This window comes from Theobroma cacao, chromosome 6 (genome assembly GCF_053813885.1).
Source record: "Theobroma cacao isolate CCN51 chromosome 6, ASM5381388v1, whole genome shotgun sequence".
NCBI classification, from domain to species: domain Eukaryota; kingdom Viridiplantae; phylum Streptophyta; class Magnoliopsida; order Malvales; family Malvaceae; genus Theobroma; species Theobroma cacao.
In genome coordinates, this window is record NC_142644.1 from 28,119,866 (window position 1) to 28,397,388 (window position 277,523).

The 277,523-nt window shown below is 35.7% G+C and overlaps 34 protein-coding genes, 2 long non-coding RNA genes, 4 other non-coding genes and 1 pseudogene across 67 annotated transcripts; 19 read left to right on the top strand and 22 right to left on the bottom strand.

Annotated features, from left to right (window-relative positions):
• The first annotated feature begins 8,545 nt into the window (after positions 1-8,545).
• LOC18596607 (putative LRR receptor-like serine/threonine-protein kinase At1g53430) lies at positions 8,546-14,596 on the top strand. Its single transcript, XM_007025203.3, has 23 exons — positions 8,546-8,612; positions 8,737-8,808; positions 8,983-9,054; positions 9,141-9,212; positions 9,310-9,381; positions 9,506-9,577; positions 9,657-9,728; positions 9,826-9,897; positions 10,001-10,081; positions 10,180-10,251; positions 10,628-10,696; positions 10,878-10,946; positions 11,039-11,101; positions 11,194-11,229; positions 11,363-11,415; positions 11,712-12,091; positions 12,181-12,373; positions 12,481-12,624; positions 12,715-12,839; positions 12,938-13,148; positions 13,246-13,483; positions 13,588-13,738; positions 13,938-14,596. Exons 2-23 carry the CDS (start codon positions 8,789-8,791, stop codon positions 14,343-14,345), a joined length of 2,745 nt encoding a protein of 914 aa, XP_007025265.3. The 5' UTR covers positions 8,546-8,612; positions 8,737-8,788; the 3' UTR covers positions 14,346-14,596.
• Positions 14,597-14,795: 199 nt separating this feature from the next.
• On the bottom strand, positions 14,796-22,291 carry LOC18596608 (putative LRR receptor-like serine/threonine-protein kinase At1g07650). Of its 3 annotated transcripts, XM_018123045.2 has the most exons (22): positions 22,249-22,291; positions 22,073-22,141; positions 21,908-21,980; positions 21,735-21,806; positions 21,535-21,606; positions 21,359-21,430; positions 21,210-21,281; positions 21,000-21,071; positions 20,842-20,913; positions 20,457-20,525; positions 20,079-20,144; positions 19,422-19,487; positions 19,275-19,310; positions 19,123-19,163; positions 18,571-18,947; positions 18,302-18,500; positions 17,824-17,964; positions 17,046-17,164; positions 16,676-16,886; positions 16,359-16,596; positions 15,658-15,808; positions 14,796-15,436 (listed from the first exon to the last, which is right to left on the bottom strand). In XM_018123045.2, the coding sequence occupies exons 3-22, from the start codon at positions 21,970-21,972 to the stop codon at positions 15,092-15,094; spliced, it is 2,556 nt and encodes an 851-aa protein (XP_017978534.2). In that variant the 5' UTR covers positions 21,973-21,980; positions 22,073-22,141; positions 22,249-22,291; the 3' UTR covers positions 14,796-15,091. The 3 variants fall into 3 exon arrangements, with proteins under 3 accessions (XP_017978534.2, XP_088663161.1, XP_088663162.1); XM_088807035.1 differs by lacking the exons at positions 21,908-21,980; positions 22,073-22,141; positions 22,249-22,291; XM_088807036.1 differs by lacking the exons at positions 21,210-21,281; positions 21,908-21,980; positions 22,073-22,141; positions 22,249-22,291.
• A 17,537-nt stretch (positions 22,292-39,828) lies between these two features.
• Positions 39,829-48,731, bottom strand: LOC148762254 (putative leucine-rich repeat receptor-like serine/threonine-protein kinase At3g14840). 2 transcript variants are annotated; one of them, XM_088807033.1, is made up of 24 exons: positions 48,414-48,725; positions 47,950-48,136; positions 47,459-47,530; positions 47,295-47,363; positions 47,136-47,207; positions 46,947-47,018; positions 46,749-46,820; positions 46,587-46,658; positions 46,422-46,493; positions 46,200-46,271; positions 46,042-46,113; positions 45,447-45,515; positions 44,916-44,981; positions 43,933-43,998; positions 43,794-43,829; positions 43,637-43,677; positions 43,072-43,448; positions 42,799-42,994; positions 42,273-42,419; positions 42,022-42,140; positions 41,695-41,905; positions 41,271-41,508; positions 40,603-40,753; positions 39,829-40,330 (listed from the first exon to the last, which is right to left on the bottom strand). In XM_088807033.1, exons 1-24 carry the CDS (start codon positions 48,538-48,540, stop codon positions 39,983-39,985), a joined length of 3,024 nt encoding a protein of 1,007 aa, XP_088663159.1. In that variant the 5' UTR covers positions 48,541-48,725; the 3' UTR covers positions 39,829-39,982. The 2 variants fall into 2 exon arrangements, with proteins under 2 accessions (XP_088663159.1, XP_088663160.1); XM_088807034.1 differs by lacking the exons at positions 39,829-40,330; positions 40,603-40,753 and having other exon boundaries at positions 41,267-41,508; positions 48,414-48,731.
• A 3,903-nt stretch (positions 48,732-52,634) lies between these two features.
• On the bottom strand, positions 52,635-61,037 carry LOC18596609 (putative leucine-rich repeat receptor-like serine/threonine-protein kinase At3g14840). Its single transcript, XM_007025205.3, has 24 exons — positions 60,865-61,037; positions 60,290-60,470; positions 59,777-59,848; positions 59,604-59,672; positions 59,452-59,523; positions 59,288-59,359; positions 59,084-59,155; positions 58,925-58,996; positions 58,757-58,828; positions 58,543-58,614; positions 58,375-58,446; positions 57,597-57,665; positions 57,136-57,201; positions 56,660-56,722; positions 56,519-56,554; positions 56,360-56,400; positions 55,806-56,182; positions 55,533-55,728; positions 55,013-55,159; positions 54,760-54,878; positions 54,420-54,630; positions 53,958-54,195; positions 53,358-53,508; positions 52,635-53,100 (listed from the first exon to the last, which is right to left on the bottom strand). The coding sequence occupies exons 1-24, from the start codon at positions 61,019-61,021 to the stop codon at positions 52,732-52,734; spliced, it is 3,066 nt and encodes a 1,021-aa protein (XP_007025267.3). The 5' UTR covers positions 61,022-61,037; the 3' UTR covers positions 52,635-52,731.
• A 2,264-nt stretch (positions 61,038-63,301) lies between these two features.
• On the bottom strand, positions 63,302-72,849 carry LOC18596613 (putative leucine-rich repeat receptor-like serine/threonine-protein kinase At3g14840). Of its 3 annotated transcripts, XM_088807030.1 has the most exons (24): positions 72,646-72,849; positions 72,063-72,249; positions 71,554-71,625; positions 71,379-71,447; positions 71,228-71,299; positions 71,063-71,134; positions 70,861-70,932; positions 70,702-70,773; positions 70,538-70,609; positions 70,324-70,395; positions 70,155-70,226; positions 68,955-69,020; positions 68,404-68,469; positions 67,501-67,566; positions 67,362-67,397; positions 67,200-67,240; positions 66,648-67,024; positions 66,375-66,570; positions 65,870-66,016; positions 65,618-65,736; positions 65,283-65,493; positions 64,824-65,061; positions 64,175-64,325; positions 63,302-63,918 (listed from the first exon to the last, which is right to left on the bottom strand). In XM_088807030.1, the coding sequence occupies exons 1-24, from the start codon at positions 72,779-72,781 to the stop codon at positions 63,550-63,552; spliced, it is 3,051 nt and encodes a 1,016-aa protein (XP_088663156.1). In that variant the 5' UTR covers positions 72,782-72,849; the 3' UTR covers positions 63,302-63,549. The 3 variants fall into 3 exon arrangements, with proteins under 3 accessions (XP_088663156.1, XP_088663157.1, XP_088663158.1); XM_088807031.1 differs by lacking the exon at positions 67,362-67,397 and having other exon boundaries at positions 72,646-72,848; XM_088807032.1 differs by lacking the exons at positions 71,063-71,134; positions 71,228-71,299; positions 71,379-71,447 and having other exon boundaries at positions 72,646-72,847.
• A 1,737-nt stretch (positions 72,850-74,586) lies between these two features.
• LOC18596614 (putative LRR receptor-like serine/threonine-protein kinase RFK1) lies at positions 74,587-84,581 on the bottom strand. 7 transcript variants are annotated; one of them, XR_016026903.1, is made up of 26 exons: positions 84,305-84,581; positions 83,049-83,220; positions 82,647-82,718; positions 82,462-82,530; positions 82,315-82,386; positions 82,016-82,087; positions 81,799-81,870; positions 81,642-81,713; positions 81,473-81,544; positions 81,297-81,368; positions 81,134-81,205; positions 80,155-80,223; positions 79,720-79,785; positions 79,350-79,412; positions 79,215-79,262; positions 79,016-79,059; positions 78,004-78,383; positions 77,698-77,896; positions 77,375-77,515; positions 76,926-77,041; positions 76,631-76,841; positions 76,245-76,482; positions 75,983-76,133; positions 75,502-75,874; positions 74,886-74,992; positions 74,587-74,762 (listed from the first exon to the last, which is right to left on the bottom strand). XR_016026903.1 is itself a non-coding variant. In XM_088807027.1 (25 exons), the coding sequence occupies exons 1-25, from the start codon at positions 84,396-84,398 to the stop codon at positions 74,952-74,954; spliced, it is 3,027 nt and encodes a 1,008-aa protein (XP_088663153.1). In that variant the 5' UTR covers positions 84,399-84,581; the 3' UTR covers positions 74,587-74,951. The 7 variants fall into 7 exon arrangements, 6 of the variants coding, with proteins under 6 accessions (XP_088663153.1, XP_088663152.1, XP_088663154.1 ...); XM_088807027.1 differs by having other exon boundaries at positions 74,587-74,992; positions 83,049-83,196; XM_088807026.1 differs by having other exon boundaries at positions 74,587-74,992.
• Positions 84,582-88,944: 4,363 nt separating this feature from the next.
• LOC148762255 (putative leucine-rich repeat receptor-like serine/threonine-protein kinase At3g14840) lies at positions 88,945-95,736 on the bottom strand. Its single transcript, XM_088807037.1, is given in 25 exon segments — positions 88,945-89,136; positions 89,138-89,185; positions 89,352-89,502; positions 89,584-89,821; positions 89,909-90,119; positions 90,211-90,329; positions 90,596-90,736; positions 90,883-91,078; positions 91,279-91,661; positions 92,054-92,100; positions 92,253-92,294; positions 92,401-92,463; positions 92,581-92,646; positions 92,758-92,826; positions 93,266-93,337; positions 93,429-93,500; positions 93,594-93,665; positions 93,795-93,866; positions 93,954-94,025; positions 94,169-94,240; positions 94,481-94,552; positions 94,646-94,714; positions 94,956-95,027; positions 95,152-95,308; positions 95,399-95,736. Coding segments are annotated over 25 exon segments (2,721 nt in total). The 5' UTR covers positions 95,502-95,736; the 3' UTR covers positions 88,945-89,094.
• A 1,011-nt stretch (positions 95,737-96,747) lies between these two features.
• Positions 96,748-103,858, bottom strand: LOC18596615 (putative leucine-rich repeat receptor-like serine/threonine-protein kinase At3g14840). Of its 3 annotated transcripts, none has more exons than XM_088807024.1 (24): positions 103,489-103,837; positions 103,182-103,344; positions 102,247-102,318; positions 102,083-102,151; positions 101,931-102,002; positions 101,628-101,699; positions 101,411-101,482; positions 101,241-101,312; positions 101,060-101,131; positions 100,880-100,951; positions 100,712-100,783; positions 100,493-100,561; positions 100,300-100,365; positions 100,144-100,203; positions 99,996-100,037; positions 99,697-99,740; positions 99,208-99,593; positions 98,929-99,127; positions 98,658-98,798; positions 98,329-98,447; positions 98,020-98,230; positions 97,658-97,889; positions 97,435-97,585; positions 96,748-97,354 (listed from the first exon to the last, which is right to left on the bottom strand). In XM_088807024.1, the coding sequence occupies exons 1-24, from the start codon at positions 103,625-103,627 to the stop codon at positions 96,881-96,883; spliced, it is 3,141 nt and encodes a 1,046-aa protein (XP_088663150.1). In that variant the 5' UTR covers positions 103,628-103,837; the 3' UTR covers positions 96,748-96,880. The 3 variants fall into 3 exon arrangements, with proteins under 3 accessions (XP_088663150.1, XP_017978336.2, XP_088663151.1); XM_018122847.2 differs by having other exon boundaries at positions 97,658-97,895; positions 103,489-103,832; XM_088807025.1 differs by lacking the exons at positions 96,748-97,354; positions 97,435-97,585 and having other exon boundaries at positions 97,654-97,895; positions 103,489-103,858.
• LOC148762256 (small nucleolar RNA R41) lies at positions 103,002-103,095 on the bottom strand. Its single transcript, XR_016027310.1, has one exon. It is a non-coding gene; the product is annotated as a small nucleolar RNA R41 (small nucleolar RNA).
• A 5,701-nt stretch (positions 103,859-109,559) lies between the features above and the next one.
• On the top strand, positions 109,560-112,328 carry LOC18596619 (Putative adipose-regulatory protein (Seipin)). The gene is made up of 2 exons (XM_007025217.3): positions 109,560-110,706; positions 111,607-112,328. Exons 1-2 carry the CDS (start codon positions 109,660-109,662, stop codon positions 112,090-112,092), a joined length of 1,533 nt encoding a protein of 510 aa, XP_007025279.3. The 5' UTR covers positions 109,560-109,659; the 3' UTR covers positions 112,093-112,328.
• Positions 112,329-113,558: 1,230 nt separating this feature from the next.
• Positions 113,559-115,911, bottom strand: NIP1;2 (NOD26-like intrinsic protein 1;2). Of its 2 annotated transcripts, XM_018123504.2 has the most exons (6): positions 115,893-115,911; positions 115,616-115,746; positions 115,135-115,359; positions 114,634-114,831; positions 114,279-114,340; positions 113,559-114,016 (listed from the first exon to the last, which is right to left on the bottom strand). In XM_018123504.2, the coding sequence occupies exons 2-6, from the start codon at positions 115,742-115,744 to the stop codon at positions 113,797-113,799; spliced, it is 834 nt and encodes a 277-aa protein (XP_017978993.2). In that variant the 5' UTR covers positions 115,745-115,746; positions 115,893-115,911; the 3' UTR covers positions 113,559-113,796. The 2 variants fall into 2 exon arrangements, with proteins under 2 accessions (XP_017978993.2, XP_007025281.3); XM_007025219.3 differs by lacking the exon at positions 115,893-115,911 and having other exon boundaries at positions 115,616-115,884.
• Positions 115,912-124,774: 8,863 nt separating this feature from the next.
• On the top strand, positions 124,775-125,851 carry LOC18596621 (uncharacterized). Its single transcript, XM_007025220.3, has one exon. It carries the CDS (start codon positions 124,787-124,789, stop codon positions 125,699-125,701), a length of 915 nt encoding a protein of 304 aa, XP_007025282.3. The 5' UTR covers positions 124,775-124,786; the 3' UTR covers positions 125,702-125,851.
• A 754-nt stretch (positions 125,852-126,605) lies between these two features.
• On the top strand, positions 126,606-128,112 carry LOC18596622 (uncharacterized). Its single transcript, XM_018122848.2, has 2 exons — positions 126,606-126,679; positions 126,999-128,112. Exons 1-2 carry the CDS (start codon positions 126,606-126,608, stop codon positions 128,110-128,112), a joined length of 1,188 nt encoding a protein of 395 aa, XP_017978337.2.
• An 802-nt stretch (positions 128,113-128,914) lies between these two features.
• LOC18596623 (uncharacterized) lies at positions 128,915-130,064 on the top strand. The gene has a single exon (XM_018122662.2). The coding sequence runs from the start codon at positions 128,978-128,980 to the stop codon at positions 129,935-129,937; it is 960 nt and encodes a 319-aa protein (XP_017978151.1). The 5' UTR covers positions 128,915-128,977; the 3' UTR covers positions 129,938-130,064.
• A 3,167-nt stretch (positions 130,065-133,231) lies between these two features.
• LOC18596625 (uncharacterized) lies at positions 133,232-137,278 on the top strand. The gene is made up of 5 exons (XM_018123434.2): positions 133,232-133,504; positions 133,790-134,707; positions 135,054-135,254; positions 135,806-136,001; positions 136,768-137,278. Exons 1-5 carry the CDS (start codon positions 133,373-133,375, stop codon positions 136,947-136,949), a joined length of 1,629 nt encoding a protein of 542 aa, XP_017978923.2. The 5' UTR covers positions 133,232-133,372; the 3' UTR covers positions 136,950-137,278.
• A 1,868-nt stretch (positions 137,279-139,146) lies between these two features.
• Positions 139,147-142,416, bottom strand: LOC18596626 (BES1/BZR1 homolog protein 4). 2 transcript variants are annotated; one of them, XM_007025227.3, is made up of 3 exons: positions 141,992-142,408; positions 139,686-140,449; positions 139,147-139,584 (listed from the first exon to the last, which is right to left on the bottom strand). In XM_007025227.3, the coding sequence occupies exons 1-3, from the start codon at positions 142,205-142,207 to the stop codon at positions 139,581-139,583; spliced, it is 984 nt and encodes a 327-aa protein (XP_007025289.1). In that variant the 5' UTR covers positions 142,208-142,408; the 3' UTR covers positions 139,147-139,580. The 2 variants fall into 2 exon arrangements, with proteins under 2 accessions (XP_007025289.1, XP_017978924.1); XM_018123435.2 differs by lacking the exon at positions 139,147-139,584 and having other exon boundaries at positions 139,682-140,449; positions 141,992-142,416.
• A 4,059-nt stretch (positions 142,417-146,475) lies between these two features.
• Positions 146,476-149,200, top strand: LOC18596627 (heat shock transcription factor A4A). 2 transcript variants are annotated; one of them, XM_007025228.3, is made up of 3 exons: positions 146,476-146,762; positions 147,061-147,991; positions 148,088-149,200. In XM_007025228.3, the coding sequence occupies exons 2-3, from the start codon at positions 147,776-147,778 to the stop codon at positions 149,087-149,089; spliced, it is 1,218 nt and encodes a 405-aa protein (XP_007025290.1). In that variant the 5' UTR covers positions 146,476-146,762; positions 147,061-147,775; the 3' UTR covers positions 149,090-149,200. The 2 variants fall into 2 exon arrangements, with proteins under 2 accessions (XP_007025290.1, XP_088663199.1); XM_088807073.1 differs by having other exon boundaries at positions 147,075-147,991.
• A 1,294-nt stretch (positions 149,201-150,494) lies between these two features.
• LOC18596628 (Pentatricopeptide repeat (PPR-like) superfamily protein) lies at positions 150,495-154,727 on the top strand. Of its 5 annotated transcripts, none has more exons than XM_088807068.1 (3): positions 150,495-152,647; positions 152,886-153,260; positions 154,038-154,727. In XM_088807068.1, exon 1 carries the CDS (start codon positions 150,653-150,655, stop codon positions 152,258-152,260), a length of 1,608 nt encoding a protein of 535 aa, XP_088663194.1. In that variant the 5' UTR covers positions 150,495-150,652; the 3' UTR covers positions 152,261-152,647; positions 152,886-153,260; positions 154,038-154,727. The 5 variants fall into 5 exon arrangements, with proteins under 5 accessions (XP_088663194.1, XP_088663195.1, XP_088663193.1 ...); XM_088807069.1 differs by having other exon boundaries at positions 153,191-153,260; positions 153,804-154,727; XM_088807067.1 differs by having other exon boundaries at positions 153,191-153,260.
• Positions 152,751-154,167, bottom strand: OFP5 (ovate family protein 5). Of its 2 annotated transcripts, XM_018123936.2 has the most exons (2): positions 153,456-154,167; positions 152,751-153,329 (listed from the first exon to the last, which is right to left on the bottom strand). In XM_018123936.2, exons 1-2 carry the CDS (start codon positions 154,165-154,167, stop codon positions 152,851-152,853), a joined length of 1,191 nt encoding a protein of 396 aa, XP_017979425.2. In that variant the 3' UTR covers positions 152,751-152,850. The 2 variants fall into 2 exon arrangements, with proteins under 2 accessions (XP_017979425.2, XP_088663198.1); XM_088807072.1 differs by having other exon boundaries at positions 152,751-154,167.
• Positions 154,728-155,947: 1,220 nt separating the features above from the next.
• LOC18596630 (uncharacterized) lies at positions 155,948-158,756 on the top strand. The gene is made up of 4 exons (XM_018122715.2): positions 155,948-156,524; positions 156,937-157,571; positions 157,760-158,275; positions 158,376-158,756. The coding sequence occupies exons 1-4, from the start codon at positions 156,263-156,265 to the stop codon at positions 158,502-158,504; spliced, it is 1,542 nt and encodes a 513-aa protein (XP_017978204.2). The 5' UTR covers positions 155,948-156,262; the 3' UTR covers positions 158,505-158,756.
• Positions 158,757-162,520: 3,764 nt separating this feature from the next.
• On the bottom strand, positions 162,521-162,592 carry TRNAE-UUC (transfer RNA glutamic acid (anticodon UUC)). The gene has a single exon. It is a non-coding gene; the product is annotated as a tRNA-Glu (tRNA).
• A 3,362-nt stretch (positions 162,593-165,954) lies between these two features.
• PUB17 (plant U-box 17) lies at positions 165,955-169,018 on the bottom strand. The gene has a single exon (XM_007025237.3). The coding sequence runs from the start codon at positions 168,363-168,365 to the stop codon at positions 166,206-166,208; it is 2,160 nt and encodes a 719-aa protein (XP_007025299.3). The 5' UTR covers positions 168,366-169,018; the 3' UTR covers positions 165,955-166,205.
• A 4,717-nt stretch (positions 169,019-173,735) lies between these two features.
• Positions 173,736-181,145, bottom strand: LOC18596633 (AAA-type ATPase family protein). The gene is made up of 7 exons (XM_007025238.3): positions 180,724-181,145; positions 177,882-180,269; positions 176,825-177,044; positions 175,897-176,454; positions 174,799-175,438; positions 174,416-174,479; positions 173,736-174,239 (listed from the first exon to the last, which is right to left on the bottom strand). Exons 2-7 carry the CDS (start codon positions 179,955-179,957, stop codon positions 174,147-174,149), a joined length of 3,651 nt encoding a protein of 1,216 aa, XP_007025300.3. The 5' UTR covers positions 179,958-180,269; positions 180,724-181,145; the 3' UTR covers positions 173,736-174,146.
• A 5,225-nt stretch (positions 181,146-186,370) lies between these two features.
• On the bottom strand, positions 186,371-189,498 carry LOC18596634 (uncharacterized). Its single transcript, XM_007025241.3, has 4 exons — positions 189,167-189,498; positions 188,682-188,804; positions 186,811-186,930; positions 186,371-186,729 (listed from the first exon to the last, which is right to left on the bottom strand). Exons 1-4 carry the CDS (start codon positions 189,201-189,203, stop codon positions 186,665-186,667), a joined length of 345 nt encoding a protein of 114 aa, XP_007025303.3. The 5' UTR covers positions 189,204-189,498; the 3' UTR covers positions 186,371-186,664.
• A 1,986-nt stretch (positions 189,499-191,484) lies between these two features.
• LOC18596635 (ER lumen protein-retaining receptor A) lies at positions 191,485-195,512 on the top strand. Its single transcript, XM_007025242.3, has 6 exons — positions 191,485-191,844; positions 192,217-192,482; positions 193,560-193,675; positions 194,717-194,790; positions 194,877-194,940; positions 195,028-195,512. The coding sequence occupies exons 1-6, from the start codon at positions 191,754-191,756 to the stop codon at positions 195,062-195,064; spliced, it is 648 nt and encodes a 215-aa protein (XP_007025304.1). The 5' UTR covers positions 191,485-191,753; the 3' UTR covers positions 195,065-195,512.
• Positions 195,513-197,799: 2,287 nt separating this feature from the next.
• LOC148762257 (zinc finger BED domain-containing protein RICESLEEPER 2-like) lies at positions 197,800-200,096 on the top strand. The gene is made up of 5 exons (XM_088807671.1): positions 197,800-198,357; positions 198,592-199,101; positions 199,207-199,586; positions 199,713-199,945; positions 200,041-200,096. The coding sequence occupies exons 1-5, from the start codon at positions 197,800-197,802 to the stop codon at positions 200,094-200,096; spliced, it is 1,737 nt and encodes a 578-aa protein (XP_088663797.1).
• Positions 200,097-201,106: 1,010 nt separating this feature from the next.
• Positions 201,107-204,908, top strand: LOC18596636 (uncharacterized). Its single transcript, XM_007025243.3, has 7 exons — positions 201,107-201,288; positions 202,243-202,601; positions 202,893-203,120; positions 203,207-203,561; positions 203,651-203,778; positions 203,890-204,025; positions 204,382-204,908. Exons 2-7 carry the CDS (start codon positions 202,258-202,260, stop codon positions 204,619-204,621), a joined length of 1,431 nt encoding a protein of 476 aa, XP_007025305.1. The 5' UTR covers positions 201,107-201,288; positions 202,243-202,257; the 3' UTR covers positions 204,622-204,908.
• A 5,590-nt stretch (positions 204,909-210,498) lies between these two features.
• On the top strand, positions 210,499-212,746 carry UNE1 (intracellular protein transporter, putative (DUF641)). Its single transcript, XM_018122598.2, has one exon. The coding sequence runs from the start codon at positions 210,886-210,888 to the stop codon at positions 212,299-212,301; it is 1,416 nt and encodes a 471-aa protein (XP_017978087.1). The 5' UTR covers positions 210,499-210,885; the 3' UTR covers positions 212,302-212,746.
• A 2,328-nt stretch (positions 212,747-215,074) lies between these two features.
• LOC18596638 (putative alpha,alpha-trehalose-phosphate synthase [UDP-forming] 7) lies at positions 215,075-219,454 on the bottom strand. The gene is made up of 4 exons (XM_007025246.3): positions 219,225-219,454; positions 216,861-218,980; positions 216,488-216,761; positions 215,075-216,022 (listed from the first exon to the last, which is right to left on the bottom strand). Exons 2-4 carry the CDS (start codon positions 218,846-218,848, stop codon positions 215,711-215,713), a joined length of 2,574 nt encoding a protein of 857 aa, XP_007025308.1. The 5' UTR covers positions 218,849-218,980; positions 219,225-219,454; the 3' UTR covers positions 215,075-215,710.
• A 3,184-nt stretch (positions 219,455-222,638) lies between these two features.
• On the top strand, positions 222,639-226,488 carry LOC18596639 (phosphate-repressible phosphate permease pho-4-like). The gene is made up of 11 exons (XM_088807593.1): positions 222,639-222,791; positions 223,050-223,172; positions 223,320-223,389; positions 223,651-223,775; positions 223,962-224,177; positions 224,619-224,705; positions 224,827-225,264; positions 225,357-225,466; positions 225,606-225,711; positions 225,792-226,046; positions 226,130-226,488. Exons 1-11 carry the CDS (start codon positions 222,639-222,641, stop codon positions 226,253-226,255), a joined length of 1,809 nt encoding a protein of 602 aa, XP_088663719.1. The 3' UTR covers positions 226,256-226,488.
• A 41-nt stretch (positions 226,489-226,529) lies between these two features.
• On the bottom strand, positions 226,530-226,603 carry TRNAI-AAU (transfer RNA isoleucine (anticodon AAU)). The gene has a single exon. It is a non-coding gene; the product is annotated as a tRNA-Ile (tRNA).
• A 134-nt stretch (positions 226,604-226,737) lies between these two features.
• LOC148762258 (uncharacterized) lies at positions 226,738-231,804 on the top strand. The gene is made up of 2 exons (XR_016027112.1): positions 226,738-227,478; positions 230,298-231,804. It is a non-coding gene; the product is annotated as an uncharacterized LOC148762258 (long non-coding RNA).
• Positions 231,805-235,975: 4,171 nt separating this feature from the next.
• On the bottom strand, positions 235,976-236,800 carry LOC148762259 (B-cell lymphoma 6 protein). The gene has a single exon (XM_088807113.1). The coding sequence runs from the start codon at positions 236,565-236,567 to the stop codon at positions 236,283-236,285; it is 285 nt and encodes a 94-aa protein (XP_088663239.1). The 5' UTR covers positions 236,568-236,800; the 3' UTR covers positions 235,976-236,282.
• A 6,119-nt stretch (positions 236,801-242,919) lies between these two features.
• On the top strand, positions 242,920-242,991 carry TRNAG-UCC (transfer RNA glycine (anticodon UCC)). The gene has a single exon. It is a non-coding gene; the product is annotated as a tRNA-Gly (tRNA).
• A 7-nt stretch (positions 242,992-242,998) lies between these two features.
• Positions 242,999-244,475, bottom strand: LOC18596642 (G-type lectin S-receptor-like serine/threonine-protein kinase SD2-5 pseudogene; annotated as a pseudogene).
• A 1,954-nt stretch (positions 244,476-246,429) lies between these two features.
• LOC18596644 (NAD(P)-binding Rossmann-fold superfamily protein) lies at positions 246,430-253,704 on the top strand. 4 transcript variants are annotated; one of them, XM_007025256.3, is made up of 16 exons: positions 246,433-246,659; positions 246,910-247,158; positions 247,248-247,409; positions 247,633-247,683; positions 247,977-248,111; positions 248,324-248,347; positions 248,496-248,607; positions 249,249-249,377; positions 249,540-249,589; positions 250,066-250,224; positions 250,313-250,408; positions 250,489-250,604; positions 250,748-250,871; positions 251,627-251,740; positions 252,155-252,235; positions 253,255-253,704. In XM_007025256.3, exons 1-16 carry the CDS (start codon positions 246,594-246,596, stop codon positions 253,399-253,401), a joined length of 1,815 nt encoding a protein of 604 aa, XP_007025318.3. In that variant the 5' UTR covers positions 246,433-246,593; the 3' UTR covers positions 253,402-253,704. The 4 variants fall into 4 exon arrangements, with proteins under 4 accessions (XP_088663404.1, XP_007025318.3, XP_007025316.3 ...); XM_007025254.3 differs by having other exon boundaries at positions 246,434-246,659; positions 249,252-249,377; XM_088807280.1 differs by having other exon boundaries at positions 246,449-246,659; positions 247,011-247,158.
• Positions 253,705-254,890: 1,186 nt separating this feature from the next.
• LOC18596645 (uncharacterized) lies at positions 254,891-256,938 on the bottom strand. 3 transcript variants are annotated; one of them, XR_016027048.1, is made up of 3 exons: positions 256,399-256,938; positions 256,140-256,259; positions 254,891-255,245 (listed from the first exon to the last, which is right to left on the bottom strand). XR_016027048.1 is itself a non-coding variant. In XM_018122713.2 (2 exons), the coding sequence occupies exons 1-2, from the start codon at positions 256,681-256,683 to the stop codon at positions 256,242-256,244; spliced, it is 303 nt and encodes a 100-aa protein (XP_017978202.1). In that variant the 5' UTR covers positions 256,684-256,938; the 3' UTR covers positions 256,052-256,241. The 3 variants fall into 3 exon arrangements, 1 of the variants encoding a protein (XP_017978202.1); XR_016027047.1 differs by having other exon boundaries at positions 256,083-256,259; XM_018122713.2 differs by lacking the exon at positions 254,891-255,245 and having other exon boundaries at positions 256,052-256,259.
• Positions 256,939-259,904: 2,966 nt separating this feature from the next.
• Positions 259,905-264,412, top strand: LOC148762260 (uncharacterized). The gene is made up of 2 exons (XR_016027140.1): positions 259,905-260,240; positions 264,105-264,412. It is a non-coding gene; the product is annotated as an uncharacterized LOC148762260 (long non-coding RNA).
• On the bottom strand, positions 260,248-265,841 carry LOC18596646 (uncharacterized). Its single transcript, XM_088807586.1, has 6 exons — positions 264,981-265,841; positions 264,489-264,854; positions 264,083-264,226; positions 261,528-263,372; positions 261,045-261,404; positions 260,248-260,584 (listed from the first exon to the last, which is right to left on the bottom strand). The coding sequence occupies exons 1-6, from the start codon at positions 265,597-265,599 to the stop codon at positions 260,490-260,492; spliced, it is 3,429 nt and encodes a 1,142-aa protein (XP_088663712.1). The 5' UTR covers positions 265,600-265,841; the 3' UTR covers positions 260,248-260,489.
• Positions 265,842-268,287: 2,446 nt separating this feature from the next.
• On the top strand, positions 268,288-272,046 carry LOC18596647 (ras-related protein RABA1c). The gene is made up of 2 exons (XM_007025259.3): positions 268,288-268,734; positions 271,241-272,046. The coding sequence occupies exons 1-2, from the start codon at positions 268,514-268,516 to the stop codon at positions 271,674-271,676; spliced, it is 657 nt and encodes a 218-aa protein (XP_007025321.1). The 5' UTR covers positions 268,288-268,513; the 3' UTR covers positions 271,677-272,046.
• A 1,363-nt stretch (positions 272,047-273,409) lies between these two features.
• LOC18596648 (putative WRKY transcription factor 65) lies at positions 273,410-274,945 on the bottom strand. Of its 2 annotated transcripts, none has more exons than XM_018122584.2 (3): positions 274,601-274,945; positions 274,343-274,486; positions 273,410-274,235 (listed from the first exon to the last, which is right to left on the bottom strand). In XM_018122584.2, exons 1-3 carry the CDS (start codon positions 274,744-274,746, stop codon positions 273,692-273,694), a joined length of 834 nt encoding a protein of 277 aa, XP_017978073.2. In that variant the 5' UTR covers positions 274,747-274,945; the 3' UTR covers positions 273,410-273,691. The 2 variants fall into 2 exon arrangements, with proteins under 2 accessions (XP_017978073.2, XP_017978072.2); XM_018122583.2 differs by having other exon boundaries at positions 274,343-274,489; positions 274,601-274,944.
• Between the last annotated feature and the right edge of the window lie 2,578 nt (positions 274,946-277,523).

Here is a 277,523-nt window from a genome sequence, read left to right on the forward strand (position 1 = left end):
AAAAAAAGTCTTATTTTTTAATTTTAATAAAAAAGATCTCATTTAAATATTTAACTTTATACGATTGAAGTTATTGAGCCCTTCAAGGATAACCAAGGTACTTGATTGCATAAATGTGACGTTTGGTATTTTATTAGGAATATGATTGCAAAGAATGTGATTGTGAAGTATGTGATTACTGAGAATGTGATTATTGGAAAGATATTTTTGCAGCGTTTGGTATAATATGAAAAAATGATGATTGTAAAGAATGTAATGATTGTAAGAAATGTAATTGTTGAAGAGATTACATTGTAATGTTTGGTTTGAAAACATTTCATAAAGAATGTAATATAAAATTACAAAATTACCCTTATATTTGAAAATATAAAATTGAATAAACTTATATTTTTGAATGTAAATATTTAACTTTCAAACTTTATCTCTTAAAATAATAAATACTAACATAGCAAAAATAATATAATATTTGAATAATAATTATTTATTTTAAATGTAAATTTACTAAATATTTATTTTTATAATAATACCTATAAATATTAAAAATAATAATTTTATAATAATACGTAGAATTATCACATGAATAATAAAAAACATCATTCAAAGACTTTGTTAATTTTTTTGTATTGAGCTTTTTTGGCTAATGATTTCTCTTTTTATTTGTTTAAAATAAATAGCAAATGTTTTTAATAATATTAATAGTCGTATTATTTATAAATATACATAAATAATAAAAGTAAATTTCTATTTAAAATAATTAAATAAAAAAATCTAAAAAATAAGAATAGACTAAATTAACCTAAGGCATCACTTTTATATTCAAATTAAACCTAAATCTATTCTTACTTTTAATCTATCTTTGTTTTTTGTTCAAAGGTCAACTTCCATTCTTTTAATAATTTTGTTTTATGTTCACTCCACATAGCAACTTCTTCCTCCACCTTCCCTAGTCCTTTCCTCACCGTGAAGAGTGAAGACTTCTTCTCTTCACTCCAAGAATCCTAAAATCCAGGCTCCAAAAATCCAGGCAACCAAGGCAAATATAGATAGAACCCTCAAAAGCATTTAACAAATTAGATTCAGGATCTCGGTCTCTACTTTTAATCGAAATGTGGAGGTGAGCGACTGGGGTTCTTTCAGGCAACCATGGGAGGAAGAAGAGGGAGAAGAAGAAAGAATAGCAGACCAGAGGAAGAAGAAGAAAGAAAAAGAAGATACGGTCATGGAATGGGCAGGATAATTTGGGAATAATAACAGTTGTAACTTTCCTTTGCAAAGGAAAAGTAACTTTACATCCATGAGGAGAGGAAATGATATTCCCTCTACTCTCTGTAAACATTTTACAGTGGGAGGACCCTCCCATGTCATTTTGGTCAACCAAACATTCAATTAAAATCCCTATAAAGTGACTCACTCTCCACACAAACGCCTCCCAATAGTAAAAATATATTCACCCTACCCTTAGATGATAGCTAATTAAGGTATTACATATATTAAAAGTTATCCCTAAATAAGTTAAACGTTGTCCCTAAATAGGATAATTGGTTAACACTTGTATAGCTTAATTGTTTGGCTTGATTTGGGTTGAATTGTCTCTTAGACATGTGCGGTATTTTGTTATTTGTTGTCCTTAAATAGGTTAATTGGTTGACACCTGTATAGTCTGTTTGACACATGGTGACTTGATTTAGATTGAATTATCTCCAGTGTGGTATTTTGTTATTTGTTGAGGGTGTTTGTTTGATTTTCTTAGGAATGAGGTTTTAGATATTTTGGAAGATGTTGAGGGTTATTTTGTCTATTAATGTTTACTTGCTTGTTTTTTGTTGGGTCATTTTTCGTGTTTTGCAAAAATGTTTCAAGGGTTATTGCCTTCACAATGGTAGGGGTTTTATGGGTTTTGGTATTTTGGAGAATGTTAGGGTTTCTTGGTTTTTTTGCCTTGACTTGCTCATTTACGTAACGAATATTATTTTCTTCCCAAAATGTTGCATGGGCATTTTTGTCTTTTAAGGAGGTGATGATTTTTATGGACTTCTCGGCATGTTACAATATGATAGGGGCATTATGATTTGTTCATGTGAACTCTCTTCTTTTTGCTGAGGATATGAAGTTTAATTTTCAACAAATTCTTGATTTATTTTGTGTAATTCTACTTGGATAAATTGTTTTATTTCAGTAATTTTATGTTTTTCATATGTTTAATGTCATTATAAGTTTAGTTAAGAAAACTTTTATGCCTATTAAATACCAAAATTTCTCCAACATATTTGTGATTCATTTTACCTATTGCTTTTGTATTGACAACTACCCTTAATAATGTTTCTGTCAAATGTCACTTCTAAGATTGATGACCAAAGTTGAACAAATTCAGTTGAACCACACAACAAATGATAATGAGAAATGCGATCTATACATAAAAGACCTGAGGTAAATAATAATATTAATAACAATACTCAGGAGTGGAGGGAAAGGGGTGACGGACTGCCACCTCTCAATTTTTAATTTTTTTTGAAATCATATATATAAAATTTAAGATATATATTTTTACCACATTTAATTTAATTAAATAACTCTTTTTAGAGTAGTGCTAAGCTTCCTAGCAAAAACCATTAATTGGTTTAAGTTCGATTTCTCTTGAGCTCAAATTCTAAATTTTTTCCCTCTTTCATTTTTTGTTGGCTAGATTTTTTTTTATACTTTTTAACAACATGTCACTATTACCTATGTCTCATGGTCACTCCTCATGCATGATTAGGATTTTTTTTTTTACTTTAATGAAATATTATCTTATTTTTCCTTTTTCTTCTCACTCAATTCCCAAGATTTCCCTTTAAAAACAACCACCATTTCCTCTAATCAAAATCTCATGTTTTTGTGCCCTTCCCTCCCCTTCCTTCTTTCACTTATTTTACTTCATCTTATTTTAGAGTTTTTTTTTTTTTCTTTCGTTGCTTCTTCTCTTTTTAGAGTTTTTTTCTTCTTTTGATTATTTCTATCGTTTGCTTTGAAACCATAAAACAAATAGCAAAAGGAAAGTGAAAACAACAAAAAAAATTACTCTAAACAAGCTTTAAAAAAAATTCTTTTTTGTTATCTTCAATGTGGTGAAATTCATATAAATTGAGTTAATAGTGCTGAATTTTTTACTTTGAAAACTGATTATCTTTGTTAATTAACTTCTCAAGTGATTATAAGCAAACATTACACATAGCATTCAAATACTGAAATAACTTAAAGTAATAGAAACAACTTAAGTTTAATATATAATTAATTCTGTCTTCTACGATTTTATACTTATATATGAAATTTTTAAAATCAATTATTTTAGCATTTTACAAACCTGTAAGTAATCTTCTAGCGTGGTTTAATTCTTATACTTTTTTAATATTACTTCATCTATACACGTGTAGCATGAAAGCCAGCAGTATTTTTTATATCATATTTATTTTATGTGAAGTTTGGCATTTCTGCATGATGCACAAGTATAATTACCTCCTTTTGCTTTATGCTTTGGTAGTTGATTGCCTATTTTGCTTGTAGACGTCACAAACATCAATCCACTTCACAAAGGGAAAGTTGCATTACACGAAAAGGGCCATCTTTTGTTGTCATTCAACCTCAATTTTCCAAATATGCAACGTCAATTGGAAAATGTCTTGCTACACGTGAAATTCATTTGATCTCAGTAAATAATTTGTAATTTGTTTATCATATTTTTTTTTGTTATATAATAAAGACACTTTTCTTATTTTTAAAAATTCTCTATAATAAATTTGAACTTTTGTTTATATATTTTTTTTTTTTTAAAAGCAAATGGAAGTTTCATTGATAAGAATGGGAAGAGAGCTTCCCCTTTACAGTATCCATGACGGGCTTCCAAAAACAAAGAACAAAAAGAATATTGGTTAGTATGCCCATGCCCAGCAGTGTATACTTTCCCAATACACCCATTCACAGCCATGGATCAAAAGACTAAAAACCAGAACCTATCAGAATTTTGTTTATATTTATTTAACGTAGCATATAGTTTTACATAATAAAAATTTTAAAAATATTATTTAAAATTTTTACTACACTTTTTCTCCTTAACAATAATTAAAAATATATAACTATTACAAATGTTTGCAATTTCTATAACTGTATTTTATTCAAAATGCTATAAAAATTGGTGTGATATAATCAAATTTATAAAAGTACTATTAAAAATATAAAAAAGAGTGTAGCTAGACAAATTTTTAATAACATTACTATTAAAGAAAACACAACGGAAGATGAAATTTGTTGTAGTGATCTTACCTCTCTTGCCTTATGAGTTTGATATGAATCCGAAACTTTCAAGTTTTGAATCCAAAATTCTAATCGTTGAATTATTGCCTTTAAAATTGTACTTTGGTAATTTCGTCAACTCAATGAAATTGTGTAATTAAATTCTTAAAGTATTTCTTGTATTTGTAAGAATTGGATTAATCGGGATGATCACTTGACCCATAAATGCCTGTGGTCTTCCCAAGTGTTTCACTCCCTACATGCGCACTATCATTTCCCAATACATCCACCAAGTTCCACCTAGCCCCAAAGCCTCCAACCACTGCAAACTTAAGTGACAACTTCTCATTATGTCTAACATGATTGCTCGAAAGCATAAGGGTGAATGGAGCATCGATTACAAGTTGACCTCAAAGAAGTGCTTTATATTCTAGGAAATCTAACTGGTCAAAAATCTTAGCCACACTCGGAATCATCAATTTCTTCACCATTTCCTTTCCTATACATTGTTCAACCTTTACTAGTTTCTCTAACATCACGTTTCTCATGTTGGGTTACGTGTACCAAAAATCCTTTGCCACTAATACATAGAACATTGACATTGAAAATGCACGTGGCACAGTCCTCAAAAGTTCATTTTTCCCTTATTGTTATATAAATCAGTTGCTTTATTTATACTAAACTTCAATCTCTTTTACGCGGTGTGATTGACTCTAGAATCTAATAGCTATAGAATGTTGGGGAGATGAAGGAGATTTAAGATTTTAAGACTTCCTAATCGGGAAAAGTGATGATATGACTAATGACTACCAAACTAATTAACTTATAACCTTTACTTTTTCATTATTTGCAATTTATTAAAAATTCAACATTTAATCAGGGATAAGATTAGAGGTTCAAAGTAATTTTGAAGGAATCAAATGTGTGGCATAAAAATGAGATGGTGGGAGGGCATTATGCTAGTGTGTCACAAATTAAGTCGAAGCAATGGCTTGAGCTTAGCAAGTGCAAATAATATTTATGGGATATTAGTGTTGATCAAGTTGACCCATTGGCTTTAGATGGGCAATGTGTTTTCCATTTTAAGGATTTCTTGATGAGTCGTCGTCGGTGCTAGTTATTTTAATCTTGAAATATAGACAAGTTGGAATCTCTTGTTCCCTGTAGAAGGGGGCTCTCGCTCTTGGAATTAGTATATATAGAGCTAGTTCATGCAACGCCATGGAAACCAAGGTGAGAAGGAGAGAGAGAGATATAGAGTCTCGTTAAAAATGTGTAGAGGAGAGCTGTTAATTTCTGTTGCTTTGATTCTGCTTCTGGCAGTAGGCCATGAAGCTCAACACATGCACGAAGCTAGCAATCAAACTACAGTTGATCTAGACCCGGTTGATGGTAATTTTGTTAGAGCCATATCTAGGTTCTATAAGTTGACGAGACGCTTGTTTTTCATGTGTGGGATTTCCATGTTGTAGCCTTAGCTTAGTGTAGTGGCTCCTAACATATACTAGGTTAGAATAATATGATGATATATAGATATTGATATTGAAAGAGTTACAATTAATTAGTGCATGAGCTTTTCTTTTTGTTTTCTTGCTTTAATTTTTATGTATAGTTAAGTCAAGAGGCACAAGATTTGTACTCAAGTTCTTTTATGAAGTTATTATGAATTTAATTTAAATGGTTAGGCATTATGATTAGGTTCTAGGAATTTTTATCTAAATCTTGAATTCTAATGACTCTCTCTCTCTCTCTCTCATCATTATGTTAGGTCGTAATAAAGTTACCATTATGTTATTATGAATTTAATTTAAATCTTGATAGTAAATAATTCTAGAATTCTTAACTATTCTTCAATCATACCACTCTCTTAGTCTCATTCCGCGTTGAAATTCTATAATTTAATTAATTTAGTTCACAAAGCACAATATCTTCATATTCCACATATATCTGTATGCTATATGCTTTAATTATTTAGTTTTAATATCTAAATCAAATTGCCATAGTCAAATTAATTAAGTCCAATTAGCATGCTGGGTCCTTACGATTACCTCATCAAGTGTAAGAATCTTTTAGTAGTAATTAGTAGCATTTGAATATTAATTCATTCATGCGCACTAAGATCTCAACCTAGGGTTTATGAAAAACATATATAGTATTCTTCCACTAACTATTTTCCTACTTTTGGCATAACATTATGGTTTAGAGTAGCTGTTAATTATCAGATCTCAACTTTACAATAATATCATTGCACAAGCTTGTTCGACTCTATGGACTAACATGGTTATTGTTGGCTATACGTATATGCTAGTGAAAGCTATCAATACTATTGCCCATGCTCTGAGGTTGACTTGGGAAAGCGATGAGACAGAATTCTCAAGTAGCAATTGTAATTCCTCTAGGAAGGTCATCTGCGATTGCAATCTTACCCCTTGTCGAGTCACAAAAATGTAAGGAAACCTCTTAGTTTTATTAAAAAAATTTATATGCTTAATACAGGGGCGGATTCAAGAATTATTTTGAGTGATGTTATGATATTTAAAAAATGTTTTTCTCGACCTAAGATCTGATAGGAAAGTATTTGGATCAAATTCAACATGACTTTACTTAAAAAAATATTATTGAGATCATCATTAATAGAATTTTATTGTTATTGTTTGAGTTTTGAGTTTTATGGGATAATTTTTTTTAAAAAAAATATATTTCCATGGCTTATTTATCTAAAATTATTTACTATTTATTAGTATAAATTAAAATATTAAAATTAAATAAAATATGATTTTACATAACAAATTATAAGATTTAGTAACTAACAATATGACAATTTTCTATTCATTGATCAAAACTAAATATAAGCATCCACAAATCACATAAAGTGAAATATAAAAATCAAATGATCAAAATGTAAAACTATTTTTTGTTAACTAGATTATAATTATGAACCAAAATTATCAAACTAACAAAAAAAATTTAGACAAGAAGTATTTAACAACTTAATTTGGGCTAAAAATTACTTACAATTGAAGTCTAAATAAGTTATTTTGAGTGAGTGAAAAACGCAGTTAAGGAACAAAGAAGGGAAAAGACTTGAATTTTTAGATAGAGAATAGTTTAGGTTTTGATTTTTTTAATAAAATTTGAAATTATAGAAAATTTATTTTATCTTTCAATATAATATTTAAATATTAATACATATTACTTTTTGATAAATCACTTTTACTTAAAATCTTTGATCCAACTCTTTATGAAATTATAAAAAAATAATAATAAGTTCATTAATATATTAACTACTTTGAATGATAGATAAATTGTATAAAAATTAAAATATTTTAAAAAATAAGTGGTGTCACATGACATCACTCCTTCCAACATGGGTCCACCGATGTTATATCATGAATATTTCTTCTTCCAACATTAATATAGGAAAAAATGATTTAATGGGTTCTTTTTGCTAGGTCTATGCCTGTTTTTGGTTAATTATGGAAGTAATTTATTACTTGTTTTTCATTGGCAGTGATTTTTCTAACGCGCATCTAAAGGGTGAAATTCCTCCGGCTATAGGAAATTTGACCTACCTGACATCACTGTAAGTCTTTTTTTTTTTTTTTTTTCAAATTATAGAGATTTAATTAAATGTAATAAAAAATAAAAAATGAATTTAATTTTTTATAAATAATTCATAAATCTTTTTAAAAGATTATATCTTATTTCGTATACTAGTATTGACTTATTAAAACGACATAACATTATGAGCTTCATTTATTCCAATGACTACCTAGTACAAAGAACTGATATTTAATGCATATTCTCCAAATTAGCTCCCATCTTTGCTGTCTGTCTTAAATGATGTACCAAACACAAAAGTCAAATATTGTTTTTTGTTTCGAGGCACAAACTTTTGGTGTTGTCTTTCAAGACAGCCTAAAAAGATTTTCTTGCTCTGTCAAGATAAGCATAAAGACAATTATCTGATCAATATCAAAACTATTGATATCTTTGATCCAACAAGAAAATCATTGGTGTTGTTTTGTCTCAAACCGAAGGTTTCTAGAATTTTGTTTGACCAAATCTGCTATATATATATATATATATATAGTCCTAGGCATGCCCGTGTCGAGATAGCTTCATTTGTGTAAATAATGAGAAGAGACATGCTTGACAATGTTAGAGAAAAGGGTCTGCTCTTCATCTGTAGCAGTAGCAGAAAATGGAAATGGAAATTTAATGATTTGACTTCAGTTTCTTCTTCATCTTTTTGTTTTCTGCTGCATTTTCAGCGACTTGAGATCAAACAGGATCCATGGAAACATTCCTGACTCGTTAAGAAATCTGACTAAACTTGAATTCCTGTGAGTTGCTTTCTCATTAACATCCCATTAACCGTCTAGTAGCTACTTGATAGCTCGTTGTATTGAGTTCTGTTTTAGGTTTGTTTGTGATATAAACTCCTAAGTTCACAATCCTTTATGACAGTGATCTTTCTTCAAATGATCTGGATGGTCGTATACCAGACTTCTTTGGGGAAATGGAATCACTACGTGCCATGTGAGTCCAGAATTCTTCCACAAATATTTCTCATTTGATTCCTCAACTTTGTCTTTATAAATTGCGTTGTGATTTTTTTGAGAACTTGGCCATTTGTAATCCAAATGGAAATTAATTGAAACTTTTGACATTTTCCTTACTGATCTTTTCTCTTTCATGGTACTTTTGTTGAAGTATTCTAACAGAGAACTGGCTAAAGGAATCAATACCACCAAAACTGGGCTCCTCAGCATCTATTAAAACTTTGTAAGCCATGTATCATACCGTAAAATCGATCTGTCCAAATTCTGCAAATCACATTTTTAATGCATTCATTTGATGTTTGTTTGCAGGGACTTTGCAGAGAACCTACTATCTGGAACTATTCCTGAGACTTTAGGAAACATTTCAAGCCTTGAGTTCCTGTAATAGCCTTTGCCATCACTGAGCTCCCATTTTTCTGCTTCTTGGTCTTATGTACACTTACGATTGCGCTATCTTGTTTTTAACTTGCTAGTTCAGGCGGTTATCTGATAACCAGTTAACTGGGCCGCTTCCGAAATCTCTTGGAAACTTGCAGAATGTCTATCGCATGTAAGGTTTTTCTTTTTTTTCCTTCTTTTCTTTATCCCCAGGTTTGGATTGAAACTGATTTTTGTTGAATTTGACTACCTTACTGGTATGACTATTTATTGGCTTTCGCTATGTAAAACTGCAGGGTGCTAGCAAACAATAAACTTCAAGGACAGTTGCCTCAAAGTTTTGCAAATCTTACAACCTTACGGCACTTGTAAGGAAAAGTTTTCCTCTTTCATGCTGTTTACCTCGCTTCAAACAATATCTTTGATTATTGGTTTTTCCATCTACAGCAACGTTAGGGGGAATGAATTCACTGGCCAGATACCGTCATATATTGGATACTGGAAGCAGTTGCAAGTGCTGTAAGCACCTCTGTTAAATTATTACATTTTCTATGCGGACCGAATGTTCTGAACTTTGATCAGAATATATTTACTACGAACATTTTGATCTGAACAGGATACTTCAAGGGAACCATTTTGAAGGGCCTTTACCTGGTATATTCTCCTCCCTGGAGAATATGATGGAGATGTAATGCCTCTTACTGCAGCTGGATTGATTTAAAAAATTCGAATTGAACTAATCATATCATTGTTTCTAACCTCTGATACCCTGTTTGGTGTTGACTTTCCAGGCGCATTGCTGACTTGTATGGAAGAAATGGAGAAGTTTTCCCATTTCCAGATATTTCAAGGATGAGACAACTTGAAACTTTGTTAGTGTTATTTCTGAAATATTTGTTTAATCTTTTATCAGGACAAAAGTTTTTCCATGTTAACTTAATCTCAATACTGATCCTTAGCCTTTCTTTAGGGTCCTGAGAAACTGTTCAATCAATGGTTCAATCCCAGAGTATATTGGAGCGTTCCAAGCCCTGAACCATCTGTAAGTCTATTTCTCTACAGCATGCTATTGACTAAGTCCAGGAAGAAATCAACAATTTTCACATTGCTTTATACATAAAGAAATCTTAACGGGCAAAGAGAAGAGTCCTGCAACAAAACATATGAGTAGGAGACCCTGCTAATTGAAGTAGACATGGAAATATTATAAACGAGTGTGACAAAGACATCCCCTTTCCCATACAGAAATGAGATTCCACAATTAATTGTTCTCACTTTTTTTCGGCACCTGAAGTAGCAGTATTAGATGAGAACAGGGTTCTTTGCAATACATATCAGCAATAAGCAAGTATTACATTCTCTGATTTTTCTGATTCTTTTCTCTCTTGTTTCCTGTTTATTTTAATTTTTTAATGTAGGGACTTGAGCTACAACAAATTGAGTGGTAAAGTCCCATATTTCTCCGAGTCTGGGAACTTGACAAATATGTAAGAAAACTTGTTTGAGATTTGTATTAACAACATATTAATACTCCGTTTGTTTTGATATGAAACTTACTTTGATGATTTTAATGTATGACAATTTGCTTTTATGTAATTATTCAATGTTTTCACCCCTAGAGGCAATTATATTATTTGTGTGGTTGATGTTCTTTTACCCTTTTATCAGATTTCTTCGAGCAAATAAACTGACAGGGCCAATTCCTGAATGGTTTAAAAACTTAACAGAAGCAAATCTGTAAGTCCAATTTCACTCCTACTTAAACCAAGCGCAATTCTATTTTTAGCAACCGTTCTGTCTTTAATTATTTTAAGTGTGATGTTGTGCAGGGATTTCTCCGAGAACAATTTTACTGATTCATCATCTATAGTAAACTACAAATCCAGGAATATGTAAGGCAAATTGAAAAAAACAAATGAAATACCCTTTACTTTCTAGCTTCTCTAGTAATTAATACTTTTTCTCCCTTGAATGAAATTTTCAGGAATTCATTTGCATGCTGCTCTTCCCCACCAGAGTTGTAAGCTCTACCTTCATTGCTTCTTTCTCCCTTGTGTTATCAACTTGTTTTTCTTTGTACATTTCCTGCACAACCAATTGTACATATCTTAGCTGTGTATTTCTAGTTCTAACCCAGTTTTTCTATTTTACAGCGATAGTACATGGCAAAAGAATAATTTCTCCTGTGATGAAGACCAACCGGAAAGTAAGTAGCCTATCTGTTTTCATATTGGTAATTTTTTTCCTATGTTAGAATTACTAGGATTCCATTTCATAGCTGTTTTAATGTCAATATGAATCCATCAGAGCTTAAGCCCGTAAGAATATTGAAACCTTGACTTTCAGAATGAATTAGAAAGTTTCAAACCTTACCTTGTACAAATATTTTTCTTCCTTCAAGAGGAAGGTTTCAGTAGGCCACTGTCATTGAAATGAGTTTCACGGTGTTTGAAACGCAAGGTGTATTATGGTGTGTTAACCATAACAAAAATTTGGCTGCAGATGATCGGTTGTATATCAATTGTGGAGGTGATAAGGTAACAGCAGGCAGAGACACGTTTGAACGAGATGTGCAACCAGAAGGAGCTTCGACATTCCATATCAGCGATGACAAGAAATGGGGGTACAGTAGCATGGGAATTTATGACCCAACGCAAAGCAGGGCCATGAGTTACACACACTCGATTGATAAGTGTCCGTTTCAAAACATTGAGGGATCATTATACCAGACAGCTCGTGTTGCTCCAATATCTTTGAAGTATTTTGGATTCTGCATGAAAAATGGCTTGTATACAGTAAAACTTGATTTTGCTGAAATCACAATTAAAGAGGAAGCTGAACATAAAAGCAGGGGAAATCGCCTTTTCGATGTCTTAATTCAGGTAACTTTCTTGTCATAGATTAATCAACAAAGAACTCTTTTTCTGCTAGCTGCATTAGTTGTATTTATCATGGCTGACTGGGACTGCAGGGTACGAAGGTCTTAACTGATTTTAATATTAAAGATGTTGCTGGAGGTCTAAATAAGAATATTTCTCAGACGTTTCAAGCTGAAGTCAAGGAAAACAGCCTTGAAATTCACTTATATTGGGCAGGAAAAGGCTCAAAACGTGGTCCCTTTGAGCTTTATGGTCCTCTTGTTTCAGCTATTTCAGTAAAGCCTGGTATACTCCCCTCCCAGCAGACCTCTTCATGCTAGCTGGTCTGCTTTTCTTTTTTCTTTTTCCTCATTAATTTTTAACAATTAGCAACTTCATGTTTTTGAATGCAGTTCTTAAACCAGTAAAGCCTTCCATAAAACTTTCTCCTTTAAGTATTGCTGGGATTTCAGGATCCATTGTTTTGTTCTTGGTTCTGATTTTTACTTTCCTCTGGAAAATGGGTTACCTTCGTGGCAAGGAATCAAAAATTGAAGGTAAGACTATATGATTTATAATTAAGTGGGGTTTGGCTACTAAATTATGTTACTGATATGGTTCTTATTTGTTTGCAACACTGTGAACAGCACAAAAAGAACTTGTTTCATTGCCTGGTGGAGGCATTTTCACTTATCGGCAACTAAAAGTTGCCACACAAAATTTTAACAATGCAAACAAGATAGGTGAAGGAGGCTTCGGAGCTGTCTTCAAGGTATGGTCCCCCTTTTCTTGCTGCCTTATGATAACCATAAACTATCAAGCTGTCAGCATAATTTTATTGAGAAAGCTCTGATTTTGGCACAAATACAGGGGGTGCTTACCAATGGGACAGCAATAGCTGTAAAACAGCTTTCTGCAAAATCAAAGCAAGGGAGTCGTGAATTTGTCAATGAAGTAGGTGTTATCTCTGCCTTGCAACACCCAAATCTGGTAAAACTGCTGGGGTGCTGTATAGATGAAAACCAACTGCTTCTAGTCTATGAGTACATGGAAAATAATTCCCTTGCACATGCATTATTTGGTAAGCCTGCTCCTATTCCTAACAATAATTTGAACAAATTGATACAATTTTATATGAAGTTTTCAACATACTAATAGCATACCACGTCACCAAACAGGTCCTGAAGAACTCAGAGTGCAACTTAACTGGACAATCAGGTCTAAAATTTGCCGCGGGATAGCTAAAGGATTGGCATTTCTCCATGAAGAATCCAAACTAAAAATTATTCACAGAGATATCAAGACAACCAACATCCTTCTTGATAAGGATTTTACTGCAAAAATATCTGATTTCGGATTTGCCAAGCTTCATGAAGGGGAGAAGACACATGTCATTACGAAGATAGCGGGAACCACGTAATGAATAGAAAACCATTTTATTTCAACTGTTATGCCTTCTGAAAAATGAATTTCATAACTGATTGACCATAACTTTTTACAATTTTTTTTTCTTCTTATAGGGGATACATGGCTCCTGAGTATGCCATGCGAGGTCATCTGACCAGTAAAGCAGATGTTTACAGCTTTGGAGTAGTCTTGCTTGAAATTGTCAGTGGGCAGAATAGTGCCAGTTACAGGCCAAATGATGAGAGTGTTTACCTTCTAGATTTGGTAAGTGCTAAACATAACTTTCTTTAAGCATCCGAGCATTTTACTCATTGGTTGGTGCATAATATCTCTGTTTAAAGAGCAGGATTCGAATTCTCCCTCTCCTAATTACAAAAAAAAGTAAAAACTTTCTTCACCTTGAAGTAGTACATTCCTGTTTGTCTTGAAACTGAACGAACGACCCTGGTGTTTAACTCTGCAGGCTTATGTCTTGCAAGAGAAGGGGGACCTTTTAGCTCTGGTTGATCCGATTCTGGGATCTGAGTACGCAGCAAAAGAAGCAAAAATGATTCTAGAATTAGCAATGCTTTGCACTAACCCATCTCCTACACTTAGGCCTAGTATGTCTGAGGTGGTCAAAGTTTTGAAGGGAAAAAGTCGGCTTAATTATACTCCATCCCATGCCCCCTATTCAGCTGATGGTTTCGCACGGGCCAAGGCCATGGCTAGCCGTTCATTTTCCAACTATTCCAGGAGCATGTCCAGGGAAGAGCCATCAAACCCTGCAAGTTACGAATTTAGCATTAAGGAGGAAGAAGTGCAAATCTCTGCAGATTACACCCCAGAGGTCACTGATGAGACTGGAAGATCACCACTTAATAACGTCTGAATTGGTGCGAAGTAACTTGCACATTACATTTCAAGTCCGACATGCTTGCATCTGTTATATATTCGTACTCGTTTTTCTTCTTGCTTGTTTTGTACTGCCGTAGTGAACTGTTTACAATATGTAGCATAACCTAATAATTAAGGTTTTGTATTTTAAAAAACCAGTCTGTTAGGAGTGATTATAACTCGACGAGTTCTGTAGCCTCATGTATGTCATAATCGTTCCCAAGGTAATAAGTTTTCTTTTAGCTATCTTGCTGATAACTTCCTTGTGCTTCCTGTGTTCTTTAAATCGACTGGAACTGATTCTGACCCTCAATAAAAGAACTAATCGATTACTTGAAGTTACTACCATACTGTAAGGGTAGGATTTTGGGTTTTTGGAAACAACTCTTTCCATTTATTTATTTTTGCTGAATCACCTATTTTATTGATAACAACTGATCACATAGGATCAGAAAAGTGCACACAATCACTAAGACCAGATAGATCCAGTGATATAATGCTTACACGCTTGAAAGAACACCGTACAACCACCAGAAGTATTCACAACTAATACATGCCCTCACCTAAGACAAATCAAATTTTTTTAAGAGAAAACATACAATAACCGCAACATCATTCCACTAATATCTTTCCATTTATGGACTAGCATTCTCCGATACAGTTCTGTTTATTGTAATTGTATGCATTACAAAAGTTGCTTGCAACAACATGTTCGATGGACTGAAATTTAAAATTGTTCTTCTATAGATCATAGGCAGATGTAGAAGATGATTTCATACTCATGGAATCTAAAAGAGGAATGGAGTGAGTTTCACTACTCTGGAGTACAACTTGATCATAATCCGGAAAGGACTTAAACCTCATATCATCACCATGAAAGCTTGGTTCCCCGCTTATTTCATGAACAGCAGTGTGACCTTCAAGCATGCTCACTGCTGTAGACATTGTAGGCCTCAGAGCCGGTGATGGATTAGTACATAACAGAGCTACCCTTATGATTCTCATTGCTTCTTCTTTGTTAAACTTTGAACCCAATTTTGTATCCAGTAGCTCCATAAGATTTCCTTTTTGTTGTAAAACAAGAGCCTGAAAAATAACATACAAAAGGAGAAAAAGTGAGATGCATGGATTCAGCTTCATCTCAATGATGAAAAAAGATGTCCAGTTTGAAACTTGAATGAGAGCCATTAGAACATTCTGCTCAATGTGACACACAATAGAGGGACAAGTGACAAAGCAAGTCAGCTGGTCTACACTTCACATATTCTTCTTTTAGTTGCAAAGAAGATAATGAAGATTGTTCTTACCCAGTCCAGAAGGCATACATAATTTTCATTTGGCCGGAATTTCATGTTGTTCTTGCCAGCAACAATTTCCAGTGCAACCACCCCAAAACTGTAAACATCTGCCTTATAGGTCAAATAGCCCCATAATGCATATTCTGGTGCCATGTATCCTCTGCAGAAATAATTCAACCATTCTATGAGCTAGCTTCGCACGTGTTTATTATATGACTAAAAATTAACATGATTAGTGATAGTGTTTGAAAACAAATAAGGACACAGGCACAGGAACAGACAGTCCAATTCTGGAAATTGTATACTGCATTATAGTTCTCAAAATGTAATCCTTTCAAAGAGATCACTACATATGTTGATAAAAAATGGAGCAACCATGTACCGATGTACGTCTTAGAAATACTAGTTACTGCTACCAAATACAGGAGTAGAGAATGTTCTTTTAACTCTACTTTCTGATCTAGAACTTCTGTATATGCAGAATTTAGGTGCTGCACTATTCTTATTATCTAGCAACTCAACTTCCAGGATAACATTAAAACCAATATTTTTTCACTATGCTCATGTCATATATCATAAGAAGAAGAAGAAAAAGGAGAAATGAATATCTTGATATCTGAACCGAAAGTTTTCAGTTCAATGCTCATATTGCAGGAGGATGGAAATTTATCTTGCAATTACTGAAACAATTGAAAAAGAAGGAAGCTCACATAGTTCCAGCAACTCTGGTGCTGATGTGGGTGTTTTCCTCTTCATCGAGCCTGGCTAGCCCAAAGTCAGAGATCTTAGGATTAATATCCTTATCAAGTAATACATTAGCAGTTTTGATGTCCCTGTGAACAATTTTCAGTGCAGATTCATCATGCAGGAAAGCCAGACCTTTTGCAATACCAATACAAATCCTCAGCCTTTTTGGCCAATCCAGTATCAGTTGCACTTCCCCCGTACCTGTCATTGAGAAGTGATTAATGCCTTTCTTTCTCAAATAAGGATAGGTCAAATGGTGAAGAACAGCCTTTAAGCTTACCAAACAAAGCATGTGCAAGACTATTGTTTTCCATGTACTCATATACCAGCAATAATTGATTTCCCTCAGCACAACACCCATATAGTCTAACAACATTTGGGTGTTGTAGACCAGAAATCATGCCTATTTCATTCACAAATTCACGATTTCCTTGCCTTGATCTTGAAGACAGCTGCTTAACTGCAATTGTGGTACCATCCAATAATATGCCCTGCATTGAAACATTGAAACAAAAGGTGAATTTTTAAATTTTTATCTTATCATGTGAGTTTTATCTATATTACTCGTGGATAACAAAGAAAGGAGAGGGAGAAAATAGTAGGTGGAGTGTGGAAAAATAAAGATGATAGTAGAGTTATATGTATGTCACCTTGTAGACAGATCCAAAACCACCTTCCCCAAGTTTGTTTGCTGCATCGAAGTTGTTTGTGGCCGCTTTGATTTGTCTTAAGGTAAATATACCAGTTTTCAGATCTAATCCTCTAAGTTCTGTTCAAGGAACAAGGTTAATATGCTGAGCTGTATCTAACAGAGACATAACATTGCTATTTGGCTTAGTGTTTTAGTGCCTTTCAGGAAGATGACATCTGGAAGAAAGAACCAGACACAACAGCTGCAGATACTGATTCTCCTTATGATTATGCAGAAAACAGAACTTATTACAAGATTCTGACTAAGATATTACTGTTCTTTCATGAAGCAATGAAAGCTTTAAATCTGTCACTTCAAATTGGAAGTTTGTCCTATTTTGCTATTGTCACCAAGTATAAGATACATTATACATAAAATACTACCGTCCACACCCTCATGCAATTTTATGGTATTAACTTGAGCAACCTTATGTTCACTTTGAGCTTCATTTAAATTTAACAATGTTGGTAACAGGAGTGATGATCTAAATTTCTATGATAAGTAAACGAGAAAATTATTGATCATGACTGCAACAAATCATTTCTAATCCTTGTATAGTTTCATAATACCTGAAAAATAAAAAAAAGAATCTGAAAGGTTCATCTCTCTGTAACTTCACAGCTATACCTCTTTGTTTACTTCCAGTTGCAAATTTTCATAAAAAGTATATAAAAGAGTGCAGTAATGACACCATTGATTTCCCAAAAATAAACTTTACAAGGTTTGACATACATCACCTTCTTCCCTTGATATTCTGTCCCACAAGCAGCCTTTCCACCAAAGAGCACCCAAAATCATGAGAACTAGGAGTAAAACCAAACCTACAGCTCCAACCACAATGAAAATCTTCTTTTGTCTATCATTCGGAGGTTTAAACTCTACACAAGAGCAGCAAACCAGTCACATTCAAGTTGTATGCTAGTTCAAGGAGGCATACATAATTAAAGCAATCCGATACTTCAAATTAGTAAAATAAGTTATCACATTGTGAACAGAAAATACAAATTTTCTGGTATAGAAAGCAATATATGAAGAATCTAGTCTTAACCTTACTTCAAGATTCAATTTTATGAAATAACTAGTTATGCACTCTTAATCAAAGAAGTTGGCATGCATCATTTTTTACGTCTATCACAAACAGTAAAATATCAAGCTCAGAGAGAGATGTCAACATATGAAGAAAATGAAGGCCTTCTTCAAGGGAGTGTAACTTACCAGATTTCACTGAGATAGCTGATATTAGAGGGCCATATGTTGCCCTCTTCGGGACAGCTGTTGTCCCTTTACTGGCCCAATAAAATTGGATCTCCAAAGTCTTATTGTTCACGGTAACTTCCTTAAATTCATGAATGTATTCCTTATCAACCCCTTTTGCTGCACTTTCAATGTCAAAATCCTTTAACTTTCGTTTTCCCTGCAACAAACTAATTCAATCAAATTACTGTTGCAGCATATGGAAGAGCATGTAGAAGACGACTGAATACCTGGATACAAACATCAAATAACCGCCTTCCAAGACTGTAGAAAGAACTATTGTCTCTGAATACTATTTCTGCAAAATGAAGTTTTACAGTATAGTTTCCATTTCCTAAGCAGCGAACATAATAAGTGAGCGAAAGGGGAGACACGCGTGCTGTTGTGTACAAGGCAGAGTCTTTTATCTTGAGTACGGATTTGTTATGTGCTACATAGTCATCTGAACTAGGGTTCCCATCCCAGAAATGTCCTGTGCTACTAACTTCCCAATTCTTTGTCCCGGGAACATATTTTGCTGCACCCCCTTTGTCATAATCCTCTTCATAAACAATGTTTCCAACAGGAGTTCTTCCCCCACCACAATTTATAGCCAAAGAAAATCGATCTGCGTAGAAACATTGAATGCTAGTGGTTATTAGATATGTACAAATTAACAAAAGATATGTGATCAGCTGGGTATACTGAGCACCCCCAGAACACAAAATGCGGGAAAGTATCAAAGTAGGATTGGAAGGATAATTAAGCATATAGAGTATTTTAATCAAAGAAGTGAAAATCACCTTTTGTACAAGGATTGGTGTCCAGACACCCACTGAGTTGTCTGTATCATGGTAGAATAATGCAAGATATCAATTTAGGTGAAGCAGCATGGAAGTTTTATTAAACAAAAAACCCAAAGCCAGGACTTGAAGTTTGGTAAGTAGGAGCTTACAAATTCTTTCCTCCAAAAGAGCTTTTGAACAAGTTTCTGATAGAACAACAGACAGTTACTTCTTAAAATTTCGATATAAGCTAAAAGGAAATAAGGATAGACATAGTTGAAAATTGAAGGAAGAATTTGGAAAACAATTGTTCTTACAATGTTTCCCGACAAGCGGATGGTTCAGGGTCCATAGAAAAGTTATTGTACGAAAGATCAATCGGACTGTAAAATAAACATAAATTTCTTTTATGTCATAATAACAAAATGCATCTTACATCGTTTTGACAGAATAATAAGTGCTTCTATGAGATATTGACAGAAAGACTAACAGTATAAGTCGTATATAGCTGACTTTGCATTTCAAAGGATGTTTCTTCAATCTTTCAACACAGTTTCAAAACTTTTTGTACATTTGGATGTAGATCAAGTCCACACTGTATGTTTTCCTTAAATAACTAATGAGTTTTTATTGGATTAACAACATCAAATATGCAAGTAGTCCTGACTGTCTTCCATATGTTGATTTTGCAGCATCCCAGACAACTCAGACCAGATCTCTCCAGGCCATATATAGTTGACATGACACTTTCATTATACCTAGTGGGCGAAGATTACAAACTGAAGCTGTCTAGAAATGAAGACTAAGAAAATGTATCTGTTGCCCAGAGCAGAATGGAATGCTTATGCATACGAGTACACAAGCATATCTTCTCATACTAGAATGCTACAATGCAAAATTTTCTGACACATGAAGTTATTAAGGCACATATAGCTAGGCATCATCATAAAAGATAGAATAAAAAAATGAATCACCTTTTACCATTTGCGCTCTTGATCCAGCCTGGAATGGGTCCATTCAGCGAGTTGTTTGTTAGATACCTATTTAGTTAGCAGAATAATCACATTACAGTTAAACATTCACTGCTAGCACATTGAAAGATCATTGAAAAGAAACAGATAAATTTTGAGGTTTAGATTTTTGCAATACTAGAACATAATGTATCCGCCTATAGAAGGTAAAATGCCACCCTTGGTTAGCCTACTTTATAAAGGTGATATCACAGCATATGTTTAGCATCTGAAGCAATTCTTCAATGCAGCTTCAAAAAGGAATGCAGGAACAAAATCTAGTGGGAAAACCTCAGTGAATCATATGCATGATAATGACCCTTTAGATTATGAAATGCTTACAAGTATTCCATTTTTGCTATACTTGTTAAATTCGAAATATTTCCTCCAAATCTGTTGAAACTGAGATCACTGCCAGAAATCAGAACAGAAAGAACATTTATTAAATATGGTAAATAATTTAATAGACAATAAACTGATGTCATCTATTGTGAAGCTTGAAGTCATACAAAAATGAAACAGAAGCATAAACACATCAATAGATGATTATGTGTTTCATCAATGGTAATCTGAACTGTGGAAGTCCTATTAAAATTTTAATAGAGTATAAGAAAACAGTATTATTAATGTTAACTAGTTGTAATCTACAAGGCAGATAGTTGTGATTGAAGCATTTTTTGATCTGATCTGAGAACCAAAATTTAAGTTTGAAGAAAAGAAGATTTACATGATTCTTAACAGTGGCAACTCTGACAGATAATCAGGTATTGGTCCAGATATCCTACAGCTCCTCAACATCCTGTAACATAAAAAATGAAAGAACAATTGCAGCAGAGTGTACATTCTTCCGTTTTCAAGATTCATATTACTGTAAAAACAACTCACAATTTATCTAAGCTTGTCATGTTTCTTAAGTATGGAAACTGTGAAACTCCTCCATTTAAGTCACTAATCCTTCTGCATGAAATTAAATCAGAATTTATTTGTGAAGATAATAAAAGCTTGTTCATAACTCAGTAAGTGAATTTCTTATCATCGAAAAGAACTTATGGAATTCATGGAGTAAAGAATTGTGACCTCCGAAGGCAAACTCACAGTTCAGTTAAGTTACTTAAGGAAGAGATGCTAGGAGGAATGGGGCCCTGAAAACCACTGGCTTGGATCTCTCTGTTAAACAGAACAAATTAACTACCAAAATTTGCATGGAAGCCTCCCGAAAGAGGTAGGAGGAACAAGCTTCTTACAACTGTTTGAGTTGTTTCCAACTTTGAAAAATATCAGGTATCCTTCCAGTGAAGTTGTTGCTGCTAATCCTACTGCATGTTAAGTGTCAACAAAGATGAAAACGAGATTGAGTGAAATCAAACCTAAAATTTTGTTGCCACAACAATGTATACGGACTAAGGTTACGAGAACTTACAGTTCTGCTAACTTTGTCAAACTGGTGAGAGCCCGGGGTAACTGTCCTGTGAGATTGTTAGCACTAAGAATGCTGTAGTCACCAACAAAGAAGATCGAATCAGTTTATACGTACTCTTTGATTATTTAATCTGTTAGATAACATCTAAAAGATAATAATAAAATATGCAGGTATTAGCAGAAAGAGAAAAAGAAACTAACAGATTCTCCAAGATAACCAATTTCCCAAGTTGAGGAGGAACAGGTCCAGAAAACAGGTTGGTTTCAAGGTTCCTGAACATGCAGAGCAGTTTTAAAGCAGGTTAACAAAATGAAAGCTTGTATGTATTAAAATGGAGTGAGAACACAAAGAGTGATAAAGAGTTTGAACATACAAATATCTGAGTGTGGTAATGTTCCCTAAGTAGTCCGGAATACGTCCCCGATAAGCGGTTGGCATTAAGAGACCTGATAAAGAAGATGAGCACACAGCAAAACCTCAATAAATGTGTTACACAATTACTAGAAAAACTTAAACATGAAATGCAGAAGTGGCTTACAAGAATTCTAGCTTTAGAGAAGCCCATTCGCGTGGTATTGGACCATTAAGGTAGTTCCGGGTAAGATCACTACAAGGGAAAGAAAAAAATTTATCTATTAAACAAAAATTATGAAAGTCATCATATAATTTTCTGATATCCAATATCAAAACACCATAGTTGAGAGCCCTTCTTACATGAACCTAAGGTGAGGTAACTTCACTAACGATGGTGGAAGTACACCAGGCAGATCCTGTCCTTTAAGAAATCTGCAACACAAGAACAAAAAAACCAAGTAGTTCGATGCAACTACTGCAAGTATAAACCTACCAAACATGGATATAAGTGCAATTACATATCAAAGTTATAGTCATTGTCTGTCCCGTTGTTATTTAACTCAAGGAGGTCCATGTTGAGAGCGTCTTAGAATGGCAGTCTCCATTATTTCATGCAAACAAAAGCTAAACCTTTGATTACATCCTCGTACTAGTAAACTTCTCGAAATTTGCCCCGTCAACTTCGGCGGTAGAATAATATAGCAATGATTAAATTGATCCTCCACATTACATCTAAACCTATGCATGAGAGCAATATGTATTTTATAATCAAGTATTTTATATTATTCGATCGGTTAGATAAAATTAAGATATTTTCTAATCAAATTCGAGTAGTAAAATTACTATTTATCATGGGTTCGGATACTAATAATAAAATACCCCGTACATGAACTCAATTATAGTTATTAATTTATATATTTTTTTATTTATATATTACTTATAATTAATAAAATATTTATTAAAATTTATTAACTATTTTAAATAAGATTTTAAATTTTATTTTATTTTTTTTATGAGTTAATTTAATTATCTTTAATAATATACATAAAAGTTTATTTTAAATTTATTTTTTATTTTAGGTTCTGATTTTCTTACAAGTATTAATAATTGAATTTGGATATTTAGTATTGATTTTTATTTGAATTCAGATAATATATGGATTGTTAAGTTTTAATTGGATATATGGATTCGGATATCTTAAAATTAAAGAATACTTTATTCAGTACTTGTTATATATATATATATATATATACAAAAGGAAGACCCAAGGTTTGCCTAACAGTGGAGTGAGTGGGTCTCAAACAACCAAGCCCGGCAGAAGTGCTGCAAAAGTGACACAAGGCTCTCAAAAGCAGACGAAGGACAGGTCCAAGTTTAATGGACGAGGGGACTCAAATCCTACAAAAGCTGTGGAACCGGCTGTCGAGCTGTAAGGAAGTATTTGATTGAAGACAAGCCCTGTTGGGGCTCCAGTGTTTTAGTGTGTATGCATATATGGAATTACAGTGCCAAGATGCAACGGCATCGTTTATTATCCTGTCATAGAATTGAGGAGTGGGTAAGCCGTGGTGGAAGTAGTTTGCTCTCCATGGCAAAGTCGAGGAGATTGATTGGCTTGTCAGGGGAATAAGATGAGTAGAGATTTCATGTGTTGATGTAATCAGCTGTAATTAAAGTTGTCAATTATGAGATCACATCTATAACATATATAAAAAAAAAAATTCAAGGAGACTTTCTCATTTAATTGCTTGAAGGGTATAAGAAAAAAAAAAAAAGAGATAGAAAGAGAAATAAAAAAAGATTCACGGACCATAGTCTAGTTGTATTTAATACCCTTTTGTATTGCTGTCCAAAAAAAAAAAAGTTACTTTCAAGTTGGTCATGTCTTTGACTCATTTTGGATGACACTTAACGAGTTGTGGAAGAGATTGACTTAGCAAAGGGTGGTTACGAACTTGGGAAGTAGGGATATTTGCATGAACAGGAAAAAGATTTGATAGTAGGTAGGAATTTAAAAAGTCATTTGAATGTGAAATGATTTGAACTTCATTTTAATGTGAAGATTGGGAAGGATTCAAACAAAAAGATGAAACAAAAAGTATTTTGTTTTATCTAATAAATATTATTTTTTAATTATTTTAAATATTTAATAAAATTAATTAAACATAACTATTGTAACATATATTATTGTATCCGTATGTAAAGCACGAATTCATTTCTAGTCATTTTTAATTATGAGTCTATTAGTCTACCAAATGCGTAGACTTGACTTGACTCAAACCAAGGCTTGGACAAGATATTTTAGACCTCAACACAAATAAAAATATTATTGTATATTATTAAAATTCATTTTCCAAATAAAAAGTTTTTTTATTTAATTTTATTTTTAAATTATCTAAATAATAAAATTGAATCACGAACTTAAATGAGCAAACGTAAGTAGGCTGAACGGAAACCGAAACTTACTAATATCTTAATGTGAATTGCTGCTACTTAAGGCACTAAGACGATTGAACGAGCCCAGAACTCACAAACTAAACAGACTAAACTGTGGATCTCGTGGGCTTAGGGCTTTGAAGCCTTTAGCCTTTACCAGGACCAGGAGCATGACGCCATGACTCATGATCCCACTCAAACCCACAGTAACTAGCAGGAAGTCTTCGACAGCATGGTTTGTCACTTGTCAAGTTATTCATCAAAACCCAATTAAAAAAATTGAAGAAGAAAAACAAGACTCAATACACGTGAAAAAACTACGCATGCATGCCATGATAATATGTCTCTGAGTAGTAGTGATATTAGCGTATATGGAACATACATGCTGACGACGTGGCAGACATCACCAGGGAAGGAGCAACTACAGTTGACTGTATTATTGTACAATGGCCTGTCCTGAAGTTTTGGGGTTACCCAGCTTGAGTGATTACTGCAAGGGTCGACGGAGAAAACCCAGTCTTTTTTCCCTAATTCTTTGGCAATTTCACGAAGAGCATCCACTGCAGATAGCAAAAACCAATCATCAAAACAATACCAGCCATAGCTTGAAAACATTTTTTTTCCCTTTGGTGCAGTATGCATTTGTATAGGAGAAAAAGAGGAAAACAGTGGCATTCAGATGACCGGAGATCGTTAAAAAAAAGGAACGAAATGAACTTGAAAGTGAAGGAAAATTATACAAAGAATAGTTAGAAAAGCCAACTTGCCTTCATCCTTGGGAAGCTTTCCTGCTTGTGCTTCCATCGCCATTAATATGATTATCAATACAAGCATACCTGATCTAAACATGGCCCCTAACATATCATTGACTCTTTTCATCTTCACCACCCGCATCACACTTCCTTGAGCCTGTTTGCAGAGATATCAATGTATGGTGAATGATTGAGAGATCAAGTTGAATACGTAAGGTGGGTGAAGCTGGTTGTAACATAGTTATTTATACCCCACAGTCACCAGCAATATAGAATAGACTAGTTGGACTATTGCCCAACTGGCGGAAAATATGTTTTTTAAGATATATTAAGGTTTATTTTTAATAAAGGTGTTGTATTTGATATTTTGCATGTATTAGGATAGTTTAACTTTAGGATTTAGTTATAAAAGAGTGTGTTATTTATGTCAATATTAGATTTAGATTATGATTTTAATGAAATTAAGACTTTGACCCCCATTTCTTTTAGTCTCCCCTTTTGTGTAGACCTTTATAACTAATAATACCCATGGTCCACAAAAAGGAAGACCAAGAAAAAAGAAGGTAGGCATATTAAGTATTGTCCTTGTACAATTAAAGCCCATGATGCTAGATTCCCTTTCATTGCTTCATATCTTGCCGGGGCTTGTCTTGGCACCATTGGAAATTTAGATTGGTTCCACATGCATACGTCTATCCATCCTGAGTTTATGCATGATTTTGACACTTACAATTCCTTCCTAGGAGCAAAGGAAAAAAGGAAAAGATATGTGTGAATGGATCCATTTTTCTAATTTTCAAGGAGAGAAATGAAAAGCATATGTTTTGTCATTTTCACACTTACATAATTGATTACTGAATAAGATATAGAAAAAATATGTTTTATTATTAGTAGTTCTTTTATCACACTTATATAATTAACATTATGAATGCATAAAGAAATGACAGGATTTTTTTCTTTTGTTTCCCTCTTTGATCTTACCTTGTGCTTAATTTCCCAGCTCCAATGTCCAGCAGTCCAGCTAACCTCACCTTGACTTTAGGACTCCATTTACGTTTCTCCAAAGGGAACTCGATCAATCCCTTGCCGCTCCAGATCAAATAACCAGGACTCCCTGGTTTAATGGTTTCTGATACCTTTCTTCTCGATTTAGGATCTTGCAAGGATCAGCTCTGCAACATATATACATAGCAACAGGATTAACTCAGCATTCGTACATCCTCTATTTTTCAACAGGGTAAATAATGTCAGTTCAAAGACTTGAGTTTCAATCCAAAGTCCAAGTATGTAACTTCATATACTATTGTCAAATCTGATCCTATCACAATATCCTAGTCATAGTCAATTGTTTGTACAGAATAAAAGTAGAATGTGTCGTGACGTGCGGGTCCGGGAACCCGTCCGCCAGACGCGGGGCGAAAATTAAAATCGCAAGGTGTGGGAGTCGCCACCAATCTTTTTTATCTAGGTGTGATTGGTCACCTATTAACCCGGTTCTTAATCGACGAAGTCCTAAATTAATTTTAGGTCCGTCGAAAGAACGAGAACTGGTCCACGTTTTAGAGATGGGTTCGGGAGTGCGGTTACGCACGGAGAAGGGTTAGCACCTCCGTGACGCCCGTTCTACGAACGGTACCATTTAATCTTAAGTTATCTTAATATAGCATTTTCTTAGTTTAATCCCTATTTCATTAATTAAATTTTTTATTGAATTGTCAGACTGAGTTTTTCACTTGGTCTTACGTATGCATATGATGCAAGCGTAGAATGATGTCGTGACTTGTTTATTTTAAATGATGGAGTCGGTAATCTTTTATTGGAAAATTATTCGAAAACTATCCCAACGCTTTGGTGAAGTCTCGAAATTCTCCTCACCTAGAGATATCCCCGGAAGAACTCGTCTCTACGAGCTCCTCGGGGAAATCCCATCATCGGGATTCCCGCGCCATTTGCAAAATAAGAGTGGCATGCAATGACAGTATAAAAGGATGGTATGTACGTGTACGCGTTTATTGATTATTTAAAAATTTTGATTATTTGTTATTTATTATTTTTTATTTATATATATACTTTATTTTTTGGTCTTCTATTTAAATCCATATTTGTTGTTGGTCAATTTTTTACTTGATTTCAAAGCTTATCTAATAAATAATTAATTAATTTTTAAACGATTGGATTAACTTTATTTAGTAATATTTATTTAAATTAATTCGAATGTAACAAAATTTTCCTACATATATTATTTTTTAACAATGACTATTTGACCTAACGGGTATTGGAGTTTAGAGTTCGGACTTATCCCGACGCTTCGGTGAAAATCCGTCTCGAACTTTGCACCCAAAAAAAATTCACTTAAAAAAAAGCAACTCTTTGCCTTTCTTAAGTGAAATTTTTCCAATAATCATTTTATTTTTTCATTCATTTTTTTATATATATATATATATATTTATATTCGTATCATGTATTTTTGTATGTATGTTATATTTACAACTATCTAAATATATTTATAATATAACTATTTCTTTCTTTTTTTTTTTATTTTATTTTTCGCATTTACTTACTCTTGTTATCGTTATTATTATTATTTAATTATTTATTTGATTTCTTAAATATATTTTTTCTTATTTATTATTTTATAAATACATTTATAATTTTTGTAAAAACTATATTGAATGTTAATAAAATTAATACTAATAATATAATAACTCAAATAATATAAAATATAAAACTTACCTAATTTTGAGTCCGACGAAATCCAGGTGAATTCAAGAGCCCACACTTTTTTTCTTGTCTTGTTTCTGGGTCAACTTGCATTGTTTTCTTTTTTATTTTCCTTTTCTTTCTTTTTTTCCCTTTTTTTTTCCTTTCTTTCCTTTCTTTCTCTTTTTTTCTTTTTCTCTTTCTTTTCTTCTCCCTCCTCGCGGGTCCCCCTTCTCTTTTTCTTTTTCTTCTTCCTTCCTTTCTTTCTCTTTCTCCTTCTTCTCCCGTTGGCTTCTTCTTTCTTTCTTTCTTTCTCCTTCTCTTTCTCTCCTTTCTCCCCGCGGGTCCCCCTTCTCTTTTTTCTTCTTCTTCTTTCTTCCTTTCTTTCTCCTTCTCCTTCTTCTCCCCGTTGGCTTCTTCTTTCTTTTCTCCTTTGCCGACCTCTCCCCTCTCTCTCTCTTCTTCTTCTCTCTTTTTTCTTTTCTTGCTTTGTGTTTTTTTTTTTTCTTTTGTTCTTGTGGCTAACTGCTGTTTCTCTATCTTTTTGCAGGGTTTTTAAAGAGCCGGGTTGTCCAATTTTTTGGACAACCCGGCGAGGGGGGTTCTGCCACCCCCTGGAGTTGGTGGTCAGAGCCCCCCACTTCACGCGTAGTGGGTGGGGGATGGGAAGGCGACGGGATGGCTGGGCGTACGCCCAGCCATTCCGATTTTTTTTTTTTATATATATATTTTTTATATTTTTTATATTTTTTATTATTTAATTTATTTAATTTATTTATTTTTTTAATTTATGTGTCTACAGTTGCCCCTCTTTGCACATTCTTGAGAATCAAGGATAGTGCAAAGACGTAGACACCACATTTGGCTTATCTCGAAGCCAGTTGGTTTAATCAAATCGATCTAGAATCGACTTATCTCAAAATAAGTTCGATTTTAAACAAAAACGAAATTTTTAGACTTGATCTGGGCTTGACCCATGTTAGGACAAATTCAATTAAAATTCTTAGACTTAATCTTGGCTCGACCTCTCTCACAACAGGTTCGATTTGAACAAAATTAAAATTCCTAGACTTAATCTAGGCTCGACCTATCTCACAACAGGTTCGATCTAAAAAATTAAAATTCCTAGACTTAATCTAGGCTCGACCTATCTCACAACAGGTTCGATTTAAACAAAATTAAAATTCCTAGGCTTAAACTAGGCTCGACCCATCTCACAGCAGGTTCGATTTAAACAAAATTAAAAATTCTTAGGCTTAATCTAGGCTCGACCTATCTCACAACAGGTTCGATTTAAACCAAGTTAAAATTCCTAGACTTAATCTAGGCTCGACCTATCTCACAACAGGTTCGATTTAAACAAAATTAAAATTCCTAGACTTAATCTAGACTCGACCTATCTCACAACAGGTTCGATTTAAAAATTGAAATTCCTAGACTTAATCTAGGCTCGACCTATCTCACAACAGGTTTGATTTTAAAAAAAAAATTGAAATTCCTAGACTTAATCTAGGCTCGACCTATCTCACAACAGGTTTGATTTAAAGAATTTCTTTAATGCTAACTTAATTGAAATAACATGAAATGAAAAGACTCAAATCCTTCCATTGAAGTTTTACAATCTCAACCCTTTAGGTCGAGTGACTTTCTACCTTCGATGCTTGGGACATGAACTAATTTTGATTCTTGTCGAGTGCATGGCTAGGCATGTATGCATGTATGCATGATTGACATGATTGAATGCTTTTCATGTTTACGATTCATTAAGGTTCCAAGACCTTCCTCTTGTTTCATCCGATTTTTCACTGCAACTTTCGATCTTCTTTGCCTGTTTTCTTTCCTCTTGTAGAATTCAGGTAACTCCAAATTTTTCCCTTAATTACCCTCTCTCTTGACATCTGGCTTTGCCTTTGGTTCAGGGCTCTGTCACTCCTCTTTTTTTTTTTTTTTTTTTTATCATTAAGTCTTTTACTGAACAATGAGTGTAACTTCTTGCTTAATTAGTTTATTTCTTTTACCAATCATCATTCCTTTCCATGACAATCATTATGTGAATCATGGGATGGTAAATAACGAAAGAGTTGAAATAAAGAGGCGAAGAAAAACTTCATATATGAGGAATCAAATAGTTCAAGGTAAACAGAATTTACAGGGCAGACATTAGATCTTTTCAATAATGAACACCCAGACCACCAAGAGAAAACAATCTGATATTCGACTTCAAGAATTGTCCTTGATTGATGCTTTGAGCAAATCTGTAGGTTGCAGATTCCTTAACTTCCCCTACTTTGTGAAATTGTGGAGCTCCGTCCATGGTGTATTTCTACCTCAATCTTTAGGCTGACATCCCCAAATTCCATTCTATCTTCCTGTTTTTTTTTGGCTTCAAGCCGCCCTTTTTCGGGTTTTCGGCATGAGCCTCCTCCCTTAGGTACGAGCTGCCCTTTTCGGGTTTTCAACACGAACCCCCTCCTTTAGGTACGAGCCGCCCTTTTCGGGTTTTCAGCACGAACCCCGCTCCATTTTTTTTTTTTTTTTTTTTTTTTTTTTTAGGCATAGTACTTCTTCACCGCATCCGCATTTATTGGATTAGGCAAATCTCCCCCATCCATGTTAGCCAAAATCAAAGCTCCTCCTGAAAAAGCTTTCTTTACCACGTATGGCCCTTCCCAATTCGGCATCCATTTTCCCCGAAAATCAGTTTGATTAGGGAGTATTCTCTTGAGAACCAACTCTCCTTCTCGAAACTGCCTGGGATGAACTTTTTTCTCGTATGCTCGCATCATCCTTCGTTGGTACATTTGACCATGACAAAGAGCCGTCAGCCTTTTCTCCTCAATCAGATTCAACTGTTCGTAGCGGGAGCGGGCCCACTCAGCATCTTCCAATTCCGTTTCCATCAACACCCTCAATGATGGGATTTCTACTTCAACAGGTAGGACTGCTTCGGCACCGTATACTAATGAGTACGGAGTTGCCCCGGTGGAGGTACGCACAGAAGTTCGATATGCATGTAGGGCAAACGAAAGTTTCTCATGCCAATCTTTATAAACTTCAGTCATCTTTTCGACAATCTTCTTGATGTTTTTGTTGGCTGCCTCTACCGCTCCGTTCATCTTCGGACGGTAAGTTGTCGAGTTATGATGCTTGATCTTGAATTTAGCGCAAACATCCTTCACCATCGCACCATTCAAATTGCTTGCGTTATCCGTAATGATCCTTTCTGGAAGTCCATACCGACATATGATCTCCTTTTGGATGAACCTACACACCACCTTTTGTGTCACATTGGCATAGGAAGCTGCTTCTACCCATTTCGTGAAATAATCGATGGCCACCAATATGAATCGATGTCCATTAGAGGCTTTTGGCGTAACAAGTCCAATCACATCGATTCCCCACATTGAAAATGGCCAAGGTGCTGTGAAAACATGCAATGGGGCTGGTGGAGCATGGATCCTATCAGCGTATACTTGACACTTGTGGCATTTTCGAGCAAAGTTTATGCAGTCTGATTCCAATGTCAACCAATAATAACCAGCTCTCATAATTTGTCTAGCCAACATATGCCCATTAGCATGAGCTCCACAAGTTCCTTCATGGACTTCTTTCATTATTTTATTGGCTTCCGCAACATCCACACATCTCAAGAGTACTTGGTCTCGACTCCTTTTGTAGAGCACTTCTCCGCTAAGGAAGAAACCCATTGCTAACCTACTAAGAGTTCGCTTGTCATTATCCGTGACATTCTCAGGGTATGTCTGGTGCTTGATGTATTGCATGATATCATGATACCACGGCTTACCATCAACCTCTTCTTCAACATTCAAGCAGTGTGCGGAGACTTCACGGACTTCTAAATCAAAAGGGCGTACATCGGCCGCCTCTTTTATTTTGAACATCGCTGCGAGGGTGGCTAAAGCATCAGCAATCTGATTCTCTTCTCGAGGCAAATGGTTGAAGCTGATTTCTTTGAACTGTTTGCTTAATTCTGTAACTAGCTTTTTATATGGAACTAGTTTAGGATCTCTAGTTTCCCATTCACCTTTCATTTGACATATCACTAAAGCCGAATCTCCGTAAACATCTATCGCATCAGCCTTCATATCAATTGCTGCTTGTAATCCCAGTACCAACGCCTCATACTCCGCCATATTGTTAGTACAATTGAAATTCAATCTTGCCGTGGCCGGATAGTACTTTCCATTTGGAGAAATCAACACTGCCCCAATTCCGTGCCCCAAAGCATTGGATGCCCCATCAAAATACACCTTCCATGGATTAAGTTCATTGGGACCAACCTCTTCTATATGCAAGACGGCCATCAAATCTTCATCTGGGAAATCGAAACTTACAGATTCATAATCTTCATTAGCTCGATCTGCAAGGAAATCGGCGATGGCGCTCCCTTTGATTGATTTTTGGGACACATACACAATGTCATACTCAGACAATAGCACTTGCCATCGAGCTATTCTTCCGGACAGGCAGGGTTTTTCAAAAATATACTTGATGGGATCTAATTTCGCCACCAACCATGTTGTGTGATACAACATATACTGCCGGAGCCTTTGAGCGGTCCATGCTAGTGCACAACACATCTTTTCGAGCGCAGAATATTTGGACTCATACTCCATGAATTTCTTGCTCAAGTAATATACGGCTCGTTCTTTCTTCCCAGTTTCATCATGTTGTGCCAACACACATCCCATAGAATTCTTGTTCACAGTCAAATACAAAATGAAAGGTTTTTCGACCATCGGTGGCATCAACACCGGTGGATTTGTGAGATATTCTTTGATTTTATCAAAGGCTATTTGACATTCTTCATTCCACTCTCCTGGGTCTCGTTTCCGAAGCAGCTTGAAGATTGGATCACATTTGCAGGTGAGCTGGGATATAAATCGAGCAATGTAATTCAGCCTCCCTAAAAATCCTCTCACTTCTTTTTGCGTTTTGGGAGGTGGTAGCTCTTGAATAGCTCGTATTTTATCCGGGTCCACTTCGATTCCTTTTTCACTGACTATGAACCCCAACAATTTCCCAGAGGTTACACCGAAAGTGCATTTTGCAGGATTCAACTTGAGCTGGAACTTCCGCAATCTCTCGAACAGTTTCTTGAGATTGACAGTATGATCCATTTCTGTATGAGATTTTGCAATCATGTCATCCACGTATACCTCTATCTCTTTATGCATCATATCGTGGAACAAAGCTACCATTGCCCTTTGGTAAGTGGCGCCTGCATTCTTCAATCCAAATGGCATTACTTTGTAACAAAACGTTCCCCACATGGTCACGAACGTTGTTTTTTCCATATCTTCGGGTGCCATCTTAATCTGATTGTAACCAGAAAAGCCATCCATGAATGAGAACAAAGCATGTTTTGCCGTGTTGTCCACAAGAGTATCAATATGTGGCAAAGGGAAGCTATCCTTCGGACTCGCTCTGTTCAAATCCCTATAGTCGACGCACATTCGAACTTTTCCATCCTTCTTAGGAACTGGAACTATATTAGCTACCCATTCAGGGTACTTAGCCACCTCCAAAAATCCAGCATCGAATTGCCTTTTTACTTCCTCTTTAATCTTCAGCAACATCTCTGGCTTCATCCTTCTCAACTTCTGTTTAATAGGCTTGCAATCTGGTTCCAAAGGTAACTTGTGAACAACCATGTCAGTATTAAGACCTGGCATGTCCTGATATGACCAAGCAAACACGTCCACATATTCACGGAGCAATTCTTCCAGCTTTTGCCGTTCATCGGATGACAGCGAGGTGCCAATCTTAACCTCTTTCTTCTCTTCCCCACTTCCGAGGTCAATCATTTCCGTGAGTTCCTGATGAGGTAAAATCTCCTTTTCTTCCTGTTCCAACATTCTCGACAAATCAGGGGGTAAGCTGTAGTCATCCACCTCCTCTTCATTTTTCAATTCATCAATGTTCGGGATTATCTCAAAATCGATATTCAAATCGTTGTCTAGATTGTCTTCGTGTTCATTATTTAAAGACCTGCAAACAGGTAAAGTTGGACGGGTGTATGGGCAAGTATTTATTGGCTAAAAGAATAGATGAATGGAAATATGCAAAAAGATTGATGAGTTATGAAACACATTATGCATTGTCATTTATTCAAATGATGAAGGTAACAGAAAGCCCTACTTAAACAGGAAATTAATCTTAACACCATTGGGCATAGGCATTTAGATAAAATTGTTCATTACATTTTCGAAGACTTAAAGATGATGGGCAGTTCCGTGGCTGTCCAATTGCTTAGCTCCTCTCCTGGCAGTACTGGATACACCACAGGGATCTTCCCATCAGGTTCTTCATCTTTGATCATATGAATTGATAGCTCATCAAACACCCGTGGAACCTGATTGACCTCGTCCGATGCCTTGCACCCCACGAATCGAAAGGTTTCATACAAAAAGGGAATTGTTTTTTTCCAAAATTCTTCTTCCTCACTTTCTTCATAAAACTCGATTTCTGACAAATCCATCAACTCTTGCAACTTAAGACGAAAGCCATCACAATTTTGAATGGAATGTCCAACAACCCCCATATGGAATTTGCAAGAAAGGGTGAGATCATGTCCTACTTCTTTTATCTCTATCGGTTCTGGAGTGATGGCTTTTATTTTGGACAACGCCTCAAACACTCTATCCATCGGTGTTCGAATCTCGTTGACATTCTTTTTCACCCTTCGAATCATCCTTTCATGTATTGCATTCACTGTCGGACCTCCATGGTTAGGCAATGGATTCCCATCAACATTTGAATTGTCTTTTTTGGCAAAATTTAGAAGTCCTGCTTTAATGAGCGCTTGGACCTTATGTTTTAAAGCAGTACAATTCTCGGTGGAGTGCCCTTGAATTCCAAAATGGTAATCACAATGTGCATTCGGGTCATACCATTTCGGGAAAGGTGGTCGGAGTGGTTCTAAAGGGGTTCGAGCAAGGAGTCGATTTTCTATGAGTTGTGGCAGCAATGTAGTGTAAGGGACTGGAATAGGATCAAACTTTGGTCTTTCTGGGGTAGTTTTAGGTCCTCTTTGACCATGGCTAGGATTATTGGTTGAAGCTACCGGTCTTGGTGGTGGAGTTTGTGGAAGAACATTGGTTTGAAATGTTGGTTGCGGGACGGGTTGGTACACATATGGGTTTTGTGTGATGTTGCCTATGTGCGGATAGAAGGGTTGGTATGGAGGGTACGGGTAATATGGGTTAAAGTTGTGAGCTTGTTGGCTGTCGTGAGCAACTGCTTGCACATCCCCTTCTTTCTTTTTGGGCGTACTCCATTTCTTTGAGCTGGCAACTTCATGCCCTTCAATTTTTCCGCTTTTGATAGCTCCTTCTATTATTTCTCCCGATAAGACCAGATCTGCAAAGTTTTTTGTGGCATTGCCGATCAAGCGCTCATAGAATGGAGCTCGGAGGGTATTTATGAACAAGACAGTCATCTCCTTATCAGTGAGAGGTGGCTGAACTTGCGCTGCTGTATCTCTCCACCTTTGGGCATATTCCTTGAAGTTCTCGCTTTGCTTCTTCTCCATAGTTTGTAATGACAAACGATCAGGGGCTAATTCAGCCACATGCTTGTATTGGGCTATGAAGGCTCTTGCTAAGTCTTTCCAAGTCTTAATACGGTTTCGATCTAGCTGTACGTACCACCGAGCAGCTGACCCAGTCAAACTGTCTTGAAAAAAATGGATCAGTAACTTATCATCGTGAGACTGTGCAGCCATCTTCCGACAGTACATGGTGATATGTGCCATGGGACATTTTGTTCCGTCATATTTTTCAAATTCCGGAACCTTGAACTTGGCAGGGATCAATACATCCGGCACTAAGCATAGCTCGGTTGCGTCCATGGTACCAAACCTATCAACTCCTTCGATAGCACGAAGACGCTCTTCCAATAAGTCGTACTTCTTCTGGTCTTTTTCATTTTCTCCTGTTTGCGACGAGTCTTTTCTCAGTTTCTCTTGTTCTTTTGGGTCATCTAAATCTGGGACGTGTATTGGTTCAGCAGGATTTATCCCAAGGTATGGCCCAAATTGCCCCTGAGTCGGTTGATGGCCTAGCGGGGGTGGTGCATTGTAATAGATGGATGGCATCACTTGAGGGTGGACCCTTTGAGAGGTTTGGGCATGTGGTGGAGTGAACCCTGGGGGATAGGATGGATCGTCCTTTTGGTTTTCACTGTCTTGTGCTGGTGGGTTTTCTAACGGAGCTGGCTCTTCGATCGCTCTTTTTCCTTTACTGAGACTCATCATCAATTCCATCATCTTTGCTAACTGTTCTCTTATTTCTTCTTGAGCTCTCTCCATTCTATCCATTCGCTCACTTTGTTCTTCTTCCATGATCCTTGCTCGTCGACGCGTATTATGAACACGTTGGTCACTTGGCTTAGGTGGTCGAGCTATTTTTGGAACCTTATTGTAATCATAAACGTGAATTAGATGCATGTATGAATGAAAAAAATGAACCCCTTATCTTTATTTACAGGTGAAAATACTTATTGTCATGAAATGAGGATTTATGCACATATGAATGATCATGTACTAAAAGTATCTGTCACATAACACCCCTCAACAAAGTAATTCAATGCATAAGCTATTGTTTCTTGTTGCAATTCAGGAGTCATCTTTTGCATCTACTTTGTCAATGGTTGTCAAATGACATACTTTTCCTATATACAAAATTATGATGCAAACATGCATATGCAAAAAGTTCAAGTTAGCACTATAAACAAAAATTCCAAAAGATGAATGAAAGTAATTAATAACCTGATACCTTTATTATTCGCGGAGAAAAATTTAGAACAAGGGGATTATGAAAATTCCTTCATGTGTACCTAGTCAAAAGGTATATTCTCACGGGTGAAGCTCTACCTAAGCAAAGGCGACTCTCGGTATTCTACATGCTGAGTTTGGGTTGAAAATGGAGCTAAAGGTTCCCAAATCGCTCCTCACTGTCGTCCACACGGACTAGTAAGGCACCCCGGTCCTCACCCATTACAGGCTTCAGACGGACTAGGTTCGATCTGAGTGGGAGTCTTCACTAGCCCATGCGGAGGTTATCACCTCACGAGAGCGTAGCTACTGAACTCCCTCCTAATTAAGGATAAAGCCCGGGTGGAAGGCTTATGCATGAATGCAAGATGTGTAGTGTGTGAGAAGGAATATACCGACCTTGGACCAATAATTTCACATTCCCCTTATCCTAAATTTCCCGCAATTATTAAAAACAGTGAAGTAATAATAAAATAAATAAATGCATTAAACAAAAATATGCCAAATTGATGCTAGGGAAAACCACAAATTATTCAAGGCTAAAGATAACTTATGATTAATTAATGGCTTGACTCTCGAAGATCCCCAGTGGAGTCGCCATCTGTCGTGACGTGCGGGTCCGGGAACCCGTCCGCCAGACGCGGGGCGAAAATTAAAATCGCAAGGTGTGGGAGTCGCCACCAATCTTTTTTATCTAGGTGTGATTGGTCACCTATTAACCCGGTTCTTAATCGACGAAGTCCTAAATTAATTTTAGGTCCGTCGAAAGAACGAGAACTGGTCCACGTTTTAGAGATGGGTTCGGGAGTGCGGTTACGCACGGAGAAGGGTTAGCACCTCCGTGACGCCCGTTCTACGAACGGTACCATTTAATCTTAAGTTATCTTAATATAGCATTTTCTTAGTTTAATCCCTATTTCATTAATTAAATTTTTTATTGAATTGTCAGACTGAGTTTTTCACTTGGTCTTACGTATGCATATGATGCAAGCGTAGAATGATGTCGTGACTTGTTTATTTTAAATGATGGAGTCGGTAATCTTTTATTGGAAAATTATTCGAAAACTATCCCAACGCTTTGGTGAAGTCTCGAAATTCTCCTCACCTAGAGATATCCCCGGAAGAACTCGTCTCTACGAGCTCCTCGGGGAAATCCCATCATCGGGATTCCCGCGCCATTTGCAAAATAAGAGTGGCATGCAATGACAGTATAAAAGGATGGTATGTACGTGTACGCGTTTATTGATTATTTAAAAATTTTGATTATTTGTTATTTATTATTTTTTATTTATATATATACTTTATTTTTTGGTCTTCTATTTAAATCCATATTTGTTGTTGGTCAATTTTTTACTTGATTTCAAAGCTTATCTAATAAATAATTAATTAATTTTTAAACGATTGGATTAACTTTATTTAGTAATATTTATTTAAATTAATTCGAATGTAACAAAATTTTCCTACATATATTATTTTTTAACAATGACTATTTGACCTAACGGGTATTGGAGTTTAGAGTTCGGACTTATCCCGACGCTTCGGTGAAAATCCGTCTCGAACTTTGCACCCAAAAAAAATTCACTTAAAAAAAAGCAACTCTTTGCCTTTCTTAAGTGAAATTTTTCCAATAATCATTTTATTTTTTCATTCATTTTTTTATATATATATATATATATATTTATATTCGTATCATGTATTTTTGTATGTATGTTATATTTACAACTATCTAAATATATTTATAATATAACTATTTCTTTCTTTTTTTTTTTATTTTATTTTTCGCATTTACTTACTCTTGTTATCGTTATTATTATTATTTAATTATTTATTTGATTTCTTAAATATATTTTTTCTTATTTATTATTTTATAAATACATTTATAATTTTTGTAAAAACTATATTGAATGTTAATAAAATTAATACTAATAATATAATAACTCAAATAATATAAAATATAAAACTTACCTAATTTTGAGTCCGACGAAATCCAGGTGAATTCAAGAGCCCACACTTTTTTTCTTGTCTTGTTTCTGGGTCAACTTGCATTGTTTTCTTTTTTATTTTCCTTTTCTTTCTTTTTTTCCCTTTTTTTTTCCTTTCTTTCCTTTCTTTCTCTTTTTTTCTTTTTCTCTTTCTTTTCTTCTCCCTCCTCGCGGGTCCCCCTTCTCTTTTTCTTTTTCTTCTTCCTTCCTTTCTTTCTCTTTCTCCTTCTTCTCCCGTTGGCTTCTTCTTTCTTTCTTTCTTTCTCCTTCTCTTTCTCTCCTTTCTCCCCGCGGGTCCCCCTTCTCTTTTTTCTTCTTCTTCTTTCTTCCTTTCTTTCTCCTTCTCCTTCTTCTCCCCGTTGGCTTCTTCTTTCTTTTCTCCTTTGCCGACCTCTCCCCTCTCTCTCTCTTCTTCTTCTCTCTTTTTTCTTTTCTTGCTTTGTGTTTTTTTTTTTTCTTTTGTTCTTGTGGCTAACTGCTGTTTCTCTATCTTTTTGCAGGGTTTTTAAAGAGCCGGGTTGTCCAATTTTTTGGACAACCCGGCGAGGGGGGTTCTGCCACCCCCTGGAGTTGGTGGTCAGAGCCCCCCACTTCACGCGTAGTGGGTGGGGGATGGGAAGGCGACGGGATGGCTGGGCGTACGCCCAGCCATTCCGATTTTTTTTTTTTTTTTTTATATTTTTTATATTTTTTATATTTTTTATTATTTAATTTATTTAATTTATTTATTTTTTTAATTTATGTGTCTACAGAATGAGAAGTCAACAAATCAATAGAGAAGTAATTTATAGATTTGTTTAATTATCTTGAATCTCGATTTTCCCATTTCAAGTTCTTTTTAAAGTAAAAATATTAGTTCCATCATAAGTTTTTGACTTTGCCACATGCATATGCATCATCTTGGCAACTTCCTTAAGTTGGCCCACGCATATGGAGTGTTATGGCAAGGATACAACCAGTACAGGCTTTTTGGCTTGAGTCAAACCAGACAAATCAAACTGCTGACACTCGAGAGACAAAGGATTGGTTCAGTGGGGTACTATATATTTAAGCTATAGATTGTACCATCCTCTTTGGAAATTAGGCCATTGTTAGAATAATTGAGTTGGTGCTACCTTATCCATGTTTATTGTTTACTGTTTTTGTTTTATGAACGTGAATTTTATCGAGTGTAACTCAAGAAATTGCTCAGGTTCTGTAAATATGACTCTTTTCAATGTTTTCATGATAATGGATGCACTCATCTCGAATGCAAATAAATAAGTAACACAACTTTATGACCTTCAACATTAACCATTCCTCCCAATCTCCAACCCTTACGTAATACAAACCACAGATTTCTTTGATTTTTGAAGCCAAATATAATTTACAAATACTATCTTTTATATTACACTACTGAGAGTCAATATTGATTTGATAGATCCTAGCTAGAAAGACATTGAGGAAGAGCCTGGCAATACCCCGGAATCTGATGAGTGAGTGAAGGTACTACTTTCACCTCCCTTCCGAGGTTGCATCTGGTTGAATTGGTCTCTTAGAGCTCCCAACCTCAACTCATCACCAAAGATACTGGGATCCATGATTAATTCAGGAACATGGGTTCGACCTTTAAGCATTTTTACCACCTCAGACATGTTAGGCCTAAGTGCCGGTGATGGATTAGTGCACAATAGAGCTACTTTTATCATTCTAACCGCCTCTTCCTTGTTGAACTCGCCCCCCAACGATGGATCTACCAACTCCATCAAATTTCCCTTTTGTTGTAAAACAAGTGCCTAAATATAGATGGAGAAGAGGAAAAAGAGACAGAAAAGCACATAAGAACTAAGATGCAATAATGTAATAAATGTAAAGTGAAAGAATAGTTCTGATAAACAAAAAATGTGAAAGAATAGTTGAAAAAAAAAAAGAAGTTAGAAGTTTAACACTGAGAGCACTATGAATGAAAAGGGGAAACAATAAATTACCAAAATGCATGGAGCAGTTAAGTTTATCTCAACTCAAGAACAGAATCCGTTTTGAACTAAAAACATAACTTCTATCTTACCCAATCTTGGAGGCATACAAAATCTTCCTCCGGTCCATATCTTGTATTTTTCTTTCCAGCAACAGTTTCTAATGCAACAATCCCGAAACTATAAACATCTGCTTTATAGGTCAGGTAGCCCCATAATGCATATTCCGGTGCCATGTATCCTCTGCAAGACAGGAGCTATAAGATGCATGGCACTTCTAGGGATATCAACTTCTCTCACCTTTTCATATACAGTTATGCAATTAATATATCTATGATGCTGGACTCACTTGCTCTTGGGGAAAATAAGAAAAGAAAATTAGCTTTGATATATAGCATGAATTGTCAAATTTTAATTAAGTAGATTGTCAAGAAAGAAATCATAGGTTTATTCTCTGCTTTACAGAATATTTAAGATGTGAACATTAGTTAGGAAAACAAGAGAACAATTTCGCCAATTTCTTGACAAGAAGATTAAAGCTCATTTATTATCCTTTATTATAATTACATAAACAACCTTCAGACACTTAAGCAAACTATTTCTTAAACTTGTAAATGAATTGGAAAAAGAAAACAGAAAAGAGAAAAGAAAGTAGAGATTATCAGATTCAACTGAAATGTACATGACTGAAAGAAATGCAATGATGATCAGCTGATTCTTTGAGAGACAAAGTGAAAACAGAAGGGAAAAGGTAGCTCACATGGTTCCAGCAACTCTAGTGCTAATATGGGTGTTTTCCTCCTCATCAAACTTTGCCAAACCAAAGTCAGAGATTTTAGCATTGAGATCCATATCAAGTAGCACATTGGTAGTTTTGATGTCTCTATGAACAATTTTTAAACTCGATTCCTCATGCAGGAAAGCGAGACCTTTTGCTATGCCAAGACAAATTTTCTGCCTAGTAGGCCAGTCCAATTTCGACCGGCTTTCGTTGGGACCTGTATTGACACACATTGGCCCATTTAATGAAACACATCATATAGTTGTCAACATACAATGTTTAGAGCTTTTGGTTCCCATGGTTGTTATGAAATCCACACCACCAAGGGGGTGGTGGAGGCAGTTACAGGGAGATGGTTGCTTCCATTTTGCAGTAAATAAGTTAAAGGGTACATGAAGCTTACCAAATAAAGCACGGTAAAGGCTATTATTTTCCAAGTATTCATACACCAACAATAACTGATTTCCCTCAATGCAACATCCATACAACTTGACAAGATTTGGGTGTTGTAATCCAGCAATCATGGATAGTTCATTCAGAAATTCACGGTCTCCTTGCCTTGATTTTGAAGAAAGCTGTTTAACTGCAATTATAGTTCCATCTAGTAGTACGCCCTACAGTGTTTGTATAAAATAAAATTTAATATCAACATTGTAAGAACAACTCCTAAGCATCTTCGATCAGAAAGGACAAAACAACGATGGTCAAAGAGAAATTATAGAGCAGGTACCTTATAGACAGATCCAAAACCACCCTCTCCAAGTTTATTTGCAGCGTCAAAATTGTTAGTAGCAGCTTTCATTTGTCTGAAGGTAAAAAAGCCGGTCTGCAGGTCTAATCCCCTCAGGACTTAGGAAAAGAAGGGGGTAAAAGTCAAATTACATTGTCAATAAGCATGCATAGCATACCACTGTGCGGATAGGTCATCTAAGACAAATTAATTTAAGGAAAAAAATTATATCTTGAAGTTATTTAGAGTACCTTGTTCCCTTGAGACCTTTGCCTCAAAACAGCCTTTCCACCACAGAATGCCTAATATTACTAAAAGGAGGCATGGAACAGAAACTGCAGCTGCAACCACAAACTTCATCTTCCTCTTCCAATCATTTGCAACTGGTGGCTTAAAATCTAGCAAGTATGAGGATAAAACTGGTGAAAAAAGTCATTCTTAAACTACATCTCCTGAAGTAACACTGCATATTGATACACATAATGCTAGACTGATCCAATATTTGAGGTACTTAGCAATTAGGACATTACAGAATGGTTAAAGCAGATAACTAAATTGGATCTTTCGTTGCTTGCACAGTCTACTTTAACGTTCTGCTAACCTTAATTTCCAAGAACCATGATCCTATGTGCTTTATATCCTTTGCAAGTCAATCCACCTCAAGCACTAAACAACTTAGACAACAATTAAGGTTCAAATCTAACTAGGAGATGGAGCAAGGATACTAATTACTCGGAACACATGAAGTATGAGACCGTACATACAAACAGAACTTACCAGAGTCTACTGAGATAGCTGAAATCAGTGGGCCATATGTTCCCCTTTTCGGAATTCCAGTTGTACCCTTCCCAGCCCAGTGAAAGCGTATTGCCAAAGTTTTGTCCCTAACAACTGTTTTAATTCTCCTTATAACTTCCTTATCAACACCTTTGGCCTCATTTTCAATATTGAAATCCTGCAATTCACGTTTCTCCTGCAACAAATCAATTTAATCAAACCATTTTGGGTAACATGCAAAATGCACACTTCACATATAACCTGATTGGCTACCTGAACATAAACATCAAATATCCGTCTTCCAAGACTCCGAAACGAACTATTTTGTCTGTTAACTATCTCCGCAAAGTGAAGTGTGACTGTATAATTTCCATTTGCTAAGCAACGAACAAAATAAGTGAGAGAGAGTGGAGAGAGGCGTGCTGTTGTGTATAAATTCGAGTTGTTTGTTCTCAGTAAGGAAACATTTTGTGCTATATAGTCCTTTGCCGATACGGAGGTATCCCAGAAAAGCCCAGTGCTACTAGTTTCCCAAGTCTCTTTGATTGGAAAATATTTTGCTGGACCACCTGCATCCTCATCTTCTTCATAATTGATGTCTCCAATGGTTGTTGCTCCTCCACCACAATTTATATGTACTGAATACCAATCTAGAAATAGTGGTAACAGTAATGCTAATTATATTGATTAAACATAACATGAAAGAGAATAAAGCAAAAAGACATGTATGAAAATCAATGCCATATTTAATCTGTACATTGATCTCAAATATGGTATCACCTCAACTAGAGAAAATTTTCAGAGTCTATATTTGTATTTTAACTCAAGAAAAAATTACCTTTTGAACAAGGGAAGTTCTTCAGGCACTTATCGAGTCCTCTGGATTAGAGTAGTATGACAAAGAAGCATCAGCCTTTTTTAACAGTGATCCAAAGGGGAAAGCATAAAAATAACAATAAAAAGGTTTTTGAACATTCAGTAAGTTACAAACTCACAAGTTTTTCCCTTCCGAAGAGCTTTTGAACAAATTTCTGATAAACAGCAAACCAATCACTTTAATATCTCAAGACATCTACAACGGTAGAAAAGTAAACGCAACACAAAGAAGCCAAGTTTGGAGAGAGTTTTTCTTACAGATTTTCACGACAAGAAGCCTGCTCAGAGCTTTCGGAGAAATTATTGTAAGATAGATCTATCTGACTGTAAAGAAGAATAATAAGTTGTGACTAATTAAACCTTGAAATGTTAAAGGTATATCTAGGGCCATTTTAATTAATATAACAGTATAAACACTATAACTAAAACAAGATTTCAGAGGAAAATTGTTTGTCTAAGGGAGATGGCCACAAATGTATTTTTGATGTCTTTTAGTGAATTTGCGAACTGCATCAGGCCATTTTTCCTGGATTTTACCCTTGAATGGCTACAAATTTGACAGTTTAGATCATGTACACACTCCTTGAAGAGAAATACTGAGTATAGCGAGTAAAATCACCTAAGACTAAATCCCTGACTTCACCCAGGGCTAGAGGGTTCAGATGGTTTTTGTGGATTAGTAAATAACCAAAGATCAAATCCAACTATTACCAAGGGTGGGAGGGTTTTTGGCTAGGGAAGGATTCTATTGTTATTAACTCTAGCCATTGGACCAGAAAGGGATATAATAAGTTGTATCAGTACCATGACTAAACAAACATCTCTATTTCAGTTACTGTTGAGCCTGCTTTTCAAACGATCAGTTTGTCATATCTCACACATACTTTACCGATATCATGCGACATAAATGGACCTTTAGAAAGCAAAATTGAGAGCAAATGATTCCAGCTAGATTACATGAAAATTAGTTTGGCAATATTCTGGAAACATGAAACTGAATCCAGATTTCACCAAAGATATTGGATGAATTGACCAGATGGCTTCATGCTATGTAATTGAGCATTGCAGGAGAGATAAAGTAATTTTGAGAAAATATTGCAATCCTATATTTGTTAGCATGTAAAAATCATGTTATAAGTAAGAAATTTCTTTTAAGATTTATTAATGAAATACAGCAAATGAACTAATAATGATTTGGTGTCAAAATTGCCAAAAGAAGGAAAAAGGGATGACAGGCATACTAGCGGCCATCTCTTGTGTTCAGCCATTCTGGAATGGGCCCCGTCAGCAAATTACCTGTCAGGTACCTATTCAGCAAGCAACATATAAAACCACAAATAAGCAATTTTATTGGAAATATCTTGAAAGTTTATGTTTTAAAGTGAAGAAGTGAATTAATTTAATCAAGTGCTAAAATTTTGCCACTACTTATGTGAAATTTTCCTTTCCTGTTTTCTGTTTCTGAAATTTGACTTGCAGATGCGCTAATATCAGCAGGCTGGTTTTATTGTGGCAATCATATTTTTCCATTAAGTACACCCCTCAGATAAATAAAAAAAATTATTATGTTCTATGTTATCATAAGAATCAAAAGGTTTAAATTTTAAAATGAAAACTTGTTTACTAACAACTAATTGTTTCACATAAATAGGCATATGACTGTGTGTCAACTATCAACTTCAAGATTATATATACAAAATTGTCCTTCTCATGGATTCAAAGATGGATGATTCTAGATTGCACACAAATACACAAGAGTTCAAAGAGCTTACATGTATTGTGTAGATACAAGGCTGTTAGAATCTGCAATTTTCCCTTCCAATCTGTTGAAGCTGAGATCTCTGCAAGAAATAGATAAGTCAGGTATTTTATAATGAAAAATACAACAATCTGCAACTGATGGTTTAATTGAAATGTGAAATCTGTTAAGACATAGATTAGTGCCTTAAGAAAGAGAGCTGTCAGGAAAAAATTAGCACATTAGAGGTTAGAGTTCTCAAGCTGCTAATTAATAATTATAGTAGATTAATGAATAATCCTAATATTCCATTAACCCAAATTAAATGTTTCTGTAAATATTACAGGGCAGTCCAACTGAGAATCATTTTAAAGTGCAAAATTCCTTTGAAATAGGACAATGACAAATTATCAAGATGCATAACTGATAACAAAAAAAAAAAAAAAGGAAAGAGGAAGAAAAACTATGCTAAATATTTCCAAAAGCCTTTTATCCAATATCAGGTCAAGCCCTGGAACACTCAATAGTTGGCATGCAAAGCTAACCATTATTTTTTAACAATATAATAAAAAATACACCTCGCCTCTAAGCACTTAAAAGTTGAGATGAAACAAGAGGAGAAGAATTACAAAATCTGCAGTTGTGAATATTCCCATATGTATTTTGGGATCGATCCAGATATATTGCAGCTCCGTAACATCCTACAATAAGAGTCATGTGAGTATGATCATTGCAAGTAGGGACTAGTACGACCTTGAAGAATTTTGCCAGCTTGGGAATGACTTACAATCTGTTCATGTTTGTCATGTTTTGTAAGTTTGGAAACTTTGAACCCTCTCCATGTAAGTCACTGATCCTTCTGAATAATATTTGCATCATAAACATGTGTTAAAAGAGAAAAGGCTTCCAGTGAAGTCATTTGAACGTCTAAATTTGGAGAGGACAGAATGAGGTTGTATAGATTAATGGCTACAGGCTACTTTACAAATTATTACAAGGCAAAACTCACAGTTCCTTTAAATTATTCAAGACAGCTAAGCTGGGAGGGATTGGCCCTTCAAAGCCACCAGCTTGAATCTCTCTGTCAGCAGAAAAGTTCAAAGTAATGAAGATTTCGCCCAAAAACTGCATTAAAAAGACTTCGGAGATGTGATGGGGAAAGAAAGACACTTACAATTTCTCAAGTTGCTTCCAACTTGGAAAAATGTCAGGTATCTGTCCAGTGAAGTTGTTACTGCTAATCCTACTGCATGAACCCACATAAAAGCAAGATTTCTTATCAAAGCAAGCATTATATTAATGGTATAATTACAGATAATTCTCTTAAAACACTTACAGTTCTGTTAGTTTGGACAGATTAGAAAGTGCTAACGGAAACTCTCCAGTGAGAAAGTTAGCACTAAGAATGCTGCATTTGCCAAAGAGGAAAATCAAGCCAACTTCAAGTGAGTCAAGTGTTGCTTGATTATTCTATTTGTTTAGAAAGAGACGTTAATCATGTATGAATACATAATAGGGAAAAAGGAAGCCTAACAGATTTTCCAGGTTAACCAATTTCCCCAGCTCATGAGGAATACTTCCAGAAAACTGGTTGTTCTCGAGGCTCCTGAAAATACGATACTAATTAGAAACCTTAAAATGTTATACAGAAAAGGAAAAAAAAAAAAAGAAGAAGACTAGAAACAAAAAGGATAAGCAAGAGAGATTGATTGAAAGGGCATACAGATATACAAGGGTGGTAATGTTTCCCAAAAAGCCTGGAATTGGCCCTGATAAGCGGTTCATAGAAACAGATCTGAAACAGATTCATTCCTATCAGTTGAATATGAAGGTAAGAGTCACTTTGTAACCGTGATAAACATAAATTGCACTAGTAGCTTACATAAGTTCCAACTCCATAGTAGCCCATTCACGGGGTATTGTTCCATTAATATAGTTCCGATTAAGATCACTAGAAGCAAGAGAAAAGATGTTAACATGGATAAAAGGTAATGATACTATTTCCGCTTTTTTAATTGTAAATAAACCATTGTAACCTTTACTTACATTGTTTTAAGGTATGATAGCTTGGACAATGAGCGTGGAAGAACACCATTAAGATCCTGCCCTCTAAGATAGCTGTTCCAAAAGGATATGAAGAATTTTAGATGCATGTCCAATTTCAATTGATCATTTCCAAATATTACAATGTTTTGATTTCACAGAATTCAATTAGAAGAAAAAATCTTGTGGACCTTTTGAGACTTAAGTCGCATCTTATTGGTCAAATGACGGCAACAAAGTGATCTTCCATGTAGTAAAATATAATCAAAATTTGTGTACTGCATATTTACCTTATGACTGAAAATGATTCTGATAATCATTCTTTATACAAAGCCAAAATCACATATCTTATGCATTTTTCATCGCTAAAATTAAGGTGAGAAATGCAGCCAAATCATAGGTCTATAAATCAAAGAAGCATTTTAAGGGTATGTTTAAGGAAATTGGAATAAGAATTTTCTTCTAACAAGTGAGGAGGAGAGAGGAGAACTCACATGCCATCTATATGACATTCACCATTGGGGAAGGAACAATTGCAAGTGACAGTACTGTTATTTGTTACCCCTGCCACATTCGGCGGCGGCGGTGGTGTAAACCAGCTTGACCTATTGTTGCAAGGGTTCTCAGTGAAATTCCAACCCTTCTTTCCAAGTTCTGCCGCGATCTCATTAAGAGCTTCCACTGCAAAGTCATAAAAATAAAAACCCATTGTTGCAAACAGGCCACACTGCAATTATATGCCTTAATTGTGCAGGAAAAAAACCGAGAACCTTCATTTCAAACATTTTCGTACCCCTTTTCCTTCTAGTCGGAGAAGGACAAGTTGTAAAAGATAATTTGTTGGACATGCACAAAATTTAAAGTTGAAACTTTTAATATTATGTCGTTAACTTTCAATATCAAAAGACTGAGGGTTGAATTTCAGTTAATCAAATTGCAAGCAGAACTGAGTACTTACTTTCAGAATCTGGAGGAAGAGGCGGCTCTACTTGAGCTTCAACATTGTTTGTTCTGAAGCACATGAGAACCAATGTAAGAATCATAAGGTGGAAAACAGTCATTGAAACACCACCAAAGCTTCCCATTTTTGTTTTTCTCCTATATGCTCAGTTGCACAGTTGAGCTTTTCTCGCTATCTCTTTTGTCAGTGTCTCCGGTCTCTCTGTCTGCATCTAAAGTAAGCTTATTTTACGACACAGAGACAAGAGGGCAGAAGGGTACTGGCAAAACCAGTTTTAACTAATCACTATTAACCTTTCTGTTGGAAACGTGGGGAAAATGTTGGATTAGTCTTCTTTTTTTCTTTTTATTTGGAAAAAGATCCCATGATCCTATCCAGATTTTGTGATGCCATCGATTACTAACCGACAAAGTCTAATCAACTCGTGTTGTCTTCTTCAACTGTTTTCATATTTTCTTCCCATGTCGGCTGCGATATACTTAAAGACACATTCTGGGGCCGCCCCAATCGACGCTATTTTCAACGTCACCATCTCAGTTTTCCAGTTTTAACAAGATCACAGTGGTGGTGAAAAAAGAAACTATTGGTTTTTTGGATTTTTGCTTAATAAAGGAAGACTACTGCCTACTGGTGTCAATTATTATCTATAGTCGGCTCCATCGTCTACACATTCACTGATTCACACCAAGAATTGTCAAGACAAAGTATTGATTGCTTCCTTTAATGCAAGTTTGTTTATAGTCTTTACACCAACTGGATGGAACGCAAATCTGACTGAGTTAATTGTGGCATTTTTTCTTATTAGACAACGTGTTAAGTATGGAAATATTAATGGGTCTCTTTTTATTTGCTTTTTGTTCTGATTATTTTGTTTGTTCACGTTCCTTTTTTTTTTTTTGTGTGTGTGTTATTTGTATTAACTTTTTAACTTCTTTATGCTTGTAATTTATACTTTCTATAACACATATATAATACCTTTTATTTTTATTTTAAATTAAATATTTATTTTATTTTTAAATGATTTCAAAATTAAATTTCTGACAAATCATGATTTTTATCAACGAAACTTAGTATGAAATTTTCTTATAATATTGATAATTATTTTTTTCAACTAACATATTCGGTCGAAAATTAATTGATAAAGAACATTTTCGATAGAATTTTGAATTTATCCGATAATATATTATAAAAAAAAATCATATTGATATGTTTCAGAGGAAGTCTTTTGTTTTAACTATATTCTCTGATATAGATGCCAAGTGCTTATAAAGTGCTGATCAGATCTCTTTCTTTTTAAGATACAGAATGCTAGTCAAAGATAGTTTTAGATTTTCCAAATTCTCCCATGCACGTGACTTTCCCGTGGAAATAGGGTATTGGTCTATATATTCTCCCACTGGATGACAGCCTGGACTGGCAAGCGAATTCATTTTAGCCAGCCAGGGCAGGCTCCCAACTTGACTGGACTTTTCTATTGGTCAGCTCGGGAAGTTTCCTTTCCTACACCCTACACGAAAATTCCTTCTGTAGCTCGGAATTCTGATAGCGGCTGCCATATATTTCTTCATTTAAACAACTATGAGAAACCGCTTAATAATCTTGAACAAACGTTGAGGAAGAGTTAGCCAAGCAATGCTGTTGAATCGGATGACTAAGTAAACGTGCCCTTATGAGATTGCATTTGATCGAGTTGGTCTCTTAGGGCTCCAAACCTCGACTCATCACAAAAGATACTCGAACCCATAATCAGTTCGGGAACAAGGGTTCGACCTTCAAGCATGTTTACCACCTCAGACATGATAGGTCGAGGTGCTGCTGAAGGATTAGTGCACAATGAAGCTACTTTTATCATTCTAATTGCCTCTTCCTTGTTGAGCTCGGTCCCCAACCATGGGTCCAGAAACTCCATTAAATTTCCCTTTTGTTGTAATGCGAGGGCCAGAATATAGATAGAGGAGAGCATAGACATTACGATTGAGAAACAAGAAAAAGGTGGTACACGAGAGCTAAGATGCAATACTAGTAACTTTTTCAAGTGAATAAATTAAAAGAAAAAGGCACAGAGCATTAATTATGAGCAAAATAGATACATGGATGGAGATGTTCATGATATGTCAACCTCAAGAACATAGTCCACGAGTATTTATTCATCTGAAACTTCCAACATAAATTCTATCTTACCCAATGTTGAAGGCATACAGTATAATCCCCCTCTGATGGGTGTTTTGTTTTGCTCTTTCCAGCAACAATTCCAAAGCTGTAAACGTCATGCTTTTTATGTCTGGTAGCCCCATAACACTTGAAACATCAGTTAATGAGTACCATGACATCCAAACACTGCATTTAATTAAGTTCATGAATCATGCATGTGTGTGTATATATATATATATGTACGTCCTATCATTATCTGGACAAGGGAGGTGGCTCCACTTGTGCTTCAACTTTGTTCGATCCCAAGCGGATGAGCATCAAGACCGTAAGTAACATGAAGCCAAAGATATATACATGGTTGGAAGGCAAGCAATTCTTCCCAGGTTTTCTTCTCGCTAGATGCTCAGCTTTTCTTGCTATCTCCGTTTTATCTGAGTTATTTTTAAGAATAAAGATTCCATTGGGGTGTGGAGCACATGAGATATGTGGTAAAAGGTGCTGCTCGTCTCATCTTTCGATGGTATTATTATTTGGAGGTTATAACTGGATCTTGGTCTTGCAGTAGTGCTAAATGCTAATACTTTAGACTATATTGTTATATTTTTCAACTGTTACTATTTGAGTTAGGTTGTTTAAAGTTACAGAAAAGTGGGGTAATTGAAAAAAAAACTCTTCTAGGACAGAAGGGGCCCAGATTAAAAGTCTGACACAAAACATTTATTGCGGGACCGAAGGACACGCTGTTCCTATTCATCGAATTTAGACAAGTTAGGTTCAGAGACAAGTCATTGAACTTTTAGACAGGTCGGATCTGGGGAGTTTGCCATGTTTACGTGTTCAGCAATCAAAAGACTACAACTTATAATGTCCACTTTGTACACCTTTTTTTTTTGAAAGGTGTCTAACTTTGCACATCTAAATTCAGGAATTCAAATTAAATCAATCGATAATTTAGATTTTGATACAAAATTGTCACGCAATTCTTGCACTCGGAGACAGGAGTTAATCCTATTTACACCGATTAAGTGCTGCTGGATTCTTATGGGCAACTGGCGAGATGACAGCCCAAATCATATATGGTCACATCAACAGCTTATAGCTAGACTGAAATATATTTATACATGATCTAGACAGACCTGAAGATGCACGTCTCTTAGCAAGTATAATTCATCCAAGTAACATGCAACTGGAAAGGAATGCTCCCTACTATGAACAAAGTAGGCCTAATTATGAGATAAAAATGCATTTGTCTACAACAGGGCTACTTTAACCAAGAGTTCCACTTCTTTTGTTTTGACTTCAGACCATAACCTCTCATCAAGGAGTGCCGTCAAGTTTCTGCTTTGTTGCATAATGGCATGCCTGCAATATGGAATCATATATTTCAGTATAGAAGAGATCCGAAAACTGGTACAGAAAGTGGACTGCCAAAAGTAGGAAAGTAAGACCAAAAATCTCTGCAACCATTTTGTGTGTTACCGTTAATGGAGTTTACCCTATAAAGAACTGACATGCTTGCTTCACTTTTAACTCCTCAAATCATAACCTTTTGGACTGTTCTAATTTGGTTTTCTAGCTTTTCCTTTTTACCTTCTTTGATTTAATTGAGCTTTGCTCTCAATCTCCTGAAGACTTTCTGTTTTTTTTTTCTTTTCTTCAATTATATGTCGAGGTGAATGTGGTATCCTATCCAGAAGACAAACAAACTTTTCACTTGGCAGAAAGTTGCTGCTCTTCTTCCCAGTAATGATTTTCATTGCTGCGACTGCCAGCATTTGCTTTGTTTTGTGTGTCTGGTGGCCCCATAATGCATATTCTCTGCACATTAAGATAAGATTGTGATGTTTTATGCAAAGCATGGCCTTCATGCAAGTATCTTCAGTAGATATTAAAAAGTTTTAAGCTTTTTGTTTTGAAGGTATGGAAACAATTTTGACCTTTTCTTACATTGTTGTGGTAGCCCTGAGAGTGAGCATAACAAACACCGCTAAGGTCCAGAAGTCTAACATGAGCTTCTAGGGGTATGTGGGCTTTTAGATGCGTGTCTAAATTTAAATGATCATTTCCAAACAAACCCTTTCTCGCAATCATGGAAATATGTAAACACAAATCCACATTTCTGATTTCTATGATTTTTTAAGCCAGTCTTTACATAGCAAAGAAATCAAGATTGATTTGATGCATCTTGAACAAACGTTAAGGAAGAGCCCAGCAATGCTGTTGAATCTGATGAATGTCTAAACGTGCTGGTTTCATCGTCCTTCCCAGTCTGCATTCGGTTGCATTGGTCCCTCAGGGCTCCAATTCTCAACTCATCACCGAATATACTTGAGTCCATAATTAATTCAGGAACAAGGGTTCGACCTTCAAGCATGTTTACCACCTCAGACATGATTGGTCTAAGTGCAGGTGATGAATTAGTGCACAATAAAGCTACTTTTATCATTCTAATTGCCTCTTCCTCGTTAAACTCCGACCCCAACCTTGGATCCACCAACTCCATTAAATTTCCCTTATGTTGTAAAACAAGAGCCTGAAATAGATGGAGGACAAATTACCAAGGAAAAAAAAAAGCCATTACAAGAGCTAAGATGCTTAATGTAAGTAAATTTCAAGTGAAAGCACTAATGAATTTATAGAAGTTTAATGCACAGAGCATTTATCAGAAAAAAGGAAAACCTAAAGCACATATCCCTTAAGAGAATGCATGGATATCTGTATCAAATCCCAATCGCAAGAACAGAATCCAAGATATAACATTTAGAACTTAAAACCTGAACTCTATCTTACCCAATCCTGAAGGCATACAAAATCCTCCTCTGGTCTATATTTCGTATTGTTCTTTCCAGCAACAATTTCTAATGCAACAATACCAAAACTATAAACATCTGCTTTGTACGTCAGATAGCCCCATAAAACATATTCTGGTGCCATGTATCCCCTGCAAAATAGGAGCTATGAGCACAACATTGTCAAGCATATCAATTGGTTCGCCTCTGCATATGCAGTTATGCAATTGATGAATTTATAACTCAGGACCTCCTCGCTCTTGAGAAAAATAACCACAGACAAATAAGTCTTGTTAAGTATTGAGAAAATGTCAAGTCTAAATTATGTAGTATGCAAACTTAGACACCTAACATATCCCGTTTCCACAAAAGATTGGAGGCTTTGGACTCATTCTTAGTGCTTTCAATACTGATGGTACCCTCAATTGCAGAAACTTTAGTTTCTAACTTCACAAAGCAAGTGTTTTTCACACTTGTAATTGAATTAGCAAAATGAAACAGAAAAGAAGCAAAAGTAGAGTTTATCAGATTCAACTGCAATATTCTGAACTGAAATAAATGAAATGTGATCAGCAGTACAGAGGGTAAAGAGGTAGCTCACATGGTTCCAGCAGCTCTGGTGCTAATATGGGTATTTTCCTCCTCAACAAACTTGGCCAAACCAAAGTCAGAAATTTTCGCATTAAGTTCCTTATCAAGTAGCACGTTGGCAGTTTTGATGTCTCTATGAACAATTTTTAAACTCGACTCCTCATGCAGGAAAGCCAGACCTTTCGCTATTCCAAGACAAATTTTCTGCCTAATAGGCCAGTCCAATGTCAACTGGCTTTCTTTAGGACCTGTAGAGTGAGACATATGGCTAACCAATGAAATTCATCATATAGTTTTCTATATATAGTGTTTAGATCTTTTCTTCCTATAATTGTTACAAAATCAACATCATATTTTTCTAGAGGGGACGGTGGAAGCGATTAAAACAGGAGGGGAACACTTGCTTTATGCAGTTCAATCATTGACCATAAGAGAAAGGGGGAATAACTGACAATTAGTAGATTACGCTCACCAAATAAAGCACGTGCAAGGCTATTATTTTCCATGTATTCATAGACCAACAACAACTGACCTCCCTCAACGCAACATCCATACAACCTGACAAGATTCGGGTGTTGTATTCCAGAAATCATGCCTAGTTCATTCAGAAATTCACGATCTCCTTGCCTTGATTTTGAAGAAAGTTGTTTAATTGCAATTATGGTACCGTCTAGTAGTATACCCTACGGCAAAAGTATAGCATAAAATGTTAGATCTTTCATCACATGACACCTACTCCTAAACATCATGCTTCATATCAGAAAGGAAGTAAGTAAAATGGTAAAGAGAAACCATGCATGGAGTGGAGACACCTTGTAGACAGATCCAAAACCACCTTCTCCAATTTTATTTGCAGCGTCAAAGTTGTTAGTAGCAGCTTTCATCTGTCTGAAGGTAAAAAAACCAGACTGCAGATCGAACCCCTTCAGGTCTTGAAAAAAGATTGGGGGAACCAGTTGAATTACATAGTCAACAAGCATGCAAAGCATACACTTGTGCAAATAGATCATCCCAGAGAAAAGTATTTGAAAGTATAAGATTACATATTGAAGTTGATTAGAGTACCTTGTTCCCTTAATGTCCTATGCCAAAAATAGCCTTTCCACCATAGAATGCTTAAAATTATGAAAATCAGGCATGAGACAGAAACAACAGCTCCCACTTCAAACTCCATCTTCGTGTTCCCACCATTAAGAACTGGAGGCTTAAAATCTACCAACAAAAAAGATAAAAAGGTATAAACAGTTATTCTCAAACTTCATCTCCTGAAGAAATGCTGCATATATGCACACGCCAATAGAATATCAGACTGATCCAACAATTAAGTACTTAAGACAATATGGGATAATTAAATCAATAATGTCCTCTTTTTTTCTCCATTTTGAGAAATGTAAAGCACATAAAGTGGGTCTTAAGTTGCTGCATCAGTTTACAGCAAAGTTTTGCTAGCTTCAGATTCCAATATCCCATGTCATGCAAAGAATCATTAAGGGCAACTTCATTATTGCTTCACATCATTTACATGTCAATCCACTGCAAGCTTTGAATAATTTGGATGAAGAGCTATTTAGATTACATTTCTTACCAGAGTCTACTGAGATAGCTGATATCAGAGGACCATAAGTTCCTCTTCTTGGGGTAGCAGTTGTCCCCTTTCCAGCCCAATGAAAGCGTACCGTTAAAGTTTTGTTCCTGACAACTGTTTTAAAGGTCCTAATAACTGCTTTATCAACACCCTTTGCCTCTTGTTTAATATTGAAATCCTTCAGTTCAAGTTTCTCCTGCAACAAGCTTATTAAATCAAAACAGCTTCTGTATCATGCAAATTACACACTTCATTTGTAAAATGATAATCTACCTGGACATAAACATCAAATATCCTTCTTCCAAGACTTCGAAAGGATCTATTGTCTCTGATAACTATCTCTACAAAGTGAAGCGTGACGGTATAATTTCCATTTGCTAAGCAACGAAAATAATACGTGAGAGAAAGAGGAGAGAGGCGAGCTCTTGTGTATAATTCGGAGTTTTTTGTTCTGAGAATGGAAACGTTTTGTGCTATATAGTCCCTTGAACCAACGGAGGTGCCCCAGAAAAGCCCGGTACTACTAGTTTCCCAAGCCTCTTTGAGTGGAAAATATTTTGCTGGACCTCCTAAGTCTTCATCTGCTTCATAGTTGATGCCATTAATAGTTGTTGCTCTTCCACCACAATTTATATGTACTGAATACCAATCTATGAAGAATAAAAAAGTACCGGTGATTAGATTGATCAAACTATAGCAGGATAAAAAATGGACAAATGGCTGGAACAAAAATTAATGCCATATTTCATCTTGGTTAGGGTAAAACCTTACTCTAGAGAATGTTTTCAGAGTCTTTATTTGCATTTTAATTAATGCAAAGAAATTACCTTTTGAACAAGGAAAGTTCTTGAGGCAGTCATCGAGTCCTCTAGACCATAGTATGGCAAAGAAGCATTAGTCTTGTTAAAGAGTGATTCCAAATGGAAAGCATAAAAATAACAAAAAAGTGGTAGTTTTTTTGCACATTCAACAAGATATTAACTTACGAGTTTTTGCTTTCTGAAAAGCTTTTGAACAAATTTCTGATAGACAAAAGACCAATCACTATTAAAATTTCTAGACATTTACAAAGGTGGAAAAGTAATACGCAGCATAGGAAGCCAAGCTGAGAGGGGCTTTTTTCTTACAGATTTTCCTGGCAAACCGTCTCAGAGCTTTCAGACAAATTATTATACGAAAGATCTATCTGGCTGCAACGAAGTATAACAGATTATAAGTAGACTTGAGACATTAAGGTACATTATCATATATGCTTAGGAGATATTATGCAGCATAAGTTGAAATTTAGGAAGCAAAATTGAGAGGAAAAGATTGCAGCAAGAGTAGCTGTTAATTCTCTTGCCATAACAATGGAAATGTTAAATTAAATCCAGGTTTTACCAATGATGAATGATATGAGAAGATTGCTTCTTGCTGTGTACTTGAGCCTTGGAGGAAAGATAAATTAAAATTAAATTTAAGAATATATTGCAATCATATGTTGGTTAGCATATGCATATGTAATTGATACTGTAAATATTCATTCAAGAGTCATTACTAAAGGCAGAAAATAAACAGATACGGTAATGTCAAAATTGTAGAAAACTTTGGATGGTAGACATACAAGCGGCTATCTCTGGCATTAACCCAGTCTGGAATGGGTCCAGCAAGCGCATTGCTTGTCAGATACCTATTCAGTAAGCAACATTGAATTAAACCATATTTAAGCACTCCTACTGGAACTTATATATTGAAAGGTTATAACTGAAACTTAAAGTGGAGCAAATAAAAAACTTGTTTTATTGTGATATGATTCATAATTTGCCATCAAGTGTACAGATAAAATAAACAAATGACTCTGTTACCATAAGAATCAAAGGTTTAAAATTTACAATTAACTTTTTGATTAACTACTGATTTTTTCACATAAATAGACCTATGATTAACTGACCAAAGAAAAAAAAAAAAAAACCTATGCTTGATTATCATTTCAAGAGCATAGTTTGCACAAGTGTTCTTCTGATGGGTTCAAAAGATGGTATTCTGGGTTTCAGGCGTATACACCTCAAAATTCACAGCACTTACATGTATTGCGTTTTTGTAAGGCTTTCAGAACCGAAAATGTGACCTTCCAATTTGTTGAAGCTGAGATCTCTGGAAGAGAATCAGACAAGTCAGGTATTTCTATTACTACAAATATAAAAATTCCAAATGATTGTTCTGATGGAAATGTGAAATCCATGAAATATATCAGACGAGTGCAATTATGAAGAATTGATTCAGGAAAAGAATTCAAGCATATCAGATGTTGGAGTTCTCTGATTATAGCAGATTCATGTAATAATCTAAATAATCCATTAACCTGATGAAGATGTTGCTAAAAATATTACGGATCGGTCACTGATATGGCAATTGATGCAAATTAGTCCAAAAAATAGAAATTTGTCACTCTACCTATCTATTTCTTCACCTTCAGATTCAGGGTATTTAGCCTTAATATGTACTTACTACTGCATGTAAGAAGACAGCATTTTTATCTTCGAACTGGAATTAGTCTAAATTGAGTAACCAAGCTGCCAACACTTAAAAAGAGTATGGGATACAAATCAAACACTTAACTGTACATTATTACTCTAGTCTCAACATGGATTTGTGCCAAAAACTTTGTGTAAGATAAGCAGAAATATGTGTCTCAGCTGAAGAAAATAAATCAGTATAAATTGAAGTGTACCTAACCTCCTAGCATTGAAGCTTGAAGCAGACTAAATTTATTAAAATCCACATGAGAAGAATGAAATATGATATGTCAAATACTGAAACATAAATAATGAATATTTAGATGAAACAAGAGTAGCAGAATTACAAAATTTGCAATCGTGAAAATGCCCAAAGATAATCTGGGATTGGTCCAGATATATTGCAGCTACGCAACATCCTGCAATATACATAGCTCGCATTATTTGAGCACAATAACTGCAAATGGGGATTAGTATGACCTTGAAGAATTTTGCAAGCCATGGGAATGACTTACAATCTGTACAGATTTTTCATATTTTCTAAGTTGGGAAACTTTGAACCCTCTCCAGGTAAGTCACTGATCTTTCTGAAAAAGATTGCATCATAAAGAATTGTTAAAAGCGAAAAGGATTCCAGAGCAATAATTTTATTCTGTAAAGTGGAACAGAACAAGATGATGTTATAGAGATTAAGGGCTACAAAATCAAAAGGTATTAAAGCAAACTCACAGTTCAGTTAAATTAAGCAAGACAGATAAGCTCGAAGGAATTGGCCCTTCAAAGCCACTAGCTTGAATCTCACTGTCAGCGATGAATTCAAATATTTGATGAAGACTTCATCACCAAAACTTTCAATGAGGGACTCTAGAGAAGTAGTAGGGCCAGAAATATGCTTACAGTTTCTCAAGTTGCTTCCAATATTGAAAAATGTTGGGTATTTTTCCAGTGAAGTTGTTACTGCTAATCCTACTGGATAAACCTCATATAAAAGCAGGAATACTTAGCAAATCTAGCGCTGTTACCGGTATAATTTTAGTTAGTGCTGAAAACACTTACAGTTCTTTTAGATTGGAAAGCTTAGTAAGACCCCAGGGAAACTTTCCTGTGAGAAAGTTAGCACTAAGAGTACTGCATTCACCAAAAAGAGGAAGAATCAGGCCAACTTCAACTGAGTCAATAGTTGGTTGATTATGCCAATTATTTTGGCAGAGATAGACTGATTAATCTTGCATGAATATGTGATAGGGAAAAGAACCTAACAGGTTTTCCAGGTTAACCAATTTCCCTAGCTGGGGAGGAATAGTTCCAGAAAACAGGTTGTTCTCGAGGGTCCTGAAAATATAAGACTAATAAGAAACATTATCATAATTTCAACGCAAAAATAAGAGACAACACTAAAGAAATCATAAGCAAGAGAGATATACAAATATTTTAGGGTGGTAATGTTTCCCAAATAGCCAGGTATTCGCCCTGATAACTGGTTCATAGAAACAGACCTGAAATGAATTAATTCCTATCAGTTGACTGAAGGTAAGCTTCTAAACAGAAATCCAGATGAAGTGCACTAGTAGCTTACAAAATCTCCAACTTCAGAGCAGCCCATTCACGCGGTATTGTACCCTTAAGATAGTTTAGAGTGAGTTGTCTAAAAGCAACAGAAAAGAGTTTTTACATGGATAGAAGCTTAGGATCCTATTTTCTGGTTTTAAAGAGTAATTAAAATTTATCAAAATTTGTAACCTTTCTTACATTGTTTTAATATATGGTAGCTTGACAAGTGAGCGTGGAAGAACACCATCAAGATCCTGCCCTATAAGATAGCTGCTCCAAAAAATACAAAGCATTTTAGACACATGTCCAATGCAAAATTTCCAGCTATATGTTCTGCTCGTTGACAGAAAATTTAGTAAGTGAGAAAAGTATTCAATGACCACTTCCGTGATAAAAATGACAGCAAAAGCTCACCATATCAAAAAAAAAAAAAAATAGTATCAAAGTTTTTATCATTCATATTTATATTAATGACTGAGATGATTAATTCGAATAAATTGGTATTCAAAGCCATAGCCGCATAGTCCGTATATCTTGAATGAGGCATACCGATGATAATGCTTTCATATTGCTAAAATCAAGTTGGGGGAATGCAAGCAAATCACTGGTCTAGAAATCAAAGCTATTGAATTAAAAAGAGAGAGAGAGAGAGAGAGAACTATGGTTAAGAAAATTAGAATAAGGATTTCGTTATCACCAGAAAAGACGTACATTGCATCAATATGACATTCACCATTGGGGGAGCAACTGCAGGTGACAGTACTGTTAATGGCCAGTGGCATATTTGGTGGCAGCGGTTCTGTAAAGGAGCTTGACTTATTGCTGCAAGGGTTCTCACTGAAATTCCAATCCTTCTTTCCAAGTTCTGCAGCTATCTCACGAAGAGCTTGTACTGCACAGCCAAAAAAAAAAAGTGAAAACCATTGGAGGAAGGTGAGTTGGGTTGAAAACATTTACAAAACAAAATCTTGGAAATACTCTTTGGGTGTTCTTAGGGACATACAGCCAGAATGTTAAACATGCAATGTACTACTTTAATGATGAAAACCATGATACAGAATAGTTTAAGAATCCATAAAATGAAAAGCGAATGGTATAAGAGTAAATGGGAAGGGTGTGAAACTCAAAATACAAAGTGGAAACTTTCCATATCAGCTAGTAAAGTAAGCACTCGTTTCATTTCTTTGAAGCAAGAGATTCAAAGTTTAATTAAACCATTAGCTAATCATAATCATGATCTCAGAAACTGAAGCAAAGAAAGTGATTGCAAAGGTGAATTATTTTACCTTCGTTATGTGGAGGAGGAAGTGGCTCCACCTGAGCTTCAACTTCGTTTGGTTCCATGCAAATGAGCATCAAGACCGTAAAAATCATGTTGCCAAAAAGTTTCACGGTTGAAAGACACTTATCAACTCTTCTCATGTTTTTCCTAGAGATGCTCATCTTTTGCTTGCTACTTCGAAATACTGAGGCATGTGGTAAGCGGTGGCAACTGACAAAGTCGTTTTTCGCCGGAGCTGGAACTTGAGCACTTGTAATACTTTGGATTACTACCTGTGCTAATAGAGTTATCTTGTAAGTATTTTAGTTTAGATAAAGTTTTAAATAGTTTTTTTTTTGTTTAATTAGTTAATTTATGATTGAATTAGATTATTTTAAGTTATTTTAATTTATTTGTAAGGTAAAATTGCTTAATTTTAGTGATGATTAATTTAGATTTTATATTGGATCAAGTGATAACAAATTGTACAAATTAATCAGATACAAATTTCACTGAATATGTTATGATATTTCAAACGTAAATCAAACTACAAACATTCAATTAATATGATCCTTAAATTATTAAAAAATTTGAACTACAAAAATTCAATTAATATGATTCTTAAATTATTAAAAAATTAATAAAAAGAAGTATAACTTTCATGTTTATTACTTTTTTAGTTCTAATTTTATCTAGTTCTATTTAAAATATGATCAAAATCGAGTTAGAAATAGTTGAATCGTAACAGTTTTGCAGTAAGCAGTTTGACGAGTCAAGAAAACATGTCTCCCACACAAAACAAAAAGTTTGGCGCTGCAGAGCCAAACCTTTGGGACTGCAGCACCAAACACAGGAATTATCGAATCTATACATCTGATTTTTAATCGTAGGGCTTTAAAGGAGGGATATAAATTGGTCATTTTGATTGGGTTTAAAGGGGGTTGGAGGAGAGCAACTTCAATCAAAAACAAAAGGAGTAGGAAGAGAAAGGACGGAAGATCAACGCTCAAAAAAGCTGCAGAAATTTGTTTCTCTCTCTAGATTTGTTCTTCTCTCAATTTTTTTTGTTTTGTTTATGATTTTTTTTTTTTTGTGGATGATGTTTTCTATGGATATTATGAACTAATTAGCTTTTAGTTAAGATTTTGGTTGGTTTCTAAGTATAACTTAAATTATTTATTGTTATTTTACTTATTTTAAATGTATATGTTGATGTTTATTGAAATATGAATTTATTGATTATTGATTGCAAATCACTACTTAAATGGTTATGGTATGTAAATGAGACTTGATAAAATTATTTTAGATCAGACTTGGATTTAGATAATATGTGTTTAAAAATTAAGTATCTTAATTAGTAATTAAGATAGACATACACTTAGATAACACATATAGTCTCAATAGAAATTGTGCTTAAAAAACTTAGTTTAATTGAATTTTATAGACATATAGAAACCTAATTAAACTAAGCAATTACACAAATATCTAGACATATGATTGTACATGTATTAAAATTCTAGACTAGCATAAACTTCAATCGAATTAAATAATTAGAAAAATTACAATCCAAGTGAAATGTTTAATGAAACTATAATTCTAGATTTTTAAAATATTACTTTCAGTTTATTTTACCTTTACATATTTTTAATTATTTTTCATTCTTTAGTTAACTAAAATAAAGATAGTTTGATTCAATTTTAATACTATTATAATCAACTCCTCGTGAGGTCGACACTTCTTCCCGACATACTCACGTGTTAGTTTAAATTCATATAGAATTTAAACCCACGACGACTACTTTAACTGTTTATAATCCTTCCTTATTTTCTAAATTTTGTTAAGCTGAAAAAAGGAAGGTCTACGCATAATTTTTGTAATTGAGCTATTTTTATGTCGGGACCAAGGACTACGTCATGAAAAATCTTTTGAAGTGATATACGGGTCATGAGTGGTGGAGGTCGCTTTCAAAGAAAAAGAAAGTTGGAAAATGGAAAGTCGAAAAAGGAAAGATGGAGGTGCAAGAATAATATACAATCTTGCTAAAGTAGGGCAGCGGCATTATCCTAATGTCCTTTATTACATAAGTAAAAGAAAATCCCAAATGAACTTTCTCTTTTAACCACGTAAAAACCATAAAGAAAAAATAAAAAGAAGCCCGTCTGCAACCCTTGGGCCATAGTCTAGTTCGATTAAAAGCAAAGAAAGGTTCACTAGTCGTCGGCCTGGTGGAAAATAACAGATGCAAACAAATTGTGATTTCAAGTACAATACGCGCTTTCGCAGTAAAGTCATACAGCTGTCTGATATTAAAGTTTTCATCAATTATTATCAAAGAGAAAGAAGAACAGGAAAATAAGTCTTACTATGTCTTCCAGAAATCACTGCCTCTCCCGTGCAGTTTGGGCTTAGGTTAGGTGCATCAGGGACATATCATGTCCCGTAAAAGATAAAATAGCACGGAGTCAGGGATAACTCTTTTTTTTTTTACCTTTTTATTTAACATATTAAACAAGTCAGACAAGTCAATTCAGCTAAACGATAAACCCTTTAATTGAGCAATTAAAGGGTATGTGGGCTTTTAGATGCATGCCCAATTTTTATTGCGCATTTCCGAATAAACCCTTTCTCTTAATCATGAAAGTATGCAACAAAAACCCACATTCCTGATTTCTATGATTTTTGTTAAGCCAGTCATTTACACTACAAAGAATCAAGATTGATTTGATGGATGTTGAACAAACGTTGAGGAAGACCCCAGCCCTTCTGTTGAATCCGATGAATGTCTAAACGTGCTCGTTTCACTCCCCTTCCCAGACTGCATTCGGTTGAGTTGGTCCCTCAGGGCTCCAAATCTCGACTCATCACCGAAGATACTTGGGTCCATGATTAATTCAGGAACAAGGGCTCGACCTTCAAGCATGTTTAGCACCTCAGACATGATTGGTCTAAGTGCAGGTGATGAATTAGTGCACAATAAAGCTACTTTTATCATTCTAATTGCCTCTTCCTCGTTGAACTCCGACCCCAACCTTGGATCCACCAACTCCATTAAATTTCCCTTTTGTTGTAAAACAAGAGCCTGAAATAGATGGGGGTCAAATTACGAAGGAAAATAAATGCCATTACAAGAGCTAAGATGCTTAATATAAGTAAATTTCAAGTGAAAGCATTAATGAATTTGTAGAAGTTTAATGCACAGAGCATTTATCAGCTAAAAGGAAAACCAAAAGCACATATCACTTAAGAGAATGCATGGATATCTCTATCAAATCCCAATCGCAAGAATAGAATCCAAGATACAGCATTTAAAGCCTAAAACATGAACTCTATCTTACCCAATCCTGAAGGCATACAAAATCCTCCTCTGGTCTATATTTTGTATTGTTCTTTCCAGCAACAATTTCTAACGCAACAATACCAAAACTATAAACATCCGCTTTGTATGTCAGATAGCCCCATAATGCATATTCTGGTGCCATGTATCCTCTGCAAAACAGGAGCTATAAGCACAACATTCTCAAGCATATCAATTGGTTCACCTCTGCATATGCAGTTATGCAATTGATGAATTTGTGATTCAGGACTTCCTTGCTCTTGGGAAAATTAAGAACATAATCAAATTAGTCTTGTTAAGTATTGTGAAAATGTCAAGTCTTAACTATGTGGTATGCTAACTTAGACGCCTAACTTATCCCATTTCAACCAAAGATTGGAGGTTTTGGAGTTTGGACTCGTTTTTAGTGCTTTTAATACTGATGGTACTCTCAATTGCAGAAACCTTAGTTTAAAAAATGCCACGTATTGCTTTTGGGATAGCAACTTGACTAAGTGTTTTTCAAACCTGAATTGAATTAGAAAAAGGAAACAGAAAAGAAACAAAAGTTGAGTTTTTTAGATTCAATTGAAATATGCTGAACTGAAAGAAACAAAATGATGATCGGCAGATTGTTCAAAAGAAAAAAAGAGGGGTAAGAAGTAGCTCACATAGTTCCAGCAACTCTGGTGCTAATATGGGTGTTTTCCTCCTCGTCAAACTTTGCCAAACCAAAGTCAGAGATTTTAGCATTGAGATCCTTATCAAGTAGCACGTTGGTAGTTTTGATGTCTCTATGAACAATTTTTAAACTTGACTCCTCATGCAGGAAAGCCAGACCTTTTGCAATCCCAAGACAAATTCTCTGCCTAGCAGGCCAGTCCAATTTCAGTTGGCTTTCTTTAGGACCTGTAGATTGACACATGGCTAACCAATTAAATTTATCATATAGTTGTCAATATATAGGGTTTAGATCTTTTCTTCCTTCAATTTTCATGAGATCAACATCATATTTTTCTTGTGGGGATGGCAGAAGCAATTAAAGATGGAGAGGAACACTTGCTTTTTGCAGTCCAATCATTGAACCATAAAAGAATGGGGAATATTAAAGATTAGGATATTACACTTACCAAATAAAGCACGTGCAAGGCTATTATTTTCCATGTATTCATAGACCAACAACAGCTGAGATCCCTCAATGCAACATCCATACAACCTGACAAGATTCGGGTGTTGTAATCCAGAAATCATGCCTAGTTCATTCAGAAATTCACGATCTCCTTGCCTTGATTTTGAAGAAAGTTGTTTAATTGCAATTATGGTACCGTCCAGTAGTAGACCCTACAGCAAAAGTATAGCATAGGAATTCCATTATATCTTTCATCACATAAGACCTACTCCTACATATCATATGTATATAACAAAGAAAGAAAAATGGTAAAGAGCAACCATGTAGTGGAACTACCTTGTAGACAGATCCAAAACCACCTTCTCCGATTTTATTTGCAGCATCAAAGTTGTTAGTAGCAGCTTTCATCTGTCTGAAGGTAAAAAAGCCAGACTGCAGATCGAACCCCCTCAGGACTAGGAAAAGGATTAGGGGAACCAGTTGAATTATATAGTCAATAAGCATGCAAAGCACACACTTGGGAAAATAGATCATCCCAGAGAAAATATTTGAAAGGACGAAACTGCATATTGAAGTTTATTATCTTACCTTGTTCCCTTGATGTCTTACGCCGAAAATAGCCTTTCCACCATAGAATGCCTAGAATTATGAAAATCAGGCATGGGACAGAAACAACAGCTCCCACTACAAACTTCAACTTCGTATTCCCATGATTAGGAACTCGAGGCTTAAAATCTAACAGAAAAAAGGATAAAAAGTTATTCTCAAACTTCATCTCCTAAAGGAATGCTGCATATGCACATGCCAATAGAATATTAGACTGATCCAACAATTTAAGCACTTGAAACAATATGGGATGATTAAAGCACATAAACTCCTTTCTTTTCTTTTTTTTGGAAATTAAAGCACATAAAGTGAGTCTTATGTTGATGCATCAGTTTACTGTAAAGTTCTGTTAGCTTCAGATTCCAATATCCTAAGTCATGCAAAGAATAGTTAAGGGCAACTTCATTATTGCTTCACATCATTTACATGTCAATCCACTGCAAGCTTTGAATAAGTTGTGTAGGGCTATTTAGATTATATATCTTACCAGAGTCCACTGAGATAGCTGATATCAGAGGACCATATGTTCCTCTTCTTGGAATAGCAGTTGTCCCCTTTCCAGCCCAGTGAAAACGTATCGTTAAAGTTTTGTTCCTGACAACCGTTTTAAATGTCCTAATAACTGCTTTATCAACACCCTTTGCCTCATTTTTAATATTGAAATCCTTCAGTTCGAGTTTCTCCTGCAACAAGCTTATTAAATCAAAACAGCTTCTGTACCATGCAAATTACACACTTCATATGTAAAATGATCATCTACCTGGACATAAACATCAAATATCCTTTTTCCAAGACTTTGAAAGGATCTATTGTCTCTGAAAACTATCTCTGCAAAGTGAAGTGTAACTGTATAATTTCCATTTGCTAAGCAACGAAAATAATACGTGAGAGAAAGAGGAGAGAGGCGTGCTCTTGTATATAATTCGGAGTTGTTTGTTCTGAGAATGGAAACATTTTGTGCTATATAGTCCCTTGAAGTAACAGAGCTATCCCAGAAAAGCCCAGTGCTACTAGTTTCCCAAGTCTCTTTGAGTGGAAAATATTTTGCTGCACCTCCGAAGTCTTCATCTGCTTCGTAGTTGATGTCATTAATAGTTGTTTCTCTTCCACCACAATTTATATGTACTGAATACCAATCTATGAAGAATGAAAAGTAATAGTGATTAGATTGATCAAACTATAGCAGGAAAAAAAAAAAGAAAAACGACTGGAACAAAAATTAGTGCCACATCTCATCTTGGTTAGGATAAAACCATACTCTAGACAACATTTTCAGAGCCTATAATTGCATTTTGAACCAAAAAAAAATTACCTTTTGAACAAGGAAAGTATTTCAGGCAGTTATCAAGTCCTCTAGATCATAGTATGACAAAGAAGTGTCAGTCTTGTCAAACAGTGATTCCAAAGGGAAAGAATAAAAATAACACAAAAGTAGTAGTTTTTTTTTTGTGCATTCAACAAGGTATTAACTTACGAGTTTTTGCTGCCTGAAAAGCTTTTGAACAAGTTTCTAATAAACAATAAACCAATCACTTTAAAATTTCTAAACATTTACAAAGGTGGAAAAGTAATACACAGCATAAAAGCCAAGTTGAGAGGGACTTGTTTCTTACAGATTTTCTCGGCAAGAAACTGGGTCAGAGCTTTCAGAGAAATTATTATAAGAAAGATCTATCTGGCTGCAAAGAAGTAAAATGGATTATAACTAAATAAACTTGAAACGTTAAGGTACATTATATTTTGATTAAATAACAACGTGATAACCAATATAAGTTAAAAGGACATCTTTCCAGGAAGCAGCTACAAAATGGACAATGTCAGTCATCTTTTCATTGCGTGAAGAGAAATAGCTAGTTTGGAAGTCCATCCTCTAGAATCTCAAAAAAAAAAAAATCCTTAAGTATATGTAAATAATCGAAGATCAAATACAGCCTTCACCACAAGCTAGAGGATTACTTTTGTTACAAAGTCTATCTATCGATTTGGACCAAATAAGGCAATAAATTCCCTTCCTTTAAAAGTTCTTTTGACCAAAAACACCTTCCCAAAATACATGTCCCCGTTTTAAATCATCCATGTTACACTTCTTACAGAACTAGATACTGGTTATAACAAAAGCAGCATCTCGGAATAAGTCCTACCTCAGCCTGCTTTCCACAAAATAAATCTATCATATAAGATTAGGAGATATTATGCAGCATAGATTGAAATTTAGAAAGCAAAAGTGAGAGCAAAAGATTCCAGAAAAGCTGTTAATTCTCTCGGCATAACAATGGAAACGTTAAATTAAATCCAGGTTTCATCAAATATGGGTGATATGAGAAGATTGCCTTTTGCTGCATGCTTAAGCAATGGAGATAAAGTAAAAGTAATTTTAAGAATATATTGCAATCATATGTTGGTTAGCATGCATAATTGATACTATATATATTCGTTCGAGAGTCATTAATGAAATGAAGAAAATAAACAGTTATGATCATGTCTAAATTGCAGACAAATTAGGATGGTAGGCATACTAGCGGCTATCTCTGGCATTCAACCATTCTGGAATTCGCCCAGTAAGTGAGTTGCTTGTCAGATACCTATTCAGTAAGCAACATAATGAAACCACATTTAAGCACTTCTACTGGAACTTATACATTGAAAGGTTATAACTGAAACTTAAAGTAAAGTAAATATATTTAAACAAATTTAAAACTTTATAAGGATAATTAGGCATGCATAATTTTTCTTCCCTTTCTGATTTGGAAGATGTGGTAGTATCATCGTGCTAGTTACATTGTGATATTATTCATGATATTCCATCAAGTGCACCAGTCAGATAAAATAAACAAATGACTCTGTTGCCATAAGAATCAAAGATTTAAAGTTTACATTTAACGTTTTGATTAACTACTGATATTTTCACATGAATAGACCTATAATTAACTGACCAAAGAAAAAAAAAAAAAAAACTTATGATTGAGTATCAATTTTAAGAGCAATATCCGCAAGTGTTCTTCTGATGGGTTCAAAGATGTTATTCTCGATTTAAGATGAATACACCTCCAAAATTCACCGCACTTACATGTATTGAGTTTTTGGGTTTCCAGAATCTAAAATGTTACCCTCCAATTTATTGAAGCTGAGATCTCTGGAAGAGAAATAGACAAGTCAGGTATTTCAATAACTACACAAATAAAAATTTCAAAATGATGGTTTGATTGAAATGTGAATCCATGAAATATATTAGATGAGTGCATTTATGAAGAACTGATGCATGAAAAGAATTCAAGCATAACTGATGTTGGAGTTTTCTGATTATAGCAGATTCATGTATAATCTAAATATTCAACTTTCAAGAAAATGAATAATCTAAAGAATCCATTAACCTGATGAAATTGTTGCTACAAATATTACAGAGTAGTTAATGATATGGCAATTGATGCAAATGCGTCCAAAAAGAGAAATCCGGCACTATATTTATCTATATCTCCACCTTCAGATTCAAGGGATTTAACCTTAACATGCCCTTAATACTACATTTAAAAAGATAGGCCATTTTTTTTCTAACTGGAATTTGACTAAATTGAGTAACCAAGCTGCCAACACTTAAAAGAGCATGGGACAGAAATGAAACACCTCACTGTACATTGCTACTTTAGTCTCAACATGGATTTGTACCAAAAACTTCATGAAACATAAACAGACATTTGTGTCTCAGCAGAAGAACTGAGACATCACCATCATGCTCATATACACAAACATATATGAATTTATATCATGACTTGAGAAAACTACACATTTTGAGGAGAAATCTCTTTTTTGACCTCTATACAATATGTTCTGTTACTAACCCCACTAGATTATAAACAATACACTAAACTACATTAGTATTTTGAAAACCAAATAAGTTTAGAGGAACATATTGTGTGAGGTTACTTTTTAAAGTAATGAGACAATGATAAATTATTAAACTTTATAACTGATAATTACCAACAAAACTGAAAAAGAAAATAATTGTTGTAAAACTTTTCCACACAAATTTCTCTCCAAAATCAGGCGTAGCCCTGGAATTAATCAACAGTCATGCAAAGCTTCTTTTACAAAAATTTCACTGAACTAATATTTTTAAACAAAATAATGCAAAGTGTACCTAACCACCTACCATTGAAGCTTGGAGCAGGATAAATTTATTAAAATCCACATGTGAAGAATGAAAAATGATGTTCCAAATACTGAAACATAAATAATGAAAATTTAGATGAAACAAGAGTAGCAGAATTACAAAATTTGCATTTGCGAAAATTCCCATATATAATCCGGGATCGGTCCAGATATATTGCAGCTACGCAACATCCTGCAATAAATATAGCCCACATCATTTGAGCACAATCATTGCAAAATGGGGATTAGTATGACCTTGAAGAATTTTTCAAGCCATGGGAATGACTTACAATCTGTACATATTTTTCATATTTTGTAAGTTCGGAAACTTTGAACCCTCTCCAGGTAAGTCACTGATTCTTCTGAAAAATATTGCATCATAAAGAACTTTAAAAGAGAAAAGGCTTCCAGAGCAGTAATTTTACTATCTAAATTGGAACAGAACAAGATGATGTTATAGAGATTAAGGGCTACAAAATCAAAAGATAATGAAAACAAACTCACAGTTCAGTTAAATTATGCAAGACAGATAAGCTCGAAGGAATTGGCCCTTCAAAACCACTAGCTTGAATCTCTCTGTCAGTAAAAGAATTCAAATTGATGAAGATTTCATCACCAATATTTTCAATGAGGGACTCTAGTGAAGTAGTAGGGCCAGAAAGACTTACAATTTCTCAAGTTGCTTCCAGCTTTGAAAAATGTTGGGTATTTTTCCAGTGAAGTTGTTACTGCTAATCCTACTGGACAAACCTCATATAAAAGCAGGAATACTTAGCAAATCTAGAACTGTTAACAGTATAATTTTGGATAGTGCTGGGAACACGCACAGTTCTTTTAGATTGGACAGCTTAGCAAGGGCCAAGGGAAACTCTCCTGTGAGAAAGTTAGCGTTAAGGATACTGCATTCACCAAAGAGGAAGAATCAGGCCAACTTCAACTGAGTCAAGTATTGGTTGATTTTGCTAATTATTTTGACAGAGATAGACAGATTAATCTTGCATGAATGTCATGAGGAAAAAAAAGCCTAACAGGTTTTCCAGGTTAACCAATTTCCCGAGCTCAGGAGGAATAGTTCCAGAAAACAGGTTGTTCTCGAGGGACCTGAAAATATAAGACTAATGAGAAACACTATCATGATTTTAAACAAAAAAGAAAGAGGTAATACGAAAGAAATCATAAGCAAGAGAGACTTACAAATATTTTAGGGTGGTAATTTGTCCCAAATAGCCTGGAATTGGCCCTGATAAGCGGTTCATAGAAATAACCCTGAAATAAATTAATTTCTATCATATGACTGAAGGAAAGCTTGTAAACAGGATCAAGATGAAGTGCACTAGTAGCTTACAAAATCTCCAACTTCAGAGCAGCCCATTCATGCGGTATCGTACCCTTAAGATAGTTCAGATAGAGTAGTCTAAAAGCAACAGAGAAGAGTTTTTTACATGGATAGAAGCTTATGAACTTATTTTCTGGTTTTAAAGAATAATTAAAATTTATCAAAATTTGTAACCTTTTCTTACATTGTTTTAATATGTGGTAGCTTAACAAGTGAGCGTGGAAGAACACCATCAAGATCCTGCCCTGTGAGATAGCTGCTCCAAAAAATACAAAGCTTTTTAGATGCATGTCCAATTCAAAATTTCCAAATATATGTTCTGCTTTCACAGAAAATGATAAGGAGAGAAAATTTAGTAGCTAGGAGAAGTATTCAATGATAAAAATGAGAGCACAGTTCTCCATATCAAAAAAAAAAAACAGTATCAAACTTTTTATCATTCATATTTATATTAATGACTGAGACGATTAATTCGAATAAATTTGCATTCAAAGCCATAGTCACAAAGCCCATTTATCTTGAATGAGGCATACCTATGGCTTTCGTATTGCTAAAATCAAGTTGGGGGAATGTAAGCAAATCACTGGTTCAGAAATCAAAGCTATTGAACTAAAATCAAAAAAAAAAAAAAGAAAGAGGACCATTATAAAGAAAATCAGAATAAGCATTTTCTTATCTACAGAAAAGACATACATTCCATCAATATGACATTCACCACTAGGGAAGGAACAATTGCAGGTGACAGTACTGTTGTTAATGGCCGGTGGTATATTTGGTGGCGGCGGTGGTGTAAACCAGCTTGACTTATTGTTGCAAGGGTTCTCATTGAAATTCCAATCCTTCTTTCCAAGTTCTGCGGCTATCTCATGAAGAGCTTGTACTGCACAGCCCCAGAAAAGAATGAAAACCACTGGAGGAAGGTGAGTTGGGTTGAAAACATTTACAAAAAAAAAAATCTTAGGAATACTCTCTTGAGTGTTCTTAGGGACATACACCCAGAATGTCAAACATGCAATGTAATACTTAATGATGAAAACAATGATGAATAGATTAAGAATCAATAAAAAGAAAAGCGAATGGTATAAGAGTAAATGGGAAGGGTGTGAAACTCAAAATATAAAGTGAAAACTTTCCATATCAGCTAGTAAAGTAAGTACTTGGTTTATTTTCTTTCAAGCAAGAGATCCAAAGCTTAATTTTAAACCATTAGTTAATCATAACCAAGATATCACAAAACTGAAGCAAAGAAAGAGATTGCTAAGCTGAATTATTTTACCTTCATTATCTGGAGGAAAAAGTGGCTCCACTTGAGCTTTAACTTTGTTTGTTTCCATGCAAATGAGCATCAAGACTGTAAGAACCATGTACCCAAAACGTTTCATTGTTGAAAGACACTTAGCAACTCTTCTCATGTTCTATCAGAGATTACCAGCTTTGCTCGGTATCTCTCGTCTGAAAAAGAATACAGTTCTACTTTGAGTGCAAGATCATGCTGAGGCAAGTGGTAAAAAGGTTGTGGCCAGTGATAAAGTTATCTATTGTTGGAGCTGACTCTTGACCTTGTAATATTTTGGATTAATAAATTTGCTTTATAGTTACTGACCAGTCTCTGGCTTTTGGTAGAGTAGGAAAAAACCTCCTCCTACTACTACAGAAAGGTGGAGGTGAAAGTTTATATTAAGGAATAATATATATATTATCTTCCTAAAGTAGGGGCATTATTTTATATTCTTTTGAAGTGAGAAGATTCTAGCAAACAACCCTGTTGAAAAACGGCATTGAAAGGCCACATGGCCACAGCTTAAGAATGGTCCACTAGTGGAGAATAACACAAAAACATAAGAAAGAAATTGTGATTTAAATATTTTTTTAAGTATAATACATGCTTGTCCGTAAAGTCATGAAGCTGCCTGAGATTAAAGCTTTTAATTAAGTATTAGCTAAAGAGAAGTACACATAATAAGTCTAACTACGTCTTATTGTATTAAATATAATGGTGGTTCTCCCATGCAAGAGTTGGCCTTGTACACTAGGTGCAGAGCCGGGGGGACGTGTGACCACCCGTAAAAGATATAATAGCATGGAGCCAAGGATAAGCTTCTGTTTTCGCCCAGCCCAGTGTTTTAGACAAATCGGTCAACGTTTAGACAGGTCAATTCAGCTCATCGATTTTTTCAATGTATAAGCGAATCTAAGTCTTAAATGTTAGAGTGATAATTATAAGCCAAACCTCATGGTAATGCTTGATCGGGAGAAATAGAATAGTCATTTTTTTTTAAATAAAATTATATTTGATTTAATGAAATAGTTATTTTTCAAAATAATCATTTTAAGAGAAGTCTGAATAGTTATTACCAAAAACTCCATTGATAATAGTTATTTTAAATTGTTAAAAATAAAAAAAAAAGTTAATTAGATAAATATATTTTTTTACAATTTAAAAAATTATCTTATAAAAAATACTAAACTTATTTTTTTCTCTCTCTTCCTCACTCCTCTTTCTAAAGCACAAAAGACACAAAATTTTTTACTTTATTGTCAGAAAAAAAAATATTTAAATATTATTTAATATATTAATATTATTTCACTATAATAAATACTATAAAAGCATACTACTTAATATTATTATTTAAATATAATAAATATAACAAAAAATATTATTTAGTATTATTTAAATTTAATGAGGAATATATTTTATCTTTTAATATTAAATATTATTTAATTATAATTAAAGATTTAATTATCTTCTAATACAAATATTATTAAATTATAATAAAAATATGTTTATATTTTGGTGAAAATATTATTTAATTATAGTAAAAATTATTTTGATTTTATTACTCACAATATTTTTATCTTTAAACAAAATAAATTCTTTAATTTTAATGAAGCGTATTTATTTCTCATCATAATTTTTTTATTTTTTAATTAAATTTTTTTTAAATTTTAATAAAAAATATTTTTATCATTTACCCATTATTCTTTAACTATTTTTAAAATTATTCATTTCAATCAAATAATAAAATAAGTAATAATAGTAATTTTTATTCTATTTCATTTTCATGAACCAATCTACATAATAACTATTATTCTTCTATTTTATTCTCTTGGAATGACTATTCTAATTTTATTCTATTTTTTTCAGTGAATCAAACATACTATAGTTGTAGTGTAAGGGTATTCTGCATTGGGTGAAAATGGAGAGTAATGTTCAAAATTATCCCCAACAAGCAAAACACTGAGCAGTCGTTCTCTGGTTTTTGTAGCATTTGGCACAGGCGCCATACCTCATTGCATACCCAATTCATTACAACAAAATTTACATAATGATGCCCTTGCTCAGTGCAAAAGAAAAACACACCCCTTCCCTTCCCTTGATATCACATCTCTGGTCTGTATGTACAGCAAGTATCAAGAACACAAAAAATCAGACCTCATCCCCAAGACAAAAATACGGAATCAGGTAAAACACAATTCATATCCACAGTTATACCCAACAGCACTTCAGAGCATCACCTCCACAATTTCAGAGACGCATCTCGACAACAAAGAAAACGCAGCATGTGGTCCTTTGAAGCCACATCAACAGCAATAATGATCAAAAACAGCAAACACCGAAGAACCTAAACAGTAACAATGATCAAAACCAGCGAGATGTACTCTTGCTAGATCCGAACCAAAATCTCTAATTAATACACCAAAAATTCGAACCATCATACTTGAACTCTCATTTTTAATATTTTTTGCCCCTCGTTTTGAAACCTTCTTACACTCAAAATTCCTGACTATAAAAACATCTTTGACTGGTTTCCATTGGCAGCCAACCCAAATGTTTAATTAATATTCTATAAGAAAAAAAGTAAAAACAAGGACCTAAAACCTGCAGAGTATCCAGCATCAAATTATCAACTTTGTACATCTGAATTCAGATATTTATATTAAATCAATTGAATTTGTACTATTGAACTAAAAACTGTCTCAATCGGCAAAAGAATTTAGGACTATTTACAACTTCTAAGCACTGCTGAATTCATACCAGATAGATGATACAGCCCAAGTGATTTTGTAGACTTGTATTCTAGACTCTACGATGGAAGTATGCAACTGGAAAGAAATGCTCACTGCTACGTACCAAATCTAGAAACTGGGTTGATTTCATTGGAGCTATGAGATGTAGATGAAGAGTAGATGGTATGAACAGTTGTTGAATTTTGGGTTTGGCTTCCACTCGAACTTTGATCTTCCTTCTGTTGACGGAGATCTCTCATGGCCTTAAACCTTAAATCTTCGGTATAGTTGCCTGGTTCTGGTATCAAGTCAGGAACAGTCATTCGCCCTTCAAGCATGCTTACCGCCTCAGACATAGTAGGTCTAAGTGATGCAGATGCATTTGTGCACAACAGAGCCACTTTAACCACAAGTTCTGCTTCTTCTTTCTTGACTTCAGACCTTAACCTCTCATCGAGAAGCCCTATCAAGCTTCCAGTTTGTTGGAGATGGCATGCCTGCAATGTAGAGTTATAATTGATATATCTTGTCATATTTTAGCGTAGGAGAAATCTGAAAACTTGTAAAGAAAGTGGACCGCCAAGAGTAGGACAGTAGGCAAGTACCCAATCTAAAAGACAAACAAACTTTTCACTTGGCATAAAGTTATTGTTGTTCTTCCCAGTAACGATTTCCATTACCACAACTCCATAACTGTAAACATCTGCTTTGTGTGTCAAGTGGCCCCATAATGCATATTCTGGTGCCATATATCCTCTGCACATCAAGATTGGGGAGTTGTTATGCAAAGCATGATCTTCATGCAAGTATCTTAAGTAGACAAAAAAGGGCAGACGTTTCTTGTTTATTGAAGGTATAATAACTCACATGGTTCCAGCAATTCGGGTGGTGATGTGGGTCTTCTCCTCTTCATCGAGCCTAGCTAAACCAAAGTCAGATATTTTAGGGTTTAAGTCACTATCCAGAAGCACATTAGTAGCTTTGATGTCTCTGTGAACAATTTTGAGTCTTGATTCTTCATGCAGAAAAGCCAGACCTCTAGCTATACCAATACAGATCTTAAGCCTTGTAGCCCAGTCTAGTTCTAGCTGATTGTGTTCTGGACCTACATATTATCCCAAGAAAGTATGTCTCACCAGATTTAGTCTTATCCATGTGCAACATGAACATCAGTTAATCATGTCCTGATCTATAATAGTTACAAAGTAAGAAAGAAAAAAAAAAAAACCATGAGTGCATGGTACAACACTCACCAAACAAAGCACGGGCAAGGCTATTGTTTTCCATGTACTCATATACCAGTAGCAGTTGATCCCCTTCAACACAAAATCCATGAAGCTTGACAAGATTTGGGTGTTGCAAACAAGATATCATCCCAATCTCATTTAGAAATTCACGATTTCCTTGCCGTGATTTAGATGAGAGCTGCTTTACTGCAATCTTGGTACCATCAGGTAACTGACCCTGCACCCTGACCTTTGTTAGATTCTCGTATGTTAAATAAAATAGAAATTAATACTATGAGGATAGTCACATAACGTTTAGCACCTTGTACACAGGACCAAAACCACCTTCTCCAATCTTATTAGCAGAATTAAAGTCATCAGTAGCAACTTTAATCTGTTTCAATGTGAAAGTCCCTGATGACATGTCTCCTTTGGTATCTGTTTGCAAAGAGCCAAAATTGTGCTTACTTGTTTAATAATTCTTTAAATTAGCAAAATAAATGATTTCCTGAATTTTAAGTAGGGTGACTAACAAAAGCATTAATAATTTAGATTTTACTATATTCATGACAGGTAATTTAATTGCACCATTGAGGTCAAAGCTACAGTAACTTGAACAGAAAAATGACCTAACAACTTTAGCTGCTATTCCTGCAATTAATTTATTTATAACAAACCAAGAAAAGCTGGCATAACCCTGCACAATTGGGAAACACAAGAGACATTCTGCCAGTAGAATGTCTATAATGCAATGATAGAATATAGGCTGACCTTCCTTCCTCCAATATTTTCCAAGCAAACTGCGTTTCCACCAAAGAATTCCCAGTATGAAGAAGACAAGGCATGATATTACAACCCCAACAATAATATAAGCAGTTCCCTTGTTTCTTCCATTCGAGCATTGTTTAAAATCTGCCAAAACAGCAAGATTCATTAGCTGAACCAAAAAGGCCTATCACAAGAGAATTTTTCTCCACTTTTCACCTATTTTTATTATAATGGGTGTGTGTATTGTTTTTGGGGGAAAGGTAGCCTTAAAATAAACAGAACTGCATGTGCTCAATGTACAAGGAAAGACTATGCAGATGTTATACCTGAAACTACAGAAATAGCAGATACAAGTGGCCCATAGACACCTCTTATAGGAATCCTTGTTGTTCCTTTGCCAGCCCAATAGAATCGAATCTCCAAGAAATTATTTGTCACACTTACATTAGGAACTTGTTTTACTAAAGGCTTTTGAGCACTCCTTGCCACTGATTCAATATTGAAGTCCTTCCACAATAATTTTTCCTGTTACAAATGTAAATTAATTTTGAGCAAAAAATACAAATGTAAATTGATGTATCCTTATTTGCAACTTCAAAAAAGTACGTATTTTCAAAGGTGTGTTTAATCACCTGAACATAAATGTCAAACATGCGCCTACCAAGGCTGTTATATGTTTCATCAGTAGTAAACTGTATCTCTGCAAAATCCAAAGTTATGGTGTAATTTCCGTTCTCTAAGCAATAATGGAAATAAGTGAGCGATATTGGAGCTCTGCGGGCTGTTGTGTACAGTTCTGAGATGTTTAATGACAGCTTTGATACGGTATAACGTGTATTTTGGAAATCATTGTCATCCATAAAGTCTCCAGTGCTACTAAATCCCCAATTGCCATCAGCTCTAATATAGTATTTTGCTGCTCCCCCCTCAACATCACCATCTCCTTCATATAATAAATTTGTGTTGATCCTTGTGTCCTTTCCACCACAATTAACATGTAAACAATTTGAATCTGCTACAAGGAAATGATTTGGTATTAAACAAAGAAATTAGCTCAATAATATATTTAAGGAAATGCAACATACTTAAAAAGTCAATTTCTAACAAAGTATGATGTTGTTCCTTAAATGTTATATCAACACCATTGTAATATATTATTCCATAAACCCAATACTTTTAGAAAAATGTAGACTTGGACGTACAAATCGATCTTTTATTAGACCATTTTACCTGTGTTCTTCATGTATGACTCTTTCAGGCAAGCTAACAACAGTTTGCACTTTCTTGTTTGGAAATGTTTCTAGATAAACTATTGAGAAATTGTATCATAAAGTATAGCAAGATTGCAGATTTGCCAACTTATTCATACAAATACGTAAAACAATTATTTATTTATCAATGAGAGTTGTAGGGTATAACTTATCTTTTTTTTCTAAAAGTAGCTATATGTTTGACTTGAGAGAAGTGGAGATAAGAGAAGCTAGGAGATAACACTAATCATTGTAGTACTGGGTCACATCATATGAAAGAAATCTGGGTTAAAAGCCCAAAATGCAAGTATGTAAATCCAATCTAGTAATAAAATTGAAAGAAATCTAATGATTAGCAGTCCAGATGTTCCAACTCCTAAGGAGACATACTTACACTGAGGACAGGTGAAATCCTTCCTGCATGGAAGAGCTCCCCTCCTGTTACAGAGATCAGAACAGAAAATTATTATCACAAAGTTGAACAGTGCAAACACAAGATCTTCCTTTATCAAGCCACCAAACACTAGAACAACAACAAAAATAATAGTAATAAAAAGAAAAATGAGAGAAAGAAAGGGAAAGAAAACTCTTACAAGTTGTTCCTTGATGAAGAGCTGCGAAACAAATTTAGGTTCAGATTCCTAAGGACAAAATGAAATAATTATTAGCTCCATATCAAATCAAGGATAAAAGGTATAAAGGAAAGAATAATACAAAAGTAGTCTAACATGTTCTCATGACAAACTGGTTTCTCAGGGCCTTGCCATGTGAAGTTATTGTACGAAAGATCACTGCATCCAAGCATTGAGAATCAATATCAACTTCCCAAATAAGGATGAGAATGAACTTAAATAATAGTATTTGATTATTCAGAGAGATCTTTTTCTCCTCCTTTTTCCCCCTTGAGTGTTATGAGTAGTGCATCTAAGCTTAAAAAACCAGTGAAGCTCTTTCAGAAATTTAAACACCAGGCAGAGGGCATATATTTTCCTTTGAATGAACCACATGAGGAGAACATAGATTGAATGTTGGATTGCAAGTTGACAAAAAAAAGGGAAGAAATGGAAATATGATAAGAAATATCAGACAGAAACATACATGCTAGTCCCTTGCTTCAAGATTGAGTCTGGCACATCTCCACTTAGCATGTTGCCACTTAAAAAGCTTATAAAAACCATGTCAGATGGTCAGTATGTCATCTTAATCAAAATAACAGAAAGCAATCAAATAATCTCTAATTTAAAATTTTAATTTCACATATCGATGTCAGTTTGTTAAGTGGTTCTGGATTGTAAAACAAATTTAGTATTCAATCTCTGTTATAAATCCTCTCATTCCTAAACTTATGACTGTGAGCTTCTATTTTTGCACATTGCCAAATTTTCTAGCTTTTACAATTAAAAAGTTCAAATTGCTTATTCAGCATCTTAAACAACGTTTCCCCATCAACAAAAAAAAAAAACAAACAATGTTTCTCTGTGATGAAGTGCAAAAGAAAACTAAATGAAGCCACAATTTGAAGTTAATACTTACACAAATCTTAGACGATCTGCACGTATGCTGGTTGGAATTTTCCCAACTAACTTGTTGAAACTGACATCCCTGTTGCAGTAGGGTTTGATAATTTTATGCCAGTGCTCAAATTTTTAAACATGATTTTGTAAACTAAGAGTCTTTAAAAGGTAACTCAATAATTAATTCGCTCTTTGAATCCAAATAATATGAGTTCATTTCTGGCAATAACTTGGTGATAGAAATCTATTCAAGAAGGTTCATAAGGCAGCTTTTGACCAAATAAATAAAAGAGACCTATTGTGTAAATATTATCTCCTAGGAAAGTAACAGGGGGCAAATAACAAACTTTGCTTTCGAAATATATGCCTTAAGCAATCCTTCTCAATTCAAAAATAGAAGCAAACTAGACAACAGTTAATACCAAAAAAGAAAGAAACAGATATTGTAGTTTTGACATGATTATTAATTCAAAAAGTGCCCTGTATTTTGCGTTTTAAGTGTATTCTAGTGCATGCTCCTGTGACTGTAACATGTATGTACCATTCATAAAGACATCCCAAATTTGTCTCTAATTGCTATGTTCTAGGCACCCTTTTGATATATTTGCACTTATAAGCCTGATCCTTGTTCAATTTCTATTTAAGCATAAAGATCAAGACTTTTCAGCACAAGACTTACACAACATATAAAGTCTTTCCTGTGTAATATGAATAATTCGTCTGCAGTCTGCAGTTAGACCAATGTCCACTCTGCAGCAAGATGGTGGTGAACTATGTAACTGTGGTTGCTAATTGAAAGTTATCGAGGCAATAATTTTAGTTTCCTAAAAAGAGAATGGAGGCCAAATCCATGCAGAATCAAAGAACAGTTATGTTCATAAATGCAATACTAATAATAATAAATATGTCCCCTTGTATGAGTGTCCCGTGAAAGTGATTGCAAACATTGGAAGGTAGGGAAACCTTATACCATAAAATGTTGTGCATGCTTTACTTACAACATTTCCAGATTCTTCATTGCCCAAACATAAGCAGGGATCTCTCCAAAAATGTTACAATTCCTCAAAACCCTAAAATATATAACCGGATCACATTTAGTCAAAATGGATCATATATAGATGGCACCTTTAATATATTTGATGATGTGAGCGCTAAACATACAATCTTACTATGCCTGTCATGTTTCTGACCATAGGAAAACCCTGATTTGGCCCATTTATATCACTAATCCTCCTGCATAAAGATAAGTCCAGCATTCATGAGCCATCAACGAAAAACAAAAACTAGTTAAGCGATATAAAGTCAATGACTACAAATAAAGGAGGCATTATACTCACAGCTCAACTAAATTACTCAAAAGTGATATGCTTGTTGGTATGGGTCCCTCAAGTCCACTTGCATGCATTTCTCTGCAATTATTCAGAATAAATAAGTATAATTGTAAAAAAATGAATATATATATATATATATATAAGATCTGAATTTTATGTTAAATAAGGATCTTACAGTCTGCTGAGTTGTTCCCATTTTTGTATGAAACTAGGTATGGTACCATTGAAATTGTTATCATTTATCCTACTGCAATAGACAACAAAATGCTGTTGCTCTGATGAACATATCAAGATATATGGCTTAAAATAAGGAGAAATTTGAATAAACTTACAAATCAGTTAGATTTCTTAGCAAAGCAAATGTCAGTGGCAAGTTTCCAGTTAACTGATTGGAGGAGAGCATCCTGAAATTACAATATTTAAGCAATAATCATAAAAAAGAATACGCATGATTTAAAGTTGAGCAAGTGAAATATGTAACAGGAAATCCAAAGAATTAGAAAATATTAAACAAAGAAGAAGAAGATATAGAGACTGGGCTTCTCTTACAATGTTTTCAAGTTGATTAAATTTCCAAGTTCAGGCGGTATGGCACCAGAGAATTGATTTGCTTCAAGGGACCTGATTAAAAAGATATCAAAAGATATCACACACTTTTTCAAGAATTTCCTATTGAATGAGAAAGGATTATGAAAGAACCTATAGGTTTTAGGTAGCTATACATCTAATAAAAAACAGGCTTTGCTAGTTTGGTTCTGCAACTTGATTCAATGTCAAGGACCCCAATCACCATAAAACTCTCAGAAGTTTAACTAATTAAATACAATTAATCAAACTTCAGAACATACAGATTTGTCAGAGTTGTAATATTTCCCAGGTGCTTAGGAATTTCCCCTGACAAGCGATTTACAAGAACAGAGCTGCAGAAAAAATTTCTGGTTAATTTATGATAGAAGAAAATATATATATATATGTAAGAATTTGAAAAGACTTACATCGAAGTCAACTTCATTGAAGCCCATTCACTTGGCAAGGTGCCATTTAGGTAGTTGTAAGCAAAATCACTACAATACAAAGTACGATTACTTAGAGCAGTTATCTACGACGGTTCCAGAGTATTGCACAAACAATTAGTATGTAAAATATAAACACCACAGTAACTTGTTTCAAAGGATCTTACATTTCGCGAAGGTGAGGAAGCTTAACCAGTTGAGGAGGAAGCATTCCAGGAAGGTTATGTCTCTTGAGCACTCTGACATACATAGAACATGAAATATCAGGATGTACAACAACCAACATAACAGAGATTGATACTAATAGCCACTCTAAGGAATTCAATGATTTAAGGGGGTACGCACATATGTACTTGGAAATCATGCCTCAAAAGCAGAATTTATGCAAATAGCGGCTGCTTAGGATACAACAGCCAATAATACCCTCAAATGTTAAGTTGTTCAAACCCTCTCAGATTCACCTTAATTAGAAATTACTATGCAGATTCCAAATTATAGAATAGAATCACACTTGATCAAATGAAAGAATTTAACATAAAATATTCAGTACTAAGAAGAAGGAATAATACATCCTTACAATGTGACAAACATTGCTGTTCGTCTCACGTTCACAAGAGATCTCATGCTCAGAATTCTTTGGTGGCTCCTGTGTTACCCCAACCATTTCAACTTCACAGGAATCACCATTAAATTTCCAGTACGTTGAGCCCATCGTAGCTGTAATCTCTTGCAAAGCATCAACTAGAAGACATCCATAGTTCCATAAGCATCACAGCATAATGCATGAAAATAAAATGACAAAAACTGATCTAGCTTCATTCCTTAACATCTTGATAAATTCAACTCCCTTACTAGTATTGCACAAAAGGAATAAAAGAGTAGATCATGCAATCTCAAAGAGAGAGAGAACTTAAAACCAGCAGTTTGCTTCAGCAACAAGATCTAAGAATTGTTTAACATGTCTGGGAAGAAAAATAACGTCATAAATGTTTGCAAATTCAATTTAAAATACAAGTTGAATAAAGCATCCAAATGCCAGAAAGATTGTTATTTATCAAACAAAGAAGATGCATTTTCAGATAGAAGTAAATGCTAAAAATACGCTTCATCTCAAATCTCAAAGATTCCTTTCTGGTTTACAAGTTGTTTTAGAGAGAATTATAGCCCAATTTTGAAATTTTGTTTTGGCTCACAATAATTTTTGATAAAAAAAAACTAATACTAATAATATAAACTAGGATCAGCATTTGAATCTTGTAAACCTACAAACAATACGGAAAGGGCTGGAAAGATATAAGGATTAAGCTCCTTACTCAAGTCCTTGGTCAATTTTTTTCAGCAAGCATGCCAAAGATCACACAGAGTGGTGAAAACCAAAAATCTATTTCTTCATTATATATGATTTCTTTTGTTTCGCAGGACTAGAAATTCAGTATCATTTGAGCAATGGAAGAAGAGTATTTCAGCAATTATATATACCATTCACTTTCACCATAAACAGATATTTTGTTAATAAATCCTAGAATATACAGCAGCAGGATCCTCATAGATTTCTAGTTTGGTTAGCTTAAGAAAATTAGAGAAAACCAGCAATATTTCACTAGATAAATCAGCAGAAAAGAAAGATAAAGATAAGTTCTTGTAATGAGTCTTAATTTGAAGTACAAAAATTTAACAAAAGATAAACCTTGTTAAAAATTTCAATTTCTTTCCACTTTCTTTCATTTTTCCAGCAACAAGGAAACACCCATTTTCCCACATTATCTCATCAACCAAAAAAAAAAAAACAACCAAAAGAAAAAGAAAATCTTTTACTCTGACTCACCTTCTTCTTGCGGCACCTTTGACTCAGCAAATCTCAGCAACCTAAAGCAACCCACGGCAATAATCAAGAAGACAAACAGTTTCTTTGTAACCATGATGAAAGCAGCACAGAACTTTGAAGGATTTAGCTTTCAAAGAAACTATGGGTAGCTGCTCAGCTCGATCCAGCTTTGAAGTCTAGCTAGAACAAGTTGCTATAATAAGGCAAGTACAGTTATAGACTTTACTGGTTTTGTTTGCATGTAAACCATATACCCCCTACCTAGGACTCCAAAAAATGTGTTTACATAGATTTTTAATTGTTTTATTCTCTATATATAGGAATGAAAGTATTGTCTAAAAATATCGGGAATCTTTGTTACTGTGTCGAAGGTTGTCACTATCCCGTTCTGTCACTTCCATTATTATTCAATTTTTATTGCTGCAGTAAATTTTTGTAATCTGTCAGTTGCCACCTTGGATGGGCTGGTTGAAATCCAGTACAGTTTTCAGTGTGCTACACAGCATGTAGACTATTGGATAATTTTTCCTCCATTTTTGAGACTTCGAACTAATTTAAGTTGTGCAATTTAGTTGACTTTTGAAATTTTTTTTAAGAAATCTTGAAAAAAGAAAAACACCACTTAATCATATTATATTACCCACCCACCGACAGAAATGAACAAAAAATGGTAAATTGACCATGTCACTTGCCAGTAAATAATGGCACGTTGGTCACAATGGCCAATTCCAAATTTTCAAACACCATAAATTCAAAAGGGTGAGTAAAGTTTTACAGAATTAATTAATAAATAAAAGAAATCTCCAGTTGGCAGTGGGATGTTTAATTTGGTGAATGTATGTATACCAAATGGATATCATTAACTAATCAGAATGTAAGAGTCAGGGTCAAATAACAATGCTTCATCAGATTCATAGTGCTTTGTTGATAATCCATTCCCTAATAAAAATTTCATTTTTCTTAATAGTTAGTCAATTTTTTCATTTAATTAACAAGATAAAGTTTATTCAAACGTGAAACTTTTACGTAAATGTCATGAACCATTATTTTTTTGTTAAAAAATTAATTTAATGAGATGTACAGCATTAATATTTATAAATTTTATGACTTTATTTTTTCTTACTGAATTTGTTGACACTTTCACTATTGTCTATTATTATGTGGGCTGGATTTGTTTTAATATTATATTGTTATGAAATTATTATCTTCTTTTCACAATATTAACTTGATAAAGTATGCAACACCTTACACGTAAATTTTTTTTAAATTTTCTATTTACTCGATATAAAATTAAAACATTTTCTTTACCTCATTTGAAATGTTTGATATGACATATGAACATAACTCACTTGTTATTATAACAAAGTTCAAACGATTTCAAGTGGAGTCTGACTTCCTCTTTGCTATACAAAAGTTATCGATGAAAAGTAATACTTTAAATTTGAATGTGCGTTTATTAAAAAATATAAAAAAAATTACTCTTACAAGATTGAGATTATAAAATATTTTACATATCTCGTGAAACGAACCAATTCACTTATTTGATGACCACACATCAGATAATTTACTTTTGAGATTTAGGATTTTTGAGTCCCTTCCTTCTAGTATTGTTTATCTTTTACTAGTTAATGTTTTAGGAGTTGCTTGTCTTAGAATAATGTAATAAGTTACTCTTTTTTCCGTTATCTATACAAAAAAAATGTTTTCAAAATAATTGGTAGACAAATAGGGAATGGTGGGAAAAGTTCAAGAGAGAAAATATTCGTTTAAGACCTGGTCGCAAAACACGATGAACATCCTGCCAAGCACATGGGCGAATGGTTTTATTTAAACCGCTTTTATTCTGCTTTCTTTTCACTTTTCACTTTTTTATGTCTGAAAACTTACATTCCCATTTTTTTATTTTCATTACCAAATGTTTAGTCTTAATTCAACCCTAAAAAAGTAAATCAAAGTAATCATCTTTTTGCCTTGCAACAATTTTCACGTTTTCCATCTCTTAAAACAAATATTGGTATTTAAGCTAAGAACGCAGTCATGAGTCTAAGCACGCAACCACCTTTTTGTTTCTTTTACTACAAACTTTATCATGTGCCTGAAGTTTGATCTCATCTTAGTTTTGATTGCCAGCCACTTGAATGGATTATAATTTACTTCTTTGAAGGTTTTTATAATTCCATATCTTAATCAGTGAGGAACCGTCTCACGCCAGCAGCCTAAATTCAGCAAAAGCCCAGACTTAACAAGATTTTCCAATGCTAAGACTAAACAGGGATTTTTTTTATAGTCAAAACAAGAACAGACCAAACTCATATTTTTTGTTCTCTAACGATTACTCAGTTTGCATGGTCCAGTTACGATGTACTTGTTGATCAAATCAAACATGTCAAAATCAAGGCGTATATGTCTTTATCAAATTTCCAGAGCATGGCATGAAACAGTTTCTTCTACATTCTTTGCTGGTCTCATCAAACTTTTAAGGCATGGTTATGACCTATGAGAAAATTGCATGGTTATTTGGAGGCAAATTAACAACTAATGAAATGATTATTTAATCCCTCAAAAACATTTATCTGAGAAGCAAAATCGTATAACATGTTTATTTCCCTCTTTATTGGGGAAGAATGAGTTTTTTTCCTTATTCAACCAAAAATAATATTTTATTAAAACATTGCTTAATGCCCAGAAATTTACAGGTGCCGTAAGATCGACTACCATACAGACTGTTTAACCATATTACATAAAATCTAACAATATATACAAATTCATATATGAAAGTATGAACTAAGCTGTCTTAGCCGACACCCACCGTATTCTTCGTGCAAAAAGCATAAACTCTTTGGCAATGTGTTTGTCCAATTTTTTTTTTTATTATAATTATTCTTTTCAAGAAAGATAAAACATCATACGTAAGTAATATATAAATCTAATTCATAATTCTTATTCAAATTCAATCAGGGGAGATAAGCCTGAGGGATTTTGCTTTTGATAGTGGCACAGGAAATTTGGCTCATTGGCTAGATGTGGAAATTAATCCAACGCCAGTCATTTTGAGGCTGTTGGAATATCATTTTGGACCCATAAATCATTAATTGCCCGATTGAGACTAAAAAGTGAAAGCCGTTCTCTGCAGTTGACTCTGTTTTCCTTCTTCAAAATAGGCTGCTTATCGCTTGTTTCCCTTTCCCAGTACGATTCCCCGATTTTCCCAACCTGAAAGCAATTCCAAAATTTAATGTTCATCCCACCGTCAGGTACGGAAAGATTGCAATAATAAAACAAGTTTAGTAATTACCACCACCGAGTACCGACACAGGTGTCTGAAAGCAGTTGATTTATGATGTCCATGTGCCCCTCATTTAGAAGAAACGATGATTTGATTGATTCAGGTGGAGAAATTATACAGCAGTCAATTCTCAATATGGCAGAGGAGCAGGGAGCTATCATATGGACTAAGAAAGCTACGAGTAAGATATCTCAAGCTTCAATAATGTGAATTGGCTAGGTTTCTTTTCCTCCACTAATTGAAAAACGCCAAGAGACAATCCTTGGTGGCAGTCTTTAGATGTGATTGTGATTATGAAGCCCCTAATCTACCTACTGGGAATTGATGTTATGGTTGGATTAGAGAATAATGGGCTTTGGGAATTGATGCTTATGGTCAGACTTGATAGCTTGTGAATAATGGGCTTTGCCATCAGAGCCCATTGACAGTAAGAGTGTTAAGTTTTTTTTTTTTTCCTGAAAAAAAGAGTAATAAGTTTTTTTTGAGAAAAGAGCAACAGTTATATAAATTCAAAATATGAAATACCCTAATCTTATACACTCCGCACTAAGGAGGTCGAAAAATAAAAAATATATTAAAAAATATAATATTTAAATAAAATTTTAAATTATTTAAATATATTTATTCAAAATATGAGATACCCTAATCTTATACACTTCGCACTAAGGAGGTCAAAAAATAAAAGATATATTAAAAAATATAATATTTAAATAAAATTTTAAATTATTTAAATTATTTAAATAATTTTTTATTATATTTAAATAATTTTTTATATTTTTATTTTAAATAAAATAAACTTTTATAATTAATTATTTATTAATTACTATTAATAAAAATATCACTTGTCATTTTATATTCTCGTGACACTAACATGACATTTAAATAAAAAATAAAAAATATTATATAATCATGTTATCATATCAACATATCATATTATAATTAATTATAATATTTTAACATATTACATAAATATCACACGACATAAAATAACAAATAATATTTTTACTAAATCAATCATTAATTATAATGATTTATTTGACTCAAAATAAAAAAATATAAAAATTTATTTAATTCAAAATAAAAATAAAATAATTTGATTAGAAGTAATAAAAATATAAAAATTTATTTAAATTTTTTGAATGGAAGAGATTTTTTTTTGTATATTATATCTAAAAAGAAAGACAGTCCTAAATAGCCCAAAAAAGTGTTCGTCTGTGGATTTAAGACTCCTCGTTGGTTTCATTGATGTTAAGAGCAGAAGTAGAGGAAGATTCGAATTGAGATCCTGAATATGTCATACTAGGTCCCTGACTTTCTCCAAAATTCTGACTATATATAGAGCTACGATGGTCTCTGATGACTTTAAACCTTAAATCCTCACTGTAACTACTCGCGTTAGGGACTGCATCGGGAATGGCAATTGTTCCTTCCAGCATTTCCACCACTTGGGACATTGTTGGCCTCAGAGAAGGTGAAGCATTTGTGCATAAAAGAGCTACTTTAATCATCCCTTCTGCTTCTGATTTATTATATTCAGATCCCAGCTGATTATCCACTAACTCTAATAGCTTTCCACTTTGTTGTAAATGACAGGCCTGCAAAACACAGACAAACAACTATAATAAAGACAGGAATCAAACAGTTTATGCAGAGTATATGATATCTGAAATATAGGGTTGGGAGGTAAAATGTATATGAAGATACAGAAACAACATCCGCCAGAATCCAGATGCAGAAATAAGGAAATAAATCAGTGGTTACCCAATCTAGAAGGCAAGTATGTTTGTCGTCTGGCCCATAATTCATATTATGCTTTCCACTGACAATCTCCAATGCCACAATTCCAAAGCTGTAAACATCTGCCTTGTAGGTCAAATAACCCCACAGTGCATACTCTGGTGCAATATATCCTCTGCATTTAACCAAATTTTCATTTTAAGTTGAAAGGAAACTTTTCAACTAAAACAACATTGCAAACTAATAGTTGGCTTACATTGTTCCAGCAATTCGTGTGCTGATGTGAGTTTTTTCCTCTTCATGAAGCTTGGCCAATCCAAAGTCAGATATTTTAGGATTGAGGTCTCTATCAAGAAGAACATTTGTAGCTTTGATGTCTCTGTGCACAATTTTGAGTCTAGACTCCTCATGGAGAAACGCTAAACCTCTAGCTATTCCAACACAAATCTTGTGCCTTGTAGGCCACTCCAGATTTATTCGTGAGTATTCTGGTCCTGAACATGATAATCCCAGGAAATATTTTATAATTCAAATAAATCACAGGCACCCTAGTTAGCATACTAATTGTTTATTAAACTTACCAAACAAAGCCCGAGAAAGGCTATTATTTTCCATGTACTCGTATACTAGCAACAGTTGATTCCCTTCGATACAGCATCCATAAAGCTTTACAAGATTGGGGTGTTGCAAACATGAAAAGATGCCCATCTCATTCAAGAATTCACGATTTCCCTGACTTGACTTTGAAGAGAGCTGCTTGACGGCAATTATTGTTCCATCAGCTAGCTGACCCTGTCATCCAGTCATGAAATTGAGTACCATATCTAAAATCGAAATTTCATATTAAATAGGATTTCATTTTACACATATTTAGCTTGTATACCTTGTAAACAGGCCCAAATCCACCCTCTCCAATCTTGTTTACAGAATCAAAATTGTTGGTGGCAGCCTTGATCTGTTTTAAGGTGAAAGAAACTGTTTGAGGATCTAGTCCCTTAAGATCTGTAAAAAGAAGAGGGGTAAGAATGCAGTAAGCAAGTCTCCTGATCCATTATATATAGATTCATTAAAAGAGAAAGTAGAAGGCCTCCAATGAGTCCAACATGTGCATGGCCGTTTACTAGTGAACATTCTGTATGAAAGTACACAACTTTGGCATGTGAAAATCCTGTTTTCAGGAATGGTTTGCCTATCTGAGATAACATAAAAAATGAGTTTTTGGCATGAATTTTTCAAACCATTGACTTCCGCTACTAAAACACCCAAACCTTTTTCTCTCCGGCTCTTGGTTTTGAAATAGTATCTCCAGCAAAGGACACCCGATACCAAGAATATGAGAAATGATCCCAGGACACCAACAACAATTGGCAAAGTCTTTGTTTTCTTCTCTGCATGCTGAGGTTTGAAATCTGCCAAGATAACTCAACTCATAAATCCATTGTGCTAATCAAAGTTAAGCTTGAAAATAATTCAAAATAAAACTAATTTTCAATTGTGCAATACAAAAGGAGGCCTTAGATAAGGATGAGGAGGAAGGAGAAAGTAGATCACATACTGGGATCGAGTGAGATGGCTGATATGAGGGGGCCATGGACTCCTCGACTAGGAATTGCTTGAGTCCCTTTTCCAGCCCAATAGAAGTGGATCTCTATTTCACCATTCGTTACATTGACATTATAGTGTTTTGTTAGTGGGGTAAGAAATCCACCAGCTTCAGCTTCTATATTGAAGTCTTCTTCCACCAGCTCATTCTGCATCATGGAAATTCACTGACACTTATTTATCAAACTAATAGAGACCAAATGGTATCTCAAGAACAAAGCTGAAAACAAGGCACATGGTAACATGCTAACCAAGTTGAATTAATAGGACAAACAGAATTCTTCAGATGACAACATTCAATGGTCAGATTCTTTCTAAAGGAGCTAGTTTCTCAATTGTTATAGATTACCTGTATATAAATGTTGAAAATGCGCCTTCCAAGTCTTGCATATCTTGTGTTATTTGTGATCTCGATCTCCGCAAAGTGTAGTCTCACCGTATAGCTCCCATTCTCTAAACAATATCGATAATAAGTAAGTGAAAGTGGAGATAGACGTGCTGTGGCATATAACTGATTAGGCATGCTTGCTGACTGCTTTAGATAACGTGATGCTGCATTCAGTTCATCATTGTCATCCCTGAAGTCTCCAGTGCTACTAAAACCCCAGTTATCATTGTTCCGATATAACGTTGCAGCACCACCTAAACCAGATTTCGCATCTCCTACATACATTGTCCCATTTATTTTCACATCATTATCTCCACCAGAATTGATATACATAGAATGCCAATCTGCCAGAGACAACTACATTAGCTCCATAGAAAGCAGCTAACAAGATTCTACCAAGACAAACAGAAGCGATAAAGATAACCATTACATTACACTTTCCATGTTAACAGCTCGCTAACTGCATGTATAAACTTTATGGCAAAACTTTACAAGAGGAATGACCACATGTTTAACTACACTAATTTTGGCAAAAAAAAAAAACTATATTAATTAAATATATAAATATGTTATATTAATGCTAATCTTCTATCAAGCTGTAGATGATCCTTTAGCTGAGATTTCAATAAATTAAGAATGAATCTTTGAAACAAGCTTGCAAACTGGCAGGCATAAATTTTAAGGTAAGTATTAGAATTAGATTTCACATTCACAGCAAAAGATAGAGTGTACTTACATTGCTGACATTTGAAATCACTCGTGCATGGAATAACTCCTCTTCTCCTTTTATGTCATAAAAAGAAAGGACCAAAAATAAAAGACAGATTAGCAATCAAATGAATGAATGTAGTGTGACATCAAATTCTGTGGCATAAGGTTGAATTGTAATCTACAATAAAAAAAAAAAAATCAAGAAGCCAAGAACAGAACCTTACAGGTATTCTGTTGAAGAACTGCGAAACAAATTTATATTGTCCCTATTTGAAAAGCAAAAGTCAATAGAAGTCAATACACTACAGCCCAGGAAAGCATACAGGAAGAAGATGATTCTATTCAATTCAAGGAAAAAGAAAAAGAACCAACATTTTCTGTGTACAAGCAGGCTGCTCAGGGCTTTGCCATGTGAAATTATTGTAGGAAAGATCCCTGAATGCAAGAAAAAAATAAAACTGTCTTCTCAAAGATCTCTGCATGTGAAGAATTGCACATATATATTCCTCAAATAATTATTAGAATCAGAGAATCCTAGTCAAAAATACATACACGGCAAGTCCTGTCTGCAAGATTGACGCTGGTATATTTCCACTGAGCTTGTTGCCCGTCAGATAGCTGACATCAGTACATCAGTCAGTATTAAGGGTATAGCAGAAAGTCAGTATCAAATGTTTCTTCAAAACTTACATGATTCCTGTCCAAGAGAATAAAGGAAGAGAAACTTACAGGAATTTTAAATACAGAGGGAGAGTGACTTTGATAAGTTCCCCACTCAAACTGTTAAAACTGAGATCTCTTCCAAATTCACAAGAAAATCTATGTTAGTTATTCAGGTCTAGTGACATCTGCTGCTGATGAAAAAAAATTATAAAACTTTAACTAAAGGAACAAAAGTTAAATCTAGATGAGTGCAAATTCCTTTTAGCTTAGTTTTATACTCTACAGCTTATAGTGAGCCAAACACAAAAATAAGTGAGAAAATATTAATTTTTGGCAAAGACACAAAATAGAAGCATAAAGATCCACCTGAGCCATTGAAGAGAGTTACAAATCGCTAAGTTCTATTTAAGCAGAACAGATCAGGACTGCCTCTCCAGCAGTGCAGCAGGAGTCCAATTTTCATATTACAGTCTTCTCATTTCTCCTTTTAGATTCATAATGCTTCCAAACCATAAAGTTTGAAACAAAATAACACTCACTACTTTTTGTCTGAAGAATCATGTTTTATACTTACAAAACGCGTAATTTACTCAGTTGCCAGATCTCTTGTGGGATTTGCCCAATAATGTTGCATTTCTTCAATATTCTACAAAAGAACAGCAATGTCAGATGCAATGATAAAAAAGGCTAACATCATAAGCCTTCAAACAAGAATATAAGATAAGCAGCAAATGTACATCCGATTGATTCCTGTCATGTTCCAAAGATCAGGAAAAGGCTGATTTGTTCCATTTATATCACTGATTATCCTGTAAGTACACATGCCATTAAGAACAAAAGTTTAGCAACAACATATTAACAAACCTTTGTCTGAAATCTTCTGCTTCGACGCTTTCACTTACAAGGTTATTAAGTTTCTCAAAGCAGAGATGGATGATGGAATTGGACCTTCAAGTCCACTAGCTTGCATTTCTCTGGTCGATTCAATCATGCAGAAACAATCAGTACGTGCAAAAACAATCAGTTCAAGAGAAAAATAAAAGTTTTAAAGTCTCATAAACTTGAAAGGCACTTAAAAACCTTTTGAAAGTTGAGGATCTTACAATCTTTGAAGATTCTTCCAGTTCTGAATGAAATCTGGTATACTCCCATTAAAGTTGTTGTCATTTATCCTACTGCATAGTATAATAAGAACTTTTACAAATTATACTTCTGCTAAATTTTTGTGACATCCTACTAGTTTAAGTTAATTAAAAGCTTACAAGTCTGTTAAGTTTTTCAGTTGAGCAAGTTGCACGGGCAAATTTCCACTCAGTCTGTTTGACGACAATCTCCTGCAAAGATAATTATAAACTTCATCTGTCCAAAGTACGCTAATTATAAAAGTATAGCTTATTCCTTTTTTTAACAGGTTTAAGAGGTTGGGTCAGGAAAGTTAAAATTGTATAGATTGTATAGAAGTCATGAAATGCCTTACAAAGTTCTCAAGTTAACTAACTTCCCAATCTCTGGAGGAACTTCTCCTGAAAATTGATTTGCTTCAAGGTCCCTGTAAAGTACTTACATTGAAATTACTAGAGATAAGAGTAAAATCTTTCTTGATCAATTTAAACATTTGTATTCCTTTCATTGCCAGGAAGCCTAGATAATTTGTGCGTTCATAAGCCCTCAGGGGACTGAACAGTATATCATTTCATAAGCTTAGCACAAAACATAAAACTAATGGACTGGAAAGAACATCAATTTTGAAACATCTGTCTCCTGTTAATGAAGGTTCTTCAAAACTTACAAGTATGTAAGGCTGCTAATGTTTCCCAAATAAGTTGGAATATTCCCAGATAATCGGTTTCCAAAGACAGAGCTGCACTAAGGTTGCTTGGTTAGCTACATAAGAGAATAACTTTGTTTTCTCTTCAATCAAAGATTGATCATATACAACGAGACAATAACTCACATGAACTCAAGCTGCATTGAAGCCCATTCAGGCGGAATTGACCCATTTAGATAGTTGTATGCAAGATCACTGCATGCCAAATAGATTTGGGCTTAATACACATTTTACTGTTGAATGACCAAGAAAATAATGGAATAGAAACAGTTTAATTCACATATTTGCTTCCGCTCTGATTTTCATCATTCTTAAAGCATAAGAGAGAAAACACCTCAGACTTGGTTCGATTGTTATCATCCCTATTTTCCTAGAATTTCTCCAAACTGAACTCCAAAGGAAAAATTCAAGACAGAAAGAGAACAGGGGTGCTTACATCACTTTGAGGTAAGGAAGATTTACAAGTTCAGTTGGAAGTACTCCTGGAAGGCTCTGATGCTTGAATATTCTAAAAATCCAAAACGAACCCAATATTAGCCATTTAATCCTTTCATAATTGTCTATATCTTAGACTCCATTTTTCTTCTGAAAACGAATTTGTCCTTTTGGTCCTTCATTCTTCGGAAACTTACACATGTGTAACGTGGCAGGTTCCATTTTGGCAGGTGCAAGTAATGTTTTTCTCGGAACCCGTGTCCCTGTCCACATTCTCGGTAACATTGCAAACGTCGGCATCGAAATTCCAGTCGCTATTTCCCATCCTTCTGGCAATTTGGTTCAGAATATTCACTAATAAAATCACAAGTCAAATAACAAGAATATTAATACTATTACATAATATCCAAGAAAAACAAGCAGCTAAGAGGAAACTATGTCTACCCTCATCTTGAGGCAGGTTAGCAGCATCAAGCTTGTTCGTGTCTAACCAACTGAAAGCAAGAACAACTGATAGCAGAAGTGTGGTGGCTTTAGGGAAGAACATCTTCGCAGCAAAGAAAAATCATGCAGCCTTCTGTGCAACCGAGCTGGCTCTTCGATTTCTTGGCCACTTTCTAAGTCTTTCCGGCCTTCCTCTTTTCTTATCTCTTTCCCTTACTTTTTTCACAGAGAACAAAAAGAAACAAGAAACTTAATCGAGGAGTAAAGTGGGAAATGTGGAAGTAGTAGTCAAATACTTTGAACACAAAAAGTGAAAGCCACCATTCCAGGTTTTACTGGACACTTCATCGAGGATGAACCTCAGCTGTAGCTTGATTTAACTTGTACATGGATCTTTTTGTGGACGTGTCCCATTTGTGCCCTAGTTAATTTTGCATGATTCAGACACGTAGATGGACCCACCCCTCGCACATGCATATGGGTCACTTTGACGGTATGGTCTCTTAGAAATCTTTGTTTTTCTTTTCTTTAACTAAAAAAGGTAATCAGTAGAACAGAAAAGTCTTAATTCATTAATAATTTTTTATTTTTTATGGCCACCTGTTTGTACTCTTATTTATTTCTTAATTGACTAAAATTAAAAATACATCATAAAAGCGACAACTGGACATTTTTAATGTTAAAAACTACTACTTGAGTTCATACTGCAACTAACATACAATGGGAAGCAAACCCGAATACAGTCGGCTCTCAAAGGAAAATTGAAGAGGAAGGTGTCGTTGACAAGTAAGGGGAAAAAAGTTGTACTGCTGTGTGCTTTCCTTTCTGTTCTGGTATCAGTGCTTGCGTGAGATACAAAGAGACCATCCATTTTAGGCACATTGCTTTTGACATTTGAAAACATAACTTGTTCGGACATCTTCCTGAAAATTTCTGGGACCCTACACTTTTTCCTGAGTTGTGATACGTAAATAAATAATGGCTGGGTGATCACAGAAAATTCGAGCAGGTCCACCTGAGACCTCCCATTGGAACTGTGGCAAAGGTCCAAAACTCCAGGGTTAGATGCATCCACATCAGGGTGATGCGGTTGGTTGGAAAAAAGTCATTTAAGAGCAAGAACAATGAGCCATTTGTATATTGACTAGCAGCTGTTCCAAAAACTAATATTTCCTGATGGCAATAGAAGTCTGCTGTTGCACGCACCTGTTATTAAGATAAAGTTTCATATCTCATGTTTTATTAAGCTTCGTTAGAGCCTTTCATTTATAGACCCTATAAATACAATGCAAAATAACCGTTCTGCTTGCTGCCATCCTTCCCTTGTCATGCACTGCTCTATACGAGGATTCATAACAATCTAGGTCTTTGATTAATATACAAATATGATACAAAGAGTAAAGGTTGTCTACGCAGACAAGAAGAACAAAAGAAATGGTAAGAACAATCCTGACAGTCTAACCAAGCCTGTTTCTCTGTATGCTACGAACGTGGATGGAGGTCGTAAAAATCATGTGGAGATACAGACGTTATTGAAGAGCCAGTCCATGATGGGACTGATGTTGATATCTGGCTTTCCATGGCTTTGAATTCATTGATTTCATTGCGTTCGTAAGCATAATCAGAAGAAGCTTCAATCCTGGACCCTGCAGATGTTGAACTATTCACCTGACTTCCTCCCAAATTCTGACTATTCATAGACTTATGATGATCTCTTATGGCTTTAAACCTCAAATCTTGACTGTAACTACCTGGATCAGGGACGGATTCCGGAAGGATGATTTTTCCTTCTAACATGCCCACTACTTCAGACATCGTCGGCCTTAGAGAAGGTGAACCATTTGTGCATAAAAGAGCTATTTTAATCATTGCTTCTGCTTCTGCCTTGTTAAATTCAGTTCCCAGCTTTTCATCTACCAACTCCGAGAGCTTTCGATTTTGCTGTAAATTACAGGCCTAAAATGTACATAAGAACAATTAAGGTCATTGCTATGTTTTTCAACAATATCAGAGACTAACGTACAAAGAGTAATTACCCAATCAAGAAGGCAAGTATATTTATTCTCTGGTCCATAAGTCATATTGTGCTTCCCACTGACAATTTCCAATGCCACAATTCCAAAACTGTAAACATCTGCCTTGTACGTCAAGTATCCCCACAGTGCATACTCGGGCGCAATATATCCTCTGCATCCAAATTTAATTAAACTTGAAAGTTCAAAACGGACTACAAGATTGACAGATGACAAAGTGGCTTACATTGTTCCGGCAACTCGTGTGCTGATGTGGGTCTTTTCCTCTTCATGAAGCTTGGCCAATCCAAAGTCGGATATTTTAGGATTGAGGTCTCTATCAAGCAGAACATTGGTACCTTTGATGTCCCTGTGAACAATTTTGAGTCTAGACTCTTCATGGAGAAATGCTAAACCTCTTGCTATTCCCGTACAAATCTTGTGCCTGGTAGGCCAATCCAGGTTCATTTGACTCTTTTCTGAGCCTAAAGAAAATCCCAGGAAGTATTTCATGGGCAAAATCCATCACTGTCCTCCTTTTTGAGGTTTTTGTTTCATTTTTTTCTTTCAATTAAATGTATCTGATAAAAGATTCTACAATGAACTTACCAAACAAGGCTCGAGAAAGGCTGTTATTTTCGAGGTACTCGTATACAAGCAACAATTGATCCCCTTCAATGCAGCATCCGTAAAGCTTTACAAGATTGGAATGTTGCAAACATGAAATCATGCCTATCTCGTTCATGAACTCACGATTTCCCTGACTTGATTTTGAAGATAGCTGCTTCACAGCAATTATTGTACCATCAGCAAGCTGGCCCTGCTACCCAACAATGAAAATGATTCTGAGCATAAACTTTAAAGAAGAAATCCCATTATACCATAGGGTTGATGATGACTTAAATCTGGTTTGTATACCTTGTAAACAGGTCCAAATCCACCTTCTCCAATCTTGTTTGCAGAATCAAAATTGTTGGTGGCAGCCTTAATCTGCTTTAAAGTGAAAGAAACGGTTTGAACATCTAGTCCTTCAAGATCTGGAAAGAAAACAGAGGAATTATGATTGTCCATTACATATTTATATATTTGCTTAATGGAAAAAAATAAAAATAGAGAAGCCGGAAGCTCATCTAATCAGTCCAACATGTGCATGGATGGTGTTATATCTATGTGTTGGAAATTGAAAGTAAGCAACTTAAGCAGAAACCTGGAAATTGAGATTTATTGAAAGGTTACTTCATGCAAACCTTTTTCTCGCCGGCTCTTGGCTTTGAAATAGTATCTCCACCAGAGGATACCTGATGCCAAGAATATGGTAAATGCTCCTAGGACACCAACAACGATTGGCACAACATTCGTTTTCTTCCCTGCATCACGATGTTTGAAATCTGCCCCAAAGAACTCGTCAATTCATATTGTAATTGGAACTAAACTCGAAATAATAATACCAATAACTAAACGTGTAATAAAAGAGTAGGATCAGGATCAGGATCAGGATCGAAAAAAAGGGTCACATACTGGGATTCTCCAAGGAGATTGCTGAAATGAGTGGACCATGGGTTCCTCTGTCAGGAATTGCTTGAGTTCCTTTGCCAGCCCAGTAGAAGCGGATCTCTATTCTACCATTTGTTACACTAACGTTATATGATCTTGTGTACGGGGTAAGAACCCCTTTAGCTTCAGCTTCTATATCGAAATCCTGCTCGATTAGCTCATCCTGCCACACGAAAAAAGATCCAGCAACTCCTTGGTGATAAGCCATTAACACAAACATGCCTCTCAATTGTGATCAGTTACCTGAATATAAATATCAAACATTCGCCTTCCAAGGCTTCCATAGGTTGCATTATTTGAGAATTGAATCTCCGCAAAGTGTAGAGTCAGAGTATAGTTCCCATTTTCTAAACAATATTGATAATAAGTAAGCGAAAGAGGAGAGAGCCGTGCTGTAGTGTATAAATCCGAGAGATTGTTGGGTGACTGAACAGTTGCAATAAAACGTGACTGTAAGTTCAGTTCATCGTTATCTTCTCTGAAGTCTCCAGTGCTACTAAATCCCCAGTTATCATCGTTTCGATATAACGTTGCAGCACCACCAGAACCAAAAGTTCTATCTCCTATATAAGTTTTTCCGTCTATTTTCACATCATCACCACCACAATTTAGGTACAAAGAGTGTGAATCTAAAACACAGACATATAAGTCAGTAAACTTCATATGAAGGACACTTTTGGAAGTTTAAAAAGCTATAAATTATAATTGAAAGCAACATTTCTGCATACTTACGTTCTTCACATTGGAAATCGTTCTTGCATTGAAAAATTTCATCTCTGTTTTGATAGATAGAAAAGGAAATGGATTAGCACCAAAAGAAAACTATTTAAGAGAAACTTAGCTAGCTAAAATTTTGAACTATTTAATGATGAACCAAAGGGTGGATTTTGTTTTGACAGAGCTTAAAACAGAGAGCAAGAGAAAGAGCCACTACGCCATACCAAACTTCTCAATGCAATGACAGTGGATTCTATAGCCGTAGCTGGAATTTTCATAACATAAACAATAGTGCACTAAGAATGGCAACTTACAGGTTTGTTGATGAAGAACTGCGGAACAAATTAATATTACTCCTATTTAAAAACCAAAACACAATAAAATTCAGTAATGCTGCATTAGGAAAGCATAAGGAAGTAGACATTTCTCTCCAATTAAAAGGAAAAGAAAATAAAAACTAACAGTTGCCGACAAGCAGGCTGCTGAGGACTTTGCCATGCGAAACTATTGTAGGAAAGATCCCTGCCACCAAGAATGAAATAGAGCCATCTTCTTAGAGATATTGCAAGTGAGGAAGGACATACAAATCTTCAAATAATCCTAGTAGAGTATACATACACAGTGATTCCTGTCCTCAAAATTGACTGTGGTATATTTCCGCTCAGATTGTTGCCAGTTAAAAAGCTGATCTTGGTGACATCATATAGTCAGTATTACTTGCTTTACAAACCATAAACTAGAAAAATTTTGGCTTCATGGCTTAGATGAGTTCTTTCATCAAAGGGAAAGAAAAGAAGCAAAAGAAGCTCACAGGAATTTGAAGTTTCCAGGGGGTATGACATGTTCAAGGACTCCATTTAAGCTGTTGAAACTGAGATCCCTGTCCCAAATCACAAGAAAAACATGAATATATTACATGATACGGTTAAAATTCCCCCTAAATTCATAATACTTGTAAAAATCCAAACGTTTATGCTATAAGAAAATTTAAAAAAATTTTAGTAATTAAAGACTTATGGAGAATACTCACAGAATACGCAAGTCACTCATGTCCCAGACATATTCAGGGATCTGTCCAGAAATGTTGCATTTCTTCAAAATTCTACAACATCCAATGTTAGCCATATCAAATATAATGATCTAGAAATGATTAATTATATGCCTCCATAAACTAGTCAAAGATTAGCAGTAAATGTACATTCGCTTGATGCGCGTCATGTTCCTTAGATCTGGAAAAGGCTGACTTGTTCCATCTATGTCACTTATTATCCTGTACATAAGTATAAGATTAAGAGGAAATCATTTAGTTAACAAAACATTTAGTAAATTGATGTCACTAATCTTGTGCTGATGGTAAAATTGAGAAGCTTTCACCTACAAAATTTCTAAGTTTTCCAAAGCAGAAATGGATGATGGAATAGGTCCTTCATGTCCACTGCCTTGCATTTCCCTGGTTGTCTCAGATAAATTTACAAAAAACAATCAAGAAGATTTCAAGTGATAAATACAAATTTAGAGACCTAGTCACTTAAAAACTATTCAAGTTGAGGATATCTTACAGTCTATCAAGTTTGTTCCAGTTATGAATGAAATCTGGTATACTGCCATTCAAGTTGTTGTCATTTATCCTACTGCATTTGCAATATTAATATTAGTCAATAACAAACCTCATCCTTTTTTTTTTTTTGTGAATTAATGCATCTAGTGTAACTCCATTAAAGAAACTTACAAGTCTGTTAAGTTCTTCAGATCAGCAAGTTCTGATGGCAAATTTCCAGTCAATCTGTTGGAGGACAATCTTCTGCAAGACAAATATATTACATCCTTCAAAAAGTATTGTGAGACATTTCAAGACTACAACAGTAATGCTCTTTCTTTTTATGAGGATTAAGAAAATATATAGTTCAAGAAGACAAGAGTTTAATAGAAGTCTTGAAATGTCTTACAAAGTTTCCAAGTTGAACAACTTCCCGAACTCTCGGGGGACTTGTCCAGAAAAGTTGTTTACTTCGAGGTCCCTGTAAGATAGATAAGCTAAGGTCACTAATAGGACACACCATCCACCCTCCACCTCTATCTTGGAAAGAATGAGGACCCAGGGAAAAAAACTCTTCATTCCTCTGATTGTGTCCTAACTAAAAATTGCTAAGAATATAATTAACAAGTTTAGCTCTAAAGTAAATTTTATGGACTAAAAATGATTCCAGTTTCCAAATATCATCAATAGAGTAGAGTACTTCAAAACTTACAAGTACTTAAGAGTGCTAATGTTCCCCAGAGAGCTTGGAATTCTCCCCAATAATCGGTTTCCAAAGACAGAGCTGCATTAATGTTGTCCGGTTAGCTCAATAACAACCAATTGTCTCAACTATTCATGCAAGCAGGGAGCATAATAACTCACATTTTCTCCAACTGCATCGAACCCCATTCAGATGGTATTGAACCACTCAGGTAGTTATATGCAAAATCACTGCAGGCAACATTAAGATCATTCTGATAATTAACTTAATTTATGTATGTGCCTGCAACGGGATGTCAAAAGAGAAAGAAAGTTGTGTTACTTACATCTCTTTGAGGTAAGGAAGGTCTACAAGTTCAGATGGAAGTGCACCTGGAAGGTTCTGACGCTTAAATGCTCTGAAATCCATAACAAGTTTAGTCGCTTTTAATCAATCTATATGTGTCAGTTTTTGTGTTTTTTTTTCCCTGAATCTAAGACTACTATATATAACATATCTATGTTGATGGGCAATTCGAATTCCATGATTTTTAGTTTTACAAGATGTGGGATTAGTTGAGCTTTAAGCTTTAGTTCGAACATGCATGCTTTAAGTTGGTCTAAGCCTATAAAATGAACAAACTATATCAGAAAACCTGGTCTGTTTCGAGCTTTTTCTTGAGAAACATTGAAGCATCTTTTTTCATTAGCTTATAAACAGTTAAACTGCATACCTTGAGACAAAAACTGCAATATATTTGTTAAGTTTATTCTTCAAAAAAGGAAAAACAAATCCAATACAATAAAAATCTAAAATGTGTGTAGAAAAAGTAAAGAGTAGAAAACAGAGTACAAAATTACAAAGAGATAGAGGAGAACACATGAGAGGACTACCACAGTAATCTTCAGCAATCTTCTCTATTTCAAGAAATGAAGATGTTACCATATATATATCATCTATCAACTATCATCAAAGGTAAGATGTTATTGCTAATATCATCATATTGGTCATTTTGAAACTAAATGCTTATAATCTAGTTCATCAGTGTTTCTAATTTTTAAGCTTAACTGTTAGAGGTTTTTTTTTTTATCACGAAAGAGAGAGAAGGCTCAGAAGGATCCATTGGTGACTTTCTAATCACAAAAAGGCCAAAACCCTTCATAAAATAGGTAGTTCTCAACATCACCGCCTCTCTTCTTTCATCACTGAAAAAATTGCTTTACTGTTAGAGGTTGAAACTAAAGCAACAGTTAACTTTTACAAAATGAAAGGGAAACCTACAAATGAGTTACGTGGCAGGTTTCATTCTCGCAGTGGCAAGTAACGTTTTTCTCAGGCACGAATCCTCTTTCTACCCTGGGTGTGTCATTCTTTTGGCAATCGTCTCCATCAAAAGTCCAGTTTGTAGCTCCCATCGTTCTGGCAATTTGATTCAGAACATTCACTGTATAAATATTACATCCATCGAAAACCCGAAGTCACATATCTACTTGGTTGAATCCCAAAAACCCAAAACAAGAAGAAGAAGAAGAAAACTAAAACGAGAAAATGACCATAAAGAAATAATAATTCAATCAATTCATCATACCCTCATCTTCAGGCAGCATGGCGGCCTCAAGTTTATGTGTTCCGATCCAACTCAAGGCTAGAACAGCCGATAGCAGAATCATGGCCTTGGAAAACAACATCCTGGCAAAATTGCAGCGCCGTAGAAAATCGGAAATCATTCTCCTGTTTCACTTTGCAAGCATTTTAGACTGTTCCTCTATCTTAAAACACTCCTTTCCTTTGACTTTATGTAACAGAACGGTATGAATTGTGACAAAAAAGCAAATAGAATACTAGTCAAATTAAAATGCTTTAAAAACTTTCAAACCAAAGGCACCATTCTAGCAATACCCTTTTGCGTAAACTAACCATGATCCTGGAATACTAGTATGATTTTTTGAATGAATATTGCAAGTTTCCGACGTGCTTTGCTTCTTGGGTTGTTTCATGGTTGGTTACTTCAGAATTTCCAAACCACATGTATGACTAGGATCATGGACGTGGACCTCTATATACGTGGTCAGTTTCAGTTTTGACATAAAAAAAATATTATTTACACAAGTTGGTTAATTGTTTTTTCTATGTACTTAGTTGGTTAATTTAAAGTTTAAACAGCTTTGAATTGTTTCTTTTCTTCTCTGGGATTTTGCTTTGCTTGAGAAACAGAGTCAACCACCATTTGGCACATCGGCTCTGACCGTCTTTAGGACAGTATTGCCCTCTCCATTCCCCTTTTCATGTCTCAGGAACTCTTCAATTTTACACTAAAATACCGTCAATAATGTGAACCCTTTGAGGTCTCATCAAATTAGTTACTGATTAAAGTTTTAAAAAATATAATCATGAGGCAACTAGGGTTGTTGAAGTAAAAAACGTGGCTATCAATAGAAATTAACATGTAATATGGTCATAGACTTTTTTTGTGATACCCGTGTGTACCCCTCAAGGTCATTGGTTGCCTGCAATTTTTGACGGGAAGTGGCTTCATAGAGAACTCCGAACGTATATACCAAACTTTTAAAGTTATCCCTAATGGATCCAATTAAAGATAATTGGCAAGTGGGCTTCAATTGCTTGCCATGTATCCTTGATTTCGGCCTTCTTTTTTGCCTGGGTTGGTACAAAGCGACTTTAAGTACAGATTATATATCAAGAGTAATTGTTTTATAAAAACAAAAAAGTTTGAACTTCTTATATTCAATTAAAATCATATTAAGCTTTATCAACACATCACATCAGTATTTTTTTTTTAAAAAATGCATCAACCTCTGAACTGGATTATTCATGCTCAAAAATCTTTTACCACTTGGGATGGGAGTTGTCAAAAGCTACCACATGGCCGGTGGCCCTTAGAAAGAGCTCAATTCTTTTTCTTCTCCACTTCGGGTAAAAATCTTTTGATTTATCATCCATTTTTTAGAAAAATTCCTTTCGTTTCTCAAGAGCAACAACATCAAGTGCTGAGCTAAAAACATGGAATTTAACTTGTAAAAATTGGTATCGATAGACTTAAATCACTCCATGTTATAGGGATTAATAGGTAATCCACATGGATGAGCATGCAATTTAGATTTAAATTTTATGTATGCTTAATTCTATGTGTACTTTTAATGGAAGAGTACAATAGGGAATTTAATTTGTAAAAATTGGTATCTATAGACTAAAATTACTCCATGTTATAGGGACTAATAGATAATCCCCATAGATTTTAACTTTGCTGAATTTCAAGCCATTCAAAGGGGAATTAAGTTCTTTCTTGACTCTCCATGGGCGTCCTCCCATAAATTGGAAGTTGAGAGTGATTCTTCTAACGCAATTCTCTGGGCCCAGAATCACAAAAAAGTCCCTTGGCGCATGAAGCTCATCTCCAACTCCGTTGAAAGCTATGCCCGCAATATTTTGGTCCTCTCCTTCACCCATATCAGACGTGAAGCTAACTCACTTGCAGATGGGCTCGCAAAGGCTGGTGTTGCAAGAGAATCAAACTTCAATGCTTACTTTGAAGTTGACTTGGGGGTGGAAAATGGTTAAATGGGCTCTTGTTTTATTACGTCAATGTTGTTGTTCTTACTAGGGATTTCTTTACTTTGGTGTGTTCAGTGTTATTGTAAGATGAATGATCAACTGATGTACCTTATCGTTGGCATATCCGAAATCATCTGATTCTTGCCAGTCCTTACGCCAAGGACTCTTTTTGGTTTTGTAAGCCACTGCAGCTTACCTTTTGTCTCTCATGTGAGACTATTAATAATAGCATCACTTTTCAAAAAAAAAAAACAGAGAACCTAGAAGGAATAAAACCTGGGAAGCACACAGTTGGAGAGCCGTTGTTCATACCCGGCAAACAAGGTGTCTATTAAGCACATGACCTTTTACAATCCAATGCAAAACTAACAAGCAGAATAAAATAAATGAAAAAGCAACAAATATTGAAATATCAAACAAGTAAAGATCATTGACTCGTGCTAACACAGTGACACACTACCAGCGCGTGTCCTTGCATATACCAAAATTGAAAGAAAACTTTTAACTCCAATTTCTTGGAAAACTGGTCTTCATTCTAACAGAGAGTTTGTGGCGTTCGGTCATCAGTGCTTAAACTGAGCGATACCTTGAGTCTTATTCCTTACGTCCCAGGCGATAGACCATCTTCTACCATTTGGCGAGCTATCACTAACCCACTTACACCTTCGTGGAGTTTATCTTCTTTTTATGTGTAGGTATGGGCTTTTTGATAGGAAACAACGCCTTCATCAATTTTCGGAAGGATGAATGAATTGATGGCATTGTCCTCAAATTGGCCTTCCCCCAATTTTTCGCTCTAACCATCAACAAATTCGAGAAAGCCTGTGAGTTTGGTTCTTGGATCAACCGAGAATGGAATTGGCATGTTGAGCTTAGAAGAAGAGTTCTTGATTGGGAGGTTGAGTCATGAGAGTAATTTATGGACTACCTTAAGAATATTTACCTTGATTTAGAGACAAAAGACAAGCTGATTTGGAAGTTCACACTGAGCGGTCACTATTCCTCTAACTCCTTCTTTAGATCAATGCTTTATAATGGTAGGGATAACAATGTCTTATGGAATCATGTATGGGTTAGTTTGGCCCCCGAAAGTTGAGATCTTTGCTTGGCAAGTCATTAAGGGCAAGATTGCGGTCAAAAGCGAACTGGTCAACAGAAATTGCATGAATAGCGAGGTGGCCACTTGCATTCTTTGCAACAAAGATTTGGGAACGGTCAACCATCTATTATTTACTTGTCATAAATCTCGGAGAATTTAGTCTTTGTGGTTTAGGGAGTGAGGACTTCGTTCTTGTATATCTAAGGTGTCAATTGATGAAAAATAATGTATTTCATAAGATTCAAACATTCATATTATCAAAATATATAAAAGGTGAATGTCTTATATTAAGAAATCAATTATGGATTTGTTACAAGTAAAAAAAAACAGAATGAGTTCGTGTACACACAAGATTAGGCTAAACTTTTAAAAACTTCAGATTTTTCTCCAACGAGTTGTGCTCAAATCGTCTCAGACCAATTACTACTTTTACTAATTTTATATTCCCTTGTTTCTAATATTTTTCTAACACCAACTTCATTTTTCATGGCATGTAACCATTTCCAAGTGGCAATGGCAAAGAGAAAAATGTGGAGAATCTCGTTTTTCACAATTGTTTGGTCTATTTGGCTTTACCGAAATGAGATGATTTTTGAAGGGAAACTTGGGGACCTAATGAAGGTGGATCTCATTAAAATGAGGATAACTTGGTGGGTTAGGTTCAAATGGTCGAACGATAATCCATCCATCATTGAAATTATTAACGCTCCTTCCGCTGTGGTAGTTACGAGTTCCAAGTGTCCTTCCAAAGCCTTGCTCAAGTGGGAGTGTCCTCCCAAAAGATGGTTCAAATTCAATACCGACTGTGCTGCTAAGGGCTGTCCGGGCCATCTTGGAATATGAGGGATCTTACGGAACGACAATGGGTTCGCCAAATTAGTCTTTTCCAAGAAAGCTGGGTGGGCGATGCCAATCTAATGGAAGTCCTGGCTATACGAAAGGCTATGGTCCTCTTTGCAGCATCCTCCTGGGCTAACTCCGTTGGCATCATCATCGAATGTGACTCCAAGAATGAGGTTTCATGGATTTCCAAGCCTTCCAAGGCCCCATGGAGGTTAAGGCAACTTATTCTTCAGATTTGTGCTCTTAGAGGCATAGTCCTAGACTGGCAAAGCCAACATATTCTGTGTTCCGGTAATGAAGCTGCCAATAACCTTGCCAAAACTGGGATCGAGAGACTTAATGATCATCTCCGAGTCCACCCTTAGCTCTCTGCACCTTTTGGCTTACTGCGATCCACCTGTTCCCTTGATTTTTCTTGCTGCTTTGCTCCAGTTGCAGGTTTTGGGCATAAGGAGATTATTATGGTCGTTTTACCTCCCTCAACTTGTGATATTCTTCCTTAGGTTGTCAATAGTCAAATGGGTTCTTGATTTTTACCTCCTTCAACTTGTGATATTCTTCCTTAGGTTGTCAATAGTCAAATGGGTTCTTGATTTGTTTGTTGCCTACTGAGGCTCTTTAATGACAAATCCAAAAGGCTGTTAGTGTTTTTGGTCTGTTTTGATTGAGCTATTTTTGGTTGTCGCTTGTTCTGTTCATTGTTGAGAGTCAGAAGAAAACTGAAACTCCTTTTGCTTCTGATTCTTGCTGAAACCCCCTTTCCACCTTTGTGGTTTTTGTATAGGGATTGTGTATAGATTGATTTTTGTGCTTCACTTGACTGATCTGGCATTATTTTGTAAGTTAGTGAAGTTCCCTGAGATCTGACTATTGCCCAAAATCAGACCTCCTTTTGTTTCCTTCAAGGTTTACCTCGCTACTCTTCAAAAAAAAAAAAAAAAACAATTCATTTCAATATATTTAGTTGTTTCATGAAAAGTTGAATTCTTGTAAATGTGGAGTACAGATTGATTATCAGAGTAAAGCTCAACTCCTCCATTATGCTTAACCCCAAAATCATAAAACCCACATCAACTTACAACATGTTAAAGTCATAACTCTGTGTTCTGTCTCCGTTAAGCTACTTACTGCAAGTCTACAACTAATTGTTTCTTGAACTTTCAGTTAATCAATTTGTCCAAAAAATATATTTACCAGTCACAGATTTCTTATTATCAAGACATCCTGCCTAATCACTATCTACATGACTTATTAAGTACAATCTGAATGTATATTAAACAAAATACCAGCTGAACTATATATGCTATATTTGACCTAGTAAAAATCAGATAAAGCAACTTGCCAATTAACTATCTATACTTTACTGCACGTAATTTCCACACCAATTGCTTTAGTAAGCGTATGGTTGTAATTAATTGGAGTAGAAGTAAGTTTTGAATAAGTCTTGCTAGCTATCAGGTAATTTTTTTTAAAAGAGACCTCATTTATAAAAGACTAACAAAGATGCTGAAATTGCTAAATCCAGATAATACTAATGCTGTAAACTGATGTCCTAATGAATGAATTACAGACTTAAACTAATTTTAAATATCAGGTTAATGGGTTGGTTATTTTCTTTTCTTTCCAATTGTACTTTAATAAGACAATAAGATAGGACAACCATACTTTTGGAAAAAGAAAAGTAATCTATTTCAAATTCAGATCATTTACATTTGACATTCAGATTATTTTTATTAAAATCAGTTTAAATTTATATCATTTCCAAGTTCAAATCTGAAGAGTTAAAATTATTAACTTTTTCTAATCAAATCATATTATAAACATTATATCATTAATTATTCTTATATATATTAAGATTTAAAAAATTAATTTTATTTTATAATTAAAATGAAAATAAACGTTCTATAAAGTTTAGGATTAAAACGAAATTACATAAAAATAATTCCGAAATGTTTATATTTCAATTGACATTCTCACAAGAAAAGGCTACTAAACCTATAGTACACGTATTCTAGCCCCTTCTTCATCTTGTTCATGAACCCACGTTACCTACGTGGCACAACAAATACGATGTTATCAAAAAACGTTTTTCCATAATTAAAATATTCCATTCATGTAATACGAAATTAACTTTTAGATTCATAAAAAAAATTACAACTTAATTTTTAATAATTTGAGAAAAAGAATGGAAAAAGGAAAAATGTGAAAAAGGGAAACAAGCTTCGAATCGTCGCCAATTTTCCAATGGAATCCCAAAACGCCGACGAAGAGGACCAGTTCTTTGACGCACTCGACGACTTCCCGTTTTACGATTGCCTTACCTTCGACCAATCAGATCCTTCCACGTCAGACTTATCCTCTACCCTCCGTCGCCGAACCTTCTCTAGCCGAGGAATCTCCTCCAAGGAACCCGGAGATTCCCTTCTAGAAGCCTCCACCGTCGGAGGCCGCTTGAAAACCAGTTCTAGAGAGCCAAGGTACAAACTTTACCGCGAATTGAAGGCAAATGACAACAATTTCGAGATCACTGAATCAGCTCGGGATGGACTCAACTCGGCCCTTGTCATAGAAGAGAAAAGCGACGTCGAATCCACGGTTACCACCGCGAAAAATGATCAGTTGGTTGACGGAGTCCGTGAGTCGGCCGACTCTGGCACCGAACTCAGTGAGTCACTATCTCCTTGCTCGCGTTTGCTACTGTTTATAGCTGGTTTAGTGATAAAGGCAATCGGGTTTCAGTTAAATTTGCTAATAAGCTTCATTACATTACCTCTATCGCTGTTAAGTTGCTGCTACATGTTTATTATCGATCCCTTTCAAGCTTTGAGGCATGGTAGAGCTCATTTAATCACAAAGTTGTTAAATTTATGGAATTCAACTTGTGGCTATTTTTGTCCTTGGATGTGTGAGTGGTTAAAGGATCATAAATCTATATGGAACCTCTTGTTTCGATTCGGGTGGGGAATGCTGTGGGCTACATATGTAGGCTGTGTTTTATGTGGGTTATTGTTTACTTCACTTGTGATTAGTGGCATTTTCATGAGGTATTTGGTAGAGGAACCAATGGAGATAAAGGAAATGTTGAACTTTGATTATACTAAGAGTAGTCCAGTTGCATTTGTTCCGATTGTATCCTGCACTAGTGTTGGTTGTGGTGTGAAGTGTATGAAGAAGATAGATTTTGGGAAGAATGTGGGATCCCGAGTCATACCGCCTGATCACAAACTACAGGTTACCGTTTCTTTGACATTGCCAGAGTCAGAGTACAACAGAAATCTTGGGATGTTCCAGGTATTTGTTTGATTTATGGAATGCAGAAATTGCCATTATTTTCAAGTTATCGTACTTAGTTGCATGTGTGTTCAATTTCTTATCTAGAAGTCAATTTGGGGTTTATGGTTGTGTTTGTAGTTTTAGGTTGGTTAAGTTTTGTGCTAACATTCTTTACATTTTATTATGCTCCTAGTATAACTTATTAGATGAAGTAATTTGATGTAAGAAGTTAGTAATTATCTTGTTGTTGGGTTTGAAGTGTCCATCAAGCTTAATTCTCAAGGATATGATTCTTATTCCCATAGGTCACTAACCTCTTGAGCCGGGCAAAATTTATAGCCAGTGCAGTTACATTAGAGTATGAGACAATAGCATTGCTAACCTCTTGATTCAGGGGAAATTGGTTCGTTCAGACGATATTTCTTATATTAGCATGCCCATAGGTTAGTAGTAGCTAGTTACCATGAGAGAATACCATCATGTCCCATAGGTTAGTAGCAGCCTATTACCATGAGAGAGTTCCGGAATAAGTTGAATGATGTTCTGGTGAATTAATCATTTTAATATAGGAAGTGTGAACTTAGACCACTTGCTTCCTCTCTCAAACACTAAAATTTTGAATGTAAAGCTCAGCTAAATTTTAATGTTTGTGTTACCTTTAACATGTCTATCGCATATGTACTAAATAACATCATATAGTGATTCAGGCTGATGATTTGTTGTTTGAAACATGGGTCTAGAAACAGGGCATGACAGTTTGGTAACAAGGAAAGCTGGCCATATTTATAAAATGTGTTTCTTCCTGAGTAACTGTAGTGATTTTCATTTTTCTTTATCTGTAATTCGACTCTTAACTTTTAATAACCAAATCTGTATTTGATGAATGCTAGTGCAACATTCTTTTTTTTTTTTTTGAAGGTCAGGGTAGATTTCCTGTCCATTAATGGTGAAACTCTTGCTAGTTCAAGCCATCCATGCATGTTGAAATTCAAAAGTGAGCCTATCCGCCTTCTGCTGACATTCTTCAAGGTTGCTCCTCTAGTCACTGGCTATGTTTCAGAAGCACAGACTCTAAATCTGAAGATCAGAGGTTTGAATGAAGGAATTGTGCCTACTGCTTGCTTAAGAGTTGTACTTGAACAACGAGCAGAGTACAGGCCGGGTGCTGGTATTCCTGAACTATATGACGCTTCCCTCATCCTTGAATCAGAACTTCCTTTCATCAAAAGAATTATATGGTATTGGAAAAGAACTATATTTATATGGGTCAGTATGACATCATTTATGATGGAGTTATTGTTTACTTTAGTTTGTTGTAGACCTATACTCGTTCCAAAAACAAGGACAAGAGCTGGTTCTGCTAGCAGTAGGTCTACACAGAATAGTTGGCCAGCACAGATTTGAGGCACTGCAGATTGATGATAATAATGCCATTAAAGATTTTCCTTCTGCTTGCTTACAAAATCACTTAAATTTGGTAGGGAACCTTGACTTTATTGTTCCTCCTATTTTTTAATTTTTTCAACCCTGATGTACAGGAAACTACACTTACGAGTTATAGTTGATGAGTAACTTACATATTGGCCAATTAGTTGTTGCAGACATGAAGGAAATAATGCAAGTGAAGATTTTGCATTGCTTGTGCTTTCTGTTCTCTAACACAACCAATTATATCTTTATGGCAGCCTATATAGCCCCAATGCACTTGTACTGCTTGTTGGTAATTTGTTGTCAAGGAGTGATTTTCCATGTTGGACATAAAATTTGTTTTAGTTTACATGTGGTAGCAACATCTTCCTGCTTAATTCTTGGTTGAACAAAAATTTTCAGCTATTAAGGGGGGGGAAAAACAAGCCTTTAAGTTCTTTAGCTGACATGCAAATTGATGCGTAAGTTTGTGGGAAAGTAGACAACATAGAACAGCAGAAAGAGTTGCATATATTTCACTGCTTCATGCATGTTTGCTCATGTAAAACAGCAGCCGTTTTTAGTTCTTTATTTTATGTTTGCTGTTCGTAGTATATACTTTGCTGCATCGACCAGAGCAATAGGTTTGATAAGCATCGAGTATGGTATGTGATTCGTGATGCATTAGATCACTTTGAGAGATTTTGCGAGAAAGTTAGACGATAAATGAGGATGTTTTCTTAATTCCACTGGGATATGCAAGATGGCCTATTTAGAATGGTCCATATCAACACTGTGGTAGCTTGTCTTGTAAAGGTCTGAGAAAGTTTAACATGCAGATAGTTCCATCAGCACTTGAGGTCTCTATGCTTGGCCGATGGCTACAGGGAACTCTCCTCCTTATGTGCCAAGTTTCTGTACGTGCTTGTGAAGTTCAAAACGACTCAAACTGGCTCACGTGTCAGCGTATCATTATCAGATGCAGCATCCAACATTGACTGTTTCTATATTGGTGCATGTGAACAGTTATACGAGTCGATCAACGATTACACCTCAAATTGCAGGAACCTCATGCCATGCATGACTCGTGTGCTTGTTGAACAGAAAGCCTCCCCAATTTGAACAAGCTTTTCAAGGCGGCGCATTCTATCAATGGGTATATATGAAACGTCAAGCATGTGATCCCAGCTAATTTTTAGGAGAGGATAACATGCTTTTATTGATCTTATCCATTTCCAAATTTTCGGTTCCCTTTTCTCTCCCTCATGACGAAGGCTTTAGGGTTTCTTTCTTCACATGATGAAGAAGGTATAGACCATTTTACTTTTCTGGTTCACATAATGTGGCTGATGTAAAGGACAAGTACGACGGATTGGATAAGAAGATAAAAGACAATCTGCTCCAAGTGGGCCGCAAGCAAAGCCATTTTAGAAGAATTTCAAAATTAATTCAAGCATTCATGGTACTGGGCATTTGAATCATCTGCTATTAAAACTTGGGATAGGAGGGAAAACGAATGATCGGTTACAGAAATACCGCAGTAATGAGCCGAACATCCTTTTACTTTATGACCAGTACAAGCTTATTTACTAGCCATCTTTGGTATTTTTTTTTTCTGCAGTAAGGTTAATAATCCACTTTTATAATACGTTCTGTAGTCCTCTGCAAAAGGAGACCTCCTAGATTTCTACACTTAGTAAGTTAACTGCAATTACGCGAAGCACTACTCTTGAGGAAAGAGGCACTCTTGGTGATCTCCCTTAATGGCTTGTCTGTGTACCTCACCATGTTATAAACCCAAGCACCTGACACTGCCCCAAGGGTTGGGGAAGTAAGGTATATCCATATACCTTTGTAATTATTGGACACAATTGCAGGTCCCAAGCTCCTTGCTGGGTTCATCGATGCTCCTGTTATTGGCCTGTCCAACAGCATCTTAAATCATCAGCATATATCAATTTGAAAATTACAAAGATGTACTGCTAAAAAGACGACAGCAAAGACAAAGCATGCTTAGTTTGACCCCTGGGTTGTTCTTCAAACATTTGTACCTATGTCCATTGTTGCAGAAATGTTGGACATATTCAACTTTTCATTAGCTTTTTGCTGTTTAGTTTTCTGAAGGACACTACAAATATGATTTCAATACTCAAAGATTTAAAAGCTAGGCAAAAATATAATACCCGGCAAACATCACATTGAGCAGCACGGTGGCGCCAACGGCAAGTCCAGCAAGTTCTCCAATCTACATAAACAAATTGGAAACATCATTTGCTGACGCTTCAAAACGTTTTATATTTTAATATCGTTGTCAATACAGATAAGATGAAAAGACCAAGTCACTGTCATTAACCTTATAATTCAAATACTATGGAATATATATTAGGCAAATTAATCAATGGTGAAATAAATATTGATAAGTTTAGTAGGCAAATGAGGTTGGCTACTTAATTCACCAAACCTATTACCATATACCTCCATTATTTTTCTTTCAACGAAAGAAACGATGAAGGTGAAGACTGAAGAGGGAGGACTTACAGCTCTGTTGTCGGTGGCAACACCAGATATAATGAACATGAGGTAGAAAGTGATGATGAACTCCATCACGAAAGCCTGCAAGTCAGACCCTTGTGGCGACGTTCCAAAAAAGACGTCGTGTGTTCCGTTGAACAGCAGACGAAGGGTTCCAGCCGCCAGAGTTGATCCGAGAACTTGGGCTGATATATAAGCTGGCACCTAAATTATGAAGCAAATTAAATTAACCACTGCAAACTTGTGTAGCTTTAGCTATTATCACATGGGGAACATTGCCTTGGACCCAAATTGCAGTCAGGCAATGCTTATTTAGCCTTTTGAAGAAAGGTTTAACTCTACTTTCTCAACAGGAAAATTTATTCTTAAATCTCAAGTTCTTACAGGATGACCAGATTTAGCTTAAAGTTGATATTTGTTGTTGACCAATTTTTTACAATAAGAAGGAATGGCAATTATTTTTCCTTTACTTAAAAAGAAGGTATTGACCATGCTGGCACTACTTACTTGTTTCAGAGGAAATCTTTTGCAGGTAGCAAAAGCAATGGTGACTGCAGGATTGAAATGGGCACCGGATATGTGACCCACAGAGTAAACCAAGACCATCACAGCCAATCCCCACACCATGGAAATCCCTGGAAGAGAAACCACTTTCTCATTGTTTACATTCACCACCACTGATCCACAACCAGCAAATATCAGGAAATATGTGCCCAACACCTCAGCCATCAACTGCAAATTTGAAGAACAAATCACCATTCATTCTTCTGAGACATAACTATTTACCACATAACAGTAACAACTTAGAATTAGAATTATATGGGATGAAGATTGCTGGGGTCATATGTGAAGCATGGCAATCGATCATGATCAAAGAAAAAAAAAAGAAAATTGAGTTTTTGCAGACGAGATTTGTACAAGTTAATTTGGAATATACTATTAAAAGGAAAAGTAGAAAAAGACAAGAAAGAAGAATATATAGAGTTACCTTTTGCATGAAAGGTACAGAGAAACCGATGTCAGAGCCTTTGCTTTTGGCGGCTGATGGAGGAGGATTATGATTGGCCTCACCATTTACATTCAGGACTACTCCATTACTCCCGGAGATCTCAGCCATGACTGCTAATTTTTATAGGAAAAGAAAATTAGTAAAACAGAGAAAAGAAAGGGAGAGAGCAAAACAGAGGAGACTAAAGACAGAACGATTGCTTGCTCTGCTAGCTTTTGCTCCTCAACAACCAGGAAGAAAGTGTGCAAAAACCCACCAAAGCAATCCAATTTAAAGGGCAGCCTAGATGATCCAAAAAACCAAGAGGGGTGAGAGAGAGAGAGAGAGAGAGAGAAAGAGAAATTGGATTTTGTCAACTTAAAAAAACGAGAGATTGACCATGCACCTCTTTGTTTCTTTGCCTTTCCTTTTTTTTTTTCTTTTCTTTTTACTATTATTATAGTCTTATATTTATATTTTTCATTGGAGATATCGTTGAAAAATGTGACTGAATAGGGCTTTGTGTACAGTGAAAAAGCATTGAAGATTGCTTCAACCACCCACCGGTTATACAGAAAGACATGAATGAATGCCTTTAATAGGTCCTCTCGTTGCAAGTTTGTAATCTCCTTTGGTTGAGCCCCATTAATATGGGCACACATCATAGCCGAAAACACAGCACTATATTTTGAAGTTTACTCCCAAATCCTCTCTTCTATTTGATTAAAGATAAGCTCATTACTTGGAAACTCCACAATCCACAACTAATAGTGACAAACTATGACTATTGTTCATTTTCTGTAGAGACAGCTGTGGTGATTAATTCCGGGTTGTGATTAGTACTGACAAATGAATCTGTACTTTATGATCATTCTATTTTTTCTAACTTCAAAAGGGTTTCTGTTTTTGGTTTTTATTCTTATTGTGGCCACAAGATTGCACAGACGGTAATCTGTTTGTACTGACTTAAATTTGAGATGGACTTACCAATTTTATCAGACTTTCCTAAAGAATCCGCTGTGTGTAGGTTCATAGGGCAAGCTTATAGTTCTTTGAACCTTTTCCTTGAAAAGGTGCCGTGCCATTTAAGTCTTAGAGGATAATAAATTGGTGTTTATCTATAGCTAGAGGCGCATTTAATAATGGACAATATTACAAGAGGAAAACTGGTTTTGCTGCTAGGAATCCGAAAGACTTACAGTTTTAACATAATGCTGGGTTTCTGTTAAAATGTTTTCTTTTCCTTTGTATTCGAAAACAAAACTTAGGTAGAATTTGGGTTTTATTTATTCAAGGCATTAAACAATTGGTGACAGTTCTCAGTCGGACCACCATCCCTCCCTCCTTGTCTGGGGAATTGGTAGGGTTGTTCATTTCCAAAAGGCATGGACTCCCAAATCACCAACCTCAATGTTGAAAAGGAAAAGGAAAGAAACGAAAATTTCCAGCCCAGAGCTATGTAATAATTTCTCATTGGAGAAGATTTTTTCCCTTGCATTGAATCATTCATTCCTTATACGTCTAAGAACGAGTGGAAAGCTACGGTTTGTACCAAAAAGTACTAAAAATGTCAAGAAAAGACAATTATGAAAGGTTAAATCAATTGGAGGAAAACTAAGAGAGATAATTCTGAATTATAATGTAAAGTTAATACACCCAAATCCACATGATAATCTGCTTTTCTTTGTACAAAAAAGGGGGAAGTCATATCAACCTTTCAATTAACTTGGTCTATTTCTTGTCATAAACAAAAGCTGAGTTTCGACTCAAAAAGATTATAAATTTATTAGGCAAAACAACCCTTTTTGAACTAAATAGAATCAGAAAATGTTATCAGTGTACATTTAATGTGGAACACACACATATATGTCGTTTGATGTACGTGATTGTCTATGGTGTACACCCATTGATTATGCAATGAAGTACAAATGAGAATCAACTTCCTTGTAAAAAATGTCAGGACTGGTACAAAAAAAAACAAGGAAGCTTATTATAAGGACGAGATTGTAGATAATTTCTAGTCCTCTTAGTTCCTCAAATTTGACATATATATATATATGGACTATTTTAAAAAATAACCCTTAAAGATAAAATATTTTCAAAAATAATTTTTTTATAATTTTAATTATTTTTAATCAAGTTTGATAAAATTACCCTTAATGAAATTACACGTTATGTTGTTACACGTCATATACAAAAATATATGACAAGTCATGATGAGATTGTTACACTCCATGGGTAGGTTGTTACACGCCATGTATAAAAATATGTGACAAGTTATGGTTAGATTGTTACACGTCATGTATAAAAATATGTGACAAGCCATAGTTAGGTTGTTACACATCATGGTTAGATTGTTACACGTCATGTACAAAAACATGTGACAAGCCATGGTTAGGTTATTACACGCCATGTACAAAAACATGTGACAAGCCATGGTTAGGTTATTACACGTCATGTATAAAAACATGTGACAAGCCATGGTTAGGGTATTACATGTCATGTACAAAAACATGTGACAAGCCATTGTTAGATTGTTATACGCCATGGTTAGGTTGTTACACGCCATGCACAAAAACATGTGACAAGCCATAGTTAGGTTGTTACACGCCATGTACAAAAACATGTGACAAGCCATTGTTAGGTTGTTATACGCCATGTACAAAAACATGTGATAAGTTATGGTTAGGTTGTTACACGTCATGTACAAAAATATGTGATAAGTTATAGTTAGATTGTTACACGCCATGTTGAAAAAAAAATATTATTGTTACACATCATGTTGAAAAAAAAATACTGTTATTACACGTCATGTGCAAAAACATGTTATACGCTATGGTTAAAAAAGGTTGTTACACGCCATATTGAAAAAATATTGTTGTTACACGACATATTCAAAAACATTTTATTACATTTTAATGCCTAAAATGTTATTGTTACTTACTAACCAAAACTTCAAATCCTCTCAACTTTTTTCATTTTTTTTGATAATTTGACACTGATTAAAGTGTTTCTAACATGTTTTCATAAATCAAAATACAAATTTTTTAATCTAAAACACCTACTTTGACTAAAAATTAAAAAAAATTTTAAAAACCTAGGTTTATAAATTTTAAAATTTTGAGTTTATTGGTGTCTAGGTTCCGAATTGATTCAATTAAAAGCTATTTCATATATATGTGATTATTTCTACTATTTTAGTTTTATCCAAAATACTTAAAAATCGAATTTCTCAAACAGTCACCCACCCAAGCACGTCAAAACCATTGCTTGATGTCTTGAAAGCGTAAAAAAGAGAAATTTGAAAACGTAAGAGAGAGAAATCAAAAGCAAAGCAGACGAATGTCGAAAAGAAAAATCGATAAAATTTGAAAGAGTGAAATGGTGAGAGAGAAAAATTGTTATGAATGATTTAATTTATTTGAAATAGTTTAAAGAATATTTTTATCAAATTATGACTAAAAATAATTAAATTTATTTTAATAATTATATTTAAAATATCTTTATCAAAAAAACTTATTCCTCATAATTTATATATATATCCAGAATCTCTTGCTTTGTTGAGCAATGCCAAGGGTAAAAATTGAAGTTCTTAGGTGAATCTGTGTACATTTCCTGCCAAATAGGAGTGGTTGTCAGTAAGAAAAGATTATGTCTCAATCTCGAAGCATTGCGGCTCTTTGTAATTTGTTAATGAAAACTTGTGCTTATAAAAATACTATGCAATTGCGGGTTTCGACAGACTCTCTTGTCGCTTATGCTTAACCCATCCAGCCATACGGTATCCGTTTCCTCTCGAGAATGAATGCTTATGTTTATGTTCTGAGCTAAATTTGAAGTCCGATGCACAGCTGTTGTAGCAACAGTTTCACTTTGCCGCAAAAGACTTTGTGTCTCAGGTCTATCAAGTGTCAACTAATCGCTAACCTTGACAACATTGTATCGACTCATATAGCATAGGTTTTCAAGTACTGATAAAAGACCCTTGACTACATCAGCTAATTAAATTACAGAACAACACCGAAATTAAGCACATTTTTTGTGAAACACAATCCTTCACATTTCCCTTTATAAAAGTTTGCAGGTAGGAGTGTAGGACTAAGATTGAAGCCTAAGATTAAGCAAATTATGTTGAAGACATGTTGATTAATTACAATAATGTAGAGAGGATACCAAAATCAGCTCCCCAAGTATCAGGGGATTTGGTGCGGGACTCAAGACAATTTGATTAATCACAAACTTGCTCTGCTTTGCAGAAGATCAACAAGGGTTTCAGTCCTTCACCCCCTTGGAATTTCTCGTTGAAATTCTTTATTAATAATGTATGAACTTAGCAATTATCTCCTTCCTTGGTAGGTGATCACAGACCAGCTATCATATCTTGCACATCAAGACAATAAGGGACAAGAAATTTTGTCAACGGGGAATTTCGGATATGCTTCCCTCAACACACAATAACTTTTCAAACCCTGTATCTGCTAAATTAACTCCTTGGGGGTCCTATATTTTGCGATTTGTTAGTTGATTTTTTATTCGTTGCTTCTCCGCGTTTACAGCAAGTAATGAGCCAACTCTACCCTCATTTGCCTTAAAATATATTTGGGTACTTCTATCAGATTAATATAATCTAATGGTTATGAACAAAATTCATAATTTCTGCATTAGTCCCATCGCAATGATGAGGCAGTACGTAATTGGAGATGAAAGCACTGGCGGTTGCTACTTGCTAGCCTGGCCATTGACAAGTGGCAATCTGGCATATAGACAGCTCAAAGTCACCCTTTTCATCAAGTCATTCTCCAGAATTAGAAACCAAATGGAAAATATGTTGCTTAAAGAATTATCCTTTGTTCTTTTGGCTGTAGCAGTTCTGACGGTCTGCTATGGTAGGCCTTCAGACAAACCCATGGAAGGTTGTGGGGTATGAATTTATGATTAAAATACGAGCAAAAACTGGAAAATAATGCGTTCTTGAGTTTGACTTATCTCTTTAAGTACAAAAAAGTCTATATTATATATGTCTATGGATGAAGAGACTGCACGAAATATGTCCCAGCAAAGTGATCTCATATTCTGTCATGAATTGCGTGATCATGTGATCTTATTGCCTCATCGATCATCACGATTAATAATTGCTGTTTGAGAGCCGTACTTAATTTTATTTGCACTAACGATTTGAATTTAAACAATACAATAAAAAGATTATCACGTGATCTGCACCGCTTCATTTTTTTTCTGACTGGATCATTGAAAGATCATTGTTTGATCTCTCGATTTGAGTTTCAGAGACTTGAGGACTCTGGAATTTGGTCTGTTGCTGCATTAACTCAACTTGATCTGCTGTTGCATTTGTTTTGAGAGGCTTAATCTCCTTAGCATATCACTGAATTATGACTTACAAGACCATAAGAGAGATCCTTGTTTTGACCCAATTAGGCATCTCCAAACAAGAAAATGTAAATGTTGCTAAAGTGTTCTCTTTGTGTTACTCTTTTTGAGATCCAATTAGAGCTTATCTATGCCTTATATGTAAATAGTAAATTGCATTCCCATTAACTTGTTATTATATGTGTGAAAGGAATTTCTTTTTCTCCCTACATTACCGAAGAATAAAAAAAAAACATACAAATGGACCAGGGAAACCCCCAAAAGAGAGTGCTACGGTAGGACTAATTCATGCCAATATTTAATGAAATAACCAGATATTTGGCAGCCATTAATGCATGCCACTGCTTTTGCCTACAAAGTCAACTTCATTAAATCCTGTTTTTTGCATGAATTTCCACTTGAAGAAGGGAACATTAACCGCAAATTTGTCAAAAGAGTAAAGACTTTTTGCATGCTTTTATCAACAACTACAGAAAATTTCCATTGAATCCACTGCTGAGTACCCGAAGTGGTAATCGATGGAATCAGATACCTACCAACAAAAACTCTGTTCAATGCGCATGCAACGCTCCAACCTCCCACTAACTGCCAAATAGTCACCTTTATTTTACCCCTTTTTTTATCTTTCTATTCGTAGTCATAAGCACTACCAATATAGTGTTGGTTGATTTTGCCTGTTTAATCTATGGACATTTACCATCTTCATTAGCATCGTGTGCCACTGTTTTTGGGCTTAGATTCCTGCAAATCTTCCGTTTTCACATTGGTTTCACGTTCACTTCTTCTAGATACGATTAAACCACTTAATTTGTCATGTAATGATAAGATCATCGAGATTAATTGGCTCCTTTCAAATTTACATAATTATACTGCTTGTAATTTACATAATTTTATTTATAAACCTAAAACGGACCCCGTCTCTCATTCATATGAAATTCATAACATTCAATCCACCTAATTGTGCAAGGAAGGCATTGTAGGAACTCTTTTACCCATATAAGAAAGGAGCATTACCTTGGTCCAAATCTCTCTTGGTTTTGGTATCTCTCATAAGGGTTAATATCATTTATCATGAACCCGCTTTCTAACTTAAAATATATATCTATCAAGTGGATGAAAACTCTTATTTATAAGATCTGCACTCATTTTTTATTAATGTAACACATGATTGATTATATTGATCTCATTTGTATACATAAATGTTGGACTCTCTCTCTCCACAAAAATGTAAACTTCTAGTAAACAATTTGAAGTCATATGATTTTGGGACCCAAAACCTTGGAATTTAACTCTGTTAAAGAAATGTAATAATACTAACCAATCAAAGATTATTGGAATCTCTATCCCATGTTCAAATTTCTTACCAACTCAGTTGAATGACAAGCATGTATCCATAGTCATTGATTTTTTTTCTTAAAAAAAAGAAAAGAAGATTTTGCCTTTTTAATCTATGGACATTTACCATCTTCGTTAGCATCGTGTGCCACTGTTTTTGGGCTATGATTCCTGCAAATCTTCGATTTTCACATTGGTTTCACATTCACTTCTTCTAGATACGATCAAACCACTTAATTTGTCACCTAATGACAAGATCATCAAGATTAATTGACTCCCTTCAAATTTACATAATTATTATAGTAATTACATATTATTTATAATATACGTAATATTATTTATAAATCTAAAATCTATCCCATTTTTTATTCATATGAAATTCATAACATTCTACCCATTTAATTGTACAAGGAAGACATTGTACGAACTCTTTTACCCATATAAGAGAAGGGCACTATCTTGATCCGGATCTACTTCGATTTTGATATTTCTCATAAGGACTAATATCATTTATCATGAGCCCATTTTCTAACCCAAAAAAGATACCTATTAAGTAGATGAAAGCTCTTACTTATGAGGTTTATACTCATTTTTTATTAATATAAGATTCGTGACACATGATTGATTATATTGATCTCATTTGTGTACATAAACGTTAGACTCTCTCTCTCTCTCTCTCTCCACAAAAATGTAAACTTCTAGTAATACAATTTGAAGTCATATGATTTTGTTTGCTAGAATAGGTAGAATTGAAGTGAAAATATATACAAACCAACTAATTATTCTTAGATATATGTTTATGAAAATTCAAGGGAAAAGGGGACCCAAAACCTTAGAATTTAATTCTTTTAAAGAAATGAAATAATACTAACCAATCAAAGATGATTGGAATCTCTATCCCATGTTAAAATTTCTTACCAACTCAATCGAATGACAAGCATGTATCCATAGTCATTGATTTTTTTTATTCAAAAAAGGAAAGAAGAAGCTCAAGTCGTGACCTTCGAATCAATACCAGTATAAATTTGTTGACTACAATAGTCGGTCAAGTTAAGATTTCCAACGAAATGCCATGATTGATGGAGGCTTATTAGAGGCTTTTTCTTCTTTATATATATATATATATTTTCACAAAGTGGCAGGCAAAGACCCTTGTCACATTAATTTCCTTCTCTTTGGTGTTGAAAATGCATAATATAAAATAGTATAATTTTTCAATACCTCTTTCTTTCAACTAACTGATTGATTATAACAACACTAGATATAAAGTTAATAAAGCGTATAGAATTATTCATGTTCCTCATCATCACCCCATCATTTGGCCACCACTAAAACTAGTTTACATGGGGAAGTTACAAGTACACCTTTATTTGACTTGACAAAGAATTTGGCCAAGTATACTGAAACTATAACTAATTCTCCCAAAAATATATAAAAAAATTCTCATCTCTAGCGTCATTCTTATGTAAGAAGTACGTACGAATGGTTGGGCAGGAGCCAGTACAATCGAGAACTCTAGCAAATAAGTTCAATTTGATTCATTTATTTAAATTAAATACATCCTTTTGTCCTTTTGGTTTGTACAAAATTAGCTTTTGGAGGTATTTATGGTTAGGCAGGATCAAGTCCAATCGAAACCTCTAAAGGTTCGAGTCAACTTGATTCATTTAATTGAATTAAATTTATTTAATAAACAAGATCCCAAACCTTAAATCATGTCCAAGTTCTGGTCCCGACCCAACCTGTGGATAAGTCTAGCCTATTTGGCCTTTAGGTGTAGAGCTTTATTGAACATAGATGGCTGCATAGATTGGATCCGAAGATTCGAAAACTGCATGGAGAGGATCATTTCCATGCAACTATGGTAACGTTGTAAGCCTAACGCATATCTGCTGTTTTGTAGGCCGAGAGGCCCAACTCAAGCCCACAGTTTAAGAAAAGCCCGAGGCATGCACCTATCAATCTCTTGCAATTTACTTTTCTTTTTTAATTAGGAGTAAATGGGATTTAAATATTTGTTTAAATAAAAAAATTATGTATCAATTATTGAATAAAATATTTGGGTATATTATTATTTTACTTTTAGGTACACCTATATAATTTTAAACATAAAAATTGTTTAGATAATTACACAATTTAATTAACAAAAGTAAAAATAATTTTACACCTGTACCTGCTCTTAAACTAAAACCCACCTAAAAAAAGAAAGAAAGAAAAGGCAGATGGCCAAAAAAAAAATTAAAGAAGTATAAAATTGAAGAAATAAAGAAAAAACCATCTCTGTTTCTCTGTAAAACAGTTTGGACTCCTAGATTAGGAATCCAGCTTCGACTCACTAACGACTGACCCGTAACATCGAAGCAACATTTTATTTTAAAAATAACTCCTCCCCCTCTTGTGTTTTTTGTGTTGTTTTCCCTGATCAATGATCAAACTTCTGTCAAACAAATGGTCTTTGTCGAATTTCCAATCACAATTCAGAACCAAGAGATGCCGTCCAATAAACAAAAATGCAATAAGGGCCAGCATTATTATCATAAAAGAAAGCGATTTCCAGGGAAGATCAGTTCGGTCTCCATCATTGCATCAATAAACAAGTCCATTGTCAAGTGCCGCGATCACCTGAACAAGTTTTTGTCCGAGCTAGCGCGCATGGTAACACCAACGTGCCGCCTCAAGGGCTTCGAGATTCTTAGACAGGAGGAAAAGACCGACCTCGAAACCAACAAAGTAGTTGGTCACCCTGGACTCGAACTTGAATTCGAAACCAGCTTCAACATTGTACCCCCAGTTCTTGTCATACACCGCAACCGGCTTCCTCCAATGGTTTCAGACAAAAAAGGGACGATTGTTCTTGATTTGGACGAAACCCTGGTGCATTCATGCCTCGACCCGCCTCCACCAAGGTACGATTTCATAGTGTCGAGAAATATGGACGGGGTGACGATAAACTTCTACGTGTTAAAACGACCCGGGATCGATGAGTTCTTGGAGACGATCAGCAAGAAATACGAACTTGTTGTGTTCACGGCGGGGCACGTAGCGTACGCATCGAAGGTGCTGGATACTCTTGACCCGAAGGGGCTTATATCGCACCGGCTCTACAGGGATTCATGCAAACAAGTGCGAGGGAGATTCGTGAAGGACTTGTCACGGCTGGGGAGAGACTTGAGGAAGACTGTAATCGTCGATGATAACCCAAAGTCTTTTGCATTGCAACCCAAGAACGGGATCCCCATAAAGCCGTTTGTTGGTGATCAGCTTTGGGACAATGAGTTGATGAAGTTGACGGTGTTTTTTGAGACATGTAATGTCTTTGAAGACATGAGAGATACCGTGAACCAGTACCTCGGAACGTGCTGAAGAATAAGGTGATCATTTTTGGAAACTACAATGGTGCATGTCGGTTAACCATGATTCTGCATCGGCCCATTTCTTTTTGTCAAAATTGATATACTATATGGCTACTTGCTTCAAGAATGCTTTCTAGAGTGATAGGAGGTTCCTTCAGTCATTGCATCAAGGACTGATTTTGCTTCTTTGTACTAATTAAAGAGAAATGATACATTTAGATAAATTTCTTTTGCCTATCTTAATTTTTTATTGGAGATTACGATGGCAAATTAAATTTGCATCATATCAAACTTTGTTTGTTTAATTTATAATTACTGATGTTAATTACCTAAAAATATCTCCAAAATTTCAATCATGATAATGGAATCGATAGTACCATACTATACGATTTCTCATGTTTAATTGTATTTATATACATCAAGTAAGCGTGACTTCATAATTTAATCTCTAATTAAGTTTCAATCTTAAACTAACAATAAAAAGATAATAAGTATCATACTTATTGCTTAAACTATGTACCGGTAGGAATGTAAAACTGATCATATTCTTTTTTGAAAGATAATTTCCATTAAAGAAAGAGGGGAGAACCCCTCAATTACTAAAGGAAGATTTGAAGCCATTATGCCCGCAGACCCTGCATATTGACGACAAATCCTCAGAGAAAAAATAATGAAAAAAATATTATTAACATGTGTAGATATCTCTTTATTTAAACAGTTGAATTTGAAATAAAGGAAAAAAAATCATTCTTTAACCAAAATACTTGTATAAATTATTAACAATTCATAATATTTGAAATGATTATTTTGAAAAATGAAAGATATTTTTGAGGAAAAAAAAAAGTATAAAAAGATTGTGGAAGATCAGCTAGACTGGGCCAAACCTCTGGACGACAACTCTAAAGGGTCAGGCCATGAGTGCTCGTGCACCTCGTGTTAGAACGGCTTCACGACCCAACACAACCCATGTATTGGGTGACTCCACCCGGTTTTATACTACGTGCTAGGTCAGCTTGTGCCTGTCCAGGTTCAATTTATAGGAATTGTGAAATTTTCTTAAATAAAGTAAAAATTAATTAGTAACAGATGAAAGATTGCAACTTCTCAATATCTATAAGTTCAGTTACTAAATTTGTTAGGTTTAGTAAGCAAATTCTCGTTGTCATGCATTATTTAGCTGCTAATTACTAGCAGCGAACATAAAACCGAACAGAAAGAGAAAAACAGACAAAACCCAACCAAACTAACTAAACAACATTCCCCACTCTCACTACTAAATTCAATGAAAATCCAGTTCTGGCTTCCAGCCTACAAATTCACCACTGTTGCACCGAACCAGGCTTCAAAACCTCCCAAGCCCCTCCATCTCGACAGGTAGATGCCGACATCATTGATTCTATTTCTTTCTCCCTAAATTTCGATGTTCATTTTCCTTCGTATCTCTCTACACAAGAAACGTTATCGACCGTCGAACCCATCGATACCCAGAACAAAGACATGTTATTGAGGATGAGCAAAAGGGTCCAACCAAAGTCCATCATCCGCCACCATCACCGCCTGCTCCGCCACTGCCTCCACCTTGTCCATTATCGTAAGGGAAGATCATCTACAACGAAAATTAAATCGCTCGTCGTGATTGCTTCCATAATAAGCAAGTCCGTTCACGAATGCAGCCGTCGCCTCATCAAGTTTTTCTCCAAGTTGGCACGCAGAAGACACCACCAAAGCATATCATTCCTTGAGCAGGAAGAGACCCTCTTCGAAGCCGGCGTTGACCCTGGACTTAAACTTGAATTCGAGAGCAGCTTTGCTATGCCTCTGGTTCTCGTCTTAAACGAGCACCTTCAGCTGCTTCCTCCATTGGCTTCGGATAAAAAGAGAACCATCGTTCTTGACCTGGACGAGACCCTGGTGCATTCAAGCCCTGACCCGCCTCCGCCACTGTATGATTTCACGATTAAACCAAATATTGATGGGGAAAGAATGAACTTCTACGTGTTGAAACGACCTGGGGTCGATGAATTCTTGGAAGCAATCAGTAAGAAGTACGAGGTGGTGGTGTTCACAGCAGGGCTCGAGCCATATGCCTCAACGCTGCTTGATATTCTAGACCCCAAAGGCCTGATATCTCACCGTCTTTATAGGGATTCATGCAAGCAAGTGAGAGGAAGATTCGTGAAGGACTTGGCGAAGATGGGGAGAGACCTTGGAAAAGTTGTGATGGTTGATGATAACCCAAAGTCATATTATTTGCAGCCTGCAAATGCAATCCCCATAAAGCGATTTGAAGATGACGTTGAAGACCGGGAATTGGAGAAGCTGCTGGGGTTCTTCGAGAGGTATTGTGATGGCTTTGATGACATGAGAGATGCGGTTAAGCAGTACCTTGGGGGTGCCACAATGCGCACTGGACAGTGCTAGAGATCTATTTAATTCAACTTTGTATAGCCAAAAACAAAAAAATTTTGCCAAATCTATTAGTCATATTCATTCATGCTTTATTTTTTTTTTTCTTATCATTTTCTCGTCTTAATATTTCTTTCAAATAAAAATCATAAAAAGATAAATGATTAAAAGAGAAAAAAATAAAAAAAAAGTGACGGGAGGAAGAGTTTTTAATTTTATTTTTTAATTGATAATGTTTAATTTTATTCTTTGTTTGAATACACGGAAATAATATATTTTTACACTACAAACATCAAATAAGCACTTGGTAAAAGTTTATCTACGGGACAGGAAAAGAGACCCAACATTTCGCTTCGCTGCTAATAATTGAGTGTGAGCTACACAAAATATAGCATAAGAAAATTATTATCTCTTAATTTTTCCTACATATATTTATATTTTTTTAGAAATAGGAAAAAAAAGATTTAAATTTTATTTTTTAAGTAAAAAAATTATATATTAATCAATAAACTAAATACTCAAGTCTTATATATTTACATTTTAATCTAAAAATTAATAAAAAAAAAGAAAAACAAAATTTTAATCATGTGTGAGTGTAAACTAACCTATTAGGGGCAACGGCACTCAACAGTTTACACTTCGCTTAATTTTAAACCCAAAAGAGAAATAAATCCACGTAAGCAAAAGAAACCACCCTCTCGCTCACTAAAAGTTATCCAGCTTCGACTCCGAACCTAACTCCATGACCGTTACACCGAACCAGAATTTAAAATATTACGGAGCCTCCCCGTCCCCGTTATTACCTAAACCAAGGGAAACCTCCTCCTCCTCTTCTTTGTAAATCTATGAAAACATTTCCTTCTTTGTTTTTCTCTCGCTGATGATTATTCTGGATCGTCCGATTATAGTCCAGAGCCCTGAGATGGTTTCCAAGATTATCAAGAGAACTCCGCCGCGGTCCATCAAACGCCACCGTCTTAACCACTGCCGGAGAAAGACTTCTCCGGCGAAGAAGAATGCCTCGTTCTCCGTCATTGCCTCCATAAACAAATCCATCAAGACGTGCCATCGCCGCCTTGTGAGGCTTTTCTCAAAGTTAGCTCACATAGCAACCCCTTCTACCACCAAACGCCGCCACAAGGGCTTCAAACTCCTAAAACAAGAAGAAGAATTTGATGAATTCGAAAGCAATTTCATTGTTCCTCGTGCCCTTGAATTCGACCGCTGCTTGCTTCCACCGTTGATCTCGGAGACGAAAAGAACTATCTTTCTTGATCTTGACGAGACCTTGGTGCATTCAAGCCCTGACCCACCTCCCAAAATGTATGATTTTTTAGTAAGGCCGCACATTGAAGGTCAATTTATGAATTTTTACGTATTGAAACGACCCGGCGTCGATCGTTTCTTGGAAGAAATCAGCAAGAAATACGAGGTGGTGGTGTTCACGGCAGGCCTCAAGCAATATGCTTCTCAGGTTTTGGATAAGCTTGATCCTAAGGGGTTAATATCGTACCGGCTTTATCGGGATTCGTGCAAGCAAGTGGAAGGGAAGTTTGTTAAAGACTTGTCTGAAATGGGGAGGGATTTGGGGAAAGTTGTGATCGTTGATGATAACCCGAATGCTTACTCTTTGCAGCCTGAGAATGCTGTCCCCATACGGCCGTTTGTGGAGGACGGTGAGGATAGGGAGCTGGAGAAGTTGGTGAAATTTTTTGAGTGGTGTGAACGGTTTGAGGATATGAGGGTGGCGGTCAAGCAGTATTTTAGTGGTGGTGGTGGTAGCGGTGGCGGCAGCACTGGTGGTGCAGAGGATCATGGCTTTGTGCAGTTGGACTTATGATGCTTACTTTGTTTAATGTGGTTCAATTTGTTCTCTTCTGATTTGTTGTAATTGTGTTTGAACAATAGATTTTGCTCAAATTAGAAAATGAAAAGGTAAGATAATGCATTTTTTTGTTCAAATTCCACTTATTGTTCTCTTAATTTGTCTTTCAGTTGTTTAATTTAAGGATTAAAGGATCCATAGCTAGTTTCAAACTTTCCAGCACAAAAATCATGAAGTTTGAAAGAATAAGCTCTAGCTACGATCCCTTTAAGTTGATAAAGCTATTGCTGAAATTTAGACGTGTCTTCCGAGCCTTTAAGAACATATGCAAACTATCCAGGTTGCTGGATACTCCTTCCTACAGTCTTTAGAAGATGCTATTCTGTTAGCCTACGGCCTGCTCTTTAAATTAATTCAACAAAAGCTTCTTCTATCAGTGCTATGATAGTACTTCCTTGATTTGCCCATTCTATTGTAGGATATCTCATCAAATCTAAGGCCAGACGACCAAAACACATTTGATGTTCAACACTGTAGTTCGAACAAATAGTACTACTTTGTATTTTGATCTTTGTCTTGAAATTTGTCCTACAGTATCATCGCAAAAATGTAATCCCATAATTGCAGTGGCATCTCCTGCATATAGAAGCCGCGTTCAATTTCTCCTGGTTAAACTTTTCACGTTTGTATCAAGGATTAGGTTGCTCATCAGTAGGCATAAATGAAGGGGGCATTTGTAGCTGCTTTGTGCATTTGTTATAACCTTTTCTTGAAGTATGAGAGTTCAGTAATCTCTTCATCTGCCTTGCCAGATTCAGAAGGAGTGTGAGCTGGAGCACTCAAAACGAGCATATCATTGCTTACAGACCGCCTTCTTAGTCCAATTGATCCAACTCTTGCTACTCTCAAGAAAGTGTCCTTCTTTGATTAAGCAAGTGTAGGGGAACCATCTGCAGGGTATGCAGCTTAAACTACAAGGCTTTTCGGAATGTAGTGCACAATTGATGGACAGGAGGTGATTGCCTTGGGGATAATATCAACTTTACCTTTTAAAATTTTTGGCGAAATGTCTGTATTGAACAGCAAAAGAAGAAAAGTAACCTCAATAGCATAGGCATTCCAGTGAATTCACCACGATTTAGTCATGTGAAAGAAAATATGCGTCTTCACTACCATCGACAACAAGCCTTTTGAGTCAGCAACATTTTGAACAAAGAAGTCCTTCCGGTAAGGCTACTAGTAATGCAGGTAAACTGTAGGAGACTCAGCACGAGATGCCTTCAATTTCTCCATGGAGAATTATCACAAAGGAAAGAAACTTTACCACTTTCTTTTATGTTCAAGATGAGCTTCTTATCTTCTCCATAAAACTAGCGTTTGATTGGGCTCACCTGAACAAGCAGCTCCCTATTTCCATATTAAATGTTAAGCCAAATGGCCACATTTCCTCCTCATCTTGTCAAAACATGTTAAAAGCTTCCAAACAACGCATTTGCTTCAGAGAATTCATCCTTGAGCAGATATTCTTAAAGAAACAAAAGCAATATGTACAAGTTCTCTAAACACCAAATCATCTCTCCAAATCCTTAAAAGACAAGGAGTCACAATTCCTCTGTATGAGCACACATTGGAGATATTGGTGCATTAAGCTAAATGAAATTTGCATGTTCGAACTCACTTGAAACTAGCATATCATGAACCCTCGAATCACAATGCATAGAACTGGCAATGAATGCAAAGCAAATGCCCAATATAAGTTGATACAGTCTTGGACCCCTGGAGCCAAATACATTGTATTGAAGTCCTAGTCCTGAAACCATAAACCTAAACCTTAGAAACCCAAAATTCAAAATTAATGCTCAACAGTCAGGGTCCTTCATCTAGGTTTAGATCAGTGTGCCACTGCTATCTTCTTTCTGAATCTTTTATATGCACCATAACTGGGACAGTTGGAAGCAACACATCTCTACTATTATAACCAAGGAAAAGATTTACAAAATGCCCTAATGAGGCGAAACAGCCAGAATTTCACATCCTAAGCTAACATAGATCTAATAAATAGAATTTGCAAACATGAGAAACATCACATGCCAAATAGACTTGAAATCAGCTCTAGAGCAGGGTGTCAAAGTCATCTATATGAAAACGGAATTGTTATGGTGCACCAATCAAGGATTTGATGGCTCCCCATGAAGTGAAAGAAGTGATTAAAGTCCAACCAATTCAGCCAACAAATTCTTGTACTAATAAGTAGAGTTCAAGTGAACATGTATCTTCTTGAGCGGCTGGATCACAACCATCAAGAAAATCAAGAAGCAAATTTTAACCAATTCTCTCGCCTACATCCTCGCAGCTATCAAAATGGTAAATTCATTTCCCAAATTTCCACTTTAGATCAATCCAAAAGCAAAAGAATAAACTTGATTTGTGAATACTCCCTCTCCATTCTCAACTAATCCACATTGGGCAGCAAATCAAATAGTGGAAAAATGAAAAAGAAAATTAGCCTCCGAAAAAGGGAATGGAAACCCACATCAGTAATAAGATCACCATCAATTACCAAGTCACTAGTTCGTAGAAACAAGGAAAAAAATTACAACTACAATCTCCTCTTGAACAACTCATTCATTCACAAGTAACTAGGACAGTACAAGAATAACAAAGAATACAATGAAGCAAAAAAGGAGAGAAAGCAAGTTGAAAGTGAATGAATATCAATCACAAAGAAAAACCTGTTGAGGCAAGCGCCAAGCCTCAGCCTTGCTAAAGCACAAATTATCCAGAGCTTCACTATGGCACCAACGGCACTTTGGGTTTTGCAAACATTGAGATCTTGACATCATTTCTCCACAGCTTGGGATCTGATTCTTGGTGTTCCTTTGCAAACCTAACAAGGTGCGGTACCGAGAGACTGAAGGTTCTTTGCCAGTGATGTTATCAGGCGATGACGATGATGATGATGATGATTGGCTTAGAGTTAATAACAAAAGGAATAGAATTGGGAAGAGGGCTGAAAGTTTAGAGCTTGCCGTTGCCATGGAGAGACTCTAGAAGTTGCTTGCTGTTTTTCTTTTTTTCTTTTTTTCTTTTATGTCTTATGTTAAAAGGAGTTGTTTTTACCTTCCTTTTGTAACTAAGTAATTAACCGGAGAAAAAAATATAAAAAATAAAAATATGAAGTTAACACCGCAAAGAAAACGTGACATCAAAAGGACTCCAAGTTTTGAAGGCAGCTCAAGTCCATCCGTCTCTTTCTTCAATTATTAATGAATTGATCCATTTTAATATTTAATAGAGATTTCTCTTATAATTCAACTCCAAAAGGTTTCTTCTTTTTCTCTCTTTTTTTTCGCCTCTATTTTTATTTTACTCTTCCATTTTTTTCCTCTGTAAATAGTCTCCCTTTATGCCCTTATTCAGCTTAAGAATTTAATTAAATTTTAACACTTTATGGAGGGTTCCAATCAAAGTTATGGTTTTGATCATAATTCCAGAGTTCCAGAAAACCAGGTATTGGATTCTAGGGTTTCTTCTTTGTCCCTAAAGAAGGATACCGGCAGCCGGAACTCCGATTCTCTCGCTGTAAGTATTTGAAATTGTTTCTATTCTTTGAATTAGTCATGTAATTTTTGTATAGAGAAAGTTTGGATTTTGATTTTGTTTTCCTGGCCCCCATTTATCTGGGGGTATGTAAATTTTCATGTTATGAATTATGGGTCTATTTGTATTGATAATTTCAAGGTTAAGAATAGTAAAAAAAGATGCCTTTTTTTCCTTGAAATTCAAAGTTTTTGGGATGTTTCTGATTTGGGATTTTTTTTCTTTTTGTTTACAATTATTTGCTTTTCGTTTTTATGTCAACAATAGGATGATAACACGGGACTTGAAAGATGTGATTCCCCAAGCAATGTTAGTTTAGAGAGGCAAGGGATGAATATTTCTGGAGAATGTGATGATGGGTTATCAGTTCCAACTAAAAGTATGGAGGAGTTGAATGATGAGGAAAAACAACCTAACACCACCTATCTGAAGCCGGGAAAGTACTTCTTTTATGACTCCCCGCTTGCTGAAGACACTGGGGTTTGGATACCGGTCTCAGTTCCACCTATGCTTGAAGGTGATCATGAAGAGTCGGCTAGAGGTTTCCGTTCCAATGGGGGTTATTTCCCTGATGGTGACATGGGATGGGGCGAGTTCCTTGGGGAAGAGAAGGAGTTGACGATGTGGGATGTGATAGTGGAGATGATACTTGCTGCCCGAGGGAAAGTCAATGCTTTCACTTCCGGTGATATTCAAAGAAGTGGCATCTCGTGGCTGTCAAGTCATTTACTTGAGCAAGCTTGGCAAGAGATGTCTCAGACACTAACTGAAGCAAATATGGGTAGCGTGAAGGAAATTCTTGAAGCAGAACCGCCAAGGTGGTTGGCCGACAGTGCTGCTTCCACTTGTATGCTGTGTGGTGTAAGGTTTCACCCAATCATGTGTTCTAGACACCACTGTAGGTTTTGTGGAGGAATATTCTGTGGTGAGTGTTCTAAAGGAAGGAGTTTATTGCCAGAAAAATTCCGTGTTGCTGATCCACAACGGGTCTGTGATGTATGCTGTGTGCGGCTTGAGTCTGTCCAGCCATACTTGATGGACCAAGTCAGTAATGCTGCTCAACTGCCAACTCATGACCTGACAGACCTCAGTACTTTAAGATCTTGGGTTAATTTTCCTTGGGGGCAGTCCATGGAACATGAAATTTATAAGGCAACAAACACTATTCGGGGTTATATTACAAAGGTAAGAATTGATCTTTGAGGATTATGTATCATTGATGAAGTGGTAACCAATAAACTGGTGCATAGGGTTTTGCATAAAAGTGCACATTTCTGTGAATATGAGGGGCCATTTATTCTGCTAATTACTTTAGCTTGATGATTATTCATTTTCTTACTCAAAAGCTTCTCAGGATATTATTTCATGCAACAGGAAAAAAAAATGAGCAAGTTATTCACATATTTGCATGTTGAAGTGCCAACATACAGAACAAACTTGTAGAGTTGTTTTTTTGTCAATCTCTTTTCTTCCCATTCGGAAGTTTTCATAGCTTTTGGGCATTCTCACCCATTTCCTTTTTACTGGCCAGGTAGTTTCTTTGAAACCTGAGAAAGCAATTCCAGATTCCATTCTCCGAGAAGCAAAAGGCCTTGCCATAATATCTGTTGTGAAAATTGGTGCCATGGTTACATACAATATTGGAACTGGACTTGCGATTGCTCATAGAGAGAATGGCTCCTGGTCTCCACCCTCTGCCATTTCTTCATTTGGTGTAGGATGGGGAGCTCAGGTGAATATTTAATCTTTGTTCTTTAACATCACATACACTAAACTTCTCCTTATTGGAAATTCATATCCTCAAAGAAATTGGAAATGGTTGTATGCCATATATTCATCCTAGTGAAACTTCAAGGCTTGCTCTTTCTAGATTATGTGTATGGAACAAGATCAACTTTTGTCAATTCTTCAGAAGTAAAAGTGTGTATGTCCGTGTGAGATGCTGGTTCTAGCCTCTCTCTCACACAGATACTCCAGTCTCCTCTGCTGAGGATCATTTTTAGCTGCCTTTGTGTGTGTGTGTGTGTGTGTGTTTTTGGAGAAAGGGTAAAATTTTTCCTTGTTTGTTGTTTTCCCAAAAGCAAGTTATTTACTTTTCAAATAATTTAAATAAAGACAAGCAAATGCTGAGACTCAGCTTTATTAATAAACGGCACAGAGTCTTGTTTTGAGCAAAGTGAACTCATTGGGGATATGTGGACGGTTAGATGAAATGGGCCAAAGGTGTGAAATTTCATTATTCTTTTTCACTTTTCTCCTAATTATTAAGGGTTACATCTGCAGGCTGGGGGAGAACTGACGGATTTTATTATAATATTGAGAACACATGATGCTGTCAAGACTTTTAGTAGCAATGCACATCTTTCTGTTGGAGCTGGTTTGAGTGCGGCTGTAGGTATTGTTGGACGGGCAATGGGAGCTGATGTACGAGCTGGTGATGGTGGTTATGCTGCTTGTTATACATACAGCTGCACTAAAGGTATCTTTCTCTTATCGCTTGAGGTTCTTTCCTTTTTTGTAAATGTAGTTCAATTAAGTTAAGTCATTGGATTTTTATTTTTCTTTTAGTTATTCAGATGGAAATGTTGACCAGCAGTTCTTTCTTCTTTATATATTCTTGAACTTTTTACTTAAAAGAATGAGATGATAGTCTATCTGGAAATTTAGCATTAGATGCAAAATCTTGAAATTCAGATCTTTGGCCAAAAATAATTAATAAATTAATTGAGGTCCTTGCTTCTTGGAGCTCTTTTTCAGTTATTCAGAGCGACATTGCTATTCTTCTTTAGCTGCATATTCACCTTAGTGAATTTCATCACTGTTTCATGTTGTAGATTTTTTTTTTTAAAATCGGGAGACGGGGATTTGAACCCTGCTCTTAAGGCAGGGGGATTATACATCAACCACTGAGCTAAATGCTCGGGTGCAAATTTCATGTTGTAGATTGACATAGATAATGTCTATGAGTATATAACAATAAAACCATTAACCTTGACAAGAAAGGCCTCTATTTCCAACACATGGTATGTTTGCCCACTCTTTGATTCCTGTAAAGTTAAAAGTATTGCTAGTTGAGTTTCTTTGGATTGTCTAAAGGGCCAGATAAACAGCTGCATCCTCCATTATTCCCAGCAGACAGTAGCTGCGGCACCTCCCCATTTTACCTTGGATCCTATGTTTATGTTTATTTATATTCTTGTTGTTTGGTTTTAATGCCCAAATTTTTATTATGTTTGATGATTTAGGAGCTTTTGTTGGATGTTCACTTGAAGGAAGTGTTGTCACCACTCGCAGACGAGAGAATTCCCGATTCTATGGCAGCCAGTCAATAACTGCGTCAGATATACTTCTCGGGTCAATGCCTCGTCCACCTGCTGCTGCCACTCTCTACCATGCACTTTCTGATCTATATAACACACTAAGTTGAGTGCCTGAAGTTTGGAATTGTAGCTAATTGCATCAAAAATTCAATACGAAAAAGAGCCAATGGGGCATGAATCTTATGTACATTCTCTGGGAATCACTGTGAATCATCTTTTTCTGATCTTCTGTAACATCATTCTTTGGCTGTTTAAAGGTTGATATTGAATTGTTTCTCGGGCAGAGGTCTTCCAAAAGTGGAGGACCAGGATGGGGAAAAAATGGAAGGACATCCAGGTGCGTTTCTCAATTACTCTACGATTGTGTATATATATATCCTAAATGTTGAACAACACTTAAATCATAATGAAACATAGAAGCATAGATTTGTTTCAATTGTTCTCCTACCTAAGATATTCCTTTCAGTCAGATGTTCATCCATCCGCCATAAACTCATACTGCTATAGTTGTAAACCTGTTAGTCCAGTCTAACTCGCTTTGTATTCCATTGTGAAATCAATCCTATCTCAAGGCAGTAGTGGCTTCATGTATTGGCACTACAAAAGGTGAGAAAAGCAAGCTCGACCCAATGGTTCTCATTACTTAAAAGGGCTGATCAGCCTCCAGGGATTCACTACAACAGATTGGATCCTCGGCCTTCACAACGTTTGGCCTCCCAAAATATCACCACGATTACCAGCTTTTGAAAAAAAAAAAAGTATTGCGGCGAGTAATTTGCACAGAACTCTATGCAATCGTTGAATTCTATAGCTTTGTTAGGAGCAAACCAGGCCATGGAAAATCTGAAAACCAAGTTGAGAGTAGGGCGGTTTTTGCTTTCACCTTGGTGGAGCCTGGAGCCCGACTATGCTCATAAAAACTAACTCACCACACACAACCCTTTGCTAAAGTAAAAGGACAGCGTGATTACTTTGTGCGGCTGACAGAGCAATGATTAACGAGGCAGCATTATAATTGCATTACCACTACCCAACCTTTTCTGCTCTTTTACCATTCTCCTGGATGGAGGCCACAATTGTGAGAAGCCGAGCGAGTTTGAAATTTAGAATAGCCCATCTGGGGCATAAAACCATCTAACCTGAGAATCTCTTTAGATTCTCACAATTCTTCTGGTAAAAATAATATGTAAGTTGGCTTTACTCTCATGTTCTCATAATAGTTGAGTGGATCATGGTCTTGACTTACACTATATTTGGTAGAAAGAAAAGAAAATGAAGGGAAGAAATCCACCCATTATTTTTCCTTCCTTATATTTTCTTCATACTAAACAAAGACACAAAGAAAGTAGTTTTTCCTTTCACACCCTTTCTTCTCCTTCCTCTTTCCCTCCTACCAAATACAATATCAGTGATTAGATCCAAGTCTATGCAGTGGGGAAGGGACAGAAGGAGAAAAAAACGGGGAGGAGAAAAAGGAAACGACTGAGTGCTCCATGGGACAGACACCATCTTTGTTTTCTCAAACATCATCATATCAACTAATCTTTGCTTTAAAACCGTACAGTTTTATCATGCTTAGTGTGTAACACATGTAGTTTTTGGAGGGTGCAATCATTCAAAATCTATGTTTACAACTGTTTCTGAGCACCTCAAAAACTTTCTCCATATCAAGGGATAATGAAAAGATTGCTATCATCATTGTTTGATCAACTTAAAAAGATCTTGGAAATCCAGGGATGAAGTTTTTTAAATGGAGTGTACATAGTATATTCAAAGAGAATTAATTCTGGAAATGATGCAGCAAAACGTCTGTGCTGATGCCGCGGCACTTGTCTCCCAAAAAGAACACTTTATTGGCAAATAATGTGATCAGCGTTTAACTTTGATGGAAAATAAGTTCCATTGATCATTTTGGGATGCCTTTTCCCTGACGAATAAGCTGGACAACCCCTTTTCCTGATCAGGGTAGGCTACGTATAATACCTCAACTTGTCACTCTGATGGAAATGCCTTTGCTTTACACCCATATGTCTCCACGTGGGGCCATGCCTCGTATTGATTTGTTTCCCTCAAGCCCAAGAAAAAGGTCAATTGAAAAGCAAATATGTCCCAATTTCCCTGTTGGCAAACCAGTTGTATTTACCAATCTGCATATGTATGATTGATTTCTTCACTCGGATTTTGAGTTGCATTTCAAGAAGAGTGAATATGGTGCAAGGAGAGGATTGGCAGATAGAATAAATTGTAGAAGAGGGAGAAATGCACAATCACACCAAACAGTAACAGAAATGTGTCAGTCAGAACTTCAGAAGCAGTGAGAAATCTCATGACATTTAAAAATCACTTCCAATCACAAAAGCACAATCACACCAAACAGCCAATGCCGTTGCCAATGCTGTTGCTAAAACCTCTGTTTAGAGAAGAAAATAATATATCAAATGGATGAATGAACTGCAACTTTAGGAGCAAATTCACAGCTATGAGCTATTTATAAATTCATCTTTTTGTTTTTCTTTTGCTTGGAACGATGGACGGGTGGGAGCGGAGGTTGGAACAGATGCTTCTAATCACTGTACTAACTCAAAAGTGTTGCCAACCGAAACACAGAATCTTAGGTTTTTGACATGAAATTGAGCTCCTGGTCTAAGGACGAAGCCAGACAAAGACCCATGGAGAATATCCTCACCCTCTTCTGCAAGACGCAAGTGCTGCTCGATTCTCATTCTCTCCCTGAAGCTTTACCTGCTCCATGAAAACAAGTCATTAGAAAACAGAAGCAACATGTGAAGAATTGTGCGAAACGCTGCACCGCATAATAAAACCATAAATCCATCCCAAATTACCTGGTTTTTGAATTTCCGAGTGTAAGTTCAAGATCATCAGCCACACATTCCTCGTGGATCTTTTCTCCTTCCCAAGGCTTCACTAACCCTGTTACATTACTGCCAAAGGCAAACTCAGCAGCAATCGCATCAGACATTGGAACATCCGATGTTTGATCAACACCTGCAGGAAATGCTGGTGAGCATGTGCCACTTTGCCCAGGAGTCCACATCCGTGAACCTCCACCTGATAAAGTCTCATCTTTAAATCCAAAAGGGTTTCGTGAGACAAGGCTAAACGTAGGGGATGTTGGCCCACTTTGGGGTATTTCAAGTCGGGAAAGCCATCCTGAATCAGGAAAACCCTGACGGCTAGGACTTGGTGGAGTGGATGAAGGCAGGTAAGAATATCGCTGCCCAGCCCAAGCTGAGGCAGCAGTCCTTTCGTCCCACTCATTTCTAGTTCGAGGAGTTCGGGAAGTCGGGGAGCTCAATGGTGGAGTGACAGGAGCACTTATGGACCCCCCAGCGATGTAGAGATGATGAGCAAGCTTGGACGAAGCTGATGATGAGCTAGAGGTAAGGTTTTTCAGCCACGGGATTAGGGAATTGGCATCACCATTACCATTGGCATTGGATGTGTAATGGGATGAGGCCGGGCTTGGAAAGGAAGATGAAGCAGGACTTGGATTGTAAGATGCACAAGGACTTGGGTGATATGAGGAACATGGACTAGCTGATGCAGAACCCCCTACTATGTCCATGCGATCCACTGGTTTGCATCCCTGCAAAAATGTAAGGAAAACCACTGGCTGTGACACAATTTTTGAAACAGCTCGAGCTGTTGGAGCAGCAATGACAAAATACACAATTTTCTAAAGACCTTTTCCTAACATTCTCATCCCTTAACTAATTGTTACATGATCATGGCTGAAACATTCATGGACAGTAATCTCTTGCAAGAAGTTCATGTCCCAACTATTAAAATTATTCCTTCAATCCTCTGGACAGCAGAAAAGATCGAACCTTTCACTGTCCCATGAGATATAGACCCCACAATTATTATCTGTGTCTTAATTATGATCCTATTCATGTTCATGGACATACTAGCTAACGCGGCAGCCATTTACAACTTGAAGTCAAAGTCTAAAATAGAGACACTTGATTATATTACAAGAAACACGCCCAAATTGTTTCTAGGCCAATCTTCAGGTCCCTAAAAGTTAACATCTTGTACCAATGACCCAAAATACAAAACATTTAGTCTTACAATTTTATTAAGACCAACTTTGCCTCAACCACTTGGCTCTAACAACGAAGACTAGAAGACAACAATGCATGATGAATTATGAACATAAATCATTTTCTTAATAGAATCTAACTACCAGTCTTCATTTTGCAAAACATTACATGCGACATTTTGTCTCTAAACCATTCCTCGGGTCACACCTGATGGAAAGGCGTGATGGGGCAGCATAGTCATTACAACCCGACAAAACTTTGATAAAAAGAGAAACTAATGTCAAACAACGGCGTTACACAAGCATAATGCACCATGCTAACACGCTACCTCTTCCAACATGTTCCTATAAGCTTAATCAAACCCCATCCCCACACGCTTTGCTTCCTCCCCATTAACTAAAGCTATTTAAATCTCATCATAAAAGTGGAATCCAAGGATTCGATATCTTCTTTTCTCCTTCATTTCATTAAAACCGATTAAAAGCATAGTTCTGAAATATTAAAAACAGGAAAGTAGACCTTAAAATGACCAAAGTGACCTTATTTCTTCCTCCTAAGCTGATGACGCCTACAGTGGCATTTTGGGAGAGGAAAAATCAAGTGTGAAAAAGCTTTTCGACGAGTAAAACAAAGGGGAATATGAGTTGCATTAAAGCAAAGTGCAAGTATCAATCTAGGACACGGATAGTGTCTTCCAAATGACGGAACTACCCTTGCCTGAAACTCTACAGTTAATTGGCAGGCTAAAAACGGCATTTTTTTATGATCGACGAAGGGCATTATCGTCTTATTAAACAGCAGTTCTCAATAAAGCTGTCTGAACAAAGCTTCTTCGTCCTTTTGCTTCACCGAAGCAGAAACAGGAACAGGAAACGAATCTTTGACAACCTTCGTGCTTTGTGCTTTCCTCTTCCTTAATCGACACCGTTACAGTTTTAATGAAATCTCAACGTTCATCGTTAAAACAAAGAAAAGACGATCAGTCCACATACAGGGCGCATTCTATCAACATTTTCCACCTTTATGCTAACATAAGCGTATATACAAAAAAAAAAAAAGATGAGAGTTTTTTTTTGTTGGTTTACCTTTCTGTAAGTGGTACCGTCTTCTTCGACGGTCCAACCAGCTTCGTTGCACAGAGCTTTCAAGACCTCGTTGTTGTCGCAGTGTTTGGGAAGCTTGTAGTTTCCGTACATTCGTAGCCCCGCGAAGATCTTCGCCGCGATCGCCCGCCTCCTCCTCTCTCTCCTCTTGTTGTTCTCCCTCTCCTTCCACGTCGGCATTCTCGTCCCTGACGTCATCCTTCAATACCTCCCCGAAACAGCGTCCGTCAACTTCTTTTTCAGTTCATGGATCTCGGGAGTATATTATTTTCTCGAGAAACAAACGGAGAGAGGAAAAAGCAAAGGTTTTGGCAGTTTTTCCTTTTAATGTTGGTTTTTCTGTGTTTTCTTGGAGAGGGAGTGCTGTTAAATGAAGGAGGTTCGGGGAAGGTGAGGAGGCTAAATATAAGAGAGGAGTGTAATTGGGCATGAAGGATCGTAAAAATTACGAGGGAGCCACTTGTATGCAAAGCTTTATTCCGGGATCACGGGGGTAACACGTGTTTAGGCTTTTTAAAAAGGTCCCCCGCGGCCCGCCCAGCCACCTTGGGAAGAAGAACAACGTTTTAAAGGCAAAAACGGTTTGGCCCGCCGTTAACCAATTTTTGTTTTAGAGCTTAGATATTTGGATGAATTGGTAAGCTGCTGGATGGATCATAATTCATTTTATTTCTATGTACTAAAAGCCATAGAGTAGAACAAAAACCAATGAATGGCAACTCAATAATTAAAATTCATTCTTATACTACATTTTTGCATTGTTATACAATAACATTCAAAAGCTCCAAGTGGATAATCCACAAAAGGAAATTCAAATGGGCTAAAGCCAAGAATTCGATCAAAGAAAAAGGGAAGGAAGTGGTTTCGTTTCCATTTTTATTAAAGAAAAGAGAGAGAAAGAAGGAAGGTGAAAAATGGGGTAGCCTGATGGGACATTAGGGTGACTATATGCGGCGGAGCCTCGTTGCATGCGGAGGGAGCTGTGGGCAGGCTGAGTTGACTGACTGTCACACTTGTCAGTGTATGTATGTTAGCCCTGCATGTTCGCTGGCTGCATATCATTATGCGCCTAACTATACGCTTGAAATCCGTAAATTAAATCCATGAAAGTTGGTAAATATCTCTCTCTCTCTCTCTCTCTCTCTCTGCCACTACTGCTAGGGGTCTTCGGCCACCTTCGTGTTCACGTGACCATGCCCACCCATATGAACCTCTCTCCTCTTTTGGGCGTGACTCTGCATAATTAGACCGCCAGGTGTTTCAACTTTGATAGGTTGGGGTGTTAAGGGGCCCACCCTGTTCTGTTTCTGCGGCCACCTTCCCCAATCGGGTCCTTGATTTGATCCTTCCTCTGACAGTCTTACCCTTCTCTTCCCACACCTTCCATCTCCATTTGGTAAAGTAAAACCTTTTCCATGCATCGTGCCAATAGGAGTACAGGACTAAACAGCATCAATATACCAAATCAAGATATATCTTATCAGTGCAAATAGTAATTAGAGATAAATTAAGAAATAATAATACTTATAAAAGATGGGCATATTCATTAGATTGAGCAAATTAGACGAATTTATCAATTGAGCTTTATATTGCTCCGACTCAATCATTAATTTCCTAATAATTTTACATACATGAATAAGAAAATTTGACCCTCTAAATATGTAAAAAAATTCAACAAATATTAATCTCAAATATGATTCAAATAGATCGAGTAACTCTTTTTTTTATAATTAACAAAGTAATGCTAAAAAAAAGTGATAAATTATTTTTAAAAATTTATTATTTTTTATTATATTCAATTAAATTTTTATATTTTTATTTATTTATTTTTATATATAAAAAAAAAGATAAAATTATTACACCATCATAAGTCATGATATACTTAGATTGTCTGCAAATAAATAGAAAACAATACAATGTGGTGGATATTCGAAAATATGTAAATCTAATTCTAAATTTTCTGTATGTGTTGTCATTATTTTGGATCAAATAAGTTTATATAACTTATGATTGATTAATTTTCATTAATCAAAATATTATTTATCATTTTATATTCATATGATCATGTTATCATATCAAGTTAATATGTCAAGTCATCATCAATTATGATATATTAATATATCATATCTTTATCAATTATAATATATTAATATATTATGTTTGTGTTATATATTTTAAAATAATAAATAATATTTTAATTAAATTTATCATTATTATAAAAAATTATTTAACTCAAAATAAAAATATAATAATTTATCTAGTGTAAAATAAATATATATAAATTTAATTAAATATAATAAAAATATAAAAATTTATTTAAATTTTTAAAAATAAATTAAAGTTTTTTTCATATTATATCATTAATAAATATAAAAAATTAAAGGAACTTCAGATATAATGTGGGTTCGAAACCTCCACACGTGCGCCGCGGACTCCAACATGACATATTAAATGGATTTGAATCGGTCCTGTTGGGTCCGCCACCCCACTGCTTTAAGCCTAGAGTTGCTAGAGTGTTATAGCTTCTTTTTTTTTTTTTTGGGAGTTTGTTTTGTGGCTTTTTCCATTTAGCAAGGCACCAATTACGGGAGGGGGTGTACACTTTTCTCACGGTGGTGGTTGTAATGTGGGTGGGGTCGAAGCCCAGCTGGGTCTAAATCATATCCGTTAAACTGGTGGGGTCACGTGATGCCCGATATGCCTGCCACCCACGGGGCATTTCCATTTTTGCATTCCATCCCCGGTGATGCAGACTCTGCCTCGAAGCCACTTCGTTCGGTACCTTGTCTTTCATTTCATTTTCCCTTTCTTGCTTCTTTTGTAATCATTTTTCTTCTCTGCTGGAGCCATGGGACTGGTCTACTCATTTGTTTATGCACTGCCAATGCCCACTTCATCTTGTTTACGAGTATGGATTTGAAAAGATACTAACTCAACTCAATCACTATTTAAGTTCATATAATTTAAGAAGTTGATTAGGCTGATGTGTTCAAGAATGGTTAACACATATCTATAGGCACTTGTTAAATTGGTTAAATTTTTATTTTAAAAAATATTTTTTTCATTTAATACATTATTTTCACTGAAATTAGACAATATTTTAAAATAAAATTTTTTTCTATTAATATTATCTAAATAAATGCTTATAAACACTTCTTTTACATTTTCTTATTATAAATAGAATATTAGTATTATATGCTTTGGAAATAATCGGGTCTAATTAAATTGAATTCAAGTAACTTAATTTCTTCAGAAACTACATGATAAAGTGAGAGAAAAAAAGATTGTGCGTGAGAGAGATGGGGAGGGGTGCATTATTCCAAAACAAATTGACCAAGCCAAAGTTTGGGCCAACTAATGGAATTCCGGATTGAACCCAAGAAAGGTTCATATGGGCTTTGAAAATGGCTAACGTTGACTTAACCAAATGCCCAACTATCATATGATAAAGTTGGGCCCACATCTCAATGATTTAAGTGGGTCAACCTTTAGCTGCAAGTCAACTATGGGTCACATTCTGGCATCTTTTGTCAACAAAGAGCCCGAGCCACCACCCAAAGTTTTAACATCCAATCACGGAGACATGGCCCAACTGTCATTCCGTTCATACGGCCAGGCACAATACCAAGCTTCGATTCTTATGTAAACTCGCACTAACACTTCGTATCATGTTCATTCAACAATACATTATTAGCAGCCAACGTTTTATCAAAGTCTAGATTCTATAAGACAATTAAGCAAGCTCTGTCTAAATTAACTTTATTAAATTAATAAATGACTTAGATACGTAATGAATATTATAAGTGATAAAATGATCTAATTATAACGATTTATTTGAATCATTTGTCATTTTGATTTGTCGATTAAATTAATATTAATCAATTGTGATTAACTATTTAGAATGTACGATTATTGATGTAAGATCGATAAAATCATAATATTCGATTAGTTGTGCCATTTAGACAAAAAATTGTGCAAGGAGACGATCCAAAGCATGACTACATGCATGTCATGTAGGTTGGAAGCTCCGACAAGGAATAAGACAAAGGATGGCCCGAACCAGAACAAAATCAACGTTCCTCACCCTTCCAAGTTGTACATGAATCTTCAATTCTAATAATTCATAGCCATCCATAGGTTGACCACGTGTTAAGGCACGCTATACATAAATAGCTTACGAACCCCGTGTTTCCCTGATCATAAAAATCTAACCGCTGGCTACCAAAATTCATCCCCCTTCCACAGAATCAAATCCCTTGAATATTTTCTAATTTTTCTAGAGATTTTCTCACCAAAGCACCCACGTCACCCCAAATACGTTAAGATACGGCAAGATCCATACATTTACGGGCATTTGTCCGAATTCCCTCTCTCTCTCTCTAAAATTCATCTACCAATCATTTCACTCCACGTCAACGCCTACCTTCTCAGTCAATGCCCCCCGTAATATTTACTAATAATAAAATGTTCTATAAAAAAAAAAAAGGGAGTTGGTATGGTATCGTAGAAAAATCTCTCCTTTTCTACTCTACGCGGTTCCAAAGAACGAGAATCCCCAAATATCCTCGAAGCAGAAAAGAAAGAAAAACCTCAAATTTCCAAAACGATTTGTTCTTTAAACTTTTTTTGCGGTTTTCGAGTTCTGGGTCCTCAATCTTCATCATCATCTTCTCTGCAACTTAGCCGATTAGCTTTCTCCTACACACACACACACACACACATATATATATATATAGTTCTCTGTCTCTCTCAGGTAATAACAACTCAACTAACGCTCGTGTATCTTTCAACATATTTCAATTATCAATTTATTTTATTGTTGCTTTTGCTTCAAGTTTCTTCCTTGTTCTTTTTTATTTTTCATCTTTGTTATTTCCTTTTGTCTAAGAAAATGAAAAAAAATGGTTGTAATCATGGTTTTAGGAGGACTGTTTAACGGCTTGTCAAATGGTTAATAGTTTCCAACTAATAACAGAATCAAAGGGTTTCTTTTTTTTTTTTTAATTTGAAATTAGTTTTTGGTTTTAATTATGGCTTTGGTTTGAATACAGGAGCTTTTGTATAGCTATTGCAGGTTCCAAAAATCTTGGTGGGTTTTGGCTTCTCAATTCTCTGGAATTCGCTGGTGCTTCTTTGTTCAATTTGAAGCTGGAAAAAATCTTGAGTGATGTATATTTTGTGATTGGAAGACAAAAGGGTTTTACTTTCATTAAATTTTGGAGGAGAATTAAGGGCTTTTAATTGGGTTTTTAGGGATTTTGAGCTGGCTAGATTGGAACAGCTGACATCTTTGACTGGATTTTATTCGAGGATAAAAGGTTTTCTTTTTTTTTTCTTTTTTCTTTTATTGATCTGGGTTTTCAGAACTTTGGGGTTAAAGGTTGCTTGATTGGGCTTGCTCCCTATTTCAAGAGCTCAATAAAGATGTTAACTGTGATTTGATTCAGATACAACCAAGGTTAGATGTTATTTTTAAGGTTCTGATCTTGATTGAAATTTGTAGACTTGGGAAGTTGAGAGTCATGAATTAGGGCCTTTCGGCAAGTTAGAGATTCTAGTTGATAAGGAATAACAATCTTTGGTTGCATATGCCTGAAGGGTGTTTGAAGCTTTGTTCCTTCAATTGAGATTGATGTTTGCGGGGAGGATGTTGGTTTGTAACGTGTGAGAGTTTGATTTATGAGGAAATTGTTGGAGTTGGTTGATGTTTGACTGCTGGGAACTGAATTTCGGGGTTTGTGATTTACATATACTGGAATTTTTGGGATGGATGACGCTCAAGGCAGCTCAAGTTCGCTTCCTCCATTCCTTACAAAGACATTTGAGATGGTGGATGATCCTTCCACAGATTCTGTTGTGTCCTGGAGTGCAAGTGATAAAAGTTTCATTGTATGGAATCCCCCAGAGTTTGCGAGGGATTTACTTCCGAGATTCTTCAAGCACAATAATTTTTCTAGCTTTATTAGACAGCTTAATACATATGTGAGCCACTTGCTTTTTGTCTCCCCACATTTATAAATTAATTGCTTTTTTGTTTCTTATGGTTGCTTGAATTGAATTATTTCCATATCTTGGCAGGGTTTCAGGAAAGTTGATCCAGAACAGTGGGAATTTGCAAATGAGGATTTTATAAGAGGTCAGCCTCATCTTTTGAAAAACATACACAGACGCAAGCCAGTTCACAGTCATTCCATGCAGAATCTCCTAGGTCAAGGAGCTTCCCCATTAACAGAATCAGAGAGACAGAATTTAACGGATGAGATTGAGGGACTTAAGAGTGAAAAAGAGTCACTTGTTTTAGAGTTAAAGAGGCATGAACAGGAGCGGCAAGGATTTGAGATGCAAATGCGGCTTTTGAGGGAGCGTTTGCAACACATGGAACAGCGACAGCAGATCATGGTGTCTTCTGTGGCTCAAGTCTTGCAGAAACCAGGATTTGCCATAAATCTGACACCACAATTGGAGGCTAATGACAGAAAGAGAAGGTTGCCGAGAATTGCTTACTTATATGATGAAGCTGGGATTGAAGACAATCAGAAAGGCAGTTCCCAAATTGCTAGAGAAAATGCTGATAGCACATCATTGTCCAACATGGAGCCATTTGAACAATTAGAGTCATCCATGGTATTTTGGGAGAATGTGGTACACGATTTTGGTCAAACTAACATTCAACTTAATTCAAATCTAGAATTGGATGAATCAACAAGTTGTGCAGAAAGCCCAGCGATATCTGGCATGCAACTTAGTGTTGATGCTCAGCATAAATCCCCTGGGATTGACATGAATTCTGAGCCTGCTACTGTTGTTGCTTCTGAACCTGTTACGGCAAAGGAACAAGCTGCGGGTAGCACTGCACCTGCAGCAGCACCAGCTGGGGCTAATGATGTATTCTGGGAACAATTTTTGACTGAAAATCCAGGTTCAACTGATATGCAGGAAGTTCAGTCAGAAAGAAAAGATTCTGATGCCAGAAAGAGTGACAGCAAAACTGGTGATCATGGCAGATTTTGTTGGAATATGAAGAATGTAAATAACCTTACAGAAAAAATGGGGCATCTTACTCCTGCGGAGAGAACTTGATATTGGTTGATTATTTTTTACGGCCTTTGATGCCTCGATACTTCAGATGTAATAAATTTAGGTATGATTGGTTTGATGTGGAAATAAGTAGATAATTTATGTTTGAGTTCATCTTCTTCTGCATGTCATGATCTAATGTTCACATTTTCCTTGTTCAGTAGTTTTTTGGTGCTATCGTGATTGACATGGCTTTTTTTGACTGCTTCCATTTAGTTCAGCTTCATATATTTTTGAGAAATAACGCCAATTTTAGTGTATTCCCAAGGTTGGCATGTTAATATCTTTATTTTATGGCATATATGATGATCATTTTGTTGCCTGTATGGTGGAGTATCTGTTATAGGTCGCGAGCCTGATCAACATCCTGATAATCTGTACTAATGGAGGTTAACAATATGATCATCCTTAATGTTTGGCTATACAAGTTTACTCTTTTTTCCCCTGAATCAACTTCAAATTTCCGACATTCAAGCTTCAGGTACATGGTTTGCCTAATCCTCTGATCTGTCAGGCTATTGAATGGCACTGTGGATTCTGCAGGTAGTAGAAAGCTTTCCACTTTCTCCAACAGGTTACTTTAGATTGATAAATTGATGGTATTGGAAAGGAGCCTGTAGTCCTCGACATAATTCTTTCAAGTGTATACTAGTGCACTCTGTGTTGTATGGTGTATGTTTATGGTTTCGATGTCGACAAATCTGTTTTTCCAACTGAATATCATCTATATCATGTGCTGCACATAACTGTGAGCATTTTCCGGTGTTTGTTTTAAGGCAATTGAAAGATGAAGATGTGCAAAGTATCTATGTTGCTCAATGTCGGAGCCAAGCTAGTTGATAGAGACAGACACGTTTGGGCTAGTAATACAGCCGAAGGGGCTTGTTGGAGGCTTTGAGTTAGACGCCATGACACAAATATGGAATAGAGGTTTTACGTTTTAGATGAATTTAAGCACGGGGATGGAATAAATATTTTCAGTTTGAATTTAGGCATGCGAATAAAATGAGAGAAAAAAAAAAGACATTAGAAGAACCATTTTATCTACTATAATTCAACCAATGAATTAAAATAAAAGGAATGCAAATCTACATCTATTGTCATTAATCCTTTGTAAATAAAAAATAAAATTATTACGACATTTTCTTTTAACAAAGGGTATAAAAACTGTCATATCTATATATATATATATATATATATATATATATATTCTAAATAAGTGATATCAAATTTTATTTAATTTTTGATTGATTTAGAATTTTTTATAAGAGATACGAAGATCGAGAGTCCATCAAGATGAGTCTCTCGTTTAGGAGTCCATCAACAATTATCAAATTCCTTTTAAAAAATTTTCTTTTAGATTTTTTTGTTTTTGTTAATATTTTCATGTGTACAGGACATAAAAGAAAAAGGAATAGTAAAGTGTGCAAAGATATTTGTTAGAAATCTTCTTTTTTATTCACACACAGTTCTTTAAAAAAAAAAAAAAATCTTTGAGGCCGTTCCCCTTGAAAGACTGTTTCTTTATCTTACAGAAACAGAAAAGCAGCTGACTTTTTGACAACAATGAGTGGAACCTTATCTCAGCCACCGATTCTTTACTTCACGGAAATGGCAAATTCCGTTTCTGAAATCCAGCAAGCCCATGCTCACCTTCTCAAGACTGGTCTTTTCTACAACCACCCTTTGGCTTCAAACAAGCTCATTTCTTTTGCTGTTAACAACCCTGACCCAAAAACCCTCTCTTATGCTCACTCTGTTTTCACTCATACGACTAACCCAAATTCTTACTCTTACAATTCCCTTATCAGAGCTTATGCCAATAGCCATACCCCTCAAAATGCTCTCTCTCTGTTTCGTCAAATGCTTCAAGGCCCTGTCTTTCCTGATAAGTATAGTTTCACTTTTGTTTTGAAGGCTTGTGCTGGGTTTGGTGGGGTGCAAGAAGGGAGGCAGATTCATGGTCTGGTGCTGAGAATGGGAATTGGGTTTGATGTTTTCGTGGCAAATACCCTGATTCATGTGTATGGGAAAGGTGGGTATTTTGGAGTGGCAAGGAGTTTGCTTGATAGAATGCCTAAAAGGGATGCTGTTTCTTGGAATGCCTTGTTAAGTGCTTATATTGAAACGGGATATATAAGATTGGCAAGTGGTCTTTTCGAGGAAATGGAGGAAAGGAATGTAGAGTCGTGGAATTTTATGATTTCAGGATATTTAAGTGCCGGGTTAGTTGAAGAAGCTAGAAGTGTCTTTTACAGAATGCCTGTAAAAAATGTGGTGTCTTGGAATGCTTTGATTACTGGTTATGCTCATACAAGTTGTTTTGGTGAAGTTTTGGTGCTTTTTGAAGATATGCAGCGCGAGAAAGTGAAACCGGATAATTGCACATTGGTTAATGTGTTGTCTGCTTGTGCTCATCTTGGAGCTTTGGGGCAAGGTGAATGGATTCATTCTTATATTGATAAGAATGCAATTGGTATCAATGGTTATATAGCTACAGCTCTTGTCGACATGTACTCAAAATGTGGGAACATCGATAAGGCTCTTTATGTGTTTAGAAATGCTTCAAGGAAGGATATTAGTACATGGAATTCCATAATTGTTGGTTTAGGGATGCATGGCTTAGGTGAACATGCCTTGGAGATCTTCTCAGAGATGCTTGTGAATGGTTTTGAACCCAATGAGGTGACCTTTATTGGTCTTCTGTCTGCTTGCAGTCGTGCAGGCTTATTAAATGAGGGACATCATATCTTTCAAATCATGGTTGACGATTATGGAATTCAACCAACCATTGAGCACTTTGGCTGCATGGTGGATCTCCTGGGTCAGGTGGGATTATTAGAGGAGGCTTTGGACCTTGTGAAAAAGAGGCCACTGAAAGAAGCTCCTGTGCTTTGGGAGTCCTTGTTGAGTGCCTGTAAAAAGCATGGTAATGTGGAAATGGCAGAGCATGTTGCTAGGAAGCTCTTAGAGTTAAACCCGCAAGATAGTGCAGGTTATGTTCAGTTGTCAAATACATATGCAGCATTACAAAGATGGGATGATGTTATGAATGTGAGGAGTAAGATGAAGGCACTAAAAATAAAAAAGGAGCCTGGTTGTAGCATGATCGAAGTGGATGGTGTTGTTCATGAGTTCTTATCAGGTGAAGGAATGATTCTTGAACAAATCTGACATTGATAAAAGTTTGCAGACTTGTTTGCTTCAGAGAAGTAGCTATCCCAAGATATGGCACAGGCCACAAGTTGAATCAACGCTTACCGGAATTAATGTGGCAGTGAATTTGTAGCATTTACCATGCACCATAGGTGTAAAATGGATGTTGAGACTATTGAAGAGAAATTACTGAATTATCAAATTGGTAAACCTTCCTGACGAGTTTAAATGCAAATCAATCCATTCTGGAGGAAAGTGGGAATTGGTTTCCCTGTTCTAGATTAGTGCTAACGTTAGACAACAGCAAAATGGTGGCGCAGAGTGAAGTTGCAGTAGACAAGCATGAGACAGTATAGTTAAACATGTATAAGGGCTTGCTGATGATGGAGATACGGACATAAGCATGTAAGTAAGGGTGAATTTCTGCTTGCATTTGCGTGCTTGTGTGTCAAGTTGCTTCTAGCAAAAAATTAAATTTAAAAGCAACTAATGACTGTTGCACTATGAATTTAAAGCTAACACTGGAACTTGATTAAATTAGAAGCATGATGTTATGAGTGTATCTGTAGAAACTAGAAAGCCATTTACAGTCATCAGTTAGAAAGTTATTACTCACAGGAACATTTTTCATTCCGTAAGTCAGTGTCAGAACTGGCCTGATCCAGGTCGAGCCATACCTGTTGAAATACTTTGATGATGAGATCATGGTATGCATCGGAATTCAATGTCAGATAACAAGCCAAGAGTTCTTCTAGTTCTTCTGGTTGACTGATCCTTTTCTCCATGATCATCTCGACCATTGAATCTCTAAAATCCTTCTCTGGATCAAATGAGCATTTCACCATGGCAAAGTTCTCTAATCCAGTTCTTCTGCTAATTGTCTTCTGTTTTGCTGCCTTCATCTTCAATTTGGCCTTCTTCATGTCTTCAAGAGCTTTTATTTTGCAGATTTCAACTCTGGAAGCCGTTCTTGGAGAAAAAACCCGGACTTTGTTGTTTTGCTTCATTCTTCTCCTTGGTAATTCTCTGCTCATGTAAAGAGATTTCCTCTGTTTGTCACTCTTCACTTTCACCTTACTCAACTTTTCTGGAGAAAATACATCAGTTTCTAGTAATTTCTGAGCTGTAAATGAACAGTCTTCTTTAATTGTTGTTAAATTGGAGGTTCTTAGATTCATGGTAGATAAATGTTGATGTTTTCTCTGATAATTACCTGTTAACTTCAGATTCTCCCTTTCAGTCATTGGAATTGTTCTCATAGGTTCCGGATCCAGGGTGTTCTTTCCTACTGATTTTGCTGATTTCTGCTGTGCTTCACCTGATTTATTTTGTCTTTTCACCCTTTTTTCTTCCATAGCTCTTTCATTTGTTTTCTTCAACTTCAAGTCTTTCTCGGTTATTGTCCTGCTCCTTGGTGTCTTAACTACTGTCGCCTTTTCTTCTTTATACATATTCACATCTGGTAAAATCTGTGTATCCCTACGAAATTCTTTCATCTTCTTTACATCGCAAGCCATGTTGCTGAACTTCTGAGTTTCTTCCTTTTCCTTTGTCCTCGTAGCATTTGATCCACAGCTCTGACAACTTGAGGGTGCAAAATCAAGCTCATCATCTGAGTCATACCAAGCTGATCGCAATAAACTTTTACTAGTCTTGCCATCAGCACTATCTTCTCCAAATGACAGTCTCCAAAATGCCTCGCCATCCCCACCATAAAATCTTGCTCCACCACCAGCAAACTTTGATGAACGCCCTGGCACAGCATTGCTCATCCCTTTCTGCCTGTCTTTTGCAGGTTTTGGTTCAGAATTGATGCTCATTCGCTTGAATGTGGAAAGCCATGCAGTGGGGAGTACACGAGAAAGTGAAGGAAGGCGAGAGGAGTATGAGGATGAAGAAGATTTCTTTCTTCCCCACTTCATCATTGATCACCCGAAGAAATTCCTGAAATCAGTTTCTGGGTCGAGAACTATTTGATTTGTTAAGGTTTAGAACGTGCGGAGAAGGGGAAGATAAGAAAAACTGAATTTGATGATAATGGAGGGTTCTAGCAGTTAGAGGACAGTTAGGCTGTTAAATAGGAACGTGAGTTTCTTACTGGTTTTGTGCCATTTTCTTTATCTTTTTTTTTTTTTCAAAAGAAAGGCCCGCCCTGAATCCTGTGACCACTTTGCCAACCTTTTTCCACTTTATGGTTTGTACTTGAAGAGAAATTTATTCTCAGTAGGGGACCCAGGAAACAAACCAAGTTTTATTCATGAGAACTGCCTAAAGTAGAGTGTTTTTTCAAAGCGAGATTACAGATTTAGTATCTGCAATGCTAACAGCTACAAAGACATTGATATGGATGCAGGTTTTTATACACGGCAAATTGGCAGTTCTTCTTGTGTTTTTGTGATTTGGGTAGTTCTTCTTTTTCCCTTTTAAAGTAACAATCTGTTATTGTTATGGTCTTTGATGATTTAAGGGAGTCATCTCTTTAGTCTCTTGCCTCTCTTTTGTAAGCAGAATGCGGTGGGTTGTTCCCCTCTTTTGCTTTTAGCCTTTATTTTTGCTTTGCTAGTCAAACTTTGCACAATGCATTCAAATGGTTTGGGCTGTGCTGAACTCTCGCCCAAGTTTCATTGGCTACCTGTAGCTGTAGGCTTACTCTATTCACTCTCTACACTATTACTGCCCCCAGTCCCTAGTTTATTTGACAAGGAAATGAAGAGAACTAAGAAACTATTTGGGTTTCCTTCTCTCTAACAGAAGAAAGTATAAACCTTTGATCTGGTGCTAATGCATTGAATTTCGTAACTTCATCAACTGGACCCTCTTTTGTCTTTGCACTTCCTGAACCAGACTCGTTATAATGGAGACTGTACTCTGAATGAGGCAGAAAGTGGGCTGCAATTTCTTTCTCTTTTTCCTCTTTAATCATTTTCCCCTTTTAAATTGATCAATTTTTGCATGTGACAAGGAGCAACGCATTGAAGTTTGCCCTGTTTTGCCAATATTGGGGCTACTTAATAAAATGGGCTAATTGGTAAATAGATTGCTGTGATTAAAAGAAAACCAACCATCTTAATCGTTTAGGTCAATCTTTTTAATACTTGTCCATCCCACACCGACCCCGAGTGATTTGTTATGAAGACTTGTGGAAAAGGGTTATGCAGCGAATGTTTTCTGGCAATTAAATTAGTAAGGGGCTTATTGAAGCAAGCCTGAAGTTAAGCTTGTCTGAAAGTTGCACGTTGCTCCCTTCTTTGGGGTTCCAAAAAGAAAAAAAGCATGGTCCCATCTATGGACTTCCAAAAGGCAGGACAGATAAGGGGTTCCGTTGTCAGGTTCTCTCAACAGATGGAGCTGACATTACTAGGTTGGCTTTTGCAGTTGTACTGTTATGAATAGGTGATCTGTCTTTCTTCAGACACAAAACAGAGGTGCCTAATTTTGGTTTTGTAATAATAAGAGTGCAGAATTTTGGTATGGTGAAGGTTGTTACCACTGTCATAGCAATAATTAGCAGCTATATGTCATAATTCTTCCATGGAAAGGGTCACTCATGCATTGAAGCTCAAGACAGGCTCAGAGAGTATTTTGAGTATAATTAATTGTAGATTGAACAAGATTAGGATACAATGTTTAAGTAAATTTGGTCTTTACTAGTCCTTTTCTTACTGGTAGGAAATCAGCTTCAACAAAAGCTTAAGCATCAAACCAAACAATTCGTGAAACAGAATGCGTACCGAACCAACGGTAAAAGTTGTGACTTGTAAACCTCAAAACACTCGGTAAAGAACAAGAAAAAGAAACACAAAAGGGGCATATAAGAAAGAGCAGGTTTCATGCTATCATAAAAAATATTCTAATACACACTGCAGGCACTTCCCTGAAGCACGAACAGAAAATTTATTCTTTCATTTCCACTTTCTTTCAACTTCAGACGATTCCTTTCCGTGAACAAATGTAATTTGCGTAAACATAGGAATGTACATGTGCATGAACCCAAGTTTGTTTGATTTCGTCTAGATATCCATGGCTAAAGGAAGAAAGCCAAGTAGCTTATCTCTTGTTCTTGGTCTAGTGGTGGCTTTTCTTTCGAAGAACAGGCACGCAGCTGCTGAAAATGATGAGTATTTATCAGCCGTTGGGGATCCAGGAATGAGAAGGGATGGCTTAAGGTTGGCAATAGAGGCATGGAACCAATGCAATGAGGTTGGAGAAGAGGTTCCACAGATGGGCAGCCCAAGAGCTGCAGATTGCTTTGACATATACAAGGCTGCTCAATCCAAAGAAGGTAAGCTTTTTACCTTTTCTTCTTCTTCTTCTTTGGTGCTTTTCCTTTTATCCTTCCAATGTGATATAGCAGTGAAAATTCTTAATATAACACCATGCACACAGAAATGGACTGGTTTTTGTTTCTTGTATTCTGCACTCTTGTTTATATGATATAAGTAATTCTAACAGAAGATTATGTTTTTCAAACAATTTTGCTACATTAGCATCAACGAAAGCTTTGGATTGATGATTTCTTTTACATAGAATTTATCCATTTAAAATGAAATGATTTCCTGCCGTTGTTGATAATGATTATGTCAGTTATTGTACAAAATTGCTTACCTAAAAGAGGATGCATCTATTAACTGTTTGTTCTTTTAAGCAACGGGGGAATATAGGTCATGCATTAAATACTTGTTCCATGTGATTAGTACGCTTTACAGAAAAGAACTGCTCCCTTTGCAACTTGTTGCCCTATGTATTGGTCCACAGAGTCACAGAGGATGATAACAAGCTAGGAGTTGGAGACCCTTTTCTTGGAATGCAACCAAATGCCCTTTTTGATGGAAACCTATATGCTGCAAACAAGGAACTTTACCTTGGCTCTAAATGCCAAGTTCAAGACACACCAAATCCATGGCATTTTTGGATGATCATGCTTAAGAGTGGCAATATGGACACTTTTGCCGCGAAGTGCCCCAAAAATGGCCATAAAACGGGACCGTTTGGTCCTGATAGCCGGTTCCCTTGCTTTGGAGAAGGATGCATGAATCAACCATTGATTTATCATGATTACACAACACTGGAAGGGCCTAGCCGGACTACTCTTAAAGGAAAGTTTTATGGGTCATGGGACTTGGATGCTGATTTAAGTAAAGGATTGGTGGGGAACATATCTTACTATTCCATAACTTGGGAGAAGGAAATTGGTATGGGAAGCTGGATCTTTCATCATGTCTTGAGGACTTCAACAAAGTACCCTTGGTTGATGCTTTACTTGAGATCTGATGCCACCCATGGATTATCCGGTGGGTACCATTATCCAACTAAAGGGATGTCCAAAATCGTAAGCAATTCCTTCTCCCTCGATATATCTTAACAGAAGCCTTCTCAATCAGCATCTGTTCAAATTTGGTATTTATCAGCATTAACTTTCTGTTTAGGCTTTTAAATCATCTAGTACTTCATACAAGTTTGACTTCCCAGCAAAACATCAGACAATCATTAGAGTTACTAACCATATTCACTATACAGATTCCAGAGTCACCAAATTTTGAAGTAAGGTTCACCTTAAATGTAATCAAAGGTGGGGGTCCTAGCAGCCAATTCTACCTAATAGACATAGGGAGCTGCTGGAAGAACAATGGCCAGCCGTGTGATGGCGATACAACTTCAGACGTCACTCGATACTGTGAAATGATCATAAATCCAAACATAACTGCATGGTGCAATGCAAACAGCCTGGACATGTGCCCGCCTTACCACACCTTCCCCAATGGCACACGTGTGCATCGCAGCGAAACAAACATGTTCCCTTATGCAGCCTACCACTTGTATTGTGCTCCAGGGAATGCAGAGCAGCTCGAGGTTCCTTATAGTTTGTGTGATCCATACAGCAATCCTCAGCCTCAGGAAATATTGCAGATTTTGCCACACCCCGTTTGGGGTGAATATGGATACCCTACTAAGCAAGGGGAAGGTTGGATTGGCGATCCAAGAACATGGGAACTTGACGTTGGGAGGTTGTCTCAGTCGCTTTACTTTTACCAGGTTTTCATTTCTCCTCTATATCATATTTACTTTAACGTGGAACACGGAATGACGAAAAGGATTGTTGATTTGAACTAACATGGTTTTTGTCTAATTCCAGGATCCGGGTACTCCACCAGCTAGGAGGAAATGGATGTCTGTTGATTTGGGAACTGAAATATTTAAAGACCCCGATCAAATTGCTGAATGGACCGTTAGTGATTTTGACATCCTTGTACCTAACCAATGATCGTGGTGCAATGATGGAAGACTAGCTTCAAGCAAAAAGAATGAAGTTTGCAGACTTTAGATTGCCTTCAACTCGAAGGGACTCTGTTTTCTCTGTAACGAGTCATTTACCATCACTTTGCTGTCCGAAAGTGCAGAATGATTACATGGAAAATTTTTTTCTTATTCTTCCATTTTTCTTCTCTTTCGGCCAATGGTAGAGTGTTTACTCTAAATTTTGTTAAGCTTTCTTCAATTCAAAAACAAAAAAGTATTAAGGAACTATAAAGTGCTTGCATTGATACAGCAAATAATTCGACGTAATTTCAATTTTACCATATAAAATTAAATGAGGAATCTAATACTGTTGGATAATGACAAATACCTTAAGGTCACGTTTGGTTGGAGGAATAGTTAAGTCATTCCCTCTCTATTCCTTACAAAATTTTATCTCCTTGTTTGGTTTGCATGTGAGGAAGGAATAGTCATTTAAAAAAGAATGATTATTGTTTAAAATTGAGTAAAAGTTTGGAATAGCTAATACCATTTTTCCCCATGATATTAGCTATTCCACAACCATGGGAGTAAAATTCAAATGTTTTGAACTAAAATGTCCTTATTTGTTTTTAAAATTACAAACTTAAACTTATAAAATTAATATTTTTAATTAAAATTAAAAAATTATTAATATTTTCATATTTTAATAATAATATATTTAAATTATAAATAAAAAATTAATATTTTAAATTATTAATTTTTAAATTATTAAGTGAAATTTAAATCAAAAATGAAAAATGAAAATAGAGAAAAATAAATCTTATTATAATAAAAAAGTTAAGTTATTAATTATATATTATAAAATATTTTAAATTTAAAATTAATTAAAAGTATTAATATTTTAATCATAATAATATTTAAATTATAAATTAAATTACCAATTATTAATATTTTAAATCAATTATAAATTATTAATATTTAAAAAATAAAATAAAAACAAATAATCATAATAACATTTAAATTATAGATAAAATAGTAATATTTTATAATATTAATGATTAAATTATAAATAAAATATTAATACTTAAATAATCAATTATTAATATTTTAAAAATATAAATTATTAATATTTAAAAGATAAAATTAAATAAAAATAAATAATCATAATAAAATTTAAATTATAAATAAAATATCAATATTTAAATGATAAATTATTAATATTATAAATAAAATATAAATTATTAATATTTAAAAAATAAATTGAAATAAAAATAAATAATCATAATAACATTTAATATTAATGATTAAAGTATAAATAAAATATTAATATTTAAACTATCGATTTTTTATATTTTTAAATAAATTATACATTATTAATGTTTAAAAATAAAATAATTTAAAAATAAATAATCATAATAACATTTAAATTATGAATAAAATATTAGTATTTTTTAATATTAAAGATTAGATTATATATAAAATATTAATATTTAAAAATAAGATAAAATAAAATAATCATATATATAATAAAAAATATTTTTATCTTTTTATTTTCTATTTTTTTTTTATTCCAAAGTTATTGTTACCAACCAAACACTACAATAAATCATAATAATTATTCCTGTCCTATTTCATTCATTATACCAAACTACGTAATACGTATTCTATTATATTCTCATCTCATTCTATTTTCACGTAATAGTTATTTTATTCTATTTTTGTCTATTCCGTGAACCAAACGTACTAACCTTTTTTGTAATATTAATCTAATTAATCTTTGGGATGATAAAGATAACATAAACTTAAGGCAAATTTCAGTCAACACGCAATTCATGGAGTAATTAAACTTGTTGCTCACACCTAGACGTTGATGAATATGAACTTAGAGAGCTTTTCATGGCTCCCAAGTCATTTGCCCATGCATGCTTGGCTTACAGAGAAGGAATCTTTTAAGTAGCAGTTGTTTCTTCACCTCGGTCCTGATAGAATAATTGGCATTGAAGTAGCTGTAGAAACGTTCAACTCCCGTTTCTCTTCTCATCGTTGCCATTCTTGTTGGATTTTGCTTTTTTGAAAGATAAATTTATTTATAAAGTCTCACAAAGGAGACATAAGCTTTACAGCTAAAGACAAAAGAATCCTCGTATTCGAGGATTGGCTTAGCATCAGAAGTGGTTTAATGTGCTTACAAAAGAAACAGTGACATTGCATTATTCAAGTTAATGTCACAACAACTCACAGTCCTGAGGAATAAAAAGAACTCTGTTTCTACTTAAACCAGCATGCCTAAATGGACCTATCAACATGAGGAGATAAAGAACCCCGATCAGAAAAGACAAAGAAAGTATTGAAATTATCAACTCTTAAAACAGCAGCTTTGGCCAAACCATCTGCCACTGTATTGAATTCACCACTAATATGATTGGAAGTGACCATACTTTTTCTTTTGGTGAGAGTTTCAAGGAGATAAGCTTCATACGCCAAGGGACCTCGTTGTGATCAGTAGTCCAAAAATGGCGTTAGAAGAGTCACTCTCAATTTTCGGGTTGAAGGTTGAGGCTCATGGAGAAGCAAGGAAGAATCTGAATCTTGGTGAATGGCTTGGAATTCAGCAAAATTTGAGTCTCCTATTCCTATACTGTGAGAGAAAGTGCCTTTTATGACTCCTTGGTGGTCCCTTGGGACACCTTGTGAAATCACACTACAAACACCAATTCGCAACCCTTTGACATTCTCGACACAACTGCCAATTACATCAATGGGCTGATCCCCCTCTGCCTTTTTCATGAGTAAATGCATGCATGCATCTTCCGGCTTTGGTCTATCCAAACTTCTCCTTCCGTATCAAATCCCTTTCGTGAAGGGGCGGAGCGTCCCTTGTGAACGGTATTCCAAAATTTTAAAAATTTTTATATAAAATATATTTTTTAATATATCTCAAAATAATTTTTTATTAAATTATTAACACAATATGTTATATATATTTTAATGGATCCTTAAAATAGTTTTTTATTAAATTATTAATACAAATAAAAAATAATAAAATAATTTTATAAATCATTTTAATTTTTCTCTAATTTTTTATTTTTTTTCCTTTTAAATTTCTTCACACCTCTTTCCATCTCTTTCTTTTTGTCTTTTTCTTCTCTTTTGTCCTTTTATTGTGAAATTACAAATAAGTAAATTTTTTTCATCTTTCTATTATTATTATTATTATTATTATTATTATTATTATTATTGTTGTTGTTATTTATTTCTTTTCAATTCTATTCCATTTGATCATAAGTTTTTATAGATTTTCTTTTTTAAATTTTCATGAATCATCAATTATATTTTTCTTTTTTTTTTTTGTTGTATAGTTCTATCTTTTACTTGTCATATTTTTTCTTTTTTTTATTATGTGTTCTCAATTATTTTATTTTTTAAAAATTAAAAAATTATTATGTAATTTTCAAATATGAATTGTAACGTTATATTATTTATTGTTGTTTAAAATTTCATCAATATATTATTTTTTATTAATTATAATTATATAAGATATTTTTTATGTGTTTTATGTTTTATATTTAATTGAAAAGAAATTATCTTTTGAGTATTTAATCTTTAAACAATAGTTATTATATAAGAAAAAATTATTAATTTTGTATATTATATTTAATTATTTATATTTTATGTATTATTTTTCTTCATTTTTGATTGCCAATAAAAATTGATTAACGCCCCCGCTGCTTTCATGTGATGATTGAGGTATTCCATATCAGAAGACAAATATCCAGGACTTCATCTCATTGTGGTCATAGCGTGACTTCGACTCCTGTCAATGGGAGTTCAGAAGGTGCCATGCACTTGGACTGTTAATGTTGGAAAAAAAAACAAAAACAACCTTTAGAACAGAAGGTGATTCATGCCATTACAGAATCAGAGCTACCTGGGCTTCGTTCTTAGAGTTGGTGGGTTCAAAAATACATAACTCGCTACATGGGCTCTGATCTGGGGCTTCCCAGAGGGAAGGCATCCAATAATAAAACAGTCTGCAAAACTTTCCGTTGCCGGGGATCGAACCCGGGTCTCCTGGGTGAAAGCCAGACATCCTAGCCACTGGACGACAACGGATTTGCTGTCCAAGCAGTCACTTATCTCTTTCCAGTTTGATATAAGATAAGGATGTTTAGACATGATATTTTATTAAAAATATAATATTTTTAGTTACGAGATGCTTTGTTTTTTCTGAGCAAAAAAAAAGCTTATGAAAGGTTAATTTACCCATACCCGCTGAGAACCAAGCTTTTCCTGGTACTTACTATAGCTCAAATGTTATTCTAAGGAAACAGTTAAGTCCAATCACAGGGATTGCCTGCTTCAACAGTGAAAAGGCAATCCTCTTAATTAATAATAAAACCAACTAGAAGATGACTTTCCACAAAGCCACAATGGTGACCTGATGAGTGATGACCACTATATTTAATTTGCTATGGCAAACGGCAGCCTAGTTGGAAAATTTCTACTGCAAATCCAAACTCAGCACTCAATTGTTTTGACTATTATATTTTTATTGCACTCTGTGGGCTCTTCACCCAGCAATCTGTCTTTGGATCCTATAAAACTATTGCAGCATCAGAAGAAGCAGGATGTCCTCTTTGATTTCCTTCTTAGACTCACTTTATTACGGTAGTTCCCTGACCTTACTGTTAAACACCATCCGCCCACTCGTTCCAAGAAGTAGTTGAGGCACCAAACCCAAGTTGCAAGGACAGTCAGAAGCAGGGTGGTCCAAGACTCCCTGCCAAGTCAACAACGCCAAACCAAGTCAGGCAAATCAAAGAAATTGGCTGTACCCTGTGCCCTGTCTGCTGCTTGGTCTGGGCCAGAAATTTTCCTTGAACAATAAAGAATGGACAGACTTTCTTTTGGCATTGGAAGATGCTTAGGTTAATGTTGAATGGTGCTGGTCCAATGCTCTCTGCAATTTCTGGATTTGCTTCGCCATGAAGAAACAAACCCCAATTTGTACCTGACAACTTAGTTGGCAGCTCCTGCCTAGTTAAAGGGAATTACTTGACTGTAGGTTTTTTCTTTCAAGTGTTTCACGTTAGTACCCTTTTAACTTGTGTTGCGGGTGAAATCTTAAAACATTTAGAGCATTTTCTAGAAAGAAAGAATATTCAATCTTTGCCATTTCTTCCTGAATGCTGACCATCTCAATTGATTACAGCAGCGTAATTGAACAAAAGGGTACAAAGAAAAATTCTAAATGCGTATAGAAGCAAGTAAATCAGCTATGAAAATAATTCATATAGCGATCACATTAATAAAATGATAGATACTGATGACAATGTAATTATAAAAAAATTAATTATGTATAATTTATAATTAATATACGCCTTTAAGTTCGTTTCCAACTACAAATTCTAATGGTAAAAGTGCACCAAAATATTTCATTTTCATGAGGGAAAAGGCACTACATTCATCAATGAACACTGTCCCATAAGGTAAAAGAGATGAACCTGCCCCCAAAACCACACAATATTTCTTCCAGGCTAAAGTGGTTATGATTGGTTTACGAGCCATATTAAATTAAAGAATCTCCTTGTAAATGAACACTCATCAAATGTACAATGTAGCACTTGCATTTGTTTCATTGCTGTCAGGAAATGAAATTTTCAATCTCTTTCCAATATTTCTAATGGGTAGTTGGTATCAATAGCTATTGGGACCCAAATTGTTCAAGTTGAACCTTTTGTTTTTCTCTAATTTTTTTTTTTCCCTCCTGTTTGTTTGCTCCCACCCATTCCTTCCCCATGTTTGAGTTAGTAGTGAAGCTGGGGTATTTCTAGCAATAGAAAATGAAGAAAAGAGAATAAAGCAGTGGAACAGATTATATAGAATAACTAATACCTGAAATTTAAGAATCATTGATGTCTGATTACCATAATTACTGACCACCTGCTATCATTCCACTTTAGATAAGCTCAACTTCTACCTCATTTTTTAATCTCAAGCTTATATGCAGAGTTGCAGACAGACTCCAATTGTTTTCAAAGTAAGTTGCCAACTTGGTCATCCACTTACGGCTGATGGAGAAGGCATACCCCACTACACAAGACCATTACCAAAATTTATATTTACAAGAAAACCATCTTACATGCTAAAAAATCCCATCTAGCAGATTTTTTACCTGGGACTTCAGTTCTGCCTGTATAGATAACCTTCTTCAAATAGTTGATTCAAAAAAGCAGTGTCCTTTTGTGCGTGTGTCTGTGTGTTTAGAGATTAAGGAAGAAAAATGAATGAATGGAGAAATGTATAGCGTTACCCTTCTCAGGTGGAAGAATTTTCCACGCAATATCAGTACAATGATGCGTGATGACATGTATCAGCAATAAGAATCTAGGGGAGCAAAGCCATTGGTTTAACCTTAATGTCACAAATAAATTTTGCCACACTAAGTGATGGAAGCTATTATTTGAAAGAAGAAAAAGCACTAGTCTAATCTTACATCACTTGCAAAGGCAACCACTACTTTGATCTCCAGAAAGTTCCCCATTGTTGAAATATCTCGGTGCCGTTCCTCAGAATCTTCATAAAGTAATTCTTACAGAGTTAAATAAAAGCTGAGATGCCTTATTCTTATGGCTTTGAGGTAACACAACATCTGATCAAACCATGGCTTTCTTGACTCAATTAGCTTTATAGATGCTTCTTTAATGGGCATGTGAGTTTGGAGCAAATAGAATCGACCTTCTGACTCATACTCCAATATTCATTCTGTATAAAAAAATGAAGTTTCCTTGGATTTCTTTGTCAGAATATTGAAGAGAAAAAGAGATGATGCCGGTATGAATCTAGTCCAAGTGACGTAATAAAGCTTAAAGCAAGAGGTTACAAACTCAATCAAATAAATGGCCAATTTTCAGCAGAAGCTTGGAGGTTTAGGAGCCAATCTTTTCTCTCCTTCAGTAGAAGAATCCACAGCTACAAACTCAGACAACCCACTGCAAGGAGTAAACAAGATTTTGGAATAAAGCTTTGTTGAGTCCTATACTAAACAGAAATCCAGAGAACTACTTCAATATCTTCTTACGTATTAACCTACTTGTTTGCCGCAACAGTAGGGAGAAAAATCACAAGTCAATACTTCCTTTTCTTCAATGAGCCATGACTACCTCCCGCTCCACTCTCCTGAATCCTCCCGTCCACCGTGTAAGGCAGTTAACCAGCAACAACTCAACATAAGCCCGAAGTTATCAGTTAAGAAAAGATACTCCCATAATTAAGGGTCAGTAATGGGATTAGTACAAAACAAGCCACAAATAAAAATTATAGAATGATTCCTGTTTGATGATAAGAATCCCCGTACTCTAGGGAATTGGAACAGTCAAAATAAACAATTTCTAAGTTCCACATGGCCCGAGTGTTTGACGCATGAAACTAGTAAGCAGAATGTAAATTGCAGGCACTTTAAGTGCTAATCGTCATGAACTTGTAACAGTATTTTTCAGTATTATTGCATCATTATGTTGTAAACCACTGGACATTACATATATAAGATCAAACTAATGGCCAGTAACACTTTCTACCATTCTCCAAGAACAGATCCGGTATCTCATTTCTATAAGTTCTTGTTCTCATTATCTGAAATTTCAATGAAAGAATTTGTAAATATATTACCAACAAAAATGGGAACTTATATAAGCAAGGAGGACAACACCACAAGGTGATGTTACCATTACAAAACAGGCACTGAGATAGACATAGGCACCGATACATCATCCGCGAAACTTGAATCCCTATTTGTAGTTGAGTTGCCTGCAAATGCATATCCAACACCCAATCCACCAAAATGCAAGGGTGGATTCTCACACCTCTGAAACACTCTAGCTAGTGATGCAGCCTTTCTTCTTGCCCGCTTCGTACCCGTAAACAACAGGGTCTGCAGCAAACCAGCCAATGAAGGGGCCTTAAGCACTCTTTCAGTTGCAGCAGACCCACCACTCCGGCACAACTCAAGCAATGCTGCAACTGCATTCTCTTTCCCTCTTGGTGTTCCACATCGCATCATTGCTACTAACCCTGCTACTGCCATTTCTTCCTTCCCAACTGCTTCAGCCCCAATTGGCTGCCTAACAATTAAGGCCAATGCACCTGCTGCTTCCTCTGCAACCCCTTCGTTTCCCAAAGCTCCTACAAGTGCTGTAACAGCTCTGGCCTCTATCATTCTCGCACAATTTTCGGTGTGAGTGGACAGATTAAACAAAGCAGTCACAGCATCCTTCTTTCCTCTTGGGGTCCCCACTCTCAACAACCCAGCTAAGGCTTCAACTGCCCCTCCCTCATCTGCTATTCTCTTCTTATAGTCATGAACTGCAGAGAGGCTGAATAATGTCGCTGCAGCATTTTCCCTGGCCTCTGTTGTGAGACCAAGCCTCAAGACTTCAACAATTGATCTTAGACAACCTTCCTCATCCATAATTCGACTTTTGTTTTTATCATAAATGGATAAATTCAGCATTGCAGTAACAGAATTCTCTTGAGCAACAGGGTTTGAAGACGACAGCAACTTCCGTAAGTGTGGTATTGCCCCAGCCTCTGCAATAAAAGCACGGTTTTCCTTTCCTGTTTTAGCCAACAAGCGAATCTCACGAGCAGCAATAGTCTGAGCTCCCTGAGATCCATTTGCTAGATGTTGAATTAGATGGGATGCTGTTGCTCTGTTGGCTTCAGTTGCTGCTTTGATTGGCAAAGCTGCAGCAAAGGACTCTGCAGATGCATCTGTGGTCTCCGTAGGATCATATGGAATTCCATGAGCAGTACACCACTGTATGATCAAGTTCCTCAAAGCTCGGTTAGGAACGAGGCGAGTATGAATGAGCATTTGCCCTGTCTTTGGACAAGTACAATGCCCTTCCTCCATCCACCTAGTTATTGAACTCCGATCATAAGTCTGTCCGGTTGAGATTATCACCGGATCTCTCATCAAATCCAATGATATCGGACAACAAAAGTCCTTAGGAATAGTTAAAAACGTATCCGCAATCTCCCGAGTAATCAACCCCTTTCTCGGCTTCTTCTGATTTCCAAAAGCCAACTGCACCTCATCTTCCTCAAAACCAAATAGCAAAAATCTACAATATCGGGTAATAGCAACAAATCCATTCAGCACAGAAGCCGTGGGCTCAATATCTCCCTCGTGATTCACAATCTGCTCCTCCAAAAACTCAATTTCACACCTGCAACTTTTGGCATCCCTAATCCCCAACCTCTCCACAAAGAACAACCTCAAGTCCACATGATTTGGTATGCTCCCATTCTCAAACTCATTAAGAAAAGAAAAGAACCTAACCCTTAAATTCTCATCACTTTTATCAACATACAATTTTGTCTTCCTAGCCTGCTTTTGCAACAACTCAACTTGTTCCCTAACATCATCGCTCAATTGAACATCATTTATAGGAAAAACATCCAAAAGCGTAGAAATTTCTTGATTCAAATCATGGAAATGGCCTGATATTGAATGGTTTTGAAGCAAAAGCCACAACTTACTGGATTGAGCACAATAATCAAGTACTATCTTTGACCTATAAAGCAACAAATAGAGCTCCTTAAAGCACAATATGGCTGTTGAAGGCAGGCTTGACATGGACCCTGATCCTGAATCCCTCAAATACTCCAAGAAAACAACGAAAATTTCAATCTTTCGAACCAAAGATCGAGAATTTCTTCGCTGAAAGAAGAAAACGTTGTTGGAAAAGGAAGAAACAAGCTCAGAAGAGATGGCTGCCAGGGTTTGAACGAGAGTTACTTCTGTTAAGTCAACGGGAGCCAAGAAAGCCTCTAGAGACGGCGATCTTCTCCTCCTTAGGGAAGAGAATATTGCTGCTGTAGCCATGGTTGAAAACTCCAAAGCTGAATTCTAAAACAAGGGTCTTTAAGAGAACCAACTCTGGCTAAAACAGAATTAGATCTGCAGCAAACAAATAAAATGAAAAGCCAAAGAAATGAAAACGATACAACCAAAGAATACCGAAGATTTTTTCAGCCTTATTCTAGTTTTGGGTTGTTGGTTGAATCTTCAAAGGATGTTGTATATAAATCATAACAAGATTTGGTCTTTTAACCCCAAAAAAATAAAAAGCTTCTTGTTATACAAGTGAAAGGAAACAAAAATTTTGATATTCCTTTTAAGAGGGGGATGAATTGTGCTAGAACCGTATCCGCGGTTAGGCAGAGAGAAAGGAAAAAGGAAGTGAATTTCCCTTGAAAGACTTCAATATTTTATATATATTTCGCCCTTTCTTCACCTTCTTTCCCTCTCTTCTTTTCATTGTTTTTGGCTTTCTCTCTCTAGGAAGTTCAATGCAGCTGCTGTGAAAATGACTTGTATGGCTTTGACGGATAATTATCCAGATTCCTGTCCATTCGTTTCGTTTCTCTTTTCTTCTACTCAACTGTGCAAAGAAAGAGAGAGAATGGTTTTATATATGCGTACAGTTTTGGTTACCTTACCTGTTTGTAAACCCGACAGGACGGCTATCTAGAGGCGATTAAATTTTTCCAGCTGTTGGACTTTTTAGGGGTTTCAGACTTAAGGCAAGGTGAAGGTCACTTTGTCTGGTTAGACTTCTTGAGATCCTTTCTAGGAGTTTTTGTTCTTCAATCTTGTTGTCCATTTGGCAAGTTCTCATGGATTACCAATTTTACTCTTGAGGTAAAATAAACTATTGCTGCTACCAATTACAAATTTTACTCTATTCTTTTAAAAAAAAAAAAAATAGGGCTGTTTATATGTAATATGCAATCACTGCTGGAAGAGTATGATTACAGTTCCTTTCACCTTAAAATAAAGCAAAAAAATGGACATGAGATTTTGCTTGAAGAGAGTTGACCCCAAAAAAGAGCCACTGGCCCCACGCGACTTTTAGGCGCGTGGAATTGGGAAGTCATTACCAGAAGAGGTTTACCTCTAGCCTTTGTAGCTGCCAACATCCCATCCCATCCCATCCCATCTGGCAAGAGAAAGGGGGAGAAATTTCCCACTTTGACTACAAAACGTTTTCCCAAAAACACAATTTAGCAAAGTTGACCTTGAAGGTGAAAAGCAAATCCAACACTGGAAACAAACGGACAACAAGAAGTTCGAAAAGAGGGCATGTCCTTAGTCGACAAAAGCTCTTTGGAGAGTCCAATGAAAATCCATCAGTACTAAGGTTTTATCATCACAATAATTCCTCGTATATTTCACTTTTCATGCCAAATGCAGGAACCCTTTTGGGATTTTGGAGTAATTTTGAAATCAAAGTGAAAATGGGCAAAGAGAAAATTGAAATGGGACATGACATCAACTTTGTTTTTTCTTTTTGAAATTAAATGGGATTGGAAGTATGGCTTTAAAAAACAGGGAAGTGGAAAGTTTTGCGGAGATGACTTTCAAATGCAAGGGTTGCAGCAACTGTTACCTGCCTACCCATCATCATATTCTTTCGGCTAGATGGGCCTCCTTACCAGCAATACCAAACTTAACAGTAGAAATATATCAATGAGCATGGTGAAGATATATGGTCACATGGAATGGAAGAATGGAAATCTCATTCTTGAAGATGACCTTGGCTTTTCTATTAAGACCCCGATAAGGAAAACTGTCTTGGTTGGCTTGAGGATAATATGTCAATCTGTCATTCTAAATTTCTATTAATTGATATTTTCTAGTTCGGTGATTTTGTCCCTGTCCTCTTAACCAAACTTCAAAGGTAACCCCCAAAGAAAGAGAAAATTGAACTAGTAATAGGGAGGTTAATTGGGAGGGGAATCAATAATGAAAAAGACAGTCCCACTAAGCTGAACAGCCGGTTGGTGTTGGAATCCACGAAAGCAGCTCGTGTTGGCTTAACGTCTATTTCAGTTTTTTTGGGTTCATTGGGTTCCAAGGACATTGCAATTTGCCTTGCCCCGCCAAGAAATTCAAGACATGGCAGCCAGCCTAGCCAGGGGCAGGGCCGCCTTCGTCTGCACTACGCGACGTACAGTGTATCCTTTGACCAGCACGCATGGCACATAATTAATGAGTTATTCCTAGTCCTCCACGTTTCTATATGTAATTTTTTCGTTCCAAAAAAAAAATACAAATTAAACATTGGTTTGTTTGGTCGGTCACAAATCGCATTTGCTAAATGAAATTGTTAAATGTTGGGTTTCACAGATGGCTCGAGAGAACTAGCTGTAGTTTACAATAATCATAATTGATTGCTATTTGAAGTTGGACCGCCTTCTTGTACTTGAAACCTACTAAAATGCTTTGATTACACCAATATTTTGAGGTACATAATCCTTTTCCGAAGGTTGAGCTTGCAACACATTGTTACCTACGGTAAATTAATGTAGTCGGTGCCTTTGATCAAATGGCATGCACTTTCCCCTAACCACATGTCAAGCTCACATTGTTCTTGGTTATGATAAAAAGGAGAAATGAATTGTTGTCTCCAAATATAAAACATCATACAAATGTGCTTGTAAATTTTCGTGTTGTTTTAGTTGTTTGGATGGATAAGAAATTGGAATTGTATGATTACTTCAGTAATTATTTGATTTGTAAATTAAAGGAATTAATTTGAATAAGTTAACAAAGAACACATGTTGTCATTTTATTTTATGTTTCTTGTTCTCCTCGTGAACACACAATCTAAACATATATTTTCAATATTAAAAACAAATTAAGTGTTGACAAAGGTAGCAATACGCGTTATGAGTTCACCATCATATTGAAAAAAACGAAATCAAATTCAACCCCTTGTCTTGATCTTTTCGTTTATAAATATCCCACCAAAAACGTAAACAAAGTCTCTTTTGATTTTTGAGCTTGAATGAAAAGAAACAAAAACAATACGGAAAATAAAAATTCACGGGAATCTTGCAATCAAGTGCTACGTGTCGATCCAGGATACAGCTGGCCCAAACCGCATTCGTTGAATTACACTTCTCCACGTGTTCACTCAGTAGCGTTTACCCTAGACCGCAGGTTTGAAGCCACGTGGTGCCTTTGCCTTCCGTCAGAAACCCAACAAATTATTGCCCGGTTGCGATCACGCCACGTAGGGTGCGGTCAATCCATTACATGCAAAAAATTAAAAAAAGTCAAAGACAAAGACGGGTATTGCTTTGACCATGACAAAACACACCAGTTTATGTGCTGTTTCCCAAAATCTAAAAAAAAAAAAAAAATCCAATAAAATAAATTTAAAACGATCATGGTTTCCGCTTTGGACTTTCTCAATCATCCCATGATGGGTTTAATCCAAATTATATTCGTACATACGAAACAACGTAACATCTTCCATCTTGTACTAAATATTAGTACTTAGTGCAATCCTTATTTGAACAGACTGATTAGGATGGCATCTAAAAAAATTAGAAGCATACAATAAGAATGATATTTCTGCTTAGACAATTGAATTGGTAGCTGAAGAAAGGAAAATGGCGTGAAACGTATGACGTAAAAAATATATATAAATATTGACTATACATAATCCAAATCTTCCACCCGCACACCATATGAACATACATTAATCTAACAATAATCAAGTCAGGATCAATGCATCAGCGGACCGACACCAAGCTTAAATTAGTATATTAAAGTACAGTTGAATCTATAATTGAGCACCCTAAGTCATAGTTACCTTGTTACTGTCTAACCCTAGTCCTTAATATAGTTTATTTAAATTACCAGGTTATGGTTGTTGGTATAATAGTGCTACAATTCTTCACCTTTGGGCTTTGCGCATTGCCTTCGGCTGCTACTGCTGCCGCTGGTGCTTTACCTAATCACACAAGCTGAAAATAACAGTTGATTTAATTAAACCTACTTCATTGTCTTGAACACTGAAAAATTAAAAAGATGAACTGAAATGGATCCGAGCTTAGTTATTTGAATTGAGGATGATTATATGTATTAATGTTATAATGTATTTCTTTGATTAGTTATTCAAATTTAGTCAGAGATTAATTGGAGGATTCGTTCAATGTTTGTAAGGTTGAAAAAATGATGTTAAATAGATTGATTTTGTGTGTGAACTTGAAATGTAAGAACATTCGTTCAATGATAGCTATGATGTGGAGAATAATTTGGTATGGAAAAAAATACAAAGCAATGGTATTAAGAAAGGAAAGGGGATGCAAAGGGTTTCCATTTTCCGGGTTCAAACAAGCCGACCTCAAGGAGATTCAAAGCTGAGACTGATGATAGTCATGGTGGTAGACAGCCAAGTCAAAAAATGTTAGTACTAACTAAATGGGTGAACGTCACGGAAAAGGCAGCCATAGTTTATTTCTATTTTTCTTATACGAGTTACTAGTTTTAGACTCATTGGGTTCAAACACCATTGTCAAGTGTCAAAAGAATGATACATTTGAACTGGTGGTTGGTATTGGAAAATTGAAGCAGAATATGAGAACTTGCACTATTTAATATGATTAACACAAATATTAAGTAGTACTATTTAGGGAACCATTGTACTATTTGAGTTGGAGCTGAATTTTCTTGAACAAAAGAATTGGAACCTTGAAACAACTGATGTTCTCCTTAAGTCTTCACAAAAGGCTAATGACTTTGGGTCGTGGACTCACTAGTAGCTCAGAAATTGGGCTTTCTTTTCCTCTTTTTTGGACCCAAATTAGCTATGTTTCAGGGGTAAACCCTTTCCTTGGAATGTGTGGGCCTTTGCTTCTCTTTTTTAATGCTCTTATGGCTAAGTAAGACACACCACATGTAACTTCCGTAAAAGCCAAACCAGCCTTTTGGATGCCAAAATCAGAAGGTTTAACTCGAAACTTCTAAAAGGAGCTACACTAAACAATTGTCCGACAAATTTAATGAATACATATGTTATTTTCAATTACAATAAGGCTTCTTTCAAAAGCTCTAATTCAGTGCTACTCTCTACTCAAGCTCTGATCCAGCCAACCAGGTTTCCCTATGGCTATGGAGGGTTAAGGCATAAGGTATGCACAGGGTGGTGGTGCCTCAACTGTTGCATTCCAGAATCAACACCATTATCAAAACTTCCATCACTGATATCAAGTCAAGCTTTGGTCTTCAAACAAAGTTCAGGGCAGTTGGTGAACATAGACACCTCATTTATATTGACAGAAGGAAGTCTTTGTTGAGAAACCATAGTAGTTAAGCATGTAAGATGATAAACTGAGAAAAGAAGAATGTGATGCTGACTTTATCCCAGAATGAGAGCACCATATGCACAAGTTTCATCAGTTTAGCAAGAAATCAATGAGAACAAATTCAAAGCATCTACACAGCCATTGGCCACATCTAGAAAGCATATCTTGGGGTCATCTGTCCAGTCACCACCATATACTAAAGAATCAAGTGTGGATCATCAAATCCACACCCAACCAAATTAGGCTGCAATCAATTTTTTGATGGAAGTGGAAGAAAGCCCAACAACGATAAGGACTGCATAAACATAAAATTCACTAAAATATGGCTGCTCTATCTAATTTCTGCCTACATTTTCTCATTGGAAAGAACTTATACATTTATTCAAGGAAAAAGATTTGACAGATTGAATTGACCTTGTAAACGGCAAGAAAATTGCTAATTACAAATGTAATATGAATTAAGTCATCAACCAACCGTTCAAAGCCATCCAAAATTTTTCTTGTCCTACCTTGGGGATTTAGAAGAGAGACATTTTCCACAGGAGACAAGCTTCAACAATGAATGCGGTCTTCGTGTCCTAATTTTCAAGCGTGAGAGCTGTGGGTGAAGACAACATAAGCAAACATCTTAAAAATAATAAAATAGTATTGTTGAAACTAATGCACAAAAGTAAAATTATATGACATTAGAATGGGAAAAAGGTTAGAATGAATAATCGCTTGTTTTCATCGGAGTAATGCTAATTTAAAAAGATTAGATATAAGATAAATTACCTTCTGACGAGTTACTCTGGATGCTTTCCAGCAAAGCAAACTTCTCGACCTAGGTTCTAATCTCCTGAAATTTACAAATATAAAGTTAAATCTTGGTTTAAGACAGCAGAAAGCAACTAATATTCCAATTTATTCTAAATTTTCATCATAATATTCAGGAAACAATAATTAATTAAAGTTCAAGGGGCTAGGTTAGACTTGCATGGGATCAAAGAGAAACAGGCCTCAAAAATGTGAAAATATACAAGATTACCTAACATTCCTACCACAGTTTTGATGACAAAACAAGAAATTAAGCAAATTAACAATTTATCAAGCAACTCCAACCTATGAAACAAAAACTGACATAAGTGGAGAATTATAATGGCACCAGATATACATACAGGTTCTCCTGTTCAAGCTTTTCAGCAATGGAGACTGCTTTGCGTTTTGACCATCCATTACGCTGACATCCTTCTGCCTGCTGAAGTACATGTGCAAGGGACACCTTACTTCTAACAATGCTCTGACTCTGACTTAGCTCCCCAAGTTTCCTTCCTCCTGAGTTAGACATCAATGTCGATTTCCTATAAGCTGCAGCATCTGCCACCCTTGAACCTCTTCTATTAGATTCTATGGTGTCAGCATGTTCGTTATCATTGGCTTCTCTTGGAGAAGCTGGTATTTCAACAATTTCACTCCTTCCTGCTTCAAGAGATTCAGGGTGCAACAGCTGAGCTTGAGAGCTGACCCCAGTATCTCTATCTCTCATAACCCTTTTGCTAATATCATCAAATCCTGCCCTAGGAATCCTATTTCCAGAACTAGACTCTGGATCCATGATCATCTGAGATGGACCATCCCTGGAAGCTGGTAAAACAAGAAGTCCTTGAAAGCCAGTGGCATCTTTCTTCACTTCACATCTAATTTCAATTGTCATGGGAGAACCAAGAACAGACTCAAATGCTTGTAAAATATGCCCCCTAAATTTCTCTGCCTTAGATTTGGTCATATGTGAACTGAACATCAACTGTACAGTTGGAGCTGAAAGAAAAGAACACTCAATTAAAAGGAGATACCTACAATTACTAAGCATAGAGAAAGTAATAATTTTGTAACCATCATGTCAAGTAAGATTATAATATCAATTCTAAGTCTGGTTGCTAAAGGTGACACCAATGATAAGAAATCTTTGTAAATAGAGGTAAAAGAAGGAATAAATTTTGAGTCTAAATAGTATGCAACACTTGGACGGTGGATCACAAAGCTACCATCTAGATGAGAAAGAACACTTAAAATCAATTTTGCCCTTTGCCATGAACTTCATTAAATTCCATAAACCATCAAATGCCAATGGCCAACAGGTTTTACTGCTCCAAGTTGCTAAAATTTCTCATAAATAGTAATTTATGTAAGCAGTTGACAACAATTTTCATCTAAAGTATGGTACAGCTGTATGATAAAGGCATGCAAAAGTGAGCATAACGCACACTAGGATGTACCTGCACCAAAACTGACAGAGATCAGCTTTCCTTCTTGGTACAAAAACTCTTTTAGACTACTAAGTTGAATCTTCTCAAGCACCTCCAACCAAATTTCTTCAATTCCCTTACGGTTTTTGACTAAATTCTGCCTCGCAGTTACCCTGATCAAATCAGCAGATACTGTGGATGTTTGTTGAGGAGCCATCCCAGCCACAACATGTCTCTTCCTATCTAAATTTATACCTTTAATGATACCAGTTTCAGAATCCCCTGACCTTCCAGCATGGAGATTTTCCAATCTAGCATTTGTTGACAAGCCTCTAGTGTTACTATGCAGCTCAACAAGCTCACCACCTTTCCTAGCTATATCTCTTCCCCCCACATCACTTGGCAAGGGGCTATGATGAGAACTAGTGTCAGCAGAAGAAAAAGGCAATATATACTGCTGATCAGGAGCAAGCTGAAGCAAAGCAGCAGTTAGCCATGTTAATTTGTCATTTGACATCCTCAGTTGTTTTTCAGCCTCAGACAATGTTTTCAAAGCTTGGCGTAGTTTCTCCATATCTTCTTTGGACACTGGATTGCATAAATCTGTTCTATCAGTTTTAGGAGAAAAATAAATATTTAAACACAAAGAGGCAATAAGTATTTGTCCATTCATTAGTTTGTTTGTTTATTTTTTGGTTTGGCAGCAATCTAAGAGCCACAATATTTCACAAGGAAAATGGTTGATGAGCCAGAAAAGGATTGAACTATGTAAAAAATGGAACAATTTTTAAAAGATAAATAAATAAATAAAAGAGCTACACCAAGTAATATTCCCAAATATGAAACTTTAGTGGGAGCATCTACAATTATTACCGGAACTAAAGAGGAAATGGATGGTTTAGCCAATTATTTAGCATTATTGCAAACAGAATAAAGATTTTTCTCCTTTAAAACTCACATGGCTGTCGTCGAAAGAACTTCCTTCTATGCCTTTCTTTACTAAAATCATAACTGCCAGCAAGAATATCAGTTATCACTGTAGCAAGCTGCGACATCAAAGCCAAAGGCTCCACACCAGTTTCCATTATCACCCTCAAACTCTTTACGGTGTTTACTGTGTCTGCAGATAATGCTAGATCAAGAAGATCCACCAGCTTTTCATCGGAGATAAGCCCAACCTGTGAATCAGATCCACAAAATTTAGAGCAATCATATGTAGAATTTCAGCTTATCACCATAAATCTTTTCTTCTCTCTTGTTATATTTCCCAACTCGGGGACAAAGGAGTTCACTCCTTACAGGGACTAGAAGTATCCCACCAAAAAAAAAAAACAAATGCAGGAGTAACTTTGATCATAAGAAAATCATAAATAAAGGGAAAAAAAACTATATATTGCAGCCCACAAAATGTTCAGAAAAAGAACTGTCATGCTTTACCATTCAAGACAGTTGCACTTATCAAGGAGAACAAGATTGAATCAAGATTCATAATGCGAATAAATAATTTAAATAAAATATAATAAATCAAGCCAAAGCCAACTTTTTGTCTTCTAAATGCAAAATTACAAAGCAAAATGGTGATATAGAGAATTATATGAGCATGTCTCAAAGCTCAAGTCAACATGATAAAAGAACAATTGGATTAGAATAAAGTAAAAATTCGAGTGAATGTTATCTTTTAGAAAACTTGGCCTTTAAACAACAATAATCAAAATTTTCCACAGACAGTGACAACATCTAGCATAATTCAACAGGAATATTCAATGAACATATTAATTATTTGAAGAAATATAAAAAATACTCAGGATTAAAATTTACTTTAGGAAGCTAAAATGTCGAGAAAAATAGAGGGGAGGGGGCAATCAGGAAACTCATTTCTTCATCAGCATATTAAGCAACAAACAATACATAGCACATATTTTAAAAGAGCACAGTTTTGAAAGCCAAAAATATTAACCAATGCATGGTGATATCAAATATTATACTGATATTCTAAATAGGTTATGAAAACACACCAGTTCCTGAACCAAAGGAACAGAGATTCTTTGCCCAAGTAAACTCAGCTGCTCAAGCGTCATCTCTGCATCCCTCAGTGATCCGTCTGATCTAGATGCAATCAGCTTTAGTGCATCTTTCTCAATTTCAATGTCCTCTCTGGATGCAATCCACTGCAAAGTATAAATGATATCTGCATCCTTCAGTTTCGGGAAAAAGAATTTCTGACACCTGGACATGATTATATGAGGCAGAATATCAAGACTTGAGCTGACAAGAATAAAAACCACACGCCTTGGCACTCGATCAATGACCTTTGATATGGCACTCCAACAATCAGGGGACAAAGTATCACAATCATCAAATATAAAAACTCGGTACTGTGAAGGCAGTTGAGAGATGATCATATTATCAAGTAGGTCCATAATACTCTCAAAGTCAAAATTACTGACAGGACCAACTTCCCTTATGTTTCGACTCTTACCCATGTCATGTGAAATACAAGAATTGCAAAAGCCACAAGGTTTGGGCTGCTCAAGCGACTGACAATTTAAAGCTCTGGCAAATATCCGAGCACAGGAAGTTTTTCCTGTTCCATGAGGTCCATAAAAGACATATAGAAATCCGACCTTCCTTTTCATGACAGCATTAGAAAGGGCTTGTGATACCAAATTTTGTCCTACAAGGTCTCTAAAAGTTCTTGGCATGTATTTTTGAGTCAGATTTTGGTGCCTGCCATGGTGGTTCCCGCCTAACTTGCGTTGGTCACCAGATCTAGCTTCAGAAGCAAGGTCAGAATCAACATTGCGCTTCAATAAATTGTCAGCAAATATACCTAGCTCCCCTGAATAGTCATTCACCCAACCAGCATTCTCTGTGCTGTACTGAGATCCAGATGCCTCAATTAGAAGAGGCAGTGCCTCTGCATCGGATTTTGCAGATGAGCTTGATTGATCAAATGCCACAGGCATTTCGGGAACATTTCTTCCATGGGACACTGCCCCACCTTTCCTTAATCTCGAGTCCGATAAACCACAGGAAAAACTCCTTCCTGCAATGTCAAGGATAGTTTTACCCCTGTGATGAATTCTTGACCAATTCCAGGGGATCCCACAACCATTTCTAGGGGCCCTTGTGACATTTCGCTCATCATATTCATTTTCTTCCTCTTCCATACCATACTTTGGATGCACTGAACCTTGAGCAAATGAATTAGAAGCCACAGATAACTCATTCTGACCTCCAACCTCTCTAGAAGAGGGAGCAGCCCGAGCTCTTCTTGCCCCTCGAAACTTGCGTCTTTTCACCCTATTTAATCCACTTGAATAACCATGGATGCTGACTTCAGGTTCCTCACCAATTTTCTCTGGCCTAACATGCCTTCCACGCAGGTGGACATTTGAAGATGCTACATCGTCACTATCCAGGGGCAGGTCATTTAACTGCTCAGATAGAGTCTTCATTTGAAGACCGTGTGTATGCTTTCCCTTTAGTTTTTTACTCTTCCTGTCTTTCAGTCCAGAATTACCAGAGATAGCATCAGGAGCCAAACCATTACCATCTTGCTCCTGTACAGGCTCCTTATTTTCACCCAAAAGATCAGTCCTATTACTTCTCCAACTAGATTCTTCTCTCTTAATCCTTCTACTATCTCTAGCTCCACTCTTGCTACTACGATCACTTATTGCTGGTACTCCTTCATTGACCACACTAGCTTCACCCGGAGCAACTTTTGAAGATGCAAAATTAGCTATGGGTGGTGAGCTTATTGAAAGCCTCCTACCATCCCTCTGCCTCTCAACGCCTGCAGACCTTCTCCCCTCCCGGACAGCATCCTTATCACCCTTCTTGTAAAGCAAATCAATAACAGAAGGTGAATGCCAAGAGGAAGGACTGGCAGAAGGGTCCCTGAGGGAGCGTGACCTTTGAAGGACTATAAGGTCCCTCATAATTGATCTGTCTGCCAATATAGGGCTATGCTTATGCATATGGTTCTTCAAGTGGATACAATTAGTCAAATGAATGTGGTTGCGTAGATGATCACTAATATCACCATTCGCATCCTTGAGTATCCTATCTCGAACAGCTCTGGTCATGATCAGAGCATTAATATGTTCGATTGCAGAATCTCTTTTGACTTAAAGAAACAAACCAAAATATAACGCATTTTCATTAATCTCGCCCGCCCAAATCTCTCCTTAATTATGGCTCTTCGAAAAAAGCACCAAAATTCCTTACATCCCACTAATTACTCAGCAAAACTGTCTTAACTACCTTGAAGCTCTCACAGATCTTTCCTCAAAACAAAGAATTCATTGTCAAGGGCCACCAACGCCATTTGAGATTATCAAGCCACAAACTTGAAAAATTCCCATCAAGCTAGCTTTCTTACACTCAAAGACATGGACCTACAATTACAACCAAAGTAAATAACAGAAATACCTTAGAAAGCCAAGTAAGCAAACTTCTAAAAATTCGAGCTTGAAACCCCAGAACTGCCATCTAACTCCACAAGGAAAAAAGAAGAGCTCTTCGCACCAAAAGTTTCCAACTTCAATGCATGAGATTAAAGGAAGAAAACCCAGAACTTTAAACATGCAAAAACAAATCATAGAACACAAAAAAACCAAGTTAAAAGAAATCCACTAGTTTCAATCCTGTAGCTTTAAATCCCTCGAAGATTGTAGCTTTTGAAAAAATGGGCAGTAGAGAAAAAGAGAAAGCTGGGGACTAAAAACCCATGATTTCAACGTCCAAACAAAGAGCAAGCAAAAAGAGAGATAAGGCAAAGAGGAACATGTAGAAGAAGAAGAAGGAGGAAGAAAAAGAAGGATAAAAGAAGGTGTTTTTAACTGCATTCACCTGATAAATCCCAAAAAGCAAAATGAACCGTTGCTATCATTAAGAACCCCCCATAGATCTCTCTCTCTCTCTCTTTCTTTCTATCTAGTTCTCTCTCTTTGTCTGCCACCCCACTTCACATGTTCCTTCACTCACAACCCTGGGTTTCTCTTTCAAAAGAAAACGATAGTCCCACAAAGAAATGAAAAAACACCCCAGAGAAAGAAACGGAGGTTTCTTTTTGTTTTCCCTTGGGACAAAGAGAAAGAGATAAACAGAGAACTAGAGAGAATCTAAAGAAAGAGGGAGTGAAGCTTTTTTAAGTGGTAGTATATTACTCCTACTACAATACCATTGGAGAGAGAATGAGAGAGAAAGAAAATGGGGTGTGAGATCTATTACAGACAGGACTCAGAAACACATCTCTGAAAACAGGACACGATGCCAATAAAGTGGTGTGTCCGTTCGTTTGAGCATGGCATGCAAACTCCTTTTTATTTATATGTATGTACATGCTACTATACTCATATTTGAATTTTGAACAAAGAAAAATAAAAGAACAGAAGAAAGTTTTTGATTTGATTTTCTTTGGTCCCCAATACAAATTGTTCCATTATAATGTACATAAAATTAAGGTTAATTTGAAATGGAGGGGGGACCAAAAAGTAACCAATTTGTTGAATTTTTGCGCTTCTTGTTGGTAGCATATGTCTTACCAACATTATGTAATTTGACTAGATTGATATGAGTACCCATTTTGAATGGTGCCATGTTTGATTGAAAGTTTCCTGATGAGTGAAAAACATCTCTTCATAGCTTTGAATTATGTTTAAAGATGAAGTCTCCCTTTACAAGTTACTAAGACACAGTACATAAAATTAGCTTCATTCCGTTCCTGTGGGCGGGGGCTGTAGCCATCATTTTCTGCATATAAAAAATAAATGGTTCTTGATTCAAAGTCTCATTCGGCATAGAATTAGAGTTGCAGAGCTGAAATTGTTCTCAAAAAACCAATATCTTAGTTAGAAACTAATCTACATAATGAAAGAAAATGGTTGTATCCACGATAGCTCGGTCCCAAGCAGATGATTCCATATCTGACTCGCAGCTAAAAAAAGGAGAAGGGTATCTCTGTATAAGCCAAGGCAAGGGAAGGAGAGAGGGGGAGTCCTTTGCTTCCAAGATTTTTTTTACCAAGTATCAATGTCACTGTCACGTGCTCTCATGCCAGTTTCAACCCATGAATCATGACTGACTTGACTCTCTGATGACGTTCATGGATCAAACTCTCTCCTTTCCCCTCCAATTCTCATGGGAAAATTTCTTAATCAAAATGAGCCACAATCTGCTACTCCCGCTTGCTTCCCCATTTTTTGTATTAAAGACACAAGATCAACTGATTCCTTCCCAGCAGCCATAAGGTGATGATTTCATATATCTATTAATAAAATAATAATAAAATGGAAAGAAGGGGGACGTTAAGGATGATTACTCTTCCTCTATATACGTATGTATCTCCGAGGTGGAGTGATGATTCGTCCTGTGCCATTTGTCTGCTTATCCTTTTCAAATAATTATAAGGCATAACTATTCGTTTATATTAGGATAAATTCAAAAAGAATAACTAAAATCTCACTCTCACACTCATGGGGTGGGGGCTAGAAGCTGTAACCGGGTTGCTGGATATGGCTTCCACAGTCACTGCTCTATCAAGCAGGAAACATGGAAACTCTAGTTCTAACTATAAACTTGGAGATTCTTATCAGTCTAAACCAACTCTCCAGAAACTTGGATCATTGGGTGTTCAAAGATTTCTTGTTTTAATTTCCTTTTGCCATTTATGACTACTATAAATATATCAAAGAAAACTGGGAAGCCGAGCAATGTTTAAATTAAAATGAGAGTTACTGCCCAGTCCTGCCATCTGAAGTCATAGATTGCAATAAGCTACTGTTTTTTTTTTTTTTTTTGTCTATTATTTTGAAGAGAAATGGAGTAAATAAAAAGAGAAAGAGGGCCACGGGGTCTCCTGGGCATTGGCCAGGCCCCTCATGCCCGTTGTGGTGAAACCAAAAGTGAGATTTTGTATTAAATTTATTCCTCTTAAGCTACTGATACTAGAGATATTAGCAGTACTTTTTCCGGGTCAAAGATGGTCCAATGTCTAGCTGGAACCAGATATAAAAACAACCGAAAACAGATCTCAACAAGAGAAATTTTTGGGGTATTGACAATGTGAAATAACTTGGATTGGTAGGGGGTGTATCAGCAAAAGCAAAGTCATGAAAGTTTTAGGTGGATTGCATGTTGGATTACCAAACCAATATTATTGAAGGGGGACAGAGAGAGAGAGAGAGAGAGAGAGTGAGTGTGTGACATGGAAACACAGCAGTTTGTGTTTGGCCTTTGGAGCCACTGGGGAATTCATGCACAACACGACACTCCATACGAAAATGTTGGGAATGCTGCCAAAAAACGCAACACTGTGCAAAACAGGCCCCATCTCTGCCCACAACTCTTACAATGAACTTGCAGCATCCAAGGCCCCATCCTACCATGACTGAAATTTACTCTTCCGTCTACACGTTTTTTAATTTGTTTGGTAAATGAAGCAAATGGCGACGAATTTGATCATATCTTTCTGTTTTTTGGTAGGATAAATTGGGGCATAATATACCCTTCCGAGACATCCCAGAGCCTGGAGACTAGAACTCAGGCCACCAGGAGCCCAGCCATGGCCAGACTGTCTAAAAGAATAGGGTAAGAACCACAATGCTGAATGCATTTATTCTCTGCCATGCCCATATCCTTCTTGTTCGTGCTCATGCCGCATGTGCCCAACAACAAAGAAAGCATAAAAAAGGGGATGGGTGGTAAGGGATAGAGTAGTAAACAAATCCCTGCAGATAATGGGCAAGTCAATCCGATTCCTTGTGGGTTTTTTCTTGGATTCTCTCGAATGGAAAATAAAAACTAAGTCAAGAATGGACCACACAAATTTTGTTGCCTAGTGCACCTTTGGGAAAGAATATACATGTGTGCTATCAGTCTCAAACTCAGAAAGGTTTGTCATCGTTGGCTTCTGGATTCCTCCACTCTATAGGATAAAATAGTACCCTCCCAGAATTATTTAAAAGTGTTCAGAATTTCAGATGCATTAAATTTTTTGAGCCTGGGAAAAAAGGTTGCTTTCCCCTTTGATTTGTTCCTCTTTCCTCCTGTACTTGTGTTTCAAGTAAATATATAGACTTTCGAGGAGAAAATATTTAGATATTTACAAAGTGTTAAAAACCACAAGAAAAACGGGGCGTTTTGAGAGTTGGGACTACCTATTAATTAGTATTTGTTTGCTTTTCATTCATTTATATGGACCCAAAAATAGGTTAAAATTATTTGTCCATGAGCTAATTTTTCTTGGGACCAAATTGTTCATCCAGATAGGTTATAGAACTCAGAACCATCATGCATGTGACAACATTAAACCCCATCCCCTTTTAACCCTTTTTTGGTGCCAATTATAACTATGAACTAACCTTAAAGTACTTTTTCTTTAATCGTGTAGAGAGTAGAGAGACCCTTGAGGGGTTGGCCACTATCACTTAGCCTTTTTGTTTCCTTTTCTTTTATGAGTAGCTGTCTTTCATTCCAACCATGCCGATGGAGAGTATGCTTTTTGTAGGCCACGCAAGAACCTTTAATCTATACATGCTCCTTAGCATAATAATAATAATAATACTAAAGAGTTAAAAGGATAAATACATGATTTTCATATGGTAAATTGGTTTTTTACCTTGCTTACTATTCTTTAGGATGTATAATGGTATTACATAAGGATTCTAAAAACATCATGGTTTTTACATGTATATACGTGATTAATTTTTTTAGAGTTCAATTTGATCACTCATAAATTTATATAAATACGTTATAATTTCAACAACATTTTGTTGCTTAGAGTAATTTGTCTAATTAATTTTGTCAATTTATAATCTTAATTGTGTGCATACAAATGAATTGAGAATTTCAAATTTAGTATACGTTTATGACATCATTATACAATTAATTTCAGACCCTTTTTCTACTTGGAATGGCTCTCTCTTTTTCTCAATCTCATCCATGGTGATCAAATAAGTTTTGAAAACATAAAGGACTCATTATGAAAGTAGACGCTCGAAATAAATAAATTTGTGGCAAAAAAGTTGGTTCAAGACATTGAAGTATACAAAGAAAGGATTTTGTCTAGTTTTGAACGTACATGTAGCAGCTGGGAGGCATTTATTTGTGGAAAAGATATAAAACCCTCGAGTTAATATTTGTTTGTTGTTCTTTGAACCAAATCAGATACACATTCGTATCATTTGAACTACCTAAGCTAACTGATAAGAGGGGAAAAGGGAACAGTATTGAAGCCATTAGTAAACATGCAAAGGGAGATATCACTAAATCACCATTTGTTTGGTGATTGGTCGGACTAATTACTCAAGTGCATAATCCTCAAGTTTTATACAAACTAAATAAAAATAAATAAATTTAAATGAATAATGATAATTGAATATCATAGTGGAAGAAAGAAGTTTGAGACGATATGAAAATTGGGTTGGAAGCTACTCCCAATGCAAATGATTAGGGCTACCCCAAAGCAAGGCTAAACAATATACATTTGCATTAATATACCAAGTTCTGTTTGTCTTGACATTGAACATTGTTATTAGCTAAAAAGTTAAAGATGGTTTTCCCCCACATAATATTTCTTTTTCTTTGTTTTTTTTTTTTGTTTTGTTTGCCGAATAATGAAAGATTTAATAGTTAACAGTGCCCAAATCTTTGACCAGCATTTTCACTTCTCATGATTTATATCATCCGATGAAGCTGACCTTGTTGAAGATTCCTCACTTTATATAATTGACCTTTTCATATAAAGAGGGTGGAGTGGAGGGCATCATTTTGATTCATTGGAAAAAGTATCTTCATGTCTAGTTCCCAAGAGACAATGTTCTGGTTATCTGTTCCACCCTCCCTCCTAATAATCTTTTTTCTTTTAGGGCAATGCAATCTCTAATCTTGAAATAAACAACTTATATATATATATATACAAGGAGTTGTTTGGTGATTAGTTGCTCCACATGCCGATGGACTGCCTTGCGGCAAAATATATATATATAAGGAGTTGCTTGGTGATTAGTTGCTCCACATGCCAATGGACTGCTTTGCGGCGATTTTGCGCTCCTTTGGCTACTTTGTAGATGGTATAGGGTGTTAAATTTTGGGAAGGTAGTGCCGCAAGTTTGGTTCTATCCCTCTTGCACGCATGCAATATTATAAAAACCCTACAGCCTCTCTTTCAACCATAAAAGGAACTCCCTACTTGTTTGCCACCTATCCATGATAGAACTCAAAAAGCAATCAGACAATGGCTGCTTAGGCATGCTTTAAGACTAGGCTTTAAGGTCTAAACTAGGAATTTTAAGAGATTGAAAAACTCTGATGCCCTTGGGTTGGGTTTAGAGTTTTTGTGGAATAAATACCTTTGGGCCAAGCAAAGTTAGGGCTGGCTTTTTGGACCAAGGTCATTGGGACTCGTTTCTCCCAATCAAGCAATTACTTGTTGAATTGGAAGCTATGTTAAGCAGAGCGCGTGACTGAACTTAAACAAGGTGCCATAAGAAACAAGTTTCCTCAAGCTACACACAAAGGCACAAAAATTCTTTAGTTTTCCAAAATAAACATTTCAATCCATACACCATAAAAGTACTGAATTTTTGTCGGACATTCAGTCATCCCCTTTAAACATGATGAAGAGTTCACTTGAAGCCCAATATTGAAAGTTGAAACAACTAGACTTTTGCTGACTGGAACCATATTTTACACCAACGGGGATTTAGTTGGGGAGAGATTACAGGATTATGAGCTTAATTTACATGATTTACATTATAAATGAATCACTGTATTCTTTAATCCTCTGTTGTCAGTTCTCGTGAGTCAAATTGATTGGATCACTCAAGACATACTTGGGCAGTTCATACTTGGCACCTGCAATTGTAATTTTGTGAGCAAGTTAAGTTGTGGGAAATAAAATCTTTGCATGAAAGAGTAGAAAGACAGACTAGGCACCTCTCTCATCATAGCAAATTGTTAAATCATCATTCTGAACAATCACCCCAGCACTATCAATAATTGCTTGTGCAAGAATTAATTCGGCTTCTGCTGCAGCTCGAAGTGCATCCCAAATCTCTGGTAACAGAACATTCATTCTTCAGATATTAGCTGTTTGATATGGCGGAAACAAAACATATGGAGTAACAATCATGACCACATATAAAAATGAAATTGTGTCAGATATTCAGTGACAGGGTACAATCAAGGTAGTAGAAGAAAGTAACAGTTGGAGCTGAGCATCAAGATTGAAATTTAGATTTTCTGCATTTATTTGAGAACCTTATTGGGGGCACCTAACTCCAATTGTGTACAAAATGGAACATCACAATTCATGTTGAAATACCCACCATTGTTACAGCTCTCCACTTGGGTTCCGTATAACAGTAGATATGGTAGAGCAAGAAACATAGTATATCTTTTCTCTCCTAGCATCAATAAACTAACCATCAACCAGCATAAAATTTATCATTTGGGAGAATTCAGCTTAAAATAATTTAGATATCAATATGAAGAATAGCCTGGCACCAATTGTATACATAAGATTCACTTCGCATAAACTACAACTCATAAAAGTGGATTCGTAAGAAAAGAATCTCCAATATCGAAACATCTGCAGATTTCTTTACTGCAGACAATCCCAGATTTCTAGTTGATACCTATAAACTTCATTAACTTGTTTCTAGAGCTAAAATGGATGTTGGCTCAAAGAGAATGAAGATGAGAGGATGTACAATAGGAAATATGACAATAACGTCAATAAATACATATATTCAGAGGCAAAAACAGGGGCTAAAGTGAGCAGATGAAAACAATTTTAACTTCCAATACAAAAAGGCATACACAAACTGTAAAAAAGGAAGTTTGACATTCTTTTTGTTGTAAAAGGCAGTTTAACATTAATAATTATTGATTGTCCCATTAGATGAAAATCAAACTCAAGAACATTTGACTTTATAACTGACACCTATTAACATAATCCTTTAAATGTTGGCACATCGTGTTCACAAGTGAAGAGGAAGATAATTACATTCAATTTTTCATTGAAGATGAACTCTACAGAGAATTCAAGAAGTAATTTAATTCTCGGTAGTCAGGCTCCCAGACTTTTTATTTTAGAGAGCAAAAGGGGGCAGCCTATCACAAAAAGGGTGAAGTTCTCACTTCTTGAAAGTAAGCTATCAAGATAACATCATTCATAACAAAAGGGGATCAACACCTGTACCCCTTTTTGCTCAAAGTAATCAGAATTTGTGGTCTTAGACATCCATTTCATCTCAAAATTTCTTCTAACAAGATCTTTAGCTCAAAAAACTTTAACATGTTAACTGTGAACTAGGTCCCAGATACCCAGAGTCTCTTGGTCCAATACTGCAACTTATTTTCCCATCAACTATTTCAATTGAACAGATTCATGATCACATTACATTTAAAAAACATGTCGAATTATAGGCAAGGAGCTAACCTAATGGTAGCCACAATCTCTTTCAAAATAAGATGTCTCAAGCAGTCCATCCTCATATTTTTTCAGAACTCACACTCTCAAATTGTCACTCCAGCTCTCATTTCTGCAAGGCGTTCTAGGTCCTAAATCACACCTACAAATGTGTAAGGAAACTACATCCAAGAAAACATTGCAGAAATAGCTGGCAATTAGCCCATCGCAATCTTAACTAATCTAAATATTGTGTGGAACAATTGATCTCTGTGATACTTAGTTTGAAGCATAAATCATCCAACTAATCTAAACAGAAGACCAGCGTTCTAAAAACTTGGCTGACAATTACTGTAAACGTCTTGATGGTAAATACATATAAAGGGCAAAATACCTTTCTGGCCACCATAGTGAGGAGCCGTATCCCAAAATTCATCACGCATCTGCATGAGTTGTGTCCTCGTAATCGGTTCAGAATGCTTCCAAGGTTTTGGCCTTCTGATCTTCTTCGCAGCTTCTGCAACATATAAACATCACAATAAACTCCAAAACTAATCAAAATTTTAGCTTCCAATCTTGCTATAGGAATACGGATTATTCATTAATAAAAGTTAAAGATATAATTATAGGTCATTAGTTAAGTCATAAATCAAAAATCAAATGCATCATCTTCTAGATGATTAAATTAAAACCCTACCATGGAATAATAAAATTCTCAAAACCATGGTTAAAATTAGTCAAATTCCAGAAACGCATCCAAAAAATTCAATGTAATGTAATTAACGAAGAACAATCATTAACATAAATAAACCTCCAATACGACATTCCGAAAAAAAATCATAATTAAATATGAAGAAATAGAATATTTTATTCTTTTACCGTCACCCCTGGTTCGTTTAGATCCCGAACAACCCATCTCCGTTAGCTGGCCAAAGAATGAATCAAAATTCTTCTGTTTTTTTTTTTGAGGGGTTGTTGTCTGGAAATCGGAGTGATATAAATGCAGCAGCAACAACAGCTGACGTTGTTGCTGCAGCTGTTGTTTAAGACTTTTGGTAGCAGCGACCTTTATGCGACAGCTAAGGTGAGGATTTAAAGTTTAGCTGCCTCGCTTCTTCTTCCCCTACTCCTTCTTCTTCTTCTTCTTCTTCTTCAGGAAACTTCCTTTTCAAGAGTGGGAGTCCACTCGTTGGATGGGTCTCTATCACTTCTTTTGAACTCCTCACTTTTTTTTCCCTTTCCCTTTTTGTTACTTATTATTTCCTAACAAAATTAAAAACTTCAAGTAATTCTGAATGGTGAAATTACCATGTGGTTTACTCTCAATTTTCTTTTTCTTTTAAAACTTTATGTTTTATCGTTTCTGTTTTCCTTTAAAATTTGATTTCTTATTTATCTATTACCTATACTCCATTAAAATAATATGATATTTTTATGTAAAATATTTTAAAAAAGTTTTCAAATAATTCCAAAATTTTCAAAAAATATCTTTATATTTTTATAAAGATCAATTAAATATTTTTTATTTTTAAATATAATATTTAAATAAGTCCCTAAACTATTAAAAAAATTAAATTTTTTTATTTTTTTATCGTCTTCAATCAAACCCTCGTATTTTTATTCTAAGTCAAATAAACCCTTATAACTAATAAATAATTAATTATCATTAATTAAAATATCACTTGTCATTTTATATTTATATAACACTAACATAATGTTGATATATAAGGTGAAAAACATCATATTATTATATTATTATGTCAAATTAACATGATATTTCATTATCATTTATGATATATCCACATGTTATGGTATCATCAATTATGATATATTAGTATACCACATCAGCATCACACAATATAAAATAATAAATAATATTTTAACTAAATCAATCATTAGTTATAAAGGCTTACTTAACTTAAAATAAAAATATAAAGAATTTATTTGATTCAAAATAAAAATATAAGAACTTAATTGAACATAACAAAAGTATAAAAGTTTATGTGAATTTTCTCATATAATTTAAGAACTTTTTCAAATATTATGTCTTATTTTTATTTTGAATTAAATAATTCTTTATAATTAATATTGACTAATTGTTATTAGTTAAACGTCATTTATAATTTTATCACACGGTACTTGTATAACATTTTGATATGTCATAATAAATGATGATTTGACGTATTGATACGACATAATGATATTTACATGATATTTTCACTATTTACATCAATATTAAGTAACATAGAAAATTATAATATTTAAATATTTTTAAATAATTACATTTTTTTAAAAAAAATATGCCTATTTTTATTAATTTAACTTTAAAAGGTTTTTCATTGATAATAAAAAAAATTATTTCTAAAAAAAAATTAATTTATTTCTTAATCAAAATTATATTATATATTGTCGGTTTAATTTTAAAATAAATGTTACTAAACAAATCCAATAAGAATAAAACTAAACCACTCATAAATTATTATAGAAAATACAATTGTACGATGTTATCTTGCACTGGATGGCTCAGTTATTAGAATTAAGAAACTCACTGGATTCTAATGCAAATTTTGGATTTCATCATTCAATAATAAATTTAAAAAATTCTATTTTATTCAATTTTTATATAGTTTTTAAACAAATAAAAAAGAGAATTTTAAAATTTGAGAAATGTATGTAATTTAATATATGGTCAAAGACTTATGAGCATGCATTGTTAAAACGAAAATAAGAATACAAATACAAGCAAAAAAGTCCTCAGATTGTGAATAAATTTTTTTTTACTTTCTTATTTGAAGTTTGGAAAAAAAAAAGACATCCAAGGTTAGAATAGGAATTTCATTTCAATCGATAAATTGTGTGATTTGTTCAAAAAAAAAAAAAAGAATTGTGTTGTTTTCCTAGAATATTCCAATTTTGTTTAGTTCAAGTTTTGTTAGTTGGGGGATACGTTTCTCCTCCTTTTCGGTGCCAAAAGGAATGCTTAGATTTAAAGGATTGGGTCAGGACCACGCAGAAAAATGATTAAAAAAAAAAGGAAAAGGAAAAGGAAAAATCAGCGAAAACGACAGCCCCACGTAAAGAAAACGCGGTTAAACGGCACCATCGTCCCCATTTTCACTTGTGCAAATAAATAAATATAATTAAATACCGTCCAAAATTCAAAAACCACGAAAAATTCTGGAACAAAGGAAACGCGTTGCAGGCGAACAAAGCCCACTTTACGTCCGGTCCTCGTAGCGGCAGCAAAAGAAAAGATGCAGTTTCCTAGCACCACGTCATCTCTTTTTTTACACACTACGAAAACGGAAGGCCAAGCGCCCGCTGTCGCTCTTATTTCTTTCAAACCATTTCCTCTCTCTTATATTTTCTGTTTCCTCGCAGAAGTTTTTGGGGGTCACCTAAATTCTCTCGATCTCGGTTCTTGTTGCTTGAAATCTGTTGAGGACAAAAGAAGGCGAATTACAAAATGAATATCTTCAGATTCGCGGGTGACATGACTCATTTAATTAGCATATTAGTGCTTCTCCTCAAAATCTACGCTACCAAGTCTTGCTCAGGTAACATTTCCGCTTCTCATTTTCCGTTTGGTTCCCGAGAAACCGATGAAAATAGAAAGTTGTTAGTTTGATAGGCAGTGCTTGATTTAGTGTTTTTTGGTTAAAGTTTGAAGTATTCGAGCACTTTTTTTAAGTTTAAGTTTCATTTTCTTTGTAATCTCTCGTTTTGTTCGCTAACAAACGATAAATTAACTGTATCATTATTGTTGTTTTTGATGTATGGTTGCTTAGTAGCTGAGTTTCTTGAGTCTTTGTTTACTAATTTTGATATCTCCTCATTTCACTAATGCTATTCTATTGAAAAATTTTAAAGAAGCAGAGCATTAGTATTTTCTGTACTCTGCTAATTGAATGTGCTTCTTTTTTTAAAAGGTATTTCGCTGAAGACTCAGGAGCTATATGCGCTGGTGTTTTTGACTCGCTACTTGGATCTTTTCACGGATTTTATATCTGTATACAACACCATCATGAAGCTGGTCTTCATTGCTAGCTCTCTCGCCATTGTTTGGTGTATGAGAATGCACCGAGTCGTGAGGCGTTCCTATGATAAGGAAATCGACACGTTTCGTCATTATTTTCTCATCTTGGCAAGCTTCCTCTTGGCGGTCTTGGTCCATGAGAAGTTCACATTTCAAGAGGTGACACTCGTTGATTTCTTAATGCTATAGATCTTGATTATATGAATTTGAATATTGAGAATTTGGTACTGTTTTGTATTGATCAGCAATACCACCTAATTATTGCTTTGTAACTTGTTCCAATTTCTTGGTTGAGATTAATGCTGATCTAAATAACTTATCATTATACACCAGTTGAAAACAAAAGCAAAAGGCTGAGAATGCTGATGAAACCATGATAGATTTGTTATTTCTGATTTCTGTTGGTTTTGTTTCTCTTTATTTACTATTTACTATGATAAGTTACCATGTTTGGTTTAATCAATGACGTTTGATTTGGTTCAAATATATGCTACTTCATATACCTGTCATTCTGAAAACAGTAATTTGGCTCTTTCTCTCTTTTTTTCCTTTGTGTTAAGTTATTTATTCATATAGCTCAACTATCTACCTTTTTCTGCTCTCAATGGAAATGAATGCTGTCTGTTAACATAATTGTTTGCTTGTTGGAAGTTCTCCGGACCTTATTAGAATTATCAGCCTTTACCGTGGAGAGGAACCCATTGATATTAATTTCTTTTGGGTGCATGCTTTGGATCTTTCATCTATGGCCTTTATATTATTCATTTTGTCAGCTATACAACATACTAGTTACACTTTCGGGACACATTTTGGTGCTTTTCTTTTGCTTCATCTTTTGGTTGCATAATTTTTCTCTCTCTAAATTTTAATAGTTGCACTTAATAAGCAGTGTATTAGTTCTCTTCAACTACATGACCCCTTATCTTTTGCTGTAAATGTTGATTTGATTTCTTTCTTTCAGTTTGTTTATCTCAAGGTGCTAGCTGCTAAGTTTGGTTTATGTTCTCTGAGATATTTACTGGATCCTAAGCATCCTATCAAGAAAAAAAAAAAAAACCTTCCTCTTCTCTACCCATGAACTTAGTAGGATACCTTCCTCCCCCCACTTTTGTTTTTTTTTTGGGGAGGGTTGGTTCAATTAGTTATTTCATCTTGTCTAGCAATTTCTCTGTTTCCTCATGAATTCATAATTGCAATAAAATTTGCCTAGTGATTTTTTTTTTCAATTTATTGCAGATCTTTTGGGCATTTTCAATCTACTTGGAGGCTCTCGCGATTCTTCCCCAGTTAGTTTTGCTACAACGAAGTGGAAATGTGGATAATTTAACTGGGCAATATGTCTTCTTTTTGGGGTATGTGTAGTTTTCAATTATAGACTTTTAGTAGAAAACAACTTTGGTTTGTTAATCAAAAAATTTTCAAAGTTTACTTGGCATCAATTATGTTTGTGATATTGAAAATGTGCTTGGCATGAAAATTCTATTGTTTCATCATTTACTTTCATGGTGTCCAATGCACGCTGTCTAACCAGCACTGACAATAAATCGACAATGATCACCTTCTTTAAGTCTGGGTACTTATAATTGGTGTCTTTGTTGCTAATTCAATGCCATGGCTGAGACACTGAATACCCAGACAAGAGGTTTAAAGTAATTCGAAGTAGTTAACTGTGGTTTTTGATTGCTCAAATATTATTTTGATTTGATTGACACCCAAATATTGTGTTCTGGGCCTTCTGGCATACCAATGGCTAGTACCCTTTTTTTTTTATAGTCTTAATCACTAGAATAGAAAATACATGCATGTCTCCTTTGTGATTACTGTTGTTTCGTTAATGGATGTGAGAGATTCCCAGAAGGTCTACTTTGATAAATTCTTCCATCAGCAGCACTATTGTCTACTGTAAGGCTTCACCAGCAATTCAGAATTGATTTGCATGTTTAAGATGATGCTTTTCCTGTTGTGTTGCACGTTTCTACCCTAGTATGATTTTCAGAAAATTAAGCATAGGAAGTGCAATGAAGCTCGATTAGTTGTTTTCATGGCATTTTGTAAATTACTTTTAGAAATAAGGAAGTGATTGCTTTCAATATTTGCATGTGTGTTCCTTCATCTTTGATGCTGAAGCTTTCTATGTCCCTCCTTCCATGTCTTTGTCTGTGTCTCTTTTTGAATGGCATGACATATTAACTTACAAGTATTATAGTTGGATGTACAATATGTGTTTCCATGAAATGAACCGTCTAATATTTCTGTATCATATTAGACAGTAAATGCTGATCATGCATATGCATAGATGTTTTAGAGTTTAATATGCACTGAAGTTTGAACAAGCTTATGCTCCATTTTGCTTCCACCTGAGTAATGTATGTACACACATTTTGGATCTGCAGGGCATATCGTGCTTTCTACATTCTTAACTGGATATATCGCTATTTTACAGAGCAGCATTTTAGTCGATGGATAGGTGAGAGCCAAAGAGCAATGCTACCTGGTGTGTTTATTTCTGCATGAGGATATCCTGACTTCTGTCTATATTTTGTTGGTTTTCAGCTTGCCTGTCTGGTATCGTCCAAACAGCTCTCTATGCAGATTTCTTCTATTATTACTTCATCAGGTAATGAATATAATATTTTTTATAAACAATCATTACTGACAATATTATTGTTGGTATGTGTAAAAATTGTTCTTTTTGCCTTGGCAGTTGGAAAAACAACGCTAAACTGCAGCTGCCAGCTTGAGCTGTGAGCAAAGTTGTTTTTTCCTGAGAAATTTGATCTCGTCGAGCAAAGCTACCTTTTAAGCATTTGGTTGAACTTGCTTGATTAAAAGTCCGGGAAGGTCGATACTTGGATGAGAAGAGGAGGATACACGAAATATAGTTCTCGCTTAGATTTAGATTAGTGTGCGGTAGTTATGGCAGTTTTATCACCCTTTCCCATTATTTTTGACTTGTAAAGATATTATTCTGATTCGGGAGAGGGTGAAAATGTGACTGTAGTTACCCAATTAGCAAGCTAGAGTTCATCCTTATCTTTCATTAAATGCATGCTACAAATTTCACAGATCTTGGCTGGATGTATAGAAACTTATATTGAAGTTTAGGGATGCGGGAGAGCGCTTCCTATGCATTATGTTCTGCTTTATGATTGAAAGAGAAGTAAAGAAACTGCTTTATGATTATCGAAATCATTAAGTCCGTCCTTCAAGAAACCGTCTAGATAGGACCGCTTCTCTTTTGCTTGGGCTGGAAGATCTCAAAGCCCAAGGCCACCTAATGTAAATTAATTTCTCATAAACTAGCGGTTAAATTTAATTAATGACTTTCAATTGATAATTAAAGTACCTACTTATGATTAATCTTATTGTTATAATCTTAATCAAAGATCCTCTACGCGGATTATTTGACCCTTTTTCTGTTTAACGTTATATATAGCACCAAAAAGTAGAAGAGGGCAATATGTATAATATATGACGTAATATTTAAATAAAATTTTAAATTATTTAAGAAATTTATAATAAGTCTTTCTTATTTTATTGATGTAATTAAGTTTTTATATTTTTATTTTGAGTTAAAAAAAATTATTATTAATTATTGATTAATTATCTTTAATCAAAATATCACTTGTTATTTTATATTCAGATGACATTGATATAATATTAATGTGGAGGATAAATAACATCACATAATTATATTATTATATCAAATTAACTTGTCATATAATAATTAATTATGATATGTTAATATGTTATATTATATAATATATCAATGTTGTGTAATATAAAATGATAAATATTATTTTTAATAAATCAATATTTAGTTATAAATTCTTATTTCATTCCAAATAAAAACTTATTTGATTGAAAATAAAAATATAATAATTTGATTAAATAAAATAAAAATATAAAAAAATTAAATAATTTTAAAGTTTTTTTTAAATATTACGCTTATATATATATATAAAAGAAAACCCAAGATTCAGATGCAAATAGGACTGTGCAACGGTCGGTTGCAATCGAGCAACCGACCGCGACCGTGGGTTTTTGTAACCGACGGTTGCTATTGCAAACGTCGGTCGATCGGCTCAACCGTTGGGGGGGACTCCTTGCCCCACGAGCCGACCAAATAACCGGGCATTGACTGCCTTGGTTTCCATTGCAGGTGAAAGCACCAAAATACCCCTCATTAAACACTTTCTCTTCTGCCCCCCATAAGGGTAAAATTGTAAAACCCTCTTCAAAAGACTTTAAACCTGTAAACCAGTAATCAACTTCTGCAGATCTAACAAACCAGCAGCCGTTCGGTCTTTCCCTTGACAGCCCCCTATTTTCTCTGTTCCCTTTCCGCCTCATACAACCAGCAGCCGTCTCATATAGCCATAGGTGCTTCTCAATTGCTATCAATTGTGTTTCTCAGTCAAAATTGCTGTCATTGCATGGTAAACAATAGTTTTATTTTTTAAGTTATTTTGTGAAAATAAGCAGAGAGAGAAAGTTTGAGAGAAAATATGTTAGAGATTATGAGTTTTAAGATGGTTGTTTTTTGCTTGTAAAAATTATGTTTGTTCCATTAAGCTTGCTATTTGGACATTGTAAACTGCTTGGAACCAAACCCTCTTTTTGCACTTTGCGAAAAAATTGAGAATTTCCTTTTACATGGAGCTTGGTAATTAAATTCTAAAAGGCACGTAGCAACTCATTTTCATCGACTTTACCAAACAATATATGTTCTATATAGTTGAATATAGTACGTAAAGGATCTTTAAACTTGGGTCATTGGAAAGGAAGAAGGGAAAAGAAAGAAAGTCAAAGGGTGTGGGGGGATGCCGGATGCAACTAGAGATAGAGAAAATCTAGAATTCTGAGAAAGTTGATTTGGATGCTACCGATAAGTGATAAACAGTATTTTGATAAGCCTATTATAATAATATTATTATAAAAAGACCATTTAAAATTGTTATTCATAAATGTTAATTTTAATGGATATAGAAGTTTTGGTATAATTTATAATTCACCTAATTATAATATTGTATAAATTAATATAAACATGATTTAGTGCACTTATGTTTGATGTGTTTAATCTAATAAATGTTAATTTTTTTTCAATTAATGTGTGATAATATTTGATTTATTATCTGTGTATAAACATCCAAGTATCAACACATAACTTAATTTGATTCCCATTTTTTGGTTTCCTCAAATTGGCCCAAAATTTATGGCAACTTGGAATTATTTTTAGTTGGAAAAACTAAAACTCCCATGTTGTTTGGACTAAGCAATTCATGACGCTCATCCAAGTAGTATAAAAGACTTTAAGTCATACCGATGTCAACGAGGAAGAGTAAATTGTTTACCTTGCATGTGCTTGACAGGGTTGGCAACTTAGAATTATTATTTAGATTTTTAATTAAAATGACTGACAATATATTAGAATTAAATATTAAAATTAATATTTGGGTATTATTTTTTTTTGTAGATGTCAACTAATGAGGAAACAAATTTCGTAATTAATGAGACATCAACACCAACACCAACACCATCATCATCTATACCTCATGTTACTGCTAGTTCTACCGATCTCAACAAAACGTGTGAAGTTGTAAGCAAGGTGTGGAAGCAAATGGAGCCGTCTCAATCTACATCGATTGTGTGGGATCACTTCACCAAATTTGTTTATAAGAAATGTAATAAGAAAGCTAAATGTTCTCATTGTGGTAAAGAATTGTGTGCTGATACAAAAAAGAATGGAACATCTTCTTTGAAAAATCATATTAAAGTTTGGCTTAAGTTGAAATTGGTGCGTGATAATGAGAAGAAAAGGCAGATGGAATTAGTTTTTGCTTCGGGAGGGGATGGGTTGGGTAGTTGGAAGTTTGATCAAGAGGCAGTTAGGAGGAGTTTAGCTGAGATGATTATTTTATATGAATTGCCTTTTAAGTTTGTGGAAAATAATGGATATAGGAGACACATAAACGAAACATGTCTTAGATTTCGTATACCTTCACGATGGACTGTTGCTAGAGATTGCTATAAGGTTTATATTGATGAAAAAACTCGAATGAGAAGATTGTTAAAATCATGTCCTGGTAGAATGTGTCTCACCACTGACACATGGACTTCGATTCAAAGAATTAATTATATGTGTCTAACTACCCATTTTATTGATAATGATTGGAAGTTGCAAAAAAGAATTTTGAATTTTTGTTCGATCACTGGTCACAAAGGTGAAGCCCTGGGTAAGGCAATTAGTAAATGTTTGTGGGATTAGGGGATCCAAAATATTTTTTCTATCACTGTTGATAATACTAGTTCAAACGATGTTGCAGTAGGGCATTTGAAGAAAAAATATAATGTTGCTGGAACTAGTATTTTAGGTGGTAGATTTTTTCATGTGAGATGCATTGTTCATATTGTGAATCTTGTGGTCTCTAATGGATTGATGGATATGAATACCTCAATTGCTCGTGTTAAAGGGGCAGTGAGATATATTAGACAATCTCCTGCTAGATTAGTCAAGTTTAAGGAGTGTGCTGTTAGTGTAGGAGTTGAGAGCAAGTGTTTATTGTGTTTAGATGTGAGCACTAGATGGAATTCTACTTTTTTGATGTTGGATACAGCTTTGACATTTCAAACGGCGTTTGCATCATTTGAATTATGTGATAATGGCTACATACTTGAGCTCATAAGGTCAGGAGATGGGGTGCTCGATGACAGAGATTGGGCAAATGTTAAGAGGATTTCTCGTTTTTTGAGAGAATTTTATGATTTGACTTTGAGTGTTTGAGGCACATCTTACATAATTGCTAATGCTTTTTTGGATTCTATTTCTGATGTGTATACGACTTTGATTGAATGGCAAAATGGTGATGATGTTGATTTACAGTCTATGGCAATTATGATGAAAGAAAAATATGACAAGTATTGGGGTAATGTGGAGAAAATGAATTTGGTGTTATTTATTGCTGCTACACTTGATCCGAGGAAAAAACTTTCTTATGTTGAATTCACTTTGCTAGACATGTATCCTCCAACTCAAGCTTCAATGATGTTTTCTTTGGTGACACAAACAATGGATGAGTTGTTTCGTTGTTATAGAAATATGTTACAACCTTCAACTCGTGATGTTGGTGAAAGTGGTCAACAGTGTCTAACGTCCATGGGTCAAGGCACTAGTGGTGGTTGTAATGATAATGTTGTTTCAACTTTGATTGGCAAGGACACAAAACGAACTAAAAAAAGATTGGATATGTTCAAGAAGCACCGGTTAAACACTGGATCAAAATAACTGAAAACGGAATTGGAGAAATATTTATTTGAGCCTGTGGATGATGAGGGTTTCTATGATGATGAGTTTGATGTTCTCATGTGGTGGAAACTTAATCAGTTTAGGTTTCCTATACTTGCCGCTATTGCTCGTGATGTTTTGGTTGTTTTCCTATCAACAGTTGCTTTAGAATCTGCTTTTAGTACCGGTGGATGTGTGCTTGATGCATATAGGAGTTCTTTGACTCCTAAGGTTGTGCAAACACTTATTTGTGCTCAAGATTGGTTACTTGGAAAGGCATGTGGTGATCCGAATTTGATTGAAGATGATCTGGACGAGCTTGATAAACTTGATTTTGGTAACTATTTTATTTCTTTTTATAGTTTTATTTATAATTTAATTTATATGATTTGTCAAAAATTAATTTACCATATTTGTTATTTTATTTTTTAGAGTTGGCTACTATTGCGTTGGAGACAATAGCTGAGTCTGAGCCTGAGTCGGATTAACATTTTCAGGTAATGTTATCATTCGGTATTATGCAATATTTATATGTTATTTATAATTCATTTAGGTTATCTTACTACAAAAATTTACACTAATTATATATTTGCTTTTAATTTTTTTAGGAGCATGTTTTACAAAATCATTAAAATTTGAAGTTGGAGCCTTGGAGATTCATATTTTGAAATTTAGTAATTTATGTCATTAAGCTTTAAGTTGTGGAACTCTTCTTTGTTTATTTATTGTGTGAAGATTAATGTTAATTTCTTTGAGATCATATTTAATTATAAAACTTTTTAAACTAATGTTTATTTATTCTATAAATATTAATGTTAATTTATTGCATGAAGATTAATATTATTAATCATTTGAAAAATAAATAAATAGGTCAAAAAGAAGACTTAAAAAAACTCTTTGTAACAAATTATATACAAAAGGCTTATGTCAAACAAAAAAAAGGATCAAATTATTTAACTATTTCAAAAGTATAAATCTTTGTGATTTATATATAAAAAAAATCATAATTTTAAAATTTGATTTGCCTTGCTTTAGAAAGTGACAATATTCTATCCTTGAATTACTACTAGTATTCATGAAAAAATAAATTAAATCTATGGATCTTTAATGACCTATATAAACCTTCTAGCTCAAGTTAATTTTATGAAACCTTCACAATTCAAACCCAAATCAAATTAAGCTCACAATATAAAAAATTAAACCGTAACTGACCGATCCGTCTATCTCAAAAACCGATCATAACCGATTTTAAAGGGGAAGCGATTCAGTCGATTAATTTGATAAAATTTTTTTATCGATTTTACGAAAAACTGACCGAAACCGAACCGAGAACGAATTTGCCCACTCCTAGATGCAGATAAGCCCAAAGGCAGGTCCAGTAACAAATCATACGCCAACGGATACACGTGGTAAACCCCTATTGGATAAGATGTCGTGGCAACCCTTCTCAATTAGTGCCGCGGCAAAATAAAAATCAAGCTAATGACTACGGATCTGTGTTTTTGGTTTATTTTTTATTTTACCATTTTTTGGTGCTATAAAATACCTTGTCTCTGTCATTTGCGACCCAGCACGGGGGATTTTCTCTTTGAACAAACCGAAATATATTCTAGGGAAACTTTGCATTTGCAACCCCTATTTGACTTTCGATTTGCTCAGATCTGCTTTTGAATCCTCAACGTATGTCTCCGGTTCTCTTCATTTTTAGTTTTTCTTTGTTGTTTTCTTTTATATCTTTTTAAGTCGTTTATTGTTTGTTTATTGAGAAATTTTTCTGGAAAATGATTTCCTATCTGCATTTCGGGAGATATAATTCGGGATCTGGATTTGAATGTATGAAATTTTTTAGAATGTTATTTTTCAAAATCGTATCTGCCAGATTTACTTTATGGAATTGTAGATCTGTTAGTATTTTTGTTGATCTTCGTGTTTATATCGATTTTTGTTTTAAAATTAGCTGATTTGCAATGATAATTAAAAAAACTAATAATTTCCGATGCATAATTTGAAATCGCTTTTCCTTTTTTTTTTGGGTGTTTTTATGTGATATTATAGGTAATGCTTAATTGTTGAATTGACGCTGAACATAAGTGTAATCTTAATGGTTAATTTGGATTTTAGTTTATTTATTATTGTTGACTTTGGTAAGATGGATTAATAGTTCTGCAGTCGAATTCATACTGGTTATAATGTAATGAGGGAGCCAACTGTTTTGTATTGGTTGGTTTTAAAATTTTAATTTTACTTTATTTTTAGCTCATGCGTTTCTGTGCAAATACAGCAGGGTATGAAGAAAAGTTTTTCAGGACTTTGCGTGCTTCTTTGTTTTGAAGTAAACATTGTTCTAATTGTAGGAATTGGATGAATGATTTATAGGTTGATATCAAGTTGGATACGAACTATGCAAAGAATTATTATGTATTCATGTTCTAGTTATGCTGAACCATAGGAAAATGTTTCAACTCTTGGAGTAAATTCATGGGCATTAGCCTTTTTTCTTGATTCTGACTATCAATGATAGGTGTAGTTCCTCAGGCCTGATTAATATCTGTTCATTCCTCTCCTTTTTCTTTTCCTATTCTACTCTTAAATGCTACATACCTCTTGACCAATTGAATTGTTGGTGTAATTCAGTTCTGAATAGTCAATATGGGAGGAGGGTTCAGAGTGCTGCATCTGGTTAGACCATTCCTTTCATTTCTGCCAGAGGTTCAGAGTGCTGACAGGAAAGTTCCCTTTAGAGAGAAGGTCATCTACACTGTCATCTCTCTCTTCATCTTTCTGGTATGCAGTCAGCTTCCACTTTATGGCATACATTCTACGACAGGAGCTGATCCATTCTATTGGATGCGTGTTATTCTTGCATCAAACCGTGGAACTGTTATGGAACTTGGGATTACCCCCATTGTGACATCTGGATTGGTGATGCAACTCCTGGCTGGTTCAAAGATCATTGAGGTGGACAACAGTGTACGTGAGGATCGTGCACTCTTGTAAGTGCTATTCACATCATCATCTATTTTAGCTGTTTAAAATGGTTATTCACTATTGATGGAATTGCCTTATAGCCAAAACAAAAAATATTCCATTTTTTTCTATAGTTGGATGAGATAATCTCCTATATTTTCTTATATAGCATGCAGCAATATTTCTGCTATTGGTGCTTTTTTGTGCTCTCGTGTTCCATTAGTTGTTTGTGATAGATCAGACTGTATATTTGGTCTAGCCTTTAGGATTTCTATTTGCATATTATAATCTTTTCTGCTTTTATGTGTGCTTTGCAGAAATGGGGCTCAAAAGTTGTTGGGCATCCTGATTGCTGTGGGTGAGGCTGTGGCATATGTACTGTCTGGTATGTATGGCAGTGTCGGTCAGCTTGGTGTTGGGAATGCTATTCTTATTATTATTCAACTCTGCTTTGCTGGAATCATTGTGATCTGTCTGGATGAACTTCTCCAGAAGGGATATGGTTTGGGCTCTGGGATCTCCCTTTTCATAGCCACCAATATCTGGTATTTTATCACATTGTTTTCCATTTTGACTCAACTTGAATGCAATCTGGTGCATGGTTATTCTAAATAGTGTTTTGATTGTGCAGTGAAAATATTATCTGGAAAGCTTTTAGCCCTACAACTATCAACAGTGGTCGGGGGGCTGAATTTGAAGGTGCTGTTATTGCTATGTTCCACCTACTGATAACTAGGTCTGATAAAGTTCGAGCACTTCGCGAGGCTTTCTATCGGCAGAATCTTCCAAATGTCACAAATTTACTTGCTACAGTATTGATCTTCCTTATTGTCATCTACTTCCAAGGTTTCCGTGTTGTTTTACCTGTAAGATCAAAGAATGCTCGCGGACAGCAAGGGTCATATCCAATTAAGCTCTTCTACACCTCCAACATGCCTATCATCCTGCAATCTGCCCTTGTTTCAAATCTTTATTTCATCTCCCAGGTGCTTCCTTTGCTCTATATGATTGGTATTAGGGAGCTTCATATTACTGTTAATGTTGCACTCCTATAACACTGTTTATTTTTGTGCAGTTACTGTACAGGAAGTACAGTGGTAACTTCTTTGTGAATCTGTTGGGGAAGTGGAAGGAATCTGAATATTCAGGTGGTCAGTTTATTCCTGTTGGTGGTCTAGCATACTACGTTACTGCACCTGCAAGGTTAAAATTGATCTTGTTTCAATATGGTTCAGTTCACCAACACGGTTCTCATTTTTTGGCTATTTTCTCTTCATATGTGCTGATGCCTGGTTTTTCTGATTATTCATGCAGCTTGGCTGACATGGCTGCAAATCCCTTCCATGCTCTGTTTTATCTGGTGTTCATGCTTTCAGCATGTGCCTTGTTTTCAAAAACTTGGATTGAAGTTTCTGGTTCTTCTGCCAGAGACGTGGCTAAGCAGCTCAAGGTAACCACATATGATAAGCTTTGTTTCTCATTCATCTTATTTTTTATTTTGTTCTTTTCCATTAGACGTTGCAATAGTGTTTATTAGTAAGAAGGTTGCGTTTTCTGTTTTTTTATCAAAAAACCTTGTGTGGTAGTCTGATTTCATGCATGAAGTGCTAATTTTGTGGATCATGCATTCTTTAAGTTCTGCCATATATGTGGTTGATGCTTGATTTGCTCTTCTTTTCATTTATGTTTCCTTGTTGTGTAGTTTGATTTTTAATGTTTTAGATGGAGACAGTTTTCAAGGGGTCTAAACTCAAAGTTTTACTGGATGTATTTTTGACTTGGTTTTTTCCTCTGCCATGTTTGCAGGAACAACAAATGGTGATGCCTGGGCATAGAGATTCAAATCTGCAGAAGGAACTGAACCGCTACATACCAACTGCAGCTGCATTTGGTGGGATGTGCATCGGTGCATTAACAGTGCTAGCCGATTTCATGGGAGCAATTGGTTCTGGGACTGGAATATTGCTTGCTGTTACAATCATATATCAGTACTTTGAGACCTTTGAGAAGGAGAGAGCCAGTGAACTGGGCTTCTTCGGCTTCTAAGCTCTAGTCCATTATAGGGAAATTGTTAGGTGGTGCTGTTGAAGAGTCAATTGGCAATTTTGATGATTGAATTCAAAGATGTAAGTAGGTTCCACCTTGTTTAACCACCCCCGTCCCCGTGGATAGAAAAATTTGAGGTCAAAGATTGTTAGTCTGGCGTTGTTTTAGCCTTTTGCTTTCTCTTTTACCTGAACTTATGTATGGTTAGCAAAGCACGCAGAGACAGATAAACCGAGTTTTTCCATTTCAAAATACAAAATGCAGTGCAATGCGAAGCCTTAACGTTATTTTGCTTTTTTCCTTTTTGTATGATTCACTGGGGGCCATGGCCTTGAATTCCATATGCCCGCGTTCCAGCCCATAATTTCTGCACAACCCGTATTTATCATCGTCTTCTCCTTATTTTACTCAATTCTAAAAAAAATATACTGGGAAATGGGCGAATGCCTTTAAATTTATTTTAGATTACAATTAATAATCACGTAATTATAAGACTACCTGCAAGAAAAAACTCTTCATTGTAATTACCACTAGTAATTTAGTCGTAGTGGTTGAGCCTTAAAACGTTGGATGGTAACCTTGCTTATCAAGGATTCTTCCAATCTACATACAACATCATTAAAGTGGTTTGTATCAAAAGAAAAAGGTTAAAGGAATTGAGCCTCTAAAGTTATTTTCATGTTAACCGGAATTTTAATCCAAATCAAAACGCTAAGAGGCTCTAGTCTAAGGCTTCATCAGCTATGGACTGAAAAGCTGATCTTTGGATTATCATCTTTGGTTTAAGAAATATGCTTTAAATTGGGCTCATGTCTTGTTATTGTCTCAAATATGCTTTTTGGCAAAGACAAAAAGAGCAGCTTAATTTGCCAAATCATTAAAGCATATGATCTGATTTGTTTAATTAGCCAGGCAATGATGCCCTTAAACTTTAGTTCCCATTACATTATCTATTGCATTCCTAACTTTTTCGGCTTTATGTTTTTTTAAGCGGTAGCCCAAAAGATTGACTCTCATCCCATCAAAGTGTCTGAAACTAGATTTAGGTATAGCCAACTAAAATGCCTTGAATTGTTAGGGCTGGCTCAAAGATGCTTCCCAAACACACAAGTTCCCAGAAAAGTTATGTTCAATCCCGAGAAGCATAACATGATTCTCCTTTAACTAAACATTTGTTATTACTATAAATTACCCCAAAAAAGAAAAAGAAAAAGAATTGTAGTGTTAGTGATGTTTCTATCTAATAGCAAGGGAACTAGACCAAGGCGTGGAAGGTGAGAATTTGAATTCAAACTATATAGTGACCGGAAACATTTGAATACAAATAGTAGTATGATATAGACATATATTTATACATATATATAATCCTAGCTTTGAACGTTGGATAGGTTAGGTTTGAGTAACAGGCAGCTGATTGGTGGAAGATACTGGAACATGTTTGTGACATACAAATACAGCAGAGCACATGAATTTCAGATTTTTTTCGGGCACTAAAGAGACATGAAGCCGCCCAATGGGCCCCTACACCAAGAGGAAAATGGACTTAAATCCCCCATCATAGCCGTTGGATTCTATTTCCATGATTAGACCTTTATGCTTGCCAAGCCTGAAAGCCTGATGGTACCACCACTGCCTTACTGTAGTACGAGAAGAAACCCCACCCCCCCACCCCCCCGCCCTCTAAAAAAAAAAAAAGAGAGGCTTCCCCATTCAAAATTCAAAATACTCCTCAAGAACCTCAATTGCATATATGAATTGTCACTCCTACCTTGGCCATATCTCATTAGCCGTTAGTAGACCATGTAGCTAGCTACTAGCTAGGATGCTTTCCTTTTCGAGTCCTAGAAGAATTGGGCGCTGAGGTTGGTGACTTGGTACTTTGGCGGTCCTGGTCTGTCAAAACAAAAAGGTGGAAGGAACAGGGTACGGAATAGAAGAGAGACTGCTCCAACAGAATGGTTTTAAGGGTTTAAACAGGGTTTTCCCTCATCATCAGGGTAAATATATGGTTTAAGAAACGTGGAAATGAGAAAGGTTCTCTTTATAAAGAGATAAAAATCAAAAAGATAAATGATCAGTCAAGACTCTTGGTCTTGCCCATACCCACACCTCAACATCTGTACATATATATGCGTGTATATATATATATATATATATATAATGTGAATAATAATCTTCTTAACAAAATCACTTTAAAAAAAATTTCAAAAAAAAAATCACTTTAAAAATACTGAATTTTGATATGAAGTCACTTATGCATGAGACCCATTTAAAAAAAAAAACCTCTATATATATATATATATATATATATATATATCTCTTTCACTTGGACCTTATAGGCAGGTAGGTACATGCCAAGTTAATCTTACCCAACGCACTTCAGTTTTCTTTTCTTTTGAGTCACTTGAACTTAGTTTAATTAGCGATGCTTCAATATTTTCATCCTTACCGTAGACGTCTAGTTTTCATAATTTAAAAAACCAAATGTCCCAAGCAAACTCTATTCCATTGTGAAGAATTGATGACTGATATATATATATATGTTGTATTATATTGCTTTTCATTCACTTCAGTCTTTCCTACTCATTGCCATTATACTTTCTTCCTCTTTAATCGTATAACGGTTCATCTATACCCCATACATGGTTGCTCCTCGTCCAACCCAAATTTCTTCCCTGTTTTTCTTAATTATGAAGAATATGTTAATACTATTACATTACATTTACATCCTCAGTAGTTTCCTCATTACTGCATTTGGCTTGTTTTCATAATTTTATTTGTCATATATTATACGTATCAAGATAACAATGATGATGTCGAGTCATGGTTTTTTGTGCTTCCACAGCTTAAAACCCATCATCACTCCAAAATCAATACTTGAAACATTTCGCTGCCATTAAACAAACCATTTTCTGTTTATGCCTTCCATTTTTCTTTACCAAAGAAGCTCATTTCACATTATGTCCCACTTCCTTATTTCCCTCTCTTTCATATGTATGAACGTGGTATTCGCCATTTGTTGATCCAAGAAGACAACTCCTAACGCATGTCTTCAACCAACCCTTTGACTTAATGCTTTGTTTACTGCTTTTAACGTTGCATGCCTACAAAAGAAAGGTAGGTTCTGATCGGGATGGATCAATTTCTGGGGTTGATTATTCACGACTTAAGTGCATGCCTATCCATGAAATGATCATTATTGTGTTTCCATGGTGTGTTCAAGAAACAAGCAACATTCTCTCATCATGCAAGAGATTAACTATAATGTCTCCAAGTTTTGCTCCACTTGGCATTGGTGTAAACCGGGATTATAACATATGTGTTTAGCGGGTCCCAATTAGAGGGACAAATCCCTCCATGAAGCCTCACATTCTTCCCTATCTGTATTAAAACAAGGTCATAATTTGCTCTCAGCCAGTTACCTCAAAGTCAGCAAATGTCATAATTTTGCTTATAGATGAACCAGCTTAAGTGTACACCACACCTATGGAAACGCCAGACCATTTAAGAGAAGAGATTATAATTACATATGATGAGTGCTATTATTGTGCCTTTGTCTTGTATTAATAATGAACAACTAATGTCTAATGTGCTATTATCATAAATTGTCATACTTCACCAAATTATGAATTAATAGTAAATGAAAATAAATTTAAAGTTTAACCTAAACTAATACATATCTAATTCCAATGAGATCAGTTTACAATTTATCCTAAACATTAGGTAATAATATAAAGGAGTTTTAATTTTTTTTTTGATTCCACTAAACATGCTGTAGCCATGTCCTTGCTTAACCTTCTTCTACCCTGGCAGAAGATGGCCCAACAGGCAGTCTTGTCTAACACTATTATCTTCAAATTTCAACATAAAAGATCATTACAACTTGATAAAAGATGAATCCATATCCAAAATCATCCTTAAATATACCCCATTCGCTTATGGGTCACTTGTTCTGATTTTTCAATACTTTTTAACCACCTTTTCAGACTTTGGGATGGCCTGTTTCGGTCATAACATAAACTTGTAAGTTTTTGCCCTACTGTCTACCATCTACTATAATGAGGTTTACCCTAACCTTAATTTTCCAAAATTTGCCCGTGCTTTTGGCATGCTCAAGGTAGCTTAAACAATGTCCAAATATACATGATTGAGTAGGTGTTGTTTATTTTTATTTATTTTGAACAAACTTGGACCTAGTTGGTCCCCCCAATTGCTTTTGAAGACTAACCAAATAGTGTACTTAGGATTAAGATTGGAAATATTCATGGCTTTGGTCTTTATAGAAAAATCCAAAACAAAAAGGAGAAAGCAAGAAAGAAACATGATATGTTTAAATCCATAATTTGCTATCGATTGTTTCTTGACACTCACGGCTTCCCTTAGGTTCCACCTATTCAATAATTTCTCACAAGTCTACAGCCTTTAATCCTAATCAAATTTCTTCTGTTTCCCACAATTCTAAGTACCATCTATGAGCATTGCTTTCATATTTGAAGGGTTCTTTGTTTTTTCGGGCGGGGGGGTAGAGATGGGAGATGGTTCAATTTTATATGATAGGCATGAACATAACAAAGCAGAGTTAAAAGTTGATTGTATTTCGGCTGCATCAGCTTTCATAACATATTCTTGTTATTTTCGATCAGGTCCACATTTTCAATACTAGAGACTATGGACATTGTAGTCGCTATCTTCTTTCGGCCGTGACTTTTTGGACCATTTTCTTCAGCTTTTCTATTCCCAAATCTTGAATTAAAAAAAATTCTGCCCCCACCCCATAGTTACTAGTACCACTGCTGAAGCCAAGCGTTTTAAATAATCAAAATCATTTCGCAATTGAGGAAAATTTGACTTGGAAGTCTGACTGTTAGATAGGAGGTGAGAGTTTTTCTTCCCAAAGTGCCAGCTGCTTTTCATTGGATACTACTCCCATACAAGACCGAAGCTTCCATTGTTGAAATTAAAAAATGAAGAATGAAAGTACTTTCCTGGTTTCTGAACCAGTAGATTGATAAAATTAAGACCAGGATGGAGGTATGGCAAATTGGCAATGTCTAAATCATATTATACATACAGTTTCCTAGTGGTTTCCCTCATCCAACCACCCAAAGATATTGTCTTTGTCCTGCTTAATACCGTCACTAGTCTCTTCCAATTTTCCCAATTATCTTGTAAGGAACTAGAATCCACCATCAAAGATGGGGATAGTCCTGAATCAAACCGGGAGGGGAATATGCTAAGTTCAACTTGGTAAGGGGGCGATGGGGGAAGGGAACTGATCCTTAGGATGAGACAGTCCAAATCTGAATAGTATGCTAATTTCTTTCTTTCCTTCCTTCTCACCTCTAACTTCAGTTTGGGACCCACCAAGAAAACATGCACTCTCTGGAATTTTGATTTTGTTTCAATGCTCAAAGGCCAAAGCTGACTGACTGATGATGCCTCCTCCATTCACTGCCCATGGTAAAATCTGCCCACCGACTCTGTTTAATTTTGGGTACATTATTTTTATGTACTAACATCAGATCTTTCAGCTGTTCTTCATTATCTTAGTGCAAAATTTCCCCACTTCGGTACCTAGAAGAATTATACAGACGCCCAAAGTCCTTACCCAAGTTGCCCTGCAGTCAAAAACACACCTCCATCTCTGCCCAATGCCTCCCAACACGTGGGCTCCATCAGCCATTGATCATCCTTGAGAGCTGGCCCTACATAAAATCATCATCTTTCCTACTATTTCTATATATGTACTTGTAAAAACAATCTGAAGTAGAAGACAATTAGTAAAATATTTATTTAAAACTTAAACTTAATAAGGTAAATACATGATGTTCCATTGTTTTATAAGCTTTGTCAGTTCTTTAAAAATCAAAGAATCCAAGATGTGTTTGAATGAGACCGAAGTGATTATTGTATGCAACATTGGAATGTACTGATTTCTGGTGAAGGTGAAAACTGTTTCACCTATATTCCCCTGTTAACCTGGGGAGCAAAAGGAAGAAAAACCTGTGGCCTCTGCTTCTTTTTCTTTTCTTTTTTTCCCGCGCTTTAAATCCTACTTTTTCATTTTTTTTCCTGAAGCCCACCTCCTTCTCCGGCTTCAATTCTGATAGTCAAATTTGTGCTCTTTGTTTGCTTTTCTAACATATCACATTCACTTTCTTATTGGGGGTCACAATAACCCAAATCTTTCTTTCTTTTTTCTTTTTTTTCATGCTCCAAACCACAATCACACCCTCCAATTCCTTCTAATTTCATCTCTCCAAGATGGAAACAATCAAACCCAAATCAGCTTTTAACAACAATAGCAACAGCAACCACAAGAGCAGGCTAGCAAGAACCTTCCAAAAAGTCATCAACTTGAGGACTGCAACAAAAATTGCTTCAAGCAATGGGATTGGAATCTGTGTTCTCACATCCCAACATAAATTCCCACAAGATGATTCAACCCCAGATCACAAACTTTCTTCCAACGCAGACAAACATGGAGGGGACTCCAAGGTTAAGCAGAAAGCAGTTCTGGAAGCTCTGGTTGCCAAGGTTTTTGCTAGTGTTACTTCCATCAAAGCTGCTTATGCTGAGCTACAAATGGCTCAACATCCTTACAACAGTGATGCTATTCAGGCTGCTGACCAAGCTGTTGTGGAAGAACTCAGAGCACTTTCGGAGCTGAAGCGTAAGTTTTTAAAGAAAGAACTTGATCTTTCGCCTCAAGTTACTTTGATGCTAGCGGAGATTCAGGAACAGCAAAGCTTGATGCGAACGTACGAGATCACAATCAAGAAGTTGGAATCCGATGTTGAAGAAAAAGATTCAGGCATTGCTTCACTTCATGAGCAGCTTGAAGGGTGCACTGCTTTTAACAAGTCCATGGAGAAGAAACTAAACGCGAGTGGACCTTTGTCAATGTTTGATAACATCCAGTTTACGACGTTGAATCCAAGTCATTTTGTGCAAGTTTTACACTGTACTTTGAGATCTGTTCGCAGTTTTGTGAAAATGATGATCAAGGAAATGGAGTTAGCCAAGTGGGATCTTGATGCTGCTGCTAAAACTATTGAACCCGGAGCTGTTTTCGCTAAACAAAGCCATAGGTGCTTTGTATTTGAATCTTTTGTGTGTAAAACAATGTTAGACGGCTTCAACTCCCATGATTTTGGGCTCACAAACAACTCTGCCTCCAAGAAACTTGACCCGGAGCAGTATTTCAACAAATTCAAGAACCTGAAATCTGCTAACCCGAAATCCTATTTAGTTCAGTATCCAAACTCTAGTTTTGCTATATTCACCAGAACCAAGTACCTCAACCTTGTCCATGCCAAAATGGAATGTTCATTTTTCGGAAACTTGAATCAAAGGAAGCTGGTTACCTCTGGTGGGTTCCCGGATACAGCTTTCTTTACAGCTTTTGCAGAGATGGCTAGGCGCTTTTGGCTCTTGCATTGCTTGGGATTCTCATTGCATGAACAAGTTTCAGTCTTTCAGGTAAAGAAAGATAGTAGATTCTCTGAGGTTTACATGGAAAATGTTAGCGAAGAATCACTTTTCTCCAGTGAAATCAACGATGCAAATGTTGATATTAGAGTTAGTTTCACGGTTGTTCCAGGGTTCAAGATTGGTAAAACTGTGATACAAAGCCAAGTTTATTTGTCTCCGGTGATTACTCCACCGGTGAGTCGTTGATCTTCTTTTTATTCTTTTCCTTATGGACTTCATTATTAAATGTAACATGCTGAGATGTTATCCACGCATGTGTTGGTACACGCACCGCTGGTGATAGGGTGGGGAGCTGAGTGCTATTTTCAAGTGGGGTTTGCGGATTTAAGTTTAGTTTCCACTTGAGAAGTGCAGTTATCTCCCATGTTATAGGGAAGAACAAAGCGGCGCGTCGGGTGGCGCGTGAGTTCTGCTCTGTGGATTAAGAGTGGCTGGTACCACCTGCATCTGGACCCACAGCCCAAAGTGGAACAAATTGAAAGAGGAGGTGCAGCTAGGATTATGGGGGAGTAGGGTTTTTCTTTCTCTTTTTAATTTTTTTAAAAAATAGTTTCAGAAAGAGAAAAATGTTGTGGAAGGGAAAAAAAAAGGTTCTCTGTTAATATTATAATAATAATATAGTGTTATGCAATTTTGTAATGTTCATATGCCCCAAAAATCAGAGGCAAAGAATTGCCAGTTGCAGAGGATAAATATTTTAAAGCAAATATGAAGCTATGATTGCCTCTTTGCTGTAATGCATGAACAATCCCTATGTTTTCATATATGTCAATGTATCTGCTTATTCATATTCCTAAGATGGGAAATGACTTTTCCCTATTAGCAGGGAAAAGCTTTTTGGTTATGTACTGTCTCCTTAATCCTGGTTAAGGCAAAACTTCACATCAAAATGACCAATTTTGACTTTGTGGTGCCCAATTTTTCAGCAGTTTGCCGGACCAAACTTTAACCTTCTATCTGGTAAGTGAGAGAAGATGAGGGGCAAAGAAGAGAAGTGAGGCTGTTTGTAGGTGATTTGGTTGATAGATTTTTTGTAGTGGGGGGAAGCAATGTAGGGCCAAAATAATGAAAACTTTGCAGTCATAAAATGCCCATATTCTCTTTGGGGAAGTGGGTTTAGGCTGTCTTTTACAAAATCTGAGCAAAGGTTCACGGGCCCTGCTATGAAACTTGCCTGATTCTGATGTAACGTTTAGCTCTGGTCTGCGTGCAACCCAACATGAACCAGGGAGGTCCTTCTCCTTCAGTTTAACCATGACTTACTCCTCTTTCATGATCCTTGGATTCTGGTTTTTCAACATAACCATAGTACAATTATTGTCCCCAGGAAACAAGAGCTGGTGCTTATTAAATTTGTCTATGCAGGAACAGGACATAATTACTAGTAATTTAATTCACTCTCAACTCCCTTCAATTTGTACCCTTTCCATAACTCCGACAGCCAGTACAGGCTGTTGATTATTCTCATGTTCATTGAACACTTACCACCAAAAAACAGGTAGGTGCTTCAATGAGGAATGTAGCAACTTAGACCATGACCAATTAACAAGCAATTAAAGCATCCAAGGAGAAAAAAAAAATTGTTCCCAAATTCCAGGGTACTGTAAGCCTTGTGAGAGGTGCAGAGGACATGAAGATGAAAACAAAGGAAGAAGGAAGGCAAATGAGACAAAATTACAAAACTTTAGAATTAGTATGGGGGTTAAATGCAGTAGGGCAGCGTGGGCAGTTATGGTTTGGTTGTAATTAAGAAAGAATGAGTTGGGTAATTGATGATACTCCAATAGGAAATAAATACAGGCACTTATAGTTACAGCTGGCATCTACGAACACCAAACCGCGAGTTATTTCTTATGCCTGGGCGCCAGGGTCCCATCTCCAATTAACTCCCCCCTATTGCCTGCCTATTCCCCTTTCTCTCATTGGTTTTGGAAAAATGAACTTGTCTTTCAAAGGTGCAGTTGTTTTCAAACAAGCATTTAGAGGTTTATAATCTAATTAATCAAATTAATTAAAAAAATTCTATATTTTCGATCGGTTTGATTAATTTTCACAAAATATTTTGTTCATTCGTTTAAAAGAATTTTTTAAACTAAATCACCCAATTACACATCTTGAGAAACATATCTTTTACTTTCATATAATTATATTGGAAATACGATATTTTTGAATAATTTAAGAACGATATCACCGCTTTAGTGTTTTAATCGTTTTTAGAAAATAGTTATTAGGTATCTATAAACTCTCGTCAAGATCAATTAAAATTTCATTTTAAGAAATAACTTTTCATCTAATACACTCTCTCATGGAATATAAAAATTAAAAAAAAAAAGAAAGATAATACAAATTATTGCAAAATACATTTTTAAATATATCATATCTAATTACCTATAGGCACTAGTTAACATTTTCCTTGTATTTATATTGCTAGCAACTTAGTTTTTGAATAATCATTATTTGACCTATCTAGTACTGACTGATGTTCGTCCAGATATATGGGAGAAAAATGAAAATACAAGAGAAAATACTATACTTGTGTCACCAAAATCAAAAGAAAGATAGGGAATATCCGTAGAATGGGCTAGATTAGGGCCTAAAATTTGAGCCCTTAACCTCCATTCTTGTAGCAATCAAGCTTTGGGCCATGACAAGTTTTGGGTGCATCAGCTATCAGGCCCCAACTGCTGTTGTCTGACGGTGATAATACTGCCCAACTATACAATTACTTCACTATTTACATGGCTCTCGGGTTTTAATCCACATTATTATACTTTTTGATTCAATGATTAATTCTTCATTTATTAGTTTTGATTTCCATTTATGTTTTAATTAAATAAATAAAAAATTATTTATTGGAGAAGAAAGTAAAATTCCCTTAATTTTGAAGTGAGAATTTCAAATAATATTACCAAGAAATAGGACTTCAGCAATTGTCCAACAGTTGGTTTCGAATTGAATGTAAGCATAGAAAAACTAATTGCAATATTTCTATAAAATTTACAGATTCAATAAAGGGGAAGGAATGGATCCAATGGACAGGAAAGAAATGAGAAGAACAAATTCACTCAAAAAAATAAGAAACGGGGGGGAAAAATCACATTTGTATATGTTCATTCAACAGGATGACTTTTCAACCAGCTGACACCTGCTAGTGCTATCACCAGAAGAACTTGATCTTTTGAATTTAATGATACTTATCTGGCTGTACTGCAATTGAATACACACCATCTATGTGAGGGATGTTATGACTGCACAAAGGAAAGCTTACTAACCTTTCTCATCCATGTGATGGTAAAAGAGTTATTTGTGCATCTCTTTCAAAATTCAAGTCTGTGTCTCCATGAATCAACCCAGCAGGTCCTCTCAACCCTTCCCTGTTAGAGCTCATGTGAAAAATTCTCCATATCGAGTCATCAGCTATGTTTCAATGGCCAAATAATCAGACTGAAGGCCATAGAATGTCCTTTTCAACAGACAACTTCCAAACCAAGCACAAAATAATATCTACCTTCTTCCCAGGTCAGGCATGGCGTTCTTCCCAACTGGCCAAAAGGATAACAGGCCCGAAATTTGACATAAAGCCAAGGAGAATATTTCAAAGGGAGCCTTCTGATCCAGTATCTGAGAAGGGTTCAGGGTCTGAAGCTTTCGCAAGGGCTTCGAGCATGTTTACAACCTCTGCTGGGTCATCCAAATAATACTTGGCTTTGCTGGGTTTCTGACCAACTGTGCAGGCAAATACAGATGTATTAGAGGAGAGGACACCACTGGAAATTGCACTACTGATGATCTCAAACATCTCTTCATCAGATCTGTCATCGCCAATGCAGAGTACAAAATCAGCCTGCTTTCCATTCTCAGCCATGGTTGTGAAGATCTTTTCCGCAACCACACCTTTACTGACCCCCTAAAAGCAACAGTAAAAAGTTGATTTAACATCATACATTTAATCAATCAACAAATAGAAACCAATTATCTGACAGGCGACACCACCTAAATACAAGATTTACTGTATTCTTTCTATTTTATGCTTTTCTACCCCTTCTTGGCACAAAGAACAATCCCATTGTATTCTAAAATACTGCTATCAATGTAACCTGAGAGTACTAACTGAGCTCAGGAGTAAGGCAGAGTTAACTGTTACACTTCCCCACAAAAGAGAAAGCCAATAAACAAATATTAAGGCTAGTGTTTTTATAACCATTAAGCATACCGCAATAGGTTGAAATCATTAATAAGGAATGGTAGAAAATAATTTGCAACATTTTGAACCAGTTTTAACGTATTAACTAGAAGAAAATGGCAGAAATGACAAAGGACAGATTGTACCATTCCTTAATTTAGAAAATCAAAACCAGAGTTAAGTAGATACCTGTGGTTTCACTTCGATTATAAACTGGCCACTTTTCACCGCCACAGGTTCATTTGATAACACACTCTCAAGATGGTCTAACATCTCCTTTGCCTGGCTAGATCCAAAACCTGGATCTGCATCTCTATGGTGCCAAACCAAGGCACTTTCCTTGTACTCGATATTGGAGCCATCGGTGGCCTCTGTATACAATTTCATAACAGGCTCAGCTATTTCCTTCCACCCAAATTCACTAGTCTGACCACAAATTTCCCACTCATCATTAGTAGACCACCTGAAACACCAACTTCAAAGTAAGTGCACCTGTTGAAGCAGCAGTAAAATGGGAAGAAAAGAGACAAAAATGTAAAACAGAAAAAGAAAGACATCACACCTCATGAAATAACCATGTTCAGCTGCAATTCCGAGTTTCTTGCATGGAGAAAACCACTTGCCTAAACTTTCTCTTCCTCTTCCACTTACTACAAATACCGTATTCTTGATATCACCAGAGAGAGTGTTTATGATTGAGATAACCTCTGAACTTGGGGTCTTGTTATGTGATGTTTGAGGCATTACCGTTCCATCATAGTCCAGTAATATAGCCCTGTTTTTGGACCTTAGATACACAGATACAATGTGATCAATAGACAACTTTCTGAAGTTAGGATCAAGAGCTACAACTCTGAACCCAAAGCTCAAGCCAATTCCCCAACAACGTCTTCTAAAATGCTCTTTGCAAGTCCTTTCCATATCTTGGAAAAAGCTTCGTGACCAGAACGCCACATCATGCGAGCTAACATATCTATAATGCTTCTCATGGCGCAACTGCTTCTCAGCATCAGCCATTGAGATTGCCTCATTCATTGCCTCTGCAGTTGCTTCAATATTCCAAGGATTTACACGAATTGCACCACTGAGAGAAGGAGAGCAACCAATAAACTCTGATACCACTAGCATGCTCTTCTTGGGTCCACTTGATTCTGAGGAAGACCCTGATTCAGAGACTCCCTGCCGGCAAACAATGTACTCATAAGGAGTAAGATTCATTCCATCCCTCACAGCTGTGACTACAACACACTCAGCTACAGTGTAGTATGCAACCCTCTCACTGAGGGATACTGGCCTGTCAATGAAGACAATTGGGTCATAACCAGGTTGTCCAAAAGTCTCATTAATTCTCTTGCAGCTTGCCTGTATTTCAGCCTGTATCTCCTCAAGATCCTTCCCTCTTCCCCTGGCAGGGTTTGTGATCTGCACCAGAACTGCTCTTCCCTGCCACTTTGGGTGCTGTTTCAGCAGCTGCTCCATTGCCAACAGCTTCAAGTTGACACCTTTAAAGACATCCATGTCATCAACTCCGAGCAATACAGTCTTTCCTTCAAACTGTTGTTTAAGCTCTCCTACTCTCCACTCCTTATCCGCAAGTCTCAATACAGACTCAATCTGCGCCATGTGGATCCCAACAGGCATGATCTTTATCCCAATTGTCCTTCCATAGTACTCCAGGCCAATATAACCCCTCTTTGACTGATATTCCAAACCTAACATTCGACTACAACAGGACAGAAAATGCCGAGCATAATCAAAAGTATGAAAACCAATGAGGTCCGAATTCAAGAGTGCCTTTAAGATCTCTTCCCTCACTGGTAAAGTCCTATATATCTCAGATGAAGGAAATGGACTATGCAGAAAAAAACCCATTCTCAATCTATTAAACCTTCTCCTCAAGAATGTAGGCAGCACCATCAAATGATAGTCGTGGATCCAAACATAATCATCTTCTGGGTTTATAACCTCAATCACCCTTTGAGAAAAAATATTATTTGCTGCAACATATGCCTCCCACAAAGACCTATCGAATCTGCCTCCATGATTTGCCGAAAATGGAAGCATATAATGGAAAAGTGGCCACAAATGCTGTTTGCAGAAACCATGATAGAACTTTGTCAAAATGTCAGGTGGCAGAAATGCAGGGACACACTTAAACCTGTCCAACAAAAGCTGTGAGACGTCATCTTGTTCATTCGGATCAACATCAACCTTCAAAGAACCAACATACAAAACCTCCATTTCTTCAGGCAAGCCATCCTTTAATTGTAATAACAATGAATCATCATCCCAACTAAAACTCCACCCTTTATTATCAGGTCTACGCTTAGCTTTAACTGGGAGTTGATTAGCTACGATAATAATTCTGTCCTGAATAACCGAGGACGGTACATCTGAGCTCACACTATTAGCCTGGTCATCATCAAGCTCTGAAATAACCCCAGGAACGGTCATTACCCGAGGCAGCCGTTTCTTTTCACGAGCTTGACCCATTACCGGGAAATTACCAGACGCTAGATCTAAAAGATTGGTATATGATCTTGACATCATCTTCAACCTCTTTCTTGGTTATTACCCTTAACAAGAATCAATCACAAAGATCTCAAACTATAAACAAGGCCCCTCAAAAATTTTTGGTTCTCTTCCAAAAATACTCTTTTAATTTGACACGATCTGCATTGGCTACAAAAAGAAATAAAAAACATCATCTTTACATGAACAATACTTAGGAATCAACAAAACAAAATAAACCCATGGATAAAATTAGATCCAAAAACAGGAAAAAAAAACTAAAAATACCGAAATGAACATTATAAATTTATAACAGAATTCAATCAAAAGAAAACTTAAAGAGGCAAAACTTTTCAACCGGATGAATCCAAAATAATGGGAGTAAATTAAACAAAAATGAATCTTTGAAACTAACCTTAACCTTCAAATCACAGAGTTTGTGTCTTTAATGGAAACCCCTTTGAATCCAAAAATGAAATTTGGTTAAAAAAAGGGAAATTTTTGGGGAGGGTTTTCTTTGCGAAGGAAGAAATCTAGGGTTTGTTTTAGGTTTGTTTTGGTCCTCCCTTTATCTCGAAGAGCCACATTTACAATCCCCTCTTTTCTTTCCCTTCTTCCTTTCTTTCCTTCTTTTTTAGTTGGATTTGTTTTCCTTTTTTATATTTATTTCTCTCTCTTGCAATTGGCAAATGTTGGCAATGTTGTAATGCGGTTCGTGAAAAAGCGGCGTGATGCCGCCAGGGAATTTTAGCCGTTTGATTTACACAATTGATCTTAGCCGTTCTTTAGCATTAACTGGTTGAGCAAGTTGCAGGTGAGCTCAGATGGGTTTTGCGGCCCCTTTCATTCCAAATTCCATTTTCTTTTTATCTCAAGTTGATATCAGACAAAAATTGGGCTTTCTAAGAATATATTAAGAGAAGGATTAATATCATAAATGATTTTATTATTTTTTTATTCATTTTTTCTCAAAACTAAATACAAGAGGGATGTATGATTGGCTATGGGGTATAATATGCTTTTAATTAAAGAATGAAATTAAATGTACCATGATTTCAAGTTTAAAATAAAAATGCTTGGCAACTTTAGGTTATGTTAAATAAATAGAAATCTAATAATTCTAATTAATCCCAAAATAAATTGTGTAGCAAAATGGTACTAGTAAATTTCTTTTTAATGTCTTGATAGGTTATTTCACGTGGCATAAAATGATTGGTATATTTGAGCGGCACGACGCCTGCGGCATAGCGGAAAGTTCCTACAAGTGCTTCTCTCTTTTGAAAAATTTAATTAATAAATCAAAACAAAAAAATAAAATTTGGAATATAAAAACGCAAGAGGATAAGGTCGGCCAGTAGACTACCCAGTAATGCCAGCTGGCGTTGTTGAGTTTTTCCCGTCACGCGCTCTTTCTCCCTTCTCCCGAGGCAGCCTCCTATGTGGCGGTCAATGAACATTGCCACGTGTACCTTCACCGTGCTACCCCATGGCCCCACGCGTCATCTTCAGAAAAAAGGGGTAGATCATCACGTGTTCTTACGGATGGCCTAAAACCTTTACGCCTAACCACTCCTTTCTTCAACACGTAATAGACGTCTCGAACTTTACCTTACGTGTCACTGAATCATTGAAAGGGACTTGGATAACTCTGTGGTCCACTGCAGTATCTGAATATACCGACGTGGGGACACGGCTTCCGCTTCCCCTGTTCACGATGTCTCCACGTGGCCGAGAAAAGTTTTTTGCGGATAAGATAGAATTACTGATGACCTGGAATAAAATGACGTCATTGGTGAAGTCACAACAATGAGGTGGCAGAACGTGTTTGGGAGAGCCGTTCCTCGGTTTAACGCTACCTTCGGTATGTGTATTCGATTGGGGACCTTGTGGTTGGGGGGCGAGAAACAGGTTTTCCATTTTTTATTTTCGGGGCGTGTAATGTCAGTTTCGCCCTTGTGAATTTTGGCATGTGGGGATTGCTATTAGAATGAAGGATGGCTTGGATGTAATTATGAGACATGGGGGTATTGAAAGTTAACGCGGGTGTAACCAGACCCCAGACTCCAGAGTCTGGTTAGGGTCAGACCAGATTGGTGGGTGTTTTTTGTTGACTCGTATAATGTCTTTTACCACCTAATTTCTTCAAGTTGGTTCGGGGAATGGGAGCAAAAACAAATTAATAAGAAGAAAATGTATTGACAAAATAAGTACATATGTTTGGATAAGGGAGAGAGAGACAGAAAAAAAAAAAAGAGAGAAGTTTCAATTCAACATTCCACTTTATTTCATTACCAAATACGGAAAATTGAAATACAAACATCAAGGAAAAGGATTGGAAAAACATGGAATAGATGGTCAAAAGAGACAAGGGAAAATGAATGACAGAAAGTTCAGATAGATGTAAAACCTTTTCCATACCATGTATTCACACTTGGTGTGTTTCACATTTTGATTAATATTCAATTCATTCATATCTTTTTAGAATCTATAAGATTTTTGAGATATGCTGATATGTTTGATAAAACTTGATGATCAAGCAATTTGATAAATAGATGTGAGTAGGAATAAATATATATATATATATATATATATATATATATATATATAATGAATTCAAGCTATAATACTTTTCTTTCATATATAGAGCATAAAAACAGTCAAAGCAATGGTATTTGAGAAATTTTGGATCAATATAAAATCAACCAAGTACATGTTTGTTGAGACATGCTCAAGGCAGAATTAAAGAAAGATATACATGTGGTGGTGCCCACACTTGCTTTAACTCATTAAGGTTGAGACAGAAGGTAGGACATGGTGCCTTCAAAACTTGTACCTATATATGAAGAAGCTGACTTACTTGTTAATTTTCCAATGTTCTCTATGTCTTTATTCTTTTGCATTTGTTTATTTTATTAGCTTGATATGTTGTAGATATTACTATATGTTTATATATCCTAGGCTTTCTCGCATGATGGCATCCATGACTGCAGCAAGCCAGCTAAATCTACATGAACATGAATTCCTTGAAAATTCTTTTAATTTAGTGGCACTGTGGAGATAACATATTCCCCCCCAATCTCTTTCGTGATAGAGAAGGGCTGCTGCATCTATCTTTATCTTGTACTACGGAAAATTCTTCAATATATATAGTTTAGGTGAATTGAATTTACATGCTTTTCTTCTTCAACCCTGCAGAGCATCAATGCTTGAATGCCCCCTCGTGCCTCCCTGCAACCTCATAGTTGGCATATTCCATGAATAACCTCTAATTCTAAGTGCTACAACCTTTGTCAGGACCACCCCTACCAAATTAAATTCATGGACCCACCAACATTCTGAAATAAAAACCACATGACAAAATTTTGATCATGCTAATTATATCCACCATGTCACAAAATTTATGTTATTATAATGATTCTTTCTTGCAGAAAATGTAGACTCTTTGGAGTTTATGTTGAAATTTTGTTTGTTTTAATTTGTTTTGTCTCATTCTTGCTGTTCTTTGTCTTATAGATTTGTGGGTTTAAGTATTTGAGCTGGCTTTTATTCGTTGTCATCGAGACTTTAGACGACGTTGGATGGATTTTCCAATAAACAAGAAAGGTAGCCATCAATGATCAAACAAGAACAATGCGTAAAACTCAATTTTGTACACACCCAGACCCAGTAGATGACAAGGAAAACAGCATTAAAAGCTAACAAGAATAGAAAAAGGAAACGACAAAACCAATCTAGACCTTGGGGCCTGGGGGATATATCCAATGTGAATTTTGAGCATTCTAATTTCAAACAAATGGGGTGGTTTTGAGACTAGAGCCGCTGACGAAAAATGTCTCGGGAGAATGAGAATAAAACTGCTGTGGAATTGGCCACCAGGATTGTTGGGAAGTGGAAGGAGACTTATGAATGGATACCCATATTCGGAGGTTTTGCCACTATTGCACTGGCATTTTCAGTTGGTGCCAACAATCTTCCAGCCCCGGTTTGTGTATCATTCTTCCTTTTTTTTTTTTTCCGGGTCTTTCCATGCTTTAAACGAATCACCGCAGAATAATCAAAACACCTTATAACTTACTTGCTAGGCAAGGTATATACATGGCTATGATCATGAATTTGAACCTTTTGAAAACATTAAGGTCCAGCATAGATGATCTAGTGAAAAGCACACGATTCTTAAGCTTAGCAACACATGTTTTTCTTATGACATCTGAAAATGATTTTTTTTTCCTTTTATTGGCAGTTCTCAACATCTGTAGGGTCAGGGGCTTTAACCCTTTTGAAGGCCTCAATCATGGCTTGCGCCATATATGTTCCCGGAGCGGCCTCTGCAAGCAACAGTACTGTTAATGCTTTATTTTCTAATGTATGGAAAACATGTCAATATCTAATCCTAACTATTTTTCTGCTTCTTGTACTTTTACCAAACAGAAGCTCTACCCAATGCGAAGATTTCTTAAATGGATAAGCAATATTTAGTGGTAGAACCTGATGAAGTTTCGTTATCATGCAGTTCCTGAAAGAAAGTCAACCCACCGAAGGTTTCTTGATGTGGAGCATGGTAGTTGTTCTCCTCACAGCGAGTACTTTATAACCCTTTGGTCTCATTTGATTGCCTCTATTATCAATTTTATATAGAGTGGTTTGCTGCCAAGAAGAGGAAAAGAAAGAAAAGGACACGACAAAGAAAAGTTCTAAGCTTTTACAACTACAGTCCAACCCCATATGATTGAAACATTCTGCCACACTTTTTTTCTTTTTCTTTGGCTTGACATTTAAGTGGATAAATATTGCAATTATAATTCCAAAATAATAGTTCATATTTTATCTTTTGACATGGACAGCGATATGGCTTGCACTTGCAACATACCTAGAGTTACCGGTGTCATCTCAGCAATCAATACAGGGAGCTATGTTAGGAACCGTGCTAGTTACAGAAGGTTTTGGCTACTTACCACTATGGAACAAGGTAAAAAGGCAAGTACATTCAGTACAATAGTCAAAACAAACCCAATCACAAAGCTGAAAAGCTGTATTAAAGAATGAATCCTAACCAAAGATGCAAAATAAAAATTCAAAAGAATGATCTAAATGATTTTCATTTATTTGTGTGTGGAACACTTCAGTCCTTGTTCTAAATGATAGCATAATGCAGAATGATAATCACAACTTTAATGGTGGTGGACTGCTCTGGATATTGCTTGAATGGACTTTTGCCCCGTCAATTGCCTGTCTTTGTGCATGTTTCCTCTTTGCTGTCTTGAAGAGTTCTCTACTTCGCCATGAAAATGCAAAGAAAAGGATTCTTATTTTCCTTCCTATTGACTACGGAATATCTGCAGGATTGCTTTGCTTCTTCATCGTGTCTCAGGTTTTTCATATTAAGCCTTTTTTCTTCTTTTTTTTTTTAATCTCAACCAATCTCAATTTTCCTATGAAAGATAGTAATCATATCCACAGAACTTCAGACATTATGATTACAGGTTTCTCTCCTTGTGGGAAAGCCCAAAAGGCTTTCTATCCATATCTAATGAGAAATTGTTGGAAGACCCAAAAGATTGTTATAAGTCAGTAGTTAATGACATCCAAAAAAAGAAAAGAGAAAAAAAAAAAAAACTCTAAGCCTTGAACAAACAATGGCTGTGCTGGCAGAGTTTGACATTATTGTCAAACTAGATCATGAAAACAACATTTGCTTAGTTTAGTGCATATAACATTATTTTCTTTTAGTTTAGTGATAGTTAGGTGATTATCTTGCTTTTACACTATTGCCTACTTAATTACTGGCACAGCTTCATCTTTTGGGTGGCAGGTCATAGGAAACTATGTGGATGTTAATAGATTGACTGTTGTAATTGCTGTTGCAGGGTCTGCCTTGATTGGAGCACTATTGTCTTTGGTAAATACTACAATCACAGTATTTCTTTCACGTTATTATTGTAAATTATGTTACCATCCAATGGTTTCTCTTGTTTGTTTCTAATCTTTCATTTCTACTACCCTAATTGGGTTTACCACAGGCTGTGGTGGTTCCGTTGGCAATGAAAAAGCTTGCTGCTACCGAAAATTATAGAACATCCAAGCAAAACGCGTCTATGAAGGATGAATCTGTAGAAAGTCAAGTAACTGAAGGCCAGTCTAGTGGTGCAAAAGTGGATGATGATGTTGATGATATATTGAAAAACTTTATGCAGATGAGAGTCCTTGAGACAGTCTATGAAGAGGAAGAAAGAAGTTGGGCTTCACCGGAAGTGATCCAAGAGTCTGATCAGGTTCAACTTGTCTCTCAGTGTTCTGCTAATACTAGTGCAGAGCAATCCACTCCATTTAAACAGCTGCTTAAGTCTACACCAAACAGGTTGATACAAACAAGGAATTTTCAGAGGATAAAAAAATCAACGCCAATTGAAAATGCCATTAAGTTTGTCAGAGATATCACAAAGTCCACACTTTCCCCTGTAAGTCACGATACTGGTTTGGTAAATGCACAATTTCGTCTGATGAAATGCTGGTTTTACTGACATGCATATATATAATTGCAATGGATTAGGTCCTTGTGTACGACAGAAGAACTCTCATTCGGCATGCCTTGGCTGAAAAATACGATGAGATAGAAGACTACTTCAGTTTTCCTCAACTTCTAGCATCATGCGTCTTTGCGTAGGTTTACTCTAGCACTAAACCAAAAGCACCTCAATTTCCATTTATACTTATTGAAAACCTTGGCAATGAAGTAGCACAATGAAATTTATCAACAGGCATTATAGTTTTCTCAATTAATCTTACCCATGGGATGCAGGCTTATGCAATCCGCTAGTGAGATAGCTGTTATTGTGAATCCATTTGTAGCTATTCTTGATGTGTTCAAGCATAGATCGAAATATTCTGGAAATGGGGAAGATGCGGTGAGTTACTGCAACATTGTTTAATCATTTGTTTTTATAATTAACCAAAGTGCATTTAACCATTCATAAGAGATTATCAGGGGCATCTACAAGTGAAGTGGTGGTTTAGAGGCATTGGAGGACTTGTTGCTGCAATGGGATTTTTCCTATGCGGGTGGAGGCTGACTCAATGCCTTGGTGGAAAGCTGACATACATGAGCAACTCCAGAGGTTGGGCATCCCAGTTGTCAACAGTGGCAGCAATGATTATAGTTGCTATGGTGAATCTACCTGTTTCGAGCGTCCATGCTTTTATTGGTTCCTTGGTAGGAGTTGGGATAGCAGATGACCTCCGGGTAAGATTTCCTCACCCTTTCTTTTCATTCTATTTTCTCCTTAAGTCAAGACAATAACTAATTTAAGGATGCTGTTTTTGCAGAATGTTAACTGGAAGCTCCTATGCAAATTCCTATGTGGGTGGATCATGACCATAATCTTTAGCTGTGGGTTTGCTTATTTGACCTTCTCTGCCTCCATACACACTCCGGCCTATGCAGTGCCCTGATCTTCGCGTCCATAGGCCCTTCCATTTTGCTCAATCAATGGCTATCTTGGTTCTTCATTTTCCTTGGTCACACCAAATTTACACAGACTTGTCTTGAATACGACTTAATCCATTCAAATTAAGGGAGTATACACTGTAAAATGGTGAGAAAAAAAATAAAAGAAGAATGTAGCGTTTTAAGTAGTTGGTTTTAGCTAAAATGAAGACGAAGTTGGTTTTAACTTTTGTCATAAATGAACGGATGGAGTTCGAATCCGAAAAAATTTGTTAATTTTGGCCCATGCAGGTCTCGAACCTGCGACCTTCGCGTTATTAGCACGACGCTCTAACCAACTGAGCTAATAGGCCGATTACCATACGATTCTCTTGTGAGATCTAATAAACCTAAAAGTGGTAAGGCAACTCCCTTATCATTATTCATCAAGAAATTAACACCTCCAGGCCACTTAAAGAAAATTCCAGGCATATTATGCTATAAACGAGCAAGAATTCTTGCCTTCACTTGTTAATGTCAAATAATTCAATCTTAAAGAAAATTTCAAGCATATTATTGTAGACACATAAATTAAAAAAAAATAAAAAATAAATATAAATAAAATAAAATAAAATAAAATAAATAAATAAATAAAATAAAAAAAATAAAAAAAAATCGGGACAACCCGGCTCTTTAAAAACCCTGCAAAAAAGAGAGAGAGACAGCAGTTAGCCACAAGCAATCAAAGAACAAAAAGCAACAACAAAAAAAAGAAAAAGAATTGAGATCTGAAAAGAGAAAGGGGTGGAGAGAGAAAAAGAAGGAACGGCCGGCGGAGAGAAGAAAGGAGAGAGCTTGACGCCGGCAACGGAAGGCGAAGTGATTCGCCGGCTAAGAGAGAAATCTGAGAAGAGAGGGGAGGACGCCGACGCCGGCGAAGAGAGAAGAAGAGGATTTTTAGAGAGAGGGGAGAGTTTGCTGCCGCTAGAGAGAGAAAGTGAGGAACAAAAGTGAAGAGAGAAAGAGAGAAAAGAGGGTTAAATACCTAGGTTTCGGGGGCAAAACGGCGTCGTTTCAGAGAGGCAGGCAGAAGCTGGAAGGACTAGGCCAAACGGCGTCGTTTTGAGCGGCTTTGCAGGCATCAAAACGGTGCGTTTTGGGTCTTACCTTGTGGGCTTCCAGAAACAGGCCAAGGATTAGACTTGGGCTCCCACGAACCGCCGGGTTGGGCCGATTGCAGCCCAACAAGGTATAACTTTTTTTTTGTTTTGTTTTGCTTGGGTCTAGCCCGTTTTAATTTAAATGCATTTATCATTTTTTTTTTAGGAACAAATATTTATATTTAATATTAAAAAAATAAAAATAAAATAAAATAAATAATAATAATAATAATTCAATATACATATATATATTATATTTTTAGATAAAAAAATGAAAAAATAAAAAAATAAAAAAATATATAAAATAAAATAAAAAAATAATGATGATAATAAAATGAAAAATAAATAAATATAATAAATAATATCATAAATATTTGAGTATTACCACCAAAAAGGGGCAAAGAGTTGCCTCTTTCGGGTGGAGGTTTTTCGGGTGCGAAGTTCGAGGTGAATTTTCACCGAAGCGTCGGGATAAATCCGAACTCTAAACTCCAAAACCCATTAAGTCAAATAGTCATTATTAGAAAATAATATATGTAGAAAGATTTCGTTAATTCAAATAAATATTACTAAACAAAGTTAAATTAATCGTTTAAAAGTTAATTAATTAATTATTTAGATAAGCTTTGTAAACAAGTAAAAAAATTGATCAACAACAAACATGGATTTAAATAACCAAAAAATAAAGTATATATATATAAAAAATAATAAATAACGAATAATCAAAATTTTTAAATAATCAATAAACGCGTACATGTAGATACCATCATTTTATACTGTCATTGCATGCCACCCTTATCTTGCAAATGGCGCGGGAATCCCGATGATGGGATTTCCCCGAGGAGCTCGTAGAGACGAGTTCTTCCGGGAATATCTCTAGGTAAGGAGAATTTTGAGACATCACCAAAGCGTTGGGATAGTCTTCGAATAATTTTCCAATAAAAGATTACCGACTCCATCATTTAAAATAAACAAGTCACGACATCATTCTACGCTTGCATCATATGCATACGTAAGACCAAGTGAAAAACTCAGTCTGACAATTCAATAAAAAATTTTAATTAATAAAATAGGGATTAAACCAAGAAAAGGCTATATTAAGATAACTTAAGATTAAAATGGTACCGTTCGTAGAACGGGCGTCACGGATGTGCTAACCCTTCTCCGTGCGTAACCGCACTCCCGAACCCATCTCTAAAAAACGTGGACCAGTTCTCGTTCTTTCGACGGACCTAAAATTAATTTAGGACTTCGTCGATTAAGAATCGGGTTAATAGGTGACCAATCACACCTAGATAAAAAAGATTGGTGGCGACTCCCACACCCACACATATTTAATTTTTGCCCGCGTCTGGCGGACGGGTTCCCGGACCCGCACGTCACGACAATTATGCTATAAACGAGCAAGAATGCTTGCCTTCACTGGGTTTATGTCAAATAATTCAATATTATTATTAATATTATTTAATTTGGGCTTTCCCTTAATTTAATTTTGACCAATTTTTCTCGAGATATAAACTTATATAATATAAAGACTAACATTCAATTTTTTAGTATTTAATCAGAAATTATGAAACAAATAATGTAGAAGTTCCAAATATAATAATTTAAAGGAAACCAGTATTGTTATTGCGCATCTTTTAGTCACGTCTACATCTAGGCCCGATTTTTTAAGGTCCAAATTGCAATGAATTTTTGACCCAAACCACCCCCCCTCCCCAAGCATTTCCTTAGCACGTGATTTGTGGTGGACTTCCATCACTTTGACTAGAATGTATAGCTAACCTAACTCCACTACTGACCAAGTAACGAGCGAGGAAGGAGCAGAGAGATAAGGTCAGATTGGAAAGGGCCCCGCTCTCCGTAAACCACAATTCTTTCCAATGCTCTTGATCCTTTTCTTGTGAATCAAACTTTCCTAACTTCAACGTTCATCTAATCTTTTGATGGCTGTGGTGTGCACATATACAGAATGTGCGGTAGCTAAATCTAAACTGTCCCTACCAAAAGAATATTGGCAAAGAAAAAAAAGAAGCATGTAATGATATGATGACATTGGATAGACATGTCAAGACTAGATCTTCCACATTCCTTTTTAGGCGTACCTGTCTTAACTTTCCTCATGTGAGCGTATTCATCAAGAAAACTCTTCCTTTTTTTCACTTGATTTTGTTGTGGAAAATGACCATGCTAGTTTTCTCTTCATTGGGCAAAAATCTCATGTGAGCCAGAGAGAAACAGTTGATCTTCTTCAAATAGTTAAGAGATTCCTTTTAACGATCTTCGGCTTGACATCGTAGTTTCTTCTCATGTTATGAAATATTAACGATATTGTTTTTTAAAGTCCAATTCGAAGTTATTTTTTGTATTATATAAAAATATTAAACTTAATCTTTTTACATAATAAAAAACTAAAGTTCTGAATTTATTACTATTATTATTTCTTTTTTTTATTGATCGTGGGTGGAAGCCGGAAAATGAAGTTGAATTGAGGTCAAGTGGCCTGCAACAGTCACATCTTCATCAATCTATTATAAACCTAACCATGCACGTCGGCGACGTGCCAGCAGCCATCTCTTCCTTGTTCCAGCACCTATCTTTAATTTCCACAACGTTTCAAAAGTTATCATCATTTCCTGATCCAACACAAGTCACTTAAGACCTACATGCAAAAGTCAAATCTTACTCACCGCAATGATCCTTCCCTTGATTTTCTTCCGTCCTCTCCCTTAAAGGTCTAACCGGCCATATTCGAAGATAATGACAATTATTTGCTTTATTATAAAGAATTAGTACTATTACCACATGCTTTTATTTGGTGTTTCCATTTTCAGTCTAGTTGATAAATTATTCTCCATTAAAGGATGGCAGTTGCAAGAGACTGATGGTACTGATTGATTTCTGTTAGACATTGTTGCAGAGATATACATATTCACGTCTTCCATGAAGGGCAGTTGGGAGAGATTTGGATCAAAGTCAGCGGATTTATATGTGGAATTTCTTCCTCAAAAGCAAATTAAAATTAGTCACACCAAGAGACATAGATAGATTCAGTGTATCCTTGAGATCACGGATTATAGTTTTTTGATACGCCAATAGGAGCTGCCCCAAAACCTCTGCTTTTCTAGGACACATGACAATGTTTAGGTTTATGCGACAAGGCATTAATTGACCAAAGAACTCTGTGAAAATCTCCTTCATCTATGTTTCTTTCCTGCTTACTTAAATATATCATGATCTTCACTACATTTAGGGTCCATAATGAACTTGATTGAGATATTAATTAACAACAGTCACCTGGATATTATGTTTTTAGCTAATAATAAAAGAATTTACATGCCTCTTTGTTATTTTAATCCAGAGGATTAGCCTTGTTGTGAGTATCTAATTTGATATTTGTCGATTTTCCTTTGATAAAGTTTCTTGATACGAGCCACTAAATACGCGGCGTGGGTCATGCAAATTGGGCGATAGTCGTAAGTTGTAGCACTGTACTATAGTTAGCATTACCACCCTAGGTGGCTAGCCCCCCTCCAGCCCCTAGTTCCATTTTCTTCCTTTTCACTTTTAGTGGTTCCCGGTAAAACGGTTTGCGATAAAAACCCTTTAATTTGCTAGATGTTAATAAGCTCTTTTCAAAGTTGTCCTTAAAAATCAAAAGCCGACGAATATTGTTCACAGATCACCCCCTGTCTTGCTCCCATATCGACCTTAAAAGAACATCATGGCTGCCTTAAGTTACACACTTTTCTTGAGTTGCATCATGATATTTCCCATGTTCATGCCAACAAGTACTGTTTCTGCAATTCGTATCCATCCGCCGCTCACACCATCAGAGTCTCCAACTGAAGAGCCTAATTCGAACATGCTAGGCGTTCATAAAGCTCCTTCGCCGCAAGAATCACGTGGAAATGCTTTCCGTGTTCTCATGAAGGGTCGCATAACGCCTTCCGGTCCGAGCCACAGGGGCAATGCTGAACCCATTTTCACGAGACATCTCTTGAGAAACAACGATATTATAAGCTTTCAAGAGCTAACTTCTGTGCCAAGCCCCGGAATTGGCCATCGATGACACTTTTTAACTTTGTACTTGTCCTCAGGTTCTTGTTGAACTTCATTTTTTTTTTATACTGCTCTGGTTGTTTTAGAAACCAAGTGTAGAAAAGGCAAAAGAAAGCTCAATTTTTAATAGCTGGTATAAGATTCTATCTGTATCATGTTTTCAATTTCATTGCAATTAAATCCTTCTGCTTCGATTTTAATATTTATCGCTTGTATTGTTTAATATCCTTCTATTACTCTGTTTTCTGAAGTTTCCCAGAAAGTTCGTGTGAAGGTACTGTGTAAACTGTGTCGGATCGTATATTAATAAAAAGAAACTCATTGGCATGATGATACCCCCTTTTTCATGCTTCTTTTTGTTTCTTTTTTTGAATGTCAATTCCTTTTATCGCAATTCGCACAGCAATGGCCACGGGTGTACGATTCCTTTTGCAGAGGATGTAGGTAGGTACAGCAGCTATAACAATTGCTGAAGAGTGAACACATGCTACTTTTAATTTTCATAAAGTTCTTGCCAAAGCTTTAATGGTGCTGTTATTGTTTCTGGGGTCTTATGATCCCACAATCGAGGGTCATAATAGACCTCATGCCCCTGATCATGTGAACCAATTTTGATTTGCATCTCTGCTTTTACTATCTAGCCTAATGGCCAAAGATATCAACACAAGAACCATTCTCATTTTCATTTTCTTTACCCTCCACAACTCTGCTAGTTTCCCTGGCCTTTCCCGTACTATTTTCCAGCAGCTTGAAGTTGTGAACCGGTCCAGCATGGAATGCACATCTCCTCAGAAGTGAAAAATAGTTAATGCCCTCCCTAGTCTTTGAAAATATATAGCGAATATGGCAAAATCACATGAGAAGCATTACGTAATGAGGTTAAGCTTTCCCTTCTGCAAATGGAGATTCAACATTTCTAGGAATTTTTACAGCCCATCTGACCATGTGCCCCTTCTGAGTATCAGTAATTAACCAACAAGGAATCGCATTATGTGCTAGCATTCTACTCAAATGCATGCTGTCAATTTATGTCACAGCTTTTCTCGGTATATATGAGAAAATTCTTGGGAAAGAAGGATTAAAGTCTTGGACCTTAAAGAAGAAGATTAGGAAATAACATTAGATTTGAAATTCAAACGAGATCATTGCAGCATAGGAATTATCCACGGAATGAACTTATAATTGTACCAAAAAAAGAAAAACATCTTCAGCATGGGTTTTAAATTTTAATCATTCCGGAATTGATCACCGACAATTATGATTTGTGATTAACTTGCCTTTGACTATTTTTCCATGAACAGAACTTTATCATGAGATCTCAAGATGGTTGAGGAATCCAATTTGTAAGGAAAAATGGGCAGCAGACTTTCCAATTGTTGGGTTTTCTTTTTCTAATAGACGGCTCAAGATATAAAAAGCAACTAAATTTATATGCCAATTTGTGATGGATATAGACCAATGCTTTCTTTTTCATGGTTTGGACCATCGTTAATTCAAGATCCCATTGTGAGTGTGTTGCTTTCATTTGTCAACTAGATTTAGCCCAGGGACGGGATCTTGCGTGGAAAGTCGACCCAACGATTTTTAGATTGGGACTACAGATTAAATGCAAGAAAACGTATCAAAGTTTTTCTTCAACTCGGAGGTTGTTTTCCATTGGAAATTTGCTCTTAAAGTCTTAACCGAGGTGTAAGCGATAGGGATGTTCTCAGTTGGGTTCCTTCTGTCAAAAAATTGTCTACATGCATTTATTCCACATTGATTTCCAGAACGTGAAATTTCCGACATCTTGGAAAATTGCCCTCTCACATTATTAACTTGATTAAGGTGGACTAATTAGACTAGAGATCGAAAAACACGAGTGGGAATTTGGGTAAGAAGATGACCCACGTGTGGTCCAAACCCCTGGAGTCAAACCGTCAAGGATTTTCTGGTAGGCTGCTCTCATGGTGCCCCTTGACTGAGTGACACTGATAGGTCATTTCAAATTACAAATCAAACCTTCCCCGTTTAACATTATACTATACATTATCACATGTTTCACTTAAAGTCGTACTGGGGCAACGTTTAATTGGCTAGGCAAGAGACGAAGAAAGAAAAATGGTCTTTCAATTCTGTCACCTCACTTGTTGATGCCATAACTTAAGGGTACCATGAAAAACTGCCTTCTGAAATCTACATCGTCATATAAGACAGAGATACTGCCTTAAATCAAACAGATTGGATAAACAATTGAAGTCCGATCGTAGAGATTCATGTGCCAAATAAATAAAAGTTTTTGTCACATATAAATTTAGCTCTCTAAATTGGTTCATGTCGATTATGTTCTCAATATCATTAAAGAATTGAATGAAGAACTACAGATCAGAGTAAAAAATCTACCGTTAATGACCATGTTTCTTGCCAAAAGCTGTTGTCACAGAGTTAAGATTCAGACAAATTGATGGTCGACTGAACCACGAACATATGCAAAACGATTTGATTTCAAGTGTTCCCTATATTTGCAGGTGACTGGTGGTTTTGTGGAGCCCTTTTGTTGGTATGGACGAAGGCAAAATTACGTTAGCATTTTTTGATCATTGACAGACAGGATGCTTGAAGCATGAAACTTATGTAGCTCATCACAAGGATTAATCTCGTCATCAACCACTTTTCTTCCACATTTCCTCCCGATCACTTTTTTTTTTTTTTTGAAAGGTGACCTACCGATCACTTCAAACCAACCGAGGCAGCATTGATTAATACTAATCAGCCTATGAGTGGAATCACTTGATCATGCATGGTCTTTTGGGTACTGAAATTTATGTATGATTGAGGTAATTTGTTAACTTAGTGGTTGATGACAGATGATGCCTTAATTTATATCATAGAGAAGTGACTAATCTCACATTAACATGACCCCAAATGCAAAAAGGTTAAGGCAATATCAACCGTCCTATCAAACTTTTGGGGCACAAGATCATGTAATCTATGTGGCTTTTTGTCGTGTGGGAAATACCTTTTGTTTTTCCTTTCAACCTGGTATAGCTGTTTTGTCACTGATTATAATTCTCTCTCAAGTTTCAATTGCTGATCAGCTTTGAGAACAGAGCTCTCTGCTAGTCTCAGTTTGCTGACAATTTTTACTCTGCCACCGGTACATAGATTTGCAGCTTTAATGGGCAGCGGTGTTGAAGTCCCGATAATTGACACCTAGACTACTTTTCTGCAGAAGAAGTTAGCCAGTAGCTTCCATAATTTGAGGGATTAAGAAATTTGAGGTTGGACTTTGGGGTTTAAAGTTCAAACTAGTCAAAATTTCTGTATATACCCAGAAATTCAGGGAAAGATCTAGTGGTGACACAAGAAGTAAGCAGCTTCATCTTAGACTCTAAAGGACCCATACCACCAGTCCATTTTGATGGCTTAGTGTCCTAGAATTTAGATTGTTAGTTTCATGCTTTGGTTGAATTCAGCCTGCGGCTGAAGACATAAATTGGGTTCATAACATCTTTAATTCTTCACCAATGTTGAATTTAGAAAAAAAAGGAATATTCTACAAGAATTTCGCAGACAATAGTGCATTAATTGAATTGATTTTGACCCGTTGAATCATTTGATTATTCCATGGGATTAGAAATAGTCACATTCGTGCTACATTCTTGGAAGAAAAACGTTTGAAACAAGGAAAGAAAAAATCTCAAGCAAAATGAACCTTAATTGGGACGTTGCAAACCTCTTGATAGATTAGACTTAGAAATTAAAGGAGCTCAAGTATTGTCTGGCAAACATAGCGTGTACCAAAAGGAAATAAGTCTCAGGTGAAAATCATGGAAGGAAAGAAAATTATCCTAATGATAAGTTTCTTATTTTTAACCTTTCCTTCTTACAAGACATACTGTGTGATTTGGCATCTGTGTTATTGGCCCAAAGCTCCAAAAGTTCAATAACCATCTTTATGTAAAAGCAACCGACAGTTAATGGTTTGTGATGTATTTGTCTCCAAACCAGTCCTTTCTCCTTTTTTGGTCGACCTCCTTTTGTTTTCAAAAATTAGGGGCCAAATGGCGTGCCATTTTGTCGACATTATGAACAGACCTTTCCCTTCCATTTTGCTTCTAGTTCTTTTACCCTTTCCTTTGAGTTGTGTATCATTGTTGCTTACCTTTATGATTGGAAATGTAATCCTTCTCATATCCAAAAACAAAAAGGGAAAAAAGTTAATAGTAAAAGCATGAAAAGCTCACTTTCACTTAAGTGTTTGAAAAGTACATTAAACAGTGCTTAATTTAATGTTTACATATCTTAATCAATAGTAAAAAGAAAAAAGATAATATTCACATAGTCATTAGATACTAGCTAGGTTAGTAACTTTTCTTCTTCTTCTTCTTCTCTTTTTACATTTTAAATATTGGTTGATTTACTAATAAGTGGTGATTTCCTTCTATCATTTCATCAAATTCTGTTCTTGTTCATGGACATTTATTGATCAAATATATGAAAAGAGAGAGAGAGAGGATTCCAAGAAATGCAAGAACTAATTACTGATAAGAAGAATTAAGACACTTTCATATTACTAAACTATTAAGACAATGGCATTGATCAAAGGGATATAACAAAACCAATCCCAGTGAAAGGATATAAATAGAAAGAAAGAATAAATAAAGCCTTACTGAGTATGCACTTCTATGCGTACAATAATAATCTAAACCCTAATTATAAAGAATATAAGAAAAAAGTAGTCAAAATTGTAGACAGAAAAGTCTAACCAAGAAAAAAAGAAGAAGAAGAAGAAGGAGAAGAACCCTATGTATCAAGTTATCTGGAAAACCGGGGAGAAATTCCAGAGAGACTAATGGCCTGCGCCAGGGCTTGGAACAGACTGAAGAATCCGATCAATGCCAGCAAGATGCCGGGCAAAGAGCTTCTCGTTGTCGAGCGTGGCGTGACCCTTCTTGCTAGGAGCAGAAGCTGGCACCGTACCCTTAGGAAGGGCACTAAGCACCAAGCTTGCAAATAAAGAAGGGACATTTTTGTTGCTATCCCCTCTGTTTAGTAGCTTCCGACTTTCCATTTGTGGCACAAACGAAGCAGAGATCACCAAGAAGATGAGCACCAGATAACTGAAACGAGCCATGGATTTGTATAAAGTACAATTGCAGTAAAATTAGACACAGAGAAGAAAAAGAAGAGAGAACTGGAATCTGGGTTTTGTAGGTGAAGTTGGAAAACGTTAAGAGAAGTTGTAATGTCGTGTTTTGTTTTGATGGCTTGATGATGGGTTTGGTGCACATATATATAGAGAGAAACAAGCAAGAGAGAGTGAGAAATCATGGAATGAACCAACGTGTGACGGCTGCAGACAGAGAGAGAGAGAGAGCGTGGAGGACAAGTTAGAGGGGGCTGTGGCTGAGTCAACAGTAAAAGAGTTTGAAAATGAAGAGAAATTAACAAGAAACAAGAAAAGAAAAATTTGAAGTTTCTGAGAGTGGAATGGTCATATTAATTGATATGGTGGTATTACTAATAAATCGGGATACTAAAATTGAGTGTAGGAAAGGCCGCGTGGAGGTGGAGGCAAAGAGTTAGGTAAGGGAGTGAGATAAGCCACCGGCCAATTTCATGCACCGTCAACTCTTAATTTTTGGTCCAACAGTAGTTCGGCATCCACATTTGGTATTGTTTTGGCTCAGTTAGGCTTTTGGCAGTTGATGGCAGCGGCTCTGCTACTGTCTCCAATTCTCCACTAGTGAAGCACAAAACATTGTTTGATTTTGATTTCACGACTCAATCTTCATCTTTGAAATTCCACTCAATCATGTTTCTTATCATGAACAAGAAAGATTTGAAGAAGGGGGAATTTCCTATCTTTACTTGTTAGTACAAAAGAAATTAATTATCACATATTTTACTTACACTTTCTTAAAATTGACTAAGACTTTTGCTGTTTGTTACAAGGGAGACTCATAGTTACATTTTTCACCTCAAACGGCTAAAGGACTAACGCAATTCTTGGGAATTGTTAGAGCAACTTCTTTGGCAATATGTATATTGGACTATGACTCATGACTCGTGACTCTTAAATTGAAGCAACTGTGATGTTTCCTCTTCAATATGTGCTTGTGTAGCTTTGACATGGCCTCCAACCGAATAGAGTAACAAATCAATTTTGACTATATATGGGCTTTGTTCAAAGTTCATGAAACTACCTAGGTGGAAATCATTTGAGTAATTGACCATTTTTCCCTCACCGATCAGTTCAATGCTATTGTTCAGTTTACTGAAGGAGATAAGAAAGATAAGGGTTTGAATTTGTAGTATTCTTCGATGTTGTCCAATAAGGAGGAAAAAAACAAGCTATTCTCTAGGTTCTTGACATGACAAAATCTTAGGTTTGGCAAGAGTGTTACTTGTTTAGTTGGAAAGGTCTAACCAAATCATGTTCAATGCTTAAATCTGAAGGTAATTATAAATATAACAACTGGATTTGGTCGATGTTTACTTTGGACAATTTCTTTGAAAAAACCGCATCAGCTTATGTCACAGATAATTCCCACAAGAACTATCTCAGCAACGACAGTGCTTCTCTATTGGCCGCATCTGTTACTTTTATCTAACAAATGTGATGAGCCACCGCCAAATGTAAGCCAATTTTTATAGGTTTAGCCAAGCTATAGGATTGAATAGAAGCTGGTGCTCTGATTGGCAGGCCACACTGCCCAAGTCAAAACCGTGAAGGAAAAGAATAAGATTGAGATCCCCATGGTCGCACGCCATGTTCAGATTGGAAAAGTGCTGATCTTTTTTCGTGACAAAAGCTGTTCAATATTGAAGATAAAACCTTAAACAACATAGTAATTGTCTTTCTAATGGTTTCACTGACACCTGCGTCAGAAGGCCGTGAGGTTCCACTAATTTGTATGTTTCGATTCTTCGGAAGCTTTTATTATGCAATAACTTTATAACCCTTTCTTTTTTTAATTAAAGGTTTGGGTATTTATAAATACTTGTTAAGATTAATTAATTGAGGTTTCAACCTTTGTTTGGTCGACAGGAAACTGATTTCTTGGTCAAGGATTAAGATTTTCTTGATATAAGAAAACAAAATCCAAATTACTGTAAAATCATCTTTCAGCCATGAAGTACCAAAACTTCTAAACCAAGAACTCTCACATTTCAAATTAATAAGGCACGATAGGACAGCATAGTCACTGTTGCAAGTTTGATCCGCGTCAGAAAATGGAATTGTTTTATGCAGACGCAAACAAAGAATCTTGAAAAGAGATCGTTCCACATCATTAACCTCATCCCAGGAGATGCCAATCAGAAAGGCCAAATTGGGTAAAGACCAACTAATGTGGTTTGAAGCTCGCTCTCTCCCACCATCGTTGGTTGTTTCGCACGTAATCGTTCACAAACAGCTGCCGTCAGAGGCCTGTTTGTTTCTTTGATCACCAGTATTAGAAATTTTATGAAGTTGTACTAGTTTGGGATATAGCTGTTCCTGGGACTGGAACATCGGTTAGGTAACTGTCAAATGTCAGACATAAGCTCTCATTTGTCACTTTAATGGTTTCTCAATAATTTTGAGGCATGACACACAAGTTAATATCTTCGGTGCCATTACTACTGCCAATGTCATAGGAGAATAGGTCCAGCCTCTTACATATAAAATTTTAGGCCAAAAAAAAAAAAGTACATCTTCCATAAGCCATCTAGATAGCTTGCATAGAATTTGTCCATACCCTTTTATACCATTTGTTTGGCTTATTTGCAGGCAGAAATACGCCCCTCATGAAAACTAAATTTTATTGGTTTAATTAAGGTACTGGGATTGACTACAATTGGCAGAAAAATTAACTTAAACAGAATATTTAGTTTGGATCTAACCTTAATTAATGGACCAGGGTCAGGGGGGAACTTTCTGCCGCCCCCATCAGATAAAAGAAGTTTATTTTCAGGTAGAATACATGAATGCATGTTACAGTTTGCCAATGAAATCAAATCATGCCGCGGAATGGAAAAAAAATTAATTAGTTTAAGCAAAAGTTAATTTGCCTGCACATCCATCTGCACTAGCCGTGTTCTGTTAGAGTTTTGACTTAGGAATATAATAAGATACATCAGTATCAAATCACACTCACATGGGTATATGTCATAATTATACATACCTACCAACATTATACTATGTGCATAATTAAGCATTTGGCATTATATATATTATGGTTATTGACTTTATTATTCTAATAATTAATTTAATCCAAAACTAATAGTAGTATTTAAACTTGCAAATTGTAATTATTGGTTATATATTCAACACACTTTCATATATGGTTTAATTGTTTTTAATAACCGGAATACATATTTTTGACATTCTAAGCCGGCCATTGTTGATGCCAGGGGTGTTCAAACCCGGTTGTGGTGGGATGATAGTGATATGTGTTCCTTGGGGTTCTTCTTGTTCGTGTTGAAGAGCTATGTTAAGTGAGTTTTTGTTAGTATTGATCCCAAACACAACCGTTTTAAGTTATTATCAAATTCTCATATGTAAATATGTACATAAAGGAATCTTTGTCCCCCATGTGACGTTTTGCTCTACTATCATTTTAAGGTAGTTTTTTGTAATGTTCATTAAGTAATGAAATTAATTCTTATGCTTTTCAAAAAAAAAAAATAATTGATGCTAGGGAAAGAAGGGTAGCAAAGAACAAAGAAGCACTTCCTGTTGTTTCAATTTTTTTGAATGCCCCTTTGAGAATGCAAATTAAGCACCAACGTGGGATCAATCAAGAATTGGTGTAAAAAAATTGTTATCTTTTAAATTGACAAGTGTTCATTAACTTTTTAAATTAATCTCATTAATTAAGACTATCGTATTCTTTCATGATTAAGTAATAACACTTCCTCTTAGATAATTTGGCCCTAAGATCTCTTCAACTCTAGGTTTGTATAGCACATATCATAGTCATAGTTTAGTTCAGACTTGCAAATTGCATGTCGCCGAGGCAAGTAGCCTTATTGGGTAACCATAAACATTAAAACAGTACTATAAAATTGAACACTAGCATTAATTTATTATTTCAGAATATAGCTAACAACAACTATAAAAGAACTCAAAACCGACCTCTCAGTGTCCTAGTTGTTAGCATCTAAGAAGTCAATGAAAATATGCAAGACTTGACTTAGCCTAATTAACTACCAATAATCATACATCCTTAATCCTTAGCAACTAAAACACTTCATTGATTTTTTAATAACGAACAACTCTTTTAGCAAACTACCATAAATTGGCAAATAATTAACTATGTAGACCTCGGATCACTAACCCAATTAAACCAGAAAAGAAAAGTAGAGGTTAATGTGTAGAAGAAAGGAATTTGACTTCTACATTATGATCTATACATCAAGCCATCATTTCATTTTCTTAATTAATAATATATATGAGTTATATGGTATTTGACAACAGATGGGGAAATGAAAGTGCATTGCATGAATTGCAAGTTTTTGAATAATAATTTATTTGACTTTGTTACATTTTTATTTTATTTTTCATTTTTTTTGCTATTATTTTCTATATTATCCAATCGGAACATGTATAGGGTATAGCACCAAATGGCCTATGAAAGATGATTTTGTTTTGTATTGAGAAAGTCAACAACAACCCTCAACAAAGAGTCCTCGAGGGGAGGGCAATTGGCAAAGCATCATTCTAAAATATTTAGTCCTTTCAACCATAGATTATAAACAAGAATTGGATTGAATGATTTTTAATGGCGAAGTGCTTACTGGGTCTACTCTCTTTTTTACTTTCAATGAATGCTCATACCTCTAAGGATCACATTTAGCATGCATTTGTAAATACGACCATTTGGTTTTACTTTCCCATTCTTTCACCGACAAATTGGAATGCGAATATAACAACATTTTCAACTAATTTAGAAATCCTTCACATTTTCACTCATTTAAAACAAAATAAAATTTGCATCAAAATTCAAAAGAAAGACGATAGAAACCGTAACTCATCATGTGAGCCATTTCCCTTACCATATTTGACAAGTACCCTTCCTCTATATAAATACAAAAGAATAAACGGTCGACATTATTGACCTAAATATATATAATATTTACTAATTGCCAACACAATGAGGAAAAACAAAATCGGGAAACAAAGAGAAAACCCTCTAAAAAATCGTGTTAAATTAGCTAAAACTGTCGGCATAAATGTTTTCACAATAAAAAAAAGAAACTGTTTGCTGGGCATAATGTTTACAGAAGGGTCCCTGAAGCATTCACCCACGTCAGCAGCTCGGGTGTCCGCCAGTCGACGAGAACTCACCCGTTGCAGTTAGCCGAAAGTGCTTCCCTTGTCTCACTACACACCCGAAAAGTTCTCAGCGACAAAGTCAGGGACATTACCTTGTGCCCAAAGATATTGCTATTATAAGCATCTTCAATTGACTTTGGAGACCATTTCCATATTTTTTTTATGCTTGATTTTTTGATTAAAAGATTTGCATGAGACAAATAAACGGTCAAAACACTCAAAAGGGCAATTCTAATTGATGAAAAAGTGTAGCTAGCTTAGCAAATTTCATAATTTGGTCATCAAAATTAATAAAGTTGGGATGTTGAATTGTTTGTCATTCATTACTATATACAAAATAAATGACACACGTAATTCATGTATGGGACTTGTTATTTTTTTGTATTTTTCGAGAATTCGTCAAAAGTGGATTTGAAAAAAAAAATGATCACAAGCCTACTAGGCTGTTTATATCAAATTCAATTCAGACTGGCCAATAGAAACATACTTCTTTCCCACCGCCACACCCCCTTTATCTCTTTTAATCCAACTTTATATGGGCATATATCTATCTATAATATGTAGATATGGAATATTAATAAAAATGTGCTTGATGATCCCACAAAGATTTGAATTTAAATAACTTCTTGAATATTAGTACTGACCTAGTTTGAGTTCATTCAGCGTAACTTAGTTCATAATTAAAAGGGTTGCTGGGAATTTGCTTTCCCTGTCGAGTAGTAATGTACTATCATTCTTTGCTTTCATTTTTCTCTTCTCCCAATTTAGGTTTAGCTGTTCATTTGTCACCAAAAATGAAGAGAAAAACATTGTATTTTCCTTTTGGGCCAGGAAAAAATTATGGGTCGGTAAAGAGAGAATCTGAGAATGAGTTTGGTATCAGAAGATTGGGTAGAGTTAGGCTCTAACCCAAAAGTAAAGGGCTTGAACCAATCACTTGCAAGTAAGTAGTTAGGGGATATATTTACATACATGCATAATATGGTGTTGGCCAACCTAAATGGGCTGCCAGCTCATTCTATTGCAGGAATAAATATAATAATGGCTTAATTGCAAAATGCAATCAGCACATATCCAACCACTTTCAATGCCACCCAGGGTGAAGAACAACGCTGCTTGAGCCTGTGCTCGTGAAGTTGCTAGGCGAATCCAAGCCAAGCAACAAGCGTTTGTAGTCCAACGGTTAGGATAATTGCCTTCCAAGCAATAGACCCGGGTTCGACTCCCGGCAAACGCATCTTTTTTCTGTTACGCTCTTGAATTTAATGTCACCCTTTCAGCTCCAAGCAGAGGCTATAGTAGGAAGGTAGAAATTGGCTGGATTTGACGTGCTGATTGCTAACCAGCGTAAGAAGACTCTAACAGCAGGAAAATGTAAGCCAAAAACATTGTAATAAGAGCTACCTAATCTATTTGGCAGCCAGATATAACAAGGTTATGATAATTGTTTTTTGTGATGCCCATGTTGTGGAATTAAGCTTTTACTAAGATTAATTATCAGAGGGTGGTACAGGAAATGCTAGAGGAAACCTTAAATGGCAGCCTGGTTCAGGCATCTTCTCTTCCTCCAACATTTTTACCACTGAACTCATTCAGGGCCGTCTTGTATAATCTTCATTCACACACCATAGTCCCAGCATTGTCATAGCATTGACTTCTTCAAGGTGCTGTTGCAGATCTTCACTTGTGAGGTCAATAATATTCATCAGCCGATTCCCAAGGCACTTCTTCTTTAGAAGATTCAGCAAACTAACATCTGAATCCGGTTGACTGTAATCTAAGATCTTCCTTCCCCTGACAACTTCTAGGAGAACAATTCCAAAGTTGTAAATGTCAGCTTTTACTGTAATTCTTTAGTGTTGCCACTCAGGAGCTAAGTACCCCAACGTACCTCTTATCCGGGTCACTACTTGACTCTGATCTCTATTAATCAGCTTTGACAGCCCAAAATCAGAAACCTTTGCATTGAAATTGTCATCAAGAAGAATGTTTTGCGGCTTAACATCTAAATGAGCAATTCTTTGTCTGCAATCTCCATGAAGATATGCTAAGCCTTTCGGTATGTCTAATACAATCTTCTTTCTTGTTTTCCAATCAAGACAAAAGTTACTGTTTTCATGGAAGATCCATTTGTCCAACGACCCTCTGCTCATATATTCGTAAACTAAAATCCTGAGCCTTTTCTCAACACGGTAACCGATTAGCTTCACCAAGTTACTGTGATGTATGTTTCCTATTGTGTCCACCTTTGCTAGAAACTCTTCAATCCCTTGCCCGGTGTTTTCAAGCCCCTTTACTGCAATTATTGTTCCATCCTTTAACATCCCTTTCTACGCCACTCCGAAACCTCCTCCTCCCAACCTTTTAGCAAACTTAGCAGTTGCGAAAGATAATTCACTGTAAGAGAAACTTATTAGAGTTCCTGAGATGACTGACTTACGATCTTTCTGTTGTATGCAAGCACAGGTCATCTTTTCCCGCAGCAGGAAGCATATTGTAACAAGAACAATCATACTTAGCAAAAAGGCATATATGGCTAAATAGCATTAGCTTCCAAGACTTAAGAGTGAAAGGGTCTGTTTTCCGGATAGGAAGAGGAAGCGACCTTTGTGTATGATGATACATGGTACCCTTCTTCACGTGGATTACCCATCATTGAGAGAAGATCGGAATGCAAATAACAATATCCTTCCGAAGTTGTTTCATAGAAACGAAAAAGGCAGCTTTACAAGATTCATTTTCCTTACAGGCTTGCTTGCATCTTTCCTCATTGATTAATTGAAGAGTAGATGCCTTCAGATCAAAGCTAGTGAAATAGGAAAGATTTCCGAAATAAATCATTTCATATTCAGGAGATGTACCTTGAAATGGTACTTGTGGACGATTGATTTCGCGACGAACATGATTAGGATGTCGATCATTTCTTATTGTAAAGTAGTCCGCGCCACTTGGTGCAACAGGACAAGTGCACTCACTACTTTTGCAAACCCCATACCTGCCACACTTGAGTGGGATCCAACATTTATCTGATTTATGCGGCCAAAAGTGAACCGTTCTCTATCTATCTCGAGGGTTCCACCCATATATCCTAAGACCCCCATCAATATCCAGCCTCAGAAACTGAATAGTTGCTGAACTTGAAACATTGAGTGCTGTTTTATTCATTTTACCCTTTGTTTGGAAATAGAAACCGATTCCTCCCACTATAAACTGAACAAATTTCAGGTGACGAACTTGCTTTGGTGTAGAGAGAGCTACAGCCTCCGCAGCGGGACCAACGGTTAGACACTGGGTTGGTTTGTCACCCATCAGATATGCAACCATGCCAAGAGAATTTAGAGAAAGGTAAAACAAGCCTTGGCTGGCATTGACAGAAGTGATTCTTGAAGTAAGCCGTTGGTTTTCCCTCATTACTTGCCCAAGTAGAAGAGTATCAGTAGGATAGAGGGAAGCCTCCCAAACAGGCCAATTGCTTTCGTTCACCAGCATCATGTCACCTTTTTCATCAATTCTCATACCAACAATAAACATACCAAATGTATGAATTGACCAAATTTCAGTACCATTTTCGTCTATCAAGGGCAAATTTCCACCGTGGGAGAATTTGAGTGTTGCATTTTCTCAAGCTGGACTGTTCCAATTTGCTGACCGAGCTACCTGGGGACCCCTCTTTGAATTAACTTGACCATTGAGCCACGAAAAGAATCGACAAGTCACAGAAACCAGCAAAAGCCCAATTGCAATAAAAGCCTAATCCGAATCCAAAACGGCCCACTGCACAAACAGGGCTTGCTGCTGCTTTGAATAGCATAAAACGAGCCAGTGAGCCATCCTTGAATTTTGTTGCTTGAGGAAGGGAATCATTGTTGTTTGTCCAAGTTGTTCCGTTGCCTGCAGAAAAATGAACAGTTGAATTTGGCAGAAAAGCCGCTGCAGGACATAGGTAAAAACTTGAGATAATCATTAACTGCAGCAAGCTTAAGCAGGCCATAGTTTAGGTTGTAGAAGCAGCAGTAGCTTGTGGCTAGGTATTGCGTACCAATCGACATAAGATTTATGTATGAGCATTCCCTTGTTCCTACATGCACCACCTGGCAACAAATTCTTCCCTCTGCCTTCTGTTCTTTCCTAGTCTAGGAACTAGGAAGGCACTCGACACATAGAAATCATCTTTTACCTGAAGTGTTAGGAAATTTCTATGTTGTCGAAAAGAAGTAATAGTTATCACGTCGAAAAGAAGTAATAGTTAACACTTCAAAATATTGTCTTTCTTTCTTTATTGTTTTTACAATTTTATACTTTACTATCATGCTTTTTTTTTTATTTAAAAAAATGAGAGATTTGAATCTACTAAGAGATCATGTATTAATTATTGAATCAAATGTTTAAATGCACTATTATAACGCTTTAGACAGTAGAAATATGTATACAATGCATTTAATTACTTTAAAACCAATACAAATTTTCACTTAAATTAGAGATGTCCAAAGTAACTTAAAAAAAAAAAAAGAAATGTCAAAAGTAATTTTATTTACTCTTTTCTTATTGGGTTGGAGTAGACAGCGACTAGGCCACTCTAATGGTTTTGGAGCCCATTTCCACTGGCTCAGCTGCAAACCCCACCGAGCCCATTCTAAAGAGCGCCTTTTTCCTTCGAGAGTTCAACTATTGGAGGCGACTGTTAAGAAGCTCGGGTGTGTGGTCTGTATTAACTGCTCTGCTTCAAATATCAAACCATCAACCTTCAATCAACAACGCCAACCTTAAAATCTCCTCTTTGTGAACTTTTACTTGTAAATTTTTCTCTTTTTTTTGACTGTGTCGCCCACCGTTAAGAAAATGGAAAGTTGTGGCTCTACAGCAATATCATCATCATCTTCCTTCTCCTCCATTCTCAGTATTCAGGCAAGTAAACCATCATTATTAAATGCGTTTGTTTGTGTTAGTGTTTTTTTATGAATATATTTCATTTATAAGTATTTGTGGGGTTCTTATTTTATCTTCACTTGGAGGCGTAAGTATCATTTGTTTCAGAAGGTTGTGATTTTTGATACAATATCTATGAACTACCCTCTTTGCCAAATTTAGTTTCTGCCATTATGTTTATAATCATGGTTTACTTTCAATTTCATAACTTGATCAACTGAAACTGCAGGGGCCTTCATCAAACGTTGGTAGAAAATTTTCTAAGAATTGTATGCATCCTCAGCATCTGTCATGTCCACTTCCTAAACCGTTTCTTCAACTTAATGGCAGACCTAAGTGTTTTCTTTACCAACAAAGATCAGCGTATTTATCTTCCAGAACGTACAAAGGGCCTATATCCGCTGAAAAGCAGAGTTGGGACTTGGGGAGATTTTTGAAAACATTATATTTTTTCAATGGACCACCTTCTCTTGCTAAGGTAAGAAAGACTTTCTATTCCAGTTTTAATCATTTGTAATTGTGAAATATGTGTGCATACAATAATGTGAATTTGTTGTTGCCGTGAAGGTTGTTGAATTCATCATTGGGAAATTGTCCGGCCCGTCACCCGAAGAATCAGCAAAGAAAATGGAAACTTCTAGTTTCATTCTGGTAGCTGGAGCTACTGGGGGCGTAGGAAGAAGAGTGGTTGACAACTTAAGGAAGAAAGGGTTGCCAGTTAAAGCTTTGGTATTTGTCCTTAACTTTTGACATATTTATCGTGCATTCTCTAAAATTATGAATTTATATCTTTTAAAGTGCTTGAGGAGTGCCAGTGTTAGTATTCTTTTGAGCTTCTCTTCCTTTGTACCAAAAAATAGAAAAAGGTGCTCGATAGATGTTACCTCCTTCCTCTCATTCTTTTTGCCTCTTTTCCCTTTCAACTTTTGCTTTCATGTGTGCCTACTTTTAGGTGAGGAATGAAGAGAAGGCAAGAAGGATGTTGGCTCCAGAGATTGAATTGGTGAGCTAGATTGCCATATTTAAGACCTCAATGGGATTATGTTTTATATTTTTGATTTTGTAATGTAGTGACACTCATGGCTTAAACAAGGTATTGCATAAAATTAATTGCATTTGATTTCTATATTAATCATAGTTCTTGGACTTATGAATTTAACTTTCAGTACTGTCATAATGTCATGTGACCCAGAATTAGAGTCATGGTCATATCCTTCCTTCTTCACTGTTGATAGAGTTTTGCTGTTAATCCTTCCATTCCATGTTTCCAACTTTGACTTTTCATCCAAATTGCAGATTGTAGGAGACATTACGAAGGAAAGCACTCTGGCCCCTGAGTACTTCAAAGGAGTGAGGAAAGTCATAAATGCTGCTTCTGTAATTATTGGCCCAAAGGAAGGGGACACTCCTGACAGAGCGAAATATAGTCAAGTATGATTTTAAGCATTCTCAAAATGATCAGAATTATTGATTATATTGTAAAATAGTTGGTCTAGTTTCTAAAATTTCTTTTAATATGATCTGCCCTTCAATAGTTTATTTGTTTTGTTTATTCCCTTAGAAGATTGAATATGTGATTGGATTTTATTTTAACTTTTTTTTCCTGGTTGAGGAGCCTGACATCCAATTGTTATGTTTTACAGGGAATCAAGTTTTTTGAACCAGAGGTGGCGTACTAATAGCAATCTTGTGCTTCTTAGATTTTCTTTTGTCCCGAGGAAGTTATACTTGAGAATTTGTTTGCTTTTGTTTTCTCTTCTAGAGTTACAACTATTTTGTCCATAACTTTGAGATTTTGTTCATATGTTGAAACAGATAAAAGGTGCTTCACCTGAAATGGTGGAGTATATCGGAATGAAAAATTTGATTAATGCTGTAAAGGAGAGTGCTGGACTTCGAAGTGGGAAACTGCTCTTTGGGTTTGAAGGTATTCTCTTAACTCTCCTGCAAGTGGAAATTGCAATTAATACCCTTGCTACAGCAAAGCTGCAGGAGAACCTTCTTTTCAATTTGGACAAGCTAAATTGATTATAATTAATTATAAATTATGAAGAAAGGGGTGGGATATTCAGGTCTATGTGCTTTACTTTGTCTTGTAAATTAATGAAACAAAGGAGAAAAACTACTATGAATTTAAAATGTTATTACATGAGGTTTTAAGTTTGCATATCGAACATTGATTTCTGAGTATTTCATTTACTCATTTGTAACATCTGTAGTATATCTCAATTTTTAAAGTTGTGATGTAATGTTGGTATAAAATCTATGATATCCTAGCATCAATTTTCAGACAATCCAACAATGTTTGGGCTTGAGTTGATGATTAGTCTACAACAATACCTGCTGGTCAGCTAAAAAATTTTGTCAATAATGCATGTTGGCTAAATTTAGGTAACTATTCTGTAAACAACATTCTATGAGCTTAACAACATATGGAATTGCTGCAAGCAAAACACCACTAACCCATCCAAATGCCAATCGGCACTTTAGGAAAGATGAGAAATCTTATTTTTCTGGTTGTATGCAAAATAACGTTATTGAGGTTTTTTTTCTCATGTTTCTATTAAGCAGGTCAGAGTTCAAAAGAACTTAGTTGGGGTGCTTTAGATGACGTTGTAATGGGCGGTGTTAGTGAAAGTACATTTCAGATTGATTGGACTGGTGGTGAAAGTGGTAAACCAACTGGACTTTTCAAAGGTTTGTTCTTTTGAGAACCTTTCATCAGATTCTCTCTTTCTCTATACTGCATCCTGCTGGTAATTCAATTAGAACCATGATTTATATGCCTCTATATATGACTCTAATCTCTTTGCTCATGTTTATCTCTTTGTCTTCTCCAATTCTTTTTCTCTCTGTCAGGCATTGTTTCAACTGCAAACAATGGTGGGTTTACTAGTATCAGAACAAGGGTATGTAAACTACAATAGCTTTTCTCAAACTTTAATGATCTTGTGCCATGCATGTTTCACAATTTTGTGGTCTGGGGCACTTGAAAATTGTAAGTGTGCTCACTTTGTTAATAGTCATAAAAGGTTAAGAGGCTTTTTTTTCGGCACACTGGTAAGATGCTGGCATTTGCAATCACCATAGTTTTCAACTCCTGAGATTTGCAGGTTTAAGGAAAATATTGATGTAGGATTGTAACAAACTAGATTAGATTATGACTGTTTATTGAAAATCGAACTCATGTTAGTCATCTGCAAAAATCGCATTTGAAGAACTTCTTTGTTATTTATAATTTATAGACATATTGATTCGACTATCTTTTTTGGGTGCACAAGCATGCTTGTCTTTGGGTGTTCAGGAAGAATTTTGGATGCATAGCTTAATGTTTGATTCCATTTTCTCATGTGAAAAGGAAAAAATAATTGGTTTTTATTTTCAGAACTTTTCCACACCAGAGGATCTTTCAGCATATGATGGTTTGGAGCTGCGGTTAAATGGTGATGGGCGTCGGTATAAACTAATTGTTCGCACTAGCACTGATTGGGATACTGTGGGTTATACAACAAGCTTTGACACCATTGGAGGCCAATGGCAGTCTGTGCGTAACACCATGACCACTCGATAATTCAGCATTATTGAACAAATTATATTCTTCATTCAATTTGTAACTTATTGTTTCTTTACAGATTTGTTTTCCATTCTCTTCGTTGAGGCCTGTATTTCGAGCACGGACTGCATCTGATGCCCCAGCCTTTGATCCAAGCAATGTTGTATCACTGCAGGTCTGTTACTGTGTCTATGTTTTCTGATCTTTCTACTTTTTGTGTTTTTACCATGCTGTTTACAAGCAAAATCATTCCAGCTCATGTTCAGCAAGTTTGAATATGATGGGAAACTGAATCCCACTTTTGTAGAAGGACCTTTTGAGCTTCCAGTGTCAAGCATAAGAGCATACATAAAGGATCCTATCACTCCCAGGTTTTTTTTTTTTTTTTCACTCTTCATTTTATCAGATTCTACGGATAATGAGGTCTAGACTTTCTTCTTCTTTTTGGGGTAGGGAGTGGGGTGTTAAGAGTGAGCTGTCTTATCCAATTTTTTAATTCTTGCATCATGTGTAGGTTTGTCCATGTGAGCTCTGCAGGAGTTACTCGACCAGACAGACCTGGCATTGATCTGAGCAAACAACCTCCTGCTGTTCGCTTGAATAAGGACTTGGGCTTTGTCCTAACATTCAAGTTGAAGGTTTTGTTCAATTCTTCACATGTATTTTTTGTTTATTCATTCATTCATTTTGGGAAAAAGATTAAATCATTTGTTGAAGAGAAAATACCACCTGCTTTTTGCATGCAAAATGGTAGCTGAGTTTCAATTCGCTCTGCTACTTTTCTTTGCACCTGCTATAAATTGTGTTACAACAATTGATATAACTGGAAAATTAACCTGTTTGTATTTCCTAGAACTCTATATTGAAAAAATGAAGTCAAAGTAGCCAGATTAAAATTTTCTTATCTAGATGATATCATTTTGAAATGAAATACTAAGGTGAATTTGAATGTAGTATTGGTTTCAAAGCAAGAAAGTTGCAACAATTAAACAGTAGAAATCCTTGAATGTATGATATTATTATATAGTATCATTTTTGCTATATATGATGCATTTTCTATCAAGCTGGTGTCTAAAATAGATATAGAGTTCACATACTTTGGGCAGCATCGAGCAAGAAGGGGAATACATCAACCGAAGTTTCTCTTCGCCCTTCAATGATTTGGAAATGCCTTCTTTTTCAATTTCTTAATCTTGCTACCTTATACAAATATATTTAATTTGATGAATTATTGCTTTAAGAAATGGTGTTGCTAAGTTAATTGTACTTTTTCGTTCCTCTAGCCATGTGGCGTGCTTAGCTGAAGCATTCTTTCTATATCATCAGTCCTTTACCTATGAAGCATAGAATCTGTGTCTTTTCTTACACTGTTTTTCATTTTTTTCTAGAACAGGGTGAGGATTTGATACGGGAAAGTGGAATTCCTTATACAATTGTAAGGCCTTGTGCATTAACTGAAGAGCCTGCTGGAGCAGATCTCATTTTTGATCAAGGAGACAATATAATGGTATGGCATTGAAAGGAAGCTGAACAATCAGCTATTGACTTGGTTTGTCTAATATTCTGAATCTGTGTGTTAGATATCTAATAAAAGGATATCTTTCTTATAATTATTCTACATAACTGGTTCCCTAAATATGATATTTGGCCACTGAGAGGGCAGCCGTTTGCATTAAATGAAGAGCTTGACAGAGCAGATCTCATTTTTTACCAAGCAGACAATGTAATGTTGCTGGCAGTGAATGGAAGTTAAAAATTCGATTTTTGACTAGGCTTGTCCAATATTGATCTGTGGTTATTTATATTAAATCTCAAAATTAAAATACAACTCTACCTCATAACTTGTTTCCTGAATATGAAGATTTGGTGTGGCTGAAACCCTGATTTCTTGCTAAAACTGTCCCATTATCTGATAATACAGGGAAAGATATCAAGGGAAGAAATTGCTCGCATATGCATCGCTGCCTTGGAAAGCCCATATGCATGTGACAAGACATTTGAGGTTAGTCTATTACTTGCTATTATAGCTAATCATATCATTTTGCTACATATGGTTGTAGCTTTACATAGGGATGAGCCATAATTGGTCATAGCATTCAAAATCTTAATAAATGGGTTTAGACACCTGATTCAGCTCCATGGAGGTTAAGAAGTGGGTTCTCCGTATTGAAACTCTAAGAAGAAGAGTGAAAAAATGGGAAGTCAAACACACATTGAGGGAGGCAAACCAACAAGCTGATATTCTTGCAAAATCTGGTATAGGGAGAGAAATAGAGTTGTCCACGGTTTGGGGAGATGAGCAAAGGGGTTCTGTCACAATTGAAGGAAGTAGTAGTTAAATTACCTGTTGATTCCTACTGCAACGTCTTGTATTTTTTCGAAGGTTATTTTTTGTGTTTGCCCATTTCTGGGAATAGTCCTGGAGATTGAAAGTTCACATTGTATTTCCTGAGTTCTGTTCCCTTTTTGTCTATAAGGGTTGGTTTGTGTGAGGAATGGGTTTGTATAGGAGTTTTTGCTGGCTTATGTACAGGGGTTGATCCTTTTGTGATTTTGTTATGGCATACCTCAATGTTCTTTTGTAAGGGGAATGCCTTGCAAAATCTTTTTTCTAATGTTCTTTCAGACCTTTGATATAATTGAACTTTCAAAAAAAAAAAATGGTTGAGTTGTGGGACTGCTGATATGAAATCAATGATGTGTTGTTGGTCAGTCGATGTTAAAAATATATCAGCAGTCATGAGCTTTAGTATAGTGATAATCCACTAGCATTATAATTTTTGAGCCCTGTACGTCACCCTTTTATTATTAACCTAGAAGCATTGATGGACAGGAAAAGAACAGGAATTAAAGCTTGATGAATCAACACTAAACAATGGATGTTTGATAAAATTAGCTTTAGGTGTTAAATGAGAAGATTCGATGCCATTGTCTACTCTAACCTGGGCTGCAGATATGCCTATTGTTGAATGTTAGGTGCCCCTATTTCTTCATATACTATAACTGTTGTTTCTTTTGCAGGTTAAAAGTGTGGTTCCATTTAGTGAGCCATTCACAGTGGACCCAGAAAACCCTCCCCCAGAGAAGGACTACAACATTTATTTTAAAACGTTGAAGGATGGCTTTACAGGGAAAGAAAGTTTGGAACAAAGTGCTATTGCAGTCTGATGTTGATGGCAATATCGCACGGCAGGTCGCTTTCCAAATTCCTTCAAACCTACTATGAATATGATGGGTGTCTCAGGGAGGGATGGTGATCACTTAATTGCTGAAGCTCATCACATTAGACATCTGTAATAACTTCTCAAACACTACCTCCTAGACCTATACTCTTGGTTTTGCTCTTCCTTTTCCCCCCTTTTTCTGAACTAAACCATGGTAGATGCCGTTAAGCAATGGTGTAGTATGGTTCCCATTGTAAATATTAGCAAGTAATATCTAAAAAAGCCTATGTTGTTGCCTTGGAGTTAATGGGTGGTTGAAGTCTTATATTTGAATGTACATATGTCCGGCTGGGGTGAGTAGGAGCATGGTTGGTATTTCTTATTGTGCCACCTGGTGAATATTGGATTGAAAAATTCTACAAAAAAAAAAAACATAAAAATCAGAAATTAAAGAACGTAATCGATGCAGATAAGGAAAGGGTGGATGTTAAGTTTGTAAGGAACAGAGAATTATGTGGTGTTATGGATGGTTTTCAGAGGTAAAACTAAAAGGAAGAGATGGGGAGAGAAGATAAAGACAATTAAAGGAAGCGGATGGAGAATCTCTGTTGAACACGTACCACCGGCCACAGCGCAAACGCCCAGGCGTCTCTGCATGCTGCCATGCCTATATGACTGCCCATTTCTAGAGAAAATTTATAGCAACTTGTAAGGAATCTCCACTAAAAAGGAAAAACAAATGGAAAGACCCCTTGATCATGACGTGTAGAGTGTGGATTTGAGTTCATCGACAAGGAAATTGAACAGTCAATTTGACGCAAAATGCACAACAATTCCATAGCTAGCATGAATTCTCTTTGTATCTTTTCGCCCCAATAAGAATGCCTGGAATGACCCTTTTTCACTGTACTTTTTTACTGAGATCAAATGGCTGTAGCTAATGAGTTCTTTCAAGATAACATTGCAGGCGATCAAGAACTCATAAAACATTCTTTTAAACTGATCGTCAATGAATGGGAAAATGCCTGTGTTTGAAATTATTACTCGGGAAGAACTTGAATAACAAAAGTGTATTAGGTTAGTACCTTTGTTTTGTGCAAAATTTTAGTTACTTTTACAGCTTCATGAGTTCATGTAAGTAAAGGAACTGGTTTGCGTAAATATGTTTGCAAGTTGCAACATAATTCCATGTAAAGGTTAACAAAAACTACGATAAACAGACAAAAAAGGGACATATTCATTCATTTGTGCACGTCATAAGGGCCCCACTGTCTCCCCAAGGCCATAAATGTAGTTGACAGGTACTTCCATAGCTACATAGGACTTGATGAAGTTCACTGTTTGAGGAGAACAGTAAAAGTACTATGAAAGCTCTTCTTCTATTTTCCTTTTACTCGATCCCTTCCGTTTACACCTCACTTTGATATCCCAAAATAAGGATTGAAGAACAAGAGGGCAGAACTTGTTTCTGAGAAAAACTGTCCTGTACAACGCAGAACCAGGGCAGGACAGGACCAGCTTGACTTTGGAGGGCTCTCTGATTCAATGTCTTGTCAGATTAGGTTGCTGAAAGAAAAACAAATTTCTTTGGCTGTCTGCATGGTGAGAGGCTGAGAGCAGCTCAAGTCAGGCTGGCCTTTTAAATTTATTCTCCTTGTAATTTGCATGCATACGTTACAGCTCCAGGACCCCACAAAAGTATTGTCCGCAATGCATGAGTTGTGATTTTGGGGATTTGGTTACCAATCCAAAACTGATGACCACATGATTAGCATGTGATTTCCATGTGATATTCCAATCTAGCATCTTCCCATCGCAAATCTTGTCTTCACTTTTCGCACAATTATCCTAAGTATACAGTAACAGGATTAATCAGAATGACTGATGATAATGCTTTATTTGAAGTGTACAATGTAAAGATTCAGCTTTAGTTTTAAATTTCAAACTTTTCTTCCCCCCACTAGTACTGAAACTGAGTTGCTGAAATCGCCATTGATGCTGAGTTGCTCGTTGTTGTTTGAGTCAAAAAGTTCCTTTACTTTACATGCTAAACAGTTTTAAGGAATGTAACATTAACGAGAAAGTGCAGGATGATTCTCAACATTTCATTGTTTATTTGAAACTCCAAATTTCTGTACTTTCCTGAATCCAATTGAGTTATAAAAAGTATGTTACTAATATTTTAGTGATCGAGCATGGGATTTGCATGAAGAAATCATAACAAATTAGATAACAAAATACTTTATGCCTAACTCTGCTTTGAACCAAAACTGACAGCCTGTATACTATAATGCACAGTAATGGATTATAATAAAGCAATATTTAATTTAATTACATCAAATTCTAATTAATCTAATGCAACAGTAGTACTTTTGAGCTTGAGACCCTACCCCAACAAAAATTAGGTGATTTTGGATATTGAATCAATAATTGCATCTACCGAGAAAGTTGAATGAATAATTAGAAACTCTTTTGAGCCTACGCCAACAAATATTAACTGATTTTGGATGTTGGGTCAATGAAATTAGAAACTCTTGGTCCGATTGCAATGTGGTTCAACCTTAGTGGCCTGCAAGCTTGGAAGATATGCATCTTCTGAGAAAGCTAGACTTTGCTTTCCAAGAAAATTACCAGAAGAGAAGGGGGATTGCAGATGAACTTATCAAACAAATGTATATTATTTACCATATATTTCTCCGAGTATATTAACAACATATACATCAAGGAAGGAGAGGAAAGTACTGTTGGTTTCTCTTGTTTCTTTCTTTTCTCTGTTTCTGCTTTTGTTGTTAAACTGCACTGGTGACAGTACCCATTATTGAAAGAAGGTCTACCGTAAATCCTTCAAGAGCAGCAAAATGCCTGCAAAAAGAGTTCAAAAGATTCATCAACAATCCTCAAGGGGACAACAATTTCAAGCTCAACTTAGTTGAATTCTGCTTGTTGACATGAAATAGAAATGAATTCGATTATAAACGACCGGGAAAGTATAGAGCCGTACGCTGAAACAAATATTGTATCTTCTACTACGACGTCTGTCCATTACACTTTTGAGCCTCTCAAGCATTTCTTGTTCAGTGAATATTCTACCAGGTGAGCTTAAAAAGGCACTTCTTCGAACCGGGGGAGACCAAAGTCCACTCTTCTCATAATCAAAGTTGTATTGAGATACATCAAAAAACTTCTCGAGTAGTCGGTCGGATACAGATTTAGAAACCAGTTGAACCTTAACAGGAGATCGCTCAGGCAAAGAAGGTGAAGATAAAAAGACTTCGGAGCTTGACATTGAGAAAACAAAACGCAGAACAAAATAACCTCAAAAGAGAACAACAAGAAAATGGTAATTATAACAAGCTTGGAATTGGTGAGAGTACTGAGAAGGAGACAACATTTTTAAGAGGGCTAGAGTTGGGAAGAAAGTGGGAACTTTGATAAGGACATGTATGGCTGTATGCAATCATGGAGAGGTCGTGGGTGGCATAACTAAAGGTTTTTATCTCTGGGGTTTGAATTGCAGGTGCTAAGTTTGGAGGAACCTGCTCTAGTATTGGCTAAGCAATCATTTGAGCCATGGAAAGCTTCTTTATATATGTGCAACTTTTGTTTGGTATGGCTGAAGGAAATATTCCTTTCGTGGACCCTCCAATCTTGTTCATTGGAAATCCATGGTTGGTAAGCAAGATCCTTCCGAAAATGTGCTTTTAATCAAGCTGGTCCATTTGGTTCAATTCGGGTACTTCATTATTGAACATGAAAGATGGGATTGACCACCGACTCTAGTATCACCCGCTACATGGATCCATGTTGCCATATGATTTGGGATTGATCATCACCCTGGAAATTGAGAACCAATATGTCACAATTTTGACTTGGTTGCAAAATAATTACTAACAATAATCATTAAGTTTAGGCACATGGGACCGCAGTTTTGAGGTGATCATCATGCAGGGACGGTATAGGAAGGTTCTATTGCTGCAAAGCAAATGACGAAAAAACATAAAAGTCTTCTATGCTGTTAGAATGCAAGGCTCCGGTGTTACAGGCAGCTGCCAGTTGTGATTGCAGTCTATTTTTCCTTTTTTTTTTTTCACCTTCTGAAATTGTATCAAGCTCACTTTGTACCAGAAACAGTATTTTGGTGTAGGGCTACCGTGGAAAGCAGGAAGCAGTAGGCCTCTGCCCTTTTCCATCGCTTGGGGCAACGTTTCCGGGGTGGCAATAATTTCAACTCATTGGATACTGAAACTTGTTGAGAATCTTTTCCAAGTAGGCCTCATGTCCCCAACTTTGTGGGGCAGAGAAGAACACAGGCAAGAAAAAAGTCAGCTTGGAAGTTCTTTAAGTACTGCATCAACTCTATTTTCCTGTATGCTATGGGCTGAAGGATCACTTTCTGTTGCACAAGGATAATTGACAACAATAATGACTACATCAGCTGCCTCCCACTCTCGAATTTTGATTAGAATCTCATTAATAACTATAACAGTGAAGATTACAGCTATACCGTTGGTATAATGGAATGTGACCTCTTTTTTCACTTTTGTTAGGATTATATGTATAAGGAAAAATTATATTAATTCATCGAACTAATTAAATTCAATAGGTAAATAGATAAAACTCTTATACTTTTATCAAATTTTTATTTTATTGTAGATTTTTACAAAAAATCTCTTTCTAGCAAGCAATTTATTTAATAAAAGTCGAATTTGAATCAAAATCCCTTCATTTTTATTAACAATTTATCGGTTCATAATTTTACACAAAAAATATCATATTAATTTGATGAAACATTTAACTCTAATGAGTAAGAGAAGCAATTTCTTTCTTATCATGATCTCGTTCCTTCCCTCTTAAATTCCCTTATCATCAAGCAATTTATTCAGTAGAAATCAAATTTGAATCAATATACCTCTAAAATCATTTGATTTTCTATTTTCTGTCGACATTTATTGATTCACAACTGTTCACGGAAAACATCATGGGCCAATGGCGAATCATGATTACAATTTAAGGAAAAGGATAATACACAACATAAGATGGGACTGCGTCCAGCTATCTGTCATGAAACCAATAATAGCCGTGGACCATGTCTAGAAATTCTGGTGATCATTTTGAATCCTGCGAGAAAATTTAGGGACTGTCGACCTTTGATCGAGACCAGCAATCCGACATTTGCTGTCTTCTTTATGTCAAGTCATCACTGGAAGACAAGCTTTTAGCATCTTAATATCATGAAAAATGTTATTCCAAATTACAACAATCAAACAATAGCAGCCTAAACATTGACTGCAAGTTTGAGTTGGTTTGGTTCAAGGGTCAAGGCCCAAGTGAAAGTGAATTGTCTGGGCCCCTTGCTGGCAAAGTGGTAAGAAAGGAGGCTGCAATAAGAGATCAGGATGGGCCATGAGCTGGGTCAAATTAGTTTACAACTGCATGGTCGGGTCTTCTGACCCAATGCTAGCTTGCTAGATTTAGGAATAGTAAATTAACTTATTGGCAAAATTTTTTTTGTAAAATATTACATAAAAAATTTAATATTTCTTATTGTTTAGATAAACAATTGAAAAAATTTTCTATTGTTTGGATTTGTTTGTGAAAAATATTTTTCATCATCATCAAATTATAAAAATTTTATAAGTATCTAATCCTCCAACATCTCTATGGGAATGAAATTATCAATATTTACTATGATTTCATCCTTTTCAATTAATTCATTGCTTTCAACTTTAATATCTTTAATATCTTCTATTAAGGTCAAGTACACCTTCTTGCTCTATTGCAAGATCCTCAATTTCATTATCACCATCTTCTAGCACTCCACTCCCATTTTTTTGTCTTTGGATTATCAAACCTAGATGAAGTTTTAAGCTTAACAAAAGGGGTATCTTTTAAAGTGGAATGCTTTATGGTTCCTCCTAAATTGTTATTAGTGGAACTGCTCAAGCTCTCTACAGTTACGGGTTTATGACCACCCAGATTAACAAATGAGTTGTTGAATTGAAAAATGGGTTTCCTGATGAGTTGAGGGTTGGATTTGATGATCCAAGTAAAAAAGAAAACCAAGAAGATAAAAAAGAAGATATTGTGAAACAAAACACCAAAATCTTATAGATTTGAAGGAGAAACTTTTCTGTCTCTCCATCAATGTAGTTTCGGCTAAGAAAGCTTTATCACCATCAGCATATCATATCATCATCATTTATAATATGTTAATATGTTATGTTAGTGACACGTTGATAAATGATATTGATTAAGTCAATCATTAAGATTTATTTGATTTAAAATAAAAATAAAAAAAATTTTTTGACTCAAAATAAAAGTATAAAAACTTGATTGAACTAAAAAAGTTTATTTGAATTATTTTAAATAGTTTAAGATTTTTTTATATACTATGTCTAATTTCTTTTTTTTTTATAAACTTTGTTTGGCATGAGAAAAACAAAAAAAAAACAAAGGAAAAGAAAATGGGCTTAGTAAGAAGCGGCTCAAAGCCCAATGTTTGATGATATCTTTTTCTCATAGCCCAAAATTCTCTTTGAGGCCTTTACGCGACAACAACCTCAATCATTAGCATTATGAAACCGACACAAGCTTCTAAGTCACTTTGAAAATCCTATCTTCAGAAGTCTTTGGCTTCATCGACAGGCTGATATCTTCTTCTTTTCTTTCTTTCTTTCTTTTTTTCCTGGGTGGAAATTTAAAATGGCTGATCTGAGATGATCAAATTACGTGGAGTCTTCCTGCCATTAGAGGAGAACTCTTTTCTTGTAAGTCTAACGTTGAGAGTAGAGATGGGGATTGGATCTGGGCACTCCCCCATCACTTCTTCTTTTCTTCCTAAAGGTACATCCATTTCCAATTCTATAAGTTTTTAAACATTTGTTGAAGCATTTTCCTATTGCTTTCAATCTTTCATTCTTGGTGTTGCTGGTTTTTTTCATCAATCCAATTTAGAATGACTTGATTAATTAAATCACGTTTAAGACATGATATCAGCATATCACTTCACTTAATTGTAGTAATTTGTAATCATCGGGTGTATTATAAAAAACTGTGATTGATAAGTCTTAAAGTAAATGCCTTGTGTGAAGACTATCCATTGTTTTCACATACAGCCACATCACTGATCGTAATGGCTCGGTAGTCATCACCAAACCTACAGTTCCTCTCAGCAATCTTTCCTTCTCCTAACAAAGGAGAGAAGAAGACATGGTTAGATATAAAATTTACATAATAATAAAAAAATAATAGCTGAAAATTTTGAAAAGAAGACAGAAATATTAAAAAAAAAAAGAAAGCTTCCTTTTTTTTTTCCCAGGATAGGGAATTATCAGGTACTTATATTTCTATTAACATTGAAACAGATCTTCTTAATCATTTTAATAACTTGATTTTTAAAGCTGCCTTTCTATAATTCATGCTCTTGGGTATTTAGGAACTGATGTTTCCTCAAAGAAAACAAAAGTTAAAGGACCCACAATATGTACCCTCTGGCTCCCAAGCTTAAAACAGAGCAATTTGAAGGAAGTTGTATAGACTGGCATGCATAATTTTTTTAATAAGCTTATACTACAAAGCTTCAACCAAAAAAAAAAAAAAAAAAGAAAGTGTAAATTGTAAAGAATTAAAAGTAAACATATTCATTACCATTATAAGCCATCTCAACATCCTTTAGAAACTTAATTTTGATTTTCTTGAGTATGGCCACAACATCCTTCATATTTTTCCTTTCTTCAGGCAACTTAGTTGTACAGTCTAGGGCTAATCCCATGATAGATGATAAAGCGTTCACTTTATCTATGAAATGTTCCTCCTCTCTTAACAAATTGGCATCCAAAACCTCATCAATTGTTCCATTGGAAAGTGAATTTTTCACCCAATCCTTCAAACTCATTTCAACGGAAAAAATTTCATCGGTAGGTTTCTTTCTTGTGAAAGTTTCCATCAATAAAATACCATAACTATAGACATCACCTTTTAGAGAAACAATTCCAGTCGATCCATATTCTGTATGTAAAACATGATCAAATGTTTTAGTTAATGTAACATCATTAATCATCAATAGAAAACTAAAAGATTGAAGCAACTGTATATACAGAAACATAAATATGAATAAGAAGCAAAGAATACCTGGTGCCATATACCCAATAGTAGCAAGTGTCTTAGTTTGTCTTATAGAATCTTCTTCTCCCAAGAGTTTGGCAAGGCCAAAATCTCCAACATGTGCAACCATGTCATTATCTAGCAGGATATTGCTTGGCTTTAAGTCACAATGGATCACAGGTACTGAGCAGCCAAAATGGAGATATTCTAGTGCTGATGCAACATCAATCATTATGTCAATTCTTTGTAGGAGATTGAGAAAATAGTTATAGGAATATAACCATTTCTCAAGGTTGCCGTTAGGCATGAACTCAAACATTAAGGCTCTGAAGTCAACATTAGAGCAACTACTAAAGACCTTGACAAGATTCCGATGAAAAATATTGCGCATTGCTTCACATTCAACATCAAAACTCTTGAAGCCGTCCTCTGAGTGCATATTGAACACTTTTATTGCAACATTCATCCCATCTGAAAGTGTTCCTCTATACACAGACCCAAAACCCCCTGAACCAAGCAAGTTGCATTCATCAAATCCATTAGTTGCTTGTAAAAGTTCACTGTAGGAAATTCTTCTCCATTTTTCCAGAGGCAATAAATCTTCGTTAACAGCCAGATTTATACTCTTTTTTTGGCATCTTTTAAGGAGAATAAAGAAGATTGCTATCAGTATTAATGAAGCAACTACTGGTAAAACATATTTCAAAACATGCCAAGGAGTCATCTTCGATTGTCTACTTTTACAAGGTGGAACTTGTAGCGCCGGTGAACCGCAAAGTCCACAGTTATTCATAAATGATTTAGCTGAGAAGTTTCTAAAGGGTCCTCCACTGGGGATTTCTCCTTCTAGTCTATTGAAGGACACATTAAAATGATTGAGAGACGAAAGTCTCTCCAAAGATTTGGGAATGACTCCAGAGAGATTGTTGTTGGATAAATCCAAGGATTCCAAACTTATCAAATCACCAAATGATTCAGGAATATAACCATCAAATCTATTATTGGATAAGTCTAGAGAAATCAGATCCTGGAGTTCTCCAATTGAACTCAAGATTTCACCCGATAACAGATTCCTTGACAAATTCAAATGTGTCAATACCTTCAGTTTCTCAATGCCCAGTGGGAGGGAACCATTCAAATAATTTGAGGACAAGTCTACCTCTAAGATATCATTAAGGCTCCACAAGGATAAGGGTATTGTTGAATTCAATTTGTTGGAGTCTAAGTAAAGATACCTCAGAGAAGTCAAATTCGCCAAACAAGTCGGTATAGGACCATGGAGCATGTTGCCACCTAATGATAGGTTATATAATCTCTCTAAACCGCAGACACTTGGTGGGATAGACCCTTGTAATTGATTACCATGAAGAAGCAAACCCTGGACATTTCGTAGCCTTCCTATTGTTGCTGGAATAGATCCACTCAATTCATTATGGGAAAGGTCTAAAGTTGTAATATTGCTTAAGTTACCAATTTCCCTGGGAATGCTACCTGTAATTTTGACATCTGAGGCATAGAAAAAATGAAGAGATGTCGACAGATTTGAGATAGAACTTGGAAGAATGCCATTCAATGGATTGAATGATAGGTTCAAATATCTCAGATTCCTGCAATTTGCCAAAGAAGACAAAAAGCTCCACTCATGTGTTGAAGTTTCAGTGATCAAATTATTAGATGCGAGGCTCAGCCGCTCAAGGAAAGTTAAATTGCCAAGTGTGTTTGGGATAAGACCAAAGAATGAGTTTTCTTCTAGTGCTAAGATTCTGAGCTTAGAAGCACTGGAGATAAAATTGGGAATATTGCCGCTGAGATTATTTCCCCATAGTCTAAGCTCCTCAAGATTTGAAATTGAGATCATAGAAGGTATTTCACCTGTCAAAATGAACAAATACATTATTCTACAAGTTTTAGGTTACCTTATTGCATTATAAGTGATTCTATGGTACAACTAAAATGAATGTTATGAGTAACTTTACTAGGAATAGAAGCAAGAAGCATTAACCATCCAAATTGTCAAAAAAAGACAGCAATTATCAAAATCAAGCCTCTATATATACATATTTGAACTTTCATACTTATCTTTTCTATGATTAAAACCTTTGTAATGCTTTCTATGATTAAAACCTTCGCAATGCTATGCCTATTACTATTCTTTAATTTCAAGACAGAAACATGAACCTTGCACTTTCAAGTTACAATAGCATAATATGGGTAATTTTGTTAGTGAAAAAAATTGTTGTCTTATCCTATTATCAGTGATGTCTTTGCTGAAACATAACACTTTATTATCTTATTTTTACACTATGTAACAAACAAAGGATATCATAACAAATATCATAGTAATTATATCATCTTGCTCAAACTTTGAACTAGGGACTATTGAATATTGCACTAACAAGAACCAAATCCTCATCAGAATTTACTTCAAAATTACTTGACCTATGAATGTAAAGATACTAATATGGATCAAATCTGAATGTATTATCATGATTCTCCTATTATTGATTTTATGACTATTTCTTTTATATTAATTCTTACAACATATGTTAGAAAATTTTGCCAAATGTTCATAAGTAGATTACCAGATAGACTATTGTTGTTCAGAGAAATTTCTTTTAAAGAAGATATGTTGAAGATGGAAGGTGGGATGGGACCATTTAGACGCATATGCTGGACAGCCAATATCTCCAGTGAATAAAGATTTCCAATTTCCCATGGGATTTCCCCTGCAAGCATAACAAAAACCAAAGGAGCAAAATCTCATTATTATAAAGCTATCGACTTTCTTAACATGTTTATAGAAGGAAATTATTTGCAAAATAAAATAGGTAAAAGCATATCTAAAGCGATTAAATTTATCAGATTGCTTGTTTACGTATTATTCCCAAAAGGGAAGACAATGTTTATGCAAATATCAGGGACAAGGTTTCTACTGTAGTTTAGTACCAAATCATGCATAAGACTAAATATAGAAGTAAAAATTCTTACCTGTTAAATCGTTTTCACGCAGAGACAGTCGTTTGAGGCTAGTCAAATTTCCAAAACTTCTTGGAATGGTTCCATTGAATCGATTAGTTGACAGTGATAAATTCTGAAGATTGCTACATTCACCTATACTTGATGGAATATGACCAGAAAATTCATTCAAAGAGATAATAAGCACCTCAAGTTTGGAAAGATGATGACACATGTTATCTGGTAAACTACCGGATAGACTATTGTTGAAGAGGACAAGTTTTGTTAATGAAGAAATGTTAAATATGGAAGCTGGAATCCCACCAGTAAGACCCCCATTACTTTCTGCAGCAAATATCTCCAAATTAAAAAGGTTACCTATTTCCCATGGAATTGCACCTGCAAATACAAATAAAAGTTCAATGTTTTTCCCACACTTAGATAATATATCGAGCAACTCCTTCGCATTGCCAAAAAAAAATTGATAAAACTTAAAGCAAAAAGAAAGATGAAAAAGAAGCATACCTTGTAAACTATTTCCACTCAGGCGTATTTCTTTCAGCCTAGTTAAATTCCCAATACTTCTTGGAATGAATCCATAGAATCTATTATTAGACAGCGACAAATTTCGAAGATTGGTGCAGTCACCTAACCTTGAAGGAACACTTCCGGAAAACCCATTGAAAGCCAAATGAAGAACCTCAAGCTTGGGAAAATACCTACAAAAGTCATCTGGGAAATCACCAGATAGTTCATTAGATGTTAAGTCCATGATTTGCAAAGAAGACAAGTTATAAATTGTCGAAGGTAGATAGCCGTTAAGCTTGTTGCCGCTCAAGTCGAGAGAGAGGAGAGAAGAAAGGTCCCCAAGGTGCGGAGAAATGGTTCCTGTAAGATCCATGCTGCGAAGATTTAAGGAGGTGACTCTTTCAGGGCTAGAACTGCATGAAACACCAACCCAGTTGCAAACAGAGGTAGAGCTGGTCCAATTGTTTGCTAATATGGTGTCGGAATCAAGGCTGTCTTTGAATTCGAGCAGTGCGTATTGATCTGTGGTGAGGTTTGCTGCAGTTATAACAGCTAAGCTTCCCATGAAACATTGTATCAACAAAAGCGAAAGGAAATTGAAGCATGAATCATCCATGACTGTGGGGGTGCATGTTTAGCAAAGAGTAGCGAGATGAACTTTAAATTTATACGTAGCTCGAGCTCTTCCCCATTTCTCTAATTGAAGCAAACATGCAGAGTGGGAAAGCTGGTGGGGAAAAGCAAATGTGAATGGCATTGTTTTGACGTAATTTCGTGGTCGCTGCCTGGATTGGAACAGTCTCCATACCTAATAAATTTTGTTTTCTTTGTTTGTCAGTAATGATGGATACAGATTACTTGCTATATAAACTTTTCAGGAAAATTATTGAATGCAAAGAACCAAACATTTACTTCCATTTAGAAAAGTATGACACGAGCAGGTTAGCCTGCTACCCCATCTCGTTGACCGTAGTCATTCATCTGTAGTCTGAACAATTTTTTTATTGCCAATAGTAACCAAGAAATCTCCATACAAATGAAGGGGTATGGTTTGCTCCATTAGTCAATATGTGGTACTAGAAGAGGAAAAAAAACACACACAAAATTGCGAGAAATTTACAGGAAACAAATGAAATGAAATATTCTACATAAAAGAAAAGAAATGAAATATGTTCCGTGATCTGCAATTGCAAGAAAACTGCTCCCATTAGCTTTAGAAATCCAAATTGACTAAGGTTGAACTGATTTCTAAAAGAAAACAAAATTGACTTTGGTGTCTCAAAGCCATGTGGCGTGTCCATCTGAAGTTTTGAATTCTAAGGTTGAGCTGATTGCAACAATATTGACTTTTATCTTTTGGGACTAGTCCATATAGAAGACCCGTCCATGTTGACCTAAAGACAAACCAGCTCCAGGTGGAACTGGAACACTGCTTTACTGGCCTTGTTCTTAGGCCTATTGGTGAATCCAAGATGAAAGCAAATGATTTAACAGATTAAGAAAGGGCTTCTTTTGTCTTGGGCTTATATTTGATTTTCTTTTTGCTCTGGGCTAGACTTTGTTCTTTTAAGCAAAGTCGGGTGTATGAGAAGTTCCGTTCCCTGCAATGTCGATGGCACAATGAACCTATTTTGCTGTGCCTTAAACTCCAGTTTACTTTGATCTTAGGCTCCTCAGACATTCAAACTAGAAATCTAAACACCAGGGGGTAGGTGACAATGTGAGATTGGACATGATCCAACAATTCATCGTCAACACTGCTGAAAAGCAGAAGGAAAAGTGAGATTCATGTCAAGTCGTCACTGTAAGACAATCATTTTAGCATCTTAATATCACGAAAAATGTTATCTAAATTACAACAATCGAACAATGGCAGCCTAAACACTGTCTTCTTCTTCCTTGATAACCAACTTATTGCTGCAAGTTTGAGTTAGAGTCGGTTTGGTTCAAGGGTCAAGGGCCAAGTGAAAGTGAGTACTATGGACACCATGCTGGCAGAGTGGTAATGAAAAGAGGCCCGGATTCAGGGATCAAGATAGCCCATGAGCTGGGTCAAACTATTTCATACTGCAATGGTCTGGCCTTATAACCCAATACTGGCTGCCAGATTTGGCGTTGAAAACTTGAATGTGGAAAGTGTGGCTGTCATATTTGATTCAGTTTCACGTGCGTTTAAATTGTATCCGCATCAAACCCAAAAACAATAAAATATTGTATGAGAATCAACAAAATCAAAGAAAACAGCTGGATTGGTTTAAACTGGATTCAAACCAAATTTATTCCTCCACTATGGAAAAATATTATTAGCAACTCGGAGTCTTTTGACCAAATGATGATAAATTAAGGTAAAGGTATGGTCCTTCTCTAGAAAAAAGAAATGGAGAGTATGATGAAAAGTACTTGAAATTCACAGGTGCTCCAAAATTGAAGATGATGGTGATTAGTTGTAGCCCATGAAGGCTCAAGTTTAACAAATTATATAACCCATGAAGAATTACCTGTCATTTTCTCCTCCAATTACTCCCAATAAAAGCTGTGCATTTCACTAGGCTTTTTGGTAGAAAACCACTCTCAACATTTTAACTTTTTGGGTATAGCTTAATTAGTATATTTAGTAGTAGGTTTTCCTTCTTAAATAGTAGATTTGAAATCCAAACTCTATTTTTTTTTCTTTCCTCTTATCTGATTTCAACTACAATTGACTAACTTCAAACAAGTTTAAATAAATTCTAACAACTGAATTTGTTTTCCTCATTCATTTTAATATCATACTAGTATTGAATTATGAAAAGACAACAGTTTACATGCTCATTTGTTTTTTAATAACAAAACAAAGAACATAAACCAACAAAAAAGAGTACAATGAACAGTATTCAAACAACAGGAATCATGTCCTTAAACCTCACCAGTCACCCCTTATTCAACAACAATCAATCACCAACCTCATTTAAACCTCAAGCCAAAAAACAGCAAAGATCCCAACACCAACATTGAAGTCATTTGAAGACTTCAAATTGAAGGATTTCTTTCTCTAAAAAACGACACGAAAACAACAGATGGTGTCCTATAATTACCCACCTTCAAGGCTTCAACCCACTTCCATGGCATTCAGTAAACTGACCAATACACCCTCATTTCATAACACCTAAAAGATATTAGAGAGGGAGAATTTGAAGGCATTAATGTCATTTTAAGTTCCTGAAGAAACCCAAGAGGCCTAAAGGGCCGAAACCATAGAACTCGGCCCCAACTTTCAAAAAGGACATACCCCCACTTCCTCTGTTGTTTTTCCACTCTGGAGTCCAACCAAGCAGACAGCAGTCTTTTGCATTTCCAACTCATCAAAATAAAAGGTTAAAGAAAGAAAAGGAAAACACAAGAAATTTTTTCTAGAGGGAGAGATCTTAGGCAAGGCTTAATAACCTTGAAACAACCCGTATTTCACTCTCTCTTACTCATATTTCCTTGAAGTAAAGCAAAGGCGAAGTAAAAAAGAGTGCAACAACGGTGGTTTTGAGAAGAGTGAAAAGATGGCTGGTTACAGAGCAGAGGATGACTATGACTACCTTTTCAAGGTGGTGTTGATCGGTGATTCAGGAGTGGGAAAGTCCAATCTGCTCTCGAGGTTCACCAGGAACGAGTTTAGCCTCGAGTCTAAGTCCACCATTGGCGTCGAGTTCGCTACTCGTAGCTTGAATGTTGATGGCAAGGTCATCAAGGCCCAGATTTGGGACACCGCTGGTCAAGAAAGGTCTCACTTTTTTACTATTCCCTTGTCTTCCTTTCTTGTTTCTTGATCTGGGTATCATTTGTTTTGAGCTGATTTTGCTAACAAAGATGAGCAAATATCAAAACGGAATTGGGTTTTTGTTCTTCTTGGAGATCGTGTTCTGGAAATGTTTGGCTGCTTGGGAAAAGAAAGCAACTTTGATTCTGGAAGAGTTTGATTTTATCTGAATGGGATTTAAGAAATGTTTTCTTTACCTATATATTACAAAAAGGAAGTTTCTTGCATATCTAGATCTGTGAGTAACATGTGCCTAAATGGCGTTGTGGTGGTTTGTTTTTATAAAATCTCTTGTTTTCCTAATAGGCTTGGGTTTTGAATAGATCGAACATAGATTTGAAGTGCGGATCAGCAGATCTTGACGTTTCTGCGTCATGTTATATGAGTTATATGTATTTCTTTTGCAGTTTTTACTAGTGGCTTGACAATGAGTAAGAAATGAAGTGTTTATGCTTTGCATTAATATGTTTGCTTCCTGCTAGGTATTGTTTCGGCTTCATGCTAGAGCTAGATTGCACTATGAGAATTTAGTTTACTCGCGTAAGTTCTGTAACAAGTTGGGTTTTGAGAGATTATCGTCAGCTGCCTGATAATGCCAGTCACAACCATCATCTGTTAGTCTTCGTTGCTTGCGTGCTTCCTGATTTTGTCATGTGTAGTCACAAGGAGATGATGATTGCTTATCTGTATCTTGTGTCTGTGTGTGTGTATGGAATCTGCAAGTCTAGGGTTTATCAGTAAACGTGGCTTGACATTTCTGGTTGTTACAGGGACCTTGTAGTCACCGTGTAATAACGGAAGAAATTGCCTGAACAAGTAAATAGATGTTGATTGGTACAGGGATCTTTTAGTCATGATGTGGTTTGACAGTTCAGGATGTTATGGGGAAAGAGTAGTTCTTCAATTATTTATTTATTTATTTTATTCTTCTCTGCTGTAAAAGTTGGTACTGACTGTTTCTTATGGTTTCTTTTGCACTGTGAAACACATTACACGGAGACTGACATGCTATTATTTACTACTGAATTTGGAGGGACTTCTAGCTTGTTTCACTTCGGTAATGTTGTGATAACATTTGTTGAACAACTCCTAAATCTTATGTTTAGATGAGATACTTTGTTGTCCAATGTAGACTTGACAAGGATTTTAGCTTGTTAAAATAAAAAATCTTCAAAAGCAAAGTCCCTTGGATCCTAGAGCTAAGCTCCCCATTGTATGTATATCATTTTACCTTTCTGTTGCAAGAAGTGGTTAAAAACCCTTCTGCAAAGCCCCTTATGGGTACCGCCATTATCTTGTGGTGCAGAGTGCGGTTGCAGTAGCATGATCACTGCTGCTGCCAACCTGCTAGCCTGGCACTGCCATTTGCTCCTGCTGTATAATCTTTACCATCTTAGCTGCCACATCATCACCAACTAGTAAGTTCAATCATCCATTATTGCTGCCAACACCAATTTGACAATTAGTATTGCAAATGCTGCCTGCCACACTGTCCCCCCAGCCAGACACCCCTCTACCATATTCTATTCTGTCAAATATCCAAAATTTTAAACTCACTCCGGAGTGGCTGGGGAATTCCTTTTTTGCCACTATAGCTCGTACCACCTCCAAGACCACAAAATCTTAGTTGACAAATGACATGATTCCTTGAAGCATACTCACATATATTGCAGTTCAAATGTACTTAAGTTTTCAAACCACAAGATTTGAAATAGTTGGATTTTCTTTCCTTTAATATAAGTTTCTACTTTGTTTCCCAATCTTCCTCCAAGAATGTTAGATGAGGCATTAAATTGAAGTTCTCATTGAAAAAGTGATGAAAAATAATTATAAGGTTAGTAAGCAGAAAACCACCATTTCTAACTGAAATGTGGGGGCTTCGAGATCCAAAAGAGCAAGAAGACAAGATTTCCTTGTTCAAATAGGATGTAAGGCTACTATATGTGCTTTCTAAGGTGGTTCATTGCTTTAAGAAACAAAGCACAAGGCATCATCCTCTTCCTTGGGTTGGCAGAAAGAAAGGGGAAGGAACAGATGAGGATAGGCCCAGAAGAATAGCGAATACATCTCACTCAGCAAGAGTTTGAGTTGAGGTTTACAATATGCTTACAGTTCGGATTCAGATAAGGGTGGTTTGGTAGAATGCTTTTTCATCATAGATTGCACCTGTTATAGTTTTAGTATTGCAGAAAAAGAATAGACTGTATGATTGAACCTTTGATTTCAACCCCTTGATCTTTAGGGACATGGGTATAGAGTGTGGTTAAGGATGGTGAGGTTGTTAAATGGCTTGATACTTTGTGATGTATCCTCTTTATATCATAAACATTGTTCTTTTGTACTGAAATGAGTGTTACAAATCAATTTGTTTTAATTTTAGATCTTTGACATTTTTACTTGTAGAAATCACTTGTTGTGTTCTTCTGATTCTTATGTATTGTATTCTGAACTTCTCTTTTCACACTTATAGGTATCGTGCCATAACAAGTGCCTACTACCGAGGAGCTGTTGGTGCACTTCTTGTGTACGATGTTACGCGGCACTCCACATTTGAAAATGTTGAGAGGTGGTTAAGAGAGTTGAGAGATCACACGGATCCCAACATTGTAGTCATGCTCATTGGTAACAAATCAGATCTTCGTCACCTTGTGGCTGTCTCAACCGAAGATGGGAAATCCTTTGCTGAGAAAGAGTCTCTCTACTTCATGGAAACTTCAGCTCTGGAAGCTACTAACGTGGAAAACGCATTTGCTGAAGTTCTTACTCAGATCTACCATATTGTGAGCAAGAAGGCTATGGAGACAGGCGACGAAGGGGCTGCTTCAGCTGTTCCTTCCAAGGGCGAGAAAATTGATGTCAGTAAAGACGTCTCTGCAATGAAGAAAGGGGGGTGCTGCTCAAGCTAGGATGTTAACCTGAAGTCGATTGTCTTAAGGATGTGGCTGGGGGTTTGTTTCTGCCGCATGGATTTCTTTGTAAACCTTGGTTTTGTAAAATTTTTCTCAAAAAGGTACCTACAGTAGGGGAGATCGGCCGAGATTGATTTAATTTACATTCAAAATTTTTCCGGGTGGCTGTTATAACTTATTTTTAGTAGACAAGAGGCGAATGAGGAACAAGGTATTACACTATTGCATTTAAATAGGTGCTTAGGAAAATCTGTTGGCTGAGAACAGTTGTTCCCGGCACTTATATTGAAATTACCATATCTAGTCTTTCCCTTCCCAGGCAGACCCAAAATGAATGAATGATGGTACTTATCCTTCTCTCCCAGAAGTTTGTTTTTTGAGTTTGCATGATTTTATCCTATTAAGGCAGGCCAAAGTACTTGTAAATTAGTTCACAACCAAAACTTAATATCCAAATGCTGAGATTTGCAGATAGTTTTTTTTTACATTAACGGCTAACCCTGATTAGCTAAGCTGGCATTTGTCTTAATTTTATGTATCCCTATGCAATAATGGATAAGAAGAAAATTAAAAAAGTATATATCTCATGGGTGACGTTACCCTGACCTCTTCTACAAACGTGTAAGACGTTGAGTTGCAAATCAAGACTTAATCTAAAAAATAAATATATATTTCAAATTAACAACCACTGCTTACAGATTTAAGAGATTGCGATCTAAAATAATAAAAAAAAAATTGACTGAATCTTAATTATTAACCAATAAAAAATAATTAAAAGCTTTGAACTTTAATATCAACTTGGGTCCCTCAATCCCTCTTCTCTGCCTCAACTACTCCTTATATTAGTATTTTTCTTTTTTATTTTTTATTTTTTTATTTTTGGGTATCACGGATTATAAAATTGTAATTTTCTTTGTCTTTGGCTTAGCTGGGGGAAAGCTTAAGATACAAGCAAAGATTAGCTCATCTAAAACCATGTGAACCTCTGTAAATGTACTAACGTATACGATGTTTGAGTGATTAAGAACCGAAGCTTATAAAAATGGGTTGTATTTTTCCAGCCATACCCATCACCTAAAAGTCAATGTTTTCAGTTTATTTGACTTTACGGTATAGCCGGCCAATCATTTGAACTTTCCTCCAATCAAAAGCATTAGAATCTTCCCACATTCATTTTTCTTTGTTCTTGTGAAAGTCGTGACCATCCAACTTGTCCTTGGTAGGCAAGATGTAGATGCAAATTGCAGCTTGCTTGCTGCTTATATCGACCCAATCTGAAGGGGTCATTTTTTCACTTGTACACATCCAAACTTGTAATACCCGGCAATTTGCAATAAGATCCAACGACGTGTGGCGTTCATGCCCCAATCTACGGGCATGTAAAAATCAATTTACAAGTACGTAAATGATTGGGATTGAATCTTAATAGATAATAATTTACGGCACGACGTTATGATTTGATTTCATGTAAAAAGTAAGAACTTGTTTGACAAGTTATAAAGGGGAAAATGTGGGATTAACATAAAAGTCCAAATCGGCAATTACCATCACTTTCGTCAAGCTAGAGCTCAAATTTGAGAAGTAAGAAATGCTGGCTGTGAGTTAAGTTTGCACCGAAACAAGAACCGGGTGATGGTAAAATTTTCAGATTTATTTGTGTTAAAAAATAAAGTAATTTATATTCGATCAAATCTCGTAAAAAGACGGCAAATATGTTAACTACAACAATGTAACGACAGAATGAAGAATTCGGAATTTTTTATTCATTTACTACACCGAAATCAAGGCAAATTAAACTGTAAAAGAAGAAAAAATATCAGAGAAAATTCAAAATGTGCTTGAAGGGATAATGTAAGAGATTATAAAAAAAAATAAAAATTTCGTTTTCCCTTTCTTTCTTTTTCCTCTTGTTTGTCTCCGTTTTTCTTTTTTCGTATCTTGTGGCACACGAACGCACGCCGTTGAAACCAACGACTCCTCCACATACTTGTAAATTGCTAATTAGCCACGTGTCAGCAGATCCCCACCTGTGGTCCCACATTCCGTTGGTGCCTAAACACAAACGAGCACTCGGGCAACTCGCCCAAATCGGCGAATAACGACTCGTCCTCTTCCCTCATCGGGAAAATCATCGCCACGTCAGCTACACTATTATCCCTCTCCGTAAATATCGGGCTCTCCAACACCGTCGACGACGTCGTTTCCATCTCGCCGAACCAAGCGAATTCATCCCTCGTCGTAAGGATGGAGTCGTCCGTCAGATCAGCGAACTTCTCTTCGGTTCCGAATTCCGGTTCCGTGTCGGGCTGCGACGTAGATGGCTCGGCCTTTACCGCTGTTGTGGTTGTTGTCTCCGTTGCTGTTGCTGCTGCTGCAGCCGCTGCCGCTGCCGCCGCCGCAGCTTGTTTAGCGGCGGCCGTATTGTTCCTAGAAGCGGGCCAAGGGTGATTGTGTTCGCAGGAGTACGTAATCACTAACATTGAAGGGTCCATACGGCTCCTCTCAACTTGTTTTCTTGCTGGACATCCCTTGGAGCTACTACACCGGTAATAACCTCTGTCGTATGATGAAAACAGAAACCTTAATCACCGGTTGATGTTTAATTGACGCCTCTATGCAGATAAACATGGGTTAAATCACTGCTAGTTGCTTTAGTTGCTTACCTGGGGTAAGGAGAGCCTTTGATGGGCTTCTGGCCGTACTTTCTCCAAGCCCAAGAATCTGACGGTGGAGCGCTCTCTCCTTTAAGGCGGGAACCTTCAACGTCCTTGATTGGCACTGACACCACTCTTTTCTGTATGGATCTTCTACTGTAACAAACTCCATTACGTCAAAACCAAAGGAAAAAATGCGAACAACGAACTTAACAGAATTTTGAGTATTTTTAAGCCAAAAAAAGGAACACGGTAGGGAAAAATTACCCTTTTTTAGGAGAAGCGAGTTTCATGTCGTTGAAAGTGGTAGAAGGAGGAGATTCGGAGCCGTTTTCTGATGAAACGTTGTCGTTTTCTTCTAATTGTTGTTCGCTAACAAAAGGGTTGTTGGCTTTGTTGAAACTACCATCCATGACGATCAGAGAGCTTGATGATCACAGAGAAGTTGATGATGCGTTTGACGGTGACCGTTGATTAACCCTGGAGGAGGAGCAAAGCGAAGAAGAAGAAGAGAAATAGGGTTAGGTCGAAGAAGAAGAAGAAGCAAATAGAGAGAAGAGAGTGGTCCTTTTAAAAATGGGGGGGCGGCATGTTGACAGATTGGGTTTTGGTATTTGTTTATAAAGGACGTGCAAGCAAATGTGATATAATCCTAGACTTTATTATAATGCAACTTGAAAGTGACCCCTTCTTTTCATTATTTTCACCTTCTATTTAATATATACCTCTTTGTCTTTTTTTTTTTATATATATATTAATTTTTTAATTATTGGTTATTATATTATTCAAAGCACATTGATTAGAGTTCCCACTGTTCATCATCTTTCTTATATGAGAATTGCCAAGTACCCACCCCCCGTTCCTCACTATTCTGGTTGTCTTTTTTCTTTTATACATATATAGCATGTTCTTCTATTTTTTCTCTTTTCTTTTTTTTTTGGAGGGGATTGGTGTTGTTAGAAACTGTCTCTTCTACAAATGCCTAACCCTGAATCTAGTATATAGACCAAGCATTGTTTTAGGTTAATTAGATTAGTTGCTAGTACAGCTTTTGGGCAACATTAGCTTTAGAATTGATCGAGTTCGGTGGTTAGTACTTAAAAGGTTATTTTTTTGTTATTATTACTTTGTTTTTTAATTAAATATGAACTACTGATAAAGGTTCCGCTTGCATGTATTCGTATTTGTAAACAGAAAATGTAATTATGTAATATTTAGTATGCATTTCTATTGAAAAAAAAAAAGAATTGTAGGTATGGCCTATGTGTTAAATCTGCTAGTTTCTTTTAATTAAACTTTGAAAAAAAAAGAAGGTAAATTAGAATTGGTACTTAATTAATTTAATAAATGCTTGACATTCATTAATCGTGCTAGGACTGTAAGAAACAAGTAGCTGTTTTTGATATTTTGAGGCTCCTAAAGAGACCAGCTATCTTTTCTAATCAAACCCACACACAAAAAAAGAAAAGAAAGAAAGGAAAAGGAGACACTTTGATTCAGTTCACATGGTCTTTTCGTAACAATTGAGGAGAAAGCTATCCATTTGCTTAATTTATATACTATCTAGTCAATTATAATAACACAATTCAATGATGGTGACTTCATCAACTTTGGCCTTGTCTTAATCTTAAGTCTCTTCGTTCCTTGGGCACTAACCCCCCCTCCTAACCAACTCTCACTCTTGTCTTCACTTCCATTTCTTTGATTTTTTCTCCTTCATTATTAAGAAAATGGCTTATATATTTGAAACTTCTCATGACCACAGTTGCTGATTATTCTACTATTTAATACAAATATACAATACAATACTCCTACTTTCATAATTGAGATTCCCCCAGCTCTCACTCCAATTAAAATATAGAAAAGCCTCTCCCTATTGCAGACTAATGGATAAGTGGCATATTGATATGTGAAAAGTTAAGGACTTGGAAACAACCATTTGATGAGAGGATTTCGATGAGGACAATGTATAATTTAGTCCCATCGCAATGATTTAATCGTCAATCTTTGGTTCGATATTATGAGGATGTAATCACAGCCATATACGACTAGAAAGATGTACATTCACCTTTTGTAATTCAAAACAATGTTTGATTTGGATTCTTGGTTTCTGTTCTAATGTGGATTTATGCTTCCAAATAGATAATGAGGATTGGAACTTAAAAATCGAAAAATCCTACATTGTTGACTAGGTCACTCCTTGGACTGTGTCTCTGCCCAATAGGGAGAGGGATGGACAGAGGCAATTGGGTGATTTGTCACATCAAAAATATCATAAGACTTTAATCCTTCTAGAGTTAATTGATGCGTGAAGCAATGAGATTATGATGATTTTTAATTTCTTCTTCTTATAATTAATACGTTTTAAATTTTTTAATATGAGAATTGAATGACTCTTATTAACCGCTCACTGTTCTCATCTCTGACTTCCCACACCTACGGCATCTGCCATGCCCCTCTCTACCCCTCAAAAAGAAAAAAAAATAGCAACAAAAATGGGAGAAAATATTACATTTATTATTTAATTGAAGGAACAGAAACTTCCCCATGCCTTCCTCTTTTACATTTTAACTTGGAACTCCCTCCAAACTATGAGCAAACCAGGATCTATTGTACTTTTTAGAGACGACAATGCATGACATTTTTTAATTTAGAACCCGTTTGACATATGCAAATTATGATGGTTTTTTTAATTGTACAAAGATTAAGATAAAAACAAACCCATACCCTGGTTTGCTTGTATTCGTAAAATCTTTTGGATCTCAACATCCAATGGAATGTATTTCACATGCTTTCTAGATCCATGTAATGTGGGATCAAGATCACTACGAAGTCGACCAATCAAGGCATGCACGATCGAGGTGGATACCTTGCTTCATTAGTTGCAAATCAACACTTTGCCATTCCTAGACTCTATCAATATATCACCACAAGATTGTACAATGTCTTTTTTTTCTTATAGTTTAACATGTAGGGATTAATTAGGTAAGCATGGTGCATATCTGTTGGTATTCAGAACAAGAAACCAACTTGATGCGAACTATGTTGAATTGATAGCCTTTCATGTTGAGGCATTATCTAAGATTATAGGTCAGGCAGCTTTTTAGTTAACTGAAACTCTTACTTGCCTGGAACCGTTTTGAGCTTTTGACTGGGGCATAAAAGTAAGTGACAACTTCAGCCAATGGGT

Coding starts and splice junctions, on each gene's coding strand:
- LOC18596621 (XM_007025220.3), top strand. CDS start 124,787: ATGGTCTTTGTCGAATTTCCAATCACAATTCAGAACCAAGAGATGCCG.
- LOC148762259 (XM_088807113.1), bottom strand. CDS start 236,567: ATGGCTCGTTTCAGTTATCTGGTGCTCATCTTCTTGGTGATCTCTGCT.
- LOC18596608 (XM_018123045.2), bottom strand. CDS start 21,972: ATGCCAACCGCTTATCGGGGACGTATTCCGGACTACTTAGGGAACATT. Junction 21,431..21,534: donor TTGACAAAGTTAGCAGAACT/GTAAGTTCTCGT, acceptor CTTAACATGCAG/TAGGATTAGCAGCAACAACT. Junction 21,282..21,358: donor TGGAAACAACTCAAACAGTT/GTAAGAAGCTTG, acceptor TCTGTTTAACAG/AGAGATCCAAGCCAGTGGTT.
- LOC18596628 (XM_088807068.1), top strand. CDS start 150,653: ATGAGTGGAACCTTATCTCAGCCACCGATTCTTTACTTCACGGAAATG.
- LOC18596630 (XM_018122715.2), top strand. CDS start 156,263: ATGGCTAAAGGAAGAAAGCCAAGTAGCTTATCTCTTGTTCTTGGTCTA. Junction 156,525..156,936: donor GGCTGCTCAATCCAAAGAAG/GTAAGCTTTTTA, acceptor CCATGTGATTAG/TACGCTTTACAGAAAAGAAC. Junction 158,276..158,375: donor AGTCGCTTTACTTTTACCAG/GTTTTCATTTCT, acceptor GTCTAATTCCAG/GATCCGGGTACTCCACCAGC.
- OFP5 (XM_088807072.1), bottom strand. CDS start 154,167: ATGATGAAGTGGGGAAGAAAGAAATCTTCTTCATCCTCATACTCCTCT.
- UNE1 (XM_018122598.2), top strand. CDS start 210,886: ATGGAAACAATCAAACCCAAATCAGCTTTTAACAACAATAGCAACAGC.
- LOC18596638 (XM_007025246.3), bottom strand. CDS start 218,848: ATGATGTCAAGATCATATACCAATCTTTTAGATCTAGCGTCTGGTAAT. Junction 216,762..216,860: donor GAACATGGTTATTTCATGAG/GTGTGATGTCTT, acceptor TTGGTGTTTCAG/GTGGTCTACTAATGATGAGT. Junction 216,023..216,487: donor TAATCGAAGTGAAACCACAG/GTATCTACTTAA, acceptor TGTTGCTTTTAG/GGGGTCAGTAAAGGTGTGGT.
- LOC18596614 (XM_088807026.1), bottom strand. CDS start 84,398: ATGGTTACAAAGAAACTGTTTGTCTTCTTGATTATTGCCGTGGGTTGC. Junction 83,221..84,304: donor AAAGGTGCCGCAAGAAGAAG/GTGAGTCAGAGT, acceptor GATGTCTTCTAG/TTGATGCTTTGCAAGAGATT. Junction 81,871..82,015: donor TTAATCAACTTGAAAACATT/GTAAGAGAAGCC, acceptor TTGTAATTTCAG/GATGCTCTCCTCCAATCAGT.
- LOC18596623 (XM_018122662.2), top strand. CDS start 128,978: ATGATTATTCTGGATCGTCCGATTATAGTCCAGAGCCCTGAGATGGTT.
- LOC148762257 (XM_088807671.1), top strand. CDS start 197,800: ATGTCAACTAATGAGGAAACAAATTTCGTAATTAATGAGACATCAACA. Junction 198,358..198,591: donor TTGCTAGAGATTGCTATAAG/GTTTATATTGAT, acceptor TTGTGGGATTAG/GGGATCCAAAATATTTTTTC. Junction 199,102..199,206: donor TTTATGATTTGACTTTGAGT/GTTTGAGGCACA, acceptor GTTGATTTACAG/TCTATGGCAATTATGATGAA.
- LOC18596646 (XM_088807586.1), bottom strand. CDS start 265,599: ATGGATGATTCATGCTTCAATTTCCTTTCGCTTTTGTTGATACAATGT. Junction 264,855..264,980: donor GAGTGGAAATAGTTTACAAG/GTATGCTTCTTT, acceptor TTGTATTTGCAG/GTGCAATTCCATGGGAAATA. Junction 260,585..261,044: donor TGTTGAGATGGCTTATAATG/GTAATGAATATG, acceptor CTCCTTTGTTAG/GAGAAGGAAAGATTGCTGAG.
- LOC148762254 (XM_088807033.1), bottom strand. CDS start 48,540: ATGGGAAGCTTTGGTGGTGTTTCAATGACTGTTTTCCACCTTATGATT. Junction 42,141..42,272: donor AAAGGTCTCAAGGGAACAAG/GTACTCTAAATA, acceptor TCTTTTCCTAAG/TCCTGAGGGGATTAGACCTG. Junction 40,754..41,270: donor ACTAGAGTTGCTGGAACCAT/GTGAGCTACCTT, acceptor CCTGTCTTGCAG/AGGATACATGGCACCGGAAT.
- LOC18596613 (XM_088807030.1), bottom strand. CDS start 72,781: ATGAGAAGAGTTGCTAAGTGTCTTTCAACAATGAAACGTTTTGGGTAC. Junction 65,737..65,869: donor TAAGACATCAAGGGAACAAG/GTAAGATAATAA, acceptor TCCTTTTCCTAG/TCCTGAGGGGGTTCGATCTG. Junction 65,062..65,282: donor CCTTGCACGTGCTTTATTTG/GTAAGTGTAATA, acceptor GTCAATCTACAG/GTCCTAAAGAAAGCCAACTG.
- LOC18596647 (XM_007025259.3), top strand. CDS start 268,514: ATGGCTGGTTACAGAGCAGAGGATGACTATGACTACCTTTTCAAGGTG. Junction 268,735..271,240: donor GACACCGCTGGTCAAGAAAG/GTCTCACTTTTT, acceptor TCACACTTATAG/GTATCGTGCCATAACAAGTG.
- LOC18596645 (XM_018122713.2), bottom strand. CDS start 256,683: ATGTCAAGCTCCGAAGTCTTTTTATCTTCACCTTCTTTGCCTGAGCGA.
- LOC18596634 (XM_007025241.3), bottom strand. CDS start 189,203: ATGGGTTGTTCGGGATCTAAACGAACCAGGGGTGACG. Junction 188,805..189,166: donor TAAACGAACCAGGGGTGACG/GTAAAAGAATAA, acceptor TATATGTTGCAG/AAGCTGCGAAGAAGATCAGA. Junction 186,730..186,810: donor AATTTGCTATGATGAGAGAG/GTGCCTAGTCTG, acceptor TTACAATTGCAG/GTGCCAAGTATGAACTGCCC.
- LOC18596633 (XM_007025238.3), bottom strand. CDS start 179,957: ATGACCAGAGCTGTTCGAGATAGGATACTCAAGGATGCGAATGGTGAT. Junction 177,045..177,881: donor TTCCTTTGGTTCAGGAACTG/GTGTGTTTTCAT, acceptor TCTGATTCACAG/GTTGGGCTTATCTCCGATGA. Junction 174,240..174,415: donor CCAGAGTAACTCGTCAGAAG/GTAATTTATCTT, acceptor CTTCACCCACAG/CTCTCACGCTTGAAAATTAG.
- PUB17 (XM_007025237.3), bottom strand. CDS start 168,365: ATGGCTACAGCAGCAATATTCTCTTCCCTAAGGAGGAGAAGATCGCCG.
- LOC18596609 (XM_007025205.3), bottom strand. CDS start 61,021: ATGAGCATCTCTAGGAAAAACATGAGAAGAGTTGATAAGTGTCTTTCA. Junction 56,401..56,518: donor TTTTCAGAAAGCAAAAACTC/GTAAGTTAATAT, acceptor ACTATGGTCTAG/AGGACTCGATGACTGCCTCA. Junction 55,729..55,805: donor TATTTGATGTTTATGTCCAG/GTAGATTATCAT, acceptor AGCTTGTTGCAG/GAGAAACTTGAACTGAAGGA.
- LOC18596619 (XM_007025217.3), top strand. CDS start 109,660: ATGGAATCCCAAAACGCCGACGAAGAGGACCAGTTCTTTGACGCACTC. Junction 110,707..111,606: donor GAAATCTTGGGATGTTCCAG/GTATTTGTTTGA, acceptor TTTTTTTTGAAG/GTCAGGGTAGATTTCCTGTC.
- LOC18596644 (XM_007025256.3), top strand. CDS start 246,594: ATGGAAAGTTGTGGCTCTACAGCAATATCATCATCATCTTCCTTCTCC. Junction 248,112..248,323: donor ACAGAGCGAAATATAGTCAA/GTATGATTTTAA, acceptor TATGTTTTACAG/GGAATCAAGTTTTTTGAACC. Junction 248,608..249,248: donor ACTGCTCTTTGGGTTTGAAG/GTATTCTCTTAA, acceptor GTTTCTATTAAG/CAGGTCAGAGTTCAAAAGAA.
- LOC18596615 (XM_018122847.2), bottom strand. CDS start 103,627: ATGATTTCCGATTTTCTACGGCGCTGCAATTTTGCCAGGATGTTGTTT. Junction 98,799..98,928: donor AATCTCCTTGGAGAATCCCA/GTATGTGACCCT, acceptor TCTTTGGGGCAG/ATTTCAAACATCGTGATGCA. Junction 98,448..98,657: donor CAAGAGCCGGCGAGAAAAAG/GTTTGCATGAAG, acceptor TTTTCTTTCCAG/ATCTTGAAGGACTAGATGTT.
- LOC18596635 (XM_007025242.3), top strand. CDS start 191,754: ATGAATATCTTCAGATTCGCGGGTGACATGACTCATTTAATTAGCATA. Junction 191,845..192,216: donor CGCTACCAAGTCTTGCTCAG/GTAACATTTCCG, acceptor TTTTTTTAAAAG/GTATTTCGCTGAAGACTCAG. Junction 194,941..195,027: donor TTCTATTATTACTTCATCAG/GTAATGAATATA, acceptor TTGCCTTGGCAG/TTGGAAAAACAACGCTAAAC.
- LOC18596627 (XM_007025228.3), top strand. CDS start 147,776: ATGGATGACGCTCAAGGCAGCTCAAGTTCGCTTCCTCCATTCCTTACA. Junction 147,992..148,087: donor TTAGACAGCTTAATACATAT/GTGAGCCACTTG, acceptor ATATCTTGGCAG/GGTTTCAGGAAAGTTGATCC.
- LOC18596636 (XM_007025243.3), top strand. CDS start 202,258: ATGGGAGGAGGGTTCAGAGTGCTGCATCTGGTTAGACCATTCCTTTCA. Junction 202,602..202,892: donor CGTGAGGATCGTGCACTCTT/GTAAGTGCTATT, acceptor TGTGCTTTGCAG/AAATGGGGCTCAAAAGTTGT. Junction 204,026..204,381: donor ACGTGGCTAAGCAGCTCAAG/GTAACCACATAT, acceptor CCATGTTTGCAG/GAACAACAAATGGTGATGCC.
- LOC18596607 (XM_007025203.3), top strand. CDS start 8,789: ATGGAATCACTACGTGCCAT. Junction 10,252..10,627: donor TTCCAAGCCCTGAACCATCT/GTAAGTCTATTT, acceptor TTTTTAATGTAG/GGACTTGAGCTACAACAAAT. Junction 12,840..12,937: donor GCTTCGGAGCTGTCTTCAAG/GTATGGTCCCCC, acceptor GCACAAATACAG/GGGGTGCTTACCAATGGGAC.
- LOC18596625 (XM_018123434.2), top strand. CDS start 133,373: ATGGAGGGTTCCAATCAAAGTTATGGTTTTGATCATAATTCCAGAGTT. Junction 133,505..133,789: donor GGAACTCCGATTCTCTCGCT/GTAAGTATTTGA, acceptor TGTCAACAATAG/GATGATAACACGGGACTTGA. Junction 135,255..135,805: donor GTGTAGGATGGGGAGCTCAG/GTGAATATTTAA, acceptor TTACATCTGCAG/GCTGGGGGAGAACTGACGGA.
- LOC18596648 (XM_018122583.2), bottom strand. CDS start 274,746: ATGGATGGTAGTTTCAACAAAGCCAACAACCCTTTTGTTAGCGAACAA. Junction 274,490..274,600: donor CTCGCTTCTCCTAAAAAAGG/GTAATTTTTCCC, acceptor AGTTTGTTACAG/TAGAAGATCCATACAGAAAA. Junction 274,236..274,342: donor AAAGGCTCTCCTTACCCCAG/GTAAGCAACTAA, acceptor ATCATACGACAG/AGGTTATTACCGGTGTAGTA.
- LOC18596639 (XM_088807593.1), top strand. CDS start 222,639: ATGTCTCGGGAGAATGAGAATAAAACTGCTGTGGAATTGGCCACCAGG. Junction 222,792..223,049: donor CCAACAATCTTCCAGCCCCG/GTTTGTGTATCA, acceptor TTTTATTGGCAG/TTCTCAACATCTGTAGGGTC. Junction 226,047..226,129: donor GGATAGCAGATGACCTCCGG/GTAAGATTTCCT, acceptor CTGTTTTTGCAG/AATGTTAACTGGAAGCTCCT.
- LOC18596626 (XM_007025227.3), bottom strand. CDS start 142,207: ATGACGTCAGGGACGAGAATGCCGACGTGGAAGGAGAGGGAGAACAAC. Junction 140,450..141,991: donor ACGGTACCACTTACAGAAAG/GTAAACCAACAA, acceptor ACATTTTTGCAG/GGATGCAAACCAGTGGATCG.
- LOC18596622 (XM_018122848.2), top strand. CDS start 126,606: ATGAGTGCTCGTGCACCTCGTGTTAGAACGGCTTCACGACCCAACACA. Junction 126,680..126,998: donor GTATTGGGTGACTCCACCCG/GTTTTATACTAC, acceptor TCTGGCTTCCAG/CCTACAAATTCACCACTGTT.